This window comes from Gigantopelta aegis, chromosome 7 (genome assembly GCF_016097555.1).
Source record: "Gigantopelta aegis isolate Gae_Host chromosome 7, Gae_host_genome, whole genome shotgun sequence".
Lineage (NCBI taxonomy): Eukaryota > Metazoa > Mollusca > Gastropoda > Neomphalida > Peltospiridae > Gigantopelta > Gigantopelta aegis.
The window spans coordinates 12,243,730-12,526,771 of record NC_054705.1 but is presented as its reverse complement, the minus strand read 5'-3'; the positions used below and the strand labels follow the sequence as shown (position 1 = coordinate 12,526,771).

The window sequence follows — 283,042 nt, the reverse complement described above, 5'->3', positions numbered from 1 at the left end:
AATAACCGATGATAAGATAAAAAATCAATGTGCTCTAGTGGTGTCGTTAAATAAAACAAACTTTACTTTAAATGATACGTAAATCGAATACACCAACATCTTCCTCTCCCCTTAGAGCGTTACATAATTATTGACACCCCCTTACATGCAACGCGTATGCCAACCGATGGCCACTGTTAAAATTTCAAGGCAAATCCCCCACTGACCCCTGGAAAGATGTACCACACCTCTATGGATATAAATATGTTTTGAAGATATGAGACGACTTCTCAATCAACACAGTTAAATTTGTTCAAAATCACGTGAGAAGCTCAGCGCCTGCGCAAATCACGTAAAGTCCCAGTTCTACTGGTTTCCCGCTAATTGAAGAAAATCAAAGCTGGCCATTGCGTTTGTAGTTGACTTAGATAATGTAGATAAACGAGCATTGCCAAACTATAGCGATGTTATGTACCAAACATAACTCGATCATCTATTCTAAATGCTCAAATAAAAATAGTCCAGGGATTGCAGCTTTAATGCCACAGGCCTTGTGATTGGTGATACATGTGAGTGTGTTGGTTGTAAAAAGGTAGAGTTTAATCTAGGCCAAAAATGAATGCAATATTATTTCATCTAGTACCACTGTGTCAAGTAGTCTTGTGATTGAAATATGTATGGGGTACCTGTAAACAAAAGTACTCACATTGTGTGCGGAACTTGGGTAGTCATAGACGCTACCTGATATCTCCGAAATGAGCCCTACAGCTCGACCACATTGCCATAAGGCTGGTAGTACTGGGTTCGCAGCTCGGTACCGGCTCCCACCCAGAGCAAGTTTTAACGAATCAATGCGTAGATGTAAGACCACTACACCCTCTTCACTCTCACTAATCACTAACAACTAATGCCCTGTCCAAGACAGATTAGATAGCCGAGGTGTGTGCCAGGTCAGCGTGCTTGAATCTTAATTAGATATAAGGAAGAGAATATGTTGAAAATGAAATGACCCCCACTGTTTTCCTAATTCAATGTAAGGTGGTTGTCCTTTTCAGGGGTTTTTTTCCCACAGGCAGGCAAAGTCACGACCGTTGTTCAGACGTAAATAGCTCTAAGTAATTTGATATAGATAGGAGGTCATTTTCATCTGAACTAGACAATAATTGTGAATCTTCAATACAATTGAAAAAATTCTGTATTAACTTTGTAAATCAATATCATACTGTGAATGCTACTGTGCTTTAACGTGTACTGATACAAGCAGTGTGCACTATAGAATACTGCTTTAACGTGTACTGATACATGTAGTGTCCACTAGAGAATACAGCTTTAACGTGTACTGATAGATAGAGAATACAGCTTTAACGTGTACTGATACATGTAGTGTGCACTAGAGAATACAGCTTTAACGTGTACTGATACATGTAGTGTGCACTAGAGAATACAGCTTTAACGTGTACTGATACATGTAGTGTGCACTAGAGAATACAGCTTTAACGTGTACTGATACATGTAGTGTGCACTAGAGAATACAGCTTTAACGTGTACTGATACATGTAGTGTGCACTAGAGAATACAGCTTTAACGTGTACTGATACATGTAGTGTGCACTACAGAATACAGCTTTAACGTGTACTGATACATGTAGTGTGCACTAGAGAATACAGCTTTAACGTGTACTGATACATGTAGTGTGCACTACAGAATACAGCTTTAACGTGTACTGATACATGTATTATGCACTAGAGAATACAGCTTTAACGTGTACTGATACATGTAGTGTGCACTAGAGAATACAGCTTTAACGTGTACTGATACATGTAGTGTGCACTACAGAATACAGCTTTAACGTGTACTGATACATGTAGTGTGCACTAGAGAATACAGCTTTAACGTGTACTGATACATGTAGTGTGCACTAGAGAATACAGCTTTAACGTGTACTGATACATGTAGTGTGCACTAGAGAATACAGCTTTAACGTGTACTGATACATGTAGTGTGCACTACAGAATACAGCTTTAACGTGTACTGATACATGTAGTGTGCACTAGAGAATACAGCTTTAACGTGTACTGATACATGTAGTGTGCACTAGAGAATACAGCTTTAACGTGTACTGATACATGTAGTGTGCACTAGAGAATACAGCTTTAACGTGTACTGATACATGTAGTGTGAACTAGAGAATACAGCTTTAACGTGTACTGATACATGTAGTGTGCACTACAGAATACAGCTTTAACGTGTACTGATACATGTAGTTTGCACTAGAGAATACAGCTTTAACGTGTACTGATATATGTAGTTTGCACTAGAGAATACAGCTTTAACGTGTACTGATACATGTAGTGTCCACTAGAGAATACAGCTTTAACGTGTACTGATACATGTAGTGTGCACTACAGAATACAGCTTTAACGTGTACTGATACATGTAGTGTGCACTAGAGAATACAGCTTTAACGTGTACTGATACATGTAGTGTGCACTAGAGAATACAGCTTTAACGTGTACTGATACATGTAGTGTGCACTACAGAATACAGCTTTAACGTGCATGATACATGTAGTGTGAACTAGAGAATACAGCTTTAACGTGTACTGATACATGTAGTGTGCACTACAGAATACAGCTTTAACGTGTACTGATACATGTAGTGTGCACTAGAGAATACAGCTTTAACGTGTACTGATACATGTAGTGTGCACTACAGAATACAGCTTTAACGTGTACTGATACATGTAGTGTGCACTACAGAATACAGCTTTAACGTGTACTGATATATATAGTTTGCACTAGAGAATACAGCTTTAACGTGTACTGATATATATAGTTTGTACTAGAGAATACAACTTTAACGTGTACTGATATATATAGTTTGCACTAGAGAATACAACTTTAACGTGTACTGATACATGTAGTTTGCACTAGAGAATACAGCTTTAACGTGCATGATACGTGTAGTGTCCACTAGAGAATACAGCTTTAACGTGTACTGATACATGTAGTGTCCACTAGAGAATACAGCTTTAACGTGTACTGATACATGTAGTGTCCACTAGAGAATACAGCTTTAACGTGTACTGATACATGTAGTGTCCACTAGAGAATACAGCTTTAACGTGTACTGATACATGTAGTGTGCACTAGAGAATACAGCTTTAACGTGTACTGATACATGTAGTGTGCACTAGAGAATACAGCTTTAACGTGTACTGATATATATAGTTTGCACTAGAGAATACAGCTTTAACGTGTAATGATGCATGTAGTGTGCACTAGAGAATACAGCTTTAAAGTGTACTGATACATGTAGTGTGAACTAGAGAATACAGCTTTAACGTCTACTGATACATGTAGTGTGCATTACAGAATACAGCTTTAACGTGCATGATACATGTAGTGTGAACTAGAGAATACAGCTTTAACGTGTACTGATACATGTAGTGTGCACTACAGAATACAGCTTTAACGTGTACTGATACATGTAGTGTGCACTACAGAATACAGCTTTAACGTGTACTGATATATATAGTGTGCACTAGAGAATACAGCTTTAACGTGTAATGATATATATAGTTTGCACTAGAGAATACAGCTTTAACGTGTACTGATATATATAGTTTGTACTGGAGAATACAACTTTAACGTGTACTGATATATATAGTTTGCACTAGAGAATACAGCTTTAACGTGTACTGATATATATAGTTTGCACTAGAGAATACAGCTTTAACGTGTACTGATACGTGTAGTGTCCACTAGAGAATACAGCTTTAACGTGTACTAATACATGTAGTGTCCACTAGAGAATACAGCTTTAACGTGTACTGATACATGTAGTGTACACTAGAGAATACAGCTTTAACGTGTACTGATACAAATAGTGTCCACTAGAGAATACAGCTTTAACGTGTACTAATACAGGTAGTGTGCACTAGAGAATACAGCTTTAACGTGTACTGATACATGTAGTGTCCACTAGAGAATACAGCTTTAACGTGTACTAATACAGGTAGTGTCCACTAGAGAATACAGCTTTAACGTGTACTAATACATGTAGTGTCCACTAGAGAATACAGCTTTAACGTGTACTAATACAGGTAGTGTGCACTAGAGAATACAGCTTTAACGTGTACTGATACATGTAGTGTGCACTAGAGAATACAGCTTTAACGTGTACTGATACATGTAGTGTCCACTAGAGAATACAGCTTTAACACGTACTGATACATGTAGTGTCCACTAGAGAATACAGCTTTAACGTGTGCTGATACATGTAGTGTCCACTAGAGAATACTGCTGTAACGTGTACTGATACATGTAGTGTCCACTAGAGAATACAGCTTTAACGTGTACTGATACATGTAGCGTCCACTAGAGAATACAGCTTTAACGTGTACTGATACATGTAGTGTCCACTAGAGAATACAGCTTTAACACGTACTGATACATGTAGTGTCCACTAGAGAATACAGCTTTAACGTGTGCTGATACATGTAGTGTCCACTAGAGAATACTGCTGTAACGTGTACTGATACATGTAGTGTCCACTAGAGAATACAGCTTTAACGTGTACTGATACATGTAGCGTCCACTAGAGAATACAGCTTTAACACGTACTGATACATGTAGTGTCCACTAGAGAATACAGTTTTAACGTGTACTAATACATGTAGTGTCCACTAGAGAATACAGCTTTAACGTGTACTGATACAAGCAGTGTGCACTAGAGAATACAGCTTTAACGTGTACTGATACATGTAGTGTCCACTAGAGAATACAGCTTTAACGTGTACTGATACATTTAGTGTGCACTAGAGAATACATCTTTAACGTGTACTGGTGTATTTAGTGTGCACTAGAGAATACATCTTTAACGTGTACTGATACATTTAGTGTGCACTAGAGAATACAGCTTTAACGTGTACTGGTATATTTAGTGTGCACTAGAGAATACAGCTTTATCGTGTACTGATACATTTAGTGTGCACTAGAGAATGCATCTTTAACGTGTACGGATAGATGTAGTGTGCACTAGAGAATACACCTTTAACGTGTACTGATATATGTAGTGTGTACTAGTAAATACACATTTACTAACGTGTACTGATATATTTAGTTTGCACTAGAGAATACAGCTTTAACGTTTACTGATATATTTAGTTTGCACTAGAGAATACAGCTTTAACGTGTACTTATATATTTAGTGTGCATTAGAGAATATACCTTTAACGTGTACTAATACATGTTGTGTGCGCTAGAGAATACACCTTTAACGTGTACTGATATATTTAGTGTGCACTAGAGAATACAACTTTAACGTGTACTGATATATTTAGTGTGGACTAGATAATACACTTTTAACGTGTACTGATATATTTAGTGTGCACTACAGAATACACCTTTAACGTGTACAGATAGAACCACTAAACCTGTCTCGTTCCAATACGTTTATGATCTTCAGCGAAAGAAAATAAAACGTTTTTCTGACAATTATTCCTGTTGTTTAGCTGGACTATAACTAATTTACTGTGTTCTAATTGTCTTTACTAGTGCCCCCCCCCCCCCCCCCCCCGCAGTATTTTCTTTTCGTATGACCCTTGTAGCAAGGTAAATATGAGGCGTATTTGCTACAGCTCTCTCTCCCCAAGTACTTTTTTTTTGTAAAACTCTCCAAGCTAGATAAATATGTTGTACCTTTGTTATTGCACTCACTACCCCCTCCGCCCCCAAGTACCTTCTTTCGTAAAACACGCCTAGCTAGATAAATATGAGGTGTCCTTGTTACTGCCGCCCCCCCCCCCCCCCCGTGCACCCTAAGTACTTTCTTTATGTATGGCCTCCTAGGTAAATAAATATGATGTGTTTTTGTTACTCCCCCTCCCACCCCCCCCCACCCCCCCTCACCCCCGCTCCCAAGTACTTTCTTTATGTATGACCCCCAAGGGAGATAAATATGAGATATCTTTTTAACTGATCTCCCCACCCTCCACCCCCAAGTACTTTCATTTTTTGTGACCCTCGGTATGAGTTCGAACCGTACCCCGTTTTAGGGATATGGTTAGTGTTAGTCTTTAGAGCCTTTGATATAGAGGAATACGGGTCGAACTCTTTCGAAATAAATTCGTCTAAGTGTTTTTATTATCAGCAGAATTACACGTGTTTTATGTACCAGTTAACGGTGTACTGATGATTTGTAATAACATATATACTAACCATTTACTTACTGCTTTACGCCAAGAGAGAGCGAGAGAGAGAGAGAGTGAGAGAGAGAGAGAGATAGAACTCCGGACAAAATGGCCGTCACGAGACTTGTTAGAAATGTCGATTACGTGACAGGTTGCTAGGGCTGTTCCAAACAGTATCGCGTCCGCGGGTGGGAGTTGTAAATGATATTATCAAGTGGTTTCCCAGTATCCACCGTCTACAAACTAAAAGTGAAAGCGTCTCTTTGTTTCTTTTTTTTTTCTTTTATTTTGTTTTGAGACCAACAAACTACGAACAACTCAGGTGCTTGTCACACCTCTCCTGTGATCTGTTCTAGAACCACCCTTGGCAAGAGTTCCATCTTTCATGTTGAACGAGAAACACGCTACGCTATGCTTAAACGGGTGACGTGTCGGCTACCTGTGTCACACGACTGAATATCAAATGTCATGGTACGTGCTTCCAAATCTGTCACACCTTTGAAGCATATAAAATCTTTATTAAGGGAAAGACAACTCAACTGCATTACTATAAAATCTTTATTCCAGAGACAGGGCCCAGGACAGTCATGCCTGAATCCATAGAGGTATATGGACATGTTAAAAGTACTGCCTCTCTCTGCCTTATTAAGGAAGGAAATGAATGTTCTCTAGTAGTGTACAGACTGCCACACGTTTCAAGAATATCAACTCTTTATTAAGGGAAAGACAAATCAATTGCAGTTTGAACAAAACGTATACATATAAACACACACAAAATCCAGGAAAACATGCACACACACGCATACACATATACACGCACAGACCGCGCACATACGCACACATACACGCGCGCGCGCACACGTGCGCACACACACACACACATATTAAAACAAACAAAATGAAAAGAAAACACAACACGACAGAGAGACACACACAGAGAGAGAGAGAGAGAGAGAGAGAGAGAGAGAGAGAGAGAGAGAGAGAGAGAGAGAGAGAGAGAGAGAGAGAGAGAGACATCACACAATCGTTTCAGGATTACACAAAAAAACAAAAACAAAAACAAAAAATCCCAAAAACTAAGCACTAAACGTAGCATTCGAGGTGAACAGACCGTTTGATAGTGCAGTTAATACCACAGGCCTTGTGGTTGGTGATAAATGTGAGTGTATTGGTTGTAAAGAAAAATATAGTTTCATCTGGGCCAAAAATGAATGCAATATTATTTCATCTAGTAACACTGTGTCAAGTAGTTTTGTACTTGAAATATGTATGGGGTACCTGTAAACAAAAGTACTCACATTTTGTGCGGAACTTGGGTAGTCATAGACGCTACCTGTTATCTCCGAAACGAGCGCTGCAGCTTGACCACATTGACATAAGGCTGGTAGTACTGGGTTCGCAGCTCGGTACCAGCTCCCACCCAGAGCAAATTTTAACGACCCAATGGGTAGATGCAAGACCACTACACCTCTCTCACTAATCACCATAAACTAAGCCACTGCCCAAGACAGATTAGATAGCTGAAGTGTGTGCCCAGATCAGCGTGCTTGAACCTTAATTCGATATAAGCACGAGAATATGTTGAAAATGAAATGACCCCCACTTTTTTTCTGATTCACTTTAAGGGTGATGGGTGGTAGTATTTATTATTATATATCCGCGGTGTATATGTCGATTAATAGAGAGAGAGAGAGAGAGAGAGAGAGAGAGAGAGATACATCACACAATCATTCCAGGATTACATTAAAAAACAAACAAAACAATAAACACTAAACGTAGCATAAAACTAAAGTAAACATGTTAAATAGTGTGTAGTAGGATGCATTTAACTCGCATTAAACAAAACCAAACAACATCACAAATAAACGAACGATAACAAAAGCAAACAAACAACTTCTGGCTGGGTCAAAGTTCGAGGTAAACCGAACGTTTGATAGAGCAGTTAGTACAACAGGTCCTGTGATCTGGGCCAAAAACGAATGCAATATTATTTCATCTAGTACCACTGTGTCAAGCAGTCTTGTGCTTGAAATGTGTATGGGGTACCTGAAAACAAAAGTACTCACATTTTGTGCGGAACTTGGGTAGGTATAGACGATACATGTTATCTCCGAAATGAACGCTGCGGCTTGACCCCATTGACATAAGGCTAGTTGGTACAGAGCAAGTTTTAACGAATCAATGCGTAGGCGTAAGACCACTACACCCTCTTCTCTCTCACTAATCACTAACAATTAATACACTGTCCAAGACAGATTAGATAGCTGAGGTGTGCCCAGGTCAGCGTGCTTGAACCTTAATTGGATATAAGCACGAGTATATGTTGAAAATGAAATGACCCCCACTTTTTTTCTGTTTCACTTTACGGGTGATGGGTGGTAATATTTATTATTATATATCCGCGGTGTATATGTCGATTGATACGCTGCAGGTAGGATTTTTAGCCATATGTTACTATTGTCGTCTATGAGATTTGATTTGGTGGTATACACCCTAAACAACACGAGGATATACTTTGTATTGGTGGGTGGGTGGGGGGGGGGGCAGATTAATTTTTGGTACGAAGGAGCTTGGAAGGCGCAAGACATAGGCATGCCTTCATCCTCCCCCCTCCTCTAGCTGCGGCCCTGATTTGCTGTGCTTTTGGATTTACGTCCTAGATCGGTGGTTTTATTGCCGCAATTTTAGTTTTAATGGCGACGCTTTGGTAGGAAATTTGTGACAGTAAAAGCACCGATCTACGTTAGCAAATCGGAAAAAAATGTTTTTGGTTAGTCTCATTCTAATTTCAACAGTTTTTGTTTTTTGTTTTTCTAAAACAAACTACGGATGGTTTTCATGAGATTGTTATTACTGTTACTGTGACGCCATTCGGTCATCTTACACAACAATGAATAGTCCCTACGCTCAACAAATAAATACACCTGTTTTCTAATTGCGTAATGATTTAATTTCAAATGTCTTTTCTTCCTAGTCTAAACTTCCGACGTTATGGTATGGAATATTACAATGACTGAATGTGCCAAAATGGATGATAATATAAAATTATGCTGAATAGTTAAAGGCGCAGACTCTAGTTTAAGCCCGTAAAAATGGACAGTAAGTTGAGTTAATCTACACAGCTACAAAACATTGGGATAAGGTTGTAACAGAGAAAAGCTGAAGTGAGTGATGTTTAAAGCTGAAAATACTAGAGCCTGTCTCGATAACCATTACTTCTCAGACGAACGTGCGTTGTTAGAATTATGAAAAATGACCAGAACCACTTCAGGTGTACGAAAATGAATATTCGAACTAATAAAATGTAAGTACTCCTAATTTAAATTATTAAAAACGGCTTTAATATTGAAAAAATACGTCGTAGTATTTAAAACCTACATAGGGCCGATTTCATATGTCTAGGTTTCGAAACACCGGGTTATATCAAAACCTAGGTTTAACACTGGTTTACCTAAAACGCTCAAAAACCTGACCAAGACATACACCGGTGGCGTATTTCACATGTGTGTGTTTTACCCGTGTTTACAAAAACACGCTTTTTACATGGGTTACCCGCAGATTTGGAAAGGGACATAAGCGAGGAATAGCTTACACTTCATCACTTTGTAGTTGAAACTCGTTAGGTAACGGTATATTATTAGCATTCGCGTTCGAGATGGAGGATTAGCTACCTCCTCCCCTACCCCCTCCCAAATGTGGAGCAAACCTTCACATTCTGTTAAAAATGATGGACATATTTGGGAAAATGAGCTGGCCTGAAAACGTTTCACCATGTGTTTCCATCATTTTACTCACAATATTAGTTATAATCCATGTCAACTGCTTACAGAACCCTACATAGCTGTTGGTAATAATGCAAATATGAATAAACGTTTTGTTATTGGCATTTCCCTTTAATTCAAACATAATATTAAAAATGTTCTCTAGTCCACACTACATGTATCAGTACACGTTAAAGTTGTATTCTCTAGTTCACACTGCATGCATCAGTACAGGTTGAGGCTGTATTCTCTAGTGCACATTAAATATATCAGTACACGTTAAAGATGTATTCTCTAGTGCATACTACATATATCAGTACACGTTAAAGCTGTATTCTCTAGAACAATAGCTCTTGATTGTGCAGACACTTCAAATGTTACACAGACTCAACGTCATTTCCAATACAGTAGCATTCACTATATGACATTGATTTACCAAGTTAATATAGAATTCAACAATTGTACTGAAGCTTCACAATTATTGGACAGTGGCAGAGCTAGGGTTTCTTCGCTGATATCGCCAGTCTAGTTCAGATGAAAATGACCTCCTAGCTATATCAAATTACTTACAGCTATTTACGTCTGAACCGCTTAGTCACGGAGACTGATTATGTCTACTAGTGGTAGGGGATCTTTTATATGTATCACCCCACAAACAGGATCAAATATACAACAGTCGTGACTAGAACTAGAAATAGCCCACCGACGGGGATCGATGCTGGATGGGCCACAGACCACAATTAATTACACTATATGTTTCTATATAGCATTAGTGGCTATAACAGTTTTCTTAATATCAGCCGTCCCATGGATTTTTGTATGTTCCTTTGCCTCCCTGAAAAGAACAACCCCTGTTGTCTAGCTCTTTCTCCCAAGGTATTGGTTTAAACAAACACACCCACTAAACCTGGCAGGTGTATACCCACTTTTGCACAAAACACACTTCTTTTGCATGGGCCAGAATTACCACAAACAAGTCTTCAATGTCAACAAGTTACACATGTTTACAAACTACATGCTCCCCCTTGTCAACTTCAGTGAAATAGTTGTCATTTCAAAGCTGTCTGCCATGAAATAATCACAGTCAAACAGCAGACTACTTGCGCGGACAAATTTCCGGATTCCGGACAACCAAATGGGAAGATAACTGTGACCCGTATCAAGCAAGTGTTGTACCACTGGGCTACGTCCCGCCCCCCCCCCCCCCCCCCCCATTACGTGTAAAGACACACGTATGATGGCATTGTTGTGTTTTTGCACTAATAAACGATGTTACATAAAGGGAACTGATGTTGGATTTAAAGGATTATAAAGAGTGTTGTATTTTTAGTATTACCAGGGAGAGGGGGGTTTGAACTTTTGACCATTCGTAATTTTCTTGTATAATTTATCTAAGATGTGATTCGATACATGAAAATGAAACTACTATTTTTATTTATTTATGTATTATTTTTATATAGTACATGATGTGAACATGCCATGTCATCAACGTCACTTACAATCTTGTGTTTCTCATGTGGTTATGCATGGACATTTCTAGAATATTGTTATCAATGTTTTCTTTCATTTCAGTTTGTTTATCTTGTACAATGGAGAAAGCTCAAGCCCAAATTCTGGTAAACATCCACGAAGAGATTACAAAAGGTACTTTCACTGACATACAAATTATATGTAAAGACGGAACAACGACCGAAAACCGTATTGTCCTTGCGGCGATGTCTTCGTATTTCCGGGCCATGTTCAGTTCTGATATGTCAGAGAGTCAGACGGGCGTCTTGAACCTTCCCACAGTGTCGTTATCAGTGTTCGAAGACATAACCAAAATGTGTTTGTGTGGAATCAATCTAGTGAGTGAAGACAACTATATGGAGGTAATAGATGCTGCTGCGATGATGCAGCTTGACAACATCAAACAGCTCTGTGTACTACACCTGAAGGAAGGACTGACTCTAACTGATAAAAACTGTCTGGGTTGGTGGAGACTTCTGAAAATGTACAATTAACACGACTTGTCCAACAGAGCTTTTTTATATATGGCTGAGAAATTTGCTGATTTTGTTCAAACAGAAAATGTTGTTCAGCTGTCAAAGGACGAATTGCTGGAAATAATTTCCAAAGAAGAGATGGAATGTACAGAAGACATCATTCTGAAAGGCGTCATGCAGTGGATTGACCATAATAACCCGGAACAAGATGGAGGCAAAGTTATTTTTGAAAACGTGCTTCTCGATATTGTAGATTCACAGTTTCTGATTGATGACGTCACATTTTCAGACGTTGTTTGTAAAACCAAATCTGTCCAGGTAATGATACAAAAAGTTCTACGTTCACCATATCGAGTGTCGGCTCGTTCAAGAGTCAGTACTAAAATACGTGATGTCTTCGTTCTCCATCATAACAACACGTCACTACTGTCTTGTTTCACGTCACACAACAAGTGGAAGTACGTCCCACCAGGTCCAGTAGATCCTGGAACTTGGTATTCAGCAGGAGGTTTGGACGACAAGATCTATATCACTGGTGGATATAACAAGACGAAATGTACACTAATTTATGACACCATTACGAAAGTGTGGACAGTAGGTCCAGATCTCACACATGATCACTGCTATCACTGTATGGCCACAGCTAACTCTCAAGTGTACTCGATAGGTGGTTGGTATAGCACCACAACAGAGGTACTGAGGGAGAGTGAGATGCGCTGGCACGTTGTTGGAGATTTGGGAGTTACACGATATCACACTTTCGCTGTTACAGTTGGTGAGAACATTCTGTTATGGGAGGATATACAGTCTCAGGCGGATCAGATATTATCCAGTGTTTCAACACCAGAATTCACACTGTCAGTCAGCTGAACACAAAGTTACCATGTAGCTCATGGTCACTAAGAGGCTCTGTTCACCTCCCAGATGTTTATCTGTTAGACAACGACCGCCACGTGATGCACCTGCAGGTCACCAACACAGATGGCGACATCCAGATTCTGGTTAAATCCAGAGTGGAATGGAAATCATTTAATTTTCGTTTTGGTGTAACACAACGAGATGGAAGCTTGCTGTGTTTGACAAAAGATGGAATCAGCAAATTCAACCTCGATGAAGGTAAAGAAGAACAGAGTATATCCCCTAAGTCACCTAGAAGTGGCATAGTCTACAATGTGTGCACGAAGCCATCTGGGAAAACATCAGGATGATTGTTTATTGATTAATCTCAGTGGGAGGGCTCGCCTCGTGTTCTGAGACAACATTAGTGTTACAAACAAAGCCAGGCCTACTGAACACACTGTAAGGATTCTTCTTTAATATTAGGGGGAGAGCTGGCCTCGTGTTCTGAGACAAGATAAGAGTTACAAACAACACCAGGGATACTGAACTCACTGTAAGCATTCTTCATTACTCTCCGTGGGAGAGCTCGCCTGATGTTCTGAGACAACACTAGTGTTACAAACAACACCTGTCCTACTGAACACACTGTACGTTTCCCAAGTCACCTAGAAGTGTGGACGTTTACAGTGTGTGTACGGTGTCCTCTGGGAAAATATTGTAATAGTTGTTCCAGGAATAATCTCAGTGTGAGGGGTCGCCTTGTGGTCTGAGAGGAAATAAAAGACTTAGTTCTACAAACAAAGCATTGTGAACGCTGTAATAATCTCAGTGTGAGAGGTCGCCTCGTGGTCTGAGATGAAATAAAAGACTTTGTTCTACAAACAAAGCATTGTAAACGCTGTAATAATCTCAGTGTGAGAGGTCGCCTCGTCGTATGAGAGGAAATAAAAGACTTAGTTCTACAAACAAAGCATTGTAAACGCTGTAATAATCTCAGTGTGAGAGGTCGCCTCGTGGTATGAGAGGAAATAAAAGACTTAGTTCTACAAACAAAGCATTGTAAACGCTGTAATAATCTCAGTGTGAGAGGTCGCCTCGTGGTATGAGAGGAAATAAAAGACTTAGTTCTACAAACAAAGCATTGTGAACGCTGTAATAATCTCAGTGTGAGAGGTCGCCTCATGGTATGAGAGGAAATAAAAGACACAGTTCTACAAACAAAGCATTGTAAACTCTGTAATAATATCAGTGTGAGAGGTCGCCTCGTGGTATGAGAGGAAATAAAAGACTTAGTTCTACAAACAAAGCATTGTAAACGCTGTAATAATCTCAGTGTGAGAGGTCGCCTCGTGGTATGAGAGGAAATAAAAGACTTAGTTCTACAAACAAAGCATTGTGAACGCTGTAATAATCTCAGTGTGAGAGGTCTCCTCGTGGTCTGAGAGGAAATAAAAGACTTAGTTCTACAAACAAAGCATTGTAAACGCTGTAATAATCTCAGTGTGAGAGGTCGCCTCGTGGTCTGAGAGGAAATAAAAGACATAGACTGTTAATAATCTAAGTGAGAGGTTCTACAAACAAAGCATTGTAAACGCTGTAATAATCTCAGTGTGAGAGGTCGTCTCGTGGTATGAGAGGAAATAAAAGACTTAGTTCTACAAACAAAGCATTGTGAACGCTGTAATAATCTCAGTGTGAGAGGTCGTCTCGTGGTATGAGAGGAAATAAAAGACATAGTTCTACAAACAAAGCATTGTAAACTCTGTAATAATCTCAGTGTGAGAGGTCGCCTCGTGGTATGAGAGGAAATAAAAGACTTAGTTCTACAAACAAAGCATTGTGAACGCTGTAATATTGTGTGTTTAAGATAGGAAATATATAAAGTTTGATGAAAATAGTAACTAGAGTGGTGACGTCATATTTGTATTTTTGTCACTGTGAACTTGACGTCAACAGATGAAACACAAACTAAGCATTGTGAACGCTGTAATAATCTCAGTGTGAGAGGTCACCTCGTGGTCTGAGACAACATTAGTGTTACAAACAAAGCCAGGCCTACTGAACACACTGTAAGGATTCTTCTTTAATATTAGGGGGAGAGCTGGCCTCGTGTTCTGAGACAAGATAAGAGTTACAAACAACACCAGGAATACTGACCTCACTGTTAGCATTCTTCATTAATCTCCGTGGGAGAGCTCGCCTGATGTTCTGAGACAACACTAGTGTTACAAACAACACCTGTCCTACTGAACACACTGTACGTTTCCCAAGTCACCTAGAAGTGTGGACGTTTACAGTGTGTGTACGGTGTCCTCTGGGAAAACATTGTAATGGTTGTTCCTGGAATAATCTCAGTGTGAGGGGTCGCCTTGTGGTCTGAGAGGAAGTAAAAGACTTCCTTCTACAAACAAAGCATTGAAAACGCTGTGCCAATCTCAGTGCTAGTGGTCGTCTCGTGGTATTAGAGGAAATAAAATACTTAATTCTACAAACAAAGCATTGTGAACGCTGTAATAATCTCAGATGAGATGTCGCCTCGTGTTTATTTTTTTGTGACCAGTGACCTTGACCTTCAGTGCCGACTGACAAAGTACAATCTCGTTTAAGATAGCATGATCCTATTCCTATATATAAAGTTTGATGAAAATAGGATAAGAACTGAGGGCACTAGAGTGGTGACGTCATATTTGTATTTTTGTCACTAGTGAACTTGACTTTCAATGTCAACAGATGAAACACAAACTCGTGTAAAATAGCATTATCCTGTTCCTATATATAACATTTGATGAAAATCGGACAAGAAATGAGGTCATTACAGCAAACCACTCTATGTCTAATGAACACACTGTAAGAATCTTTTATTAATGCCAGGGGCGGAGCTCACCTTTTATTATCGTGTTCTGATTAGATTAGTGTTAAAACAAAACTAAGGCTAATGAAAACGCTCTAAGAATTCTGTGTTAATGTCAGTGGGGGAGCTCGCCTTTTATTATCGTGTTCTGATTAGATTAGTGTTAAAAACAAAACTAAGGCTAATGAAAACACTGTACGAATTCTGTATTAATAGCAGCGGGGCAGCTCGCCTTTTATTATTGTGGTTTGATTAGATTAGTGTTAAAAACAAAACTGAGGCTAATGAAAACACTGTAAGAATTCTGTATTTAATACCAGTCGGGGAATCGCCTTTTATTATTGTGTTCTGATTCCCACTCCGAGCTATGCCTTCGATGAGGAAAGACGTGTCGCTCTGCTCTCTCGAGTTTTTAGATTAGTGTTAAAAACAAAACTAAGGCTAATGAAAACACTGTACGAATTCTGTATTAATAACAGCGGGGCAGCTCGCAGACAACACTAGTGTTACAAACAACACCTGTCCTACTGAACACACTGTACGTTTCCCAAGTCACCTAGAAGTGTGGACATTTACAGTGTGTGTACGGTGTCCTCTGGGAAAACATTGTAATGGTTGTTCCTGGAATAATCTCAGTGTGAGGGGTCGCCTTGTGGTCTGAGAGGAAATAAAAGACTTCCTTCTACAAACAAAGCATTGAAAACGCTGTACCAATCTCAGTGCTAGTGGTCGTCTCGTGGTATGAGAGGAAATAAAATACTTAATTCTACAAACAAAGCATTGTGAACGCTGTAATAATCTCACATGAGATGTCGCCTCGTGTTTATTTTTTTGTGACCAGTGACCTTGACCTTCAGTGCCGACTGACAAAGTACAATCTCGTTTAAGATAGCATGATCCTATTCCTATATATAAAGTTTGATGAAAATAGGATAAGAACTGAGGGCACTAGAGTGGTGACGTCATATTTGTATTTTTGTCACTAGTGAACTTGACTTTCAATGTCAACAGATGAAACACAAACTCGTGTAAAATAGCATTATCCTGTTCCTATATAACATTTGATGAAAATCGGACAAGAAATGAGGTCATTACAGCAAACCACTCTATGTCTAATGAACACACTGTAAGAATCTTTTATTAATGCCAGGGGCGGAGCTCACCTTTTATTATCGTGTTCTGATTAGATTAGTGTTAAAACAAAACTAAGGCTAATGAAAACGCTCTAAGAATTCTGTGTTAATGTCAGTGGGGGAGCTCGCCTTTTATTATCGTGTTCTGATTAGATTAGTGTTAAAAACAAAACTAAGGCTAATGAAAACACTGTACGAATTCTGTATTAATAACAGCGGGGCAGCTCGCCTTTTATTATCGTGGTTTGATTAGATTAGTGTTAAAAACAAAACTGAGGCTAATGAAAACACTGTAAGAATTCTGTATTAATACCAGTCGGGGAATAGCCTTTTATTATTGTGTTCTGATTCCCACTCCGAGCTATGCCTTCGATGAGGAAAGACGTGTCGCTCTGCTCTCTCGAGTTGCCCCCCCCCCCCCCCCCCCACCACCTGGGGGGACTTATTGCAAGCTATGGCTCTTTGTTAGAGTACCGCGTCGCTTACATTGGCTCACGGGCAACCGTGACTTTGGTGTATGGCGACGCGGTAACAAACACGACGAAGAGGAAGGGAAGAGGAAGGAGGAAGAGGAAACCTGCACCAGGGACGGCTCAGGGGGGACCTAAACTGGCGGCGGTCCTGTCTGTGTCGCCGCCCCCACCCCCGGGACCCGACCAACCAGTGCCAGCCGACGCAGATAACTCTGAACAGACTGAGCCAGTGGACCAGTCTACGCCGCAGTTGGACACAGCGATCTGCGAAACTCCACGGCGTGCGTCTCCCGTTCCAACCCCTTCGAGGCGGTCGGCGTCGAGTCCCCCACCCCCGGGGGGCTCCGCCAAGACCCCTATGGATGGCGCTGCTGCGAAGCGGAAGGCCGTCACTCCACCGAGTAGTGACCAGCCAGCCAAGGCCCGGCCTTCCGCGACCGCCCGGGGCAGGGACGCCGCCTGGAGCCTAGCCATCTCCAAGATCAAGGGCCAGTATGCTCGATACTTGGTCGGGGACACCTCGGACACCAGCTCACTGCCGGGAGGCATTCTTGAGGGCAACTTTAAGAAGTTTCCTGACGGAGTTGAGTGTGCCATCCACGCCATGGAACTACGAGACGGGAAGTTTGGACTTGTGGTGACGTCGCGCCGAGATGATCTCTACAGACAGGGAATACTCTTCGAAGACATGGACAACTACACCATCCACAGAGTACTGAAGATCATCGCCGGCGCCCATTACGTCGAGCTAGCTAAGACCTTGCTAGCCCACCGTTGGAGGAAACTGGTGCCACAGTTCAACGCCAAACACTTCATCTTGTCCCCGTAGTCGCCAACCGTTCCAAGGGCTTAGTTTGTTTGTTTTGTTTTTGTAAACAGTCCGACGCACTTTATTTTGGCAGCCCGTCTAAATTGCTCAAATCACCTTAAAACCCTTTCGGTCGAGCAGTCTAATTTTGTTCTTTGGACTTGACATGAGTTGCATGAATGAGCTCATTTTGGCTTTAGGTCTTTGACCTAACTACTAAAAAAAACTCAACACAATTTAAATTAGCTGTAGTACTGGTACACAAGGTTCAAAAAACAAAAACACAAAAAAAACAAAAAAAACATTGGAATTAAAAAAAAATGAAAATAATTTACAATGTAAAACTCAAAAATGAGTAGAAAAATACAATGAAATAAATTACATTACTGTAGTTCTAGAGCTCTAGGAAAAAATGGGAAAAATACACAAGAGTGAAAGGATAAATAAATAAAATGCACTTACATATCCTTTCCGAATGATGAAAAAAACAACAGTACTGATAACACAGGCGCAAGAGTCACATTAATCAGTCTGGTACCACAATAGTTCTGTAGAAACACATTCTTGAAAGTTCTGCACAGAAACAAACGTTGGTTTTCAGTTGTCCAAGATCCCACAGTTTTAGATGAACGTTGTCCCTACGTCGGCTCCAAATGTAGCAGTCAGTATTTTGTGCGTGAAGCTTGGTTCAACAAAGTTCACAACACCAGCTACGGGTTAGGGCATCATCTTTTATTCATGTAAACATAATACACAAGACACACCCTGCAAGAATTAAAAACACAAACGTTAACAATATGGTAAAAACAATACAAATATATCCCTATCGAGGTAAAACAAACATCCAGGCATATATTAATGAAACACATTGCAAATCATAGAAAACCGTCATTAATCATTAATTATCATTCTGATGATTATGAATCATCATCCTCTTTATCCTAAATACTGTCATCACGATTATTAATCATGTTAACATACATGTATATATATATATATAATAATCATTTCGTGACCACCAATTATAATCATTGATTATAGCAAAGGGGAGATAATTTATAGTAAATAAGGTTATTTAAATGATTGTAATTATAATTATTATTTGACGTAATAAAGCTTTATCATTAATGAGTTTATGAAAGAAAGGATATAAATTACAAGAGTATATTTAAAATTACAAATATATAAATATTAGACTTAACCTGTAGCTTAACATACCATATGAATTACACGTAGGCATTGTGTTGATATATTCCATAACAACTGGGGAAACCTGCATAAAAATAAATTCATAATATCAATTGTTTAGTATATGGTTTCCATATATCTATTATACATTCAGAACTAAAACATTTAAACTAATTCATTCCAAAACCAATGCTTTGGTGTAGTTCGTCATAAAAACAATTGATTAAACGTAGCTAAATTATTAACTCAGATAAGCTAACAACTAAAACAGAAACTTCACTTAAATCATAAAATATATAGTTTTGACAGCAGAAAACAAAGATGGCTGACATTCATTATGTCACGCCCTGTAATCCATAATAATTAAAAGGCAGATTTATTATTAAATATTATATGTTGAATTATTCATTAATCATTACCAGGAATAGAAAATTAGGCATTTACTATTATTATTTAAGTTTATCTTCTATAACAAATTAATACTAACCTTTAAATTAAACTTCTACTATTTCTCTCTTATCTGAACTTGTTTCTTCAAATACTAAATAATTCTGTCCTGTCTTGTCAGTCCAAAGAAAGCATGCAGATACATGTGAGTGTTAATTATCCAATGGGAGAGAAAGAGACAAGGGTCAAAGTTTAAAGATAGCTTGGGTGTTTGTATTGTAGCTATGGCTACCAAAAGAGCTCACACTGACTGCACTGATGTGGTCACGCGTGGTTGACCAGCATACACGAACATATCACAGGTACAGGGCAATACTAGAAAAAGGTGATAAAATGTTAATTATAGTGATATGTTGTTCAACCTGTAGTTGTTACAGCCTGAAAATAAACATTAATGAAATACATACTAAATACCATACTTAAAGGTACATACTCCTCTAAGAACCTGAAATTAAACATTAATTACATAAAACCTATATGCTTAAAATACACGTGTACTACATTCGTATTCCAAATTCCGCCCACCTTAAACTCACCCCCCCCCCCCCCCCCCCCCCCCCCCCCCCCCCCCCCCCCCCCCCCCCCCCCGGACCATTTAGATTGGACTTTAAACTTTTAGACCTCCGTTCAAAATTATATGTCGAAATTATTCTCTTTTTTTAATATTATTAAATAGTCCGATCCTCACTTCTTTCTCTTATTTATTTTTGGACTGTCCATCTAAAATGCTCCAAATTATACAAATATTCGGCCGACCAGTCAATTCTTTTTATTTTTGGCTTGTAACCTTTTATTTAATGTTTTTCTTTTTAATTCTATCAACTTTTTTACTAATAGCTATCTTCAAAATTCTGCCCATTTTCAACTCAACCCTCCCCTCATCCCGAGTCAGGCCACCGATCTTATCGGAGGTCGGACTCTGGATGGGCGTGTTCGAAACCCTAGTGGTATATGGACACGTTAAATTGTTATCTATCTATCTGTTCTGATTAGATTAGTGTTCAAAACAACATTAAGGCTAATGAAAACACTGTAAGAACTCTGTATTAATATCAGTGGGGGAGCTCGCCTTTTATTATCGTGGTTTGATTAGATTAGTGTTAAAACTAAGGCTAACGAAAACACTGTAAGAACTCTGTATTAATGTCAGTGGGGGAGCTCGCCTTTTATTATCGTGTTCTGATTAGATTGGTGTTAAAACAAAACTAAGGTTAATGAAAACACTGTAAGAACTCTGTATTAATGTCAGTGGGGGAGCTCGCCTTTTATTATCGTGTTCTGATTAGATTAGTGTTAAAACTAAGGCTAACGAAAACACTGTAAGAACACTGTATTAATGTCAGTGGGGGAGCTCGCCTTTTATTATCGTGTTCTGATTAGATTGGCGTTAAAACAAAACTAAGGTTAATGAAAACACTGTAAGAACTCTGTATTAATGTCAGTGGGGGAGCTCGCCTTTTATTATCGTGTTCTGATTAGATTAGTGTTAAAACTAAGGCTAACGAAAACACTGTAATAACTCTGTATTAATGTCAGTGGGGGAGCTCGCCTTTTATTATCGTGTTCTGATTAGATTGGTGTTAAAACAAAACTAAGGCTAACGAAAACACTGTAAGAACTCTGTATTAATGTCAGTGGGGGAGCTCGCCTTTTATTATCGTGTTCTGATTAGATTGGTGTTAAAACAAAACTAAGGCTAACGAAAACACTGTAAGAACTCTGTATTAATGTCAGTGGGGGAGCTCGCCTTTTATTATCGTGTTCTGATTAGATTGGTGTTAAAACAAAACTAAGGCTAACGAAAACACTGTAAGAACTCTGTATTAATGTCAGTGGGGGAGCTCGCCTTTTATTATCGTGTTCTGATTAGATTGGTGTTAAAACAAAACTAAGGCTAACGAAAACACTGTAAGAACTCTGTATTAATGTCAGTGGGGGAGCTCGCCTTTTATTATCGTGTTCTGATTAGATTGGTGTTAAAACAAAACTAAGGCTAATGAAAACACTGTAAGAACTCTGTATTAATGTCAGTGGGGGAGCTCGCCTTTTATTATCGTGTTCTGATTAGATTGGTGTTAAAACAAAACTAAGGCTAATGAAAACACTGTAAGAACTCTGTATTAATGTCAGTGGGGGAGCTCGCCTTTTATTATCGTGTTCTGATTAGATTGGTGTTAAAACAAAACTCTGTATTAATGTCAGTGGGGGAGCTCGCCTTTTATTATCGTGTTCTGATTAGATTGGTGTTAAAACAAAACTAAGGTTAATGAAAACATTCTGTGGACTCTTCATTAATTTCTGTATATCAGCTCGCCTTTTGATTTGAGACAAGCGTAGTTTTGAAACAACAAAACTGAACACACTGTAAACGTGTTCATTAATCAGAATCGGAGAGCTCACGTTCTATTATTGTTGATATTCTGATGCAAGGTATTTCCATCATTCTTCCAAAAAATATTAGTTGTATTTTTGTTTACACAGTTCTTTACACTGTGATTTTATTTCACTCTTGAATTTTTATATTGATTTTGATCATCAGTTTATTCGTTTGATTTACCATAGTTTGACATCCAATAGCCGATGTATTTTTTCGTGCTGGAGTGTCGTTAAACTTTCATTCATCCATTCATTCATTTTTGTAATCCATGTACAAATGCGTAGTGATTCGTTTGCAACCTTATATACCCATTTGACAGTAATGCTAATATGAATCGATATTGTTATCCAAATTCGGGCATCAACCTGCTACAAATGGGAGCCGGTTCGCCTATGGTGTAAAGTCAATTAAATGCATCTCATCTATTTAAACTGTGTTGCTGTTTCCCTGTGTTTGTGTGCTTATGTGTGTACGTTTTGGTACCTGACGTTGATTTGTCTTTTTCCGTAATAAAGATTTTATATTCTTGAAAGACGTGACAGTCTGTACACCACTAGAATACATTTGTGTCATATCCATCGGCTGATGACGTCAAACACGTGATAATTGTGGCATGAAGTCTAAGAGGAATCACGCTACGTCTCCATTACCTTCAATGCATGTTTTATAAGCCCTGCCCCAGATTGGGAGCACATACCAAGGCCTTTGGTATAGCAGTCGTGCCCCAGATTGGGAGCACATACCAAGGCCTTTGGTATATCAGTCGTGCCCCAGATTGGGAGCACATACCAAGGCCTTTGGTATATCAGTCGTATGCAACAGGTAGCCTAGAGTCGACTATAAATAATAAACGTGCTGTGTCAAAGTTGCAATAAAGACGGTTGCTGTCAAAAAAACAAAACAAAAAAGTTTGCTTTGAAACATAAAATTTATACCTTCAGTTATACGCTATATTTTTGTAGTCTATGGAGTAAACTGAGAGTGTGTTACATGCATTAACTAGTAACGTTACCGATTTCCCCTGCGTGTGCATTAACCTCACCGTGGTGCAGGGGTGAACGTTCTTTTATAGAATGGCCAATAAATGCACAACTCCTTGTATGAGGCGCCTTGTTTGCCGTGAGGTGCATCCCGTGAAGATGGATGATGGGATCCTGGTGATTGAGTTGGGGCATACCTGCGGGTATGACTTCTGACAATACATCACTTTGGCCCGGAGTTCAAATAGACGGGTGGTCAGGAAGGCCCGACCTGATCAATCGGCTGGTCATGCCAAGCTCAAGAGCAAACAATCTTTTGTTGTGTTACATTACCCAAGAACAAACATTGTGTGAATTACCATTTGTATTTGTTGCTCTTGAGGCGGTGGCTAGGGTCAATCAGGTGATTTGTTTCTTATTACCTGAGTATATCAACCATGTATCCCTGGCATGATTGTCTGGTGGTTACCGCAGCTTCATGTCCCCTTGTTGGACTCCGTGGTGGGTGGGGGGCATGGTTGACGAATTGTATGAGATAAATTATGGCAACAAGCAATTTAATATCAATTGATGCGACCCTGAAAAGGGTCCACACCGAAGTTTCGGACTCTTCATCATCAGATGAAGAGTCTACGACATTGACTGCAAAGAAATCCAGAGTGATTTCTTCTAAAACCTGGCTCGAAGGGCTCGAAGGCTTGGCCGGCGAGCCCAAAAGTGTTAAGAAATTAAGGAGTGGCTCATTGTTGGTCGAATGCTCAACAGAGAGTCATTCCAGAAATCTTCTTAAATCCAAACATTTATGCAACATTTCCATCAAAGTTAGTCCTCACACTAGCCTTAATTCTTGTAAAGGAGTAGTTTGGTCTAGGGATTTGGACGGAGTCAGTGAGGATGAGATTTGCGAAAATCTCTCCTCACAAGGTGTCACATCAGTCAAGCGGATTAAAGTCCATCAGAACAATGAACTGGTTTCGACGAACACCTTAATCCTCACATTTAATTTGCCGACGCTTCCAAATTCTGTCAAAGCAGGTTATTTAAATATACCTGTTGTGCCGTATATTCCCAACCCTTTACGATGTTTCAAATGCCAAAGATTTGGACATGGACAAAATACATGCCGTAACAGATTGACATGTGCTCGTTGTGGCCAATTTGACCATGACAGCAAGGCATGTCAAAATGACATGGCATGTACCAACTGTAAAGGGAAACACTTTGCGTACTCGCGAGAGTGCCCAAGGTGGAAAGTGGAAAAAGAGGTATAATATGTGAAAGTGGAAAAACACCTCTCTTTCACAGAGGCTAGAAAGGTTGTGGAAGCATCAACGCCCCCAGCAGCTGGTAAATCGTATGCCACTGCTGTGAAGGTATCTACAACCAGTATAGCCGTTCAGACTGACCTTACATGGCCTAATGGTGAGGATATATTTAAGAAGATTTCTGTTATTGAAAAAGTTACTAAACAAAATACAAAAGCTGCTATTAAACAAGTTTCAACATCTACTCAAGTGTCTTTGGATTCTAGGAATCCACCAAGAGGCTCATCGTCTGGGGAGCCAGGTCCCAGTAAGCCTCCGTCAAGAAACGACACTAAAAAGCAGAATAAGGATTCTTCTTCAGGACGACTGAAGAAAGCGGAAAAAAGTTGGTTTCGACCAACAATCCATTTGAAGCTTTGGCTGATGTGGATGATCAAATGGATATAGTGCCAGATGACCGTTCACACCCACAGAGATCTCATAAACCAAAGATAACTCCTGTACTTCCCCCAAATGACTAATTGAGTCATTCAGTGGAACTGCCGTAGGTTTAGGCCCAATTTTGATGAATTAAGTCTTTTAATTCAAAAACATAATCCTCTTACAGTGTGTCTTCAAGAAACTTTCTTGAAGGACACTGATCATATTACCATGAGAGGATTTAACCTCTATCATAAGTTTCAAGAAACTGAAAATAGAGCATCTGGGGGTGTTTCCATTATTGTTAATGAAAACATTCCTCAGAGTTCAGTAACATTACATACCAATTTACAAGCTGTGGCTGTCAAAGTCACGGCTCATAAAACTGTTACTCTGTGCTCAGTTTACTTGCCACCTCGTAATCATTTTAATTTTAATCCTAGGGATCTTCAAGGTCTTCTTGATCAGCTCCCTACTCCCTTTATTATTATGGGAGATTTTAATGGTCACCACACTTTGTGGGGATGCGAGGATGTCAATATTAGAGGAAAACAATTAGAAGACTTAATTCTCAAAAACTACTTACTTTTATTCAATGATAAAAGTCGTACATATTTTCATTCTGCAAGTGGATCTTTCACTTCCATAGATTTAACTCTTTGTAGTCCATCACTTTTTCTTGATTTCTCCTGGAAAGTTGGTTCAGACCTTTGTGGTAGTGACCACTTTCCCATTATTTTGGAGAATGATGGACCACCATCACTTGAAAGGGTTCAAAGATGGAAGTTGGCGAAGGCAAATTGGGGTCAGTTTCAGCATCTGTGCAGCACTCGTCTGCAACAATTTGCCATTACTGATGCTGATGATTCCATGTCTTTGTTCACTTCCATCTTGAAGGACATTGCAGATGAAACTATTCCTAAGATTTCGGCAGTGCCTAAGCGTTTCAATAAACCATGGTTTAATGATACGTGCAAAGATGCATTCAAAAAGCGAAACAGGTTGCTTGAGCGGTTCAAACGTGAACCTACAGCAGAGAACCTGGATGCATTTCGTATTGCTAGGGCTAAGGCTCGCAGAGAGATTAGACAGAGTAAGAAATCATCTTGGAGAACTTTTGTCTCCAAGTTGAATTCACAAACATCAGTAAAATCTGTCTGGAATAGGATCCGTAAAATCAAAGGTAAAGAATCCAGTAATACAGTTCATCATTTGTCTGTCAATGACACGGATGTCACGTCTCATCGTGACATTGCCAATGCATTGGCAGATAACTTTTCTCATAATTCATCTTCTGCTTTCAGTACAGATGCTTTTACATCTGTCCGAACTAAAGCTGAAAAGCAGTCCATTAATTTTTCATCCGAAAATGCTGAAGTATACAACAGGCGTTTCTCTATGGAGGAATTGCAGGATGCTCTTCGTCGAGCCCATGATACTTCAGTAGGACCGGATGAAATTCATTATCAGTTATTGAAACATTTACCTGAATCATCTTTGATGGTTCTGTTGAATACTTTTAATAACATCTGGATTTCTGGAGACTTTCCTTCTGATTGGAGGAAAGCTATTATTATTCCTATTCCCAAGCCTGGTAAGGATCCAACCAATCCTACTAGTTATCGCCCTATCGCTTTGACAAGTTGCATTTGTAAAACCATGGAACGAATGATCAGTCGTAGACTTGTCTGGTATCTTGAATCCCACAAATTGCTTACTAACGTGCAATGTGGGTTCAGATCTAGACGTAGCACGGTTGATCATCTTGTTAGATTTGAAACGTTTTGTAGGGAAGCTTTCATCCATAATCAGCACTTGGTTTCAGTGTTTTTTGATTTGGAGAAAGCTTACGATACCACGTGGAAGTATGGGATTTTAAACGACCTCCATGGCATGGGCCTGAGAGGTCGACTTCCAGTTTTTATTTCACAATTTTTAAAAGATAGATCTTTTAAAGTTCGGGTGGGATCGACATTGTCCGACATTCACCCACAGGAGATGGGTGTGCTTCAAGGTAGTACCCTGTCTGTAACTTTATTTTCTGTGAAAATTAACAGCATCTCCCAGTGTTTAACACCTGGTGTGGATTGCTCGTTATATGTCGATGATTTTCAGATTTGTTACAGATCGTCCAATATGAGTATCATTGAACGTAAGTTGCAGCTTTGTTTGAATAAACTTCATCAATGGGCAACTGACAATGGCTTTAGATTCTCAAAGGCAAAAACGGTTTGTATGCATATCTGCCACAAAAGAGGTCTCCACTTAGATCCACAGTTGTTTTTGGACAAAAATCCAATTCCAGTTGTGGAGGAGACTAAATTTCTGGGGGTGATATTTGACAGGAAACTATCTTTTGTGCCCCATCTTAAATATGTAAAAAAGAAGGGCTTAAAAGCTCTTAATATTTTAAAAGTTATTGGTAATACAGAATGGGGAGCAGACCGAAAGGTTATGCTCCGTCTGTATAGATCTTTAGTCAGATCAAAACAAGATTATGGATGCATTGTGTATGGGTCGGCACGCAAGTCTTACTTGCAGATGCTAGATCCTATACACAATCAGGGACTTAGGCTTTGTCTTGGTGCATTTAGAACATCTCCTGTAGAGAGCTTGTACGTTGATGCACACGAACCTTGTTTGGGTGCTAGACGTGCCAAGCTTTCTCTGCAGTATGCTGCCAAGATTAAGTCGTTACCAACACATCCAACACATGATGCGGTGTTTGACAACAAATATATGAAGTTGTTTGATGCAAGGCTAAATGCTATTTGTACATTTGGTCTTCGCATTAAGCGTTTTTTGTTGCTTTCCAACATTGATTTAACTGACACTTTGGAAACTCCTTCATATTTTGTTTTACCACCTTGGTGTATTACTCCACCTAAAATTGTGTTTCATCTTTCGCATCTAAAGAAAGATCGTACAGATGCTGTTGTGTACAAACAGTTTTTCATGGAAATTCAGGACAAGTACCGTGATTACATTCCTGTGTATACAGATGGATCACGGGATGGGAATTCTGTGGCTTGTGCTACAGTTTTTCCATCAGACACAATACTTTCCATGCGACTGCCTGGCTCAGCATCGATCTTTAGTGCTGAAGTTTGGGCAGTCATTAAAGCCTTAGAAGAAATAAAGGATTCTAGTGCATCCAAATTTATTATTTTTACTGACTCACTTTCGTGTCTCCAAGCTTTATGTAATATGAAGCTGGACCATCCCTTAATTGGGATGGTGATACGAAAGTGTGTCTTTTTATCTGTTGCTAATAAACACATTGTATTTTGTTGGGTACCAGCCATGTTGGCATCAGGGGTAATGAAAAGGCAGATTTAGCTGCCAAGTCTGCTTTGGATTTGTTTCATGCCAGGGTTGGTGTACCGTATACTGATTTTAAATATGGTATTAACAAATTTATCTTTTCGATTTGGCAACGTGATTGGGACGGTGAGGTTGCGAACAAGCTTCATGCTATCAAGCCAGTCTTGGGAGAGTGGCAGTCCTCCTATAGACAGTGCAGGAAGGATGAAATAGTCTTGTGTCGTTCCCGCATCGGACATACATATTTAACCCATTCTTTTATCTGAAAGAAAGATCCTCCACCTCAGTGTGAGCACTGTCAGTGTCTTCTGACTGTGCGACACATGTTGGTGGAGTGTACCCATCTGAAAGCGATTCGAAAAGATATATTTGGACTACGAACTGTGATGGAATCCTTTCGATTCCATCCAGAACTTATTTTACAATTTTTACGTGATACTGAATTTTATTCAAAATTTTAATTATATATATATCTGTGATATTTGCATTTTTACACGGTCCTTTACACTGTGTTTTTATTTAACTGTTGAATTTTTATATTGATGATGCTCATCACACTGTTGTTTCATTTTACCATAGTTTGACACCCAATAGCCGATGTATTTTTCGTGCTGGGATGTCGTTAAACATTCATTCATTCATTCATTCATTCGTTACCGATTTATGCATACACATCAACGTACGAAGTTTTTTCCCCATAATTATTTGCACATAGGACATTTAACACTGGCGTAGGAAGCATGTGCCCCGCTTCCACCCCAACTTTGTAGCAGCAGCGATGGGGTTTTTTTATATATATTTATGTGGGGGGGGGAGGGTCTCACACACACACACACACACACACACACACACACACACACACACACACCCATTTTTGGCACCTTCCTACGCCCGTGTTTAATGTAGTCCACTGTTTATATTGGCAGCCAGCAAGTCTTCGTACGAGCATTTATAGCTTATTGTGGATGACCCGTTCAACATGAAATCTGAAACATTAGCTAAAGGCAGTTCTAACACTGATCACAATGATGTTATCCATAGTGGATACGAGCTATCTTATTCATAGTCCTTTGACTACCAGCCACCCGTCACTATTATTGAACTTAGCCATGGGAGGGACAACAAAAGGCGCTACACCAAGACGGAAAGACGAGCAACATTTTATGTGGGGGAGGTTTGAGGGGGGATAAATACAAACTATAATTTACACCCTATTTGATAGTAATGTACCGGCCTCGGTAGTGTCGTGGTTAAGCCATCGGACATAAGACTGCTAGGTACAGGGTTCGCAGCCCAGTACTGGTGTAAAAGGAACGCAGGTCCGTGGGAACCAAGGTCCGTAGGACCTCGGTTCCTAGGAACAGTAGTCCTATCGGACCTCCATAGCTTAGGAACCATAGTTCTACCCGGACTTTCATACCTGGTTTAATTTTTATCCTTGTATTCCTACTGGCCTTAAATTCCTTCTACACCAGTGACAGATATACTAGTCCGGCAAATTAGATGTCCGTTTGTTATACTCTGTAATTTACATGAGCTGCCAGAAAGACACGAGAAAAAAAGGTGAGGTTTTGGCAGCCTTCCCTCGTAGTGTAATGGATACGTGTACGAGTCTCTTAACAGTATTGTGGGTTCAAATCTCTGTCAAAAATTATCTTTAAGTTTGAGTATCAACTTAATTATTTGTTTTACGTCATAGACTTCTGGATCAGACACATGAGTTAATTTTTGTAATCGTCTTACATTGTGTTACCATATTAAAGTAGGACGAATATCTTGCTATATGTAGCCCAAAATTGTTTTAAAAACATATACATATGTAAATGAAAGGTGGTAACTCCAAAAAAACTTAAAATTTGGAGAACAGCAAAAGACAATTACTATATACACCAACATAATTTTTAATAATATGTTTTATAAGTTTATATTTTGACGGTAAGTCACAATCTGATTAGTTGATTTTCTTAATCTTGTCCGGTCGTACTTCCATTCCTTGGAATCTTGGTCTGTGGGACTTGCATTCCTAGGAATTTAAGTCTGTGTGACGTGCATTCCGAGGAATGTAAGTGCGTGGGACCTTTATTCCTGGTACTCATAATCCACAGGACTTTCAATCCCAGTATTCCTAGTCCTCTGGAATTTATTTCCAATATTTTGCTTATGATTCATGAAAATCCCTGAAGTAAAACTTTGAACACTGAACTTAGTTCTAGTAATTAGTACTAATAACTAGTACTATCTATATGACCAGTTACTACCATATAAAAATAACAGGAATGATAAGCACGAACAATTGCCTTTTTATTGATGAATAATTAAAAATAGCATCAAAACACTTGAAATTAATTATCACTGACTGCCTTATGGCAGTTTTGACAATCATAAGCATAAGAGACGGGTTGGGGAAAGGGTCTCTGTATTATTATTATGTATCCGTTAAGGAACAGCATAAGCGTTCGAGACTGGGTCGGGAGAGGGGGCACTCAAGTGGGGGGGGGGGGGGGGGTGGACACGATCGGGCAAAATGAGCTGGCCTCAAATCTTCACCATGTTTTTCCATCATTCTACTCACAATATTAGTTGTCATCCATGTAAAAATGTAGACTGATTTGTTTGGAATCCTATATAGCGTCTTGGTAGTAATGCGAATATAAATATACGTTGTGTTCCAGATTCGGACATTTTCGTTTCATTCGGGCAAAAAAATCAGATTTTTTGTAAAAGGGTTGTGAGATATGATGCATTATTGAGCAAATTTTTAAAAAAACCCACCAAAAACCCAACATGCTTATATGTATCATTTACATTCATTTAAAATTAACTATTAATTCACTGATGCAGTGGTAATTTTATGTCACAATGTTCAAGTTCCGGAAAGGACATTTTACAACATGTTAAAGCTGAACAGATTTGATAGTGACATGTCTGGGTGTTGCTATGTACAAGTGACTTGTATGGAAGTCTGAGACATTTGTTGACAATCTGCAGGTGTTAGTGGGTTTGACTGAGAGATGTCAGCTTTGTTTATTATTCTGTCACACTTGGAAAGTTGTGCAGTGATCAATTTTGGTTCTTTATTCTGCCATGCATATAGATACAGTCAAACTGTGTTAAACATTCACCATAAGGAGGACATGTATCAATTTGGCCTTTTAACACAGGTGGTTGTTTAATACAGGTGGCTGCTTAATGCAGGGCAGTTCATATTATTACAGAATCTGATGTTTTTTAAAGAATACTGTTTACTATGACGAGGGTTATTATATTGGACGAATAACCAATACACAATGTGAGCTTCTAGAATTTTTATAAAATCCACTAGCCATGGGATCAGTGATTTTTAAAAATGTACTAGCCACAATTAAATATTCACTAGCCCTACTTTATTTTAAGTTAATATAATTTTACTAAATAATAGTAATACTCGGATATAACACTTAAAGAGGGAGATGGAGCTCAAAAACACTAACATTGGGAGATGGGATGGGGGCAGGATATTCATATTTACAAAACAGACTTAACTGCAACATTTGACCAGAAATAATTTACTAGCCGTCGGGCATGGCAATAGTAGTTATTTACCAGCCCAACATTGAATATCACTACCATGGGAGTGGGACTACCATAATCTAGAAGCCCAGACAATGCAAGTGTAAAGTGCTTGAAGGTGATCATATTTGTATGAAATTCCTTCATAAGTGTAAAGTAACATAAACATTTAAATGGCCACGGACAAGGTCCTCCCAGACTGTCGGAGTGGAGTGCTTAGAAAGTTGTTTCACCTTTCTTGGGCCTTTAACGGTTGAAGGATATGAGCCTTTTATTCTGCCACAGTTGCATGAGGTAAAATCCAAATATTACAAAATAAATCTGGCAAATAAGGACATTACAAGCTAAGTAGATTGTGTGTCTTGTATGCAGCAGTGTACATATGAATGACAGGTAATCTTTCAATGTTAATTATCTAATTATACCATAACATGCAAATTCATATCAAATATTATTTCATAATACAATTAGAATTAAAAATATTTAAAAGATTAAGAGTAGTCTCAGTTTATTTAACTGAAATCTAAATGTTTAAAAAATGTCCCCTCCTAAACGAAATTGCCATTTTCACACTGCATTGTTTGAAAGCTTATATTACTGCTACTACTAATGCAATCAACATTATTTTTAACTAGTATTCTAAAAAACATATTGAAATTTCTTTTCTAATTCAGTTATAGACATTCTGTTTGAAGATTAGTATTTAATGGTTTCTGTTTCACATAAATCATTTTTAAATAGAAAAATATTGCTAAAATATTACCAAAAATGATCAGAAAACTTAAAATCCTTGGCCTTATTAATAAAAACATAGTTACTCTTAACAGTTTCCTATTTTAAAAAACACCTCAGTTTATCTTTAGAAATGTATCACATAAAAGCTTATGATTGTGTTGCACCTATCTGTCCTCATATTTGTATGCTGTGTGTGTAATCATATCACTGATTATTTTATAAACCGTAACAGCTGTAGGTCCAATTTTTTATAAAACATTTCACTAGTCAAATTGCTTTTTAATTTTTAATTGGTTTTTTTATAGAATACTGCATAGTTCATTTTTGGGTCCCAGTGAGACTCTTTATGCCACCTTTCCCGTGAAACTGCCCTCAGACGTGTTTTTTTAATTCGGGTACATGTCACCCTACCTATTTCAACCACCCCCACCCCTACCCCCACCCGCAATAAAAATGCGAGCCCGTACGCCTATGTTCGTAACTCAAAGAAAAGACAATATGTATATGTTTAGTCTCTAGGTGATAGACACTACGTTTTACAGGCCCCGCCTACTGTCGCAATACTGTTTGGAATAAGCGTAGCAACCAGGTCACGCTATCGGTGTCGACCTTTCTAACAACTGGATCACAAGTCTCTTGACGGCCATTTTGTCAGGAGTTATTTCTATTTCTCTACGTAGAGCAGTAAGTAAATTAGTTCATATTAACAGTACACTGTTAGGACACAAAACGCATTGTAATTTTGATAATAACAAGACCGCATTAACGAGTTTATTGCTTAGACGTCCGACAAATATAATTAGAGCACAAAAGGTCGAGTTGTCTCTAGTCGTATGTTGTTCACATAGTCTGATATACAACACGAATAGGTCTACAACACACTCGCGGTATCTGTAACTGTCTCTAGTCGTATGTTGTTCACATAGTCTGATATACAACACGAATAGGTCTACAAGACACTCGCGGTATCTGTAACTGTCTCTAGTCGTATGTTGTTCACATAGTCTGATATACAACACGAATAGGGCTACAAGACACTCGAGGTATCTGTAACTGTCTCTAGTCGTATGTTGTTCACATAGTCTGATATACAACACGAATAGGGCTACAACACACTCGGGCTACAACACACTCGAGGTATCTGTAACTGTCTCTAGTCGTATGTTGTTCACATAGTCTGATATACAACACGAATAGGGCTACAAGACACTCGAGGTATCTGTAACTGTCTCTAGTCGTATGTTGTTCACATAGTCTGATATACAACACGAATAGGGCTACAACACACTCGAGGTATCTGTAACTGTCTCTAGTCGTATGTTGTTCACATAGTCTGATATACAACACGAATAGGGCTACAACACACTCGAGGTATCTGTAACTGTCTCTAGTCGTATGTTGTTCACATAGTCTGATATACAACACGAATAGGGCTACAAGACACTCGAGGTATCTGTAACTGTCTCTAGTCGTATGTTGTTCACATAGTCTGATATACAACACGAATAGGGCTACAACACACTCGAGGTATCTGTAACTGTCTCTAGTCGTATGTTGTTCACATAGTCTGATATACAACACGAATAGGGCTACAACACACTCGAGGTATCTGTAACTGTCTCTAGTCGTATGTTGTTCACATAGTCTGATTATAACACGAATAGGGCTACAAGACACTCGAGGTATCTGTAACTGTCTCTAGTCGTATGTTGTTCACATAGTCTGATATACAACACGAATAGGGCTACAAGACACTCGAGGTATCTGTAACTGTCTCTAGTCGTATGTTGTTCACATAGTCTGATATACAACACGAATAGGGCTACAAGACACTCGCGGTATCTGTAACTGTCTCTAGTCGTAGTCGTCATGTTGTTCACATAGTCTGATATACAACACGAATAGGACTACAAGACACTCGCGGTATCTGTAACTGTCTCTAGTCGTATGTTGTTCACATAGTCTGATATATAACACGAATAGGGCTACAAGACACTCGAGGTATCTGTAACTGTCTCTAGTCGTATGTTGTTCACATAGTCTGATATACAACACGAATAGGGCTACAAGACACTCGAGGTATCTGTAACTGTCTCTAGTCGTATGTTGTTCACATAGTCTGATATACAACACGAATAGGGCTACAACACACTCGAGGTATCTGTAACTGTCTCTAGTAGTCGTATGTTGTTCACATAGTCTGATATACAACACGAATAGGGCTACAACACACTCGAGGTATCTGTAACTGTCTCTAGTCGTATGTTGTTCACATAGTCTGATATACAACACGAATAGGGCTACAAGACACTCGAGGTATCTGTAACTGTCTCTAGTCGTATGTTGTTCACATAGTCTGATATACAACACGAATAGGGCTACAAGACACTCGAGGTATCTGTAACTGTCTCTAGTCGTATGTTGTTCACATAGTCTGATATACAACACGAATAGGTCTACAAGACACTCGAGGTATCTGTAACTGTCTCTAGTCGTATGTTGTTCACATAGTCTGATATACAACACGAATAGGGCTACAAGACACTCGAGGTATCTGTAACTGTCTCTAGTCGTATGTTGTTCACATAGTCTGATATACAACACGAATAGGGCTACAACACACTCGAGGTATCTGTAACTGTCTCTAGTCGTATGTTGTTCACATAGTCTGATATACAACACGAATAGGGCTACAAGACACTCGAGGTATCTGTAACTGTCTCTAGTCGTATGTTGTTCACATAGTCTGATATACAACACGAATAGGGCTACAAGACACTCGAGGTATCTGTAACTGTCTCTAGTCGTATGTTGTTCACATAGTCTGATATACAACACGAATAGGGCTACAAGACACTCGAGGTATCTGTAACTGTCTCTAGTCGTATGTTGTTCACATAGTCTGATATATAACACGAATAGGGCTACAAGACACTCGCGGTATCTGTAACTGTCTCTAGTCGTATGTTGTTCACATAGTCTGATATATAACACGAATAGGGCTACAACACACTCGAGGTATCTGTAACTGTCTCTAGTCGTACGTTGTTCACATAGTCTGATATCGTGGATAAACAATGAGTATTTGTTAAATCGGAGATAAACAATGAGTATTTGTTAAATCGGTGATAAACAACGAGTTTTTGTTAAATCGGTGATAAACAACGTGTATTTGTTATATCGTGGATAAACAATGAGTATTTGTGACATCGGTGATAAACAATGAGTATTTGTTAAATCGTGGATAAGCAATGAGTATTTGTTAAATCGGTGATAAACAACGAGTATTTGTTAAATCGATCATAAACAATGAGTATTTGTTAAATTGTGGATAAACAACGAGTTTTTGTTACATCGGTGATAAACAACGAGTGTTTGTTAAATCGGGGATAAACAATGAGTATTTGTTAAATCGGAGATAAACAATGAGTATTTGTTAAATCGTGGATAAACAACGAGTATTTGTTAAATCGGGGATTATCAATGAGTATTTGTTAGGTCGTGGATAAACAATGAGTATTTGTTAAATCGTGGATAAACAATGATTATTTGTTAAATCGTGGATAAACAATGAGTATTTGTTACATCGTGGATAAACAATGAGTATTTGTTAAATCGTGGATAAACAACGAGTATTTGTTAAATCGTGGATAAACAACGAGTATTTGTTAAATCGTTGATAAACAATGAGTATTTATTTGTTAAAACATGAGTATTTGTAAACAATGAGTATTTGTTAAAGAATTTGTTAAATCGTTGATAAACAATGAGTATTTGTTAAATCTTGGATAAACAATGAGTATTTGTTAAATCGTGGATAAAAAATGAGTATTTGTTATATCGTGGATAAACAATGAGTATTTGTTAAATCGGGGATAAAAAATGAGTATTTGTTAAATCGGGGAGAAATAATGAGTATTTTTTAAATCGGGGATAAATAATGAGTATTTGTTAAATCGGTGATAAACAACGAGTATTTGTTATATCGTGGATAAACAATGAGTATTTGTTAAATCGGTGATAAACAACGAGTATTTGTTAAATCGGTCATAAACAATGAGTATTTGTTAAATTGTGGATAAACAACGAGTATGTGTTACATCGGTGATAGACAATGAGTATTTGTTAAATCGTGGATAAACAACGAGTATTTGTTAAATCGGTGATAAACAACGAGTGATTTGTTATATCGTGGATAAACAACGAGTATTTGTTAAATCGGGGATAAACAATGAGTATTTGTTAAAGCGGGGATAAACAATGAGTATTTGTTAAATCGGTGATAAACAACCAGTATTTTTTATATCATGGATAAACAATGAGTATTTATTAAATCGGTGATAAACAATGAGTATTTGTTAAATCGTCGATAAGTAATGAGTATTTGTTAAATCGTGGATAAACAACGAGTATTTGTTAAATCGTGGATAAACAACGAGTGTGTGTAATTTTGTTGATAAACAATGAGTATTTGTTAAATCGTTGATAAACAATGAGTATTTGTTAAATCTTGGATAAACAATGAGTATTTGTTAAATCGTGGATAAAAAATGAGTATTTGTTATATCGTGGATAAACAATGAGTATATGTTAAATCGTGGATAAACAATGAGTATTTGTTAGATCGGGGATAAACAATCAGTATTTGTTAAATCGGGGATAAACAATGAGTATTTATTAAATCGGGGATAAACAATGAGTATTTGTTAAATCGGGGATAAACAAGGAGTATTTGTTAAATCGGTGATAAACCACGAGTATTTGTTATATCGTGGATAAACAATGAGTATTTGTTATATCGGGGTATCTGTAACTGTCTCTAGTCGTATGTTGTTCACATAGCCTGATATACATCACGAGTATTTGTTATATCGGGATAAACAATGAGTATTTGTTATATCGTGGATAAACACTGAGTATGTGTTACATCGGTGATAAACAATGAGTATTTGGTAAATCGTGGATAAACTGAGTATTTGGTAAATCGTGGATAAACAATGAGTATTTGATAAATCGTGGATAAACAATGAGTATTTTTTAAATCGTGGATAAGCAATGAGTATTTCTTAAATCGGTGATAAACAACGAGTATTTGTTAAATCGGTGATAAACAATGAGTATTTGTTAAATCGTGGATAAACAATGAGTATTTGTTACATCTTTGATAAAAATGAGTATTTGTTAAATCGTGGATAAACAACGAGTGTTTGTTAAATCGGTGATAAACAACGAGTATTTGTTACATCGTGGATAAACAACCAGTATTTGTTAAATCGGTGATAAACAACGAGTCTTTGTTAAATCGTGGATAAACAATGCGTATTTGTTATATCGTGGACAAACAATGAGTATGTGTTAGGTCATACGTAAAGAGAAAGTACTAGGGGGACAAGGGGAGAGCAGCAAAGACAAGTAGAACACACTAAATTAGTTATTCTCCACCCAGTCAAAAGAACAGACGTAAAAACGTGTTTTTTCTTGTGTGGGGGGGGGGGGGGGGGGGGGGGGGGGGGGATTCAAGGACATAAACAGATAGGGAAGAGACACGTGTAGTGGTTGTATCAGTACACGTTAGAGCTGTATTCTATACTGCAAACTACATATATCAGTACACGTGAAAGCTGTATTATCTAGTGCACAATACATATATCAGTACACATTAAAGGTATATTCACTAGTTCACACTACATATAGCAGTACACGTTAAAACTGTATTCTCTAGTGTACACTACATATATCAGTACACGTTAAAGCTGCATTCTCTAGTGCACACTAAATATATCAGTACACGTTAAAGGTGCATTCTCTAGTGCACACTAAATATATCAGTACACGTTAAAGGTGCATTCTCTACTGCACACTAAATATATCAGTACACGTTAAAGCTGCATTCTCCAGTGCACACTGCATGCATCAGTACACGTTAAAGCTGCATTCTCTAGTGGACACTGCATGCATCAGTACATGTTAAAGCTGCATTCGCTAGTGCACACTGCACGCATCAGTACACGTTAAAGCTGTATTCTCTAGTGCAAACGCTCTTCAATATTCCGACACTTCAAACGTTACACAGACTCATCGTTATTTCAAACACAGTAGCATTCACTATATGACATTGATTTACCTAGTTAATATAGAATTCGACAATTTTATTGAAGATTCACAATTATTGCGAGTGGCAGAGCTAGGTTTCCTTTCTTGATAATGCCAGTCTAAATAAGAGAAAAAGGACCTCCTAGCCATATCGAATTACTTAGAGCCATTTACTTGTGAAGCGCTTAGTCAATGAGACTGATCATTTCTACTAGTGGTAAGGGATCTTTTATATGTATCTCACCACAAACAGGATCAAATATACAACTGTCGTGACTACAAGTCGAAATAGCCCACCGATGGGGATCGATGCTAGTCTGACCCTCATCAAGCAAGTGTTGTACCACTGGGCTACGTCCCCCCCCCCCCCCCCCCCCCCCCCCCATTACGTGTAAAGACACACGTATGATGGCATTGTTGTATTTTTGCACTAATAAACGATGTTATAGGAAGGAATTGAAGTTAAAGGTTTATAAAGAGTGTTGTATTACCAGGGGAAAAAAAGATAAATAAATAAATAAAAACAAACAAACAAACAAACAAACAAGCAAGCAAAGTGGAAAAATTGAAAAAGTTGAGCAACATAAGATCGTGCATGGCATTTCTCATATTCTGAGAACATCATGATTGAACTTTTGACCATTCGTAATTTTCTTAAATAATATATGAAACTACTATTTCTATTTATTTATTTTTATATAGTGCATGCTGTGAACATGACGTCATCAACGTCACTTACAACCTTGTGTTTCTCATGTGGTTATGCATGGACATTTCTAGAATATTGTTATCAATGTTTTCTTTTATTTCAGTTTGTTTGTCTTGTACAATGGAGAAAGCTCAAGCACAACTTCTGGTAAACATCCATGAAGAGATTACAAAAGGTACTTTCTTTGACATACAAATTATATGTAAAGACGGGAGAACGACCGGAAGCCGTATTGTCCTTATGGCGATGTCTTCGTTTTTCCGGACCATGCTCAGATCAAATATGGCAGAGAGTCAGACGGGCGTCTTGAACCTTCCCAAGCTGTCGTTGTCGGTTTTTCAAGACGTCATCAAAATGTGTTTGTGTGGAATCAATCTAGTGAATGAAGATAACTGTATGCAGGTAATAGATGCTGCTGAGATGATGCAGCTCGACAACATCAAACAGCTCTGTGACATATTCCTGAAGGAAGGACTGACTCTAACTGACAAAAACTGTCTAGGTTGGTGGAGACTTCTGAAAATGTACCATTTCCACGACTTGTCCAATAAAGCACTTTCCTATATGGCTGAGAAATTTGCTGATTTTGTTCAAACAGAAAACTTTGTTCAGCTGTCAAAGGACGAATTGCTGGAAATAATTTCCAAAGAGAGGGAATGTACAGAAGACATCATTCTGAAAGGCGCCATGAAGTGGATTGAACATAATAACCCGGATCAAGATGACGTCAAAGTTATTTTTGAAAACGTGCGTCTTGATAATGTAGATTCACAGTTTCTGATCGATGACGTCAAATTTTCAGACATTGTTTCTAAAAACAAATCTGTCCAGGTAATGATACAAAAAGTGCTACGTTCAAGGGTCAGTACTAAAATACATGATGTCTTCGTTCTCCTTCATAACAAGACGTCACTACTGTCTTGTTTCACGTCACACAACAAGTGGGAGGATGTCCCACCAGCCCCATTAGATCCTGGATCTTCGTATTCAGCAGCAGGTTTCGACGACAAGATCTATGTCACTGGTGGAGATAACAAGACGAAATGTACATTAATTTATGACACCATTACGAAAGTGTGGACCGTAGGTCCAGATCTCACACATGGCCGCAGCTCCCACTGTATGGCCACTGTTAACTCTAAAATGTACTCGATAGGTGGTTGGTATAGTACCACAATAGAGGTATTGAGCGAGAGTGAGACCTGCTGGCAGGTTGTTGGAGATTTGGCATTGAGACAGTGTCTCGCTTTCCCTGTTACAGTTGATAAGAACATTTTAGTTATGGGAGGATCGATAGACTCGGTGAAATCAGATGTTATCCAGTGTTTTAACACCACAACTCAAACTGTCAGTGAGCTGAACACAAAGTTACCATGTAGCTCATGGTCACTAAGAGGCTTTGTTCACTTCCCAGATGTGTATCTGTTAGACGACGACGGTCACGTGCTGCACCTCCAGGTCACCAACACAGATGGTGAAATCAAGATACAGGTTACATCCACAGTGGAATGGAAAGTATCTACATTTCGCTTTGGTGTAACACACCGAGACGGAAGCTTGTTGTGTTTTACAAACAAAGCATTGTATACTCTGTAATAATCTCAGTGTGAGAGGTCGCCTTGTGTTCTGAGAGGAAATAAAAGAAGTTCTACACAAAGCATAGTAAATGTAATAATCTAAGTCGCCTCGTAGATGAGAGGCGAAGTCTACAAACAAAGCATGTGCATGCTGTAATAATCTCAGTGTGAGAGGTCGCCTCGTGGTATGAGAAAATAAAAGACTTAGTTCTACAAACAAAGCATTGTATGTAATAATCTCAGTGGGAGAGGTCGTCTCGTGTTCTGAGACAAGATTAGTGTTACAAACAAAGCAGGTGAACGCTGAATACACTGTACGTTTGAGAAGTCACCTAGAAGTGGGGACGTTTACAAACAAAGTGTGAACACGTGTGTCCTCTGGTCTGAAAAATAAAAGACATTGTGTATGGTGTGTTCCTAGAATAATCTCAGTGTGAGAGGTCGTCTCGTGGTCTGAGAGGAAATAAAAGACTTAGTTCTACAAACAAAGCATTGTGAACGCTGTAATAATCTCAGTGTGAGAGGTCTGTAATAATCTCAGTGTGAGAGGTCGCCTCGTGGTCTGAGAGAAATAAAAGACTTAGTTCTACAAACAAAGCATTGTAAACGCTGTAATAATCTCAGTGTGAGAGGTCGTCTCGTGGTCTGAGAGGAAATAAAAGACTTAGTTCTACAAACAAAGCATTGTGAACGCTGTAATAATCTCAGTGTGAGAGGTCGCCTCGTGGTCTGAGAGGAAATAAAAGACTTAGTTCTACAAACAAAGCATTGTGAACGCTGTAATAATCTCAGTGTGAGAGGTCGCCTCGTGGTCTGAGAGGAAATAAAAGACTTAGTTCTACAAACAAAGCATTGTAAACGCTGTAATAATCTCAGTGTGAGAGGTCGCCTCGTGGTCTGAGAGGAAATAAAAGACTTAGTTCTACAAACAAAGCATTGTAAACGCTGTAATAATCTCAGTGTGAGAGGTCGCCTCGTGGTCTGAGAGGAAATAAAAGACTTAGTTCTACAAACAAAGCATTGTGAACGCTGTAATAATCTCAGTGTGAGAGGTCGCCTCGTGGTCTGAGAGGAAATAAAAGACTTAGTTCTACAAACAAAGCATTGTAAACGCTGTAATAATCTCAGTGTGAGAGGTCGTCTCGTGGTCTGTGAGAGGAAATAAAAGACTTAGTTCTACAAACAAAGCATTGTAAACGCTGTAATAATCTCAGTGTGAGAGGTCGCCTCGTGGTATGAGAGGAAATAAAAGACTTAGTTCTACAAACAAAGCATTGTAAACGCTGTAATAATCTCAGTGTGAGAGGTCGCCTCGTGGTATGAGAGGAAATAAAAGACTTAGTTCTACAAACAAAGCATTGTAAACGCTGTAATAATCTCAGTGTGAGAGGTCGCCTCGTGGTTGATGAGAGAAATAAAAGACTTAGTTCTACAAACAAAGCATTGTAAACGCTGTAATAATCTCAGTGTGAGAGGTCGCCTCGTGGTCTGAGAGGAAATAAAAGACTTAGTTCTACAAACAAAGCATTGTAAACACTGTAATAATCTCAGTGTGAGAGGTCGCCTCGTGGTATGAGAGGAAATAAAAGACTTAGTTCTACAAACAAAGCATTGTAAACGCTGTAATAATCTCAGTGTGAGAGGTCGTCTCGTGGTCTGAGAGGAAATAAAAGACTTAGTTCTACAAACAAAGCATTGTGAACGCTGTAATAATCTCAGTGTGAGAGGTCGCCTCGTGGTCTGAGAGGAAATAAAAGACTTAGTTCTACAAACAAAGCATTGTAAACGCTGTAATAATCTCAGTGTGAGAGGTCGCCTCGTGGTCTGAGAGGAAATAAAAGACTTAGTTCTACAAACAAAGCATTGTAAACGCTGTAATAATCTCTCAGTGTGAGAGGTCGCCTCGTGGTCTGAGAGGAAATAAAAGACTTAGTTCTACAAACAAAGCATTGTAAACGCTGTAATAATCTCAGTGTGAGAGGTCGCCTCGTGGTCTGAGAGGAAATAAAAGACTTAGTTCTACAAACAAAGCATTGTAAACGCTGTAATAATCTCAGTGTGAGAGGTCGCCTCGTGGTCTGAGAGGAAATAAAAGACTTAGTTCTACAAACAAAGCATTGTAAACGCTGTAATAATCTCAGTGTGAGAGGTCGTCTCGTGGTCTGGCAGGAAATAAAAGACTTAGTTCTACAAACAAAGCATTGTAAACGCTGTAATAATCTCAGTGTGAGAGGTCGCCTCGTGGTCTGAGAGGAAATAAAAGACTTAGTTCTACAAACAAAGCATTGTAAACGCTGTAATAATCTCAGTGTGAGAGGTCTCCTCGTGGTCTGAGAGGAAATAAAAGACTTAGTTCTACAAACAAAGCATTGTAAACGCTGTAATAATCTCAGTGTGAGAGGTCGCCTCGTGGTCTGAGAGGAAATAAAAGACTTAGTTCTACAAACAAAGCATTGTAAACGCTGTAATAATCTCAGTGTGAGAGGTCGCCTCGTGGTCTGAGAGGAAATAAAAGACTTAGTTCTACAAACAAAGCATTGTAAACGCTGTAATAATCTCAGTGTGAGAGGTCGCCTCGTGGTCTGAGAGGAAATAAAAGACTTAGTTCTACAAACAAAGCATTGTAAACGCTGTAATAATCTCAGTGTGAGAGGTCGCCTCGTGGTCTGAGAGGAAATAAAAGACTTAGTTCTACAAACAAAGCATTGTAAACGCTGTAATAATCTCAGTGTGAGAGGTCGCCTCGTGGTCTGAGAGGAAATAAAAGACTTAGTTCTACAAACAAAGCATTGTAAACGCTGTAATAATCTCAGTGTGAGAGGTCGCCTCGTGGTCTGAGAGGAAATAAAAGACTTAGTTCTACAAACAAAGCATTGTAAACGCTGTAATAATCTCAGTGTGAGAGGTCGCCTCGTGGTCTGAGAGGAAATAAAAGACTTAGTTCTACAAACAAAGCATTGTAAACGCTGTAATAATCTCAGTGTGAGAGGTCGCCTCGTGGTCTGGTCTGCAGAGAAAATAAAAGACTTAGTTCTACAAACAAAGCATTGTAAACGCTGTAATAATCTCAGTGTGAGAGGTCGCCTCGTGGTCTGAGAGGAAAATAAAAGACTTAGTTCTACAAACAAAGCATTGTAAACGCTGTAATAATCTCAGTGTGAGAGGTCGCCTCGTGTGTCTGAGAGGAAATAAAAGACTTAGTTCTACAAACAAAGCATTGTAAACGCTGTAATAATCTCAGTGTGAGAGGTCGCCTCGTGGTCTGAGAGGAAATAAAAGACTTAGTTCTACAAACAAAGCATTGTAAACGCTGTAATAATCTAAGTGTGAGAGGTCGCCTCGTGGTCTGAGAGGAAATAAAAGACTTAGTTCTACAAACAAAGCATTGTAAACGCTGTAATAATCTCAGTGTGAGAGGTCGCCTCGTGGTCTGAGAGGAAATAAAAGTCTTAGTTCTACAAACAAAGCATTGTAAACGCTGTAATAATCTCAGTGTGAGGAGCTCGCCTCGTGTTTATTTTTTGTTACCAGTGACCTTGACCTTCAATGCCGACAGGCAAAACACAAACTCGTTTAAGATAGCATGATCTTATTCCTATATAAAAAGTTTGATGAAAAAAGGATAAGAACTGAGATCACTAGAGCGATAACTTCATATTTATATCTTTGTAACCAGTGAATTTGACCTTCAATGTCAAAAGATGAAACACAAACTCGTGTTAAATAAAAGTATCCTGTTCCTATATATAAAGTTGAATGAAAATCCGACAAGAAATGAGGTCATTACAGCAAGTCACTCTACGCCTAATGAACACACTGTAACAACTCTGTATTAATACCAGTGGGAGAGCTAGCTTTTTATTATCGTGTTCTGATTACAAGATTAGTCTTAAACATAAAACTAAGGCTAATTAAAACACTCTATGGACTTTTCATTAATCTTAGTATATTAGCTCGCCTTTTATTTTGAGACGAGCGTAATTTTTTAAACAAAACATGTCAATAATCACCATCGAAGATCTCCTGTTATATTAGTGTGGACATTCTGAACAAAGTATGAAACATATTCTAAAGATATTCTGATGCAAAATGAGCTGGCCTCAAACCTTTTCACCATGCATTTCCATCATTCTATCAACAATATTAGCTGTAATCCATGTACAAATGTATCTCCATAATTCTACCAACAATATTAGCTGTAATCCATGTACAGATGTATTTCCATCATTCTATCAACAACATTAGCTGTAATCCATGTACAAATGTATTTCCATCATTCTATCAACAATATTAGCTGTAATCCATGTACAAATGTATTTCCATCATTCTATCAACAATATTAGCTGTAATCCATGTACAAATGTATTTCCATCATTCTATCAACAATATTAGCTGTAATCCATGTACAAATGTATTTCTATCATTCTATTAACAATATTAGCTGTAATCCATGTACAAATGTATTTCCATCATTCTATCAACAATATTAGCTGTAATCCATGTACAAATGTATTTCCATCATTCTATCAACAATATTAGCTGTAATCCATGTACAAATGTATTTCCATCATTCTATCAACAATATTAGCTGTAATTCATGTACAAATGTATTTCCATCATTCTATCAACAATATTAGCTGTAATCCATGTACAAATGTATTTCCATCATTCTATCAACAATATTAGCTGTAATCCATGTACAAATGTATTTCCATCATTCTATCAACAATATTAGCTGTAATCCATGTACAAATGTATTTCCATCATTCTACCAACAATATTAGCTGTAATCCATGTACAAATGTATTTCCATCATTCTATCAACAATATTAGCTGTAATCCATGTACAAATGTATTTCCATCATTCTATCAACAATATTAGCTGTAATCCATGTACAAATGTATTTCCATCATTCTACCAACAATATTAGCTGTAATCCATGTACAAATGCGTTGTGATTTGTTTGCAACCTTATATAGCCGTTTGACAGTAATGCTAATACGAATAAATATTGTTATCCAAATTCGGACATTTTCTTTTAATTCGAGGAAAAAATCAACCTTTCCCCGTACAAAAATAGGAGTCCGTACGCCTATGGTGTAAGGTGGGTTAAATGCATCCTACCTATTTAGACTATGTGACCGTCGATGTGTGTGTGTGCGTGCGTGCATACGTGCGTGTATATACGTGCGTGTATGTGTGTGTGTTCCCTTTTTATTCTTTTTTGGTCCTTTTTTTAGTTATTATTTTATCTATTTATTGCTTTCTGGTGTGAGGTGTTTTTTTTGGGGGGGGGTTTTGTTGTTGTTTTTTGTTTTTGTGTTTTTTTTTGTGTTTTTTTGTTTGTTGTTGTTGTTTTTGTTTGGGGGGGGGTCTTTATTTTCTTTTTCTTTTTTTCTTTTCTTTGTTTTGAAACATTGTTCGAGGATGCAGTGTGGGTTTTGGAGGGGGGGGGGAGTTTTATGGTGTTTGTATGGTAATGACATGATATTTTATTAGTGTTGTTGCCGTCTCTCTCTCTCTCTCTCTCTCTCTCTCTCTCTCTCTCTCTCTCTCTCTCTCTCTCTCTCTCTCTCTGTATTTTTTGTGTTTGTTTTAATGTGTGTGTGGCTGGGGCGGGGGGGGGGTGCGTGTGCGTGTACAGTGTATGTAATTTGAATCTGACGCGTGTGAAAAACAACGCACGTAATACTTAAACCCCGCACGTAAAATAATTGTGTATACTGATTGCCACTAGTTGCAAAATCAGCAGTTTTCATACTTTATGTAACTGATACAAAGATCCGTTTAACAATACAATAAAAATAAAACCCTAATAATAGTGAAAATCCGTCTGATTAGAAAGATAAAGTACTTTAGTTTCCCCATTTTTCTTTTCTTTAGCACTTTATTCACACTACAAATCTATTTTGCTTGATATTCTATGTATTAACTATGTTCTGAATATTTATTGTAGTCTTCTTCCGGTTTCACTTTATCTGCACTGTTAATTTGTCTTGCTTGATGTTTTATGTATTTACATTGTTTCAAATATTTGCAGTAATAATAGTCGCCTATAATGTTATAATATTTGTAATTGGGAGAGGGCCTCGTAAGTTGAATAACTTGTGCCCAATCCGTTTGTATATGTATGCAATAAAATATGTTTCAAACAAACAATAAAAAAAGAATTTTAAACCGTGACGTGCACGCTAGCTTCCATGCAAACATTTAATATTGATTGAAACATATGTTATTGCTTTTTAAAGAACAAATAGATTAGGCACAAGTTACACAAATTACTAGGCCTTCTCCAACATTTAATATATGACTGGTATTTCTCTGTGCTAAGCTAATTTGAAAATACTGGTTAAATAGACATGTTCAAAGACGTACTAGTCAACCAGAACTTCTTTGTCTATTTAATTTACAATTGATAAGAATAGTTTACGTTTCCAAATGTAATAGAACACAACGTCTGATAGAGGCTAATTCTATCATACTATTCATATTGTATTGTATTGTATTGTTTATTAGCCAAAAACCTCTGTTTATAGGCGTACACAATGTGTGTACAGTTTAAACATGGTGGCAATAATTATAACGTTACATAATATAATAATTTGTCAGGGGAAAAAAACAGAGAACAAAAACATTAATATGGATGGACAGAGTTAGTATTTGTTGTTACTGAATATTGTAAAATACACTGAAGTAACAAAAATAGAATATTGTTTCTGGATGGACAAATTATTATTAATGCAGACAAAAATTTTAATTAAAATAGACTTGTTGATTATACTTAATATATATCATAATATAAAATATTATAGGTATGCATTATTAAATAACAAAATTTCGAGCTTCACAAGCATTAAATAAGAATTCCCCCAAATTTCTAAGTTCTTTAACACTTTGGACAGTTAGAAGTTGAATTAGCTTAAAAACAGAAGGATGTTTCCAATAATAGGGTTTAATAAATTTGCGTCTTAACTCTGAGTATAAACTGCAAATAAGAATAAAATGGACTTCGTCCTCTTCATCTAATGTGTTACAACAGAAACAGATTCTATTACATCGTTGAGTATTGTAATAATGGCCAGATTCAACATTTAATGAATGAGTAGAAATTCTAAACTTACATATGATTCTTAATAAATGTGGTGCTATATTTTTTGTTAAATAAAAACTGTAGGCAAAAGTTATCTGTCAAGTGCTTATAAATAAAGCATCTAGAAGAGCCTTCAACAAAAAGATAACATGTCTTGACGAAAAAGATCTTGCAATCACATGTTCATCATATGTAAAAAAGATATAGTTCATTATATTGTTGATACCAAATATACGACAACTCAAGAGAATCAAGAAGCTTTTTAACATTAGTAGCCCAGTTAGTACAAGTTTCACATGTATTATACAAGTATTTGTAAACATTCGATAATATACAATTATCACTTTTCAGTAGCGTTAGCCAATATTTTAGAATGATCATATACCTTTTGTATTGTAATGGCATTCGACCTAACACATTGTAAACACAGAAATTCATTGCCTTTTTGTAAACTCCTAATAGAACTTTACAAAATTTTATATGTACTTTTTTGATGTCATGTCCTTTATAAAATCCCCAAGTTTCACATCCGTAGTTAAAAATAGGTTGGATATATGTATCGAATAATGACAGCTCAGTTTCCTTGTCCAGATAAAAGTTTGATACTGATCTTTTAAGACCAAAGAGTGTTTTTTGTGCTTGAATTGCAACTGTCTTTTGTGTAATATGAAATTTACCATTGTATCGAAAGGTTACACCAAGATAGTTAAAATCATCCACTATATCAATTAGTGATCCTTTGTAAAACCACTGTTCCGTCGCTTTTGTTTTACCTCCATTGTGAAAAATCACTATTTTAGTTTTGCTCACATTTACTTGTAACTTCCAGTCCAAACAATATCTTTCTAAGCTGTTCAGCATATGCTGTACACCCTCAACTGTTTCGGAAAATATCACTGTATCGTCCAAATACATTATCAAAAACAAATTTAATAGTTCTAAATCGATTGATGAGCAGTCATCCTAAATGAAATGAGATTCAAGGTCATTAACATACATAGAAAATAGGAGGTAGATGTATGTAAATGGGTTTTTTCAAGTCGTTAGCAATCGCTTGATGCGCGGTCAGTTTAAGATCGATCTCCGTTGGTGGGACAACTGGGCCTAGATCTAGCCAGTGCATGACGACTGGTATACCAAAGGTCATGGTATGTGCTATCCTGTCTGTAGTATGGTGCATATAAAAGATCCTTTGCTACTAATGGAAAAACAAAGCGGGTTTCCTCTCAAATATTATATGTCAGAAGTACCAAATATTTGACATGCAATAGCCGATTATTACTAATCAATTTGCTCTAGTGGTGTTGTTAAACAAACATACTTGAACCTAATTGCATTCGACAAATAGATGTGGTAAGTTTTCTGGATGGTTGTTACAAAAGCTACACCTGTTTGACTCAACACAGTGAATAATATATAAGAAAGTGTTCATAGCTAAGATTCGGTGAATTAGTCTGTATTTAAACCATACTAATGTTGAATCTTTAGTACACTAAAAAGGCAGTATATAATATTTTGCCCATTCACTTGATGCACATAAAACCTTGGTTTGTGTATTTAGCTTGCGATTTGGAGTTATGGATTTAGAGTTTAATGAGTTGTACATATCTTTGCATCCTCTGACCTTTTAATAAAATATTAAGTTTAAATAGAAGAATGGGATTATTAACCATTTTAAAGCTGTCAACTTTCAAATTATATAAACCATATATGTACGTTTTTACTGCATTTGTTAACGAAGCATAGCTAATAAAGTTGGTGGGTATATTGTATTTTTTATGAACTGATCATATGTTAAAACATCACCTTTTTCGTTAATGAGGTCGTTTATAAAAATAATTCCTCTTTTAGAAAAATAATTGTTTTAAAAACATTTTATATCGATCAATGAGTATTCTATCATTCTATCATTTAACGAAGTATTAATACATAAAATATCATCTACTGTTTGAGAATTATATTCTTTCTCTATGTTTAGCCAGCTAAGTTGGGTATTTCTCCAAAACCTATTTGCAATATTTTAGTTTTTCTTGTTATATAATGGTCTCCGTATTTTAATATCTCATTTTTTGTTAAGCCCGCAAATAAATGAAATAAACAAGTATTGTTCTTATATAAAACATATGAATTATTTGACTATGATTGGCATGGCTGTCTGCCATAAAATATTAATATGCATGAACATAACACCAAAGTAACCAACAGTTACAAATTGCATAATTTGTTTACCAGTAATTGTCTGACTGTGTCTTTAATAGATTATGATACATAGCCCATTTAGTTTGAAATTTGTTGTATAAACGTTTACCATGATAAATACTTATTTATGTTTAAAATGTTTCATATTTGTTAAGATATCTATTACTTTACACTTATAGATAAAACATTTAACAAGTAATGGAAACAGATCACAAATTTCGTCAGTTGTTGTAATATTATTTTCTCCTTATAGAATTACTTTGGCATCGAGAGATAAATATTGAATATGAGGTTATTTATCAAGTAAGAATTGGACAACAGAATTCCGAAAGGTTTTGACTGGTACGCAGTTGCAAAAAAAGATGTAATATGGTTTCTGGAGGGCTTTTATAAAATGTACAAAGATTAGTTTCAGTTTTGTTAACTTTTTGTAAAAACACAAATGTTACTTGTAATAATTCTATACAATAATCTGCACTGGAACCACCTTAACTTAGTATCTTGAGTTGTCTTAAAAAGTTTGGAGTATATTGTTGCCCAACCAATTTCAGAATTAAAGAGTTCTACCCATGTTTGCTTCTGTCCTTATATTTGTATGCATTTAATAGTTGGGTTATTTCTAATTGCACGAATTTCAGCACACATAATTAAAAAAATATGTGGCGATATTGGGTCGCCTTGTCTGCATCACCGTTTTAAATGATTGGTTCAGATAAAATCCATTTTGTATTACTCTTGACATAGAATTATTATAAAACGTTTTGCTCCAGTTTTTTATTGACGATTTAAAATTTAAAATATCAAGTGCTTTATTTATAAATGACAAGAGTGCGTTGTTAAATAAAACGTTTCCTTCCTTCCTATAAATTACCATGATAATGAATCAATTCTCTTTTGAAGTCTAGTAACCCTAGTAATATTATTCAGTTCAGTACATTGCATAATATCATGTATTAGTCTTATAGGCCGTGGTATGTGCTATCCTGTCTGTGGGATGGTGCATATAAAAGATCCTTTGCCACTAATTAAAACATGTAGCGGGTTTCCTCTCTATAGACTATATGTCAGTATTACCAAATGTTTTACATTCAATAGCCAATGATTAATAAACCAATGTGCTCTAATGGTGTCGTTAAGCAAAACAAACGTTAGCTTCAAAACCCAGTTTAGTAATCGAGCACGAACACTTGGCATCCTGAACATGCCAGTGATTTCAATCATGGATTCCTTATTTCATAAATAAAAGTGGCAGTCCTCCTCTAGATCAAGTGGCAGTCCTCCTATAGATCAAGTGGCAGTCCTCCTATAGACCAAATCTCTCCATCTCCTACGTGTTAATTTAGATCGGCACGTCCAAACGGTTCTCGGTCACTTTCTTTCTGTGTTCTTTTGTTTGTTTGTTTGTTTGTTTGTTTTGTTTTGTATTATTTGTTGGGGTGTTGCTTGTTTCGGGTGTTGTTGTTTTCGTATTGTTTATTGGTTTTTGTTTTGTGTTTTGTTTGTTGTTATTGTTTTCTTTCAAATATAATATATTATAGATATTTACTTTTCTATTGTGTAAGTGTTCTGCGTATTTTTAGTTAGAAATTGTGTTTGTTGTGGGGAATGTTTAATTTTAGCAGATTGGATGTTGCATGTCTCATATCCTGTTGTCAGTTACATTGTCGGTCGCTAAATAAAATGTCCTGTGAGCAGCTTATAACATATCTTCAAGATGTTAACTTATTTTTTCCCTCGTATATAGTTATAGAGTTAACCGTTTATATTAGTTTGGTTGAATACAAATCACAACACAGCTGATCTTGCTCTATGCTGGGGTGCCGTTAACCATTTTATTCAACCATTGTTTTCATGTATCTATTTTCATTCTGGTTCTCAGTGTTTGTCTTCCACAATAAGGACTTTCTGAACAAGGTGGAGGGGGCGGGACGTAGCCCAGTGGTAAAGCGCACGCCTCATGCGCGATCAGACTAGGATCGACCCCCGTCAGTGTACCCATTGGGCTATTTCTCGTTTGAGCCAGTACACCATGACTGGAATATTAAAACCCGTGGTATGTGCTATCCTGTATGTGGGATGGTGCATATAGAAGATCCCTTGCTACTAATGGAAAAATGTAGCGGGATTCCTCTCTATGACTGTGTCAAAATTACCATATGTTTGACATCCAGTAGCCGATGATTAATAAATCAATGTGTTCTAGTGGTGTTGTTAAACAAAACAAACAAACTTCTGAACAAGGTAGCCGGCTACCTAAACTGATCATTTAGATTATCGGTAAAAAGACAAAGACGATGACGATGGCGCATGATATCGGTCGTCATAGCTACAAAAAATAATTGACACTCTGTTCCAAGGAGACTTAAGAGCCTTGTCTGTGTTCCTAGGTAAATCAATTTCATTTAACGTTTCTTTTGTTTAACGACACCACTAGAGCACACTGATTTATTATTCATCGGGTTTTGCATGCCAAACGTCTGGTCATTGTGACAGGACAAGACAGAACAGAACAGAACTTTATTATACACAGGGCCATCGGTTGATGACATTTGAGGAATGTATATATACACATATAATATAACAGCATCAAGATGACAGAGTTTCAAAAACAATTCATAAACTGTAAATAATGACAGTCTTAGGAGGAACAGAAATGTTTGTTGGTAATAGTTCTTAGGGTGTCTATGTTTTTACAATTAAAAAGTTGCTTAAAATTGTTTACATTTGATCTTGTAAAATAATATGTATGCATATATTTTAATCTATCTTCTGTAAATGTTGTACATATAAATAGGTAGTGATTCGAAATTCATCACCAACATCATCAGTAGTGCAATAGATACATTTCCTGTAAAAATATTTCCTATAAAATATTGGTCCATCTTCCTGTTTCAAAAGGCAAAAAGTGGTTATGAATTACATATAGTTTTATTTTTATCAAGTATATTGAGATATGTGACACATTTAATTAATTGCAATCGTGTGACAGGGTGATCTAATATGGCTGTACCTTAGTCCTTCCCATCAGGGAACATCGTTCTGTTACCATGGTATTTACTACAAGTTATTTATTTCTGTGTCTATTGTGTTCTCAGCTGCACACGAAAATAGTGGGGTTTGGGGGTTATTTCCAAAACACTTTTACTTTTCTTCTTACGTGAAACCAAACTGAAATTATTTACAAATGGACTATAGCTTATATGGACCGTTGGTTGCAAATGCTAAGATTTGTGTCAACTAAAAGAGACGTTTTAATGGTTATTGCGTATTTAATAAATACATTTTTCAGCATAAAATATCAGTGGTTGTAAATTAAATGTGTTTCTGACCGTCATAGTACGTAAATTTTCATTTGATTTCCTTGATATACCAGTCATGGTGCACTAGCAGGAATGAGAAATATCCCAATGGGTCCACCGTCGGGGATCGATCCTAGACTGACAGCCCATAAGGCGAGCACTTTACAACCGAGCGCTAACAAGACAAATATAATATAAAACTCGTCTTTTAAATGCATACATATTTACTTTCATAATATTTCATTCGTCTCGAAACAGTTAATTTATAAGCTGAATGTCAGCCAATGTATGTATTTTTATCGCATGTACAAAATCATTGGGAAATCAAATCCAGTTTGGGCAACTTACAAATATTAGGACGACCAGAAACACACTGAATATACGACACTGATATTCTAAAGAAGAAACTATATACAGTATACGATATGTAATATTGGTCGTTAAAGCATTTTATTAGTGGACACAACTTAAAAGAGCAGCAAATCCAGGACCGTCTCTTCAACATTAAAGTAGCTGGGCTTCAATACAACAAAGTTTGCTTGTTTCTTTGTTTTCTTTAACGACACCACTAGAGCACATTGATTTATTAATCACCGTTCATTGGATGTCAAACATTTGGTGTTTTCGACATATAGTCTTAGAGAGGAAACCCGCTATATTTTTCCAATAGTCAGGTCAGGTCAGGTCAGGTCATTGGGCTTAACGTGCACGTTCAGAACAACATTTTGCAATGCACGCCTGTCATGGGTACATGTGTCAACTTACGCCGGCTCGTTCGTCCAGGAAGGGATATTTTATATGCACCATTCCACAGACAGGATAGCACACGACATGGCCTTTGATGTACCACATGTTTGACATCCAAAAGCCGATAATGAATAAATAAATGTGCTCTAGTGGCGTTGTTAAACAAAACAAACCTTTCCTGCGTGACTGGGGAGTCACAGCCATTCTGTCGCTGAGGAGCGGGTGTTTTGAATAGAATTTAGAATAAGGATTAAATAACAAGACAACTCTGTATTTACTGGCAGCGTGTTAAACCACAAGAGTTATTTACCTTTACTTCTATTCACTTTGTTCTTAAAAAATAGTTTTCGGGCCGTTTGATAATTTAGTTTGGTTTGATAATAAATGCAACATAGCAAAATCATCAGTTAAGAACAAAATAGCAATGTCTGATTGCATTTGCTGATAAAAAGTGAGACAAAACGTCACGTAACACTTGACAACCCCCTACCCTCACAATGTTTCTTAACGTATATCATGATAACCCCCCACCCTCAGTGCGTTACGTATTTGTGGAACGTCCCTTTTTTCCTTTTTTTTTCTTTTTTTTTTTCTTTTTTTGTTGAAGATTGATATTGGTATTGTTTAAAATAATAGAAGCGAATTTGAAGTTCCTGTCTCGGGTACATTTTCCGTAATTAAATCTGCAATATCGTGTAGGTCTTGCTTTAAAAGGACAGACACTAGTTTTTAAATACTACGACGTATTTCTCACTATTAAAGCCGTTTTTAATCATTTAAATTAGGAGTACTTACATTTTATTATTTCGAATATTCATTTTCGTTCACCTTAAGTGGTTCTGATCATCCAGGTTTTTGTAATAACCCAAAATGCATTTTTCAGAATTCTAACAACGCACGTCCGTCTGAGAAGTAATAGTTATCGAGACAGGCTCTAGTCTATTTTTAGACGATATTTCAGCTTTAAACATCACAAACTTCATCTTTTCTCTGTTATAACTTTATCAAAATGTTTTGCAGTGGCTTAAACTAGGGTCTGTGCTTTTAACTATTAAAGGTAAGGTCAACTCAAACAAGAGCCTTATGTGTTGGAAAGATGCATACCCGGACCACCAACACATACTGACACTTTAGCAAATGAAAAACGTGTAATTTTAGAGTTAATAAACATCCATGTTTATTCCTGCTAACTGGGGGCAGCCATTTTGTTTCGTTTTTGTGACGTCCGGTGGGATAGCTTGGGGCGAAGTGACGTCAGCTCCTAACCATCTCCTGTATGTACAGTGTAAACAAAAGCAGTAATTTTCGACAAGGCGCTTCTCTTTGATCAACCTGACTTGTAAAACAGCATAAATGACGTAATAATATAATAAACTATTTAACTAAATATATTTCAAGTTGCATTAACGGAACAAAATGGGGTTATAGTATTTTTCTCTGTTAAATAATCCAAAGAAAAAATGTACACTATTAGGCCTATTGATATGCTACGTTGGAGCAAAAACGACAACCCACGATACCTAAGTGACAATTTTCTTTTCTTTGGGACTACGTAATTGGTCAGTTGTGTGGTTTTAGATGGAAAAATCTACTTAATCAATAGTTTTACAGAACTATTTCCAGTAATAAACCATGTCCATTAGCATTTTAGGGGCGACAGGTAATATCCCACAATACCGGTATGTATTTTTGTGTCTAGACAGCGTCAATTAATTGGCTTATCTGGTTACCAATCAAATACACACCTGCCAATCAGGAATCACAGGTTGAAGCAACTAACAGCATAGACCAATTAACTAAGAAAACACTCCGTGTGTCATTTCAGTACGTAGGTTAATGCATGGACAAAACATTGTTAATTATTTCAACATGTTGTGTAGCCACTTTGACAATGATATTTTATATTGTATTGAAAAATAATAAATATAGTGCTGGATACACTTATTGCTGGCTTACTGGGATGTGTATTATTACAGAACATTGCAATGTATGACTATTTATCATCCAGCAAAAACCAGGTAGATTGTGTTTCTCTAGTTCTAAGGCTCATTCCTGACGTTACGCGTTAAGTATTACGTAACCACCAGCTCGCCAGAGGGCGTACTCACTGAGATGGTAAAAAATGGCTGCGCCCGTGATATATAATAGCCGTCACATTTAACCGGTTTATTAATTAACTATACGATTATACTTGTTGATATTAGGCAATAATGTGCATTATATATCGTTGAATATGCATACCAGGCTAAATGCCTTAATTGTCCCTTCCTTTAAGCATAATTTATTATTATCATCTATTTTTGCACATTCAGTCATTATAATATTCCATACCATAACGTTGGAAGTTTAGACTAGGAAGAAAAGAAATTTGAAATTAAATCATTACGCAATTAGAAAACAGGTGTAAGATGACCGAATTGCTTCACAGTAACAGTAATAACAATCTCATGGAAACCATCCGTCGTTTGTTTCAGAAAAACAAAAAGAAAAAAACAGTTGAAATTAGAATAGGAATAACCAAAACGATTTTTCCGATTTGCTAACGCAGATCGGTGCTTTTACTGTCGCCAATTGCCTATCAAAGCGTCGCTAGTAAAACTAAATTAGCGGCAGTAAAACCACCGATCTACATACACGTACCGGTACGTCCGTAAATCGAAAAAAACAGCAGAGCTGAGCCCAATTTCACAAAACATCGTAAGCCTAGTTTTGCACGTAACCGTAAATTTACGACTAAACCACAGTTTTTATTATTATTATTATTAATGGTACAATAAATATAGTCTGAAGTACACGTATTTCATTTTTGTTTGTCTTTAGAAAGAAATGTTTTATTTAACGACACACTCAACACATTTTATTTACGGTTATATGGCGTCAGACATATGGTTAAGGACCACAGATTTTGAGAGGAAACCCGCTGTCGCCACTACATGGGCTACTCTTTCCGATTAGCAGCAAGGGATCTCTTATTTGCGCTTCCCACAGGCAGGATAGCACAAACCTTTGTTGAACCAGTTATGGATCACTGGTCGGTGCAAGTGGTTTACACCTACCCATTGAGCCTTGCGGAGCACTCACTCAGGGTTTGGAGTCGATATTTGGATTAAAAATCTTATGCCTCGACTGGGATCCGAACCCATTACCTACCAACCTGTAGACCGATGACCTAACCACGACGCCACCGAGGCCGGTTTTGTCTTTAGAATGCTCAGTCTTTCGGAATGATGTAATTTTCTGTATGAAATAGATGTCAAACACGTGTAAACGTATGACCGGTCCGTATATAAGAAGAAGAAGGAAATGTTTTATTTAATGACGCACAACACATTTTATTTTACAGTTATATGGCGTCGGACATATGGTTAACGACCACACAGATATTGAGTGAGGAAACCCGCTGTCGCCACTTCATGGGCCACTCCATTTAATTAGCAGCAAGGGATATTTTATTTGAACCATCCCACAGACAGGGTAGTACATACCACGACCTTTGATATACCAGTCATGGTGCACTGGCTAGAACGATAAATAGCCTAATGAGACCACCGACGGGAATCGATCTTAGACCGACCGCGCATCGAGCGGGCGCTTTACCACTGGGCTACGTCCCGTCCTCGGTACTTATAGCTTACGATGTTTTGCGAAATGGGCCCCCAGGGCCGTAGCTAGCGATATAATAACAGAAATTTATTGGTTATTAATACTGACATTTTAAGTATATAACCTCCCTAAAATGGTTGCAAACTGGTATTTTGGATCTTCTAGATTTCAAAAGTTCCGGGAGGTGGGGTATGCCATCCCGATCCCCAAGTGTCTTGCGCGTTCCATGCTCGTTCATTTCCAAGAATTCATATGCCTCACACACACACACACACACACACGCACACACACACACACACACACACTTCCCCATAAAAACAAATAGCTACGGACCTGCGAAGTCATTCCCTAATGTTGTTGTTGCAGGTGATAAAAGATTCCTGTTTGGAGACCGACTGTGTGAAGCGGACGCTGCCATATTTTGGACAGGTGTCTCAGTTCAGCTTGCATACCCCCTCCCCACAAAAAAAAAAAAAAATTATAAATCAAAATAATAAATTAAAAAAAAAATAATAATAATAATAATAATAATAATAATAATAATGAATTACTGGTTATTGATATTGACGTTTTAAGTATGTAACTTCCCTGAAATGGCTGCAAAATGGTATTTCATAGCCTCTAGATTTGAAAGTTGCTTGGGGTATGCCGCCGGAGCTCCGGACCCCCCCCCCCCCCCCCGTGTCTTGCGCCTTCCATGCTCGTTCGTTCCAAAAATCATATATAAGCGTGTGTGCGTGTGTGTGTGCGTGCGTGCGCGTGTGTGTGTGTGTGTGTGTGTGGCACCTTCCTACGATCGTGAATATTATATATTATGTTATCAATATAATTAATTGATTTTGATTTGTTTTTCTTTATTTCATTCAGAAACATTTTCCAATCTGCGAAACTACTGTGAACGCATGAAAGCCATGTTCTGGCCGGACAGGGACGAATGCATCACGCATGACCGAACCACAAAACCTACCAATGTACAAGTGAACATCACATCATTAGTTGGGGTACTTGGGGGGGGGGGGGGGGGGGGGGGGTTTGGTATGTCGTTATAAAATGAAACCAACCGGTCGCCTGTCTGTTTGACATTGATTAATTAATCATTGGCTATTGGATGTCCAACATTTGGTAATTCCGAAGCCTGCTACATGTTTCCATTAGCAGCAAGGGATCTTTTATATGCACCATCCCACAGACAGGACAACACATACCACGGCATTTGATATACCAGTTGTGGTGCACAGGTTGAAACTGAGAGAAAAAACAATCAGTTGAATGGGATCCACCGAGGTGGTTCGATCCTGCAACTCGAGCTTTCAGGCGAGCACTCAACCGACTGAGCTAAATCAGGGCTCATCGTGTTCATTGCTAAATTAGACAATTGCTAATTTTCATACAAAGTGGTTACAAGATTCAGTATTTGGCTGATGAAATTTCTTTAAATTAGCCACTTTTGAATAATTTTCAAGGAAATGCTCTGTACATACGTGAAAATTGGCTAAACCACAATTCTTTCCAGTGTAAGCCCTATAAATCCGGCTCTGCCTCGCCCCACCCCATCCCCATGCACGAAATGGCCGTTGTAGATCAATATCGCCTGCAATAAATGTTGGAGATCACAATTTTGAGGCTTGTGATTGGCTGTTCTGAGGTTATGACCCGGTCACAACAGTCACACCATCCAGTAAAATAAAGACGATTACAATCAGATTACAATCAGCTCCACTGGTTGGTAGGCAAAGATCCAGTGGAGATGGTTTTAATCACAATGAAAGACGACCGAAATTGATTGCTCTGTGACGTGCAAGTTAACCTGAAACTGGTTACTCTGTGACGTATAATGTAACTGAGTGCCGTAAATACGTTTTAGCTGGAAAAGACGTTTAAATGTATTTTTAACATGGTTTTTGAGGCTGTGTAAGATATAGAACACTATGAACATTTGTGCCCGTTAGATATCATTTATTTTACAACTCGTTGTTTAAACGTTTATCTAGTTCACTTTCGCTCGTTAGATACGATTTTTAAACAATTTGTCCAGGGCCGTAGCTAGCATGGGGGCAAGTGGGGCAGTTGCCCCACCCCACGAAAAAAATTCGGAAAGCATTATAGAAACTTAAAGAAATGGAGTTTTAGACTATTAACTACTCAGTTGCCCCCCAAACAAAATATCCTAGCTACGGCTCTGTCGTCGTAAGATAAATGATATCCATCGGCCACTCGTGTAGTATTATCTGTATGTAAAGGATCCACGGGAATAACCTGTGATATCACACTTCTGACTTTTTGAGATGATTGAAATTTAACATTTGCAACTCTGTAGTAATACAGTCGTGGGATATTTATACCCAATCAAGCGTGATTCATCAACAACCATTAATGGCCTACTATAATTACAGATTTTCATATCGTTATGTCATTGTGACCTTGACATACACGGCCTCTAAAATCCTGACTCTTTGTTTTGACATTGTGTTATATGTTTTTGATAATATGACGTGTCATTTTGTACACGATAGTTAAGGTAATGCATTCCTATTTAACGACGTATTCGCGGAAATTCTCACTCGTTGTAATTGTCGTATGTTACCATATTAATTGTCTCTTCAAAGCATATTCCCTCGTGTTGTTTAGGGTGTATACCACCAAATCAAATCTCCTACCTGCAGCGTATCAATCGATATATACACCGCGGATATAAATACTACCACCATTCACCCTTTAAGTGAATCAGAAAAAAAACAGGGGTCAAACTGCTCATTTCAGAGATAACGGGTAGCGTCTATGACTACCCTTATTCCGCACAAAATTTGAGTACTGTTTTTTTACAGGTACCCCATGCATGTTTCAAGAACAATACTATTTACCACAGTGGTACTCGATGAAATAAACTTGCATAAATGTTTTTCCCAGATGAAACTCTTCTCTTCTTTTTTTGTACAACCAACACACTCACATTTATCACCAATCACAGGACTTGTGGTATTAACTGCTCTATCAAACGTTCAGTGCTCCACGAACTTTGACCCAGCCGGAAGTTATTTAGTTTAGTACTACCTTTAATAATATACACCTGGAAATGAATTAAGCACCACTTGAATTGTACTGCAACCAAAAGGTCGCCTACACATAGTTGTCCGTGTCGACGGAGTTTAAACCTGAGATTTGAGAGTTTTTACATATTCCATATTTACTGGGTATTTACCGAGTCGACATGAATGAATTACTTATGACAAACACACACGTGTGATTGCACCTCTATTGTTAATTACAATTTACATTTCCATGCAGTGGCGTAGCGAGGGGGGTGGGGCGGCATTGTACAGTGTCGTTTTGCAATAAAGTGCCGAACTGCAATAATAAAAAATGATTAATTTCAGATTCCAACCTACTCTAACATGATCTCTGGGCTCAGATTGTTCTTGATAGTTCTGAAGTTTAGTACAAGTACTCTCTGAGGCAGTCTTCACAAATAGTAAAGAAATATTTTGGAAATTTGAATTGTTTTACTTTTTATTAAATTTAAACAATTTAAATAGAAATTTAACATTTACAATTTAAAGTTTATCTTGTCCTAGAGTTTTGATCCAATAGTTCTAAAACTTCGTGCCATGCTTCTCTGGGGCAGTCGTCACAAACTAATAGACAGATATTTATGAATTTGTTTGAAGTTTTAATACATTTTAAAATTTTAAATAAAAAAATTAACATAGGTGTTCTTTATAAATTAATTAATTATATATCACTGACAAAATTTAATATTAAATAGGCCGACATGCCTGTTGTTGTTTTTTTAGTTTCGGTTTCGGTTTCGTTTTTGTTATTTATTTATTTATTTATTTATTTATGTATTTATTTATTTATTTATTTATGTATTTGTCTGTTGACTGATTGACTGATTGATTGATTAATTGATTAATTGTTTATTTATTTATTTATGTATTTGTCTGTTGACTGATTGACTGATTGATTGATTAATTGATTAATTGATTGAATACTCATGGACTCACTCATATATACAGTGTGTGTATAGATAGATTGATGGATATATCGATGGATGGATGGATGGATGGATGGATTGATGAATTGTAGGTAGGTAGGTAGGTAGGCAGGTAGATAGATAGGTAGATAGGTAGATATATGCATTGTGTGTATAGATAGATTGATCTATCGAACATATGTTAATAGTGTTCTTAGTTAGGGAGCGGAACTGTGGGGTTTTCACCTTGCTCAAGACATTGAAAAGATCCATTTACAATTTTGTAAAACAAATTACTAGGGTTACGAAAAGGCACATGTAACGATTTTGTTTATAATGAATAAGGACGATTTCCATTGTGTATTATACGAAAACTAAGAATCTTTAAATATTTGATAGAACTACATACTGCTAATAACTGTATATTAAAAGCTATATATGAGGAAATGGAGCAATATGAAGATAATTGGTTAATGAACGTTAAAAAAGAACTTAATGCACTTGGTCTAACATATATATGGAACTTAACACATGTTGATAACAGTATTTATAATGTACTTAAAGAAAGGCTATGTGATGTGTTTAAGCAGCAATGTTCTAGCAGAATAATGGCAACACCATAAAGAAATTTATATCAATATTTGATAAATGAATTTAGCTTACAGAATTATCTTAAAAAAACATTAGACATTTGTCATTTAAAGGAAATAGCTAAAATTAGAATGTGTGCCCATAAGTTAAATATAGAATTGGGTAGATACAAAAACACTGAAATATCTCAAAGAATATGCACACTTTGTGATAAAAACGAAATAGAAGACGAGTATCACTTTATTCTCCAATGTCCTAGATTCAATAATATAAGAACCAAATTTATAAAACGTTATTACCAAAGACATCCAAGCGTTTTTAAATTTATTCAACTTCTAAGTACTGGTAATATTAAAGCTGCCATCTCTGGTTTCAGTCTTATAAAATCAAGTTCTAAGTTCAAATACAAGCATAACTGCACTTTTAATTCACTCGCGAGTTGTCGCCATTAACGCATATCGTCAAATGCTTACTACGCACTTCGAACAATTCTCGCCATTTTGTAATGCAACAGTAGCTGAACCGTGCTATTTTTAACCGTATTTGACGTCGGTAGGAGCCCGTCAAAAGTGTCCCACTTTCAAAATACTGGGTTTATTTTTAACTTGGAAAAGCCAGCGTAGCGAATTCAATGCGAGTGCGGCGTCTTATATGCACCAAATGTGATTGGATTAACTGTTCTAAATGCTTAAATAATAAAAATATTCCAGGGACTGCCGCTTTAAAGAACTTAATAACCTCGAGAAATATTTAGTACGAGCAAATAATGTAAGAAATACATTATTTGAATAAATTGTTTAATGCTGTATAATACAGAACCTGCACCTGGTAGCACAAACGTATTCTTTACCTCTGGCATATGCTCATTAATGACATATAGCTAACTAATATATTAATTAGTAAAACTGATGTGTGTGCGTGTGTGTGCGTGCGTATGTGTGTACATGTATGTATGTATGTATGTATGTATTATGTATTCAATAAGGTAAATCACTCTCCGCCATTATCTTGTACATTATTTATTTATTTTATGTTTATGTTTGTATAATGCTGATAAGTTGTAAAAACTTAAAGTAATAAAGAATTTGAATCATCGATGGATGCATAGATGGATGGATGGATAGATGGATGGATAGAGATACATAGATAGATAGGTAGGTATGTAGGTAGGAAGGTAGATAGATAGATAGATAGATAGATAGATAGATAGATAGATAGATAGATAGATAGACAGTAGTAGACAGACAGGCAGACAGACAGACAGATAGACTGACTGGGTGGGTGGGTGGGTGGGTGGATGGGTGGGTTTGTGGATGGATAGATGGATGGATGGACGGACGGACGGATGGATGGATGGATGGGTGGATGGGTGGGTGGATGGATGGATGGATGGATGGGTGGGTGGGTGGGTGGGTGGGTGGGTGGATGGATGGGTGGGTGGGTGGGTGGATGGGTGGGTGGGTGGATGGATGGATGGATGGATGGGTGGGTGGGTGGGTGGATGGATGGATGGATGGATGGGTGGATGGATGGGTGGATGGATGGATGGATGGATGGATAGGTGGATAGTTTGGTTGGGTTTGCTTTGTGTTTACCGTAAAGAAACCCGCTGCCACCAAATAAGCAACCCGCTCCATTGCACTGGAATATTTTAGGTGCACCAATTCACTTCCACAAGTACTGGAGGCGGGATGTAGCTCAGTGGTAAAGCGCTCGCTTGATGCGCGGTCGGTCTGGGATCGATCCCAGTCGGTGGGCCCATTGGGCTATTTCTCGTCCCAGCCAGTACAGAACGACTGGCATATCAAAGGCCGTGGTATGTACTACCCTGTCTGCGAGATGGTGCACATAAAAGATCCCTTGCTGCTAATCGAAAAGAGTAGCCCATGAAGTGGCGACAGCGGGTTTCCTCTCACAATATCTGTGTGGTCCTTAACCATATGTCCGACGCCATATAACCGTAAATAAAATGTGTTGAGTGCGTCGTTAAATAAAACATTTCCTTCCTTCCATAAGTACCGTTACTGTATTTGGCAATAATAAATAATAATAATAATTTTTAAAATATAATAATAAAAAAACACGAACATTAGAAAAAAACAATCATATATACTTAGTAGTCTACAAATAACCCATCTATCTTCCCCAGTTGTTATAGTACGTGTTACGCCATATTTTATATCACTGTTTTATTTTTAACCGCATGGGTAATAATACTAATTATAACGCCGACTGTTAAAAGGATCATGGGAATGATTCATACGTAACATTAACGGTAGTTTAAATTCATTCATGTGTGTAAGCTTAGTGGTTCAGAGGGAAATGTTGTCAATGTCTGATCCGGCTTTCCTGAACCAGGTTTCGTAATGTTTATTCATACATGGTCAAGTTATTCATGTGTTAAGATTACTAGCCTACTTAGATTGAGTGTGACGCACCCAACAGGAAGGGAAACCCATCCTAACTAGCGTGTGTCTAAAAATAAACGACCATCCCAAGCGTTATTCAAACTTGGTTTCGATTTTTTGCAGGACGTTAAAGCTGAACGCACGCGGTAGTAAAAAACATATTTTCCCCAATAATAAAAACGTGTTTAGCGAGTCAAGACGTGGTTGATTTCAAAACACGTTTAGCTAAACAGTTGCGAATTTTGTTTTAATTTTTAAAAAAGAAAGAAACAATTATTTATTATTTTATTTATTATTATTTTTTTTTATTTTTTTTGGGGGGAGGGTTGTTTGTTTGTTTGTTTGGGGGGGGGGGGTTGGGGGTTTTGGGGGGGTCCTTGATAATGCAGATGGCAATCAAAATCTACCCCTGTTTATACACGTACGTGTGTTGATAATTTCAAGACATACGACTGGCTGCTTCTAGGTGATGACCATGTCACCAATGCCATATACCCAATGAAAAACAACACGACAGAAATAGATTACACTGTGACGTATTTATTTAACCTGGCAATCATGGGTCCCAAGCTAATTAAAATTAGCTCCACTATTACATGTGGATCTAACACCAGCCAGTTGGAGCTCATGTCCACCAATCAAAACCTTACTTGCAGAATCCTGCCAGTGATTTAAAAATAATTTGAAAACATTCCGAATTATCCTGAGGGTATACAATATGTTTCATGTGAGCTCCAACTGGCTGGTGTTAGATCCACATGTAATAGTGGAGCTAATTTTAATCAGATTGTCATGGGTCCGTGACGCCAAAGTCAGCTACAAGTGAAAGGGTTGTAAATATTTTTTAGTCGAAAAATTTGCGTTAAACCTGTTTTTTGAGGATATGTAAGAAACAGAATAATACATTCGTGTCCGTTAAATACCGTTTAATGTCGAGATAAAATACACAACACGAAGGAATCATATTACATATTTATTACAGACTTCAATTTTATATACATGTTACCTACTACATATTACTTGCCCTCATATTTACTTTATGTACAGGGGTAATCTGTCTTATTTCACTCGTTGTTTAAAAACGTATCAAACTCGCTTTCGCTCGTTATATACATTTTAGAACAACTCGTTGTGAGATAAATGGTATCTAATGGCCACTCATGTATTATTCTCTATGTCTACACCTGGCTGCAACGAGAAATAGATGGTTTGACTAATAAACTAACTAATATATTATGATGAACAAGTCCCATTCAGCTAGATGGCCGTCTCGGCGAGCGACCGGCTGTATTAACGTGCCTATATCGTCCAGTAGCCGATAATTAATACATAAATGTACTCCAGTGGTGTCGTTAAACAAAACAAACTTTAACTTTAATATCCAAACTAGGTTCAGGCTCTGGCAATGGCTGAGCATGGGCAATCGTTCCAGAACCGATTACTCGCTGTAATTTAACGATCAATCACAGCGTTCATCAGTGTACAACAGCTTAATGAGTTAATCCACTTAACACGCCAGGTCCTGCGGTGACCCCAGATAACCTTGCAGTCGGGTCCCTGCATTTTTTAAATTTATTTCTTAGTATTATTTATTTATTTTATTTTATTTTATTAATGTTTTTTTTTTTTTTTTTTGCTGCAGTTCTTATCTTTGAAGATTGCGCAACAAAAAACCAAGTGATGTCACCTTGCACCCAGGGCCGTAGCTAGGATTTTTTGTTTTTGGGGGGGGGGGGGGGGGGGGCAACTGAGTAGTTAATAGTCTAAAACTCCACAGACAGTTAAGAAGAGAATTTTCGTTTAAGTTTCTGCAATGCTGTCCGGACGTAGCCCAGTGGTAAAGCGGTTTAGGGTCAATCCCCGTCGGTGGCTCCATTGGGCTATTTCTCGTTCTAGCCAGTGTTCTACAACTGGTGTAACAAAGGCCGTAGTATATACTATCCTGTCTGTGGGATGGTGTCTATAAACGATCCCCTACTGCTAATCGAAAAGAGTAGCCCATGAAGTGGCGACAGTGGGTTTCCTCTTTCAATATCTGTGTGGTCCTTAGCCATATGTCTGACGCCATATAACCGTAAATAAAACGTGTTGAGTGCGTCGTTAAATAAAACATTTCCTTCTTTGGTTTTGATACTAATATCCAGAGGGAAAACACCCATTTCGCCATAAATCATAGGTAGTGGGGTACTTTTTCTAAGTTTTAATAAGTCTTAAAACATTCTTTTAACTGTATTTGTTCAATATTTTGATTATTGTGAACTCCCCCTATTTCTGAATAATATAATAGAATTGGAACAATAGTACTATCAAAAATGCGTAACTGACAGTCTATAGGTAAATTTAAATTTCTAGTTCTAAGTCATTCCTTTTTTAGCTTGCGACATAAGCGTCTTTTTTGCTTAAATAAACTGATCAATTTCTACAAAATATGATGTCTAGGTGTTTATAAATAACTATCTGCAATATCTGATTTTATGTCTTTGATGTAAAATTTCTTATTTTCAGGTAGTTATGATATCATATCTAAATAATTTTATTTTAAAAAACCCAGCAATGCTTGAAAAGGAAAATGGAAAGCTACGTTTGAAAACATAATAATAGAATATATATACATGTGGTGGGGTGGATGGGTAGGTGGGTTGATGGATGGATGGATATATATATATATATATATATATATATATATATATATATATATATATATATATTCTTTAAAAAAGGTAGGGGAACTCTAATAAGAATTTACAATTGCCAAAATTGTAAGGTATATTAGCTGTGGGAAATGGTTATATGATAATAGTTAATTAATTGGGCAAACATAACAACCGGTAGTTCAGTATTACAGTAGGATTTATGACCACCAAAGTTCTTTTTTTTTATCAGTAAATCGCAAATTCAAACAATAAATCTATAAACTGACTAAAAACAAAACAATAACAACTGTATGATCAACAGAATGAAACAGATTCACAGAAATAATGTTCCACAGTGATTAATGGACATTCCTGGAAATTGTCAAAATCGAGAATGCCAACCCACGTACCTGTACGGGGCAACTGCGTGATACATGTGCAAACTATCGAATGTGTTTCGGTGTGTTGATAAACAGACCTGAACGTTTTTTCACTAGGATGTCTGTGGTCTAATAGTTGATATTAATATTTCAGGTTCCCCTACTTTTTTAGCAGTATATATATATATATATATATATATATATATATATATTTGAATTACACATATGTTAGAAAAAGCTAAATGATGAGGTCGGTTCCTAATGTTGGTTAATTCAATAAAAAAAAATCACGGGGTGGGGTATTGTAAAGAATATTACATGTTTAATTATAATTATATTTAAATGTAACAGATAAATCAACCTCCACCGACAGGATTTAAAAAAATAATATATTTTTTATTGTCCCCAGAGATTCTTGACAGTGTCGGGGTCGAGTTCACCGACTTATAATTGTATATATATATAATATATTTCGTGAGAAAGTTGAACTGGCTCCCACACGGTTGAGCACTCTATAAAATAGCGTCTTTCAACTCGAAAACGACTACTATATATATATATATATATATATATATATATATATATATATATATATATATATATATATATGTAAAGTAACATGCACATCAATAGTAAAATATTTTACATACATATATTTATATATCATATCATGAGTATATACACACACACACACACGAACATACGCACGCACACACACACACACGCATGACAGGATTTTTCCATCGTTGTTATAGTCCAGCGCTATCAAATACAAGGGAGTAGGAAGGTGCCAAAAATGGGGAGGGGGTCGACATGTACATGTATGTGTGTGTATATATATATATATATATATATATATATATATATATATATATATATATATATATAAATACACCATCACTACTGCACATGCCCCCCCCCCCCCCCCCGCTATTATATACCCCATATTGAACTACCAGCTACTGCACATGCCTCCCCCCCCCCACCCCAGTGAACTACCAGCTGAGCCTCCCATAACACGTGCCCTTGCCAACAGCAGGTGTTTATGTAAAAGACAACACATCAACTTCAATGTTTATTAACATAATCGAATTTAACGACAAAATTGGAAACAGATAAGAAACCGAAAGGAACACATACTTGTCCGATACATCTGACGTCAAGTTAAGTTCTAAACAAAAACTCATATGACGGCAGATGTATCCGACTAACTTCTCACCAATCAATGTATTTAAAAAAAAAAAAATAATAATAAAGGGGAAAAAATCAATTGGTGTCGAAACATGCTACATGTGTTACTTAATGAGTCATATTTAAAGTGAATGTGAAACAACTTTAAAATAAATAAATTTGGAAACAGCCGACATTATTGAAGATTATTAATTTATTATATAACTTGAAATGAACGCCAGCATAAAAACATGTCAATGTATTTCCCTAACACGTAAAGAAGAAAATATATATACCACCCTCCCATAATAATATGTTTAACGAAATAAAAATAAATGCCTAAAACCCATACCACCCACGAAACCCGACCTACTCCAGTTCACAAATAATTATTATTGAATGGCATTCCCCCGGAATAAATTTATAACAGGAAGTGACGTTCGAGCACCTGCTTTGTACAACATAGTCCTTAAATAAATTGCTGCAGTCGTACTAAGAAATATTGTGTTGTAAACATCGACCATCGCCACTAAGTTATCCATTACAAGCAGTATATATAAACCCCTTAGGAATACTTTAACTGAAAACTAAATTTTTACCCCGCGCATTAATACGCGGAAGTATATTGACACAGAAGCAATTTGTTCTTAGCATGAAATAGATGTAAACTTTGATCGTGCGATTTTTCGTGAATTATTCCGTGTGATCTGTTGGATTTACGTTCAAACGAGGATACCAGTCGACAGGAGAGAGAGTCCTGTGATGTTCGGGAGATTATTCTTGATTCTGGTCGCGCTGCTGGTTTTCTGCAGTTGCACAGAAGCAAAACAAAAGTCGGAGAACGAGGTAGGTCAGGGTTCCATGTCGGGTCGGCTCCATTTTATCGCTAAGTACACACACCGTGTCTTTAGATGACAGGACGTAAGTGTCATCTCACTCACACTCGATCGGCATGTTGGTGCTCATTTACAGGACGGCTACGAATCCGGGTGTGTCAGTATAACACCTTGATTTAGGCTCCAACAACAACAACAGCAGCAGTAGACTTTTTACTGGTTGCCTATCAAATGCTATGTATACATGTAGAAAACTAAGCCTAAGGAATTAGGATTACCTTGTAACCTTCCAAAACACAAATTAAAGGTACCCATCTCTCAGTTTTTTGTTTCAGAACTGTACTCATAAGCATCAGAACACTCCCTTATGAACCAGGGGTTCCCAACCCTATACTTGAGAATGAGAATGTAATTTTTTTTTTTTTTTTTCACCTACATTGTTAAATTTGTTGTACTCCCTATTTAAATGATATTACAAATCTGACATGGGCGCTGCCCAAACCCCCACCAGACCAATTACTCTGTCCTTCAAGAGAGAGACTTTTGGACGGTTATGATCGCTTTCTCAGTCAGAGATAACTGTACAATGTATAATACAACACTAATACTATGTTTGATGCTAAATTAGTAAATATCATTACACTGATAATTTTCGACTTCACCGATAGCAAATGTTTCACATAGTAACCACTAATACACACACTGCATGAAGAAACCTGACAGCACCTGCTTTCAATAATGTTCCGGTTAAATACGTAGGTGCTGACGGGTTTCTTCTTGTAGTGTGTATTAGTGGTTACTATGTGAAATATTTGTTTTCAACAAACTTGAAAATGATCAATTGGTGTATTTAGTGTCAGACATATGTATAATGTTGTATTGGAGCAGGAATCTTTGCTATATATAGCTAACTTTCCACCCCCCAGGCCCTAATCTTGCCGGCGAAATGAGTGGGTTTTTTCACGACAAAAGTCAAGTCGAGTCGCAGCAGTGAGAAGTCGAAAGTTGTCATATTCTGGATCTAATTGGATTTCAAAAACAAAATCACACCACAGATGTCAAGACCCCCAACTTGTTTATTGTCATAGCTCACTTGGCACCTTGTCGCCGCAGGAGCGTTGGAAGCCATTCAGGGCTAGCTCTGGCACTCGCTAAATTCGCCAATTGCGAATTTTTTAAAGTAGTTGGCGAATTTTATTTTAATTTGGCGAAATAATTTCATGTAAAAAAATATTTTTTTATAGAAAGTAACTGTTGATTTCTGCAATTTTTAAAGTTTAATAGACAATTTGGCGAAACATGTTGCTCACCCAGAGCTAGCCCTACGCCATTAAAAGTTGGTACAGCCACGGAATCACTTACACTATCATAATCATTCCTTTCGAGCTAACAGAAGCATGTGGTCCAAGGTAGGGACCCCCCCTCCCCCCCCTCCAAACTAGAAATAATGCTTCCCCCAAATTGAAAATCATTTCAATATAAATAGCTCTACTCTACGAAATTGTTTGTTTTTTAAAAATTGTACACTGGGTAAAAACATTTCATACATTCTTTTTGGTTACATTGTCTATACAGTGGTGGAAATTTTCACCACCTCAGGTGTACTTTTTCTATCTTGCAATACTGCATATGATGGAGTCTTTTAGTATGCTGCTTAGCATACAGGTATATAACCTGTTTCAATCAAGGATTGTCTGGTATTTATTTTACGTTCATCGGGGTATGAACCAAAAAAATCCGCAAACTGTGAATTGGCAAAGCCGTTCTCACATAAGTTTGCGATTGATTTATTTTTGAAATAATAGACAATACTTATATAATTAAATTTAAATCATACTTGCTAACCACTAAAAGTTTATACTTTATTTTGAATTACTTTTGGTTCATAAACAATAACACTCAATAAGATAACTTGTCCATATAAACTGATGTTATCAGATATGACATACCCTGACGACGTCATTTTTACATTCATCAAGAATTGAACAAACTCCCGTTGCTATGTCTGGACCAATGAGATGACGTTATGTTGTAATGAATGTAATGGAAATTTAAACCTAACATATTGAAGACCCTGAAATATACGTATATGACATGAAATTTATACATTGCAATATACATACATACGTATAATACGGTATATATTACATGTAATTGGTTTTCCTTAATGCATAAATTTCATTAATATATCTCATGTATACAATACTTGTAGAAATTACTACAATAACCTCTTTATTATTAATTTATGTGATGCATCGGTTTCATCGATACGTCTAATGTACAATACTTATAGAAAAACTGCTTCATTATTAATTGACAACAGCTGTTAATAATTTGATTAATCGTGTCTGGTTTCGTGTTCACTTGGTGTGCTTTACACTAAATCTCCATTGTAGTATGCATCAGCTGCAGTCATAATCTAGAATAAGATGTATGTAACCTGTGCATGTCTAAGGAGCTGTTGACAGTTGTATATATTTCACAAGCCGGTGGGGGGGGGGGGACATAGGCCAGTGGTAAAGCACTGGCTTGATGCACGGTTAGTTTAGGATCGATCCCCGTTGGTGGGCCCATTGTGCTATATTTCTCGTTCCATCCAGTGCATCTTGACTAGTATATGGCCTATTTTCAAAGAAGGGCAAATAATGGTAAATAACTTTATAAAAAAAAGTAAAATGTTGTTTTTCATGTTTATAATTTAGTAAAATCTAAAGCAGATAAGATCAGTGTTACATTATTTCAAGTAGCAAAGTTAGAAGTGTGTACATTTTTTTAATGTACATGAAAATATTTTCGTTCTTCTGTCGGTGGGCAGTTCTTTTAAAACTTTGCTGTGGAAGACAAATTCTTAAGTTCTGAGTCCTGTTAAATATTAAGTATTGAACTCTTTTTTTTTTTTCTTTTTTTTTTTTTTACTTTACCTACCTACATGTAACATCTCTGATGAAGTAATCATATCTGTTTTAAAATTTAAAACTTTTATCTTTTTTTTTTATCTTCTTTGTTTTTTTTAAAGACCAGTGTGTAGTTCGTTTGGGGAAAGTGATCAAAAGTTAACAAGCCTGTGAGACCTATTGGCTTTAATAAGATGCACATTTTCCGCTGTGACTGACGCAACCATCCAGGTGTTTCTGCTTTCATATACTCACAGACACCACAGCTCTTCAGCCTGCAGGAAGTGTGCTTCTGTGTGAAATATGATTCTCTTAGAAACCTACATAATGCAATAGACATCTTCCTCCCAGATGTCAGTTCACAGGGCCAGATTCTAAAACAATAATTGTTTCCTGCAACTCGTAAAAACTGACAGTTTTTATGGCCATGGATGCATTTTTCTTCCTCCCCTCCCCCCTCACCCTTCCTCCGGTATTTGTTTTTGCTACAGTACCCAGTGCTGTGCAGCTGACAGTGATATATACAGTGTATCAAAGGCCATGTATATATATGTGGTTTGTGCTGTTTTATCTCAATATATATTCATAACAGACAGAACATATTGGGACTAATTTACAAAACCTGTTTATATCTTATATGGGTATATTGCATGTCAAACAGGGGCAGGATTTAGCTCAGTCGGTTGAATGCTAGCTTGAGATGCTTGCGTCATGGGATCGAACCACCTCGGTGGATCCATTTTTCTGATTGGGTTTTTTCTCGTTCCAACCAGTGCACCACAACTGGACAAAGGCCATGGTATGTGTTTTCCTGTCTGTGGGAAAGTGCATATATATAAAAGATCCCTTGCTGCATGGGAAAAAATGTAGCAGGTTTCCTCTGATGACTGCGAGTCAGAATTACCAAATGTTTGACGTCCAATAGCCGATGATTAATTAATCGATGTGCTCCAGTGGTGTTGCTAAACAAAACAAACTTCTTTTTTATATATTGGTGTAACTACGTGTATAGGACAAAAAACTTACATTTTTGTCCACAAGTGGATGGGAGGAGGGGGGGGGAGGGGGTCCTTCAATTCTGACATTATAAGCCCTAATCTTAATTTTTCATCGAGGGTGGGTGAAACACAGCTCAGTGGTAAAGTGCTTTCCTGATATATACAATTAATCTTCATCAATGGGCTAATGGGCTGTCGTCGGTTCCAGCCAGTGCACCACAGTTGTTGTAATAAAGGTCGTGTGGTTTACACCATCTGGTGCATTTAGTTATGGGATTGGGGGTGGGGATAGCTCAGTCGGCTGACCGCTCCCTGAGGTGCATGTGTCTCATGATCAAACCACTTCGGTGGATCCATTCAACTGATTAAGCTTTTTCTCATTCCAACGAGAGCACAACTGGTCAACGGTCATGGTATGTGCGATCCTGTCTGTAGGGAAGTACATAGTAAAGATCCCTTGCTGCCAATGAAAACATGTAGCGGGTTTCCTCTGATGTCTCAATTACCAAATGTTTGACATCCAATAGGACCGGTCTTGGTGGCGTCGTGGTTAGGCCATCGGTCTACATGCTGGTAGATACTGGGTTCGGATCCCAGTCGAGGCATGGAATTTTAATCCAGATACCGACTCCAAACCCTGAGTGAGTGCTCCGCAAGGCTCAATGGGTAGGTGTAAATCACTTCCCCCAATCAGTGATCCATAACTGGTTCAACAAAAGCCATGGTTTGTGCTATCCTGCTTGTGGAAAGCACAAATAAAAGATCCCTTGCTGCTAATCGGAAAGAGTAGCCCATGTAGTGACGACAGCGGGTTTTCTCTCAAAATCTGTGTGGTCCTTAACCATATGTCTGATGCCATATAACCGTAAATAAAATGTGTTTAGTGCATCGTTAAATAAAACATTTCTTTCTTTCTTTTTTTTCCAATAGCCAATGACTAATTAAACATTGTGCTCTAGTGGTGTTGTTAAACAAAACAAACTTTAATTATAAAAGATCTCTTGCTGATGCCGTAATAACTTAGCCTATGAAATGGCAGTAGCAGGTTTTTTTCTCTGGTTATATCCAATGCCACATGGCCATAATTAATAATAAAAATGTTGTTAACTAAAACATATAGATCTTCCTTTATATTTCACCACCAACCAACATCATCTTTAGTCTATCATCTTCTGCTTTAATGAGCTCAGCAAGTAACACGATTTTCAGACATGTCAGATTTAACTCAACGTCCAGAGCATGTACATGCTGAAAACATTTGCCGGTGACATCACGATTTAACGAGCATTTTCAGAGTACAGCTAAGGCAATTACATGTCCCCTACCAGGCATAACTACATTTTCCCGCATATATATATATACTCTTTAAAAAAAAAGTAGGGGAACTCTAATAAGAATTTACAATTGCCAAAATTGTAAGGTGTATTAGCTGTTGGGGATAGTTATATATGATAATAGTGAATTAATTGGGCAGACATTACAACCGGTAGTTCAGTATTACAGTAGTTTTATGACCACCACAGATCTTGAAGGACGATTGGGGTCAAAAGTGAAATTTGAAAGTTGACATTTTTTTAATCATTAAATCGCAAATTCAAACATTAAAAATGACTAAAAACAAAACAATAACAACTGTATGATCAACAGAATGAAAAAGATTAATGGACCTTCCTGGAAATTGTCGAAATCGAGAATGGCACCCCACACATGTGTACGGGGCAACTGCGTGATGCACGTTTAAACTATGGAATGTGTTTCGGTGTGCTGATATGTTGACTGCCATTTCGGAAAAAATCAATGTCATTTTTACAAATAATTTTTACGAGCCATGCGGGCTTGTATGGTAGCCAAGCTAGAGCGTCCTATATGATTTTTACAAGCCATGCGGGCTTGTATGGTAGCCAAGCTAGAGAGTCCTATATGATTTTTGCGAGCCTCGGGCTTCCGGACTGTCCTCAAAATTGCACACTGTATACATCTTCTGCATGTAAGGTCAAGGGTGACAACTCTGTAAAAATAGGCCGATCCTCGTGGACTTGAGGTTATTGCAAAAACAAAAATATCAGGAAACATATATACATGATACAGACACACACATATGTAGACAGATGGACAGACAGAGACAAAGTTAAAGTTTGTTTAACGACACCACTAGAGTGCATTGAATTATAATTAATCATTGGCTATTGGATGTCAAAGATTTGGTAATTTTGACGTTAAGTCTTAGAGAGGAAACCACCTATATTGGCAAGGAATCTTTTGTATGTACCAACTGGCATACAGGTAGCCCATACCACAGACTTTGATATACCAATCGTGTTACACTGGCTGGAACAAAAAAAAATAGCCTAATGGGCTCACCAATGGGATCGATCCTAGACCCGACCACACATCAGGCAAGCACTTTACCACTAGCTGCTTTAATCAGAGCTTCTAGATTATGGTAGCCTCACTCCCATGGCTAGTGATATTCAATGTTGGGCTAGTAATAACTACTATTACCATGCCAGACAGGGCTTCTAGGTTATGGTAGCCCCACTCCCATGGCTAGTGATATTCAGTGTTGGGCTAGTAAATAACTACTATTGTCATGCCAGACAGGGCTTCTAGGTTATGGTAGCCCCACTCCCATGGCTAGTGGTATTCAATGTTGGGCTAGTAAATAACTACTATTGCCATGCCTGACAGGGCTTCTAGATTATGGTAGCCCCACTCCCATGGCTAGTGGTATTCAATGTTGGGCTAGTAAATAACTACTATTGCCATGCCCGACAGGGCTTCTAGATTATGGTAGCCCCACTCCCATGGCTAGTGGTATTCAATGTTGGGCTAGTAAATAACTACTATTGCCATGCCCGACAGGGCTTCTAGATTATGGTAGCCCCACTCCCATGGCTAGTGGTATTCAGTGTTGGGCTAGTAAATAACTACTATTGCCATGCCCGACAGGGCTTCTAGATTATGGTAGCCCCACTCCCATGGCTAGTGGTATTCAGTGTTGGGCTAGTAAATAACTACTATTGCCATGCCAGACAGGGCTTCTAGATTATGATAGCCCCACTCCCATGGCTAGTGGTATTCAGTGTTGGGCTAGTAAATAACTACTATTGCCATGCCAGACAGGGCTTCTAGATTATGGTAGCCCCACTCCCATGGCTAGTGGTATTCAGTGTTGGGCTAGTAAATAACTACTATTGCCATGCCAGACAGGGCTTCTAGATTATGGTAGCCCCACTCCCATGGCTAGTGGTATTCAGTGTTGGGCTAGTAAATAACTACTATTGCCATGCCCGACAGGGCTTCTAGATTATGGTAGCCCCACTCCCATGGCTAGTGGTATTCAGTGTTGGGCTAGTAAATAACTACTATTGCCATGCCAGACAGGGCTTCTAGATTATGGTAGCCCCACTCCCATGGCTAGTGGTATTCAGTGTTGGGCTAGTAAATAACTACTATTGCCATGCCCGACAGGGCTTCTAGATTATGGTAGCCCCACTCCCATGGCTAGTGGTATTCAGTGTTGGGCTAGTAAATAACTACTATTGCCATGCCCGACAGGGCTTCTAGATTATGGTAGCCCCACTCCCATGGCTAGTGGTATTCAGTGTTGGGCTAGTAAATAACTACTATTGCCATGCCAGACAGGGCTTCTAGATTATGGTAGCCCCACTCCCATGGCTAGTGGTATTCAGTGTTGGGCTAGTAAATAACTACTATTGCCATGCCCCAGACAGGGCTTCTAGATTATGGTAGCCCCACTCCCATGGCTAGTGGTATTCAGTGTTGGGCTAGTAAATAACTACTATTGCCATGCCAGACAGGGCTTCTAGATTATGGTAGCCCCACTCCCATGGCTAGTGGTATTCAGTGTTGGGCTAGTAAATAACTACTATTGCCATGCCCGACAGGGCTTCTAGATTATGGTAGCCCCACTCCCATGGCTAGTGGTATTCAGTGTTGGGCTAGTAAATAACTACTATTGCCATGCCAGACAGGGCTTCTAGATTATGGTAGCCCCACTCCCATGGCTAGTGGTATTCAGTGTTGGGCTAGTAAATAACTACTATTGCCATGCCAGACAGGGCTTCTAGATTATGGTAGCCCCACTCCCATGGCTAGTGGTATTCAGTGTTGGGCTAGTAAATAACTACTATTGCCATGCCCGACAGGGCTTCTAGATTATGGTAGCCCCACTCCCATGGCTAGTGGTATTCAGTGTTGGGCTAGTAAATAACTACTATTGCCATGCCCGACAGGGCTTCTAGATTATGGTAGCCCCACTCCCATGGCTTCAGTGGGCTATTCACTATTGCCATGTTGGGCTAGGCTAATTCATAAAATAACTACTATTGCCATGCCAGACAGGGCTTCTAGATTATGGTAGCCCCACTCCCATGGCTAGTGGTATTCAGTGTTGGGCTAGTAAATAACTACTATTGCCATGCCAGACAGGGCTTCTAGATTATGGTAGCCCCACTCCCATGGCTAGTGGTATTCAGTGTTGGGCTAGTAAATAACTACTATTGCCATGCCCGACAGGGCTTCTAGATTATGGTAGCCCCACTCCCATGGCTAGTGGTATTCAGTGTTGGGCTAGTAAATAACTACTATTGCCATGCCAGACAGGGCTTCTAGATTATGGTAGCCCCACTCCCATGGCTAGTGGTATTCAATGTTGGGCTAGTAAATAACTACTATTGCCATGCCAGACAGGGCTTCTAGATTATGGTAGCCCCACTCCCATGGCTAGTGGTATTCAGTGTTGGGCTAGTAAATAACTACTATTGCCATGCCAGACAGGGCTTCTAGATTATGGTAGCCCCACTCCCATGGCTAGTGGTATTCAATGTTGGGCTAGTAAATAACTACTATTGCCATGCCAGACAGGGCTTCTAGATTATGGTAGCCCCACTCCCATGGCTAGTGGTATTCAGTGTTGGGCTAGTAAATAACTACTATTGCCATGCCTGACAGGGCTTCTAGATTATGGTAGCCCCACTCCCATGGCTAGTGGTATTCAGTGTTGGGCTAGTAAATAACTACTATTATTGCCATGGGCTTCTGACAGGGCTTCTAGATTATGGTAGCCCCACTCCCATGGCTAGTGGTATTCAGTGTTGGGCTAGTAAATAACTACTATTGCCATGCCTGACAGGGCTTCTAGATTATGGTAGCCCCACTCCCATGGCTAGTGGTATTCAGTGTTGGGCTAGTAAATAACTACTATTGCCATGCCAGACAGGGCTTCTAGATTATGGTAGCCCCACTCCCATGGCTAGTGGTATTCAGTGTTGGGCTAGTAAATAACTACTATTGCCATGCCTGACAGGGCTTCTAGATTATGGTAGCCCCACTCCCATGGCTAGTGGTATTCAGTGTTGGGCTAGTAAATAACTACTATTGCCATGCCTGACAGGGCTTCTAGATTATGGTAGCCCCACTCCCATGGCTAGTGGTATTCAATGTTGGTCTAGTAAATAACTAGTAAATAACTACTATTGCCATGCCTGACAGGGCTTCTAGATTATGGTAGCCCCACTCCCATGGCTAGTGGTATTCAGTGTTGGGCTAGTAAATAACTACTATTGCCATGCCCGACAGGGCTTCTAGATTATGGTAGCCCCACTCCCATGGCTAGTGGTATTCAGTGTTGGGCTAGTAAATAACTACTATTGCCATGCCCGATGGCTAGTGAATTTGTTTTAGTCAATGTTGCAGTTAAGTCTATTTTGTAAATATGAATATCCTGCCCCCACCCCAATCCTCCAAAGTTAGAGTTTTTAAACTCTACATGTATCTCCCTCTTTAGGTGACATATCTGATTATTACTATTATTTAGTAAAATTGTATTAACTTAAAGTAAAGTAGGGCTAGTAAATTTTTAATCGTGGCTAGTAAATATTTAAAATCACTGATCCCATGGCTAGTGGATTTGATAACAATTCTAGAAGACTTATTTAATTCTAAAACGTTGGACCTTGAAAACAAACTCTTTGCATTTTTTAACTATGGCCGTACCATGAAAAAAAGAGTATATATTACATCTGAACTGTTCTACAGATGTCTGTTTTGTAAGCTGTGTTTGGGTTTTAGGGCTTGTGTGTGTATATAAACATGTTCTGAATGTCATACCATAGGAGTGGGGTGTACTGCGGTACAGTGTGTGTGAACTTTTGTTTTGACAAATCTTTCACATCAAACCTCTGGGAACTGAAAATTTAAAATAAAACTAAAACGAACCTGAAAAAAACAGATTAAAAATTTTATTTAAAAAAAAAAAAACAAAAAAAAAACATTCCAAAAACAACAAATGTAAAAACACAAGAAGATACAAAGAAACCTTTTGTAATAATACGTAACACATAGGACAATATTTCAAAATCTTTGGTAACCGGATGTCAGTTCACATGAGTTTTACTTGTACGTAACCGATTGTTTGGTTACATGAATATAGTTCACGTTATCAATGAATTAGACCCCCCCCCAATCCTAAAACACTTGAAACTACAGTTCTGTGCTACATTGGTGGTTCCAATGTATTTAAAAACATTAACCGATTTTCACTTTGATTACTGATGCATATGGTACTTTTAATGTTAGAATGTAATTGTTCACCATGTAACCGATTGGCTGTTGTCGTGATTTTAAAGTTGTGTAACCGATATGCGAACAGAACAATGTACGGTTGTCGTGAAATATTGTTCCCTGTGATAGTACGTAACACTATTGATTACGTATCTGGTGCAATAAGCTATGTGAACCTTGCTCCTCTGTACATTGTGCACACATATATATGTTGCAGGTAAGTATTTCCGGTATTTTGGCACACTGCCAACCTCTTTCAGAGATCTATATATTTTCTATACATCTTTTCAGTCTTGAGTTGGCAACCTGTCCATAATGACATGTCTGTCGAGGGGGGGGGGGGGGTGGAGAGGGGAGTGGGGAGGACATGTTTGACTAGTTATTCACGTTAGTTGTTTACAGTTCCTTCGCACTTGGTCGTGTTTGTTAAATTCTATAGCTATTAATGTGTATTTTCCACCAACCTTACATACATGTGTATGTATAGATAGATAAGATAGATAGATAGATAGATAGATAGATAGATAGATAGATAGATAGATAGATAAGATAGATAAGATGTATGTATGTTCACAGTTAATGTATTTTGGAAGCAAATTTTATATTATGAATAGACTGTACACATGTACACAAAAGTGACATATACATATACACATACATACACATTATGCAGTGTTCGAGATAAACATTATTGGCAGTATCCCAGTTGGATACTAAAATTTCAAAATCTGGTATCCCACCTGATAATTTAGTATCCCATTTAAATAAAATTCATAAATAACATCGTAACAAACTTGGACGACACTGTTCTCGTTCCCAGTCTAATGCTACACTGCAATCAAAATCGCGAAATTCATGAAATTCGCAATCAAACAGAATCGGCAAAAAGATTTTCTGCATATATTTTTGCGTAATAATACTGACATAAATTAATATTTAGCAGTAATCTATAAGTGTTTCTGACATTACTAATGATAAACCTACCTGTATCAATTTTTTGCAGATCAATATCTCAAATAAAATTTGAAGGGAGGAAACTTCCAACAAAAACAATAGCGACTTAGTGGTTCCCAGTCCACTGCTATGCCGCTATTGTTCCAGTGTAGCATTAGACTGGGTACGAGTAAGCGGAAATACTGTTACTTTACTTCACCAGTAAATTACGACTTTCATTGTTTCAGCGAAAAATAAAAACGCATGTTTAAAAAAACCAAAAACAACATTATATGGTATCCCGATGGGATACTGGGTTCTTTAAGTCTGGTATCCAAACTTAAATTCTAGTATCCCCGGGATATCGGGATACCGTTAATCTCGAACACTGTTATGTATGCTAATTGATGTTTTCCCTGGCTTGTTTTAGCATGATGCGGCCTAGTAGTCTAGCGCTATATGCTGTTCTGAGATTAAACAAGTCTTTTTTAATAATTAATTCTAAAATTGCCTTTATAAAGCATTCACAAAATGCATTATCAATTTAATAAAATGTGCCCTGTTTTATATTTTGTCATTCATTCATTAAAGCAAGCACATTAATTACTTTTATTTTATTTTATTTTTTGTCTTCAATGGGGAAAAAAGTGCCCTGAAACTGGTGAAAATACTCCAAAACAGTTTAGTCTACCATGTATGAAAGACAATTTAGTCACGTCCTGAAAGTAAATAGTACATCATAAAGAATATATTTTTAGTAAATTGCTAGACAGCATTTAGAAATAGCCTGGATATTGTGTTAAACAGTGTATTTCAATTAGCAAACATTCTATCAGGAGAGCACAGTTTTGGAATTTACTGCAGTGTTAAAATAGCCTGGATATTGTGTTAAACAGTGTATTTCAATTAGCAAACATTCTATCAGGAGAGCACAGTTTTGGAATTTACTGCAGTGTTGAAAAAGTGATGTCCATTTTCGTCACATTCCTGGCACATTTTACTTTTCACTTTATAAGTCTTTTTTTTTTATATATAAAAACAAAATTAGGCCTGACATGCTTATACTATGTAATGAGTCTATAAATGATAAAACTGCATTTTCATTTAAAAAAGAATTTTAGTGAAGGAGATCATAAGAGTCAGAATGTCACATACTGGCTTAAATCATTACCATGGAATGGCCCATTATATGCCTTGCCAAATTTCTAGGGAGAACATTATTGGCATGTGCATGTATATTAATGTGTGTGTATGTATATGTGTGTATGTATGTGTGTATGTATACATGTGTATGTGTATATACACACACACACAGACACACACACACACACACACCACACACACACACACACACACACACATCAGTGTATCAGGCTGAAAATCTTAAAACCTACACATCAGATTCCTTCTAAAACTGTAGTGTCATCCCATAATGTCTTTGATCATAAACCTGCGTAGGATTTTACATGAGAGACACCTGTTTTATGGTGCTCGTTGTTTGTAAATAAACCCCTGACAGGTAGCTTCAGAAAGTATTTATTACTGTCGGCCACGTTTAACGGGAGAACCTGGCAGTGCACTTGGTCACCTACCTGTATGTGTTTGTCACCTGTCGTTAAAGGTGTGTACTAATTAGGAGTGGTATAACCAGTAGGTCTGGCGAATGAATTGATCACATGACTTAAATTTCAGTTTCATTCAGACCTGCACAACTGGTATATGTGTGTGTGTGTGTGTGTGTGTGTGTATATATACTGTCTTGTTTGTTATTTCAATTTCACTAAGACCTGCACAACTGGTATATCAGTGGTTGTGGTATGTGCTGTCCTGTCTGGGGAAAAGTCCATGTATACATGTGTGTGTATGTGATAAGCTCATGTTCTTTTATTAGCCTCAGTGATGTGCTGGTTAAAAAGTTAAAAGTTTGTTTTGTTCAATGACACCACTAGAGAACATTGGTAATTCTGACATATGGTCTTAGAGAGGAAACCCGCTACAGAATTCCATTAATTTAGTAGCAAGGGGTATTCCTGTCAGACCCCTGATCTTACCGGAAGTCGGTCCCAGGATAGGCGTGATAGGAACACATTAAACTAGTTATGAATGATTGATTGATAGCAAGGGGTATTTTATATGCACTTTCTCACAGACAGAAAAGGACACATACCGCGGCCTTTGATCAGTTGTTGTGCACTGGTTGGAACTATAAAAAAAACCCAATAAGTTAAATGAATCCACTGAGGTGGTTCGATCCTGCGATGCAAGCACCTCAGGTTACTGACCGTGAGCAATCAGCTGACTGAGCTAAATCCTGCCCTCTTGGAGAACGAATTGATCCGCTATTAAAGCTGCTATCCCAGTGGTAAATCATTTGCCTGATGCATGGTCGGTCTGGGATCGATCCCCAACCGTGGACCTATTGGCCTATTTCTCGTTCCAGCCAATGCACCATGACTGGTATATCAAAGGTCATGGTATGTGCTATCCTGTCTGAGATGTTGCATATAAAATATACCTTGCTGCTAATAGAAAAATGTAGCAGCTTTTCTCTGTGAGATTATATGTCAGAATTACTAAATGTTTTTTTACATCGAATAGCCGATGATTAACAAATCAATGTGCTCTAGTAGGCGTTCTTAAGCAAAACAAACTTTATCTTTGATTCCATTTTGCAATTTTGTAGTTTGTCTCGAGAGGTTGATCCAGCAAGAATTGAGTCAAACATATCAGGTCCATCCCCTCTATACATGAAGACGTTACATATTAGTTAACAAGCAACGCAGTACCGGAAATAAACCATTAAGATATGACGTACTCGAGATTATTCTTATCATCCAACAATACTAACTGTGTGCTAGATCTTGTAGTAACAGCGTGTGATTTACACACAACAATGGACAGTTCACAACTCTGTCACACTAGACGTGCCCACGCACGCAGCATCATTCCAGATAATGAGTAATTATGAGTATTTTATCCGGCTGTACACACTACATAACAATCAGTTTTGGGGGAATTTTGGACTCTGTTCCACATGAAAATTTATGAATCAGTTGTGAAACGTATTAAAAGTTGTATTATTACAATAAATAAGTGGATGATCATAACAAGGGACAGTTAACGCATTGTGAAGTTGCACGTGTCTATGCAAAATCCTTAAGATAATGAGTAATTACATACATGTGTGTGTGTGTGTGACTATTTCATTCTGCTATACATATACAATGTATATGGGGTTGTCATTAAATACTTTACTTTCCTTTCTAATATTAGACATGTATGTTAATATAGATATGAGATGGGGTTGTCATTAAATACTTTACTTTCCTTTCTAATATTAGACATGTATGTTAATATAGATATGAGATGGGGTTGTCATTATATACTTTACTTTCCTTTCTAATATTAGACATGTATGTTAATATAGATATGAGATGGGGTTGTCATTATATACACTTTACTTTCCTTTCTAATATTAGACATGTATGTTAATATAGATATGAGATGGGGTTGTCATTATATACTTTACTTTCCTTTCTAATATTAGACATGTATGTTAATATAGATATGAGATGGGGTTGTCATTATATACACTTTACTTTCCTTTCTAATATTAGATATGTATGTTAATATAGATATGAGATGGGGTTGTCATTATATACTTTACTTTCCTTTCTAATATTAGACATGTATGTTAATATAGATATGAGATGGGGTTGTCATTATATACTTTACTTTCCTTTCTAATATTAGACATGTATGTTAATATAGATATGAGATGGGGTTGTCATTATATACACTTTACTTTCCTTTCTAATATTAGACATGTATGTTAATATAGATATGAGATGGGGTTGTCATTATATACACTTTACTTTCCTTTCTAATATTAGACATGTATGTTAATATAGATATGAGATGGGGTTGTCATTAAATACTTTACTTTCCTTTCTAATATTAGACAAGTATGTTAATATAGATATGAGATGGGGTTGTCATTATATACACTTTACTTTCCTTTCTAATATTAGACATGTATGTTAATATAGATATGAGATGGGGTTGTCATTATATACACTTTACTTTCCTTTCTAATATTAGACATGTATGTTAATATAGATATGAGATGGGGTTGTCATTAAATACTTTACTTTCCTTTCTAATATTAGACATGTATGTTAATATAGATATGAGATGGGGTTGTCATTATATACACTTTACTTTCCTTTCTAATATTAGACATGTATGTTAATATAGATATGAGATGGGGTTGTCATTAAATACTTTACTTTCCTTTCTAATATTAGACATGTATGTTAATATAGATATGAGATGGGGTTGTCATTAAATACTTTACTTTCCTTTCTAATATTAGACATGTATGTTAATATAGCTACATGTATGAGATGGGTTGTCATTAAATAAACTTTTCTCTCCTTTCCATTATCACAAAATATGTATACATTCCGTTCAGGGTTTATCTCTACTACAGATAACGAAACGTCAATGACAAAGTCTTCCTTCACTCTGTTACATTGTTACGTCTCGTCTTGACAATGATTTGAGACTCGAGTCCGGTCGGGCATGTAGGAATGTACACAATGAGAAAAATAGTCCCGGCACAGCCCGGTCTTTGTGCTGCGATAACCGAACTCCCTCGCTCGTATGGCAGTGTAACAACACTGGGGGATTGTTAGATACAAAAAAGTTTTATGTCGCTGGGTTCGTCATTCCGGATGAACTGATTTTCCGAATGCGTTTCAGACTGTTTTTCATAGGTTTCTGGTGTCAGTTGTTACATTGGGTGTACGCAGTTGTATTTGTGTGTTTCAGTATGGTGTAGATTGTAGGTAGATCAGTGATAATTGTGTTTCAAGTTGAGTTCACAGGGGTTTTGGTGTCAGTTGTTACTTACAGGGTACATCATTCATGAATGTTAGTACAGTGTATGTTGTAGGTAGATCAGCGATGTTGTAGGTAGATCGGCGATAATTTTTAGACGGGTTCAGGTTTTTGTTTTGGTGTCAGTTGTCACATAGATGATACATCATTTGTGTAGTCAGTAAAATATATGTTGTACGTGCATGTAGATTAGAGATCATTTTCTTTCAAGTTTTAGACCGATAATTTTCAACATTTTCACGAGCATACAAACCATATGCGGGGTGGGGTGGAGGGGGTTAAGGGGCCAGTGTACACTTTTAAAAAAAATGAAAAATGTCGATTAACATTTTTCATTTGGGGATGTACACTTTTAGGGGGGGGGGGGGTCAAAAGTGTACAGTTCGTACGCTCGTGAAAATTTTGAAAATTATGGATGGCCCCTTGGAGGGTGTATCATTGATGTATTTCAGTAAAAGGTATATTTGGTTTCATTTGTCACTTAGTGGGCACAGTAGTCATGTATGTTGTGTATGTTGTAGGTAGATCGGGGATAATTTTGTTTGAAGTTTTAAATGAGATATTGTTTGCTTTTTGTACAGTTTGCGCACCACCAAGCAGAATGAGCGTATTATCTCGGTAAATGAAGCCTTGAATGTTGACATGCAAAGTATACAAAACATACACGACAAACCTGTTTAACTGGTGACCTGTATTATACAAGGGGTGGGATATAGCCCAGTGGTAAGGCGCTCGCCTGATGCACGGTTGGTGTAGGATCGATCCTCGTCGGTTGGCCCATTGGGCTATTTCTCATTCCAGCCAGTGCACCATGAGTGGTACATGTATATCAAAGGTTGTGGTATGTGCTATACTGCATGGTGTGTGCTAGTAAAGGGAAAACATAGCTGGTTTCCCTCTCTGAGAATATGTCAATATTACCAAGTGGTTGATGTCAATAGTTGATAATAAATCAACGTAAACTAGTGGTGCCGTTAAACAAAACAAAATTTTTAACTTAATGTTACGGAAATGGCAGCATAACACACCGTTACCATGATTACATGAAAACAGGGCGTTGAATCGAGATAATTTTTCCTATAAAATTTGAAATCTGCAGTCCTGGCTTATGTTTGTAGATAGCAGCCACCATTGAAGGGAATGTCAAAATGTGGTCTTTAAAGACAGGTGGCTGCTTATTACAGGTCTGTTTATACTATAGCACATGTAGACGATTTGGGAGAATAAAAATGTGGTATCTTAATAGAGGTGGTTGCTTAATACAGGTTTGTTTATACTATATTTGATGATTTGGGGAAATGAAAATGTGGCCTGCTAACACAGGTGGCTGCTTAACACAGGTCAGTTTATACTGCGGTAGTGTCAGTACATGTATGTATGTATGTATGTAGATGATTTGGTACAATAAATATGTGACCTCTTAACAGTTGGCTGCATAGAGCAGGTTTGACTCTATATGTCGTAGGAAAACAAGTTAGGTTTGTGATCCTCAAATGGGGCATCCCCATCCCTTTTACTCTTTCAGTTCTTACAGACCTGTTTAAAGAACAAGTTAAAGTTTTGTTTTGTTTAACGACACCACTAGAGCACATTGATTAATTAATCATCAGCTGTTGGATGTCGGACATATATTATGGTCATTTTTACACAGTCATAGAGAGGATACTCACTACATTTTTCTATTAGTAGCAAGGGATCTTTTATATTCACCATCCCACAGACAGGATAGCACATACCACAGCTTTTCATATACCTGTGCGTGGTGCACTGGCAGCAATGATACATACCCCAGTGGGCCCACCAAATGGAATCGATCCCAGACCGACCACGCATCAAGCGAGCGCTTTACCACTGGGCTACGTCCCGCCCCGTTTAAAGAACAAAAATCTCAAGAAGAAAAGACTTCCTTGTTTTACGTTCATAAATTTCTGTTTTCTCTACACACTGAAAAGATCAAAACAAAAATCCTAAGAAGAAAAAAAAGACTTCCTTGTTTTATGTAAATGTATAAATTTCTTCTTTCTCTACACAATGAAAAAGAAAGTAAAAACAAAAATCCTAAGAAAAAAAAGAAGACTTTCTTGTTCTATGTAAATTTATAAATTTCTACTTTCTCTATACAACTGAATAAGTAAAAACAAAAACCGTAACACTGTTTCTGCTAAAAAAAAGTTATTTTTGGGTATGTCACTATGGAATTGAATGCATCCACAGGTATGGGGGCGTCTCCTCTCTCCCCCCCCCCCCCCCCCCACAAAAAAAAAAAAAAGAAGAAAAGAAAATGGGTTACGTTTATGGTTAGGGTTAAGGAAATCATACAGTAATGATAAAAGAGTCATTAATTTTGTTAAAATGTTAACTCTCTGACAGGAACCCTGCTTAAGAAAAAAAAGGACTTCCTGATTTCTCTACACACTGAACCAGTAAAATCCTGGATCTATTCCTGACTCAAATGGAGCATTCCCCCTTTTAGCCTTCTTGCCAGCTAGTTGCAAGGACAAAAAAAAAAAAAAAAACCCAACCAACAAAACACTTTCTTATTTTACATTACATTTCTGTTAAAAAATAGTGCACACTTAAAATGGTGAAATATCCTCGAGTCTTGTATGACAGAAAATGAGTCTTGTATGACAGGAAATACCCACCGTTGCACTTCTCGATGAAAGATCACTGGAAGAGTTCAAGACTACATACGTAGGTGTTTATTTATAATGCTTGTCTTTCAGCTGGTTTTTGGGTTTGTTTTTTTAACAGAATTGCCTCGGTCTCCCCTCCCTCCCTCCCCCCATTTCCCTCCCTTCCCCAGTGCCCTAGGCCACCTGTGTGTCTGATCTTGTACAATCCCATGCACCAGTGAAATGTGCACTGGTGAAACGTATCAAAGGTTGTTTAATGGTGCAGTAGCTGTCACAATATTTATCACATTTCCTCTTCACAAAGTCAGGTTTTTAAAATTTATTACAGAATGTGTAATGATGGGAAAGTGTTTTAGGTTCCATTCAAAGACTGATTAAGAATAAGATGGGACAGGAAAGGAGAGGAGAGGTTGTTTTATGACCCCTCAGCACATTTTAATTATAGTACGGCTATACAGTTAATTTGACCATCAGTTTAAGTTTAAAGTTTATTTTTGTTTAACGACACCACTAGAGCACAATGATTGATTAATCATTGGCTATTGGATGTCAAACATTTGGTAATTCTGACTCGTAGTCATAAGTGAAAACCCGCAACATTTTTTCTAATGCAGGGAGCAAAACGAAGTACTAGTAGGCGTTGGAACTGACAGAATAGGAGTTGGGGGTTTATCGAGAGCTACAGACACTATGGGGGCACGCGGGGGGAGGGAGCTCTATGGACCGGAGTCTGTTACCACAGAAGTGTGCAATGTAGTCCACTTGTAATGCATATAGTTGGCGAAATTGTTGGCCCAAGAATAGAACAAGTGTGACTCGGTGGTTTTCCGTTTAAAAAAAAAGCTATTTTCCGTTTCATGTTTTTGTAAATTCCGTTTCATTTCTGTTTTAAACTACAATATGTAATTAACAATTGAACTAACTCAAGTTGTGACAAATTAAAGGGTCCGACAATTGAATGGTGTTGACATGCGTCGCTATTTATCATGAAATCAAAATAAGCCTACATATTAGTAGCGAAAAATCACATCAGGAGTAAAGGCTACAATTATAATAACTACATAAAGCATGACTGTCCAACAATTAAGTGCACTGCTTTATTCAACGGGGCTTAGGGTTCACAAAACGTAAACATTTATTTTATCATCTCTTTGACAGTCTAACATCTGCAAATTGAAGTATACGCATGACACAGCGGAAATAAAGTTACATTGCAACGTTCAGCCAGCCGTTTTTTGCTAAACATTTGCAAACATATTTTGACTGGTGGTTCCCGAAATGGTCATTCGATTTAATGTGTAGCGTAAAAATCTGTCTTCCAAGACAAGCATAAGCGACAAACCACTGGCTAAACTTGCTCCTGGAAAAAAACCTGTCCCATGTGCGCAGGCGCATCAGACTAAGCAGTAAACCAGCCCCAAGTTCAGCCAGCAAACGTTTCGCTAACATTCGAGAAGTATTTGATTGGTTCCCAGTGTGACCATTTGGTTTACCGTGAAGCGCATAATCCAGTCTAGCGTTTGCCAATAGTACTGCGCACGGGTCAATCGTCAGTTTTACAGCGTGTGGCAATAGTAAGATAGTATTAATTTGTTTTAACTTCGCAGAAAATCGTAATTCCGTTCCCAAATGTAAATTCCGTTTCACAATGGTAATTCCTGGAATTCTGTCCGTTTTCCACGATCACGGAAAATCACTGGGTCTATTAGTCTGCTCATGAATCAAAACAAAATATATTTTAAAAACAAAGGCAATGAGCAGTAATGGACGCTGTATTCATGGGAATCTCAAAAGTTTTCCTGAAGAAATTAACCCATAGAAGCTGAGCTATACATTCAGACAAGAACCAAGAAAAATATGAACTGGAGTCTGAGCAACTGTGGCGAAAATAGATGTCGAAAATGAGGGTAATAAACGTATGCGACGCCTTGTTTTGCAACCGCTGCGACCGCACATACCACTAGGAGGTAATTAGATAGAAAACCGACCGCACATGAAGCGAGCACTCTACCACTGGGCTATGTCCCACCGCACCCATCAGTTTAAAGTGAGAGAGGTAAACCCATCTTGTGCTAATCCTTCTAAATAACACATAAACAGGACAGTGGGGAGGGGGGAATGGAGACTAGTATTATTTTTTTATTTAATATTATGGAATTTTTTTTACAGTACTATATAAATTATGATTAAAAAACTAGTTACAGAATATTCTTCTTTTTTTTCTCTCCAATTTTATTCCCCCATAATAAAATTTTGTATCCAGATTTAATTTTTTAAGTTGAGATGGCATTTAATGTTTTTAATGTTGTATCTAGGAGAGTGTGGAGAAGACGGCGGAATTTAATTGTCTTTGGTTGGGTAGTTTGTAAGATTACTTTTAAAAAGAAATTGATACATTTTAAAATTCTTTTACAGGATATGGAAGTATTTTTGGGCGGGACGTAGTCCAGTGGTAAAGTGCACGTCTGATGTATGGTCGGTCTAGGATCAATCCCAGTTAGTAGGCCAGTTGGGCTATTTCTCGTTCCAACCAGTGCCATTGTATAACAAAGGCCGTGGTATGTGGTATCCCCTAACTGTGGGATGGTGCACATACTATATATAATGCTATATATTCTACTAATGAAAAAATGTAGCGTGTTTCCTCTCTAAGACTATATGTTGAAATTACCAAATGTTTGACATCCAGTAGCCGATTATTAATAAATCAGTGTGCTCTAAACAAAACAATTTTTTTTATAGTTATTTTGTGGGTGGGATATCTCCAGTGCCCCACCTCTAAGAAATTCTTGTGTAATTAAGCACAATTAAGCTTAGTATAGTGTATGCCTTCTTGACAAGTGGTTTTCCCACCCCAACCAGTGCCTCATGACTGGTATATCAAAGGCCTGTGGTATGTAGTGTCCTACAGGTATCTGTGAGAAAGTCCATATAAAAGGAAGGAAGGAAATGTTTTATTTAACGACGCACTCAACATATTTTATTTATGGTTATATGGCGTCAGACATATGGTTAAGGACCACACAGATATTGAGAAGAAACCCGCTGTTGCCACTTCATGGGCTACTCTGTTCGATTAGCAGCAAGGGATCCGTTATATGCACCATCCCACAGACAGGATAGTACATACCACGGCCTTTGTTACACCAGTTGTGGAGCACTGGCTGGAACGAGAAATAGCCCAATGGGCCCACCGACTGGAATTGATCCCAGATTGATCGTGCGTCATGCGAGCACTGTACCACTGAGCTACGCTCCACGCTTACTCCATGTAAAATATCCCTTGCTGCTAATGGAAAAATGTTGCAGTTGTCATCTTTCATCTTAAGACAATGTGTGTCAGAATCATCAAAGGCCGAATTTACGAAGCCTTTTTTTTAAAAACGCAGGTGTATAAGCATTGAAAATGCACATAGTTACACCTGTGTGTAAGTCATAAACAGGTGTATAAGCATTGAAAATACACATAGTTACACCTGTGTGTAAGTCATAAACAGGTGTATAAGCATTGAAAATACACAGAGTTACACCTGTGTCAGTCATAAACAGGCTTTGTAAATTCGACCCCAAATGTTTAACATCCAATAGCCGATGATTAAATCAGGTGTGCTCTAGTGGTGTTACCCTTTAAAATCAACTGCAGGAATTTTTTAAGAATATAATTGTGTCTTGTGTACCTAAAAAACCAAAAACAACCCCACATGTATGTTTAAACTAGTATATATACCTCCTTGACAAGTACAACACTGTTGGTGTGGTTGTTATGGTTACGCTAAATCCATTGCAATATACAGGTATGCATGTACCTGTGAAAGGTACAAGAATACATGTCCGTGCACAATGGCGGTGGAAAGAAACTAGGTACAAAGAATTTACAAAGAATTTCTGAGCGGTCTGGAATGCCCAAACACAAACAGACCCGTTTCGAACTTCCATTGAAATCTTTGTGTGCCATCTATTCCATGTATAATAACACAACCCAATCAGCTTCACACCTGAGAGTTGGGGCCCAGTCGCATAAAGCATCTCCGTTTACCTGTACACTTAAGAAAACCAAGAACGTTTGTTTGTTTTGTTTAACGACACAGCTAGAGTACATTACTTTATTGGCTATTGGATACATGCAGGGCTTCTAGATTATAGTAGCCCCACTCCCATGGCTAGTGATATTCAATGTCGGGCTAGTAAATAACTACTATTGCCATGCCCGACGGCTAGTGGAAAAAAATAAAACGTTGCATTTAAGCCCCCCCCCCCCCCCAATATTAGTGTTTATAAGCTCTATTTCCCTCTTTAGCCGACATATCTGATTATTACTATTATTTAGTAAAATTGTATTAACTTAAAGTAAAGTAGGGCTAGTGCATTTTTAATCGTGACTAGTAAATTTTTGAAATAACTGATCCCATGGCTAGTGGATTTTATAAAAATTCTAGAAGCCCTGATACATTGATTTTGACATATAGTCTTAAGAGTTAAAATTAAAGTTAAAGGGTGTTTTGTGTAACGACACCACTAGAGCACAATAATTTATCAATCATTGGCTGTTGGATTTCAAACATTAGAGAAAGAAACCTGGAATTTTGTTCCATTAGTAGCAAGGGATCTTTTATATGCAGCATCCCACAGACAGGATAGCACATACCACGGCCTTGGATATACCAGCCGTGGTGTACTGGCTGGAACAAGAAATAGTCCAATGGGCCATTTTTGATAATTGAAATCACACATTATATTGGATTAAAATTATTGTTTACATCATTTATTTCCATACTTCCAATTACATCCGTTTCTAATACCACGAACTGCATTTTTTTATCTTTTTAAAAAGTAAAAGTACACATACATGTGAGAAGTAACTGTTATGGAGACGAGCTCTAGTCTATTTTTAAGGGTATGTCCCCGTTTCAACGTCACAGATTCTTCTTTCACTGTATACAAAATGCACTTTTGGAATTTCAGAACATTTCCGGGTTGGACTTAGCCCAGTGGTAAAGCGTTCGCTTGATGCGTGGTCGGTCTAGGATCGATCCCCATCGGTGGACTCTAATCCATTAGACTGTTTCTCACTCCAGCCAGTGCTCCACAACTGGTATAACAAAGACTGTGGTATGTACTATCCTGTCTGTGGGATGGTGCATATAAAAGATCCCTTGCTGCTAATTGAGTTGAGTGCATCATTAAATAAAACATTTCTTTCTTTCTGTTTTTAGCTGCTAATTGAAAAGAGTAGCCCATGAAGTGGCAACAGTGGCTTTCCTCTCAATATCTGTGTGGTCCTTAACCATATGTCTGACACCATATAACCGTAAATAAAATGTGTTGAGTGCATCGTTAAATAAAAAAATTCCTTCCTTCCTTCAAAACATTTCAAACCCATAACAACCTACAACTTAACAGGGGACATTTATGGTCCGTTTTGTTTTCATTACCTACCCTCAAATTATATTCTGACAGATAGCCTGTCTAGGTGGTGTTTATGCAACTGGGCCCTGTACCTCGTTTGTCAGTCTGGTTAGGTGTGATGGACAAGTCAAACTATAACCAGTTAGCCAACTGAATCACTCCAGTACTCCATCTGACCTTTACCAGGGTTCATGTGTTTGGCAGACCCACATAAAATGACAGTTAATCCACTTTTAGGCTATGGTATAATGATCTGAATACGAGTTAACTGTCATCTCTAAAGAGCAGGAATTTGCATGTGCCATATTGGTCTATCCATCACGTTTGCTTATTACCTTACTTACTATAGAGTGTGTGTCATGGTCTCATGTGTAGGTTACCTCTCCTGGCACTATAGCGGTAATAGAGAGAGTGTCGGTAATAGAGAGAGTGTCGTGGTCTCATGTGTAGGTTACCTCTACTGGCACTATAGCGGTACTAGAGAGTGTGTCGTGGTCTCATGTGTAGGTTATCTCTGCTGGCACTATAGTGGTACTAGAGAGTGTGTCGTGGTCTCATGTGTAGGTTACCTCTCCTGGCACTATAGCGGTACTAGAGAGAGTGTCGTGGTCTTATGTGTAGGTTACCTCTCCTGGCACTATAGCGGTACTAGAGAGTGTGTCGTGGTCTCATGTGTAGGTTACCTCTCCTGGCACTATAGTGGTACTAGAGAGTGTGTCATGGTCTTATGTGTAGGTTATAACGGTACTAGAGAGTGTGTCGTGGTCTCATGTGTAGGTTACCTCTCCTGGCACTATAGCGGTACTAGAGAGTGTGTCATGGTCTCATGTGTAGGTTATCTCTGCTGGCACTATAGTGGTACTAGAGAGTGTGTCGTGGTCTCATGTGTAGGTTACCTCTCCTGGCACTATAGCGGTACTAGAGAGAGTGTCGTGGTCTTATGTGTAGGTTACCTCTCCTGGCACTATAGCGGTACTAGAGAGTGTGTCGTGGTCTCATGTGTAGGTTACCTCTCCTGGCACTATAGTGGTACTAGAGAGTGTGTCATGGTCTTATGTGTAGGTTATAGCGGTACTAGAGAGTGTGTCGTGGTCTCATGTGTAGGTTACCTCTCCTGGCACTATAGCGGTACTAGAGAGTGTGTCATGGTCTCATGTGTAGGTTACCTCTCCTGGCACTATAGCGGTACTAGAGAGTGTCGTGGTCTTATGTGTAGGTTACCTCTCCTGGCACTATAGCGGTACTAGAGAGTGTGTCGTGGTCTTTATGTGTAGGTTATCTCTGCTGGCACTATAGCGGTACTAGAGAGTGTGTCGCGGTCTTATGTGTAGGTTACCTCTCCTGGCACTATAGCGGTACTAGAGAGTGTGTCGTGGTCTTATGTGTAGGTTACCTCTCCTGGCACTATAGCGGTACTAGAGAGTGTGTCTTGGTCTTATGTGTAGGTTATCTCTACTGGCACTATAGCGGTACTAGAGAGTGTCGTGGTCTTATGTGTAGGTTACCTCTCCTGGTACTAGAGAGAGTGTGTTATGGTCTTATGTGTAGGTTACCTCTCCTGGCACTATAGCGGTACTAGAGAGTGTCATGGTCTTATGTGTAGGTTACCTCTCCTGGCACTATAGCGGTACTAGAGAGAGTGTCGTGGTCTTATGTGTAGGTTACCTCTCCTGGCACTATAGCGGTACTAGAGAGAGTGTCGTGGTCTTATGTGTAGGTTATCTCTGCTGGCACTATAGCGGTACTAGAGAGTGTGTCGCGGTCTCATGTGTAGGTTATCTCTGCTGGCACTATAGTGGTACTAGAGAGTGTGTCGCGGTCTTATGTGTAGGTTATCTCTGCTGGCACTATAGCGGTACTAGAGAGTGTGTCGCGGTCTTTATGTGTAGGTTATCTCTGCTGGCACTATAGCGGTACTAGAGAGTGTGTCGTGGTCTTATGTGTAGGTTACCTCTCCTGGCACTATAGCGGTACTAGAGAGTGTCGTGGTCTTATGTGTAGGTTACCTCTCCTGGCACTATAGCGGTACTAGAGAGTGTGTCGTGGTCTTTATGTGTAGGTTATCTCTGCTGGCACTATAGCGGTACTAGAGAGTGTGTCGCGGTCTTATGTGTAGGTTACCTCTCCTGGCACTATAGCGGTACTAGAGAGTGTGTCGTGGTCTTATGTGTAGGTTACCTCTCCTGGCACTATAGCGGTACTAGAGAGTGTGTCATGGTCTTATGTGTAGGTTATCTCTACTGGCACTATAGCGGTACTAGAGAGTGTCGTGGTCTTATGTGTAGGTTACCTCTCCTGGTACTAGAGAGAGTGTGTTATGGTCTTATGTGTAGGTTACCTCTCCTGGCACTATAGCGGTACTAGAGAGTGTCATGGTCTTATGTGTAGGTTACCTCTCCTGGCACTATAGCGGTACTAGAGAGAGTGTCGTGGTCTTATGTGTAGGTTATCTCTGCTGGCACTATAGCGGTACTAGAGAGTGTGTCGCGGTCTCATGTGTAGGTTATCTCTGCTGGCACTATAGCGGTACTAGAGAGTGTGTCGCGGTCTCATGTGTAGGTTATCTCTGCTGGCACTATAGCGGTACTAGAGAGTGTGTCGCGGTCTTTATGTGTAGGTTATCTCTGCTGGCACTATAGCGGTACTAGAGAGTGTGTCGCGGTCTTATGTGTAGGTTATCTCTGCTGGCACTATAGCGGTACTAGAGAGTGTGTCGCGGTCTTATGTGTAGGTTATCTCTCCTGGCACTATAGCGGTACTAGAGAGTGTGTCGCGGTCTTATGTGTAGGTTACCTCTGCTGGCACTATAGCGGTACTAGAGAGTGTGTCGTGGTCTCATGTGTAGGTTACCTCTGCTGGCACTATAGCGGTACTAGAGAGTGTGTCGTGGTCTCATGTGTAGGTTACCTCTGCTGGCACTATAGCGGTACTAGAGAGTGTGTCGTGGTCTCATGTGTAGGTTACCTCTCCTGGCACTATAGCGGTAATAGAGAGTGTGTCGTGGTCTCATGTGTAGGTTACCTCTCCTGGCACTATAGCGGTACTAGAGAGAGTGTCGTGGTCTTATGTGTAGGTTACCTCTCCTGGCACTATAGCGGTACTAGAGAGAGTGTCGTGGTCTGATGTGTAGGTTACCTCTGCTGGCACTATAGCGGTACTAGAGAGTGTGTCGTGGTCTCATGTGTAGGTTACCTCTGCTGGCACTATAGCGGTACTAGAGAGTGTGTCGTGGTCTCATGTGTAGGTTACCTCTGCTGGCACTATAGCGGTACTAGAGAGTGTGTCGTGGTCTTTATGTGTAGGTTACCTCTCCTGGCACTATAGCGGTACTAGAGAGTGTGTCGTGGTCTTTATGTGTAGGTTACCTCTGCTGGCACTATAGCGGTACTAGAGAGTGTGTCGCGGTCTTATGTGTAGGTTATCTCTGCTGGCACTATAGCGGTACTAGAGAGTGTGTCGTGGTCTTATGTGTAAGTTATCTCTGCTGGCACTATAGCGGTACTAGAGTGTGTCGTGGTCTTATGTGTAGGTTACCTCTCCTGGCACTATAGCGGTACTAGAGAGTGTGTCGTGGTCTTATGTGTAGGTTACCTCTACTGGCACTATAGCGGTACTAGAGAGTGTGTCGTGGTCTTATGTGTAGGTTATCTCTGGCACTATAGCGGTACTAGAGAGTGTGTCGTGGTCTTATGTGTAGGTTACCTCTACTGGCACTATAGCGGTACTAGAGAGTGTGTCGTGGTCTTATGTGTAGGTTACCTCTACTGGCACTATAGCGGTACTAGAGAGTGTGTCGTGGTCTTATGTGTAGGTTACCTCTCCTGGCACTATAGCGGTACTAGAGAGTGTGTCGTGGTCTTATGTGTAGGTTACCTCTGCTGGCACTATAGCGGTACTAGAGAGTGTGTCGTGGTCTTATGTGTAGGTTACCTCTGCTGGCACTATAGCGGTACTAGAGAGTGTGTCGCGGTCTTATGTGTAGGTTACCTCTGCTGGCACTATAGCGGTACTAGGATGTGTAAGTTATCTCTGTGTGTCGCGGTCTTATGTGTAGGTTATCTCTGCTGGCACTATAGCGGTACTAGAGAGTGTGTCGCGGTCTTATGTGTAGGTTACCTCTGCTGGCACTATAGCGGTACTAGAGAGTGTGTCGCGGTCTTATGTGTAGGTTACCTCTGCTGGCACTATAGCGGTACTAGAGAGTGTGTCGTGGTCTTATGTGTAGGTTACCTCTGCTGGCACTATAGCGGTACTAGAGAGTGTGTCGCGGTCTTATGTGTAGGTTACCTCTGCTGGCACTATAGCGGTACTAGAGAGTGTGTCGCGGTCTTATGTGTAGGTTATCTCTGCTGGCACTATAGCGGTACTAGAGAGTGTGTCGCGGTCTTATGTGTAGGTTACCTCTGCTGGCACTATAGCAGTACTAGAGAGTGTGTCATGGTCTTATGTGTAGGTTATTGGGCTATTTCTCATTCCAGCCAGTGCACCACTACTGGTATATCAAAGGATGTGGTATGTACTACCCTGTCTGTGGGATGGTGTATATAAAAGATTCCTTGCTGCTAATCGGAAAGAGTAGCCCATGAACTGGAAGCAGAAGGTTTCCTCGTTCAATATCTGTGTGGTCCTTAACCATATGTCTGACGCCATATAACCGTAAATAAAATGTGTTGAGTGCGTCGTTACATAAAACATTTCCTTCCTTTCATACATTTAGCACTGAACATTGAAGAAGTACTCATGACTCATGTGCATGTCGGTTTTTGGAATTGATTAGATGTAATCCCACCTACGTGTAAAATGAATATATATATATATATATAATTCTTATTGCTCCCTTTAAATCGTCTGTCTTACGATCATTCCGTACAAATTACTCTGTGTGTTTTGCAGAATTGGATTAGACGCTGGGGATCTCGAGAGAGACAGAGATAAAGAGAGATAAAATTAAGACAAATTGTATGATGTAGTGTGTGTCAATAGGCACGCTGGTCAAACAAGATGCCACAGTGAGGCTCCCCCCTCCCCTCCTGCTAGATGGCCAATCTGATTTGTGACGCCAGACCACAGTGTCCAGCTTAAACCTCGTTAGTGTAATTTGCATGGGACTCGGAGTCTTCGTTATTGATGGGAGAACATTTGAGAGCTGAAACCTCGCGTAATGTTGAATTAGATTTGGATATGAATTGTTGTTGAGGGTTTTAATGGTGTTATTTTAAATGTGTGTGTATTGTTAGTTGTATAGAGTTAAAGGGAGTGAGGGAGAAAGAGTGAGTGGGAGGGAGAGAGGGAGAAAGAGTGAGTGGGAGGGAGAGATGAAGAATGAAAGGGGGAGGGGGAAAATGAGAGGGGGAGGGGAAAAAATTAAGATAGAATGGGTGAAGATGACAGAGACCACTCGACAATGAAAATGGGAGAGAGACATAGAGAGCGTTAATGTTTTGTTTAACAACAACACTAGAGCACATTGATTTAGTAATCATTGGCTATTGGATGTCAACGATTTGGTAATTTTTACATACATATATAGTGTTAAAGAGAAAACCTATATTTTTCCATTAGTAGCAAGGAGTCTTTTTATATGCACTATCCCACAGACAGGGTAACACATACCACATCCTTTGATATAACAGTCATTGTGTGCACTGGCTGAATCGAGAAATAGTGCAATGGGTCACTGATGGGGATTGATCCCAGACTGACCGTGCATCAGGCTTGTGCTTTACCACTGGGCTACGTCCTGCCCCAACATAGAGAGAGAAAGACAGAAATAGGCAGTGAAAGAATGAAAGAGAGAGAGGGGGAGGAGAGAGAGAGGAGGGGGAGAGAGAGAGGGAGAGAGAAGGGAGGGGGAGAGAATAATAGTGGGAGAGACTGTTTGGAAATGATGGGCTATTCCATAATTGATCATAGGGCGGAAAGGCACCCTAATTATTATTTTATGCCTGTCGGGGTTGCTGCACTTTTTTCTATATACTGACCTGATTTAAATAAATTGATATTTTCAGTGTGGTGTGCATATAAACTGGTCTCCTCCACCCCCACCCCCACCCCCACCCTCACCCTCACCCTCACCCTCACCCTCACCCTCACCCCACCCTCACCCTCACCCCACCCCCACCCCACCTCACCCCCACCCTCACCCCACCCCACCCTCACCCTCACCCCCACCCCCACCCTCACCCTCACCCTCACCCCACCCCCCCCCACCCCACCCTCACCCTCACCCCCACCCTCACCCTCACCCTCACCCTCGCCCTGCAATCAATTCTTTGAAAAACCGGTTAGTTGTATTAACCATAGTGTCTTACATCAGCCGCAGCCTGGACGTCCACCTTGTTACCGTGGTGATGGATGGGCAACACGTTTTATCTGACAGGTTTCTTCACACGCGGGTCAGCCGAAAGACGTTCTTTACTTGATGGACGCACAATTATTAAATCTGCAAGGTGTCGATGTGGGAAATTGATAGAATCCGTCTCACGGCGGTCGTTTTACCATGATTCATTGCTAAAGATGCCATTCTCTGGCTCGTTTCGGATCTATCCTCCGTAGAACAATAAAACTTAATAAATATCATTTTGTCCGTCTCTTTGGAGCCGAAAACTTCGTTTGCGTCTTAGGAGTTAAAAACACACACAAATCATGTTTTTTTTATGGGTGACATTGTTTGAGCCTCCTTCATGCTGTATTTAGTTCATTAGTAGTGGTTTTCTGCTCTATTCCCTAGAACGTAATTATGACAGCTAACGGTCATTGATTGAACAGAGCGTGCCTATAGGTTGCTTAGTACCAAAGAAGAGAGTTCCATGTCAAAGTTCGAGGTGCACTGTCAAATATTTACAGAGTAAAAGCAGCTGTGAGTGTGATTGGTAGTAATACGTGACATTGATTGTGCAAATACTATTATCCATTGACAATAAATAAATACACTTTTATTTGTTATACAGTTGTTATGCAGTATATATCACAGGTTGAAACTAATGTGAGGCAAAAATGACTGTTAATATTAAAAACATTAATTAAATCTCTTAAATGGTATGTGACCCCCCATTTTCTTGCAGGTAGATTAGATGTGAAGTGCCATACTTTTTATTGCTGTACTTCTGGGTGTATTGATATGCTGCTTATATTAGTTTTATTAGTAAATGTTAACATTATCGGCAATAGGAATTGATTTGGTCTATTAGAACCTCCAACAGCTGCTATGAACCTCACTAGTTTTTTGTCCTTCTACGTCTTACACTACACACTACTGTGGTGAAGAACCGGAATGTAGCCCAGTGGTACAGCGCTGGCTTGATGCACAGTTGGTCTGGGATCAATCCCCATCAGTGAGTCCATTGGGCTATTTCTCGTTCGAGCCAGTGCATCACGACTGGTACATCAAAGGCTGTGGTATGTGCTAGCTTGTATGTTGAATGTTGCATATATAAAAGAGCTCTTGCTACTAATGAAAAAATATAGCAGGTTTCCTCTCTATGTCAAAATTACCAAATATTTGACATCCAGTAGCTGATGATTAATTTAATAAATCAATGTGATCTAGTGGTGGTGTTAAAAAAACAACCTTTTGGTTTGTGTACTGTACAGTGCACCACAACTGGTATATCAAAGGTCATGGTATGTGTCATCCTGCCAATGGGATGGTGCATATAAGAAATCCCTTGCTGCTAATAGAAAAGACTAGTCCATGAAATGGCGACAGTGGGTTTCCCCCCTCAATATCTGTGTGGTCCTTAACCATATGTCCGACGCCACATAACCGTAAATAAAATGTGTTCAGTGTGTTGTTAAATCAAACATTTCCTTCCCTCAATATCTGTGTGGTCCTTAACCATATGTCCGACGCCATATAACCGTAAATAAAATGTGTTGAGTGCGTCGTTAAATAAAACATTTCCATCCTGTACCATGTGCGGATGAAATCATAGTTGGTTTTATTGATGGTTTATGTACTGTACAGTATGCTGTTGGTGACATCATGACTGTTTCAGCTGAACTTACAACAGTTGACATTTACGATGCTGAGTGACAACTTGTTCTTTGTTCCACATTCCTCGTGTTGTAATAAGCGAAACTGTCAACACCGAGATTACACACATATATACAGAGTTAGGACTCACGCTGGTTGTGTGTGAATAACAGTGACATAGATTTATGTACGACAGTCAGTTTTAATAGTCGGTCAGTTGGTGCACATTTTGTACGTTTTTGTATTTATGATGTATATAATATACTTGAGAGGAAAAAGAAGGAATGTTTGTTAACGGCACATTCAGAACATTTTAAATATGTTGGTCTGTATAGTTATTCTGATAGTTACACGAGGGGGGGGGGAGAGGGACAGAGACAGACAGAGAGAGACAGACAGAGACAGAAACAGAGGGTATTTAGTATGGGACAAGAGAGAGTATTTGGTATGGGACAAGAGAGAGTATTTGGTATGGGACAAGAGAGTATTTGGTATGGGACAAGAGAGTATTTGGTATGGGACAAGAGAGTATTTGGTATGGGACAAGAGAGAGGGAGTTTGGTATGAGACAGCAGAGGCAGAATTTTGTAGGGACAACAGAGACAGAAAGTGGTATGGGACGAGAGAGAATTTTGTATGAGTAAAGAGAGAACAAGGAGAGAAACGGAGGACTGACAGAGAGAGAGAGAGAGAGAGAAAGAGAGAGAGAGAGAGAGAGAGAGAGAGAGACAAAGACAAAGAGGAAAACAGTTTTGTCTCCACATAAACCACTCCTGCCAAAAAGGTGGTTTGGGTGGGGGTGGGGTTTTTGCTAATACAAATATTCTACCTGTTTGTGGAAAATCTTTTCACAGCCACAGCCTTTGAGGTACTAGTTATTGGACACTGGTTAGAATGGGGGGGGGGGGGGGGGGGGGGAGACTTCATCAATTCTGTGACCCATCATAACCCCATCCCCACCTTCTAGACAAACCCCACCCCACCCCACCCTTCCAGTATATGAACTTAAATAATGATCATGGTTTCCTGGGTGTGAACAAATCGATGCCCATTCTTTATCGACACATACATGTTTTCACCACTCCCCAACCCCTCTCGGTATATGAACTTTAATAATCATGACCTCCCTGGGTACTTGTACAGATCAATGCCCGTTCATTATCGACACATACATGTTTTCACCAGCCGCCCCCCCCCCCCCCCCCACCCCCTTGGTAATGATCATCAGACATCAAGACCTCCTGGGTGTGTAGAAATTGATGCCCATTCTTTAAATCGACACATACATGTGTCTATTAACGTGTACTCGTTATACTCGTTATACGTCTACGAGAAATCTACGAGAAATCAATACGTGTAGTAAAAGCATGTTAGCATTCCAGAGTTAATTACTGCGTCTTTACTGCTTACATAAATGTCAACCAGGGGGTTACTGCTGTAATGGGTGGTGTAGTCCTATCAATTAGCAAACTCCTGCATAGAACATTTTTTATTTTTTTTATTTATTTTTTTATTTTTACATTTGTTTGTTTGTTTGTTTGTTTGGGTTTTTTGTTGTTTGTTTATTGGCACTAGTTTTTTGTATGTTTGTTTGTTGACACTTTGTTTTTTGTTGTTGTTTATTGACACTAGTTTTGTTGTTGTTTGTTTGTTGACACCTCTAGCGTATTGATTTGTTAATCATCATTTATATTGATGTCTTTCCCTTTGTTTGACACCCAATAGCAGAGAGGTGGAACATAGCTCAGTGATAAAGTCAGTGTTCGAGATTAACGGTATCCCGATATCACAGAGATACCAGAATTTAATTTTGGATACCAGACATCAAGAACCCAGTATCCCACCGGGATACCATATAATACTAAATTCTCAGGTGGGATACCAGATTTTGAAATGTTAGTATCCAACTGGGATACTGGCAAAAAAAATTAATCTCGAACACTGAAAGCGCTCGCTCGATGCACAGTCGGTCTGGGATCGATCCGGAAGATAATGCAGGAATGAAAAATAGCTTACACAAAATTAAATAAATGTGTGAGCGACATGGGAACAAAACAATTGGTTTTGTAATTTTCAGACACCTGTGCTGGAGTGTTATTTAACATTATTGCCTCGTCTTTCCTTATGCTCTTAGAGATGAAATAACTCTGGTTGGGTTTTTCCCAATCCAACCAGTGTCCCATGACTGGTATAGGTATATAAATAACTTGTTTAGGGTGGGGTTTTTCACATTCCTACCAGAAAATAGGAAAATAGGAAATGTTTTATTTAACGACGCACTCAACACATTTTATTTACAGTTATATGGTTAAGAACCACACAAATAATGAGAGAAGAAACCTGCTGTCGCCACTTCATAGACAACTATTTTCGATTAACAGCAAGTGATCTTTTATATGCACCATCCCACAGACAGGATAGTACATACCACAGCCTTTGTTACACCAGTTGTGGAGCACTTGCTGGAACGAGAAATAGCCTAATGAGCCCACCAACGCATATGAGGCGAGTGCTATACCACTGAGCTACGTCCCGCCCCTTCATTCCTGCCAATGCCATACAAATGTTTTATTTAACGATGCACTCAACACATTTTACTTACGGTTATATGGTGTCAGACATATGGTTAAGGACCACACAGATTTTGAGTGAGGAAACCTGCTGTCGCCACTTCATGGGCTACTCTTTCCGATTAGCAGCAAGGGATCTTTTATTTGCGCTTCCCACAGGCAGGATAGCACAAACCATGGCCTTTGTTGAACCAGTTATGGATCACTGGTCGGTGTAAGTGGTTTACACCTACCCATTGAGCCTTGCGGAGCACTCACTCGGGGTTTGGAGTCGGTATCTGGATTAAAAATCCCATGCCTCGACTGGGATCCGAACCCAGTACCTACCAGCCTGTAGACCGATGGGCTAACCACAACGCCACCGAGGTTGGTCGGAAAGAAATAAGAGAACAGGTGGTATGATTGAGACCTAATTTAATTCAGTACTTGCGGCATTGAATTTCCCATATAAGTGGGCTTCACTGACAGTAACACTGTTAAATTTCATGATACTGTGGATGAGGGTTTTGGTTACAGTCAATAGTAAATGTGAAATATTTTTCCATGGTAAATGCTGTCTCGTCTGTGTGTAAGTAAGTGCACATAAAAGATTCCTTTGTACTAATGAATAAATGTCGCTGGTTCATTTTTTTTTTTACAGATTATGGTAGCCCCACTCCCATGGCTAGTGATATTCAATGTTGGGCTAGTAAATAACTACTATTGCCATGCCCGACGGCTAGCAGAGCTTCTAGATTATGGTAGCCCCACTCCCATGGCTAGTGATATTCAATGTTGGGCTAGTAAATAACTATTACCATGCCCGACGGTTAGTGAAAAAAAAAAAAGGTCAAATGTTGCAGTTAAGTATTTTGTAAATATGAATATCCTGACCCCACCCCAACCAGCAATGTCAGTGTTTTTAAGCTCTATCTCCCTCTCTAGGTGACCTATCTGATTATTACTATTATTTAGTCAAAATAATATTTAATCGTAGCTAATAAATTATTTAAATCACTGATCCCATGGCTAGTGGCTTTTTATAAAAATTCTAGAAGCCCTGATTTTAATAACAGCTCTACTACTTGTTTGCTACTGTTAATGGTTAAATACCATTATGGCACTATGGGCAGGAGCTGTTTGTTGGGTTTTTTTTCCATTTTTTGTGTTTTTTGTTTGTTTTGGGGTTTGTTTGTTTTTTCCCATCAAAATAGAATTCTGTCTTCAGAAGTTGACTTGATCACAGTTGAGTTGGGCAAGATGGTAATACCACACAAAGCCCGTTCTTTATCCAGTAATTGTTTTCAGGAAAGTAGTTTATTGATTATTTCTAATGGCTATATGTTTTTGATCACTCGGTTGACCCGAAAATAAATCTCTGATTACAGATCTTGGGTCAGTCTGTAGTTTAAAATAAAAATAAAACCATCCTTTCAGGTTTGATTTTAAAATCGCCTACATGGCAGCGTTCTAAAAATGGAAGATAATCCTCTCCTTGGTAAAAATGAAGGAAGGAAAGAAATGGGTTTTTTAACGACGCACTCGACACATTTTATTTACGGTTATATGGCATCAGACATACGGCTAAGGACCACACAGATACTGAAAGAGGAAACCCGCTGTCGCCAGTTCATGGGCTATTCTTTTCAATTAGCAGCAAGGAATCTTTTTTTTTTATGCACCATCCCACAGACAGGATAGTACATACCACGACCCGATATGGCATTCATGGTGCACTGGCTGGAACGAGAAATAGCCCAATGGGCCCACCGGCGGGGATCGATCCCAGACTGACTGCTTAGAGCGAGCGCTTTACCACTGGGCTACGTCCCGCCCCATGGCAAAAATGATTTCAGAAAAAGCTGTAGGAGGTCTAGCAATGCATTTTAGTAGACTGATTTCCTCAGAAAGAAAAGGGTTACATTGAGGGTCAGGGTTGAGAAAATCATACAGTAATGATAAAGAGTAATTAATTTTGTCAAAAGCTTAACTTTAAAAAACAATCTGAATAAAGCCATTTTAGCCTCTGGCAGAAATCCTGTGTACGTAATTTTACCTTCCGTACCCTCTGAAAGAAACTTTAACTCTGTTAGTTGAATGGTTCTGATTTGAAAGATGTCGGTTAATTAGACATTCGTGTTTCTTCGTGTTGTGGTGGCTGGGAGTTGGATTAAGAGTGATGGCCAAGTCCCTCGTGATCAGTACAAGAGTCGAGATGCCGCTAATGGACAATTTGTTATCTTATCATTTCACACAACATCAGCCACACGGTATGGATTAGTCTAACTATCTCACTGGTACAGAAAACCCCCAGAAAGAAATGTTTTTATTTAACGACACACTCAACACATTTTATTCACGGTTATATGGCGTCAGACATACGGTTAAAGACCACACAGATACTAAGAGAGAAAGCCTGCTGTCGCCACTGATTTTTTTTTTTAAATTCACATTTTGGCCAGTCCACCACAACTGATCAAAAGCCATGGTATGTGCTTTCCTGTCTATGGGAAAGTGCACATAAAAGATCCCTTGTTGCATTAGGAGAAATGTAGCGGCAGAATTACCATGTTTGACTTCCAGTAGATGATGATTAATAAATCAGTGTGCTCAAGTGGTGTCGTTAAACAAAACACACTTTCTCTTCTTCATAGAAAAAATGTTGAGTAAAGCTTGCATATAATTGGTAAAACAAAGTTTTGAATTGCACTCATTAAACAATTACTTCATTATAACGGGGTGGGGGGGAGGAGGGTGAGACATAAAGTGGTAAAGCGTTTTCTTGATGTGCGGTCAGTCTAGGATCGATCCACATCAGTGGGCCCATTGAACTATTTCTCATTGCAGCCAATGCACCACGACTGGTATATCAAAGGACGTGGTACATGGAAAAATGTAGCGGGTTTTCTCTCAGATTATATGTCAATAATTCAGTAATTTTTACATTTTGTCTTAGACAGGAAACCTGCCACATCGTACCAGCCAGTGCACCACGACTGGTATATCAAAGGCTGTGGTATGTACTACCCTGACTGTGGGATGGTGCATATAAAAGAACCCTTGCTGCTAATCGAAAAGAGTAGCCCACGAAGTGGCGACAACGGGTTTCTCTCTCAACATCTGTCTGATGCCATAAAACTGTAAATAAAATGTGTTGAGTGCGTCGTTAAATAAAACATTTCTTTCTTTCTTTCTAAAACGTTTATAAGCACATGCCCCGATATCACTGGAACATGGTAGCACTGCATGGGCCGCCGTTAGTGATATTAGTGATCATAAATGGCAGCAGCCGTGTAACAATGCGCGACCGATTGGCAATCAGCTGGCTGGCACGACTGGAGTGTTACACAAACATCACATCAAAGGAAGAAGCCAGACCGAGTTTTTACACACAACTCTGTGAAAACACTCATCTTGAGGTTTAGACATCGGAAATGTTTACCTCGCTCGATCTCACAACTCTCTCTCTCTCTGTCTCTCTCTGTCTGTCTCTCTCTGTCTCTCTCTCTCTCTCTCTCTCTCTCTCTCTCTGTTACTCGCTGCTGAAAACTGTGTCAACCGATTCATCTGAATGTGTATTGGGTTTAAAACTGGGAAGACTTCTCCAATACCTTCACGGGGAGAGACGTAGCCCAGTGGTAAAGCACTGCCCCTCTCCACTAGAGATTGTGACATCCCCTCTCCACTAGAGATTATGACACCCACCCAGCCTCAAAAACACACACACACACACACCCCTTCAGATATTGTTCCTGTGGGACTGCGGTTACCTAGGTATAGGCCTAATGCTATTGTAAACTGACTTCTGATTGCACACGATTTTGAAATATGTTTTGTGTTTACCATTTGAAATTCTTACACACACACACACACACACACACACACACACACACACACACACACCCTCCCCCCTACATTCTATATCAATAAAACCAAGTCATAGTGTGCTAGATTTAAAAAGAGGAAACCATTCTGAAGTGGAGAAAACAGGGGAAACCTATCAATTCTCTTGGAGAAAACTTTTCCCAACAGAGGTAGTTTTTGTGGGGGTTTTTTTTTTTTTTTGGGGGGGGGGGGGTTGTAGTTTTTTTCTCCATCAATATGGTGGCTGTCTGTCAAACTTTGCCATCAAACTGTTGGCACACTTCCAGCTCGACTTCCCTCATCTGTTTTTTCGCTGTGTACATCAACAGATACGTTTGTGAAGCACATATCCCAAACATTGCCTCCAGTGTGATGTATTGAAAACAAATTCACCACTCTCTCTCCTCGCATAGCAGTCCTGCCAGCAGCCACTCACAGCAGGGATCGAAATTATTACAAGTTAATTCTGTTTGAAGCTTCCATGTGAAATGGCATATAAAAAATATAAAAAAGAGAATTTTTATTACATACATTTATTATTCATGTTTACATGTAACTTTGATCTTTGAGAGTTAGTATCTGTAATTTGCTAAAATGGTTTTTATTGGTGTATTCTATAATCGATCTGGAATAGGTTAACTACCATATTTCCTCCAATATGCGCCACGTTTGACGTAAGCACCTGAGGCCTAATTCATTAAAGACAAAGAAAAAATTATTATTTAACGACACACTCAACACATTTTATTTACGGTTATATGGTGTCAGGCATATGGTTACGGACCACACAGATATTGAGAGAGGAAACCCGCTGTCGCCACTTCATAGGCTACTCTTTTCAATTAGCAGCAAGGGATCTTTTATATGCTCCATCCCACAGACAGGATAGTATATACCACAGCCTTTGTTACACTAGTTGTGGAGCACTGGCTGGAACGAGAAATAGCCCAATGGGTCCACCGACGGGGATCTATCCTAGACCGACCACGCATCAAGCGAACGCTTTATCACTGGGCTACATCCCGCCCCCTTCGAGGTTTTTATTGGTGTTGTATTCTATAATCGATCATGGAATAGGTTAACTACCGTATTTCTTCCAATACGTGCCATGTTTAACATGAGCACCTGAGGCCTAATTCATTAAAGACGTGCACGGATGACGAGAGCTCGGTGAATTAGGCACGTGGTCTGTAACCCTTTTGAACGAGGAGCGGGACCTAGCTCAGTGGTACAGCACTTGTCTTATGCGCGATCGATCTGGTTTATTATATGGTTAAGGACATATGATTAAGAACCACATAGATATTGAGGGAGGAAACCTGCTGTCGCCACTTCATGGGCTACTCTTTTTGATTAGCAGCAAAAGGATCTTTTATATGCACCATCCCACAGACAGGATAGTACATACCATGGCTTTTGATGTACCAGTCGTGGTGCACCATCCCATAGACAGTTAATTTTAATTATACAAGAATGTCTATCTATATAGTGGAAACAGTTAAAAGTTTGTTTGTTTAACTTCACCACTAGAGTACATTGAATAATTAATCATCAGCTATTGCATGTTAAACATTTGGTAATTCTGACATGTAGTCATTAGAGGAAACCCGCTGCATTTTTCCTAATGCAGCAAGGGATCTTTTATATGCACCATTCCACAGACAGGATAGCACATATCACAGCCTTTGACCAGTTTATGGTGCACTGGTTGGAAGAAAGAAACTTTTTATTTAACGACGCACTCAACACATTTTATTGACAGTTATATGGCGTCTGACATATGGTTAAGGACCACACAGATTTTTAGAGGAAACCCGCTGTTGCCACTACATGGGCTACTCTTTCAGATTAGCAGCAAGGGATCTTTTATTTGCGCTTCCCACAGGCAGGATAGCACAAACCATGGCCTTTGTTGAACCAGTTATGGATCACTGGTTGGTGTAAGTGGTTTACACCTACTCATTGAGCCTTGCGGAGCACTCACTCAGATCCAAACCCAGTACCTACCAGCCACTAGACTGATGGCCTAACCACTATGCCACCGAGGCCGGTCTGGTTGGAAGAAGAAAAAACTTAATCAGTCGAATGGATCCACCGAGGTTGCATTGTACCATTTGTAATGTTTCTGCTGCTACCCCAGCAGTTGCCCACGGCAGTCAGCAATACCGTGGAGTTTTTAATTTGCCACAGCACTTGTTTGATATGAACTATAGCTGAATTTATTTTTTTCCTTAATTTTTTTTTTTTATTATTATTTTTTTCCTTAATTGTTTTTTTTTTTTTTTTTTTTTGGTGTTGATATTTTATTAGTTGCAGAGTTCACTGCGAACATAATGTAATCAAAATAGCAATGTACTTACACGAGTTTAACTTAATATAAGCATATTGTTTCCACTGACGCAAATAGTTTATTTGTACAGGCGTATCCAGTGTAAATCCATCGGTTTTTATTGATCTCAGGTTTGTTTTACACAGGTGTTTGGGGTTTTTTGGTTGTTTTTTTTGCTCTTGTTAGTTACTAGTTTAAAATAAAAATCAGTGTTACAAACAGAAATACGATGTCTGTTGATGACAATGTTCTAAAAATGGATGTCTCTTAAGGTTTCCGTGTCGTATGTCGCTATTTTTTTCTTTTTGTTTTTATTTCTGATCAATAACTACATACATACAAGGGGCGGGATTTAGCTCAGTCGGATCCGTTCAACTGATTGGGGGTTTTTCTCGTTCCAACCAGTGCACCACAACTGGTCAAAGGCCGTGGTTTGTGCTTTCCTGTCTGTTGGGAAAGTGAAGCTTTAAATATAACATTTCTTTCTTTCTTTCTTTCTTTCTTTCTTTCTTTCTTTCCTCCTTTCTTTCTTTCTATTTCTAGACAATAATTATTATGATTAAAACACACAAAAGCCATGTACTCTAATAATACAAATGAATAAAACTGAATAATGAAGCTTTAAATATAACATTTCTTTCTTCTTTCTGTCTTTCTTTCCTCCTTTCTTTCTTTCTTTCTATTTCTAGACAATAATTATTATGATTAATACACAAAAACCATGAATTCTAATAATACAAATAGAATAAAACTGAATAATGAAGCTTTAAATATAACATTTCTTTCTTCTTTCTTTCTTTCTTTCCTCCTTTCTTTCTTTCTTTCTATTTCTAGACAATAATTATTATGGTTAATACACACAAAAACCATGAATTCTAATAATACAAATAGAATAAAACTGAATAATGAAACTTTAAATATAACATTTCTTTCTTCCTTCTTTCTTTCTTTCCTCCTTTCTTTCTTTCTATTTCTAGACAATAATTATTATGATTAAAACACACAAAAGCCATGTACTCTAATAATACAAATGAATAAAACTGAATAATGAAGCTTTAAATATAACATTTCTTTCTTCTTTCTTTCTTTCTTTCCTCCTTTCTTTCTTTCTTTCTATTTCTAGACAATAATTATTATGATTAATACACACAAAAACCATGAATTCTAATAATACAAATCGAATAAAACTGAATAATGAAGCTTTAAATATAACATTTCTTTCTTTCTTTCTATTTCTAGACAATAATTATTATGATTAATACACACAAAAACCATGAATTCTAATAATACAAATCGAATAAAACTGAATAATGAAGCTTTAAATATAACATTTCTTTCTTCCTTCTTTCTTTCTTTCCTCCTTTCTTTCTTTCTATTTCTAGACAGTAATTATTATGATTAATACACACAAAAACCATGAATTCTAATAATACAAATCGAACAAAACTGAATAATGAAGCTTTAAATATAACATTTCTTTCTTCCTTCTTTCTTTCTTTCTTCCTTTCTTTCTTTCTATTTCTAGACAATAATTATTATGATTAATACACACAAAAACCATGAATTCTAATAATACAAATCAAACAAAACTGAATAATGAAGCTTTAAATATAACATTTCTTTCTTCCTTCTTTCTTTCTTTCCTCCTTTCTTTCTTTCTATTTCTAGACAATAATTATTATGATTAATACACACAAAAACCATGAATTCTAATAATACAAATCAAACAAACTGAATAATGAAGCTTTAAATATAACATTTCTTTCTTCCTTCTTTCTTTCTTTCCTCCTTTCTTTCTTTCTATTTCTAGACAATAATTATTATGATTAATACACACAAAAACCATGAATTCTAATAATACAAATCAAACAAAACTGAATAATGAAGCTTTAAATATAACATTTCTTTCTTCCTTCTTTCTTTCTTTCCTCCTTTCTTTCTTTCTATTTCTAGACAATAATTATTATGATTAAAACACACAAAAGCCATGTACTCTAATAATACAAATGAATAAAACTGAATAATGAAGCTTTAAATATAACATTTCTTTCTTCTTTCTTTCTTTCTTTCCTCCTTTCTTTCTTTCTTTCTATTTCTAGACAATAATTATTATGATTAATACACACAAAAACCATGAATTCTAATAATACAAATCGAATAAAACTGAATAATGAAGCTTTAAATATAACATTTCTTTCTTTCTTTCTATTTCTAGACAATAATTATTATGATTAATACACACAAAAACCATGAATTCTAATAATACAAATCGAATAAAACTGAATAATGAAGCTTTAAATATAACATTTCTTTCTTCCTTCTTTCTTTCTTTCCTCCTTTCTTTCTTTCTATTTCTAGACAGTAATTATTATGATTAATACACACAAAAACCATGAATTCTAATAATACAAATCGAACAAAACTGAATAATGAAGCTTTAAATATAACATTTCTTTCTTCCTTCTTCTTTCTTTCTTCCTTTCTTTCTTTCTATTTCTAGACAATAATTATTATGATTAATACACACAAAAACCATGAATTCTAATAATACAAATCAAACAAAACTGAATAATGAAGCTTTAAATATAACATTTCTTTCTTCCTTCTTTCTTTCTTTCCTCCTTTCTTTCTTTCTATTTCTAGACAATAATTATTATGATTAATACACACAAAAACCATGAATTCTAATAATACAAATCAAACAAAACTGAATAATGAAGCTTTAAATATAACATTTCTTTCTTCCTTCTTTCTTTCTTTCCTCCTTTCTTTCTTTCTATTTCTAGACAATAATTATTATGATTAATACACACAAAAACCATGAATTCTAATAATACAAATCAAACAAAACTGAATAATGAAGCTTTAAATATAACATTTCTTTCTTCCTTCTTTCTTTCTTTCCTCCTTTCTTTCTTTCTATTTCTAGACAATAATTATTATGATTAATACACACAAAAACCATGAATTCTAATAATACAAATCAAACAAAACTGAATAATGAAGCTTTAAATATAACATTTCTTTCTTCCTTCTTTCTTTCTTTCTTTTATTCCATTTCTAGACATTTATTATGATTAATACACACTAAATTATTCTAATAATACAAATCGAACAAAACTGAATAATGAAGCTTTGTCCATAACCATTTCTGACAAAAGAACCCCCCCCCCCCCCCCCCCCCCCCAAAAAAAAACAACAACAAAAAAACAAAAACAAAAAAAACCCAGCATCCACCCTAAAAATATTGTTGAAGTGGAACTTGTAAATCTAAAACCATTCGTCCTTTAACTAATATCCCTGGATAAAAATCGTTATCAGTAATGCACACAAGTCCTGTGTTGTGAGTTACATAATGGTTTCTGATTCAATGCCTCCACACCCTGCTGGTGTTTTGGCGGTAATAAAAAGAATCCCTCCATCATTCCCAGTTTGTATTTGCACATGAATGAGAGATGATTACCGCAGTGGAAGCAGTATGCAGTTTATCCGCTGCGATGGAAGCAGATTTGCTGTGGTTTTATTGTTCCTTCACGCGGTGTTGTAGAATGTTGCGTAATCCCGCCCCAGTAGCTTAATGATGGTTGTCATTATTTATTAATATTAATTGCTATGCTAAACAAAAACTGAAGCAGTTTAATGGTGGGTTAATCAATAGATATTAAAAAGAGCAGACAGAAAGAGACAGACAGACAGATAAAAAGGGAATTAACAAGAAAATGAGCTGCTACCATATACAATTCCTACTGAATAATAATAACACACAGACATGTACACACTACATGCATGCACACACGTGTGCGTGCGCGCACACACACACACACACACACACAGAGTGACACACACATACAGACACACCACACACACAGAGAGAGAGACACCCACAGACACGGACACACACACACGCACACCATAACACACACACACATACACCATAACACATATACACACAAATACACACATACACAGACCATCACACGCACACATCATCATCATCACACAGCAACATACACACATACCATCTCACACACATACTAACATACTCAAACACACACACACATACTCAAACACACACACATACTCGAACTCAAACACGTACTCAAACACACACTCGAACTCACACATACTCAAACTCACATACTCAAACACTCAAACACACATACACACTCAAACACACACACTCAAACACATACATACTCACACACACACACACACATACTCACTACATACACACACACACTACACACACACTCACTACACACACACTCACTACACACACATACTCACTACACACACATACTACACACACATACACTCACTACACATACACATACTCACTACACACACACATACTCACTACACACACACATACTCACTACACACACACACACATACTACACACACATACTACACACACACACATACTACACACACACATACTACACACACACACTCACTATACACACACACACACACATATACTCACTACACACACACACACACACATAACATCAATGCACTTAATACGTTTTATACAGTTATGTGTCATCAGAGGAAATCTGCTGCCGTAATGACATGTGCTACTCTCTTTCAATTAGCAGCAAGGGATCGTTTATACGCACACCATTCCATGGACAGGATAGCACATACCATAGCCATTGTTACATCAGTTGTAGAGTACTGGCTGCAACGAGTAATAGCCCAATGGGCTTACTCCAGAGATCAGTCCCGGACCGATCAGATGTGGACTTTACTACTGGGCTTCATCCCACTTCACTCTGTGTTGTGTACCTGTTTAGCAAATGTTTGAATGTATAGATGTTGTATTATTAATGTGCAGATGTTTTAATGTTTTGTAGATTTATTGATGTGCAGATGTTTTGCAGATCATCTATGTTCTGATGTTTTGTAGATGTATGTATTGATATGCAGATGTTTTGTTGATATGTTCTGTAGATGTTTTTAGATGTTGTGTGTACACGTTTTTGCAGATGATTCAGGGGACAATATTTCAATATCTTAGGTAATCCAAACTCGTTGACATGATTGTTACCTAGGTAACCTATTGTTTGGTTACACAGATAATATTTACATTGCAAATACATTTCTTATGATAATGAAGTTTGTAACTTTTAACATTACAATGCAAAGGTTTTTCCGATAAGCGATTTTCAGTTCACATGAATCTGAAATTGAGTAGCCATCATGCGAACAGAACGATGATATACGTGAAATGTTCTACCCTGTTACTTACACATTCTGTATTTGTTTTGTTGCCCATTTGTTAAAGGGACATTCCAGAGACAGCTAATCCTGAGTTTTCTGCAATTTGTAAGATGTTATCGACAAACAGAGACTTTTTAAAGATTGTAATTACATATCAAATATATTTTATATACATAAAAAATTAGTGGCTGTATATTAAACGTGTTTCTGATCATTCTAGTATTTGTACTAGGTTAAATTTCATTATATTTCCTAAAATATTTGTTTTCGTACGTACAAAATTATTTGAATACAAAATCCAGTTTGGGCTTCTTACAAATATTAAGACGACCAGAAACACATTGAATATACAGACACAAGAAAATATATTTAATGCATATTTTTAAACGTTAAAAGATTTTATTAGTTGGAAACATCTTACAATGCATGAAACTGTGGAATGTCCTTTAATGATGTGTTGTCCATGTACATTTTGTTAATGATGTTTTGTCCATGTATGTTTTGTTGGTATTGGCGGCATGCTGCTAACGGGCCACTGATAGAGTCATCTTGTTTTGTCATTTCAGTCACCCGACACCCTCATTGACATAGACTACTACAATGTAAGTATCTCTAATCGCATGTTTCCACTCATTCACCAATCAGTGGCGGATCCAGAAAATCCATTTAGGGGGGGGCCTCAATGACATGAGGCAGAATGCTAAGGGAACTCTGGGGGAGTTTTGGAGAGGGATTGTAAAATAAATAAATAATAATATATAATAAAATGATAACTAATAAAATTTAGGGGGGGCCGGACCCCCTGGGCTCCCTCCCCTAGATCCGCCTCTGGCCTCATTCATTAACCACTTCACTGACACTGCCGGCTCTAGTCATTGCGCTGTTACAGCTTACTAAACAGTTATTGTTAAAAGTTTGTTTTGTTTAACGACACCACTAGAGCATATTGATTTATTAATCATCAGCTATTGGATGTCAAACATTTGATCATTTTGACACAGTCGTAGAGAGGAAACCAGTTACATTATTCCATTAATAGAAAAGTATTTTTTTTATATGCACTATCCCAGAGACAGGATAGCACATACCATGGCCTTTCATATACAAGTTGTGGGACACTGGCTGGAATGTGAAATAGCTCAATAAGGCCCACTGACGGGCAAAAAACTGTTTAAGACACTGTCCTCAGTTCGCTGCCAAATGTTGTAAAATGTTGTAAGGCAAAAAACATACAGTTAGCCAGTCTGTGGGCAAACTAAAGTGGTAAAACTGATGCAGTGACATGTTTTTTGTTGTTTTTCTTGTGATTTTTTTGTGCGTGTTGATTTTTTTTTAAAGCATGGATTGGACAGAAAAGGCTGTCCTCAGTTTGTTGCCATTGAAATATGTTTTATGACTATAAATCCAAAACAAATATACTGACATCCAAAAGAATTTTTACTAAGCTTGAAATTGTATTATAGAAAACCTTAAAGAGACAGACCCTAGTTGTTACACACTAAGACATATGTTTCACTATTATAGCCGTTTATGATCACTGAAATCAAACATTACTTTTATTTTATTCTTTAGATTATCCATTTCCATAGAACCAAAGTGTTTCTGGTCATCCTGCTGTTTCTAATACCACAAAATGCATTTATCATATTTTAAAAAATGCTTATGCGTCTGAGAAGTATCGATTATGGAGTCGCATTTTAGTCTGTTTTTAAGGGTGTTTCAACGTCACAGACTCCTGTTTCACTCTGTTGTATCCAAATTTGTTACAAGTTTGTAAATTAACCAAACTTAATGTCCATTTTTACGGGTTGAAACTAGGGTCTAGGTGAAAAATATGCCTTAGTGTTTTAAAAACTAGGGTCCGTCCCTTTAACAAACAGTACTTACGGTGGGATATGAAAGTACATGTATCATGAAGTTCAATATCTAAACTAGGGTCCGTCCCTTTAACAAACAGTACTTACGGTGGAATACGAAAGTACATGTATTATGAAGTTCAGTATCTAAACTAGGGTCCGTCCCTTTAACAAACAGTACTTACGGTGGGATATGAAAGTACATGTATCATGAAGTTCAATATCTAAACTAGGGTCCGTCCCTTTAACAAACAGTACTTACGGTGGAATACGAAAGTACATGTATTATGAAGTTCAGTATCTAAACTAGGGTCCGTCCCTTTAACAAACAGTACTTACGGTGGGATATGAAAGTACATGTATCATGAAGTTCAATATCTAAACTAGGGTCCGTCCCTTTAACAAACAGTACTTACGGTGGGATACGAAAGTACATGTATCATGAAGTTCAGTATCTAAACTAGGGTCCGTCCCTTTAACAAACAGTACTTACGGTGGTACATGATACGAAAGTACATGTATCATGAAGTTCAGTATCTAAACTAGGGTCCGTCCCTTTAACAAACAGTACTTACGGTGGGATACGAAAGTACATGTATCATGAAGTTCAGTATCTAAACTAGGGTCCGTCCCTTTAACAAACAGTACTTACGGTGGGATATGAAAGTACATGTATCATGAAGTTCAATATCTAAACTAGGGTCCGTCCCTTTAACAAACAGTACTTACGGTGGGATATGAAAGTGGAAAGTACATGTATCATGAAGTTCAATATCTAAACTAGGGTCCGTCCCTTTAACAAACAGTACTTACGGTGGGATATGAAAGTACATGTATCATGAAGTTCAATATCTAAACTAGGGTCCGTCCCTTTAACAAACAGTACTTACGGTGGGATATGAAAGTACATGTATCATGAAGTTCAATATCTAAACTAGGGTCCGTCCCTTTAACAAACAGTACTTACGGTGGGATATGAAAGTACATGTATCATGAAGTTCAATATCTAAACTAGGGTCCGTCCCTTTAACAAACAGTACTTACGGTGGGATATGAAAGTACATGTATCATGAAGTTCAATATCTAAACTAGGGTCCGTCCCTTTAACAAACAGTACTTACGGTGGGATATGAAAGTACATGTATCATGAAGTTCAATATCTAAACTAGGGTCCGTCCCTTTAACAAACAGTACTTACGGTGGGATATGAAAGTACATGTATCATGAAGTTCAATATCTAAACTAGGGTCCGTCCCTTTAACAAACAGTACTTACGGTGGGATATGAAAGTACATGTATCATGAAGTTCAGTATCTAAACTAGGGTCCGTCCCTTTAACAAACAGTACTTACGGTGGGATATGAAAGTACATGTATCATGAAGTTCAGTATCTAAACTAGGGTCCGTCCCTTTAACAAACAGTACTTACGGTGGGATATGAAAGTACATGTATCATGAAGTTCAATATCTAAACTAGGGTCCGTCCCTTTAACAAACAGTACTTACGGTGGGATATGAAAGTACATGTATCATGAAGTTCAATATCTAAACTAGGGTCCGTCCCTTTAACAAACAGTACTTACGGTGGGATACGAAAGTACATGTATCATGAAGTTCAATATCTAAACTAGGGTCCGTCCCTTTAACAAACAGTACTTACGGTGGAATACGAAAGTACATGTATCATGAAGTTCAGTATCTAAACTAGGGTCCGTCCCTTTAACAAACAGTACTTACGGTGGAATACGAAAGTACATGTATCATGAAGTTCAATATCTAAACTAGGGTCCGTCCCTTTAACAAACAGTACTTACGGTGGAATACGAAAGTACATGTATTATGAAGTTCAGTATCTAAACTAGGGTCCGTCCCTTTAACAAACAGTACTTACGGTGGGATAAACTAGGGTCCGTCCCTTAACAAACAGAAAGTACATGTATCATGAAGTTCAATATCTAAACTAGGGTCCGTCCCTTTAACAAACAGTACTTACGGTGGAATACGAAAGTACATGTATCATGAAGTTCAGTATCTAAACTAGGGTCCGTCCCTTTAACAAACAGTACTTACGGTGGGATATGAAAGTACATTATCATGAAGTTCAATATCTAAACTAGGGTCCGTCCCTTTAACAAACAGTACTTACGGTGGGATATGAAAGTACATGTATCATGAAGTTCAATATCTAAACTAGGGTCCGTCCCTTTAACAAACAGTACTTACGGTGGGATATGAAAGTACATGTATCATGAAGTTCAATATCTAAACTAGGGGGATCCGTCCCTTTCCCTTTACAAACAGTACTTACGGTGGGATATGAAAGTACATGTATCATGAAGTTCAATATCTAAACTAGGGTCCGTCCCTTTAACAAACAGTACTTACGGTGGGATATGAAAGTACATGTATCATGAAGTTCAGTATCTAAACTAGGGTCCGTCCCTTTAACAAACAGTACTTACGGTGGGATATGAAAGTACATGTATCATGAAGTTCAGTATCTAAACTAGGGTCCGTCCCTTTAACAAACAGTACTTACGGTGGGATATGAAAGTACATGTATCATGAAGTTCAGTATCTAAACTAGGGTCCGTCCCTTTAACAAACAGTACTTACGGTGGGATATGAAAGTACATGTATCATGAAGTTCAATATCTAAACTAGGGTCCGTCCCTTTAACAAACAGTACTTACGGTGGGATATGAAAGTACATGTATCATGAAGTTCAGTATCTAAACTAGGGTCCGTCCCTTTAACAAACAGTACTTACGGTGGGATATGAAAGTACATGTATCATGAAGTTCAGTATCTAAACTAGGGTCCGTCCCTTTAACAAACAGTACTTACGGTGGGATATGAAAGTACATGTATCATGAAGTTCATGAAGTATATCTAAACTAGGGTCCGTCCCTTTAACAAACAGTACTTACGGTGGGATATGAAAGTACATGTATCATGAAGTTCAATATCTAAACTAGGGTCCGTCCCTTTAACAAACAGTACTTACGGTGGGATATGAAAGTACATGTATCATGAAGTTCAGTATCTAAACTAGGGTCCGTCCCTTTAACAAACAGTACTTACGGTGGGATATGAAAGTACATGTATCATGAAGTTCAGTATCTAAACTAGGGTCCGTCCCTTTAACAAACAGTACTTACGGTGGGATATGAAAGTACATGTATCATGAAGTTCAATATCTAAACTAGGGTCCGTCCCTTTAACAAACAGTACTTACGGTGGGATATGAAAGTACATGTATCATGAAGTTCAGTATCTAAACTAGGGTCCGTCCCTTTAACAAACAGTACTTACGGTGGGATATGAAAGTACATGTATCATGAAGTTCAGTATCTAAACTAGGGTCCGTCCCTTTAACAAACAGTACTTACGGTGGGATATGAAAGTACATGTATCATGAAGTTCAGTATCTAAACTAGGGTCCGTCCCTTTAACAAACAGTACTTACGGTGGGATATGAAAGTACATGTATCATGAAGTTCAGTATCTAAACTAGGGTCCGTCCCTTTAACAAACAGTACTTACGGTGGGATATGAAAGTACATGTATCATGAAGTTCAGTATCTAAACTAGGGTCCGTCCCTTTAACAAACAGTACTTACGGTGGAATACGAAAGTACATGTATTATGAAGTTCAGTATCTAAACTAGGGTCCGTCCCTTTAACAAACAGTACTTACGGTGGGATATGAAAGTACATGTATCATGAAGTTCAGTATCTAAACTAGGGTCCGTCCCTTTAACAAACAGTACTTACGGTGGGATATGAAAGTACATGTATCATGAAGTTCAGTATCTAAACTAGGGTCCGTCCCTTTAACAAACAGTACTTACGGTGGGATATGAAAGTACATGTATCATGAAGTTCAGTATCTAAACTAGGGTCCGTCCCTTTAACAAACAGTACTTACGGTGGGATATGAAAGTACATGTATCATGAAGTTCAGTATCTAAACTAGGGTCCGTCCCTTTAACAAACAGTACTTACGGTGGGATATGAAAGTACATGTATCATGAAGTTCAGTATCTAAACTAGGGTCCGTCCCTTTAACAAACAGTACTTACGGTGGGATATGAAAGTACATGTATCATGAAGTTCAGTATCTAAACTAGGGTCCGTCCCTTTAACAAACAGTACTTACGGTGGGATATGAAAGTACATGTATCATGAAGTTCAGTATCTAAACTAGGGTCCGTCCCTTTAACAAACAGTACTTACGGTGGGATATGAAAGTACATGTATCATGAAGTTCAGTATCTAAACTAGGGTCCGTCAGTTTAACAAACAGTACTTACGGTGGGATATGAAAGTACATTATGAAGTTCAGTATCTAAACTAGGGTCCGTCCCTTTACAAACAGTACTTACGGTGGGATATGAAAGTACATGTATCATGAAGTTCAGTATCTAAACTAGGGTCCGTCCCTTTAACAAACAGTACTTACGGTGGGATATGAAAGTACATGTATCATGAAGTTCAGTATCTAAACTAGGGTCCGTCCCTTTAACAAACAGTACTTACGGTGGGATATGAAAGTACATGTATCATGAAGTTCAGTATCTAAACTAGGGTCCGTCCCTTTAACAAACAGTACTTACGGTGGGATATGAAAGTACATGTATCATGAAGTTCAGTATCTAAACTAGGGTCCGTCCCTTTAACAAACAGTACTTACGGTGGGATATGAAAGTACATGTATCATGAAGTTCAGTATCTAAACTAGGGTCCGTCCCTTTAACAAACAGTACTTACGGTGGGATATGAAAGTACATGTATCATGAAGTTCAGTATCTAAACTAGGGTCCGTCCCTTTAACAAACAGTACTTACGGTGGAATACGAAAGTACATGTATTATGAAGTTCAGTATCTAAACTAGGGTAACAAACAGTACTTACGGTGGGATATGAAAGTACATGTATCATGAAGTTCAATATCTAAACTAGGGTCCGTCCCTTTAACAAACAGTACTTACGGTGGGATATGAAAGTACATGTATCATGAAGTTCAATATCTAAACTAGGGTCCGTCCCTTTAACAAACAGTACTTACGGTGGGATATGAAAGTACATGTATCATGAAGTTCAGTATCTAAACTAGGGTCCGTCCCTTTAACAAACAGTACTTACGGTGGGATATGAAAGTACATGTATCATGAAGTTCAATATCTAAACTAGGGTCCGTCCCTTTAACAAACAGTACTTACGGTGGGATATGAAAGTACATGTATCATGAAGTTCAATATCTAAACTAGGGTCCGTCCCTTTAACAAACAGTACTTACGGTGGGATATGAAAGTACATGTATCATGAAGTTCAGTATCTAAACTAGGGTCCGTCCCTTTAACAAACAGTACTTACGGTGGGATATGAAAGTACATGTATCATGAAGTTCAGTATCTAAACTAGGGTCCGTCCCTTTAACAAACAGTACTTACGGTGGGATATGAAAGTACATGTATCATGAAGTTCAGTATCTAAACTAGGGTCCGTCCCTTTAACAAACAGTACTTACGGTGGGATATGAAAGTACATGTATCATGAAGTTCAGTATCTAAACTAGGGTCCGTCCCTTTAACAAACAGTACTTACGGTGGGATATGAAAGTACATGTATCATGAAGTTCAATATCTAAACGTCACAATGCACTTCGTAATAAATGCAAAGTGTTTGTAAAGTGCTTTCTAAATAGGTTCTATGGATGTCAGTATATATAGATTGTGTCTGATCAGACCAAAGTTCTAAAATTGATGCGGCGATGCATTTTTGTTGTATTTTTCCTGGGTGTTTTGTGGGGTTTTGTGTGTATGGATTTTCTTTATAAGCATGGCATGGACAGAAAAGTCTGCTATATTTATGGGTGTTTTTTTTTTTAACCATGGATTGGACGAAAAAAGCTGGTATATATATTTTTATGTCCTCCTTATCTGCCTTGCCCATGGTACCCTAAATACTACTCCCCTTCACATTTTCCTTAGTGGCATGGCAACGTGTAGGACTTCACTTTGGCCCCCCCCCCCCCCCCCCCCCCCTCTCGAAATGGGCTCATTTAGACCCAAAATGTCATGGTGCAAGGCGCAATATTATTGGGTGAGGCGGTGCACCATTATTTCGGGTATATATGGCGCTGTTAGAGCTGCATGTAACATGGCCCTTGAATTTAACAGTAATATTGCTTTAGCAGAATGCTTGTTATTAATGTCAATATTTAACTAATATCCTCTATGTTCATGTATGTATGTTGTCCACCACAAGTCATTAGATGTTAATATTTAACTAGGTTGCCGACCTACTACAATGAAAACTCTCAAGACCGGACCCTCTGTAAACTGGAATTCTCTCAAAACCGGACGTTTTACAGAGTCCCTTTTTAAAAAACAGTACAGAATGTAACCTCTCTAAAAAGAATCCCTCTTTAAACCGGACATTTATATTGGTCCCAAGGGTGTCCGTTTTAGAGGGGTTTCACTGTACATACTACTACACGTACATTCAACACTACACTTTCATCAACAGGCTCAGTATTATACTAATCAGGCCCTAATCTAGAATAGAAAAAATAGGACAAAGGGGAGAAGTTTGATAAAAATACACCTTGTTTTCTGTCTTTTGTCTGTTTCTCTCTCTGCCTGTCTCTGTCTGTCTGTCTCCCTCTCTCTCCCTCTCCCTTTCTCTCCCCTGCTCTCTCTCTCTCTCTCTCTCGCTGACTCCCTTCCTCCCTCTATCACACAATAGCCACTGTTAAAATGCTCCAAGGTGTTACCTGAACATTCCTTTCTTTCCAGGATGCTGCGGTTGCGGAGGGCAGTGGTTCTGGGATGGACAGTGACACCGACCTGGAGACTGACGATGAAGACCTCATGACATCAGAATCAGGCAGCGGCGCCATGGGGATGCCCAAGAAAGGGGACAAAGGTAAATTGTGATTTTGAAATTTGTGTTGTCCCAATAGAGTCGGTGCTCAACTAAGAGTTTTTGTGTGTGTGTGTGCGTGCCCGTGTCTGTGCTCTTGGTAGGAGCCAGTAGCAGGAGGCGAACCCAGTACCTACCAGGCTTAAATCTGATGACTTGACCACTACACCACCGAGGTCGGTTATCCTTTTCTATACAGAAGCAATAGAGCCGTATGTAACTCTATTTTCTCTCTTATATCCAGTTATGGTTCAAACATGCCGTTCTGGGCACACATCAGGGCAGTTAATATATTAATATCACTCTTTGAGTGGAAGCTGATATCAAGATTTGAATCCAGTACCTATCAGCCTGAAGTCTAATGGCTTAATTTTCTCTCTTATATCCAGTTATGGTTCAAGTATGCTGTTCTGGGCACATACCAGGCCAGTTAATATATTAAACTCACTCTTGAGTGGAAGCTAATATCAAGATTTGAACCCAGTACCTACCAGCCTTAATTCCAATGGCTTAATTTTCTCCCTTATATCCAGTTACGGTTCAAGCATGCTGTGCTGGGCACACACACACACCAGGACAGTGGTTTAGTTATTAAACTCACTCTTTGAGTGGAAGCTGATATCAAGATTTGAACCCAGCCTTAAATTCAATGGCTTAACCCCCATCACCACCGAGACTGGTTATCCTTCCCTACTCCGAGTGTTGTAATTATCCCTTTGTTTGACATTCGACAGCTGCTGATTAAAAAAAGTATTCTTGGCGGTCATTAAACTAACATTCCTCTGTATAATTCTGTTTTAAAAGAAGCCAGAAATAAAACTCCCTGACTCTGTGTAGGTCTAAGTTACACACAAAGGAACTGGGAAATTAAGAGGTGGTGAAATTATGACCAGACAGATGTTAGTTAACATGAGAGAAAGAAAGAAAGAAACTTTGTTTTGTTTAGCGACACCACTAGAGCACATTGATTTATTAATAATAATCGGCTATTGCATGTCATTAATAATAATCAGCTATTGCATGTCAAACTGGGATGGAATTTAGCTCATTGGGTTGAGTGCTCGCTTGAGGTGCTTGCGTCGCAGGATCAGACCATCTCTGTGAATCCATTCAGCTGATTCTGGTTTTTCTCATTCCAACCAGTGCACCACCACTAGACAAAGGCCATGGTATGTGTTTTTCTGTCTGCGGGAAAGTGCATATGAAAGATCCCTTGTTACATTAGAAAACATGTAGCAGGTTTCTTCTGATGACTACGAGTCAGAATGACCACATGTTTGACATCCAATAGCCGATGATTAATTAATCAATGTGCTCTAGTGGTGTTGTTAAACAAAACAAACTTTTTGCATGTCAAACACTTGGTATTTTTGACATATTATAGTCTTATAAAGGAAACCCACTACATTTTTCCATTAGTAGCAAGGGATCTATTATATGCACCATCCCACAGACAGGATAGCACATACCATGTCCTTTGATATACAAGTCTTGGTGCTCTGACTAAAACGAGAAATAGTTCAATGGGCCCACCAATGGGGATCGATCCTAGAGCGCTTTACCAATGGGCTAAGTCTGAGATAAAACTTCCTGGCTGTATATAGCAGGGGTGCAGAAATGGAAGTATTCAACTAGCTCACTTGACCAGAACCAACTAAACTTTACTTGCCCGCCAGAATTTCTATTAGTCCGCCAGTCTATAGAACAATATATTATTAACAATATTATAATATACAGGAAGGAAGGAAGGAAGGAAGGAAGGAAATGTTTTACTTAACAACACGCTCAACAGCAAGGGATCTTTTATATGCACCGTCCCACAGACAGGATAGTACATACCACGACCTTTGTTACACCAGTTGTGGATCGATCACTTGCTGGAATATAATATGCATGTACAGTGTCCATTCTTCAAATGAAATATCTAAATATATTGACAAAGCATTATTAATAACACTTGGTAAGTGATCAGCATGATGTGTCAAACAAAATCAAAAAGACAGACTTTCGGGTTGGTAGTTACATTTTTTAAATCGTCCGTCAGAATTTTAACTTGCATTTGACGAGCGGTCGAGTACTTTCTACAATCTTGCTGCACTGGCTAGATCGAGAAATATTTCAGTGGGTCCACCGACAGGGATTGATCCAGAGCGCTGTACCAATAGGGCTAAGCCAGAAATAAAACTTCCTGACTGTATATAGGTCTGAGTTACACACCAGGGAACCAGGAAAATTACGAGGGGGTGAAATTATGACCAGACAGATGTTAGTTAACACGAGAGAAATTCACAGCAGCAGTTGATTGCCATGCGGGCCTGTACTGGGCTATAACTCATAGCAGTAACAGCTATATCTCACGCCACGTGAGATGTAGGTTAATTAAACTAGCTGACATGTCACCAGACTTAGGTGTAGTGTACCAGTAAAGAGGGCACCGGAACAGTGGAACCTTCTAAAAGTCATTGGGTCACAGACATGTCGCAGTGACAGTTATAAGGCCAGAAGAGAACATTACCCCCTAAAACCCACCCAGTTACACTGACAGTCACTGAACATGCAGGCTAAATGTTACTGTGATACACACGCACACGCACGCACACATGCGCACACACACATTCACATTTGACAGCATGTAGACAAAGAAAAGGCTACCCCTAACCCCCAAACTAATTATATTTGACAGCTAGTGTACATATAGACAATGAAAATGCTACCCGTAAGCCCTCCACCCAGTTATATTTGACAACTAGTGTATATACAGACAGAGAAAATGCTATCCCCTAACCCCCCAACCAATTATATTTGACAACTAATGTATACATAGACAGAGAAAATGCTATCCCTACTCAGGGTTTGGAGTCGGTATCTGGATTAAAAATCCCATGCCTCGACTGGGATCGGAACCCTGTACCTACCAGCCTGTAGACCGATGGGCTAACCACGACGCCACCGAGGCCGGTAACCACAGTGTAAGAAACAAACCTCCGCAGCGGGACGTAGCCCAGTGGTAAAACACTTGCCTGGTGCACGGTCGGTCTAGGATCATTGACCTGTCACTGGGCCAGTTGGGTTATTTCTCATCCCTGCCAGTGCACCACAACTGTGCTACCCTGTCTGTAGGATTGTGCATATAAAAGATACCTTGCGTCTAATGTAAAAATGTAGCACGGTTTCCTCCGTTAAGACTTGATGTCAAAATTACCAAATGTCTGACATCCAATAGTCGATGATTAATAAATCAGTGTGCTCTAGTGGTGTCATTAAGCAAAACAAACTTTAACTTTAAACAGACATCCCTTTCCTTCATTATTAATAACACAAACACTAAATTCCTTTCATTTAAAAAATTTGATTCACAGCCGATTCCATGCTTGTTGTCGAAGGCTTTATACACATTTGAAAAGTGCATGCTGATATTGGAGTGGACATAATGTTAACACCCATGAAAAGTGCATGCTGATATTGGAGTGGACATAATGTTAACACCCATGAAAAGTGCATGCTGATATTGGAGTGGACATAATGTTAACACCCATGAAAAGTGCATGCTGATATTGGAGTGGACATAATGTTAACACCCATGAAAAGTGCATGCTGATATCAGAGTGGACATAATGTTAACACCCATGAAAAGTGCATGCTGATATTGGAGTGGACATAATGTTAACACCCATGAAAAGTGCATGCTGATATCAGAGTGGACATAATGTTAACACCCATGAAAAGTGCATGCTGATATTGGAGTGGACATAATGTTAACACCCATGAAAAGTGTTCAATTTAAGAAAATCATTTGGGGGGGTGGGGGGGAATGAGAAAAAAATGAAAGAAAAAAGTTTGTTTTGTTGTCATGTTTTGTTTAACGACACCACTAGAGCACACTGATTAATTAGTCATCGGCTATTGGAAATTGGAAACCAAACATTTGGTAATTCTTACTCGTCATCAGAGGAACCCGCTACATTTTTCCTAATGCAGAAAGGGATCTTTTATATGCACTTTCCCACAGACAGGAAAACACATACCATGGCCTTTGACTAGTTGTGGTGCACTGGTTGGAACTAGTAGAAAAACCCCAATCAGTTGAATGAATCCACCGAGGTGGTTCGATCGTGCAACGCAGGCACCTCAGGCGAGTGCTCAACCAACTGAGCTAAATCCCGCCCCATCTTGAAAAATGCTTAAATTGCATATTTCTGCTGATAAATATTTAAATTTTCCTTCCTCGCGTTTATTTTTTCGTAAAATTTTCCAAAGGTCACCTGGTATTATAGACAGTTGTTACTAGTCGGCGTCATTTTATCACAAATATCGAAAATTGTTTCATACGCATGCGAATACTGACAAAAATATATATGAGACCAATTAACTGTTACCAATTGAATATAGTGAAAATATAGTGAATGAAAAAGCCCTAATTTTTACAGTAAAAAGTGGTTTAGAAGTGCTTTAAAAGTGCTTAAAATTTGCTTTAAAAGTGCTTTAGAAGTGCTTAAAATTTGCTTTAAAGTGTGCTTTAAAAGTGCTTTAGAAGTGCTTAACATTTGCTTTAAAGTGTGCTTTAAAAGTACTTGGATTTTGCCTTCCAAATTGTATATGAACCTTGTAATCTGTGATTAACGAAACTAGATTCCTTTCATTTCCAAAACCAGGGGCCTAATTCACAAAGGTCTCTTAGGCTCTGCTAGACAACAAAGCATCCTCTTTGCAAGTCTTTTAGCAATGCACTGCGAGATTGCAAAGTTGCCAGAGTTTAATTAATTAGGCCCCTGATTCACAACAGGTTCCGTGATTGTTATTCCTTGATCACTGTAATTTTATAGAGATAAGTGCTGGAATTTTTTGCTTTATAAACTTGTGTATGAACCTTATAATCTGTGATTATAATATTAACCAAACACTAGATTCCATTCATTTCCAAAAGTTGGATTCACCACTACGCTCCATGTTTGTTGCTTCTGTATGACTTTACATGCATCGGCTTGTTTGTTTTATCACCTGCCACAGCATCTAAAAATATTTTCCCTCCAAGATTGTTGAGTTAATTTGATACACTTCCTATCATGTAACGCTGTACACTAAAACCCTGTTTCCTTTGATAGATTCCTGCAGAATTGTATAAACCAAGCTGGGCACCCTGCCGAGCCATGCTGTGGGGGGAGTCATGTTACCTGATAGGTGCCAGACTCGCTCTTTATTAAGAATGGAGAACAGACGCACGTTTTCTTCTTCTTTGAGAGAAAATGAAAAATATTTCAATGAAATTTGGACAAACGTGATGGATATTTGGACAAAATGTGTGATTCTTGTGTTGTGTTTCTCCACAGTGACAACGCTGCCAACAACGAAGAAGCCGTTGACGCCGTGTCAGAACCTGCGGGAGGCAAGTAAACACCTGCTGGGGAACTTCGTGCCGCGGTGTACGGAGAACGGGGAGTACGACAAGATGCAGTGTCGTGGGCACCCGGGGACAGGGACTTGTTGGTGCTCTGATATGAACGGGAGGGAAATACCAGGAACAGCCATGGCACAGGGAAAAGTTCCAGATTGCGAAAAAGGTGACAATAAAATACTGAACAAAATTAATTTAAGTGCCTTTAAGTATTTTAATTTTTTTTCTTTAAATATGGTTGAAAAAAAAGAAGAAAAAGTCCCTAAATATTTTTGAAATTTTTCTTTAAATATGGTAAAAAGAAAAAGATAAATAAAAAAGTCAATAATTATTATTATTATTATTTTTTTAAATATAGTAACAAAAAAAAGGAAGAGAAAATGTAGACATAATCAACAAAATTAATTAAGGGCCACTATTTGTAGGTATGTTTGGAATTTTGATTTAAATAGTGTAAAAAATATATATATATATAATTTTGAAAATTAATTAAGATATACTAAACAATATTAAAGGTAGAGTAAACTCAAACAAGAGATTTATGTGTTGGAAAGATGCATACCCGGACCACCAACACATACTGACACTTTAACAAATGAAAAACGCGTAATTTTAGAGTTAATAAAAAAACATGATTATTCCTGCTAACTGGGGGCAATCATTTTGTTTCGTTTTTGTGACGTCTGGTGGTATAGCTTGGGGCGAATTTACGTCAGCTCCGTCCATCTGGCCCGTACGTACGGTTAACACACAATACCCTGTGATCTTAATAAAAGAGGGTCATCTTTTTAGTGTGTCTAGACACTGTGTCTGGGGACCGTCTAAATATACACCTGCCAATCTGGAACCACAGGTACAGGCCACGGAAAGAAAAGACCAATTAACTAAAAAACCACTCCGGTTATTATTTCAGTACGTGGGTTAATTTATGTACAAAACATAATACAACATATACAGTTATTTCAACACTTTGACAATGGTGGTTAATTTTGTATTAAACATAAATATATACATGTAATTGTTGCTGGCTTACTGGGATGACTGTTATTACAGAATATTGCGATGAATCCGCCAAAATCAGGTATGTTTGGTTTCTTCAGATCGAAGACTAATTCCTGACATGACACGTTAGGTATTACGTAACCACCAGCTCGCCAGAGGGCGTATTCACTGGGATAATACAAAATGGCTGCGCCCGTTATATATAATAGCCGTCACATTTAACCGTTTTATTAATTAACTATACGATTATACTTGCTGATATTAAGCAGTAATGTGCATTATATATAGTTAAATATGCATACCAGGTCAAATGCCTTGATTGTCCCTTCCTTTAAGGGTCACTAGGTAAATTTGGAAGAAAAAAATTAAGTATAGTAAAAAAAACAAAAAAAACAAAAACCCAGTGTTTCTGCCAGAAAGAAATTTTTGGGTATGGCGCTTTGGAATTGAATGCAACCACAGTCAACAGTGGGTATGGGAATTCTCCCCCAGAAAGAAAACTGGTTAAGAGTAATTATTTTTTTCAAAAACTTTTTAAAAAATCAAAAAATCTGCAAAAACTTTTGGTATGGCGCCATACCTGTTTTACCCTCTGACAGAAACCCTGAAAACAAAATTAATTAAATGTCTCTACATGTACCTGTAGGTATTTTTTAATTGTTTATTTAAATAAATATTAAAAAAATAAATGTAGACATACTCAACCAAATTAATTAAGGGCCACTTCATGTAAGTATTTTGGGCATTTTTCTTTAAATATGGTAAAAAAGAAAACAGAAATATAGATGTACTCATCAAACGTAATTAATGGCAAATTCATATAGATATTTTTGGCATATTTCAACAAAACATCTAATTTAAAAGAGCAATATTATACATGTAACTTATATTTATTCAAATTAATGTATCTACTTTGCATTATCAAACGCAGTGTTTGTCAAGTGTTACATATCATTTTCAAAATATATCTTTTTATAATAAAAAATGAGAATTATTTACATTGAGATTGGGAATTGTTTCTCTGAAATTGGGAATAAAAAATGAAATAGCCTTTGGGGAATGGTTAGGAATGGCGCCAATTATCAGTATCTGGAAAGAGGTGATAAAACACAGGCTATGCCAAGTGCTTTTTTTGTACATGTATATAAATTTAGAATTTTTGATTGTGAAGGAATCACATGCAATATTTTATTTTTATTCATACATTTTAAACAAGGACGGAATGTTGCGTGGTAGAAAAGCACTTGCTTGATGTGCAGTCGGTTTAGGATCGATCCCTGTCGGTGGGCCTATAAGGCTATTTCTTCTTCTAGCCAGTGCACCAAGACTGGTACATCAAAGGCCGTGGTTATTTGTTATCCTGCCTGTGGTGTGATGCATTCCCTTGCTACTAATGGAAAAATGTAGCGGGTTTCTTCTCTAAGACTATATGTCAAAATTGTTTGACATCCAATAGCCGATGATTAATACGTTCTCTAGTGGTGTCATTAAACAAGGGGTGGGACGTAGCCCAGTGGTATAGTGCTCGCTTGATGCGCAGTCAGTTTGGGATCGATCCCCGTCAGTGGGCTCATTGGGCTATTTCTCACTCCAGCCAATGCACCACGACTGGTACATCAAAGGCCTTAGTATGTGCTATCCTGTCTATGGGATGGTGCATATAAAAGATCCCTTGCTGCTAATCGAAAAGAGTAGCCCATGAAGTGGCAATAGCGTGTTTCCTCCGTCAATATCTGTGTGGTCCATAACCATATGTCTGATGCCATATTACCATAAATAAAATGTGTTGAGTGCATCATTAAATAAACCATTTCCTTCATTCATGAAACAAAAGAAACATCTTAATCATAGTCCTTCCCACAGAGAACACCTGTTTTTCATACTATGCAATTTACTACAAGTTATTTATTTCTGTGCCGATTGTTTTTTTACATTGCACACAAAAATAGTTGTTGTTTTTTGTTGTTTCCAAAACACTCTTCTATTCTTTTGTTTCTTTTCAAACCAAACTGAAAGAGTGAGTTACAAAAAACATTTTTGTAAGAGGATGAGACGGACTATAAATGTTGGTGGGTTTTTTGTTGTTCAGCACCAGTATATACATATTCTGTGTTTCAGGCTCAAATCTGCCGCCGTGTGTGTTTAAATATATGCAGCACCTCCGGAGCAATCTGCTGGGTGGGTATCGGCCACGCTGCACGCTGGTGGGAGAGTTCGAGAAGCAGCAGTGTGACGGGTCTGTGTGTTTCTGTGTCAACAGCCTGGGCGCGCTCGTACACGGCACGCAGGTCACGCGACCAAAGACTCCAGACTGCACAGGTAGGGTCGACAAACCAACTACACAAACAACTAGGTGGTCGCTTAGGTGGTTTATAATCTGTGTCTTTTTCGGAACAAGTAGCTTGTGTGTAGGAACATGTTGTCTTCATCTGTCTCTGTTTCTGTCTCTCTGTCTTTGTGTCCATCTCTCCCTCCCTCTTTCTCTCTCTCTCTCTCTCTCCCTCCCTCCCTGCCCTCTCCCTCTGTCTCTCTCTCTGTCTCTCACTCTATCTCTCTGTCTCTCTATGTGTCTGTTCTCCCTGCCCTGTAGCACGTCTCTCTCTCTCTCTCTCTCTCTCTCTCTCTCTCTCTCTCTCTCTCTCTCTCTCTCTCTCTCTCTCTCTCTCTCTCTCTCTCTCTCTCTCTCTCCCTGCCCTCTCTAGCACGCTCTCTGTCTCTCTTTCTCCATCTCTCTGTCTCTCTCTCTCTCTCTCTCTATCTCTCTCCTCTCCTCTCTCTCCTCTCTCTAGCACGCTCTCTGTCTCTCTTCTCCATCCTCTGTGTGTTCTGCACGCTCTCTGTCTCTTTCTCTCTCTCTCTCTCTCTCTCTCTCTCTCTCTCTCTCTCTCTCTCTCTCTCTCTCTCTCTCTCTCTCTCTCTCTCTCTCTCTCTCTCTCTCTCTGTGTCTCTCTCTCTCTGTTTTCGTGTGGTCTGTGTCTGTCTGCACAGGTAGTTACACACATAGCTTTCCAGACTTTTTACCCCCACAATGCCTCAAGATATTCAGCTGAATTTTTTTTATAACCTTACAATGTACAATTACAGATCAAGTTTGACTTCTATAGGGATTGACCCATTATAGACAGAGTTGTGGCCCTTGAACTTAGGAGATATGTAAAGTTGTTGGGCTCAGTAGTAATGCTTGTTTTGAAACTTGTTTCACCTGGTTCTTATGTTTTTGTTTCAGTTAAGACATCGGGAGTAGTAATAGAAGACATGACGACAGAAAAAGCTCGCACATCACCAAAGAAAGATAAGAAGAAGAAACCACTAAAACCAGGAGTTGGGGTAAGTGATGGTCACAGTTGTTTACTAAATAACAGTTAAAGGGACGGACCCTAGTTTTTAAACACTACAGCATATTTTTCACTATTAGAGCCGTTTGTGATCACTGAAATCAAACATTACTTATATTGTGTTCTTTAGATTGTCCATTTCCATAGAACCGAAGTGTTTCTGGTCATCCTGGTGTTTCTAATACCAAACAATGCATTTGTCACATTTTTAAAAATGCATGTGCGTCTGTGAATTATCAGTAGCAGTTTATTGACTCAAGTTCTGGTCTATGTTTAAGGATATTTCCCGTTTTAACATCACAGACTCTTCTTTCACTGTATTGTAACTTTATCCAAATGAGTTACAGGTTTGTAAATTAACTAAAATTAGTGTCCATTTTTTACGGGTGAAGTCTCATCATCATCTAGTGTAGGTGTCGGGTACTCGGGTCCGGGGCGAGTTTGACCCCTGCTTACTCGAGTCCAGTATTTTGGACTCGTGGAGGTCATGGAGTCCTGCAAATGTCATAGAATTTTCAGTTAGGTCATGAAGAATTTTTTAATTATTTCTTTTAAATTAATTTTCAGCACAGATATATATATGAAAAAGAGAGAGAATGACATTTTGTATAGTAACATCTGCTGCCAAGTCTTAAATTTATCACTTTAAAAGTAAAACTGATATTCTAGCTGTACACGCAATGTTGTTTATATTTCAGTACACTATTCAACCACCAAATGATAAAACGCCCATGGACAAAGATAAGCATACTGTCGATATGGTGATACCTGGCATAGCTACAGACAAAGGTTTGTGTTTTTATTAAATTCCTCCATAAATTCCTTATGATGATAAAACCTTCATGGACAAAGATAAGCATACTGTCGATATGGTTATGTCAGAAACCCAATAGGTGATAATTAATAAATCAATGTGCTCTAGTAGTATCGTTAAACAGAACAAACTTTAAACTGTATACACTCTAGCAGAGATGTTCTTGTTTATTACTACCGGCCTCGGTGGCGCAGTGGTTAAGCCATCGGCTGGTAGGTACAGGATTCACAGCCCGGTACCGGCTCCAACCCAGATTGAGTTCTTAAGGGCTGAATGGGTAGGTGTAAGGCCACTACACCCTCTTCTCTCTCAATAAGCACTAACCAACTAACAACTAACCCTCTGTCCTGGACAGACAGCCCAGATAGCTGAGGTGTGTGCCCAGGACAGCGTGCTTAAACCTTAATTGGATATAAGCTCGAAAATAAGTTGAAATGAATGAATGTTAATTACTAATCAGTTTTCATTGTTTGTGTAAAATTGGGATGTACTCGCACAGGGCTCAATGCAGAAGTTTTATTTCACTTGCTGCTGGCTAGTAAATGACATATATTCACTAGCCAAATCTCTTTGGCCACTCGCCACAGTTTTACCTAATATATAATTTTATAACATCGATGTATGGCAAAGCCTTCAGTATTCAACCACTTAAGAAAGAAAGAAAAAGAAATTTTGTTTTTATTACCCATATGGGCAGTGAAATGAAGGTGAATATATTTTCTATCTTTCCCCTGCTGACGTCATGACGTTAGTTTGGTGACGTCATTGGTTTCCTCCACTGTCAAGTCTCTCGTTGCTTTTCTTATGTGACGTCATAAATTTCCTCAGACTTTGACGTCTTGTGTATTATATAGTCTGTGTCATGTAAGAAGTTTAAAGTTTAAGTTTCTAAACTATTTACACTATGGGTAATAAATACAATAACTCACTCGATACTCGGAATTAAGGAGATTATCTGTCCCTCGTGAAATTAATGTTCACTCGGGACAGATAATTCCTCATAACTTAAGTTATTGTCTATATGCATTACACTCTGGTTGGAGTACAATATTGAGTGCCTCCATGAACAGTATGCAATAATTGATCAGATGACTCAGTATTCAACCGCTTTCTAATTAACCAAGATAAAATTTGACCCAGTATTTTGTACTTGCCAGTTGGTGACTACTTTTTAACAAATAGTTGCCTGTGAACAAAAGTTACCTGCAAATACGAGTGTTTTACTTGCTGTGTAGAGCCCTGTCACATTCCTTTGCTTTAGTTCTGTGCTGAAATAAATCTATTACAAATGTATGAGCATTATAAATGTATGTAGTTGTATGTGAATTAGGAATCCAGGATAAAACCCCACTGGAAAAAACCCCACCCAGACATAACCCCACTGGAAAAAAACCCACTCGGACATAACCCCATCAATAAATGAGAAAAATGGACAAAACCCCACTGTGACCATTTTACACATAAAACTGAAAAATATGAAATAAAGTTGAAATTTCTGTTTTGGAAGAATAAAATTATAAATAAAATTCACAAAATAGATTATGATAAAGAATAAAGTTTACATTTGTATTTTGATCAGTCAAGTGTTGCACTGATTGCATTGATCTCCATGACAAAGGATTATCCGAACTTTGTGATCAAGAGATTAAGGAGGCCAGGTTTTCTTCTAAGAGATCAAGGAAATCATGGATTTAGGGCTTCCCATTGTTGATTGGGTATGTCATAAATTCTACATCAGATGGACCCCTTATAAGGTTGAAGAATACTACGTCAGTATTCATTTCCTGAGAACTGTAAATACAACTATGGAAGTTATCAAGAACAACAAGGGTGGTCTCAAGCTAATTCACGAAGGCTACTTGTATACTAAGAGGTATGCCAGGAAGAATATTCGATGGGAGTGTTCCAGCAGAGCTGCATTTACTTGTAAAGTGGAAGTAGGCTAGATTACACTTGTTTCAATAAAAAATAAATACTGTATATACGATTTTGTTATATATTGAGATATATGAGTGGGGTTATGTCCGAGTGGGTTTTTTTCTGTGTGGGGTTATGTCCGAGTGGGGTTTTTTCCAGTGGGGTTTTATCCAGTGGGGTTTTTTCCGGGTGGGGTTTTGTCCGTTTACCGTGAAGAATTAGACATAAACAGGCTTTGTAAATGCAGCCTGTAAGTTTGATTATAATTACTTTGATTAAATGCACGTCAATGAGGAATAATGAACAATAAATTCAATAAATGAAATGAAATTTACTCAACATTATGCCCTATAATCCTTTCCAGTAATGAGATTCAGAATTAAATCTGAAATCTTTTCTTTTCTTTCTGTTTCTCGTTTGGTTATGACGTACGTTTTATGAAAACTTTGTTTTTCACAGCTGAGGACTCGACTAGGAATCCCAACGAAACGGGTGAACAGACGGGTGTCTCAGCCGCCCATGTTATCACACAGCCAGGAATTCTGGCAGGTACGTGTCAATTTACAGTTTGTATCTTTAAGACAATGATCATCTGTATGAGAAATGTACTTGGTTACATTTGTTATTGTGTGTGCCCAGTGGTAAAGTGCACACCTGATGCCCGATCGATCCCCATCAGTGGGCCCATTGGGCTATTTCTTGTTCCAACCAGTCCACCATGACTGGTATATCAAAGGTCGTGGTTTGTGTTATAGGTAGACATGCTTGTATAATTAAAATTAAAACTGTCTATGGGATGGTGCATATAAAAGATCCCTTGCTGCTAATAAAAAAAAGTAGGCCATGAAGTGGCAACAGCGGGTTTCCTCCCTCAATATCTGTGTGTGATCCTTAAACACATTTCCATTATCAGTAATCTGTTTTTGGCCATCTTACCCAGTGCTTACTGGAGGCCAGACATTATATTCCGTTCAAAAGGAAAGAAATGTTTATTTAATGATGCACTCAACACATTTTATTTACGGTTATATGGTTAAGGACCACACAGATATAGAGAGAGGAAACCCACTGTTGCCACTTCATGGACTACTCTTTTTTCGATTAGCAGCAGGGGTTCTTTTATATGCACCGTTCCAGAGACATGATAGTACATACCACGGTCTTTGTTACACCAGTTGTGGAGCACTGGCTGGAACGAGAAATAGCCCAATGGGTCCACCGATGGGGATCTATCCCACACCAACCGCTCATCAAGTGAACGCTTTACAACTAGGCTACGTCTCACCCCTTCTACTGATGGAGAAACAAATGTTGCATGTTTCCACTCTATGTCTTTCAAAATGACTATATGTTTGACATCCAATAGCGGATAATTAATAAATCAATGTGCTCTAGCGGTGTCGTTAAAACAAACTTCTTCTTGTTTTGTTATTGTGTCTATGCAGTTATTATTCCAAGTACACAAACAACAGTAGAGTCGACTTTCATTAATGTGTAATGTGAATATTAAAGTTTCTTTTCTTTTTCTTGTCATTTCACCAGCCATCATCGGAGGAGCGGTTGTGGGACTTTTGTGTGCCATTCTGCTCGTCATGTTCATCGTTTATCGGATGAGGAAGAAGGATGAAGGAAGTTACCCATTAGACGAGCCTCATAAAAAGATGCCAGTATATTCACCTATCAGCCGAAATGATAAAGAATTCTATGCGTGAGAAGAAACAACAACAAAAAGAACTATAAAAAAACCTTTTTTTTGGAAATCAAAATCCTAAGGCACAACAAAAACAAAATGGCTGTTGCAGGTCTCCAGAATACAAAAATGGCAGAAGCTTATTTATTTTGTGGGGGGAAAAGTTGATATAGCTCAGTTTATTATATAGGGGAAACGTTGACAAAGCTCAAGTAATTATATTGTATATTAGATAAAAAAAACAAATGGTTGTAATGCTTGTATTTGGGAGTTAATAATAGAACTTCAGTGATTGGCTGATAAAAAAAAAAGGATGTAAATAGAAAACCAATTTCTGATTGGCTACAAAAATGGAGTTAACAAGAGAGTATCATGGATTGGCTATAAAATAGCTGTGTAATTTTAAAGATGAATCTTGATTGGCTAGAAATAGCCGAGAGATGGCGGAAAATCAGAGTTTTCCATTTGTGTGTTCACTGGGTTCAAGCAGCCATTGTTTCCAGCATTACGCGTGCTTCTATAGTAGCACCAGGTTGAACGTCAGTTGCCTTGATCAAAACTTTCTCATATTTATCTGTATCTATTCATACATATATACATGTGCGTAAAATATTGAAAAAAAGACTTACCTCAAACACATAGGCATATGTGACGGGTGGAGGATATTGGGGGGAGGGGGGGAGGAGGTGGGGGGTACTGCCTCTTCAGTTTTAGAATTGGAAAACATGTTTTTTTGTGTGTTTTTTTCAGGCAAAGGGTTGGAAATGTGGGCAGTAGTCTATAAATATCAAGATATGCTTACAGACAGAGGAGGCTCCCCTCCCCTCCCCACCCCTCCCCCTCCCCCTTGCTGTCAAGCCCTGTATGTTTATGTTCAGACACAATGAATATATTATTATCCTAAGTGTTGAGCATGGTGATTCAGCACTTGCGTTTGATTTTTAAAAAAATGCCTCAGCCAAAGGCGAATGCTGATGCAGAAGTAGTTTGCTTCAGCTGAAATTTTTTCTTTTCTTTTTTCTCAGCATTTGTATTTGAAATGCCTGTACAACAAAATTTTCAAGGGTAAAAAAAAAAAAGATGCTGAATGCTGATGGAATTTGTAAGGGCTAGTGCTGAAGTGTCACACTTGCTAAAGATTAATTTTGATCTATTCCATTTCTAAGATTATATAGGGATATTTGCCTTATTAGGAAAAAGTTCAAAAACGAAGGAGAGATTTAAAGTTTGATTAAAAACATTGTGTATCTAAGATAGTGCTAAACAAATTGTGTCTAAATATGATGTGTGATTGTGTACGCAAATAATAAAACAATAAATAGCGATAAACATTGAACTTTGTACAGACCTTTTTCACATGATGTGTTTAACTCTGATATTATTGTATTAAATATATATTTTCAGCTGCAGTCTGTAGTATATCATTATTATTTAACTATTTAGAAAACATTATTCACGTTAAATCTTTCCTGTGACGCACTGGTCAGTGGACTATTTGTGTGCTATAGAGCTATGGAATTTTGAATGGAGCAAGAATTATGCCAAAAGAGTCGATTTATCGGTTCTTATCTTTATACTACTAGCCATAGGGGTTGGATGGGGTGGGGGGGGGGGGGGGGGTGGAGTGCACTTTTTTGAGGACAGGTAATGTATCTAATTCGTGGTCTAGATAGGTGAAAATAGCTAAAGGAAATCGAAGAATGGTGTTTCAGGTACAGGTCTCCGACAACTGCGAGAACAGTTGTTTCGTTTGCGCGTTACTTGCACAAATCTAATTCTGCCTATTTTTCGTTTGCGCAAAAGTTGGAACACCATTCAGGGTTAGCTCTGGCACTCGTCAAATTCGCCATCTATTATGTATATCTACTATTCATACATATATACATATTGAAAAAAGACTTACCTCAAACACATAGGCATATGTGACGGGGGCGGGGGAGGATATTGGGGGAGGAGGTGGGGGTACTGCCTCCTCAGTTTTAGAATTGGAAAACAAGTTGTTTGTGTTTTTTCTTACACGGCTAGCTCTGGCACTTGCCAAATTCACCATTTGCGAATTATAAAAACAATTGGTGAATTTTATTTTAATTTTTGCGAAATAATTTCATGAAATAAATGAAATATTGTTTGAAAATAACTGGGTTCCTGGCATTTTTTAACTTTTGTAGATAATTTGGGGAAATTTTCTGCTAACCCACAGCTAACCCTGTTAACTTGGATATATAACGGGTTACGCAGAAAGGAAATGGGTTACCTGGATTTATTTCTGTGTAACTGATAAATGGTTTACGCAGATTTTCAATTATCAGTGGCTTGAATAACAAAGTTAACGTGGATGTTCTGTTTTAAATGGATAAATAATAGAAATATTCTACACACTGCAGCTTTCACAAGTAGACCAAAAACAATTGTCAAAAACCGTGGCTTTGTTGTGTGTGTATAAATTATATCAAATTTAAAAGAAACAAAAAAACAAAAAGATTTTTTATCTTTTTTTCTTTTCTTTTTATACCGAGTGGTAAATGAAATTTACAAATATTTCTGAATCAAAATATTTCTTGTATTAATTGTAAATGTTGGTGAAACTGAGATGCATATATCCCCTCCATTTTGAAAATGTGTTGATTTAAAAACTTTTTTGAAATTTTATGTGAAGACAGTTGAAATCATGTAAGAAAAAACATGTTCTGTTTGCTTGATAAAAGAGTTATTATCAACATCATGGAATGTTTCATCTTCCAGGCTACCGGTAATTGAAAAAGCAGATGATTTAAAAAAAAAAAATTAATTACATGAAGGTGTTTACTTTTAATTCATTGTGTTTGCTACAGATGTCTTTATTATAAATAATAGTTTCGTTCATGCAAGTTTTATGTAGAAGCGAGCAAAATTTCAAAGTTGTTTCTTTTTTCGTGTGTTTTTTTGTGTGTGTTTTTTTTAAATATAAAATGTACCTATAGAAGTATATTACATATTTTGTTCTAATCTTGATGAAATGAACAATGTGGTCATGTGACTTGGCGACTCATCACACGCGAACATTCCACTCTGCTAGACAGGGTCAAGGTCAGATGAGGTCGTTGTCATGACAACGATCTTTAGATGACCTTTCATTTTGTTCTCCGTACTTTGTTCATCATGTAGCGACTGTCCTCACCTCCCACCCCCTCTTGTTACCCCCACCCTTTAATTCCTCCCCTATAATCCCCTCCCTGTTTGTTTTATGTTAATATTTTTTGTTACAAAGCTTTAATTTACGTTCCCGGAGATTTACAGTGTAGGTTTATTGGCTTTGATTACCAGTGATGGAATAAAATCAGAAAAATAAAAATTTTAAAAATAATTACGGTACAAGAATTTTTTTTAAACCATGTTCTTGCAGATAACATTTTAAATATAAAATAATATTTAGAGCTGATTTGGGTGTTTTTGTAAAAAAATATAGAATGTTATTTCTATTTTGTTTTATTTTCAGAATGTTTTTAATAGTTTTTGGATTTTTTTTTTTACAAGATGTGTAAATTCTAGTACAAGTTGCATTAAAAACAGCAACAAATTTAATGTCAAAATTTGATACATTTTTTGCAACATACATTGAAAAAAAACCTTACTGCATTATTGTTGGCAAGTTTAACTTAAGACTGACACAGAACCCACCGTTAGATTGACAACACTGCCTCAATAGGAAGACTCGTTTTTTTAACAGGAATCCAGTTCATGTAGATGAACATCAACAGAATCCAATTACATTCCCATAAATATTAAAAGAAGAAGAAAACAAAATTAATCAGACATTCTGTGTTGCTGAACCTTTTTATCTTAGTAGGCTTGTACAGTGAAACCCCTCAAAACTGGACCTCTGTAAACTGGAATTCCCTCACACCGGACATTTTTCACCATCCCATTTTAATAATCAATACAGAAATGAACCTCTCTAAACCAGATACCTCTTAAAATCGGACATTTTACTTGGTCTCAAGGATGTCCAGTTTAGAGGGTTTCACAGTAATTGGATTCTCGTTGATCCAAATGGATTCTGGTAGACGTAATGAAAAATGAGCTCCGAATAGTTGGTACTTAAAGTAGTTGTCTTGGCATTTATTGTACATTGTGTTGAGTCCAGTAATATGAGTTATTTTGAGAAAACAGACTGATAAATCATCTGTAATATTCTTACTGTTACAGTAACTTTTAAGTGCTTTTAAAATAAAGATACATAAATATACATTTTCGGTGAATAAACAATGCCTGCAATTTAGAAAATGTCCATGGCAAAAACGCATGCCTTGAAAAACATTTCTAATATAGTTCACAGCTTAAAAACATGTCGTGGAAAAAGAAAAACTTCACGGCATTGCTAATTGCTGTTGGCAATTGCAGGGGTCACTTGATAGGTCAATTTTAAAACTGTCATTTATCCCCAAAACTGCTGTGTGTATTTAATAATTTACAATATGTCCATGTTTAACACTTAGACACATCTGAACTAAACGTGAAATATTCTTTTATAAATTTGGCTTTTATGTTTTTAGTGTTTAAAAAAAAAAAAAAAAACCATCTGGAAGAAGAATTTTAACTCAAGTGTTTGATGTTTTCAGTCAGTACACATGTATATAGTAATCATATTTTATAAAAACAGTTTGCAGACTGGGTTTTTTTCCACCTTTTATTTTACTGTTGATGAGTTATTCTTTATAATTGTTTTATCTTTTTCTTATTTTTATTAATATGTTTTTAATAAAACCTTGCTTTATCCCAACACCGAAGTTACAAATACGATTTCTCTTAGTATATATTATGTGATTCCAGTATAACTGTTTTAGTGGCTCAGGGTTTTTTTTTCAAGTTTTACTTCAGCTTTTTACCGACAGATCTATTTATTTACCCTACCTTTGATGAACATGTTTGCAGCCCCTGCAATTAAGAAAATGCCCACGGCCAAAAAAACATGCTATTGAAAACACAAAACCCCTGAATAGTCCTAGGGAAAAAAGTACCATGGAAAACTAAAACCTCCATATCAATCTCCACGACATTGCCGATTGCCGTGGGCAATTGCAGGGCTTGTGTTTGGTCTAAAGTCTTTTATTGTTTGCTCAACCCTGTTCAATGCAGAGTCAGCTTGTAAATTGGTCTCTAATGAAGGTAACATTCGTGAAGGATATTACGGCTTGGGCAGGATATGCTCATCTCTCATTATCTCAAAATCCTGTGCTTATATAAATCATTTTAGAGTCTGAATTAATGATCCGTCTCCGTGTAGCCTCGGATACAGATTACAGCACGATTAAACTCTGAATTTAGATCTCAAAATTAAGTGTAAATGAACTAATAGTTTGAACCTCAAGTGCAGACTGCATATTTCATCTTCGACTTCGACTCTAGGCACTAATAGCCGATGTGTATTTTTGTGCTGGGGTGTCGTTAACCATTAATTCAAGGCACTAAGCTCGAGTCTGCAATGTAGATTTGAGTCTTCAGTTCAGACTTCAAGTTTGAGTCTGGACTAAAGATTTCAATCTCCAATTCAGATTTTAAGTCTGTACTATACTGACGATTTGAGTCTGAACTGCAGATTTCAGCTTTCATTTCAGACTCAAATTTGGACTGTGATTGAGCAGTCGTTGTAGACTCAGTGTCTGAACCTTGAGACCGGACTCAAATTTCAATCTTTTGAGTCCAGATTTGAATGTTATAAAAGCATGGGACTTGGTATCATCACTGATGTGACTGTCGTTGATGACTGCACTCTTGTCATAGCTTTGTTGAAATCTTTCAGGCTCAGTTTGTACAGAGATATGGCTTCTGAACACAACAGCTTTTTTTTAAGTTTAAATTTTGATGGCTTGAAGTTAGTCTAGTAAGTTATATTTAAACTTCATAAAATTTCATTTATCATTATGGGTTGTTGTTGGGGGTTTTCTTAGTTAATTAAAACAATGTATTCAGAATAAATATTTTTGTAATCTGAGGTACTGGTTAATGTACGTGTACTTAAGCCCAAGATCACCGTCGTTGGGTTAATGGAAGGAACGTCGCTAATAATGCAAGATTTATGTTCAACGAATGTTATTTGTGATTGTAGTTGCAATAGTTGAAGATCAAATGGGAAGTGAAATTTGTTACGTTTTTAGCCAGTTGTCGATCCAAAATTTTCATTTAGAGGGCCATTCTTAATTTATTTGCACAACTGTTCTTAGAATCATGTTCAGGGTTATCACTGTTATGCTAGTGGTTACAAAGTACACCTATTATGCTAGTGATTACAATGTACAACTATCATACTAGTGATTACAATGTACGACTATCATAATAGTGTTTACAATGTACGACTATCATGCTAATGGTTGCAATGTATGGCTATCATGCTAATGGTTGCAATGTATGACTATCATGCTAGTCGTTACATTGTACAGTAATCTTCTTCTTTTTTTCTTGTTACATTGTACAATAATCATGCTTATATACAGCTAAGGCATGTGGTTACATTGTACAGTTATCATGCATGTGGTTACATTGTACATCTATAACGCTAAGAGCTCTATTTAAAATTATTTACTTTTCCTTTCTTTAAAATCTACATTATTTGGGAGCTGAAAGTAATGTTTCAGAGAGATCAGATATTTAGTTTTCGTTTTTTGCTGTTATGCTAAATATTTATCATTAACATTTGATCAAAAGGGTGGAAGTTATTTGTATGTTGTCGTAGCAGTTAAGAACGGTTTTGCACTTTGTACAGTTGTGACATTTGTAATGTATTACACACATACATGTATATTCATGTTGGCCAGTATGGATGTTTTGTTCCACATTATTTTGCATTCTTAAAGTTTGATTTATTTCAAATATATGTAAACTGTAAACCCAAATGTTGATTTCTTCCAGAAAATTGACTCTTTATTATTATTAGAGGTTAGTAATGGACAGTCATAGACTTGGAACCCAGTGTTTAAATACATTACTTGGCGCTTCCAAAGTTGTCTTTATTTGTCAACCTTTTATTTTTAATTTTTTTAAACAAATTAGCTTAAAATAAAGATTACAAAATAAAGTGGAATAGGATTCCAGAGGCTTATTATATTTTGTACTAATGAGGTGTGCTTTGTATGTTTTCGTGTTAGCAAATGTACAAATAAATAGACCAATTTGTATTAGTAGTACAAAACTGAATTGATCAATTCGTGCCAGCGGTACGGAAATTAATTAGTTCACCAAATATTTGTCTTTTTCAGTGACTTCATGTGGGTTTTTTTAATGCCTTTTTTTTTCTGAATGTGATTTATCTTGTAAAATAGCCAGCCAGAATTCGTAGACATTTATTTTTCAGTATACTTACAACATTGAACAATGAATTTTAGAAATTTTTATTTCTTAAACATCAGTAGGAACTGAAAAACAAAATGTTGTGAATTTTGTTTTTATTTTGGTGTATATTATGTGATTTTATGCCCAAGCTAATTGATACTGTGTAGGGAAATATATTTTGTACATATACTTAAACTGTTTTTAACACATTTGAATATTGCTAAGTTTTGCATACATTTTGTTGTTTTATGTCCGAACAATTTTACTTCTTTGTGGTGAAAAAAAAGTAACCATTATTGTATGGTACATGCCTTTTCATTGCCATTTTGTTTCTTTATCAGTTGTCCAAAAATTAAAAAAAATAGATAAAAATAACAAAATGTTATCTATGTGACCATTGATAAATTGATGACACAATTTAGTTTATTTGATCTATTTTTATTTTTTGTTTTAAGAAATGTTTTAATAAGATTTTTTATGAAAAAAAATTCAAACATTCTAAGAGATTTTAATAATAATAAAAAAAATCAAATGTCACAGGTCATATTTTGTTTTATTGTCCTTTGTCTCAGTTATGTACGTATATATGATTTTATTGTTCTATAATATCATGTGATAGGATATGGTTTATAGAAATGTGTCTCCATTAGAATCTGTAACTTCCTTAGGTTGTGATTGGTCGGTTCAGTCATCTTTATCTCGAGTAAACCAATCAGATCCTTTATTGCATTGATACAGTGACATGTTTGGTTCATTTGAACCATGTTACTGTTTATCTACCGGCCTCAATGGTACGATGGTTGGATCTTCCGATCCACGGCTGATAGGTATTGGGTTCATATCTTTAGCTTTAACACTGTAATGTTACGGCAATTTGAACTATAATAATTTTGTAATAACAGCCTCTTAAAAGACACGGTACCTAGTTGTTATGCTGTATGAAATATTTTCAATTTTTCAAAGCTTATTTTTTAAAAATTACATATTACTTGTAATTTCTTGCTTAAAGAATCTTATTTTGACAAATCTATTGCATTCATGGTCATGTTGGTGTTTTAGTAAAATACATTTTATGCGAGTTCGATGAGGGGTGTACCTCTGGAACTTGAGTCATTACCTTTAACATTTAGCATACGTTCTCTCAACATTCTCCAGTGCAATGCAGTTCTGGTTGGTTTCTTTGAGTATGAAGGTAACTGACAGTTTCGCTATCTAATCAAGACCAGTAATTCCTCATTTAAGCCATTCCAATTTATTTTCTTTCTTTTATATATTAAAACCTCAAGGTAAACCATGATTCCCTTAGAACCGGATCCTCAGTAAAGTAGAATTCCATCAAAACCGGACCCTCAATAAAGTAGAATTCCCTCAAACCCAGATCCTCAGTAAAGTAGAATTCCCTCAAAACCAGACCTTTTCAAGACCCTTTTTAAATACCTGGACATTGTGACTGAGTCTTAATCGGATATATGCATGAAAATCAAATTTCAGATGAAATTGAATCTGTGAACACAAGCAGGAGTCAAAATTGGTCGACATTACTGCCGGTAATTTGGAATGAACAAGCATGGAAGGCGCAAGACACTAGTGGGTCTGGGGGCATGCCTTCTAGGAAATTTTGAAACCTAGAGGCTCTGAAATACCATTTTGCAGCCATTTCAGGGAAGTAATATACTTAAAACAACTCAAATGGTTAAGAAGAGGATTTTCTTTCTTTAAGTTTCTATTATTGTTACAGCCATGTGGTCCAAAGAGTAAAATAAAATCTCCCAGCCCATGCTGATGTCGTCTGCCAAAACAGTCGACATGGCAGTATTTTAAACCCTGACAAGTTTTCTTTTTCTAAACGGCGATGGCAATAGAAATGAATTTCTGTTATTTTCATTGTCCCTACTCCCCCCCCCACCCCACCTCTAGCTCTCTGAAATGAATAATTTGCATGAAAAGTGGAAGAAATTAAGTTGGAATGGCTTCCGACTACCTGTATAAGTGGGTGGAGGAGGACTCGTTGCAGTGAGTACGCGTCTAGTTGTAAACTATATCTTGGTGCCTGTATTCTCTAGCATCATCACCTTCTAATACTAAACTCAAGTCGTACAAGTTGAAGAAATAAACGTTTTTTCATAAAAAAAAACCTCACAAATGTTTGTTGTTTTTTTGTGGCTGTTTATTTATTTGTTTTTTATTTTATTTTTTTGGGGGGGGGGGTACTTTTATGGTACAGTGATTCTGAACCAACTAACTAGTATATACAGAGCCCTGTTGTCTCTAATTAATAATTCAACAATACCAATATTCCAGCTGGCAAATGAAACAGCCCTCACTTTCATAAAACTGTATCTCTAACACAAATCTACGACCCATTCCAATATGATTCATTTTAAAAATTAAGTGAACTCAAATAATATTTGAATATTGCTGATCAACATTTTAATTTTTTTTTTTTTTTTTTTTTTTTTTTTTTTTTTTTTACAATTTTGCTTCAGCACTGTCACCTGTTCTAAATAAAATTTAAAAAAAGCATTCACAAAAAGCTTACTACAATGTATCTATGGAACAATTTCAAACAGAAAACTTAAAAAGCATTTTTTCAGTGTTAATATTTTTATTTTTATGGCATTGAAATGGTGCATAAGAATACAAGATCAGACTAGTCACAAACTTATAATAACATGAACTCCCATAATAACACCACACACACATATACCGAGTGCATACAGGTGTGTGCCCATAACACACACACACACGACATATACCGAATGCATACAGTGTGTGGCCATAACACACACATATACCGAATGCATACAGGTGTGTGGCCATAACACACACACGTATACCGAATGCACACACACACACGCACGACATATACCGAATGCATACAGGTGTGTGGCCATAACACACACACACACACATGTATACCGAATGCATACAGGTGTGTGCCCATAACACACACACACACATGTATACCAAATGCACACACACACACGCATGACATACCGAATGCATACAGGTGTGTGCCCATAACATACACACACACATGTATACTGAATGCACACACACACACACAATGTATACCGAATGCACACACACACACACACACATGTATACCGAATGCACACATGCACACACATGCACACACACACACACACACACCACGACATGCTAGTATACACATTCATATAGAAACACAAATATACATACAACTGTATAAACTTGTATATAAAAATATATAAATTTATCAGTTCAAAACAATTCTATAAATGCACTGAATGAATATTCATCATTTCAAAACTGATTCCTATGGCCACAGAGTCGGTACTCCCTGAGTAATAAAAGAAAAAGTGTTGCATAAGATGCCAATTCTCAACTGTCGACTTTACAACTGTAGTTGTAACTTTTCACTTTACTAAACAACTTGACATTGTAATATAACTGTACAATATCAGTTATAACTACAATTTTTTTTTTTTAAACACTTTTACAATGTCAATCATAACTTTATAATTTTAGTACTTGAGTTGTGACTTTACAACTTCAGTTGTAACAATTTTGTAAATAACTTTTACAACTTCAGATGTAACTTTACAACCCCAGTTAGTTAGTACAATCCCAATTATAACTTTACATCTTCAACTGTAACTTACACCTTTATTTATAACTTTACAACTTCACTTTCACCTTCTGTTACGTTACAATGACAGTTATAATTTTACAATCCCAGTTATAACTTTTCAACTTAAGTTACAACTTCAGTTGGTGAGTTTTAAACATGTCTTTCAGATATCACTGCTTCTGTTGATGAAATCAAAGTGGATTGTCTTCCTTGCTAAGAGAATGACCGACAGAGGGCGATCATGTGGTCCACACCACAGCTGACACTGTGAGCCTCCGCTGGAAGTGACACCTGGAACAGAAACACAACAATCATTCTGCGAGTACTACTAAAGCAATACATGTCCACTTACCTGGCTAAACAAATTTTCGTATCACTTTAGTTCAAGGGTCATAACTCTTGTGAAATATGGGTATTTTGCCATGAAAGTAAAAAATGATAGACGTGATAAAGCTATACACAAAAATTCATCTCAATATTTTCAGTCATTGTGAAAATAAAGTCCAAAAAACTACGTTGGACATACAGACAAAATCATGAGTCCGGTTGGACTGGTAGGGGACTAGTAAATATCAATCAGCTTTCATTTGAATCTTCTAAAGTTACAAAGTTAAAATTGTTGTTTTTGTTTAACAACACCACTAGAGCACATTGATTAATCAGCATTTTGTAAATTAGTTAAAGATTTGTAGATTAACCAAACGTGTCTTGTGTTCAAGAGTTGGAAATCTCAAACTTTAAATAAAGCTTTCTATTTTTCGTTCAAATTACTGATGAACCGGCCTCGGTGGCGTCATGGTTAAGCCATCGGCCTACAGGCTGGTAGGTACAGGGTTCGCAGCCCAGTACCGGCTCCAACCCAGAGTGAGTTTATGACGGCTCAATGGGTAGGTGTAAGGCCACTACACCCTCTTCTTTCTCACTAACCACTAACACTGACAGCCCGGTACCAGCTCCAACCCAGAGTGAGTTTATGACGGCTCAATGGGTAGGTGTAAGGCCACTACACCCTCTTCTTTCTCAGTAACCACTAACCAACTAACAACTAACCCACTGTCCTGGACAGATAGCCAAGGTGTGTGCCCAGGACAGCATGCTTGAACCTTAATTGGATATAAGCATGAAAAAATAAGTTGAAATGAAAAAATTACAGATGAATGAACCAACACAGACTAAAGGCCTTTTAATATATTTTCTGACAGGAATATTACCATACAAGTTTTTCTGGCATGCAAACATAATAATTTGAGGGTACGTAATAAAAACAAAACAGATCATATAAAAAAGTTTTGTTTAACAACACCACTAGAGCACATTGATTAATTAAATATCGGCTACTGGATGTCAAACATTTGGTAATTCTGACTCGTAGTCATTAGAGGAAACCCGCTACATTTTTTCTAATGCAGCAAGGGATATTTTATATGCACCATCCCACAGACAGGATAGCACATACCATGGCTTTTGATATACCAGTCGTGGTGCACTGGCTGGAATGAGAAATAGCCTGATGGGCCCACCGATGGGGATCACGCATCATGTGAGTGCTTTACCTACTAGGTGGTTATGGGTCTGAAAGGTTTTCAAACTGGACACCACATTTTATATACTTTGACAAATTTAAAACAGCAATTCACTTACTATATAATCTTTCTAAAAATTATTAAAATGTATCCAATAATGTACACAATTTTTCTCTTTGGCAGAACCACAACTGGTATATCAAAGGCTGTGGTATGTACTACCCTGTCTGTGGGATGGTGCATATAAAAGATCCCTTGCTGCTAATCAAAAAAAAGAGTAGCCCATGAAATGGCGACAGCGGGTTTCCTCTCTCAATATCTATGTGGTCCTTAACCATATGTCCGATGCCATATAACCATAAATAAAATGTGTTGAGTGCGTCGTTAAATAAAACATTTCTTCTTTTTTTCTCTGGCAGAAACATTGAGTACTACTGAACAAGAAGAGGTCATTCTTTGACAGACTGGCAGACAGACAGACAGACAGACAGACAGACAGACTGGCAGACAGACTGGCTGGCAGACAGACTGGCAGACAGACAGACAGACAGACAGACTGGCAGACAGACAGACAGACAGACAGAATCTCTAGATACACATGCACTGGTGTAGGAAGTGGGGGGGGGGGGCCACTTTTCAGATATTTTGCTTTATATGTGCTTTGTAATAGTGTAAGTGTGTAAATATAAAAGTGTGCCCACCCCCACACACTTTTTGGCACCTTCCTATGCCAGACATGCACTGTATCTTTGAACATAGACATAAAAAATATATGCTATACATAAGTCCAAACCAGAAAATATTTTTTTTGTTTTCACCGATGGACAAAAACTGCTAATGAACTAAGTGGTTACTACAGAAGATCTATAGATATATTGCAGGTGAATCAGACCTACGAATACGTGCTAATTGTGAAGAGGAATACGTCATTCTGTTCAGCGTTTTGCCACAGTCACCGGGCTCCATTGCTTTCAGACAATTAGTTCATTGGCTAGTTTAAGAGCTTTTGTCACCACACGGCAGACGGACTAAGTATTGCAGGAGGATGATGAAGTAACCCGATACACGTACAGTCAATTCTCAATTACGAAATCACCTCTGGGAGTATCAGAAACATACCGGCCTTGGTGGTAGGCGTAAGATCACTACCTGATTTCTCAGTGGTGTAGTTATTTAGCTATTAGACATAAGACTGGTAGGTACTGGGTTAGCATCCTAGCACCGGCTCCCACCCAGAGTGAGTGTTAACAACTCAATGGGTAGGCGTTAGACCACTGTACTTGATCTGATTTCCCTCTCATTATGTTACCAGTCTTGGTAGTATAGTTATTTAGCCATCAGACATAAGACTGGTAGGTACTGGGTTCGCAGCCCACTACCAGCTCCCACCCAGAGCGAGTTTAACAACTGAATGGGTAGGCGTAACACCACACTACCTGATTTCTCTCAAATTATGACATAAGACTGGTAGGTACTGAGTTCACAGCCCGGTACTGACTCCCACCCAGAGTGAGTTTAACAACTCGATGGGTAGGTGTAAAACCACTACACCCTCTTTTCTCTCACTAACCACTACCGGCCTGTGTGGTGTTGTGGCTTAGCCATCAGACATAAGGCTGGTAGGTACAGGGTTCGGAGCCCGGTACCATCTCCCAACCAGAGCGAGTTTAACAACTCAATGGGTAGGTGTAAAACCACTACACCCTCTTCTCTCTCACTAACCACTAACAACTAACCCACTGTCCTGGACAGACAGGCCAGATAGCTGATGTGACTGCCCAGGACAGCGTGCTTGAACCATAATTGGATATAAGTATGGAAGTAAGTTGAATGAATAAATGAATCAGAAACATTGTCAGTTAGTGGGGATCCAAATAAGGCATTGCTCTTCTCTACCCGCCCCCCCCCCCCCCCCCCCCCCCAAAAAAAAAAAAAAAACCCAATACACACAAAAAAAACCCACTTGAACAAACCAAAACTTTTACAAAAACAGGAAACAAATTTTAAAACATTTATAAAACACGTAACAAATGAAAATAAAACAAATCAAGTAATAATTGACTGGCATATCAAAGGCCATGGTATGTGCTATCCTGTCTGTGGGATGGTGCATATAAAAGATCCCTTGCTACTAATGTAAAAAATGTAGCGGGTTTCCTCTCTAAGACTATATGTCAAAATTACCATATGTTTGACATTCCATAGCCAATGCTTAATAAATCAATATGTTCTAGTGGTGTCTTTAAACAAAATAAACCTTTTCATCACACCAGTTGTGGAGCACTGGCTGGTACAAGAAATAGCCCAATAGGCCCACCAATGGGAATTCATCCTAAACTTGACTGCACATCAGACAAGCACTTTATCAACTGGGCTATATCACATATGAATGGATGGATACAGTACAGTACAGTAGTCTTACAAACGTTTTTAACATCGACAGAAGCAGATGTTTAAGTTCAGCAACACATTTTCTAAATGTTAATTGCCAGCCAACTGCTTAATTTGTTGGAATTCTATTTCCGTCATTACAAGCTAATTGTTAACATTTGTAGGATTATTTTGTTTTGGTAGTTAGCTTACTTTGTACTGAAGTTTTCATAACTCTTAACCTGGGAAAATGAGACAGACATTTTTCAGTTAATTGGGATTTTTTTTTTTTTTTTTCATCTTCTTCAAACTAGAACTACTACTGTATTTCTTAAAACAATTGTCTAAATTTATATAATTTTTGCTAAAATCATTTTTCATTTTGACAGCTGATAATATAATAAATTATTATCTTGACAAAAGTAATATGAATATAATAATTTTTAAAGAAGTTTGTTTTGTTTAACGACACCACTAGAGCACACTGATTAATTAATCATCGGCTACTGGATGTCAAACATTTGGTAATTCTGACTCGTAGTCAACAGAGGAAACCCGCTACATTTTTCCTGATGCAGCAAGGGATCTTTTATATGCACTTCCCTACAGACAGGAAAACACATACCACGGCCTTTGTCCAGTTGTGGTGCAATGGTTGAAACGAGAAAAAACCCAATCAGTTGAATGGATCCACCGAGGTGGTTCGATCCTGCGACACAAGCACCTCAAGCGAGCACTCGACCGACTGAGCTAAATCCCATCCCCAATTTTTTAAAACTTTCACCAGTTACAGGCAGAAAAAATGTTTTATTTAACAACGTGGTTAAGAACCACACATATATTGAGAGAGGAAACCTGCTGTCGCCACTTCATGAGCTGCTCTTTTCGATTAGCAGCAAGAGATCTCTTGTATGCACCATCCCATAGACAGGATAGCACATACCACAGCCTTTGATATACCAGTGGGCTACGTCCCGTCGCTGTGCTATAGATAGATGCTGTACATGTACGTGTTTACTCTCAAGATAGGTTAAACTTACTAGGCTAAAGATTCAACAAAGCATAAAATTGTCTAATTTGCGATTCAGTGTAAACAATTGAGTTTTTTTAAAAAGTAAACAAAAAAAAAGTTTAAAAAAAAATGATGATAATGGTGATGATCATGATGATAATAATTAAAATAATAATAATTTTTTAGCAATGTCATCATCTTGAAGCATCATATATCCTTCTCATAATCAACATCATCATTAACAAAATCAACATCATGATCACCATCACCATTAACAAAATCATAATTATCATCAACATCATCATTAACAAAATCATAATCATAATCATCAACATCATCATCATTATCATCATTAACAAAATCATAATTATCATCATCATTACCATCATCAAAAAAAAATCATAATTATCATCATCATTACCATCATCAAAAAAAAATCATAATTATCATCATCATTATCATCAACATTATCTTCATCTTCATCACATCATTAACAAACTCATCACCATCATCATCAACATCATCATTAACAAAATCATCATCAACATCATCATCATCAACATCATACTAGTACTCATCAACTTCATCTGTGATCAATATTTTATTCTTGTTTCCTTTTTTGACTTCAGTAATTCAGGCTAACGACCTGCACAAACTACATCACATGTCTAGCTCCAGAAGGTAAAAACACCAACATGCTATGAAATATTATCAATGACTGCAAGGTGATCTGAGAAACCAAAAGTGTTACTTAATACGCAGCATCTTCTATCTATACAGGCTGCTTATCTCTCACGAAATGTGGGGTTTTTTTCTTCTCTTCCCCCCCCCCCCCCCCCCTTACATAACTTTGAACATCTTAACCCTTACACTTGCTAAGACTGGAATTGCAAAGAAGGAAGCAAATGGTTTATTCTGATGTCTGGATTAGTTTAAGAGTGGTTAGTTTTTATAACTCTGTGCCTTCTTGATATGTTAGCATGATAGCAATTGTCAAAACATGGAAGGAAATGTTTTATTTAATGACACACTCAACACATTCTATTTACAGTTATATGGCGTCAGACATTTGGTTAAGGACCACACAAATATTGAGGGAGGAAACCCGCTGTCGCCACTTCATGGACTACTACTCTTTTGAATTAGCAGCAAGGAATCTTTTATATGCACCATCCCATGGACAGGATAGCACATACCATGGCCTTTGATGTACCAGTCGTGGTGCACAGGCTGGAGTGAGAAACAGCCCAATGGGTCTACTGGGAATGGCAGTCTCTCAGTCAGCAGACACAGGATCAAACCTCCTCATGGACCCGTTATCTGATAAAACATTTCTCCCATCCCAAACAGTGCCCCATGACTTGTATATATCAGAGGCTGTGGTATGTGCTGTCCTGTCTAATGAAAACAATGTTGCAGACTTTCCTCTGAAGACCACAAGTTGAAATTTTACCAAATGTTTAGCATCAAAATAGTTGATGATTAATTAAACAGGGGGTCTTTTGTATGCACTATCCCAAAGAGACGATAGTGCATACCACGGCCTTTGTGACCTCAGTTGTGGAATGAGAAATGGCCCCACAAAGGCCCACCAATGGGGATTGATCCAAGATCTATCACACATCTGGCAAATGACTAACATTGCCTAAAGCACTCTCTAACCAGGGGCCTAATTCACTAAACTCTCGCAAATTTGCGATCTCTAAGTGCAATGCTAAAAGACTTACAAAGAGGATGCTTTGTTGTCTAGCAGAGCCTAAGAGAGCTTTGTCAATTAGGCAAGCATTCTGAGAGTACTGCTAAAGCAAAACATGCCCCCTGTCGGATTGGATTATTTTTAAACTTCTTCAAAGTTTTAGTCTCAAACTAAAGATGTAAAGAGTTAACATGTACCAAAAGAAATTAATAATTGGAATTTTTTTTTAAAAAGAAGATATTTTGTTTGAACTGGTTCAAAGCTTTGCTTATCAACAAAAAACGTTCCCAGTCTCAGGAGGTTTTACAAGAAATACTTCAAAAAGCATGATCCAACTTCTATCAGCTGAAAGGCAGGTGTATTTTTGGCTCGATGCCAACTTCTAAAATAAAAACCAACTGCCAAAAACATTCTTGTGTATTTGTGGAGGAGCTGTTGAAAAAAATAAATAATTAGATTTAAGATAATGGGGCAGTGTGTGAGTATGGGGAGAACCAGTCTACTGACTGAGTTCCTCATTATCTGGATGTTACAGGCACCAGTATAGGACTAACTTGACCTTTCTTATGGATAATTAAAGGAATTTTTTTTTTTTTAAAGAAAACAAAAAACATATGAAAAGTACTTGAAATGTAACTGACTGTAAACACTAAAATAAATAATAATGTAGACTTGGGGATGGGGACTAAAATAAATAATAATGTAGACTTGGGGATGGGGACTAAAATAAATAATAATGTAGACTTGGGGATGGGGACTAAAATAAATAATAATGTAGACTTGGGGATGGGGACTTAAATAAATTATAATGTTGAATGGGAGGACTAAAATAAATTACAATGTACAATGGGGGTAGGGGGGTGGGGGGATGGTGGGGGGTGGTGGGTTGGTGGATGGATGGATGGATGTATGGATGTATGGATGAAAGGACGGATGGATGGATGGATGGATGGAAGGATGGATGGAAGGAAGGATGGACAAATGAAGAGATGAATGGATGGATGAATGGATGGATGGATGGATGGATGGATGGATGGATGGATGGATGGATGGATGGATGGATGGATGGATGGATGGATGGATGGAAGGATGGAAGGATGGATAGGTGGGTGTGGGTGGGAAATTGGTTGGATAGGTGGATGGGTGAATGGGTGGATGGATGGATGGGTGGGTGGGTGGGTGAGTGTTTGGGTGGGTGGGTGTGTTTTGGGTGGATGCATGGATGATGAATACTGAAGGATAATAGGTAAGACCAACAAATAAGAAAGAACATAAGCAAAAGGTGGAGAAAGAATAGCAAATAACTGTTTACAATATACGAGGATAAACTATATTGTTATATTTTCATGAAAAACACACACTAAATCACAAGCAAACAAAAAATGTATTACACAAAAGTGTTCTTGTTATTAAGCTAAGTCTAGTTGACTTTATTGTTTGTTTGTGTACTGTATGTACACAGTCGGTGAAACAGACCAGCAACCAAACCATCTAGCTGACCACCCGTGTCTAGTTGACTTTATTGTTGGTTTGTGTACTGTATGTATACAGTTGGTGAAACAGACTGGAAACCATCTAGGTGACCACCCATGTCTGGTAGACTTTATTGTTTGTTTGTGTACTGTATTCATACAGTTAGTAAAACAGACTGGAAACCATCTACATGTAGCTGACCACACATGTCTAGCTGATTTTAATCATTGGTTTGTGTACTGTATGTATACAGTCTGTGAAACAGACCGAAACCATCTAGCTGACCACCCATGTCTGGTTGACCGTATTGTTGGTTTGTGTACTGTATGTATACAGTCAGTGAAACAGATTGGAAACCATCTAGTTGACCACCCATGTCTAGTTGACTTTAATTGTTGGTTTGTGTACTATATGTATAGAGTCAGTGAAACAGACTGGAAACCATCTAGCTGACCACCCATGTCTAGTTGACTTTATTGTTGGTTTGTGTACTATATGTATAGAGTCAGTGAAACAGACTGGAAACCATCTAGCTGATCATCCATGTCTAGTTGACTTTAATTGTTGGTTTATGTACTGTATATATACAGTTAGAGAAATAGACTGGAAACCATCTAGCTGACCACCAATGTCTAGTTGTCTTTATTGTTGGTTTGTGTACTGTATGTATACAGTCAATGAACCAGACTGGAAACCATCTAGCTGACCAGCCATGTCTGGTTGTCTTTATTGTTGGTTTGTGTATTGTATGTATAGAGTCAGTGAAACAGACTGGAAACCATCTAGCTGGCCACCCATGTCTGGTAGACTTTATTGTTGGTTTGTGTACTGTACGTATAGAGTCAGTGAAACAGACTGGAAACCATCTAGCTAACCACCCATGTCTAGTTGTCTTTATTGTTGGTTTGTCTATTGTATGTGTTCTTGTTATTGTTAGTGTTCTTGTTATTAAGCTAAGTCTAGTTGACTTTATTGTTGGTTTGTGTACTGTATGTACACAGTCGGTGAAACAGACCAGCAACCAAACCATCTAGCTGACCACCCGTGTCTAGTTGACTTTATTGTTGGTTTGTGTACTGTATGTATACAGTTGGTGAAACAGACTGGAAACCATCTAGGTGACCACCCATGTCTGGTAGACTTTATTGTTTGTTTGTGTACTGTATTCATAGTTAGTAAAACAGACTGGAAACCATCTACATGTAGCTGACCACACATGTCTAGCTGATTTTAATCATTGGTTTGTGTACTGTATGTATACAGTCTGTGAAACAGACCGAAACCATCTAGCTGACCACCCATGTCTGGTTGACCGTATTGTTGGTTTGTGTACTGTATGTATACAGTCAGTGAAACAGATTGGAAACCATCTAGTTGACCACCCATGTCTAGTTGACTTTAATTGTTGGTTTGTGTACTGTATGTATACAGTCAGTGAAATAGACTGGAAACCATCTAGCTGACCACCCATGTCTAGTTGACTTTATTGTTGGTTTGTGTACTATATGTATAGAGTCAGTGAAACAGACTGGAAACCATCTAGCTGATCACCCATGTCTAGTTGACTTTAATTGTTGGTTTGTGTACTGTATGTATACAGTTAGTGAATTAGACTGGAAACCATCTAGCTGACCACCAATGTCTAGTTGTCTTTATTGTTGGTTTGTGTACTGTATGTATACAGTCAATGAACCAGACTGGAAACCATCTAGCTGACCAGCCATGTCTGGTTGTCTTTATTGTTGGTTTGTCTATTGTATGTATAGTTAGTGAAACAGACTGGAAACCATCTAGCTGGCCACCCATGTCTGGTAGACTTTATTGTCGGTTTGTGTACTGTACGTATAGAGTCAGTGAAACAGACTGGAAACCATCTAGCTGACCACCCATGTCTAGTTGTCTTTATTGTTGGTTTGTCTATTGTATGTATACAGTCAGTGAAACAGACTGGAAACCATCTAGCTGGCCACCCATGTCTAGCTGACTTTATTATTGGTTTGTGTACTGTATGTATAGAGTCAGTGAAACAGACTGGAAACCATCTAGCTTACCACCCATGTCTAGTTGTCTTTATTGTTGGTTTGTCTATTGTATGTATACAGTCAGTGAAACAAGACTGGAAACCATCTAGCTGGCCACCCATGTCTGGTAGACTTTATTGTTTGTTTGTGTACTGTATTCATACAGTTAGTAAAACAGACTGGAAACCATCTACATGTAGCTGACCACACGTCTAGCTGATTTTAATCGTTGGCTTGTGTACTGTATGTATACAGTCAGTGAAACAGATTGGAAACCATCTAGTTGACCACCCGTGTCTGGTTGACTTTATTTCTGGTTTGTGTACTGTATGTATACAGTCAGTCAAACAGATTGGAAACGATCTAGTTGACCACCCATGTCTAGTTGTCTTTAGTTGTTGGTTTGTGTACTGTATGTATACAGTCAGTGAACCAGACTGGAAACCATCTAGCTGACCAGCCATGTCTGGTTGTCTTTATTGTTGGTTTGTGTACTGTACATATAGAGTCAGTGAAACAGACTGGAAACCATCTAGCTGACCAGCCATGTCTGGTTGTCTTTATTGTTGGTTTGTGTACTGTACATATAGAGTCAGTGAAACAGACTGGAAACCATCTAGCTGACCACCCATGTCTGGTTGTCTTTATTGTTGGTTTGTCTATTGTATGTATACAGTCAGTGAAACAGACTGGAAACCATCTAGTTGACCACCCATGTCTATTGTATGTATACAGTCAGTGAAACAGACTGGAAACCATCTAGCTGACCACCCATGTCTAGCTGACTTTATTATTGGTTTGTGTACTGTATGTATAGAGTCAGTGAAACAGACTGGAAACCATCTAGCTTACCACCTATGTCTAGTTGTCTTTATTGTTGGTTTGTCTATTGTATGTATACAGTCAGTGAAACAAGACTGGAAACCATCTAGCTGGCCACCCATGTCTGGTAGACTTTATTGTTTGTTTGTGTATTGTATTCATACAGTTAGTAAAACAGACTGGAAACCATCTACATGTAGCTGACCACACGTCTAGCTGATTTTAATCGTTAGCTTGTGTACTGTATGTATACAGTTAGTGAAACCGATTGGAAACCATCTAGCTGACCACCCGTGTCTGGTTGACTTTATTTCTGGTTTGTGTACTGTATGTATACAGTCTGTGAAACAGACCGAAACCATCTAGTTGACCACCCATGTCTGGTTGACCGTATTGTTGGTTTGTGTACTGTATGTATAGTCAGTGAAATAGACTGGAAACCATCTAGCTGACCACCCATGTCTAGTTGACTTTATTGTTGGTTTGTGTACTGTATGTATACAGACAGTAAACCAGACTGGAAACCATCTAGCTGACCACCCATGTCTAATTGTATTTATTGTTGGTTTGTATATTGTATGTATACAGTCTGTGAAGCAGACTGGAAACCATCTAGCTGACCATCCATGTCTAGCTGGTTTTATAGTTGGTTTTTGTACTGAACTTACCTTGAGAGGAAAGAACTGATCTCCAGGTTTCCCTAAACCAAGACAACCTTCTCTGTTCTTACCCCAGGTAAAAACATCACCATGGTCTGGAACACAAAGTGTTAATACCACATGTTAAAACCTTCAAACTAATCATTTCATTTTAACCTAATGCTACACTTGGTCCACAGAGAGTTAGAGATAGAGATAGAGATAGAGATAGAGATAGAGATAGAGATAGAGATAGAGAGAGATAGAGATAGAGATAGAGAGAGACAGAGACAGAGAGAGAGAGAGATGGGGGGGGACAGAGAGAGAGAGAGAGAGAGAGAGAGAGAGAGAGAGAGAGAGAGAGAGAGACAGAGAGAGAGAGAGAGAGAGAGAGAGAGAGAGAGAGACACACAGAGAGACAGAGAGAGAGAGACAGAGAGAGAATGAGAGAGAGATGGAAAATGATGCTGTCACATAGACTACAAAAACCAGCAATGTGTCTTTTATTTGCACTTTCCCGTTGAGAGCAGGATTTAGCTCAGTCAGTAGTGTGCTCACCAGAGGTGCACGGGTCAGAATTACCAAATGTTTGTCATTCATTAGCAAATAATTAATGAATCAATGTGCTCTAGTGGTGTCATTAAATAAAACAAACTTTAGATGTTTCAATAATGACAGCTGTTTTTTATAGTTTGAGAGATTGGAATCATGAATTTATTATCACAATATTCTTACCTGTTAGTGCTGCAAAATGTCCAATTCCACAATCAATGTCCTTCACCTTGACATCAGGCTGGAGTTCACTCTGGCCAAATAGCGTCTTGGGTATAAGCTGGGGGGCTTCGGATGCATCTACTACAGGACCCTTCCCGAGAATACCGTAACCCCACACGTATACCTCACCAGCATCTGGAAGTATTAAAATGTTAATTATACACTGAAAACAAATACCGTAACCCCACACGTATACCTCACCAGCATCTGGAAGTATTAAAATGTTCATTATATATAGCACACAAATACCGTAACCCCACACGTATACCTCACCAGCATCTGGAAGTATTAAAATGTTAATTACACATAGCACACACATACCATAACCCCGCACGTATACCTCACTAGAATCTGGAAGTATTAAAATGTTCATTATATATAGCACACAAATACCGTAACCCCACACATATACCTCACCAGCATCTGGAAGTATATTAAAATGTTAATTATACATAGCACACAAATACCATACAGTGTGTAATTTTGGTTTAAACAATATAAGTGTCATAAGGACTCCCTGTCTGTAAATCTTTAGAGCCCGCCACCAACCCAGTGAGACCTGCTGTGCGTCTCCAGTAGAACAGAAGACACACTAAATGTTTTGCATGAAAGCATGGAAAAGATCGCTATTCAAGACTGTGCTTTCCCAGGAGTTTGAGATATATGTTGACTGTATCATTTCAAAGAATCAATGTAATTTGTACAAATAATTTTTACGAGTCATGCAGGCTTGTATGGTAGCCAAGCTAGAGAGTCCTATATGATTTTTACAAGTCATGCAGGCTTGTATGGTAGCCAAGCTAGAGAGTCCTATATGATTTTTACGAGTCATGCAGGCTTGTATGGTAGCCAAGCTAGAGAGTCCTATATAATTTTTACGAGTCATGCAGGCTTGTATGGTAGCCAAGCTAGAGAGTCCTATATGATGTTTACCAGTCATGCAGGCTTGTATGGTAGCCAAGCTAGAGAGTCCTATATGATTTTTGTGAGCCTCGGGCTTCCAGACTCTCCTCAAAATCGCACACTGCCATAACCCTAGATGAGTCATAGTCATATACCTCAATAGTATCTGAAGGTAGTAATAAACCAAATAACTTCCGGCTGGGTCAAAGTTGGAGGTGCAGTGAACTTTTGATAGAGAAGTGAACACCACAAGTCCTGTGATTGGTTATAAATGTGAGTGTGTTGGTTGTAAAAAATAATAGTTTCATCTGGGTAAAAAAAATATGCAATTTTATTTCATCTAGTACCAATGTGTCGAGTACCCTTGTACTTGAAACATGTATGGGGTACCTGTAAATAAAAGTACTCAAATTTTGTGCGGAACTAGGGTAGTCATAGTTATCTGAGAACCGAGCAGCTTGACCCCCAATTTTTTTCTGATTCACTTGAAGTGTGAGGGGTAGTAGTATTTATATCCATGGCATTTATGTTGATTGATACGCTGCAGGTAGGAGTTTTAGCCACATATGTTACTATTGTCGTCCATGGGATTTGATTTGGTAGTATACACCCTGAAAGTAATAAAATATTTATTATACACAGTAAACAAATACCGTAACCCCGACATATACCTCACCAGCATCTGGATGTAATAAAATACAGAGCTCCTAGATTATGGTAGCCCCACTCCCATGGCTAGTGATATTCAATGTTGGGCTAGTAAATAACTACTATTGCCATGCCCGACGGCTAGTGAAAATATTTTGTCAAATATTGCACAGTTAGGTCTATTTTGTAAATATGAATATCCTGCCCTCACCCCAACCCCCCCAGTGTTAGTGTTTTTCAGCTCTGTCTTCGTCTTTAGGTGGCATATCTGATTATTACTATTATTTAGTAATATTGTAATAACTTAAAGTAAAGTAGGGCTAGTGAATTTTTTATTGTGGCTAGTAAATGTTTAAAATCACTGATCCCATGGCTAGTGGGTTTTATAAAAGGTCATGGTATGTGCTATTCTGTCTGTGGGATGGCGCATATAAAAATACATATTAAAGCACGGCCCACTAATCTTAGCAGAAAACAAAAGATTGGTTGTTTTTTGGCAAAGCAACATTATTTCAGGTCTGGTTTACATCCAATAGCCGATGATAAATAATCAATGTGCTCTAGTGGTATCGTTAAAGAAAACAAACTTCTTTTCTTCTTCTTCCTTTCCGTTATTTTTGTGCTTATATCCAATTAAGGTTCAAGAACGCTGTCCTGGGCACACACACCTCAACTATCTGGGCTGTCTGTCTAGGACAGTGGGATAGTTGTTAGTGTTTAGTGAGATATAAGAGGGTGTAGTGGCCTTACACCTACCCACTGAGTCGTTAAAACTCGTTCTGGGTGGGAGCCTGTACCGAGCTGCGAACCCAGTACCTACCAGCCTTATGTCTGATGACTTAACCACGACACCACCGAGGCCAGTACTTCTTCTTCAAGTATGGTTTAGTCAAATAATAAAAGGTAGGTAACTCTGTGCAAAAATTAATCTGTTTGACACCAAATCAATTCCCGTTGACAGTAACATGAAGCAAATTACATTGAAAGAATGGACAGAATTAATAAATGTTTAATGACACACACGTACAAAAATATATCAACTGCTGGGTGTCATTTAGGCAAATATATAAATAGAGAATACTCCCCGAGTGTCTTGTGATATCATAATTTATCGCAGGGTTTCTGGAATTTTTTTTTAATCCACTAACCATGGATTTTTTATTAGCCATGAATAAAAGTTCACTAGCCCTACTTTACTTTAAGTTAATAAAGGTTTACTAAATAATAGTAATAATCAGATATGTCACCTAAAGAGGGAGATAGAGCTTAAAAACACTAACGTTGGGGTTGGGGCAGGATATTCATATTTACAAAATAGACGTAACTACAACATTTGACCTTTTTTTTTCACTAGCCGTCAGGCATGGCAATAGTAGTTATTTACTAGTCCAACACTGAATATCACTAGCCATGGGAGTGGGGTTACCATAATCTAGAAGCTCTGTTTATCGGCACAAGTTGATAAAAGTATGAAATCCGAGGCCTGTTGAGGATTTTGTTACATTTATCAACGAGTCCTGATAAATAATGATATCACAAGACACAAGTGGGACATTCTTTTTATCATCCATTATCATTCTTTTCATTTGCGACAATTGTAAACAATGTCAGTAATGTGGGTTGAATGTCACTATATTTGGCAGAACAACAGTGGCGTGACGTCACTAATGATAGGTTTAGCGCTGAAACATACACAGTGATGTAACAAAAGAAGCGATATCTCCTAGGAGATTATCGCAGAAGATATCGCAAATTATAGTGCCAGCGATATCTCCTACAAAATCCTTTAATGGGTTGGGGCAGAATAATAAAAATATATCAACTGTTCGGCGTCATTTAGGCAGGTATATAAAAGAATGGAAGAATGACATGAATATAAAACTTCTACATTTATATTAATAACCCATCCCGAATGCACTTTTTTTTTTTTTTTTTTTTTTCGTTACCCTCCAAATTCTAGCAAAATCAATAGTCATTGTATTTATATATTTTCAAAAAGACTTTGGATCTATCATTTTAAGTCTACCATTTTTGTTTATTTTATTTCATGTATACTTATTTTTATGCTTATATCCAATTAGGTTCAAGCATGCTGTCCTGGGCACACACCTCTGCTATCTGGACTGTCTGTTCAGGACAGTGGGTTAGTTGACAGTGAAAGAGAAGATGGTGTAGTGGCCTTATACCTACCCACTGAGTCGTTAAAACTCGCTCTGGGTGGGAGCCAGTAACGGGCTCCGAATCCAGTACCTACCAGCCTTATGTCTGATGGCTTAACCACTACACCACTGAGGTTGGTAATTTTTGCTATCATTTATTAGTGTGATAATACAAACACTAAAAAGCTGTGCAAAATATGAATATCATTCATTAGTATATTTAAATTTCTTACTAGAAACAAATATAATTTATTTCATTTCATTTCAACTTATTTTCGTGCTGATATCCAATTAAGGTTTAAGCACGCTGTCCTGGGCACACACCTCAGCTATCTGGGCTGTCTGTCCAGGATAGTGGGTTAGTTGTTATTTGGTGAGTGGTTAGTGAGAAAGAAGAGGGTGTAGTGGCCTTACACCTACCCATTCAGCCCTTAAGAACTTGCTCTGGGTTGGAGCCGGTACCGGGCTGCGAACCCTGCACCTACCAGCCTTTTATTCCGATGGCTTAACCACAGTGCCACCAAGGCCAGTCAAATATAATTGACAAATTTTCACAAATAGCTAAGGATTACAACATGCCAGTTCCTCTTTTAGTGCTGGGTAACATGAACAACTATTGGCTGTCAAAATAAATCTGAAACCACACAGCCACTCTCTATGTACAAAGTCTCCAACTCACCATTTAATATGGCACAAATGGAACCGCCAGAAGCTGCCCTGATAATCTTCCCACAATTCTTAAGTGGAATGTGTCGAGGAATGTTTTCCTGGGCGTGGTCGGTAACCAATGCCAACTGATTGTATTCAGAGTTGCCCCAACCAAACAAGTCACCTTTGTCTGGAAAATAAAACAGAATTTTTATTTTTTTATTTTTTATTTTATTTTTTAAATTATTTTTTCATCAGGGTTCGAATTTTCCACAACAATGGCAAATGTCATGGTTTCTCTTCTTACTTGTCACTGTACCCAGAAAATAGGATATTGTCGATGACATGAAAAATGCTGTGGTATCCTACCTAGTTTGCCACCATGCAAATAGCCATATACTCCATAATAAGCTGCATAGGTTAGAGGAAACCTGATAGTGGTCCTTAACCATATGTCTGATGCCATATAGCTGTAAATAAAATGTGTTGAGTGCATCATTAAATAAAACATTTTCTTCTTCTGATAGAAAGTTGCCTTTTCCCCCTTTTTTTTGAAGGAAACGTTTGCCTTGGTGCTCTAATTTCTGTTATTAAAAAGAAGGCAACACTTGCCGACATTGTTCCATTCTTCCGTAATATATTCATTTCTTCTGTTCTTCCGTAACAGTTATTTTATCTTCTTCTTTTTTTTATAACAAAATAATTAGGTTGGTTCACAGAATGTAGATCAAAACACCTCTGTCAAAATAACCCCTCTCACTTATCAAAACACCTCAGTCAAAATAACCCCTCTCACTTATCAAAACACCTCAGTCAAAATAACCCCTCTCACTTATCAAAACACCTCTGTCAAAATAACCCCTCTCACTTATCAAAACACCTGTCAAAATAACCCCTCTCACTTATCAAAACACCTCTGTCAAAATAACCCCTCTCACTTATCAAAACACCTCAGTCAAAATAACCCCTCTCACTTATCAAAACACCTCAGTCAAAATAACCCCTCTCACTTATCAAAACACCTCTGTCAAAATAACCCCTCTCACTTATCAAAACACCTCTGTCAAAATAACCCCTCTCACTTATCAAAACACCTCTGTCAAAATAACCCCTCTCACTTATCAAAACACCTCTGTCAAAATAACCCCTCTCACTTATCAAAACACCTCAGTCAAAATAACCCCTCTCACTTATCAAAACACCTCTGTCAAAATAACCCCTCTCACTTATCAAAACACCCGTCAAAATAACCCCTCTCACTTATCAAAACACCCGTCAAAATAACCCCTCTCACTCAAAATAACCCCTCTCACTTATCAAAACACCCGTCAAAATAACCCCTCTCACTTATCAAAACACCCGTCAAAATAACCCCTCTCACTTATCAAAACACCCGTCAAAATAACCCCTCTCACTTATCAAAACACCTCGTCAAAATAACCCCTCTCACTTATCAAAACACCTCAGTCAAAATAACCCCTCTCACTTATCAAAACACCTCAGTCAAAATAACCCCTCTCACTTATCAAAACACCTCAGTCAAAATAACCCCTCTCACTTATCAAAACACCTCAGTCAAAATAACCCCTCTCACTTATCAAAACACCTCAGTCAAAATAACCCCTCTCACTTATCAAAACACCTCTGTCAAAATAACCCCTCTCACTTATCAAAACACCTGTCAAAATAACCCCTCTCACTTATCAAAACACCTCAGTCAAAATAACCCCTCTCACTTATCAAAACACCTCAGTCAAAATAACCCCTCTCACTTATCAAAACACCTCAGTCAAAATAACCCCTCTCACTTATCAAAACACCTCTGTCAAAATAACCCCTCTCACTTATCAAAACACCTGTCAAAATAACCCCTCTCACTTATCAAAACACCTAACCCCTCTCACTCAAAATAAAAATAACCCCTCTCACTTATCAAAACACCTCAGTCAAAATAACCCCTCTCACTTATCAAAACACCTCAGTCAAAATAACCCCTCTCACTTATCAAAACACCTCTGTCAAAATAACCCCTCTCACTTATCAAAACACCTCAGTCAAAATAACCCCTCTCACTTATCAAAACACCTCTGTCAAAATAACCCCTCTCACTTATCAAAACACCCGTCAAAATAACCCCTCTCACTTATCAAAACACCCGTCAAAATAACCCCTCTCACTTATCAAAACACCCGTCAAAATAACCCCTCTCACTTATCAAAACACCTGTCAAAATAACCCCTCTCACTTATCAAAACACCTCAGTCAAAATAACCCCTCTCACTTATCAAAACACCTCAGTCAAAATAACCCCTCTCACTTATCAAAACACCTGTCAAAATAACCCCTCTCACTTATCAAAACACCCCTCAGTCAAAATCAAAATAACCCCTCTCACTTATCAAAACACCTCAGTCAAAATAACCCCTCTCACTTATCAAAACACCTGTCAAAATAACCCCTCTCACTTATCAAAACACCTGTCAAAATAACCCCTCTCACATGTGGGACGTAGCCCAGTGGTAAAATGCCTGCTTGATGCGCAGTTCTCTTACTATCATATTTCTAAAAATTATAAAAATGTATTCATTAATTCCCACCCGCTGCGCGGCTGGTCTGGGATCGATCCAAGTTGGTGGGCCTATTGTGTTATTTCTCGTTCCAGCCAGTGCACCATGATTGGTATATCAAAGGCCGTGGTATGTGCTATACTGTCTGTGGGATGGCGGATATAAAGGATCCCTTGCTACTAATGAAAAAATGTAGCTGGATTCTTCTCTTAAGACTATACATCAAAATTATCACATTTGAAATCCAACAGCCAATGATTAATAAATCAATGTGCTCAAGTGGTATCGCTAAACAAAACAAACTTTTTATTATCTATTAACATTCCACTACTGGCTAAATCATTAAAAAAATCCATAAGTTTGAAGTAATTTAACTATTCCCTCATCATAATGTTGATAGACAGGTAGCCCTCCCCACCAATGATGACTGACAGGTCAGCCACTCCCCCTCTCTTCCCACAATGCTCTAAGGCGTACCTGACACAGCTAACACACAATCTCCTTTCCCGGCGGCCGATACAATGTGTTCACCGTCAATGTCTCCCTTAACTCTAGTTGGAGAACTCACAATCTCGTAACTCTGCAGGCCTGAAAGAAATAAAAACATCAAAAACACCTTAAAGATAATCTGTCATCAAAATCACTTCAAAATCCTGAAAACCCCCAACTCTGTTACGGCCGAATGAGAAATTACACTCAGCAAAGCCTCGCAGAATTTCCCATTCTTACCATCACAGAATAAAGCAGATACCCGACGTCACTGACTAGTTACTCTCTATCTAAACACTTTGTGCAGGGTTTGTATAAACTTGTGACTTCTCTGTCCTGACATTCCAGGCAGTACACCATTTTATGTACTACCCTGTCTGTGGGATGGTGCATATAAAAGATCCCTTGCTCCTTATCGAAAAGAGTGGCCCATGAAGTGGCGACAGCGGGTTTCCTTCCTCAATATTTGTGTGGTCTTTAACCATAAGACTGACGCAATATAACTGTAAATACAAGGTATTAAGTGCATCAATAAATAAAACATTTCTTTCTTTCTAAATGTTGACATCGTCAGGAGAAAGCTCAAAGGGATGAGTCAGGGTTCTCCCGTTGTCCTGTGGATTTCGATGGGTTTCACTGTCGTAGCAGGGATTCTAGAATTTGTTTAAAATCCACTAGCCTTGGGATCAGTGATTTTTAAAATGTACTAGCCACAATTAAAAATTCACTAGCCCCTACTTTACTTTAAGCTAATACAATTTTATTAAATAATAGTAACAATCAGATATGTCACCTAAAGAGGGAGATAGCGCTTACAAACAATAACATTGGGGGTTGCGGTGGGGTCAAGATATTCATATTTACAAAACAAACTTTTGATTTCTTTTTTTTCTAGCCGTCGGGCATGGCAATAGTAGTTATTTACTAGTCCAACATCGAATACCACTAGCCATGGGAGTGGGGCTACCATAATCTAGAAGCCCTATCTAGCTGTCATGCATGGTAATAGTAGTCATTTACTTGTCCAACACTGAATATAACTAGCCATGGGAGTGGAGCTACCATAACCTAGAAGCCCTGTCTAGCTGTCAGCCATGGCAATAGTAGTTATTTACTAGTCCAACATCGAATACCACTAGCCATGGGAGTGGGGCTACCATAATCTAGAAGCCCTATCTAGCTGTCAGGCATGGTAATAGTAGTCATTTACTAGTCCAACATCGAATACCACTACCCATGGGAGTGGGGCTACCATAATCTAGAAGCCCTATCTAGCTGTCAGGCATGGCAGTAGTAGTTATTTACTAGTCCAACATCGAATACCATTAGCCATGGGAGTGGGGCTACCATAATCTAGAAGCCCTATCTAGCTGTCAGGCATGGCAGTAGTAGTTATCTACTAGCCCAACATTAAATATCACTAGCCATGGGAGTGGGGCTACCATAATCTAGAAGCCCTGGAAATAGTAAATTAAATTATTACGATGCAATGTTTTGTGTGCAGTTAATTCCAGGAAAATTAATCAATATTCTTGGTTATTATGCAACTTTAAAACTGTCCCTTTAATTTCGTTGTGTGTGTCTTGTATTCAGCTGTAATTCTCCCATTTAGAGATTATAACAGAGGACTTATTCAGTTTCAATTTTACAACTTTAAACAGTAGTTGTGAATACAATTTCAGTTGGCCGGAAATATCATTAATTAAAATGTTTAAAGCCAAATGTTCCCTGTATTTTTATTTCAACTTATTTTCGTGCTTATATCCAATTACGGTTCAAGCACGCTGTCCAGGGCACACACACCTCAGCTATCTGGGCTGTCTGTCCAGGACAATGAGTTAGTTGTTAGTGGTTAGTGAGAGAGAAGATAGTGTAGTGGACTTACACTGAGTTGTTAAAACTTGCTGTGGGTGGGAGCCGGTATCAGGCTGCGAACCCTGTACCTACCAGCCTTATGTTCGATGTCTTAACCACGACACCACTGAGGCTGGTGTTCCTTGTATAAACAATGTATTTTACTATTTTATTAAGGTTGGACTATACCAATTCAAATCCCATAGGCGACCATGTTAACGTTTGTGTTTAAAAACACTATATGCAATATATCAACCAAACTGTGACCCATAAATATCAGTACTACAACCCCTACCTCAAAGTATTAACTGCAGAAAATGGTACCTTTCATGGCTCATTTTCGGTATAACCAAATGTTTCTGCAACACCCCTAGTTTCGCACAAAATTTTAGTACTTTTTTTTACAGGTACCCCATACATGTTCCAAGCACAAGGCTACTTGACACGGTGGTACTACATCAAATAAAATTGCATACATTTTTAGCCCAGATGAAACTAATTTTTTTTACAACCAACACACTCACATTTATAACCAATCACAGGACTTGTGGTGTTAACTTCTCTATCACAAGTTCGGTACACCTCGAACTTCGACCCAGCCGGAAATTAATTGGTATAGTGCAACCTATACTGATAACATACATGTTTCAAAAGGTGGTGAATCATGTGTTTTTATGACAACCAGGATCTGGTGTCTTCTGACATAAACTGACAACCTCACTGAAACTGTTGTTTCTACAGTGCAACCTAATTTAATGTACACCTCACAAAACACATGTATTTTGTACAGTTTTGTACAAATGCAATATGTCATATTTGAAAAAATAATTTAAAAAAAAATAATACTCATGAAGATATTTATTGTCAGATGTGTGTGTGTGCTCAGCTATATATGTAGAGACAGCATGGCTATTCAGAGTACCTCAACTCCTTAAACTTATTCCATTGAAACACATGTACTTGACTGACCCCTAGATTATGAAGACCTCAATAGGCACATCAAAGAAATATCAGTATTAAAAAAATACAATGTCTGAGGAAGGAAAAACCAACATGACTGCATCTGTATGAAGTAATGACTTAATGTCCTGCACATCACTGTTGGAAGAAAATCCTGTATGCTGAGTGTGGGCATCTTCAAGTTACCATGTGCGGGAATTTCAAATCCATCAGCTATGCAGATTTTCAAATTGGACCATCAAAACCATTGGCAGCCACCAATATTCCTGACTATATTTTATGTATACCCTACTGTAGTTGGAGGTTTTAAAAATTTGTGATATCTGGAATTATCATGCAGCTTTCGCATATTTATTTTTGATTCATTACTAAAAAAACCTGTTTTTAAGTGACATAATTACCCGAACATCTATTTTATTGCATTATTTTCTAATCCAGGTCAATACAATATGTATATTGGATGTATTCCTACAATCTGTAATCCAGCATATCATTTAGCTATTAACATTGGATAATACAGCATTAACAATAAAATAAATCATCAAATTACACCAAGGTAGATAATCAAATCTGGAAAAATTGGTTCCAAATCTAGTATACACTTAAAATACACTTCATGGGAGCAAACTAAGTGATTATTTTAAAAAAAGATTTGATCTGGAGACCTAAAGATATGTTTAACAAGCTTATTGTTATGTATAAATGAGAACAGAAGGCACAATAGTGACAAAAAATTTAATTATGGCTTTGGTAAAAACATTCTTCAAAGTAAAAAAATGTTTCCCCTAAAACTACAAATTTGTCTAAAATATGACTTAGCACCCTATAAATATGCCAAAAGGACAATAAAAATCAAGGTCTTTAAAAAGTTAAGCTATCAGAAGTACACACATGAAACATTAACTATGTTTATAGAAGTTAAAGACATTATCCCAATATTGGCACATGTTATTTTTAATATAAAAATAAATTGCTATTAAAAGTTCAGACTGCCTAGATATATTAACATATTTAAGAGCAGTTGTATATGGCAAGTCAAACACCATGTAAATAAGAACATTCAAATCTGTATAGTATGAATTATAGGCCAAAACCAACTTTTCCTCAGTGCTAATTTTTGTTCAAACTCCATTCAGAGCTATGTACAGTAATTATTGTCAAGGTCAAGGTCATTGTGAACTTGCATGGCCGAGTGACGGCTAATTAATCAAACAGTGTAGTTTAATTTAATTAAATCACAAAAATCATAATCTTTTTTATTATGCACTGAATATGTGCTATAGGTTGGACTATACCAATTCAAATCCCATAGGCGACCATGTTAACGTTTGTGTTTAAAAACACTATATGCAATATATCAACCAAACTGTGACCCATAAATATCAGTACTACAACCCCTACCTCAAAGTATTAACTGCAGAAAATGGTACCTTTCATGGCTCATTTTCGGTATAACCAGATGTTTCTGCAACACCCCTAGTTTCGCACAAAACTTTAGTACTTTTTTTTACAGGTACCCCATACATGTTCCAAGCACAAGGCTACTTGACACGGTGGTACTACATCAAATAAAATTGCATACATTTTTAGCCCAGATGAAACTAATTTTGTTTACAACCAACACACTCACATTTATAACCAATCACAGGACTTGTGGTGTTAACTTCTCTATCACAAGTTCGGTACACCTCGAACTTCGACCCAGCCGGAAATTAATTGGTATAGTGCAACCTTAAGGGGAGAGGGGGGGTAACTCTGACCACAAATCAATTTAAGAAGGGAGGTAACTATTAGAGATCAAATAAAGCTGGACTAACCTGTCTGTCCGTCTGACCCAAGACCGCAGCTGTAGAGTTCTCCTGTCGTGGAGATAAATAAAGAATGGTCTTGTCCACAGACAACCTTAATTGTTAAAAAAAAAAGGTTTTAATTAGTGAAAATAAACTAGACATCTTCTGGTGCTTATGGGTGCATACTACCAAATCAAATCCCACAGATGACAATAGTAATATATGTGGCTAAAACTCCTATCTGCAGTATATCAATCGACATAAATGGATATAAATACTACCACCCCTTACCCTTAAAGTGAATCAGAAAACATTAGGGGTCAAGCTGCTTATTTCAGAGATAATGGGTAACATCTACCCTACTAGTACCTTACTTCCGCATAAATTTTTGTATTTTTTTTACAGGTACCCCATACATATTTCAAGCACAAGGCTACTTGACACAGTGGTACTAGATGAAATAAAATTGCATACAATTTTTGCCCAGATGAAACTATTTTCTTTTACAACCAACACACACATTTATCACCAATAACCCAGCCAGAAGTTATTTGGTTTAGAACTACCTTATGGTGTGTGCTTGTTTTAACAATTACTATCATACTAACATATCAAGAAGGCACAAAGTTATAAAAAGAAAGAAAGAAATGTTTTATTTAACGACGCAGTCAACACATTTTATTTACAGTTATATGGCGTCAGACATATGGTTAAGGACCACACAGATTTTGAGAGGAAACCCACTGTCGCCACTACATGGGCTACTCTTTCCGATTAGCAGCAAGGGATCTTTTATTTGCACTTCCCACAGGCAGGATAGCACAAACTATGGCCTTTGTTGAACCAGTTATGGATCACTGGTCGGTGCAAGTGGTTTACACCTACCCATTGAGCCTTGCGGAGCACTCACTCAGGGTTTGGAGTCAGTATCTGGATTAAAAATCCCATGCCTCGACTGGGATCCAAACCCAGTACCTACCAGCCTGTAGACTGATGGCCTAACCACAATGCCACCAAGCCCGGTAAAGTTACAAAAACTAACCACTCTTAAACTAATACAGACATCAGATTGACCATAAGCCGATCACAATATGGACCGATTAACTTAGGAATAAACAGTTTTGTTTTGTTTTTTATTATCGCCAACAGAATGTGCAAATTTTAAAAACCAAAGATATGAAATCTATTCTTAGCTATAACAAGACATTAGAATGATAACAAAAACATAAAATGGAAATATACAGTGCGTAAATTATTGTAAAGGAATAAAAATGTGTAGAAATAGTGTACAAGGTTTAAAAAATGCAAGGAACAAAAAGAATATGCACCTTTAAATAATACATTTTTAAAATGTAGATACTATTTTCTTGACACCCTCCTGTGATATGTTATCGCAAAAAAAATTCACCTTGTCTATGGAAAATGAAAAAATTCAAACCCTGGAAATACGCACTTTTAAATAATACATTTTTAAAAATGTAGATACTATTTTCTTGACACTCTGCCGTGATATGTTATCGCGAAAAAAATTCACCTTGTCTATTAAATGAAAATTTAAATGTTGGAAATACGCACTTTTAAATAATAAAAATTTTTAAATGTAGATACTATTTTCTTAACATCTACCTGTGATATGTTATCTGGAAGATTTGACACTTTGTTTATGGTAGGATTCTTTCTGAAAACAAAAAAAATCACTAACATTAAATTATTTTTTACTTGATACCTCATGACTGGTTTATCAGTGGTTATGGTATGTGTTATCCTGTGTGTAAGATGGACATGTAGTCGTTAAAACCGTATGTCCGATGGCTTAACCATGACACCACCAAGGCCGGTATATTGTAGTTACTGGGTGAAAAAACACACAAAAAAACCTGCTTCTTTTGTTCCCAAAACAATGAATGAATGTTTAACAACATTCCAGAATTAAAAAACACCATGGCCTATAGGTTATCAAACAACGGTTTTTCTAAAAGGTAAGGAATGTCGGTTTAACGACACATTATGAACTATGGCTATTTTGGTGCCTAAACTACTGCTATAGCAAATTGCAGCAATGGATCTTTTATATGTACTTTCCCAAAGGCAGGACAGCACATACCACAAACTTTGATATACCAGTTATAGGGCACTGGTTACAATGGAAAAACAACATGGGTCGACCAAATGAAATCAGTCCAGGAATCATCGCTCCTGGGGCAAGAGCTCTGCCCCTCAGCTACGTTGTGCCCCTTTCCAAAAAGGAATAAGAGAATAAGCAAAATCCAGGGCCCAAAACTCATTTTGTCTAGTGTGAAGCAATCTTTGCTTCTCAGATTTCAAAATAGAAGTAACTGCTAGCAAGCATTCTAAGAGGACTGCTAAAACAATACATGTCCACTACTGGGCCCCACAATGTTCCGACCTCCTAAGTTCAAGGACCATAACTCTGTGAAACATGGATAAAAATTTAATTTTTGACATTACGTCCCTTGAATAAATTAAAGTCAAACTTGATCTGGCCATAACTCCGTTAAAAATGGATAAATCCCTAAGAAAGTCAAACTTGATTTGTAACTGTACATGATAAAACTATATGCCAAATTTCCGCATTGTGCAAAAAAGTCTGCAAGTATGGGACAGACAGATGGATGGATCAGTAGAGGACTAAAAACTGAGTATTAGTTTAAAAAGTTAACCTGAAAATGTGGGACAGACAGACGGATGGATCAGTAGAGGACTAAAAACTGAGTATTAGTTTAAAAAGTTAACCTGAAAATGTGGGACAGACAGACGGATGGATCAGTAGAGGACTAAAAACTGAGTATTAGTTTAAAAAGTTAACCTGAAAATGTGGGACAGACAGACGGATGGATCAGTAGAGGACTAAAAACTGAGTATTAGTGTAAAAAGTTAACCTGAAAATGTCGGACAGACAGACGGATGGATCAGTAGAGGACTAAAAACTGAGTATTAGTGTAAAAAGTTAACCTGAAAATGTCGGACAGACAGACGGATGGATCAGTAGAGGACTAAAAACTGAGTATTAGTTTAAAAAGTTAACCTGAAAATGTGGGACAGACAGACGGATGGATCTGTAGAGGACTAAAAACTGAGTATTAGTTTAAAAAGTTAACCTGAAAATGTGGGACAGACAGACGGATGGATCAGTAGAGGACTAAAAACTGAGTATTAGTTTAAAAAGTTAACCTGAAAATGTGGGACAGACAGACGGATGGATCAGTAGAGGACTAAAAACTGAGTATTAGTTTAAAAAGTTAACCTGAAAATGTGGGACAGACAGACGGATGGATCTGTAGAGGACTAAAAACTGAGTATTAGTTTAAAAAGTTAACCTGAAAATGTGGGACAGACAGACGGATGGATCAGTAGAGGACTAAAAACTGAGTATTAGTTTAAAAAGTTAACCTGAAAATGTGGGACAGACAGACGGATGGATCAGTAGAGGACTAAAAACTGAGTATTAGTTTAAAAAGTTAACCTGAAAATGTGGGACAGACAGACGGATGGATCAGTAGAGGACTAAAAACTGAGTATTAGTGTAAAAAGTTAACCTGAAAATGTCGGACAGACAGACGGATGGATCAGTAGAGGACTAAAAACTGAGTATTAGTTTAAAAAGTTAACCTGAAAATGTCGGACAGACAGACGGATGGATCAGTAGAGGACTAAAAACTGAGTATTAGTGTAAAAAGTTAACCTGAAAATGTCGGACAGACAGACGGATGGATCAGTAGAGGACTAAAAACTGAGTATTAGTGTAAAAAGTTAACCTGAAAATGTCGGACAGACAGACGGATGGATCTGTAGAGGACTAAAAACTGAGTATTAGTTTAAAAAGTTAACCTGAAAATGTGGGACAGACAGACGGATGGATCAGTAGAGGACTAAAAACTGAGTATTAGTGTAAAAAGTTAACCTGAAAATGTCGGACAGACAGACGGATGGATCTGTAGAGGACTAAAAACTGAGTATTAGTTTAAAAAGTTAACCTGAAAATGTGGGACAGACAGACGGATGGATCAGTAGAGGACTAAAAACTGAGTATTAGTTTAAAAAGTTAACCTGAAAATGTCGGACAGACAGACGGATGGATCAGTAGAGGACTAAAAACTGAGTATTAGTTTAAAAAGTTAACCTGAAAATGTGGGACAGACAGACGGATGGATCAGTAGAGGACTAAAAACTGAGTATTAGTTTAAAAAGTTAACCTGAAAATGTGGGACAGACAGACGGATGGATCAGTAGAGGACTAAAAACTGAGTATTAGTTTAAAAAGTTAACCTGAAAATGAGATTTGTTGAGTAACCTTTTAAAGGAACAGACTAGTTTTTAAACACTACGGCATATTTTTCACCTGGACTCTAGTTTCAACCCGTAAAAATGGACACTAAGTTTGGTTAATTTACAAACCTGTAATAAATTTGGATACAAAAGAGTGAAACAAGAGTCTGTGACATTGAAATACCCTTAAAATAAGACTAAAACACGACTCCATAATCATTATTTCTCATATCATTAAAGGCATGTGCATTTTTAAAAATATGAAAAATGCATTATGCATTATTAAAAAACACCATGATGACCATAAACATTTCGGATGTACGGAAAATATAAGTAATGTTTGATTTCAGTGATCATAAAAGGCTTTAATAGTGAAATATATGCTTTAGTGTTTAAAAGCTACGGTCTGTCCCTTTAACAGTTATGTGGAAAACTTGAGACAAGGTTGGATAAAAACATTAAATTTATATTATTGAATCTTCTGAAAGTTCTTGATATATCTGGAATACTGTCAAAATAAGATGGAAGACAAAAGCTGCTTGTTATATTGATTATCGCAGGGCTTCTAGATTATGGTAGCCCCACTCCCATGGCTAGTGATATTCAACGTTGGGCTAGTAAATAACTATTACTGCCATGCCCGACGGCTAGTGAAAAAAAAAAAGGTCAAGTGTTATAGTTAAGTGTATTTTGTAAATATGAATATCCTGCCCCCACCCCAACGCCCAGTGTTAGTGTTTTTAAGCTCTATCTCCCTCTTTAGGCGACATATCTGATTATTACTATTTAGTAAAATTGTATTAACTTAAACTAAAGTAGGGCAAGTAAATTTTGAATCATGGCTAGTAAAATTTTTAAATCTCTGATTCCATAGCTAGTGGATTTTATAAGAATTCTAGAAGCCCTGTTATCGGGAAGCATGTTGTGCACATTGAGCAGTATATACTACCTGCCCCCCCTTTCAATTTTAAGTCTTGAAAATATAAAAAATCCCATTTTGTTTTTCCTCTTAAAAATTTTAATTCACAATATACTGGGTAGGTGAAATAAAGTAAAACTTTACCCATAAACCTCTTCTTCAACAACAGGTCTCCCGCACTGACCATAGGCATTGTTACCCAGACTGAACACTGAAATTAATACAACAATTAAAGGTGCAATATCAAAATTCTAAGTGTCAAATTTCAGCATTTCTACAAATTAATCCATCTCACACATATATAATTTGCATAATTAACTAAAAATTGTACTGTTCTATCACTTGATGTAGTTGTGGCTTTCTCAAGAATTCTGTGTAAAAACAGAAAGCAATGAGAAACAACTATACGTACGTCAAATCTATCTATTTATCTATCAAAACAGCAGTCAATTCCTCATTATCAAATAATAATGGGTGGGGAAAAAATATATTAATTACTTTGACATGATGCATGTAACCTCTTGTCACTGCCAGCTAGTAAATAAAACTATTAGCAGAAGTATTTATATTTCAATACAATTAATAAATAATTTTGTACATTATATAAATATATGGCTTCTTTAGCAATTCTTTCCTCACTCTATCTTTCTCTTTATCTCATCCTTTCTCTCTTCTTTCTTTCTTACTCTTTCTCTCTCTCTGTTTCTCTCTCTCTCTGTTTCTCTCTCTATTTCTCCCCTCTCTCTCTCTCTCTCTCTCTCTCTCTCTCTCTCTCTCTCTCTCTCTCAAGCTTTCTCTTTGCTCTGTCTGTCTGTCTGTTTCTCTCTCTCTCTCTCTCTCTCTCTCTCTCTCTCTCTCTCTCTCTCTCTCTCTCTCTCTCTCTCTCTCTCTCTCTCTCTCTCTCTCTGCCTCTTCCCCTCTCTCTTCCCATCTCTCCTTTTCTTCATTTTCTATTCATTTACTCTCTGTTAACAATTTATAAATAAGACTTCTTTTAACATTTCTTTGACAAAACATCTAAAAGTGGTGAGACGTCTTAATTACAATACAAGCTTATGTCTGCTGGTGGATATGTGATAATAAATAATACTGTTCAAACCAACATGGGGCTAACTCTGGGTGAACACAAAGATTCGCCAAATTATCTATTACTGGTAAACTTCAAAAAGGGAATCAAACCAGTATTTTGTAATAAAATGTAGTACAATTATTTCACCAACTTAAAACAAAATTTAACAATTGTTTTTAAAATTCACAATTGGTGAAATTTGGCAACTGCCAGAGCTAGCACTGAAACAATTAGAAGATCTTTGATATGGGGGCACACAGGGCTCGAAACTCACCAAAACATATGGTGGCCCAAAAAATAATAATGGATGTTGACAAATTATGGTAAGAGAACCACGAGCATGATTTTAATGTGGAATACAAATATTAATAGTGGCTCATATGTTATAGCTCTAAAGAAGATCTCCCACGTAATATTATTTGGGCGACTAACGGCATAATTTAAAAAATATTTATGTCGTCCAAACTGGACATTGGTCGCATTTGGCGACCTGGCAACGCACATGCTGATATAATATCTTTGGTAGTGGGAGACAGTTTCAGAAGAGTAGGCACCTATACAGATCTACTAGACACAGTAAGGATAACACCTAGGCAGCCATGACAGCCTGCTACTAACGAACACTCTGCTTACCTCCTTCGTCTGTGAGGATGAGAGAGTGAGCGCGACCACACGCTAAATGTCGTATCCTCGTACTCTCCGGTTTCTGTAGCGGCAAATTCACTACAGCTGGTTCTATTATGTAGTCCAGTATTCTTCCTACAAATAAATTAGTCAAATTAATATATTAATAAACGGTGAACAGAATATGAACTATGTAGTCCAATATTCTGCCTATAAATATAATTAGTCAAATTAATATATTAATAAACAGTGAACTGAATACGAACTATGTAGTTCAGTATTCTGCCTACAAATATAATTAGTCAGATTAATGTATCAATAAACTGTGAACTGACTACAAACTATGTAGTTCAGTATTCTGCCTACAAATATAATTAGTCAGATTAATGTATCAATAAACTGTGAACTGAATATGAACTATGTAGTCCAGTATTCTGCCTACAGATATAATTAATTAAATTAATATATCAATAAACTGAACTGACTACAAACTATGTAGTTCAGTATTCTGCCTACAAATATATTAGTCAGATTAATGTATCAATAAACTGTGAACTGAATATGAACTATGTAGTCCAGTATTCTGCCTACAGATATAATTAGTTAAATTAATATATCAATAAACTGAACTGAATATGAACTATGTAGTCCAGTATTCTGCCTACAAATATAATTAGTCAGATTAATGTATCAATAAACTGTGAACTGAATATGAATTATGTAGTCCAGTATTCTACCTACAAATATAATTAGTCAAATTAATGTATTAATAATGTGTGAACTGAATACGAACTATGTAGTCCAGTATTCTTCCTAAAAATATAATTCATCAAATTAATGTATCAATAAATGGTGGACTGAATATGAACGATGTAGTTAAGTATTCTACATACAAATCAAATCAGTTAAATTAATGTATTAATAAATGGTGGACTGAATACAAATCATGTAGTCCAGTAATCTACCTAAAAATCAAATCAATCCCATCAGGGTATTAATAAACCCTGTATAACATATGAATGGAATAGTTCAATAATCAGATTATCTAGTTTTATTACCCCAGCAGGCACTCATATTGGGGAAAATAAAAATCATCATTTCTCACTGAGAAATTATTATGCATTGGTTTAACGTACACTACTATTGGATCATTTGACGCCAACAAACCAATCACCTTGTCGGTACTAAATATGATGTCATCACGAATTGGCAAAGCACACACAATGACGTCACGTAGTTTAAAGCGTTTGCGTTTATGTCTTTCTGGTTTCAGTGTTAAACTTGTAATAAAATGGTAGTTTAATGCAATTCATTATAGATTTTTTTTACAGAATATATAGAACTTTGGGTTTTGAAAATTATCTGTGAACCGTGAATAATATACAAAGTTAAAGCAATACCCAGAACAGTTTACGTTGTTTCTATATACATGGACGTGTTGCCGATAGGTTATATCAAAAATGAAGGCTTTTTAAAAAACCCAAAGGCTGGGGTAATAAATAGAATAACAAACTCGGTACCAGTTATTATCAATTTTATGTCCCTCGTGAAATAATTTTCACAAAAAACTATTTCACTCGGGACATAAATTTGATAATAACTGGTAACTCGTTTATTATCCTCTATATAAATAAATATAGTGAAATTAGAATATTAATAAAGCCTATGATACTGTATGTGAAACTGTCTGAGTGTCAGATGGAATGTCGGAATGAAAGGTTTAACATAAGTATGACAAATAAATCATAAATTTAAAACTTTAAACTGTTACAGTGTGATGCACTCCACTAGTCTACATAAAAATGAAATTAGTCAAATTAGAGAATTCATGAAATATTTGAAACTATAAATGTGTAACATGGAATGTGGGTGGGTGGATGAGTGGATGGATGGAGGAAGGTAGGGAGAGATTAGGGAAGGAGAGATGAATGGATAGACGGGCGACTAAAAGGAATGAATGGATGGGTGGGTGGATGGATGGATAGGATGGATGGATGGATGGATGGATGGATGGATGGATGGATGGATGGATGGATGGATGGATGGATGGATGGATGGATACAACACCTGAGTATATTGACAGACATACAGATATATTAAATCAGGATGGCTTTGGCATGTATGTTTTGAGACTGCAGGGCTTCTAGATTATGGTAGCCCCACTCCCATGGCTAGTGACATTCAATGTTGGGCTAGTAAATAACTACTATTGACATGCCAGATAGGGCTTCTAGATTATGGTAGCCCTACTCCCATGGCTAGTGACATTCAATGTTGGGCTAGTAAATAACTACTATTGACATGCCAGATAAGGCTTCTAGATTATGGTAGCCCCACTCCCATGGCTAGTGACATTCAATGTTGGGCTAGTAAATAACTACTATTGACATGCCAGATAGGGCTTCTAGATTATTGTAGCCCCACTCCCATGGCTAGTGACATTCAATGTTGGGCTAGTAAATAACTACTATTGACATGCCAGATAGGGCTTCTAGATTATGGTAGCCCTACTCCCATGGCTAGTGACATTCAATGTTGGGCTAGTAAATAACTACTATTGACATGCCAGATAGGGCTTCTAGATTATGGTAGCAAAGGGGACAATATTTCAAAATCTGAGGTAACCGGAAGTCGGTTCACGTGGTTTTTACCTAGGTAACCAATTGTTCGGTTACGTGAATTATATTTGCGTAACCTGTGGATTACCTGATCGGTTACCTCAAAGTTACGTTGAAATTATATTTTAAATACATAATTTTTAGCTCAAACATAAAGTTAAAACAAAATACAAAAAAAATAAAGTTTTATAAAACAGTTTCTTCAATGCTTGCAAATCGAAAGAAGTGACTTGTAGATGTTTCTTTTGTTTTCGTACTATCGTAGCGTTGTAGATTTATTATGATTATGATTATGATTATGATTATGATTATTATTATTGTTGTTATTATTATTATTATTATCATTCACCATCGGGATCGCAAAAAGTAATTTTTAGTTGCCCGAATCTAAAAACCACTGTCCTCGGGCATCGGGTCACCGTATTCTAGAACCTCTGTGCAGCTTGTGGAAGTTAATACTATTGTAAAAGGACTAAATATCAACCCAGTACTGAAACAAAATAGATACATTTGGAGGGAAAATGCCCATTCCATGGTGCATGATTAAACTAATAAATAAAGGCTACCATTTGTCACTGATATGTAAATTTAGTATACAGCAATTAAAAAAAGCCCACCAAAAACCCAAACAACAAATGTCCAGTTCCTCTGAACTATAAAACAGGCTACTTATTGGTGCATGATTAGATTAATAAAAATAAATCTTCTAATAACATAAAAAGAAAGATCACAATTGTACACTGATATTTTGCGGTGGCGATGCTACTTTCACTTTATCACTGGTACTTCTATACTACAGTGACGTTCCAAATTTTTATTATTTAAAGCTCATTATGCGATGTTAGTATTTGTGACATTTTTGCATACGTTTAAAACCGTTTTCAACCTTTGTAAAGTTATAGGCAATCCAATATTATGTCTACATATATTCCTTTAGAGATAGAATAGCAGCAGATAATTTAGGCGTCTCAGCAGTCCGTGCATATTTCTTTAAAACGTTTGGCTCGACTCTATACTGAGTCTTTGGTCGCAAGTTACAACCGTTGCAATATACCGTTGTCTACTGGTTTGCCGCGCATCAAATATCTAAAAATCAGTCGAAAACATTTGTCGGAATACTAGTAGTATGTCTGCATGAATAAACTTACTGTAATCGTGAAGTCTGAAAGTTTTAATTTCTGATTGTCTACAGGTCACGACGTAACCGATTTGCGGTTCGCGTAAATTTAATTTTGCGAAACAGACACGCGAACAGAACGGCGGTTCACGTGAAATATTGTGCCCTGGTAGCCCCACTCCCATGGCTAGTGACATTCAATGTTGGGCTAGTAAATAACTACTATTGCCATGCCAGATAGGCCTTCTATATTATGGTAGCCCCACTCCCATGGCTAGTGATATTCAATGTTGGGCTAGTAAATAACTACTACTGCTATGCCAGATAGGGCTTCTAGATTATGGTAGCCCCACTCCCATGGCTAGTGATATTCAATGTTGGGCTAGTAAATAAAGACTATTGCCATGCCAGATAGGGCTTCTAGATTATGATAGCCCCACTCTCATGGCTAGTGATATTCAATGTTGGGCTAGTAAATAAAGACTATTGCCATGCCAGACAGGGCTTCTAGATTATGATAGCCCCACTCCCATGGCTAGTGATATTCAATGTTGGGCTAGTAAATAACTACTATTGCCATGCCTGACAGCCAGATAGGGCTTCTAGATTATGATAGCCCCACTCACATGGCTAGTGATATTCAATTTGGGCTAGTAAATAAAGACTATTGCCATGCCAGACAGGACTTCTAGATTATGATAGCCCCACTCACATGGCTAGTGATATTCAATGTTGGGCTAGTAAATAACTACTACTGCTAATTCCGGCAGGTAGTGAAAAAAAGAAAATTCAAATGTTGCAGTTTATTCATTTTGTAAATATGAATATCATACCCCCCCCCCCCCCCATGTTTGTGTTTTTAAGTTCTATCTCCTCTTTAAATGACATATCTGATCATTACTGTTATTTAGTAAAATTATGTTAACTTAAAGTAAAGTAGGGCTAGTGAATTTTTAATCATGGCTAGCAAAGTTTTAAAATCACTGATCCTATGGCTAATGGATTTTATAAAAATTCTAGAAGCCCTGGATTGGTAGAACTTTGATACTAGATACGAATGTTAAAATCACAGGTGAGAAGATATATGAATGTTTGCAGTGGGTAAGTGTGTGGGGGGGGGGAGGGGGAGGGTTCTCACCAGATTTCCTAGGCATCTCGTGAAATCCCAACTGCGAATCTGTGTTAATTCCGGAAGCAAATAATTTGTATCCGCCCGGCACACGGGCGTAGTAGAGAGTGAAACCGTAACCACACGCAGCGACCTTCACCTAGAACAAACATTAACAACCATTCTCAGGGTACTGCTAAAGCTTTAGTATCTCCCAAGTTCAAGGGCCATAACTCTATGAAATATGGGTTAATTGCATTGAAAATCAAACTTTACTGTAACAGAACATGATAAAGGTAAACACACAATTCCACCTCAATATCTAGAGGCATTGCAAAAACAAGTCCGGAAAACACATTTTCTTATCTCCTAAGTTCAAAGGACTTCATGGGCAACTCTTTTCGATTAGCAGCAAGGGATCTTTTATATGCACCATCCCATAGACAGGAAGCACATACCATGGCCTTTGATGTACCAGTAGTGGTGCACTGGCTGGAGTGAGAAACATAAATCTGTAAAGATAGCATTATGTAAAAAAAAAAATTCAGGACTATTATTTGGGACAGACGGACAGAAGGTGGACAGACAGACAGAAGGTGGACAGACGGACAGAAGGTGGACAGACAGACAGAAGGTGGACAGACAGACAGAAGGTGGACAGACAGACAGAAAGTGGACAGACAGACAGAAGGATGGACAGACAGACAGAAGGATGGAGATGAAACCTATAGTTCCCTCCGGTTGGACCAATAGGGTACTAATAATAAACAGTTAGTGGATGACCTACATGTGAGGAGAGACACTTAATGCTGCTGTGTTTATTTTCATCGAGAACATGTCATCATATCTATTAATAGATACATGGAGGAACAAAGTGAAAGAAGGCCGAATAGACGGACAGATAGATTGATGGGTGGATGGATGGGTGGGTGGGTGGGTGAGTGTAAAGTGTTAAGTTAGGAGGGAATGATGTATGGATCCAGGTGTGTGTATATAAGTATTGATGGATGGATGGATGGATGGATGGATGGGTGGGTGGGTGGGTGAATGGGTGGTTGCATGGATGGATGGATGGGTGAATGGGTGGTTGCATGGATATATGGATGGATGGATGGATGGATGGATGGATGGATGGATGGATGGATGGATGGATGAATGAATGAATGGATGGATGGATGGATGGGTATGTGGGGGTGTGGGTGGGGGTGTGGGTGTGTGGATGGGTGGGTGTATGAATGGATTGGTGGATGGGTGCATGGATGGATGGATGGATGGATGGATGGATGGATGGATGGATGGATGGATGGATGGATGGATGGACAGATGTATGTATGTATGTATGTATGTATGTATGTATGTATGGATGGATTGATGGATGGATGAATGGATGAATGGATGGACGGACAGACAGATGGATGGATAGGTGGATAGAGGGATAGAAGGATTGATAGAGGAATGGATTGATAGACGGATGGATGAATGGATGGGTAGGTGGATAGAGGGATGGATGGATTGATAGATTGATTGATTGATTGATTGATTGATTGATTGATTGATTGATTGATTGATTGATGGATGGATGGATGGATGGATGGATGGATGGGTGGACAGATGGACGGATGGATGGATGAAGGGTGGATGGATGGATGGATGGATGGATGGATGGATGGATGGATGGATGGGTATATCAAAGGCTGTGGTATGTACTACCCTGTCTTTGGGATGGTGCATATAAAAGATCCCTTGCTGCTAATCAAAAAGAGTAGCCCATGAAGTGGCAACAGCGGGTTTCCTCTCTCAATATATGTGTGGTCCTTAACCATATGTCTGACGCCATATAACCTTAAATAAAATGTTTTGAGTGTGTTGTTAAATAAAACATTTCTTTCTTTGGATGGATGGATGGATGGATAGGTGGATAGAGGGATGATAGATGGATGGATGGATGGATAAACAGTGTAGAAGTTACAATAAAACATTTACTGGCTGCCATCTTATTTTGGTAAATCTGCATAATAATTTGCATAGTTACCTTAATGTCATTCTCGTCAATGAATTTCAAACGAGCTGGCCTGGACTGTTTCAGTTTCGGAATCTGATTTTTTTCGGGCTTCAAATAACTCTTTATACCTGAGAATGAGAAGGAAGAAACAACAACAAATAGGCATACCATGAACTTTTGACGTCTATGAGACAAATTTGCATCCCAGTACTGGTTCAGGGAACATTTTGTTTTCAAAATCTTGATTAGTAATAAATTCAGTCAATTGAAAATTGATCAACAACTACTGTTTTATGTTTTATAGTTGTGTAGTGATCTCTGTAACTTGCGTAGTGAATCGTGACACGATATTGAATTTTTTTTCTCTGTGATGCACACCCAGAGTTCATTTTAAAACTCCAGTGGAGAGTTGTAGAGCCACTATGACTTCTGTCTCACTTTTGTCCAGATAGCTGTGGTGTGTGTGAACATGCAAAAAACATAATTCAAATTGAGCATGAAAATTATGTTTTTTAAGAGAGTTTTGGGCTTGTTTGTTTTTCTTCTTAGTCTTCTACTTTCTCTTGTTTTTAAGAAAATATATGGTTGTTTTTTTTGCAGAGATCATGGTAAACAAATATAAATGTTGGGGGGGTGGGGGTCAGTAACTTTTCTTGTCTACAGATCAATGTGGCTGTCTCTAGTTAAAATGAAAGTAATTGTTTTATACCCAAAGCCCCGGTCACCGCACAGCCCCAAACGTAAACTCGTTCCGCTCGCTGCGCGTTCACTCCGATGTACTCCGTGACCTGTTCCTTGATCTTCTCTCTCTTCAGAACTCGCTGTTTCCACGTCTCGCCACGTCGCACAGACACCGAGATGACGGACTTAGGAATCAAGTATCTTGAAGAACACCAACTAATAACACTAGCCATTGCTGAGAAAAAGAAAAAGGAATGTTCAACAGTTAGTAAAATAAAAGTTTTATGTGACACATCATTTCAACATTTATGAATACTATATTCAACAAGATTCCGCAGAATTAAATTTTGGCCCATCAAAAACATTTTTGGTGCACTGAGATGAACATCTATAGGTGCAACTATAAAGGTTAAAGTTTGCTTTGTTTAACGACACCTCTAGAGCAAATATAAATCCTGGATCCACGACTGCAATCCTAGTACAGGACCCACATTGGGTCAATACTTTTCTTAATATGCAAGGCAAGTTGCTTCCCTCTATTTAGCAAATTTTAGGGGAAATTGTTTATGTCGTTGGAAGATTTATTTTTTGTTAATAATGATGCAAGTACTTCAATCAGGATTTAGGGAGTACAGCAGGTTATACATTTTTGGTTTGTGTGTTCATTTGTTGCATTATTTCAGTTGAGAAACAGTTGAAACATGGTGCCACAAGCTTTGAATACCAGCTATATATAGTGGAAGTGGAACTGTATTAACGTGCCTATATCAAACTTAGGTTCAGGCACGCCCACTCCGGACTTAGCCTCTGACTTCGTTAGTGACCAATTCTGGGACAGGAGGGCCAGCTATATATAAGGTATGTAATAATATCCGGATCCTCGAGCTACTCTCGATTCACTAATATCAAAACCTATATTAGCTCGGCCATTTACCTTTCGACCGACCGTTCAAAATTGCGCCAAATTCCCTCAATCAAAATTGCGCACCCTTTTCTCTTTGGCATTTAACTGCTCCATTCAAATTCCATAGCACCACCACCACACCCACCTGCCTGCTACCGATTTGATCGGGCTGCTGGTGCACCCTTGCACCTGCCAGTGCAGGCGGTCCCTCCTCTCCCCTCCCCCCACCTTTCCTGTCATGGACGGAGGAGCCGGCCAAGGCGTGCGCTACAACAGCTTGAACTAGTTTGAAGCCCTATGACCTGATCTGACCTGATCTGACCTGATATCAGGACATTTCTTTAAAAATCAGGGTAAACCTGTTATTTTTATTTTTTAGTAAAGTGTAATGTTCAAGTTCAAGTTTAAATCATTTGGTGTCAAGTTGAAGTATGATCAACAACGTACTATCATGCGGAGTTTTATCGTAACACGATTTCAGGAGAATGACGAAAATACACTCTACGATCTAAACAGAGTTAAACTCGCCATAATAAAAAATTTCTCTGAAATATTTACCTACATAAAACGTTTAAATCCACACAATCACAATTCCGCAATTCAGGACATGTAGAGACATGAACCCCAAAATGTTTAATACTATTAAAATAATTTTTTTAAAACAATTCTGATATTTATGGGCGCAGCCATTTTCTTTGTTCCACCTCAGTTTGAAGTCTACGTTAATTAATTGTAATGTTGGGATAGAGTAAATGCATTAAATGGAGGCAAAAGCGCGAAATGTGATACTAGGAACATAAAAAATATATAGCATTTTTTAGAGCATATTATAAATAGTAATTAATTTTGACGGATACTAAAACTAAGGTTGTTGGGGTTGGGGGGGGGGGTGGAAGGCCGAAAGAGAGTTCACTTCCGGGTCAGTGTTCTCTGCGTGTTTTGGGTTAGTTCCAGCAAAAAGATCAAAAGACTAAATTATGTGAGTTGTAATGAAATATTTCTTTCAAGAGTATGTGTTAGTTGATTGAATGTTATTTATTGATATATTTATGAACTGTTCTGTCATTTTTGTTTGTTATAATTTTACTAAATAATAATCGGAAATGGAGTAGTGGTAGGTTTCTGAACTTGTGTGACTGTCATGGATTGTCGGACTGCCAACATGAGTATGATGGCAGCGACACTGTTTTCCCCATAATGGCACATGTAGTGTTTTCCCAAGCTTGTTTTAGCATGGTGCAGCACAATGCCTCAAATGTTTAGCACCATCTTACCTTAATCAGCACCATGCTGCCCTGAGATTAAACAAGCCTTTTCACAAATTAATTCTAAAATTGCCTTAATGAAACACCCAAAAAGGTATTACTATTATTAATTAATAAAATATGCCTTTTATATCTTTTGCCATTCATTTATTAAAGCAAGCACATAAATTACATTAATTTTTATTTCAATTAATTTTTGTGTATTTTTAAAGGGACATTCCTGAGTTTGTTGCATTGTAAGATGTTTCCCACTAATAAAATATTTCTACTATTAAACTTACATATTAAATCTATTTTCTTGTTTTGTGTCTGTATGTTCAATGTGTTTCTGGTCGTCTTAATATTTGTAAGAAGCCCAAACTGGAGTTTTGTCTTCAAATAATTTTGTACCTACGAAAAAAACATATTTTAGGAAATAAAATAAAATTTAATCAAGTACAAATATTAGAATGATCAGAAGCACATTTAATATACAGCCACCAATATGTTATGCAGAAAAATATATTGATATGTTATTACAATCGTCAAAAAGTCTCTGTTAGTCGATAACATCTATAAAATTGCAGCAAACTCGGGAATGTCCCTTTAATGAAAAACAAGTGCCCCGAAAATTGTGAAAATCCCCAAAAGTGTTTGGTCTACCATGCCTTGCCAAATTTCTAGGGAAATCACTACCATGTTTATGTCTGTAAACTGAATTTGACGTCGGATTCACTTCTCTTTATAAATGGAGGAGGAGTCGTAACTAAGTTTGTCACATCCATTTTCTCTCTCTGTCTCTCTCTCTCTCTCCTCATAAAAAAAAAAAAAAAAAAAAAAAACTCTCTCTCTCTCTCTCTCTCTCTCTCTCTCTCTCTCTCTCTCTCTCTCTCTCTCTGTATCCGCGCTCTGTATTTCTGTCTATCTCTCTTTCACTATCTCTGTATCCGCTCTGTCTCTCCTCTCCCCATCTGTCTTTGTCTTTCTCTCTCTCTCTCTCTCTCTCTCTCTCTCTCTCTCTCTCTCTCTCTCTCTCTCTCTTTCTCTCTCTCTCTCTATATATATATATGTGTGTGTCTCTCTCCCTACTCCCTCCTTCAGTAAATTAAATATCTTTCAAATTCAAAACGATCAATAATTTCTTAATTATTTTCTATATTATTATTATTATTATTTTAATATACAAGAAGAGAGGGATGTAGCCCAGTAGTAAAGCACTTGCTTGATACATGGTCGGTCTGGGATCGATCTCCGTCGGTGGGCCAATTAATTAATTGGGCTATTTTTTGCTTCAGCCAGTGTACGACTGGTACATCAAAGGCTGTGGTATGTTTTATCCTGTCTATGGGATAGTGCATATATAAAAGATCCCTTGCTACTAATGTTTATGTTTGATGTCCAATAGCCGATGTTTAATAAATCAATGTGCTCTAGTGGTGTCATTAAACAAAAACAAACTTTAATATACCAGGTGACTAGTCTGCAGTTAGATCTCGTTAAGTGGACGGGGTTTGATAGGTCAAGGATATATACTCCTTTCCTAAGAAATCGCTGTAGCAATTTTACTAATATGAAAGTTATATAGAAATCTGATGACACATACCGTATTGTTCCTATTTGTACCGCCTCCTCTAATATAAGCGCCCCCTATGATCACGAGAAATGTGTCATGAAACGGTAACCGTAAAATAGTAAAACTGGCTTACCTGACTGCCGACTTGCAATGATTATAATCGGTAAACAAATAAAATCCAAACAGGTGAAGCACTACGACACTAGTATGGGCGAACAGTATGTCACACATGTCGTTTATCAAATGTATGTCACTGTTATCTCCACGCAGAATGAACGCACGACACTCCGTTAACGCTGTTCAAAACCGGAAGTACAAACATACCGGTATGTATTTACACCGACACCGTAACATCGTTTAAAAAAGTACTCTAATTAGCGTGCCCCCTTTGTGTTTTGCATCGCGCCCGGGCGCTACAAATAGGAACAATACGGTATATTACATTGTTGTCTCTGTGAATAAATTTGATAATCATTTCACAGTGGTCGAATTTAAATTTTGGGGAGGCACGGTAAGTGTTGCTTTCTGTTTAATAACAACAATTAGGGCACCAAGGCAAGTTGGAGGTATGCTACATTATTAAAAGTATATACAAATTTATGAAAATTCAAAAGTTAACTTGGAAGTGTTCAATGTACACTACCACCTATAAGTTGAATGAATGTGATAATTTTTGGTATTTATTTTGAGTACTTGGGCACTAGAGGGTTAAAATAAATGAATGTGTCAAATATGCGGGCACGGCACAAAACTACTTCATCCTTCCTGTGCTGTCTGTAGGAGGACTGCCACTCAGCATTAGCTTGACAAAATGAAGTTTGTTTGTGACTGCAACATCCTAATCATCTTGCCAAGTCGAAAAGATATATTGGTTGATATGATATTTAAAATCACTAATGTGTAAGTCACCAAGAATATATTTATAAATGTCGTCAACGTAAACTGTTGTAAATAACATTATTTTTATGGGCATTTTCATCATGTTTTGTTTTATATCCTGGTATAACTGACCTGTCACTTAGTGTGTCAACAAGCAGCCCGACTTCGATAGATGTGATTTTTCATGTTAGATTTTGTGTCAGCATGTTTCTTGCCGTCGACACTGTAATATTTTAGAGGCATAACGGCAAGTAAGGAGGGCACCTACAGCAATTGCTGTCGGCGCCATGGTGAAATTCGAACCCTGATTTCATGTCTGAATTTGAGGCAAGATTTAGCTCAGTCAGTTTAGTGCTCGCTGGAGGTGCTTACATCACAGGATCGAACCACCTCGGTAGATCCATTCAACTGATTGGGCTTTTTCTCATTCCTACCAGTGCACCACAACTGGTCAAAGGCCATGGTATGTGCTTTCCTGTCTATATGAAAGTGCATATAAAATATCCCTGGCTGCATTAGGACAAAAGTTTCCTCTGATGACCACGAGTCATAATTACCAAATGTTTGACATCCAGTAGCCAATGATTAATTAATCGATGTGCTCTAGTGGTGTCTTTAAAAAAAACAAATTTTAAATTTAACTTTTATGTCTAAATTTTTGTTAAGTACCATATACATGTATCCCCTAAAATTACGACTCTCCTAAAATTTCGACTTGGAATCATTTCTTTACTGTTTGCTTGTAAAGTATCCAGGGCTAGCTGTGACACTCGCCAAATTCACCAACTGTGAATTTTGAAAGCAGCTGTCAAATTTTATTTTAGTTTGGGGAAATAATTTCATGTAATAACTGACATTTTTTTAGAAAATAACTGTCGATTTCTGTAATTTTTTAAGTTTAATAGACAATTTGGCGAATTGTTTTGCTCTCCCAGAGCTAGCCCTGAGTAACAGTCTTCAACAGGAAATGGGAGTAATCACTCCCGCTCCCCTACGCATTTGCCTGGAAGGTTTTAGGAGAGCGGCAAATTGATCACCTTGCAATAAAAGGTTTAATGATTTAATATTTGAAACTTCATGTGATTGATGGCTTAGCACCACTTCAGGAAAGTGATATTCAGCTTGCCTTCATTTTGCTGATGGCAAACAAAGACTGCATGATCAACAAAATATCCCTTCATGCTTGCAGTGCAAATATATATAGTTTTACTCCACGTGATGTCTGACTGCTTTCTGGTCCTCGACAGTGAAACTGAGGTTACATATTGTCACATGATTACCATATTTAGTGTGTCACTAAACAAGAAATGTATGGGGAAATTTAATGATAAAAAACTGCTTATTTGTTCTTCAGAATTTGAAAATATTACCATATTACATTTTTATCATAACAATCAGAACATTTACTTGTAAGATGCTGAACATTGCCGCCCAGTGGTAAAGCATTCGCTTGATGTACAGTCAGCTCAGGATTGATCCCTGTCAGTGCACCATTACTGGTATATCAAAGGCTGCGGTACATGTATATATGCTATCCTGTCTGTGGGATGATCAATGCATATCAACGATCCCTTGCTACTAATGGAAAAATGTAGCAGGTTTTCTCTCTACGACTGTATATATGTAAAAATTACCAAATGTTTGACATCCAGTAGCTGATGATTAATAAGTCAATGTGCTCTAGTGGTGTTGTTAAGCAAAACAAGCTTTTTTGTCCATGTGATATCAGACTGCTTTCTGGTTCGCAACTGAAACTGAGGTTACATATTGATTACCATATTAGTGTGTCACTGAACGAGAAATGTATGGGGAAATGTAATGATAAAAAAAAAAAAAAAATCTTTTTATTTTAAAATATTATTACATTTTTACACGCAAGACGCTGAACATTGTATTGCCACAAAATGGCCAAATTACCTTTTTAGTTTTCTTCATTGGAAGCATTATGGCCATGATATAAACATTGATCTTAAATTTTACAAATGTAGGCTTTTATACAATATCAATATCATTAAATAAGTATGGCATAAGTATGAGCTCCGTGGTCTAGTGGATAAGCTGCTGGACAATCAAGCTGACGACAGTGGTTCAAATCCCGTCAAAGCTGGCTCACACAAGCATTCATCTTTCTCATCTATCACCCTCTGCCTATCATTCTCGTTATCTTAATATAAAAAACTTTCCAATTTCTCCCACAATTTCAATCTGTTTCAACCCTTTCTGTCAATTTTCTCCGACTCTGTCTTCTGAGCTGTCCACACCATCGCCTACCTGTCTCAACTTACTCCATGGGTGCAGTCATGCAAGCTAGGTCTGACCCACGGCACTAACTAACGACCACCGGTAGTAAGGGTGCATAGTAGGTGGTTATAAGTGATTCTTAACAATGCCAGAAGTAACTACTGAACACCCCCTCCCGCCCTGGGACCGACCCCTGGCGAAGTCAGAGGCTGGACCCGGGGTGGGCGTGCCTGAACCTTGAATGGACAGGGGCATGTAAATTGAGTTCCACTTCCACTTCCACTACTGAACACTCCCCGAAGTGGTCAGACTAAGCCCACAGCTAAAAGCTGATGGGGAACAGGTGTGTGGCACAGATAGCCACAAGAGACAAGCACCTGTCGCAGTTGGAGAGACAAGGACTGCGATGTGGAGGTGGACAGCGAAAGAAGTTGAAAGATAGGAGGAGTTGCCAGATCGGGAAGAAATGAGATGGAATTCAAAGGAAAGAAAGGAAAGGGGGCACTGGGATAAAAAAAAAAAAAGTATGGCATGACCTCAGCAGGGTTTCTGCTTGAGGGTAAAACAGGTATGGTGCCATACCCAAAAGGTTTTGCAGATTATTATTTTTTATGTTAATTGACCTCTTGACAAAATTAATTATTCTTATCATTACTGTATGATTTTCTTAACCCTCAACTTAACCCATTTTCTTTCTTGAGGAGGCCCTCATACTGTGGTTGCATTCAATTCCATAGCGCCATACCCAAAAATTTCTTTCTGGCAGAAACACTGCTCAGTATATATAACATTACTACAATAAAATATACAGTGAAACCACTCAAAATCAGACCGTCAGAAAAATGGGAATTCCCTGAAAGCCAACCATCTGTCGCAGTCCCTTTATTGTTCACAGGTCTTAGGTTCATGCTACCTACTGTAATCCATTTTTATCCATCGCCCATTGTGCGTAAACTTTTCACATTTTTAACTTCTGCACCAAAACTGCACAACCACTTCCAACCAGATTTTGTGGGAAACTTCTTTTATTCATGCAGAAACAAATTTGTGAATTTGGACTTTTACACCGTAAATGAAATGTGTTTAGTGCATCCAGGGCCAAATTCACCACTTGCAAATTTTAAGAACACTTGGCAAATTTTATTTTAATTTGGCCCAAAAAAAATGTGTGTAATACATAATATTTTGTTGTAAAATAGCTACAGATTTTGTATTTTTAAGATGATTTGGCAAAATGTTCTGATTACCCAGAGCTGGCCCTGAGTGCGTCATTAAATAAACCATTTGCTTCCCTTTCCTTCCCTTCCCTTCCCTCCCCCACCCCCAAGGAATATGGAGGTTGTGCAATCCATGTGTAGGTGGGGTCAATATTTTACTCAGGTGACCACGGGCTTGTTAAATATCAGTGTAAAAAAAGACCCTCTTTAAACCTTAAAACCGGACTGTTTTTTAACCTGGTCCCGTAGGTGTCCTATTATTTTTGCATTTACCATAGTTTGCCTCCCAATATCCGATGTATTTTTTGTGCTGGGGTGTTGTTAAACATTCATTCATTCATTCCATAGGTGTCCGGTTTAAAGGGTTTCACTATATATATATATATATATATGTATGACTTTGGTAATGTCTAACATGAACAAGTCGACCCAATGTAGCATTTAATTTATGTCTCATTTATCATAAAAGTGACAGAATGATGGATGACCGACACTGATAACTCTTTAACACCTGCTACATTCGAACTGTCTCTGTGTCTAGTTACTTGGTGTCACAGTTGGACGTCGAACCAAGGCTGAGACAAATATTTCTTTCTTTTCAAAGACAATTATCTGAAAGTCCCCACCGAACAATACCTTTTTTTTTCTTTCTGAGAACACCCCAGCACATGAGTCTAATAATAATGTGTTGGTTGCGATACAGTCACTCATGGTTTAGATAAAAAAATTATGTTTGCCTCACAGTAATTACAAGAAGAAGACTTTGTGAATATGTTTAAGAGGTTTTTGTGGATTTTGTTACATTTAATTGTTTTCTGTGACCCAACCAGCCTATGAAATCACCTTTTCTGCTTTAATTTGTGTGTATCTTTTATAATTTGTAATACATTGTAATAATAAAATAAGTTAATGATGAAATAATGAAGAAATAAAAAAACAAAATTTTATCAAGTAATAAAATAAGTTACCCATGTCATAAACCCATGTAATAATTTAGTGTATTAACCCAGTTAATAATAATATGCAAATTTGCAAGGTCTCGAGGTAATAATGTGTTGCTGTCAATGGGTCATTTGTTTACAGGTAGTACTAAACCAAATAACTTCCGACTGGGTCAAAGTTTGAGATGCACCTAACTTTTGATAGAGAAGTTAACACCACAAGTCCTGTGATTGGTGATAAATGGGAGTGTGTTGGGTGTACAAAAAAAAGTTTCATCTAGGAGAAAAAATGTATGCAATTTTATTTCATCTAGTACCACTGTGTCAATTAGTCATGTGCTTGAAACGTGAGGGGTACCTGTGAAAAAAAGTAAAAAAAAATTGTGCGGAACTAGGGTAGTCATAGATGCTCTGAAATGAGCATCTTCACCCCCAATTTTTTCTGATGCACTTTAAAGATGAGGGGTGGCAGTATTTATATCCATGGTATTTATGTTGATTTAGACAGGAGTTTTAGCCACACATGTTACTATTGTCGTCAGTGGGATTTGATTTGGTAGTATACACCCTACAAACATATATACCTGAGCATAACGTTTTCATAAGATTTGTTTAAACTGTGTGACGTCAGACTAATTTGTGCTAATCGTGATGACGTCCTATTACCATTGGAGACAACTTTTAGTACTGTGATTTACTAAAAATTTAATTAAATGTGTGTCTCAGACGAGCTCTTAATTACTTTATGGTATTTCCCTGTTTAAACATCACAGACTTTAGCTTCTTTCTAACCGGCCTCGGTGGCGTCGTGGCAGGCCATCGGTCTACAGGCTGGTAGGTACTGGGTTCGGATCCCAGTCGAGGCATGGGATTTTTAATCCAGATACCGACTCCAAACCCTGAGTGACTGCTCCACAAGGCTCAATGGGTAGGTGTAAACCACTTTCACCGACCAGTGATCCATAATTGGTTCAACAAAGGCCATGGTTTGTGCTATCCTGCCTGTGGGAAGCGCAAATAAAAGATCCCTTGCTGCCAATCGGAAGAGTAGCCCATGTAGTGGCGACAGCGGGTTTCCTCTCAAAATCTGTGTGGTCCTGAACCATATGTCTGACGTCATATAACCGTAAATAAAATGTGTTGAGTGCGTCGTTAAATAAAACATTTCTTTCTTTCTTTTTCTTTAGCTTCTTTCTGTTATATCCTTATCCAAATGTCTGTTGCATGTTTGTAAAAAAACAAATAGTGTCCATTTTCACGGGCTGAAAGTATATGTAGAGTGTGCCTTTAAATGTACCATATATACCCGCCTGTAAGTCATGTTTTTGGCATAAAAATTTCATAAAAAAATGAATGAATGAATGTTTAACGACACCCTAGCACGAAAAATTCATCAGCTTTTGGGTGTCAAACTATGGTAATGCAAACAAATAAAGTGATGGTTAACATCAATATAAAAATTCAAGATTTAAATAAAAACACAGTGTAAAGAACTGTGCAAAAATACAAATATCACAGATAGATACTGACTTTTATTCAAAATCTTAATTGTATCTCGAAGAAAACAAGGGGATTTGTGCTGTATTGGCCATTGTCAAAGAGAATGTTACACCCCTGCACCACAGTGATAAAAAAAATGAGTGTGATGGGTTGGCTTTAAACAGAGTCAAAGATTTTTTTTTTTAAATAACACAATTTTAATTATGTGGAAATCCGATCTCAGATCGTATCGACCTCGTAATGGTTACACGGCTCAATACTTTTGGTAGCCATATTGATTTTATTTTCCTCATGTTTTAAAATATAGCCTTCCACTATGGCACGTGGACATCAGAAGATTCAGTCGCAGATGAAGAACCAGGAGAAGAAAGCTGCAATGAAGAAAGGCGGCACGTCTCAGAAGAAATCGGCCGAACAGGCGCTCGTGTATAAATGCACAGTCTGCATGGTGAGTGTCATTGTCTCCACACATTGTAACATACATGTCTTACACACTGCAGCTCTGGGTTCAGAGGGGCGGCATGTCTCAGAAGAAATCGGCCGAACAGGCGCTCGTGTATAAATGCACAATCTGCATGGTGAGTGTCTTCGTCTCCACACATTGTAACATACATGTCTTACACACTGCAGCTCTGGGTTCAGAGGGGCGGCATGTCTCAGAAGAAATCGGCCGAACAGGCGCTCGTGTATAAATGCACAGTCTGCATGGTGAGTGTCATTGTCTCCACACATTGTAACATACATGTCTTACACACTGCAGCTCTGGGTTCAGAGGGGCGACATGTCTCAGAAGAAATCGGCCGAACAGGCGCTCGTGTATAAATGCACAATCTGCATGGTGAGTGTCTTCGTCTCCACACATTGTAACATACATGTCTTACACACTGCAGCTCTGGGTTCAGAGGGGCGGCATGTCTCAGAAGAAATCGGCCGAACAGGCGCTCGTGTATAAATGCACAATCTGCATGGTGAGTGTCTTCGTCTCCACACATTGTAACATACATGTCTTACACACTGCAGCTCTGGGTTCAGAGGGGCGGCATGTCTCAGAAGAAATCGGCCGAACAGGCGCTCGTGTATAAATGCACAGTCTGCATGGTGAGTGTCATTGTCTCCACACATTGTAACATACATGTCTTACACACTGCAGCTCTGGGTTCAGAGGGGCGACATGTCTCAGAAGAAATCGGCCGAACAGGCGCTCGTGTATAAATGCACAATCTGCATGGTGAGTGTCTTCGTCTCCACACATTGTAACATACATGTCTTACACACTGCAGCTCTGGGTTCAGAGGGGCGGCATGTCTCAGAAGAAATCGGCCGAACAGGCGCTCGTGTATAAATGCACAATCTGCATGGTGAGTGTCTTCGTCTCCACACATTGTAACATACATGTCTTACACACTGCAGCTCTGGGTTCAGAGGGGCGGCATGTCTCAGAAGAAATCGGCCGAACAGGCGCTCGTGTATAAATGCACAGTCTGCATGGTGAGTGTCTTCGTCTCCACACATTGTAACATACATGTCTTACACACTGCAGCTCTGGGTTCAGAGGGGCGGCATGTCTCAGAAGAAATCGGCCGAACAGGCGCTCGTGTATAAATGCACAATCTGCATGGTGAGTGTCTTCGTCTCCACACATTGTAACATACATGTCTTACACACTGCAGCTCTGGGTTCAGAGGGGCGGCATGTCTCAGAAGAAATCGGCCGAACAGGCGCTCGTGTATAAATGCACAATCTGCATGGTGAGTGTCTTCGTCTCCACACATTGTAACATACATGTCTTACACACTGCAGCTCTGGGTTCAGAGGGGCGGCATGTCTCAGAAGAAATCGGCCGAACAGGCGCTCGTGTATAAATGCACAGTCTGCATGGTGAGTGTCTTCGTCTCCACACATTGTAACATACATGTCTTACACACTGCAGCTCTGGGTTCAGAGGGGCGGCATGTCTCAGAAGAAATCGGCCGAACAGGCGCTCGTGTATAAATGCACAATCTGCATGGTGAGTGTCTTCGTCTCCACACATTGTAACATACATGTCTTACACACTGCAGCTCTGGGTTCAGAGGGGCGGCACGTAGCCCAGTGGTAGAGCGCTCGCTTATCGATCCCTGTCGGTGGGCCTATTTGGCTATTTCTCATTTCAGCCAGTGCACCACAACTGGTATATATCAAAGGTCGTGGTATGTGCTATCCTGTCTGTCAATAAACTTGCACTTGAAATCATGTCAATGGAAAGTGGGCTTTAAAACTTTGTTAATAAATGAAAAAAAAAAAATCCTCTGAAAAATAAGACAAAATGAGACCACCAATTAGCATCACAGCAATGTAATAACATTGTCAAAACATCACGTAAAATTGCTTGAAAACTTCTGGAATTTAGCTGATATCAGGGTTTATTATTCATAAACCAAGTTGATAATAATCATATGAAGCACACATATAATAACAAATGTAATGATGTAATTTTGGGAAGCGACGTCATAACATGACATTGCTTCTCCAGTCCTAGCTCAGACTGTGCATTTGAAATATGATGTCACTTCGTTGTCTCCTTCTAGTTGTGGCTGAAACATTTTGTGTTGGGTCTCGTTATTCATAAAGAAAACAACAACAATAATATGGATAATAAAGAAATTATTACACTCGCGTGTGAGTCATAATGGTTTTACAAAACTCGTGTCGGGATTCATGTACAAAAATTCTGACACTCGTTTCGTAAAATCAGTACGACACACAAGCTCGTATAATAATCTCTATATATCCATGTATTTTGTCCTAGTGTTTCGACACTGGCATTAGAGATGATACCTTGCTTGTTTTCTTTCAGAGTATGATGCCAGACCCGAAAACATACAAGCAGCATTTTGAGAGCAAACATCCGAAGAATCCTCTACCTGCAGAATTGCAGGAGGCGTAACTTGACACGGTGAGACAGGGGTACTCCGAGCTTTATACACATACAGCAAAACCTCTCAACTTGACACGGTGAGACAGGGGTACTCCGAGCTTTATACACATACAGCGAAACCTCTCAACTTGACACGGTGAGACACGGGTACTCCGAGCTTTATACACATACAGCGAAACCTCTCAACTTGACACGGTGAGACACGGGTACTCCGAGCTTTATACACATACAGCGAAACCTCTCAACTTGACACGGTGAGACACGGGTACTCCGAGCTTTATACACATACAGCGAAACCTCTCAACTTGACACGGTGAGACACGGGTACTCCGAGCTTTATACACATACAGCGAAACCTCTCAACTTGACACGGCTAGACACGGGTACTCCGAGCTTTATACACATACAGCGAAACCTCTCAACTTGACACGGTGAGACACGGGTACTCCGAGCTTTATACACATACAGCGAAACCTCTCAACTTGACACGGTGAGACAGGGTACTCCGAGCTTTATACACATACAGCGAAACCTCTCAACTTGACACGGTGAGACACAGGTACTCCGAGCTTTATACACATACAGCGAAACCTCTCAACTTGACACGGTGAGACGGGGGTACTCCGAGCTTTATACACATACAGCGAAACCTCTCAACTTGACAAGGTGAGACAGGGGTACTCCGAGCTTTATACACATACAGCGAAACCTCTCAACTTGACACGGTGAGACATGGGTACTCCGAGCTTTATACACATACAGCGAAACCTCTCAACTTGACACGGTGAGACACGGGTACTCCGAGCTTATACACATACAGTGAAACCTCTCAACTTGACACAGTAAGACAGAGGTACTCCGAGCTTTATACACATACGGTGAAACCTCTCAACTTGACACGGTGAGACACGGGTACTCCGAGCTTTATACACATACAGCGAAACCTCTCAACTTGACACAGTGAGACGGGGGTACTCCGAGCTTTATACACATACAGTGAAACCTCTCAACTTGACACGGTGAGACACGGGTACTCCGAGCTTATACACATACAGTGAAACCTCTCAACTTGACACGGTGAGACACGGGTACTCCGAGCTTTATACACATACAGCGAAACCTCTCAACTTGACACGGTGAGACACGGGTACTCCGAGCTTTATACACATACGGCGAAACCTCTCAACTTGACACGGTGAGACACGGGTACTCCGAGCTTATACACATACAGTGAAACCTCTCAACTTGACACGGTGAGACGGGGGTACTCCGAGCTTTATACACATACAGTGAAACCTCTCAACTTGACACGGTGAGACGGGGGTACTCCGAGCTTTATACACATACAGCGAAACCTCTCAACTTGACACGGTGAGACACGGGTACTCCGAGCTTTATACACATACAGCGAAACCTCTCAACTTGACACGGTGAGACACGGGTACTCCGAGCTTTATACACATACGGTGAAACCTCTCAACTTGACACGGTGAGACACGGGTACTCCGAGCTTTATACACATACGGTGAAACCTCTCAACTTGACACAGTGAGACGGGGGTACTCCGAGCTTTATACACATACAGCGAAACCTCTCAACTTGACACGGTGAGACACGGGTACTCCGAGCTTTATACACATACAGCGAAACCTCTCAACTTGACACGGTGAGACAGGGTACTCCGAGCTTTATACACATACAGCGAAACCTCTCAACTTGACACGGTGAGACACGGGTACTCCGAGCTTTATACACATACAGTGAAACCTCTCAAGACCGGACCCTCTCTAAACCGGAATTTCTTCAATACCGGACATTGTACACAATCCCTTTTTAAAAAAACAGTATAGAACTTAACTTCTCTAAACTGGATCCTTCTTAGTACCAGACTTTTGTCTTACTCCCAAGGGGACCGGCCTCGGTGGATTCGTGGTTAGGCCATCGGTCTACAGGCTGGTAGGTACTGGGTTCGGATCCCAGTCGAGGCATGGGATTTTTAATCCAGATACCGACTCCAAACCCTGAGTGAGTGCTCCGCAAGGCTCAATGGGTAGGTGTAAACCACTTGCACCAACCAGTGATCCACAAAGGCCATGGTTTGTGCTATCCTGCCTGTGGGAAGCGCAAATAAAAGATCCCTTGCTGCCTGTCGTAAAAAGAGTAGCCTATGTGGCGACAGCGGGTTTCCTCTTAAAAAAACCAGTGTCAGAATGACCATATGTTTGACGTCCAATAGCCGATGATAAGATAAAAAAGTCAATGTGCTCTAGAGCCGTCGTTAAATAAAACAAACTTTACTTTTTACTCCCAAGGGTGTCCGGGTTAGAGGGGTTTCACTGTATATATTTACATTTGTTGTTCTCCGTGCATATATACTGGCCAGGGTTTCTGCCAGAGGGTAAAATGGGTAAAATGCTGTACCCAAAACTAATTACTCTTATCATTACTGTATGATTAATGTTGGCTTTAAATGATTATAAAATGATTCTTTTCATATGCGCAGCAGGATGACCCTTTCAGGAAGTAATATATATATATATATACAAAGCAAAGTGAACAAAGATTATCTATATAAATATATCATTCTATTTAACTATTCATCATTTTGTCTAAGATAGTGCCATACCCAAAATTTCCTTTCTGATACATGCAAAGTGTTTGTAAGATGGTTTCTAAATTACCGTATATCTTCGCCTATAAGTCGATCTCGGCTATAAGTCGAGTCCCTAATTTCAAGCCCTGAAAACGTATTTTTTTATTGACCCGTTTATAAGTCGACCCATGAAAAACTACTTATAAATATTGAAATATTTCTTATTTTCAGCACGAGAACAATAATATTTGAACAAAAAAAAATTATTTTACAAACTTCGGTTTTCACGTTTTGTACATCGCAATATGATCAGACTATTCCAATCAAACTATCATTATTACATAGCATCAAAACGAAATATTCCCTTAGTAGAGAGTGAAAGCTGTTTGACTGTTACTGTATAGTACTGTACAGATGGTTTTGTGCACAGACAACGACTTTATTTATAAACACTGACAACAGATCACTACGATAAAACTGAAAGTATAGGCCTCAGATTACAGTTATCTTCCCATTTGGTTGTCCAAAATCCGGAAGTTTCACCGCGCAAGTAGTCTGCTGTTTGACTGTGATTATTTCATGGCAGACAGCTATGAAGTGGCAACTGTTTGACTGAAGTGACAGGGGATAGCATGTAGTTTGTAAACATGTGTAACTTGTTGACATTGAAGACTTGTTTGTGGTAATTCCGGCCCATGCAAAAGTAGTGCTTTTTGTGTAAAATGGGTGTACTCCGGCCTGGTTTAGAGGGTGTGTCTGTTTAAACCAATATGCTGGGAGAAAGAGCTGGACAACAGGGGTTGTCCTTTTCAGGGTGTGTGTCCCCCATGCAGGCAAAGGTACATACAAAACTTCACGGGCCTGCCGATATTAATAAAAATGTTATAGCCACTAAGGCTATATAGAAACATATAGCGAAATTAATTGTGGTCTGAGGCCTGATATAGTTCACACATTACACCGGTTAAATGCTTGATTCTGATGAAAGTATTATAACCAGAGAGGTGAAATTACACAGACTGATTGTGCATACCACAAGGAATATGAAAACTAATTTATTTATTTTCTAAATATTTTATTAAATTAAAAAACATTTTTTTTTGAATTTATTAAAAATTAAAATTAAAAGTTTCAACTTTTAAATTTCAATATCCTCCAAATAGCATAAAATGACCTCTGATGTTACTACAGGTTGTTGCAATATTTTTTAACAGTTTTGAGCTAATAATTTGGTAAAAAGAGCAAAAGTTGGATTTTGTTAGTCAATATTGAGATTTTGATTTTTTTTACATATTGAATTTTAAAGAGTTTCTCAATTATTGCAATTGGACAGAAGATTTAAATATAATGAATATATCACTACTAAATGTAATTAAACACTTTAAATAAATAGTATACAGTTTTTAACAAGATTAAGTACTCTAATAATACATTTCACCTACATTTATGTAAATTACACATTTCAGTCATTTTTCAAAAATGGTCTTTTATCCTTAGAAAATCTAATAGGCTAATATTCTATGCTGTCTGAATGTATTTATTGTGTTCAGTAATCAGATGCTGGTATACTTGTCAAGTTTATTGCAGAAAATGTGCCAAAAAGGTTAACATTTGGCTTGTAATACATATGGCAGAATAATCCATAATGCATATTCAGTGGTCATTACTACAAACATCCTTCCAATCAAGAAATACTACACTGAGGTATCCCAGACACTGGCACATGACTACACTTGTTAACAGTTATCACTGGAAACTGAAAAATATGGTGCAAGTACCTCTTGGTAGGATTTTATATCAGCATTTTGTGACAAAATCTTCATTTTCAAAGTTGTCGTCAACAAAAAAAATATTATGGTGTATACCTAAGTAATATCTGTAGGGCATATTCATATTAATATGCATTTATATGGACTGTTTTGCCTTTTACAAAGTGGCTACATGTCTAATACAGTAAATGAAGTAGATTAAGTAAATACAGCAGGTCAAATTGAATATGAGGCCTATCATGTCTAATTTTCCCTGAAATTAGTGTGTAACATTTGTTGCAAATGGCCCCCAATTTTGTGACTTTCACCATCCCTCTGACACATTTCTAATAATGGATCATGAATTCAGTCACCATATCTTTACTAAGCCTCCACTTATCATATCTAAAATGCAAAATTTTACAGTTTTAGATTTTTTGTTTTTCAAAAATTTAAATTTAGTTTAATATTTAATTAAAAATGAAGTAAATCTAATGATTGATTTTTTTCCTTTAAAATATTTCAAATCTTTCCAAGACAACACTGTGCAGATAGAACATATGTAGAAAAAAAATAGCTGCTCATTGTATGAAGAAATTCCAAAATTTGATAAAGTTATTACATTTTGAAGTTGGTGTCCCTCAAGTTTCCATTGCTAAAATTGGCCATGGCAAGGCACTGTGGTAGGTGTTTTAACACAGCCTCTGTATACTCTCAGTTTAAAGGTGACATACCGATACTTACCGAGCATTGCTTAATATGTATATCATTGGAATGCATTAGTGTGGGCCAGTTTTTAGGGGATAAAATGGACTGATAGGCCTCAGATTACAGTTATCTTCCCATTTGGTTGTCCAAAATCCGGAAGTTTCACCGCGCAAGTAGTCTGCTGTTTGACTGTGATTATTTCATGGCAGACAGCTATGAAGTGGCAACTGTTTGACTGAAGTGACAGGGGATAGCATGTAGTTTGTAAACATGTGTAACTTGTTGACATTGAAGACTTGTTTGTGGTAATTCCGGCCCATGCAAAAGTAGTGCTTTTTGTGTAAAATGGGTGTACTCCGGCCTGGTTTAGAGGGTGTGTCTGTTTAAACCAATATGCTGGGAGAAAGAGCTGGACAACAGGGGTTGTCCTTTTCAGGGTGTGTGTCCCCCATGCAGGCAAAGGTACATACAAAACTTCACGGGCCTGCTGATATTAATAAAACTGTTATAGCCACTAAGGCTATATAGAAACATATAGCGAAATTAATTGTGGTCTGAGGCCGTATCACGTTTTGCCGCCATATTAATACATGTAAGGAGGATAACTCTGGAAAGTACACTGGTTTTTGTACCAAATGATTTGTGTCCCTATTGCTCTAGATAAGTGAACTGCAGAGATCAGTCTATTTTAAGGGAAAGCTTAGTAATATTCATGAAGTTAATCACTGCCAAAACATTGTTTGAACAGCCATTAATGCCAGTGACCAGATTTCAAAATAAACTCGGGCAACAGGTAGTTAGTATTGTTTACATTTTTACTATTAGTTATGATTGTTGTCTTGGCATGTGAGTGAGATCGTACGCCTTTTCGCATAACCAAAACCGTTCTAATGCCAAAAAAAAATAGGTTATAAAAAATAAATGTGTCAAATTAACATATTTGAGTATAAATACATGGCATACTTCAACAATTAAACTTGTAAAATAATCCCCAAAACAGTAATATTTTTTGGTGAAATTTTTTTACCCTCTTATAAGTCGACCCCCCAAGTTGTAAAATAATTTTTGGGTGAAAAAAATTCGACTTATAGGCGAAGATATACGGTAGTTCTTTTCGATTAGCAACAATATTTACAAATTATTCACATTTTATGTATTTAAAGTTTCTTTTGGATGTCAGTATATACCGTATATTCATGTATTTTTAAAATTAAGTTTGTGACAGTACTGATTAATAGTGATTTTGACATCACAAAATTGTTTTATAAAAATAAAACCACTGATTCCTTCCTTCTGTTTTTTTTAGACAGCATAAACTATTTTCAGCTATTACAGCTATTTTTACCTAACTTAATTATTACCAACAAGTTTTTGCATAAATTATCAATATTGGTAAATGCATCATGTTAATTGTTGTCTTGCTGATTATATTTTGGTAGAAGTTCCACAAGTGTTTTATACGAAACAGAAACAAGGCATACATGTAATTTGGAAAACAGGATAAGCAGCTTTAATTTAATATTTAGTCTATATATAACCTATATGTACATGTAATTATCATTCTTGCCCACTGGACGGAATTAGCCAGCTTCTGCATGGTGCTAGATAAATCTGTCGAGCACCCTGGTGCTGGATGATTTCTACATATGCATGGCGTCATAACTTATGTTTTTCAACGATTGACGTCATAACTCATGGTTTTCAGAATTCTGTTTGCCATTTCTCGTATCATTGTTTTAAAAATATTTAAACAAATTAAATCTCGGCCTTCACAAAAAACATTTTATCTCTCGGGTTGGAATTGCCTTACCTACATGTACTCCTCACAACGGTGACAGATTCTGTTAGTACATACTGGATCAACTGGACAGAAGGGACTATAGATTTCATGTCCATCTTGTCTGTCTGTGTGTCTGTCCCACATATAGTTTTCTGGACAGTTTTTCGCAATGCCTCAAGATATTGATCTGAAATTTGTGTGTAGCTTTATCAAGCACTGTTACAAATCCAGTTTCACATTCATGGCGATTTACCCATTTTTGACAGAGTTATGGCCCTTGAACTAAGGAGATAAGAAAAAATATTTTACGACCCCTATGGGACATGTAATTGCTTTAGCAGTACTCTCAGAATGTTTATTTGTTTATGATGTTTTATTTACTTTTATATTTTTATTTTTTATATTTTTTTATTTTTAATGAATAGGGCTTTTAATTTTTTTTATAAAATCGACTAGACATGGGATAAGTGATTCAAAAAAATTACTAGCCGATTAAAACTTCACTAGCCCTGATTGAAACTTCACTAGCCCTGATTGTAACTTCACTAGCCCCGATTGAAACTTCACTAGCCATGATTGAAACTTCACTAGCCCGACTTTACTTTAAGTTAATACAACGTTACTAAATAATAGTAATAATCAGATATGTCACCTAAAGAGGGAGATAAAACTTTAAAACACTAACATTGGGGGTTTGGGGTGGGGGCAGGATATTCATATTTACAAAATAACTTAATTGCAATATTTAACAAATGTTTTTCACTAGCCGTCGGGCATGGCAATAGAAGTTATTTACTAGCCCAACATTGAATATCATTAGCCATGGGAGTGGGGCTACCATAATCTAGAAGCCCTGCCTTATCAACTTATGATAGACGATATATTTAAGTATGTGGAATTCTTGTTTGTAATCCATTTTTTATTATTCCGTATTCTGAAAGCTTGGATTCTATATCATCTCTTTTTGTTTTTTTCTTCTCTAAGGTTCCTGGTTGGGATAAAAAAAAAATATTTTAAAATACAAATTTTACCAGATAAGACAAAAGAGTTTTGTGTATATTATATCATGTTTTTTTGTTCTTAGGTTCCTGGTTGGGATAAAAAAAAAATAATAATAATAATTTTACCAGATAAGACAAGAGATTTGTGTATATCATCTGTTTTTGCTTTTTCTTCCTTTAGGTTCCTGGTGATATTTTATTTGTACAAGAGAAGACAAGAGTTTTGTCAAGAGATCATCATGAAATCATTCAATCGTCATTCTCAGATTTTCGTCATTCTGTGATTCCATGTTCTCTCAATCAAATGTTTGTGTTACTCTTGGTCTGGCTGTAAATATTTTCTTTTTATTTCGGATATATCTATGTGAATAAAATGTACATTCATCCGTTCAGTGGTTTTTTTATTTAACTGAATGAGAATTTGGAGTGGGAATGTTAGGGTGTTATGTCTCCCAGGTACAACGTAGCCCAGTAATGACAAGTTTGTTTTGTTTAACGACACCACTAGAGCACATTGATCTAGTAATCATCGGCTTTTGGGATGTCAAACATATTGTCATTTTGACAGTCATAGAGAGGAAACCTGCTATATCTTTCCATTAGTAGCAAGGGATCTTTTACATGCATCATCTCACAGCCTTTGAGGCCCTGGCTGGAATGAGAAATAACTCAGTGGGCCCACCAACAGGGATCGATTGCTTTACCACTGGGCTACATCTCGCCCCATGATAAAGTGATGTGTGGTTGCTCCAGGATCAATCCCAGTTGGTGAGCTTATTGAGCCATTTCTTGTTCCAGCCATTGGTAGGAGGAAAGATTTTATTTACGGTTATTTGGCGTCGGACATGGTTAAGGACCACACAGATATTGAAAGAGGAAACCCGCTGTCGCCACTTCTGGGGTACTCTCTTTTTTTTTCTTTTTTTCGATCAGCAGCAAGGGACCTTTTATATGCACCATCCCACAGACAGGATAACGCATACCACAGCCTTTGATATACCAGAATTTCCTTGAATTTTGCGATTTTAAAATTCAGGTCTGAAATGTCCTGGGGAAAGCATTTAAATTTTGTCCTGGAAATCGAGAAAATTTGTTATAAAAACATTCTTTGATTGAACATTTCATGTCCTGGAAATGTCCTTGAATTCAGTTCTTTTAAATGTAAGAACCCTATTAAAGATGTCTTTAAAATATCTTCCAATGTATGTTGAAGATACCAGTCCTGGCGCACTGGCTGTAACGAGAAATAGCCCGATGGGCTTGTAAATAAGAAAACAACAAAGTCGTGAGAATTGTTGAACATTTATTGACCTGGTTAAAAGCTGCTGCAGAAGAGGGACGTGCACATTATCACTACTAGTTGGACAGCAGAGCATGCAACGCAGTAAAGAGGAATGGAGTCCAGCCAGCCGTCTGCAAGCATTAAAACACAAACAAGGTTAGGTCGGACGAAAGCACTTAAATACAATCTCAGTCTACCAAATATATAATATATATAAATATAAGAGATCTCGAAACTGTTCATTCTGAACTGCAAACACACTTGTAAAAAGGCAGCGGAAACCTGGTCGCAGTGTTTCACGTAAAACAGCACATCGTCTGGTGTTGTTAATCTGTTTTCCCCCTCAAGTCATTGTCACTTAATTATCCTCCTGCCCCTCAAATTACTTATTAATGTCCAAAATGTGCTTTAAAATAAATTAAAAAAATTATGTGTTGTGATTTACAAATAAGCTCCATTTTCAATCATTTTTGCAATTACATTTAAATCTTTTCATGATTATTCATAAGTATTGAATTCCAATTTGAGAAACTTAACTCTGTTTAATTAAAAATTATCTTGATTTCCATTATTATCATTAACTTCTTATTATTAATTAAGTCGCATATAAAATGGTTACTATACAATTAACACTGCCAAAATAAGGGTAAAAATTTAATGCGACTCAAAGAAAAAGAAACAACCTACAAATACTGTGGAAGCAATATCACGTAACATCTTAAGTTTACATTTACGACAAGCTACGAGTTTGGCTTCTATTTTACACAGAAAACTTACATCATTACGGAAGATGGAGCATTGCAAGGACACACTTGTTACTATGCTACTTCTAGGTTATTTCCATTATTAGTAGTACAAGTATTATGAATAGTAGTTTAGTTGTAAATTTACGTTTATAAAACTAGGTTTACTATCGTTTTGTGAAACTGGTCCCAGGACACAATGTAAAAACAAAAAAAATGCTGTGTGCTCATGTGAAATACTGTAACAGGAGTCCGGCTGCCGCACGTTATCAGACTTTTCGTCTGGAATGTTAGCCGAGTCAATATACCTGCGGGAATCTCTTCCTATGGTTGTGGTCATGGTATACAATTGTGCCATCATCTCAGTGATATGCATAACATTATCGTAGAGAAAAATTAAAATCACTCACATTCTCTTATTAATAGTGTTCAGTTATCGTTTGGTAGTCTTCACAAATAAAACAAGCCGTTTCTCTCACACATTATGGATACTCTGACCAAATCAATTCTAGAAAGTTAAAAAAGTACAGCACATTCTAGTAATACAATAAAATATAAACTGCTCGGGGTCATGGGTTGGTTTGCATAGGTGGGCAACATTCTTTAGGGAATAAAAATTTAAAAGGCTAGAATTTTCAAACCTTATTTAAAATTTTGTTTGATTTTTAAGGTGAGAATGAAAGCACATAAATGTGCCTTACAGGTGGCTGCATGAAACTTTTGAGATTTGCATAAAAAATAATGTTAGAAAATGTACGGGATTCAACTTTTGCAGAATCGTTTTCTGAAACTGCACTTAAAACCTAAACAACAAAATGCATGCTTGAAAACTAACTTGCATAAAGTCATCTTGTGTCGAGGAAACCATCAAAACTGGTTTTATTTTGCTGCATATGAAGTACGAGGTTGTGTGGATATCACCGTTTACATTGCTTGGTATTTCTGGCTGAAGCTGGGGGTTTTTGCTTGAAATAATAATAATAATCCAGTCATAGAAAATTCATTTCTGAGTAATATCATCTACAAATCTGCTTGGTACACTTTATTCCCAAATTCTCAAACTGAAAAGTGATCTCAAAATGATTAATTGTTGCAAGCCCCTCGGGTGAGCACTGTACCCACTTAGCTAGATCCCCCCCCCCTGATTTCACATAGGCTACTCCTGACACAGCAGCAAGGGATCTTTTATATGCACTTTCCCTCAGACAGGAGAGTACATACAAATGGCTTTTGATGTACCAAACATGTCGCACTGGTTGGGAAGTGGGGGGGGGGGGGGGAAGAAACAGCGATCGCACCTAAGGCAAGGACCCTACCAAAAGACTACGTCCTGAATGCATTAGATGTTTGGAAATGTATTTCTTTAACAAAAAATCTTAAGTATTCAGCCAGAAGTACCGAACACGGCCAAGTACGAAGGGCCAAGTACTTTCAACAATAATTAAGACAAACACTGGTAGCTTTAAATGCAGAAACAGTTTTTGAATGAGATTCAATGTTTTATAAAGTTGTCAACTTTGGACTTTTAATACTTCTTACACTGAAATTTGTTCAAATTTGCGGGACAAATTCTAATTGCATCTTGTAACCCTGCAGAGTTCACTACAAGTACTTGCTAAATAATTTTACACTAGTTTATTTCCCTAAAAATTTATGAAATGCAACGAGTATTAGAAAAGATTTCATCAACCAGTTTCCAATTAGAAAACTAAAGACACTTAAAAAATAGAAAAGAATAAAAAGACTATTTGGTCATGATTTGAACTGTCATGCTAATTAATGTGGAGTTATATTGGAAATGATGCTATTAATAGCCAGTGATAACATGCAATTGCAAAATGATATATCTAAATGAATAATGCAGTGTTGTCATACATATTATATATATATATATATATATATATATATATATATATATATATATATATAGTCATTTACTGAGAAAAACTGAAAATTGCAAAAGATACATGTCAACCAATTTGTCAAGAGCACCAATCAACAGTTTCACAAGAATGGACCAATCAAAGTTCAGAGAACAAGAGGGCCAATCAAAGTTCAGAGAACAAGAAGGCCAATCAAACAAGAGGATTGATCAACCCTTTCTTACATGGACCAATCAACAAACAGTTCACATACCGACCGACCACAATTTTTAGACACATGGTTTAAATGATACAAACATTCCAGTTATCATATCATTATGTTGACAACAGTGGAAATGGACAGTGACAGAATAATAAGAAAGCAAACAATAATTAAAATAATGGTTAATGTTTTGTGTACAAATTTAGACTAAAAGATAATCTATTACATGGGTGAAGATATGTGAAAAGCACCATGAAAAAAAAGGGAGTAAAATCAGAACATGTATTCTGACCTGACTAGAAATGGAATACAGATTAAGGTTGGAAACAATTACAGTTGATTTTGAGTGTGTGCACACATCTGTTTTATAATTTTTCATTTTAAAATATACAATAAAATCCAGCAAAATTCATTTTTTAATTGAAATCAAACACAAAAAAATCCGACACCTTGAAATGTGGTTTGGTTTTGAGCGCCTGCTTCTCGAGTAATGAGCAATAAGATAACTATATTAATTAAACAGCAGAGAAAATTGCTAATACCACAATGTCTGAAGTTACTTTGCGACTAGCTGGGCTAGCTAATGACATACAAAATTTTATATTTTATTTCATATAGTTAAAACGCATACTGAAAGTCTAAACAAAAAATGTTACTTATAAATATTTCTATCAAATTTTAAATAAATATTTCTATCAAATTTTAAATAAATATATTGTGAAATTGCATAAATCTTTTGATTTTGGTTTTATTTCTTTAGCACAAATTTACTATCTGTATGAATGAGGCACGGAGGTGGAGCGAATTGCATGGATAATAATGGAAGCAAATAATTTCTCTGCAATACACCTCTTAATTCAGTCACTGGAATCAGATATGAAACCCTAAAACACAAATCAATATTTTTCTAAATATTTACTTTACCCCAACCCTCAAATCAATATATTTCTAAATATTTACTTCACCCCAACCCTCAAATCAATATTTTTCTAAATATTTACTTTACCTCTTTCAACAAAATGTTGGTCAATAACCAATTAGTTAATATATTTTTTCAGTATTTCATGCAATGTATTCTTATAGCTGAATAATTCTATTTTGATTTTAAAATATATTATTATTATTCATACTGTTGTAACTTAAACCATTGTTTTTTACATTAATTTTGGTTAACAATTTGTGCACATATGATCGATTATAAGTGTTAAAATACAACAAAACATAAAATGGTAAACACATTAAAAAAACAAAATATTTTGGTGATACAGGCATATCTTCAATGAAAATATATATGTGGCAACAACTCGAGCAACTTTGAAATTGAGAAAACAAAATTCCCCTTTTACAAGACTTATAAGTTTCCAAATGGCCAATCAAAAGTAGTTTTATATTTCCGCTGAGGCATGATTCATTAAATGCACCCTGACTGACTTAATTTCAGCACACGTCCATTCTATCATATGGACATGATGCTCATAGTTCTAATCATTACAAAAATATGTCCACCATCCCCTGACTTCATTTCATTAACGACTTATTACCAATAATTAACACTTCTACGTTATACGGCGTCATATAAACGGCAAACTACAGCCGTACTGGTATGTCAAACGAGTTTACCGATATAAATTAAAATCGATTATGTGTAATAAATGGGATATTAAACTTTGTACCATTTCTTATCATGTTTATGTCCCTCGTGACCTAATTTTGATTGTCACTTGTGGCAAATGAAAATGCTTTCACTCGGGACACTAACATGATACAAAATGGAAGCTTGTTTAATATCCTATAACTATCAATTTGCCGATTATCAATATGTTAATCAAAGAATATTTAAGTATCAGTAATAACGTATCTAAGTTCTAAACTACATTAAAAAAAACCTCGAGCAACTGTAAACGGCGGAGTAGGTACTGTGTAGAAAAATAAAAAACAAAATGTTGATTTTATCATGTTGGTGCACTAGTCTGTCATGACCTATGGGACTAAAGTAGAAAAGATGTTTATTATTTCATGGATTTTCTCTAAATACATAATGGAAAATCAGAACGAAATATGGAGACACTTGTGTCAAATTTGTGGATTTTCTGAGATATTTAACCTTCCAACCTCCACCCCTCCCTCCCACCCCCTCAAAAAAAAGAATATAAAACTGCATACGTTTTAAAATGACTGTAGGGACAAAATTTGCATACAAATAAAAAACAATTTAAAAAAAAAAAAGACAAAAAAACATTTGAGAAAAAAAAAAAAAAAAAAGCAACATTTGCTTACAAAAAAAAAAAAAGCAAACAAAGAAAAAATGAGAGAGATGACAGAGTAATGAACTAGAATAATATGTAATAATCAAAAGAATTTACAACAATATATTATTAACTGGAGGTTTGGCCAAAACAAAAATGTATAACATCTTATTTCTGCAACCTCCCATCTTCCTATGTTCTCTGTATGTGTTGGAATTATAGCTGACACTGGTTGCAATGCATTAACATATATGGTGCAGTTATGACAGACTATTTTAGACCTACAACATTCTACTAAAATATAAAAAAAACTGGACACATTTAAAATAATCCTTTTCTATAAAAAAAAAAATAGCTACACATTTCTAGATTCAACTTGTAACAGTGGCGAAGAATATTGTTTATACAATCTAATTTCATTTTGAAATGTTTTTAAAAAACTGGACAATTTTAAAAGCAACCATTTCTTTAAAAAAATAGCTGTACATTTCTGGATTCAATTCATAACAAGAGCAAAGAATATTTTGTGCAGCTATTTCATTTTGCAATATTTGAAACTTAAACAAAAGAATATTATTGAGAAATCTTAAAAGCCGCCTTTTATTAAAAATGACTATACAGTTTTAATTTAATAAGCAACAAAAGTAGCAGAGAATATTAATTTTTTTACAATCCTGATTTAGTTGGCTGTCTGAAAACCAAAAAACAATCACATCGTGCCATGTGGTCTTACGATCACTACACTATCAACATTTTCAACAACCATCACATAAAACCTCTATACAAAACGTTTATATATATATACATACCGCATCTTATAGTTAAATATGTCCAACAATCAAATATAAATAATCCATAACTGAAGCTATAATATGATCGATTGTGAAGATCAGTAGATAAAATTCTATAAATACGTATTTCTTTCCAACGAGAAAATCAAGTACATGTTACACATTAATAGGAAGATTTACAATGTTAAGAAAGACGAAGCACCATTTAACGACACCTGTTGGCAGACCAATGAAGAACAGTGGATTTTAAGGGTAGACAACTCTGATGGAAAGTTTGGAAGATAAATTCCTTCTGAATTAATACAGAAACAAACATATTTTAGTACAGAAACAGACATATTTTATTTAGTTGTAGATCAATTTGTAAGAGAAATTGCTTTTGAATTCAGAAACAGATTTTTATTAGCTGGGAAGTTTTCATACAAGATGGAGAAAATTACATAAGTAGTACATTTTCAAGTATCAATTTATCTTTTATATGAAAAATAATAAGTAAAATTCTGTATGTTTAGTATAAAAACAATGTGGGGTTAATTTATCATACCGTCTGAAGAAAATATTGCTTTTGTTTATCTTAAAATGTCACAGAATTCTATGCCATAAATAATTAAGATACTCTGAGAAAATGATTATATAAACATTACGAAAATGTAACATGGCCATATACACATGACAAGTTTACAAGTAAATTTAAGATCCCTGCATTTTCCTTCCGTATTTTCTTCACAAACTAGTCATGTGTCACAAATTCATCAGATATTTCATGAAATAGAGTTAAAATCTGAAACAATGTTTTATTTTACCTTATTCATAAATCACAGCCTTGTCATATACCCTGTCTTGATTGCGGTTTTACAATCATGATTTATAGGCAACACACAAAAGTTTAGAATTGAATGTATTTGACAAAAGGGAGTAAAAACAGTACAAATAGGTTGTTATCCCTTGTAAAACAAAAAAATTTCGGATAAAAAAATTTCAATTAAATAAACGTTTTTCATGAAATAAATAGCCGTTAGCTACCATTTTTAAAGACCTCAAACAACTTTTTCTTTTGATCATTAAAACACAAAGAAAGAAAGAAAGATAAGATTCAAAAAAGGAAGAAAAAAAGAAAGAAAGAAGAGAAAAAAGAGATCAAATGTAAAGCACTTTCAGTGTTTTAAAAATACATTTAACACGTTGAAAAGTTTAAGGCTAAATCTTTAATTGCAACTTTTTGGGGACAATTAAACCATGAATATTGACAGAGTGAATGGACGTTTAACACCACCCTAGCACAATACCGACAGAGTCTGAAGGGCAGCAATCCAGCTGACTAGATATATACTAAACAAGAAAAGAAATGTGAATATTCATTTAACTTTCTTTAACTTTATTTTAAAAGTATTCTGTTTGAATTCTACAAAGTTTTGGATATATTAAATTTATCAACTTATATTTTTTTTTTTTTTTTTTGCCAATTTTGATAGTCTTTTTATTATTTAATTGTATCATGAAGAAATATATCAAAATACTAGTATTCACATTTCATTTTCTGTTCAGTATATAATAATGAATCTTTTTTTTTAAAATTATCAACTTTTTCGGCTTACTTTGACAGTCTATTTATTACATTAATTGTATCATGAAGAAACATACATATATAAAATCTATTCACAATTCTTTATTTTGTTCAGTATATTATAAAGGAATCAAAACTTATTAACGTTATCATCTTATGAACGTTTTCGGCCTATAAGGAGTCAAAAACTGTTGGAAAGTGTAAGAAAACCTGTTCTGTGTGTGCTAGACTCACACAAACATTCGACATCATTTCCCGTTACCAATAAAACTGGCACCATCACAATAGCTACATACAACTGTTAAAACAACTCTTCAATACCATCTCCCCAAAATGTGAATAAAGGTTCTGCACAAAAACATGGGCAATTCTCTAAAAATACTGAAAAGTAAAATGTAAAAAAAAATAATGAAAAACTCACATATGATATGATATTGTTGTTCTAAGACACTTTGAAATCAACAGCACTTCGGCCTCATTAAAATAATATTATTAATAGTTTATCAGGACTTTTTGAATAAAATTGGTCACAAAAACAGTTTTCCTAAACTTTTTTAAAATCATTTTTGTTTCCATTAAATTTAATATTAATACATTGAAACCAGTTGTTTCAATTCTCATTTCATAAATTTTTGTCATCGTAATTTTTTAAAATATTCCAAAACAGATTTCAAAATGTTCCTGAGAAACTATTAATGTTATTTGTCTAGGACAAGTTAAATATATAGGTATACATTTTCGTCACAATACAATTTGCACCCGACTCAATAAAGATCTGCAACAACAAGTTTGTTTTCTTCTATAAAAACACACACAAATTCCCGGCTTGTTTCACATATTTATACATTTTTAAAAACATTTGCTGCAGACCCAATTCAAAATATATAAAAATTCGATTGAGCACAGTTGTTCTGTGACAGAGTCCTAATATTGCAACCATAGCAACACGAAGGAACAACGTTTGTTGACTTAGAAGAGCGGACAAAGTCACATATATATATATTTTACTTCTTAAAAACACAAATATGGTTGGCATTGGCTGCCTGTAACAGTGCCGGTTTCACAGCCTATAGGCGGTAGTCGGATTGACTACCAGGGATGGCACACAGTCATAAATTATAATTGTCCACCGCTACGTTGCTGCATACGGAATCACGCGAAGTACATGACATTGGTCGTGTCTGGGTGGATGGCGACGGCGCGAGCTAACGATGACGGGGCCGGCCGATCTTCGCTGTTCTCAGAGTGACTGCCTTCCCCGCTGAAAAACACAGGAAATCATTGCTTCACACTAACATGGAATTTATTTACAACACAACAACAACAAAAAAACAACACCCCAGAACATTTCTTACATTTATCAGTCAAATTAATAGTTTCTTTTTTCACAGCAGGGTTTCTGCCAGAGGGTACAGAGGATAAAAGGAAGAAGGAAGGGAATGTTTTATTTAACGATGCACTCATAACATTTTCAGAGGATAAAAAGTAAAAGTTTTTTTTTGTTTAACGACACCACTAGAGCACACTGATTTATTAATCATCAGGTATTAGATGTCAACCATTTGGTAATTTTTATATCTTTTTTTTGGTTCCAACACCACCACTAATGCACATTGATTTTATTAATCATCGGCTACTGGTTAAAGTTAAAGTTTGTTTTGTCTAATGACACCACTAGATCACATTGATTATTTAATCATCGGCTATTGGATGTCAAACATTTAGTAATTTTGAGACTTAGTCTTAGAGGAAACTCGCTACATTTTTCCATTAGAAGCAAAGGATCTTTTACATGCACTATCCCACAGACAGGATAGCACATATCACAGCCTTTGATATACCAGTCGTGGTGCACTGGATAGAGTGAGAAATAGCCCTATGGGTCCACCGACGGGAATCGATCCTAGACCGACTGCACATCAAGCGAGCACTTTACCACTGAGCTACGTCCCAACACAAAATGACCTGCACTAAAATCTTGTAAATCAATGGATATATTTTATTTTATTTTATTAGAACCAGTGTTTCTGCCAGAAAGACATTTTTGAGTATGGTGCTATGGAATAATTGAATGCAGGGAGGGAGGGGGGGGTGGGAGGGGGGAGGGAGGGCCTCCCCCTGAAAGAAAATAGGTCAAGTTTCGTTTTAGGGTTAAAAGAATCATATACAGTAATGATAATAGTCATTAATTTTGTCCAAAAAAAACAAACAAAACCTGTCAAACATTTAGGTATGGTACCACACCCGTTTTACCCTCTGGCAGAAACCCTGAGAACTACTATTTAAAGTTGTGAAAACGCATGAAACTCTGTGTCAAATTTCCAAACCCGGTAAGAGCATTTATGATCTGTTTCTTTTTTATTATGTACCCCAGCAGAAAGCCTGTACAGGGATATAAGTAATAGTACCAATGTAGACAACAGTATCATCAAGAAATCAATAACTCAATTCACTGCTTTTTCTTCCACAAACATAAAAATATTTTGATATTCCAAATGTCTAAGAGTTGCCGTAGACGTGCTGATAAAATGGCAACTTGGTGAAGTACGGCGATAATAATTTGTTTTCCTTCCACATACACACAAGCTATCGGCTATTCACACATCTGGCATCCAGAAGAAAAATGACAACAGTAGTCAGTTAAGATGATTCCATTGTAATCCAAATGACAATTTTCCCTCGACAATCACAAATTATCAGCGACTTAAAAATAATATTTCTGTGGCAATATGGATAAAATGGCAGCATCAACATGTCTCCATTTGAATCCAAAATGACAAGGTTTCCAATGTTGCTGTAATCCAAATGAATCGACCACTTGTTTCCAAATGCACAAGAATCAGGCTATAGTCATAAACGAAACAGCAATGTCTGATATTTTTGTGGAAATACGAATAACATAACAGGATCCAGGTGCATCCAGAGTGAATCCAAATGGCAACTTTTTCCTCATATTATACGAGCAATCAGCTATTCCAAAATAAAACCTCGGTGTTTGTGGCGAGTTTGGAGAAATGTGGATTAAGTGCTGTTTAAGCGAAATACATGACATTAGTCGTATCTGTGTGAACGGCAATTGCACGAGCCATGGATGCCATCGAGGGGTCCTCCATGCTGTCGGAATACCGACTGCCCTCCCCGCTGCAAAACAGACAAAATAGCTGTGTAAGTCAACAGACGTGACCTTGTTACCGTGTCAGCATGCTGCGATATATCACTAACAAATGCTTGAGAACGTCACAAGCCCTCACAGAAGCTTTGGCCAACGCCCTATCAGGCTTTCTGCCAGAAAACAATGTGAGGATATATGTAATAAAAACAGAACAGATCATAAGATTCCCTACTAGGTGGTTATGGATTTAAAAATCTTTTGTAACTGAACATTGTATTTTATGTAGTTTGAATTATTTTTAAAAGCAGTTCTCTTACTATAAGCTTTCTAAAAATAATAAAAATGTATCCATTAATTGCCAAGTTTTTTAGGGTACATAATTTTACTCTTTGTGCCCTCTGGCAGAAACCCTGCCTATATATTATAATAATAAAGTTGTCCAGACCAAAAGTTCACCAGCTGGGACAGTGACCTAGTGGATTTGTCAAACCTTGATTAAATTTAATGTTCCAGTTACCCAGTACAAATTTGGATTTGTTTCAGCATGCTCGGTCAAATGATTATCTTTTTAAAAAGTTGTACTGATTCTAACATTAAATATTTCATACATCAATAGTCTAAATTTCAAAACAATTGTGTAGAAACAAGTCAATGCACAGTACAATATATTCTATCACCATGTGGAATAAAAAGCTTAGTGGTTCAAATATTGTTTTTGTTTTACATTTTATTAGAAAAATGGCCATTAAGTCAATGCATATGACATTACTACTCCATCGGCCTTGTTTGATCAATTATCCCCAGAAAACATTTACTTTTATCTGTACATTATCCATCGGTGGGCCCATTGGGCTATTTCTCATTCCAGCCAGTGCACCACAACTGGTATATCAAAGGCCGTGTTATGTACTACCCTAACTGTGGGGTGGTGCATATAAAAGATCCCTTGCTGCTAATCAAAAAGAGTAGCCCCCACGAAGTGGCGACAGTGGGTTTCCTATCATTATCTGTGTGGTCCTTAACCATATGTCCGATGCCATATAATCATAAATAAAATGTGTTGAGTGTGCTGTTAAATAAGACATTTCTTTCTGTACATTATGAAGCCATTTTGTGACCAATATGCAAAACGTATTATAGATAGTGAGAGAAAAAAACCCACAGCCCCCACAAATGTTTAATAACACTATGGCTATATAATATAAAACATCTGGTTTACTTGGTGAAGAGTGGGAACCTGCTGTCAACTCAAGGTTACTCCTTATTAAAAAGAATTCTGTGGAATTAAATGTCTATAGGTGCAGCTCATAAACCACATTCACTGACTTATAGTTTATGACAAACTAATCTAAAGGAGAAACTTTAACTTTAATGCAAAACTTGACACCATCGCCATCAGACAAGTAATGGGTGTATTTCACCTTTTGTAAAGGCAAAACAAAAAAGGTGCAAGGGATCTTTTATATGAACATTCTTATTCAGGGCAGTACATTCCACAGCCTTTGATGTACAAGTCATGACAGCACCATGACCACTCTTGCCATTTGGCATCAATCTTTCCGATGCAGTTTAATCAAAGACAGAACAGCACATACCACAGCCTTTGATAAGCCAGTTGTGGACCACCCATTTAAAATGTAAACTAACTAAATAGCTTGGTCCTCTGTGTGGTACCCAGTCTTACCTCGTGGTCATATCTCACTTCACACAAACACAACATAGAATCAACAAAGACAGGAATGTTGATTTAATGACACTCCCCTCCCCTCCCCTCCACACCCTCCCCTGTAAATATTTATTTACTGGCCTCAGTGACATAATGAAAACACTGACAATTTGTTTTGCTGAATCACACAATTCGAGCTCATTGATTAATTAATTATCTACTATCAAACGTAAAAACTTTGATAATTCTGACACAATCATCAGAGGAAACCAGTTACATATTTCCAAAATAAATAAATAAATAAAAATAACAAGATAAATGAAGCTAAGCAAAACAAAATAAATAGTAAATGCAATGAGATAAATAAATTAAAATAATAAATGTAACGATAAATAATGAGACAAATAAAGACAATATAAGGAAACAAATGCAAATGAAGGTAAAAATAAGAAGACAAATAAAGATTTTAAAAAATCAACAAAAATAACTAAAAGATAAAACAAAATTAAAAATAAGGAGACAAATAAAGATAAAAATAATCAGACCAATAAAATGTAAAAATTATGAAACAAATAAAGGTAAAATAACTACAAATAAAGATAAAAAAAGATGGAATAAATTTAGGTAAAAACAATGAAAAATAAAAGTAAAAATAACGAGACAGATAAAGGTAAAACAACGAGACAAATAAAGGTAAAAAAAGAAGAAAAAGGTAAAAATTATTAGATAAATAAGGCAAAAATAAAAGAGACAAAGGTAAAAATAAGAAGACAAAGATAACAAATAACGAGACAAATAAAGGTAAGAAATAGCGAGACAAATACAGGTAAGAAATCACGAGACCAATACAGGTAAGAAATAACGAGACCAATAAAGTAAGAAATAACGAGGCAAATACAGGTAAGAAATAACGAGACAAATAAAGGTAAGAAATAACGAGACAAATAAAGGTAAGAAATAACGAGACAAATAAAGGTAAGAAATAACGAGACAAATAAAGTAAGAAATAACGAGCTCATTAAAGTTGACACTGAACCTGTCGTGCTCCTTCTCGACGAGGTGGTAGCGCGCTCTGAAGGCGACGAGATGTGCATAGTAGGCGGGCGCTGGGATCGAGACGCTGCGGGTACAGCGCACGTAAGTGTGACACAGCTGGTATGTGAGAATCTGCAGCTCGTCAGCGTTGAAGCGGTTGTCGTCCCACAGCACGTGGTAGTGCGACGGCCGACTTGTACCCTGCAACAATACAATACACGTCTTACTCGAAACTGTAAAACAGATTTAAACACTGTATTTTACGATGGTTTCTGCAAGAAAGAAATTTTTGGGTATGGCCCTATGGAATACTGTTTTTAGAATGCATGTATTCAGAACTAGGGGTGAGGTGCTTCTGACAGGATGGGACCTCCTCTGTGGAGTCCTGTCCTGTTTGTTTGTCCTGTTTGTTTGTCCTGTTATGAATCGTATGTAATAAGCCGAAATACAGTGAGGTATAATTTTTATTTGTTTAAGAAAGTGATACAAACAAAGACAGTATAATGTCCTTTACCCACCTGTATACCAGCATGACTGCATAGATAGAAGTCAAACTCGGTTGGGTGGGTGATGCCGATATCGACCGTGGTACCGGCCGGTATGTTACCGCTGCGCCCGGTTTGGTCCTTGCGGTCGGCACAGAACAGTCGGGTGTGGTGTCTCTTCTGTACGACGATGAACGTGATACCTGGTTGGTAGCCCACCTCCAGCTTCATGCACGCCTCACGCACCGCACGCAGTTCGTGACTCAGTACCTGAAGACACAACACACTCTCGATTACTATATATTCCTCACACATAGTGGAGCAACAATCCTTCAACATTGACAAGAATTCTACAGAATTAAATGTCTCGCTTGCCATAAACCTTTTCGGTACACTGTGATGATCAACCATAGCTATAACCCAAAACAAAAAGCTGAAATCGGGTTAAAAAAAAAAAAAAAAAAAAAGAATTTTAAAAAACAAGAGAAAAACCCCCCCCAGCTCAAATCAAATAATAAAGCTGAAACTCTATTTCAAATAAATAAAGAAAACGAACAAAAAAACCAACATCAGGTAAAAAAAAACAAATGGGGTTTTAAAAAATCTGAAATCAGGTAAAATAATGGCTCAATTTTTTTTTTTTTTTTAAAGCTGAATTCGGGTAAAAATACTGGAAAATCACACCACTAATTATAACTGTGTCCTCCAACCCCCCACCGCCTCCGCCTACCCCTTCCACACACACACACAAACACTTACAGTTTGGAACTGTCCCTCGCTAACCCCGTCCCTGTAGAAGATGATCCTGGTGGGTTTGAAACGGGTCGACTTGTAGAACTGGATGAGGAGTTCCCGCACCATCGTCGACAGCTCGTGGATTATCTCCTGTCGATGCTGCTGTACACGCACGGTTGCCGAGTAACGACTGGGATGGGCGTCCATGCTGCCAACAACCTGTGACAGATAAAACACGGTCAGTGCGTATGAATCATCGGGATTAGAGGAAGGAAGGAATGTTTTATTTAACGACGCACTCAACACATTTTATTTACGGTTATATGGCATCAGACATATGGTTAAGAACCACACATATATTGAGAGAGGAAACCCGCTGTCGCCACTTCATGAGCTACTCTTTTCGATAAACAGCAAGGGATCTTTTATATGCACCATCCCACAGACAGGATAGCACATAAAATGGTGTACTGCCTGGAATGTCGGGACAGAGAAGTCACAGGTTTATACAAACCCTGCACAAAATGTTTAAATAGAGAGTAACTAGTCAATAACGTCGGGTATCTGCTTTATTCTGTGCTGGTAAGAATGGGAAATTCTGCGAGGCTCTCATTCGGCCTTAACAGGATAAAGCCGATATCCGACGTCATTAATTAGTTATTATCTTTATCTTGCAGACCATAAAAATTAAGGGGAAAAGCTATTATTTCTGTTATTTCAGCCACATTGTACCTAGAGGTCAAATGAGCGATTCTGTAACGTAGCTGTGCGTGTGACTTCACAAGAGTGACGTCAAAAGTCATATCCTGCTAGTAGCATAGCAGTATATGACTTTGTTTTATCCGTCACCATATTCTGTCAATAGAAACCGTGGATGCAGAATAAAAATATATCTACACTAAACGTTAAAAAATAAAGATGACATTTTTATTCTTACGTGATACTATTCTAGTATTATTCTAGATAATTTTCAGTATGTACAATAAGCAGTTGCAGTCGGGGGAAAATTCAGCAACTTATGTCACTGTTCAAGAAAAGTAACTCATGGTCATTTTCGTTTTAGCATTTTTTTTCTTTTTTTTAGGTAAAACTAAAATAGGCTTTATTAAAAAAGAAAACATATGGAAAGTCATCTACCGATATTTAACTAAACCTTGGTCAAACATTTCTTTTGTATGGTTATAATTTTACTTTCATATAAAATTAACCGTTAAAGAGAGAGAGCTAGAAATGACATGCTTGAGAGAAGATGAGCGTAGACTCATGCGAGACCACTTACAGCAGCTATAGATGGTTTAGCGCAATCGCCCGCCGGTGGGTGTGTGACGTCAGCACCAAGGAATATAATAGGCTCCTTAAAGACTTGCGGACTGAAAGTAGAATGCAGAGTATTGATTCAAACATGACCAGGTACGAGCACAAGATAACGAGCACAAGATATCACAATGCTATGGGATTGGACAGGGTAAAGAAGGAAGTGAGACCATGCCTTGTAGAGCTGTAAACAAAAAACAAACATTAGTAAGAAGGCAAAGAGAGGGGCTGAAAGATCAGATCTCATGCCATGCTGTATAAGATGAAATTTAAATAAGTTGTAGAAAATAAACCAGTTGATTAATTGTAATTGATGCACCGTCGGGAATGGTCAATTTTATGGCGATGTAGATTGGTTTTCCAATTACTAACTAATAAAGTACAGAATTTTTTTTTTTAATATGCAGTAGATAGTCAAATGTGTGCTTAGGGAGTATATATATAAAAATATACATTCTTAAACACTGGTTGATGTTCAATGCAAGTCAATTTGTACCTCAGATTTGAGAGAACATGGTCCTGATTAAAACAGGTCATTTGGGTATTAGTTTTTGGAGAATAATGAAATAGCTTGTTTATAAAGATGCTTGTTTAATGTAAGATGTTTATTTATATTATGATTATCTGTCAAGTAATACGTATATGTCTTAGGATTGGTGTAACCCGGACTTGATATCGTTTTTGTGGGGGGTTTTGTGGTGTTTTTTACACATGTTAACAGGCAAATATAAAACGAAGTGAGTAAAATAAAGGTCTCTATGGCCCCACCTCTGATAAGTATTCAACGCACGACTAAAAACAATCAAGTGAGACTAGAATTTGTTAAATATTTTTAATAAAAGTTCAACACAATAAACACAACACCTATCTACATCCCAGCTTATTGTTAGTAAAAAGCCGAGCATCATCTGCAGATTCCATTGTGCGAAGACCAGGAGGGGGCAAGGGGTGGGTTAGGTCTGGATTCACGAGGATGCGGGCTTGGGGGGGGGGGGGAGGGGGGGGGAAGACTTACTGCCGCCACCGAGGGTCTCCGGCGTTCACTTCCCTGCGGGTGCGTCACGCTAGCACCAACAAATATCACAGGCTCAAGGAAGATTCTCGGCCTGCAAAATCATTCTTCGTCACCAGCACACACATATATACATACAATACTGATCAAATTACATTTGTGTTTTAATCAGTTACAGGGCAAAACCATTCTTCGTTACCAGCACACACACGCATACACACATACATTGCTAATCAAATTAAATTACTGTTTTAATCAATTATGGGACAAAATCATTCTTTGTTACCAGCACACACACACATACATTGCTAATCAAATTATGTCACTGTTTTAATCAGTTATGGGACAAAATCATTCTTCGTTACCAGCACACACACGCATACATTGCTAATCAAATTACATCACTGTTTTAACCAGTTATAGGACAAAATCATTCTTAGTCACCAGCACACACACACATACATGGCTAATCAAATTAAATCACTGTTTTAACCAGTTATAGGACCACATCATTCTTCGTCACCAGCACACAAAAATACACTGGTAATTAAATGACATCACTGTTTTAATCAGTTATAGGACAAAATTCTTCTTCTTCAATAGCACACACATATGTACATATGTTAATAAACCAGTTATGGGATTAACGTGCAACAATATCATTATTCATCACCAGCATACACATTGGAGGTAACATAATTAAGTTTTGGTTTTGGGGTCTTCTGCATTTTCCCCTAATGCATACGCATCAGCACTCAGGGATTTATCCAGAATCATTAGTTAGGGTCCCATGTCTAGACTCTAATGGGATCGGGAAAATTAGCACGATTTAGTCGTAAGTGGGATGTTTTTATGGCCATCGAATGATGCAAGGCACCATGGTTAAATTAATTTATTAGAACAGACGTAATTACAACAATATTCACACATCAAATTAGGAATCCTCAGTGCTACTTGTTTTAGTGATGGGGGCCAATGTTTGGCACCACAAAAAGCCTGAACAAATCCCTGTCACTCTTAAGATCAGTTTTGCTATAGCCGTTAGCTTTTAACATTGGACAGCAGAGTGGTGGGGAAAATAGATGGACGCTTTACTTCAGATGAATCTGTGACTGTAATAAAATGTTTGTAGCCTAACAATCATTTACAATATATATTGAAAGAAAGAAGTGTTTTATTTAACGACGCACTCAACACATTTTATTTAAGATTATATGGCGTCGGACATATGGTCAAGGACCACACATACTGAGAGGAAACCCGCTGTCACCACTTCATTGGTTACTCTTTTCGATTAGCAGCAAGGGATCTTTTATATGCACCATCCCACAGACAGGATAGCATAGACCACGGCCTTCGATATACCAGTCGTGGTTCACTAGCTGGAAGGAGAAATAGCCAAAATGGCCGATCCAAGAGGGATCGATCCTAGACCGACTGTGCATCAAGCGAGGGTTTTACCACTGGGTTACGTCCTGCCCCCTTGAATGCCAAGATAAACCACACATTAATGATAACTCACCGTATACTTGGTAGGAGAATGCTGTTGATGCCGCCCAGTTTGACGTTGATTTTCAAACAGAGGTTGGACAAAGTCTGTGGAGAGGTTTTGTTCACGTTCTTCTGTTGTACGCACTGCGTGGCCAAGCCAAACAGTATGTCACCCACCCGCTTCACCTCGGCTGTAAGAACAATATGTTAATTAAAACTTTACTTCAGTTCAATTCACTTGTAAACACACTTTTAAATCTCTTCATCTCTTGAAGAAAGGTTTTTAAAATCAACTCATATACGACAGGTTACATGGATGATTATAGTCATAAATTGACTGAAGTCCTAATCAAACTTATATCCAAACTTTTATTATTACATACATGAGAATGTTTGGATACAGCAAGTATTCAGAGTACTGCTCAATCAATATTTCATTTCAACTAATTTCCAATTAAGGTTCAAGCACCCTGTCCTGGGCGCACACACCTCAGCTATCTGGGCTGTCTGTCCAGGACAGTCGGTTAGTTATTAGACGTTAGTGGTTAGTGAGAGAGAAGATGATGTAGTGGTCTTACACCTACCCATCGATTCTTTAATACTCGCTCTGGATGGGAGTTGGTATCGGGCTGCGAACCCAGTACCTACTAGCCTTATGTGCAAAGGCTTAACCACAACACCACCAATGCCGGTTAATGCAATAAATGTCCTGATAATTTTCATTTTGTTTTACAGTTACTGCCCTTGAATAAATTCCCTTGCAAGTTAAACTTGATTTGGTTATAAATCTGTTAAAAATGGGTAAATCCACATGGAAGTCAAACTTGATCTGTTAATATCCGTGATAAAGCTATATACAGAATTTCAGCTCAATCTGAGAAATTATAAAACTGTGGGACAGATGGATGGATGGATGGATGGATGAAACGAAGCCTATAGTCGGGGCTTAAAGTTTAACAATATTTTGACAGATTATAGTAAAAGAACTGCGTTTTAAAATTTGTCAAAGCATATGAAATGCAGTAACCATAACCAATTTCAAAACATTCATATCCATAACCACCTGTAGTCTGGTTTGCTTTTGTTACACACCCTCAAATAATTGGGTTTTTTGGCAGAAAGCCTGATGATAGTCATTTCCTGTTGGACCAGTAGGGAACTAAAAATGTATTGGCATTAAAAAAAGAAAGAAAGAAATGTTTTATTTAACGACCACACAGATATTGAGAGGGGAACCCCGCTGTCGCCACTTCATGGGCTACTCGTTTCAATTAGCAGCAAGGGATCTTTAATATGCATCATCCCACAGACAGGATAACGCATACCACGGCCTTTGATATACCAGTTGTGGTGCACTGGCTAGAGCGAGAAATAGCCCAATGGGTTTTAGCATTGTGACCTGTTATTACATAGACATATCACATCACAACCTAACCTTATTCATTACTCCTCTAAATGAAACAAACTATTCTAAAAAGATAAACAGGCTAACACCAGTAAATTCAACAAAACACCTTAAAAGTCCTATCTAACAAATACTGCCATTTTATTACCATAGACTGGCGTTTTCCCGGGTAGCACCACACAGATGAGCTGCAGTCCGACGTAGGTGTTCTTCAGGTAGCGGAACATTGGCTCCACCTGGTCGGGGCCCGTCGCGTACTTACAGAAACACGGCTGGCCCATGATTGGCATGCCTGCGTCGTTCGAAATACGCTGCAGCTGCTGAGTAAAGTTCCTGAAGGAAGGAAAGAGATGTTTATTTAAAGACGCATGCAATACATTTTATTTTCGGTTATATATAGCGTTGGACATATGGTTAAGAACCACACAGATATTGAGAGAGGAAACCCGCCAGTCGCCATTTCATGGGCTACTCTTTTCGATTAGCAGCAAGGGATCTTTTATATGCACCATCCCACAGACAGGATAGTACATACCACGGCCTTTGTTATACCAGTTGTGATGCACTGGCTGGAACGAGAAACAGCCCAATAGGCCGACAGACGGGAATTGATCCTAGATCGATCACGCATCAGGTGAGCAGCGTACCACTGTAAATTTAACTGCAGCAAACAGTAACAGTACCCATGTCATTTGCCCCAATGCCCTAAAAATTATTTTGCATGTTACTAATTGGCCATCATACTCGAACAGAGTTTCTACCAGAGGGTAAAACAGGTATGGCCCCAGTTAATTTTTTAACAAAATTAATTGCTCTATCATTACTGTATGATTTGCTTAACCCAAACTCAAATGACCGTGTCCTGTAATTGGCCAAATTCAAGTTCTGCGATTAGAAAAGGAAATATATTATTAACGAAAATTAAGTTGGTGTTCAATATATGGCTATTTTGATAGAGGCTACTCCTATAGGGTTGAAAATTAACATTAAATTTATGGTCTCCAGCAGGGCAAGTTGACAAAAAATCGTACTGGTTTGTCGCATTCGATTCAGTTTCTTTTTCAGTTTCTTTTTCGACAGGTACCATACACCCCAGACCCTAAAATCAATAGTCAGTCACCCGACGGCTATCTTTGTAAAATTCATAGTCCCCCATAGCCAAAAAAAGGTTGCCATCGGTGACCAGGAGACTGTTAAATTTCAAACCAGCTCCTACCGAAAAAGATCATACATTTCTAATTTACTTTATGGTAATGTCATAGTCATAAGATATTAAACAAACTTCCATTTGGTATCATGTTTATGTCCCAAGTGTAATAATTTTTAATTGTTATGATCCTTAGACAATGAAAATTATTTCACAAAATGAAATGATAGGAACTATTTATTACTCATAACTGATTATAATTTAGATCACTGATTTTGTTCGGTTGAACCTCCAATAAGGTTTAAGTACCTCAATAGACGATGTCATCGTATCATGTCGACCGGCCTCGATGGCATCGTGGTTAGGTCATTGGTCTACAGGCTGGTAGGTACTGGGTTCAGATCCCAGTCCAGGCATGGGATTTTTAATCCAGATACAGACTCCAAACCCTGAGTGAGTGCTCCGCAAGGCTCAATGGGTAGGTGTAAACCACTTGCACCGACCAGTGATCCATAACTGGTTCAACAAAGGCCATGGTTTGTGCTATCCTGTCTGTGGGAAGCGCAAATAAAAGATCCTTTGCTGCCTGTCATAAAAGAGTAGCCCATGTGTCAGAATGACCATATGTTTGACGTCCAATAGCCGATGATAAGATAAAAAATCAATGTGCTCTAGTGGCGTCATTAAATAAAACTAATTTTACTTTACTTTCGTATCACGTCGAAGAGTTATGCCTGCCTTGACATTCTAGTGGGACGTATCACTTTGATATGAACAAAGGTATTTTTAACCTTATAGGTAATAAACTATATGTATACGTTTATATATATTACCATAGAAAAACAACCAGTACATTTCTAATTGCCGTTCTCATAGAACTATGTGCATTCTACTTTCTGTTCTCATAGAACTGTACATGTATTCTACTTGCCGTTCTATAGAACTGTATGTGTATTTTACTTACCGTTCTATAGAACTAAGCAAGTTCTACTTACTGTTCTATAGAACTATGTGTATCTTACTTACCGTTCTATAGAACTCAGTGTGTATCCTACTTACCGTTCTATAGAACTGTACATATATTCTACTTACTGTTCTCATAGAATTGTACGTGTATTCTACTTACCGTAAGGCATCTTCGCGGACCGTTCTCTGAGGGGCGAAGCAGGCAATGGCCCACACTTTGATCTCAATCCCCTGGTAGAACTGTTTACCACGCATGTCCCACACTCCCTGGTTGGGGACTGCCTGGGCTTTTGTCTATTAAAAAACAATTGGAACTTAATGTTAAAAACTTACAGACTTTAAATATACACACACATATATATATATATAATTTTAACATTTACTACAGATTTTCATCTATGAAACAGCAAAGGTATAAAACAAATTGTTGAAATTTTATAAAACTTTGATACACAACAAACTTTTAAACATTCTAAGATCTGAACCTTTGCTATTAAAACCGCATATTCAGCATTTCTTGCACAAAGATAGAACCAAAAGTACACACATCACCACTATTACAAAAGATGTAGCCCTTAAAAGTTGTCCATGTTGTTTTCCATAAAAAAATATTAACTACTAAAATCTCGAATTTGTTTACACTATACATATATAGATATTTATCAAACATATTTGCTATTAATTTATGTCCAAGAATAATATATATATATATATATTTATATATCTTTTAACATTTTTTTTTTTTTATATATTGTTAACAACTCTATTAAGACCAAATTGAAACAATGCTTAAATATATTACTGAATCAAACATCGTAACAAATTTTAAATATAACCAAAATAGTATAATTAAAGAGGCAATTGCAACCTGTAATTGTTAAAGTATGAAAAGAATAATACATCATATGCAATTTGATAACTACACATGGCTTCTTGATTCAAATATTGTTTTTGTTTTTGGGGTTTTTTTTAAATAAATTTTATTATCCCCAGACAAATGACAATGTCAGGGTTACATCCGGGAATAATAATAACATTACATATCTCAGTTATTTCTTATACAATTCAGATTAAACAAAGGAAATACAAAGATTTTGTAAATAGGTATTTTGCCAACAGTGAATCATAACACACTATTTCTAAACTTTGCAAAATTACATACGTATCATAGCAACGATCGCCCTGTGGCTTTATCACGTAACCTTTAAAACTTAGTGAAATCATCCCAGTCAACTGTACAACATTCTGCATGCATGGGTTTCTTGTACTCTTTCATCAATATGAACAAAGTATGAACACATAACCAACATCACTCAATACATTGCATCGTAAACAGACAACCATTAAACTAGCATCACAGAATACAGCAAGGATTGGATTTCCAGTCTGCACATGTTGGGATATTGGTATATATGTTTATCAAGTTAAAACTAAGGAAGGACATGTTTTATTTAACGACAAACTCAACACATCGTATTTACGGTTATATGGCATTGGACAAATGGTTAAGGACCACATAGATAGTGAGAGGAAACCCGCTGTCGCCACTTCATGGGCTACTCTTTTCGATTAACAGCAAGGGATCTTTTATATGCACCATCCCACAGACAGGATAACACATACCACGGCCTTTGATATACCAGTCATGGTGCACTGGCTGGAGCAAGAAATAGCCCAATGGGCCCACCGACAAACCTAAGGAAAGGACAATAAGTATTGACACATCAGCACTTTTTATGACAGGGACTGGAATTTTAATTTTTGGGGGGAACTGCAAGTGTTGGCTTTGGTTTAATAAACGAAATTAGGGCACAAACACAAGTTGGAGAGGTACCAAGATAAACGTTTCTTTCAAAAGAGGGCACAAAGCAACTTACTTTCTATGAAGTTTTTTCGGGCAATAATGCTTATATAATGTATGTTCACAATGGTGTATTATGTTAGTGCCAACGAGAACCCATTCTATTGGCAATCTTCATTTGAAGTTGGGCAATTTAACATGGATTTCAATGGCAGATGACAACTGTGTAGTCAGACGTAAACAGTAAAGGTATGTAACTGACGGCTAGGGTAAGAGTCACTTGCCACTATGAACTTTGTCATTTGTGAATGACTTCGTTCAGTTCTTAATTCTTGTTAAATGATCACAGGTCAGATTCATTATGAAGCTGGCCTTCGAGAATTTTTATAAAATCCACTAGACATGGGATCAGTGGTTTAAAAATTTCACTAGCCATGATTGAAAACTCACCAGCCCTACTTTACTTTAATACAATTTTACTAAATAATAAGCAGATATAAAAAAAACAATAGTAGTTATTTATTAGTCCAACAATGTAAATCACTAGCCATGGGAGTGGTGCTACCATAATCTAGAAGCCCTGTGAACATAAACTTTTCTTCAATCTTCAGAATGTTTTGTTAAATGATTGCTAGTCTTGTTTATTGTAAGCATAAAAACTATCATATACACTGTCAAACTATCAATGATTTGTGCTTTGTTATAATACTGAACTTATTATTTGAATAACCTTTGCAAAACCAACAATTATCTGTGCTTTGTTGTAATACAAACCTGTTGTCAGCATAACTGCGTAAAAACTATCATGTCTGTACTTTGTTATAATAATAATGAACATGTTATCTGCATAACACAATAAAACAGTCTGTGCTTTGTTATAATAATAAACCTGTTATCTGCATAACACTAAAACAGTCTGTGCTTTGTTATAATAATGAACATGTTATCTGCATAACACTAAAACAGTCTGTGCTTTGTTATAATAATGAACATGTTATCTGCATAACACTGTAAAACAGTCTGTGCTTTGTTATAATAATGAACATGTTATCTGCATAACACTAAAACAGTCTGTGCTTTGTTATAATAATGAACATGTTATCTGCATAACACTATAAAACAGCCTGTGCTTTGTTATAATAATAAACCTGTTATCTGCATAACACTATAAAACAGCCTGTGCTTTGTTATAATAATAAACCTGTTATCTGCATAACACTGTAAAACAGTCTGTGCTTTGTTATAATAATGAACATGTTATCTGCATAACACTGTAAACTACCAACAGTACATTCTTTTATAGTCAACATATTAATATTGAGTTATCTTGTTTAACACTGTAAACTACTCAATTCTTTATTTAACTTTGAGCTGTTACAAACACTATTATTTGTTAAACAAAATAAATTAACTTTATATTATTTGTTATATAATAACAGTCAACCTATTAATATTCAGTTATTTGCATAGCACTACAGACTACCTACCAACAATATATTCTTTATTGTAATAGTCAATTTATTAATATATACTACCAATAACAATATATTCTGTTATAACAGTCAATTTATTAATATTTAAAAACTGGCTGGATTTGAACCTACTGCACCGATTCGCTTGGCAGCCCGCGACCATAACCACCCAGCCATTAGGACCCTATTAATCGTAGTTAAGAATGTGTGTTTTCAAACACTCGGTTCGTAAGTTTGATATTCACTTATCTACATAATATAAAAAAACTACCAAACAGAAAATTCTTCGTTATAAAGTTAAACCTATTAATATTCAATTATCTGCACAACACTGTAAAATAGTAGTCTTTGCTTGGTTATTAATTGTCTGTTATCGGCATAACATTGTAAAGTACCAACACTATATTCTTTGTTATAATTGTCTTTTATTTGCATAGCATTGTAAAGTACCAACACTATCTTCTTTGTTATAATCGTCTTTTATCTGCATAACATTGTAAAGTACCAACACTATATTCTTTGTTATAATGTTCAGTCAAACCTATTAATATTCAGTTATCTGCATAACACTGTAAAATCTACCAAACAGTCTGTGCTTTGTTATAATAGTCTGTTATATGCTTAACATTTTAAACTACTAACACCATATTCTGTTGTAAGTCAAACCTATTAATATCCAATTATTAGCATAACACTGTAAAATCTACCAAACAGTCTGTGCTTTGTTATAATAGTCTGTTATCTGCATAACCTTGCAAGCTTTAATATAATTATCAACCTATTAATATTCAATTATCTGCATAACACTGTAACACTACCAACACTATATGCTTTGTTATAAGTGTCAAAACTATTAATATTAAATTATGACACTGTAAAAACTACCAAACAGTCTGTGCTTTGTTAATAATATCACCAGCCAAGCATTGCTCGACAGCAATGAAAAACATCTTAAAAACCCGTGAAAAAAACCACCATTCTAGAGTGTGTCGACAATAACCAGTTGGTGAGGACCCGGCCCGATAGTTTTGCGAGAGGGTACCAGTGCATCATGGGGTGGTGTAGCGTCTTACCCTTCCTCCGTATTGCAGTTTGGGTGGTGCCAGCACTCGTCCGTGGACCTCCACCATTATGGGGTTTATACTGATGCCGAACGTTTGCAGGTATGGATCCGCATTGAAATTAGCTTTCCTCACCTGGTCAACAAGATGGGGTTACCATGGTTACAAAACGTGAAACAGACGGGACAGACGGACACACAGACAGGGCATGCCGGTAGCCAGTGTCAGCGACTCTTATGTCGAATTGGGGAAATAATACTAGTCGGCTTTCTGTGTCGGAGGTTGGTACAGAATTCAGTGAAGAATTTTTACAAATTGAATTTGTCTTTAGTTATTTATAATTTTATCTTCACATTCCTTTATCTTTCCATTCATTAATTCTAAAAATGTATTTTCATTAATGATTTTATAAGAGTAATTATTAAAACATGTATATATTGCTAATATATATATATATATATATATGTCTTTTCAAAAATTTCAAACAGCATACTGTTTTTCGAAACATGTTTAACTTACACAAAATAATACTGCTGATAACTTAACTACATTTGGCATATGAGAGTTAACCAATATTATTTACACTTATTCCGACCAACTGAAAAACACAACACAAATAAAGCAGACTGATAAATTTCCCCGTTTCGATGTAGAGCATGAGACAATTCCACGAAATACCTTCATAATATAAATTCATATATATATATATATATATAAAAACATGAACAAACAGGTAATAAAAACAATTTGCCAACCTTGCCACCATACTGCAACTTGGGAGCAGGCAGTATACGACCCTTGACCTCGGTCATGTCATACGAGACCATAATACCGAAGGTTTGCAGGTAGGGGTCATTGTTGAAGTCGGCCTTTTGTACCTGGAGAGCAGTCAGCAGAATTGGCACATGTGGGCAGAAGACCTGACCGTTATCACGTACCTTGGGGGCAGCCGCTAATTAGTAACACTATCGTAACCACCCTAGCCGTTAGTATTACAATTTAATGTTACGGGTAAAATAAAAATAAAAATTAATAAATTTTTTAAAATTAAGTAAAATAAAAATTAAAATAATTTAAGTTTATAAAAATATAATTTTATTGAGATTCATTTTTGTTTATTTGGACGTATTAACATGCTTATTGTTCAGAAAAAAATAATTAGTTAAAAATGTAACATTGACATAAATTTACAAAAATATAGTTTTATTGGTATCAATTTTGTAGGTATTATACTATTAACATGATTATATTCAGAGGATTCAACAACAAACAAATTAGTTTAAAAAAGTAATATTACACAAGTTTACTTAGAGAATAACTAACGAGCTACGAGGAATTTTGAATTATCTGTCCTGAGTGAATGAATGTTGTAAACCCGAGCCTTTGGCGAGGGTTTTACAACATTCATTCACGAGGGACAGATAATTCATAACTCCTCGTAGCGAGTTGGTTATTCTCTTTATTACCCATTGTCAATTTTAACTGATTTTTAATGTAAAAATATTCCTCTGCAGTCTACAACAAAGCCATCAGCTATTACGTCATATAATCTTACGCGCATTACATGACATAATGTAAGTGACATTATAGCATAACGGCGTTCTTGTTACAGCCAAATATTTACAGTACAAAATAATACAACTGTATTTGCATTTGAAAATAATTATTTTTATATATTACTAACGCCGCTGCTTATTAACCTTTAGACAACTGGATTAATTTTTAAACAAAATCCACGTTGAGTGGGTACAAGTTTATAATTTTTACTCACATATATTCACTTAAATGTTTTATAAATACATGAAATAAAGTTCATATATGAATCGGTAAGTATTATTTTCGTGTCTTTTTTTGTAATTTTTATTATTTTAGATCGGCTAATGGTGATTAAAATTAGGCAAAAAAAATCGGAAAAGTTGCATTTACTTACGGGCATTTGTGGCCAGCTGTCCAGTATTTATGTCCATTATTCCCGATAACAGTGGTTTTCTGACCAGAATTTTTTTTTAAAACCCGAACTAAGATTCATATTGCAATATTTGGTAATTTTCGTTGTTGGTAAAACGATCAAATTTATTATCAAATTAGCTGTCAAAATCAGCTATCGATCCCTGAAAATGACTGCGACATGCCGCCATTGTTGTCAAGCGAAAATACTTGCCGAAAACCACTTTTTTAACTCAAAATTTCAAGGTATTTTCAATTGAAAAAATCAAAACAAAAGCCACCATTTTGAAAAAAAAATCTTTTTTCTTTAATTATATTTCCGTTTCCGGTGAGTGTCGTGTGCACAACGGCGGGAAATATGAATTAGGGAATGCACTGTATACAGTGTACAGTATATCGACTGACGTGACGTCGGGCGAGACATCTCGCCTGCAGTAGTCAGAAGGTTAAACTATACCATTTCATGTTTACGAAACAAATGAGTCTATTTGTTTTTGTAAATCTTTGTAGATCGTATAACGTATGTGTAATCTGACTCATGAATGGAAACATTATATGAATGAAAGTGAAGTTCCGGCCAAACATCATGATTTTTAAGCCAGCCAATCAGTGGCTGTAGCAGCAATCTGCACACCGTGCAGAGATTGAAAAAATATTACCCTGTATATTTGAGCCCATATGGGTAATAAATAATTATACTTTTACTGGTATTAATGTTTTGTTTTGTTTGGTAGGTATTAACATGCTTATGTCCCGAGGGTTCAAACATGCTTACTGTGGGAACAGCTTCCGATTAAAATCAGGGATTGTATCCATAGTAAGAGGGAGAGGAAAAGGGGTGAAACTCAATGGGTGGAAATTTGCAATACTTTTAACCTATTAGTAAATTTAATTAAGTCAAACAATAAACTGAGGTCACTAATTAGGTGTTTAAAGGAACAGACCCTAGTTTTTAAACACTAAGTCATATTTTTCACCTAGACTAGTTTGGTTAATTTACAAACCTGTAAAAAATTTCGATACAACAAGCGTCTGTGATGTTGAAATACCCTTAAAAATAAACTAAAACATGACTCCATAACCATTAGTTCTTAGACACACGTGCGTTTTTAAAAATATGAAAAAAGAAACATTTTGTGGTATTAGAAACACCAGGATAGCCAGAAACACTTCGGTTGTACGAAAATGGATAATGTAAACAATAAAATATAAGTAATGTTTGATTTCACTGATCATAAACAGCTCCGATAGCGAAACATGTGCCTTAGTTTAAAAAGTATGGTCTGTTCCTTTACAATTTGGGCAGATATTTATTTTGTCACCAATATAACCAACATAGGTGTGAGTACTATTACACAATATGGTATTAAAAAACAAATTAGTTTTAAAAATGTAATATTACATTTACAGTAACATAGTTTTGTTGATCTATGGTGTTTATTTTTTTTATTTGATATAGTTAACTACTACTAATACTATCAATATATAATTGAAAAACATTTAGTAGACAAATGTAACATTGTACTAGTAATAATTCCATTTCTAAATCTATAATTTAAAATGTCTCAAAAACGACAAAATTATTTCTTGAAAATCAAAATTATTAAAGTCAAAGGTTATATTAAAGTTTTAAATAGTTAAATTAATGTAGATAAAAAGAGTTTCATGTTTGTTACAATACACATTAAAAAATATTAATAATAAACTATTTTAGAGTATTCTTGCTACAGCTTAACAGCATATGTAATTAACATTTTGTAAAACTATGTTAACTACTTTTAAGAGTGTTTCTGCTATATTTTGACATTATTTTTAATAAACATACTGAGAAACTATGTTAACCACTTTTTACAGTGTTTTTGCTACAGCTTAACAGCATTTGTAGTTAATATTTTATGAAAATATGTTAACTGCTTTTAGAGATTCTTGCTACAGCTTAATATCATTTGTAATTAACATTTTATGAAAGTACTTTTAAATTATTCTTGCTACAGCTTCCCCCAAAGTATCAAACATAACCAGCCATGCCACATTCTCTGCACAATCTGATGCCTGTTAAGACCAGGCTAATTTGATTGGTTCATTCATGAAGCCTCTCCTCCAATCACATTGCTCCAGGTACCGACTGCCTTCCGACAATTTCAAACTACTTGCATCACTCACAAAATCAATTTGAAATTTTTTTTAATTTTTTTTTCATCCACAAAAAATTCAAACTGCTTTTCAGTCTTCTTTTTTTTTTACAAATGTTTGTGAAAAAATATGATACAAGCAAATTCAAATTGCTTTTCATGATTTTTTTTTTTTTTCATGGTTGTGAAAAATATGGTATGTGCATTTTTAAAAAACATTTTGGCCAGTTTTATTAAAAAAAACATTGAAACTAAAGAACAAGAAACAAGATTTATAGAATAATACTTCCAAAGGATTGTAAGATCAAAATCTGTATCTAAAATATTAGTGCCACCATCACCATTTTTTTCACATATTTTTTTCTTAATAATTATATAAAGTTCATTTAATATATTTGACCTAACTGAAATGGCTAAATTATACGAAAGTAACTTTTCCGAAAAAGGTATATTTTAATACCTATTATTTAACTCTATAGACAATTTTACACTTCACAGCCATTTCTTAATTAGGTCAAACAATCAACAGGGTTAAACAAAGCTGTCTATACAGATTCAGGGCTGAATATTGTATCACATGCTTTACAAATTTACTAATATTTAAAATTTCCCTCTTGGATGTTTATATTTAACATTATCAACATAATTTTAAAACTGTTTAAAACGTTATCAATTTGCCTTTCCAGGCTTTCTTGGCTTTAAAAGTACTTCGTCCTCAAAAAGAAGGTTGTTTGTCCAAGAAAAATGATAATAATCTGTGTTAATCTACCCCCACCCCCATTAATACAACAAAATATTAAATTTACAAGTGTGTACTTAAGACTTAACATACAAGATGATTACGAGTCTGCCAATTAAATATACAATAGATATGAGAGTCACGTGAGTATGCAGTAAAGCTTCACTGTAAGGACTGTTTGTGTATAGAGAGCTAAATACGACCACAGTAATCCCCTTCATAGTCCATTCCTTAACATGGCGAGAGGGCTTGTATGTCTCAGTGTCCCAGAGAGCTATGCCAGCAGGAGCTCTGGCTTCAGTTAGGGACACCCAAGCTGGACTGGTCAATGGGTAGAGGCTAGACTGATATGGACTAAGGGTGAGGTAACCCTAACAGAAACCTCGAGTGCTGAAGTCAGAGGTATTGGGCCGCACAGGGCACTCTAACAGACCACAATACCATGCATCAACAGCTATTATGACTACATTTCTGGACACCACAGTAATTAGTTTCAACTAGAACTGTTGAACTAACACTTTATAGCACATTCAAATACGGTTGCCAACACTCAACAACTTACGTAAAGAAAGAGAATGTGTACACATGGATGTGCATAGACTAATATTTCAAACAAAAAATGGTTAAGTAGTTTACAAAAATACCAATCAATTTATTCTGAGGGCGAAGCACTTCTAAACTTCTTTTTTTTCATATAAAATTAACTACTTTATTAACACTATTTTTCATCCCCATTAAATTTTAGATGTTGCCTAGCAGTTTGTAAATATTTGTTGAACCCTGTTTGTTTTTTCGTCGAGGGATGCAAGTCTCTCTCGGGCCACAAAGCTGATGAAATGAATTTCATGCATTTGCGGAACAATGAGGTAAGCTTCACTTGTAACAGCACTTTAATCTTTATGATTATGCAGAGACAAGGCCATTCACACACTCATTCAAGAAAATAAAAACATCAAATATTAGACATTAATATCAAAACATTATCAAGACTCACGCTGAAAACAATTTTGTTTTAGCCAATAGTCTGATAGCAGGATCTTTTGCCAGAGGGTATAGAGGGTAAAATTGCGTTCCAAAAAACCTTCGAACTTAATGATTTGGGTTTTTGTTTGTTTTTTAAAGATAGATGATGGTAAGAGATGTGCCGTTTAAAATTTGTCAAAGCACCTGAATGAATGTTTAATGACACCCCAGCATAAAAAATACATTGGCTATTGGGTGTCAAACCGAGATAAATTCTCAAAGCACATGAAATGCAGTGCCCAAATTCAAACATTTCAAACCTGTAACCACCTAGTAAGAATGCTTGTGATGTTTTGTATTCATTGCGTACAACCCTCAATTTATTTTCTGGTAGAAAGCCCGCATAGATAGAAGAATTCCTTAAAAATTATTTAAAAGTGGCCAATTTAAAGAAAGTTTTAATTAGCTAAATACTAAATGCTGTAGCCATTTTTGTATAAAAATTAGCAAATGGCTAAATTGGCAATGTACAGGGTGAGTCTTGAATACATATTACAGCACTAACTAAAATAAAAAGGTGATTGTCTTGCAAATTGTAAAAAGATATAGCGTTACCCTTGCTCTATAATATATTAATTTTGACAATAGCTGTTTAACAAAAGTTGATGACAAAAAGGAGATCCAAATGCAATTGAGAGAAGAAAAAAAAACTTTAATTTTACTATCTCTAGATAATACGTTTTTAAACATTTTACTTTATGCATTGAAGACTCGACAGAGTAAAATAGAATTACATGTAATTATCGTATTTATCTGAAAAATATTAGAGAACCACCTTTCAATAAAAAAAATTTACTTTTCAATGTTACCAATTATAGTTTTAAAAAAACTGTCATAAATTCTCATTGACAATGATCAAATTCTCTTATGGTACTTTTTTTTTTGATATTTATTAAATTTAGTCTTGATCATTTCCAATTTAAAATGAAATCTCGGAGTAAAAGTTTCAAACTTACCAAGCTGTTGATTTCTTTTTCTCTGTCCGGAGCTGATCGGGCAGTTGCCTAAAATTTGAAAAATAAATAAATTGAAGTTCCCTAATTTTCCTGACAGTGAATAAACAGGAAACTTATCTCAAAATAACAATAAAATATTGGCCTCCGTATTAGAAATCTGTAACTACTTTGTTCATGTCATATGCTGGATCATCTAAAGGCAATCGAACTTGTATGGGCAGTAAAAGTTTGTTTGCGTTTCTTTTGTTTAAGAACACAATTAGAGCACATTCGTCAATTCATCATCGGCTACTGGATGTCAAACATACAGTAATTCTGACACGTAGTCATCAGAGGAAAGCTGCTACATTTTTCTATTAGTAGCAAGGGATCTTTTATATGCACTTTCCAAGACAGGAAAGCACATATCACGGCCTTAGACTAGTTGTGGTGCGCTAGTTGGAACAAGAGAAGAAAAAACAATCAGTTAAATTATATGTGCAGTAAGGTTCCCTATCACACCATCATTTGGTGGCAATACATAAAGCGACAAAATGCTGGATTCAAATTTTGAATTCTGAAATCGTAGCACATTGTAAGGTTCTTGTGATAGCCCAGAATATTGTATGTCCACCAAGCAAACGTTGCATGACCACTTTCATTTTGAAGAGATGGTTGTTAAGTGGACAGAGCCTATAATTTGAGCAAGCTGTTGTTAAATTTGCTTTATATAATTTACAATATACAGCAGAAAGCTAATTTGAAAAGAATTATGTGTAATGGATCCTTAATTTACAGGGGGATTTTGGCTAAGAAATCAGAATGTGTCTAACATTGTTCTGAGCCATGGCTAAATGGTTAGCTATATTTTATGCTTAGCTTGAACACTACTACAGATATATTAAACAAACTCGAATACATATTAATGTGCTCATTTGTGTGAAATAGTAAAATTACATTTTAAAAATTGTTTATATATATAAATATTTCAACAGAAAAGCAATTTTATACAGTTCCGTCATTTTCAATTTCATACATATACTGCTTAAATAAATGTTGTTAAAATGTATATTTAACATTATAACAATTACATAATCAAATGAACAAAAAAAGAAAAGTAGGATCACCAAATAAGCACTGTATTATTTGTGTTAAATAAAATGCACAAGTTACGATGACAATATCATAACAATGTATTAACATAGTCAAATTGACGAACACTTTCTTTGAAAACCCCAAATCACAAACAATACATTTCCTTCAACGAACTTCGCATTTACTATAAATTATATATAAGGCCTAAAACAATTTTTTTTTTAAATTGTGTTTCCAGTTTCCCCGACTTACCCTAATTTTATGAAGAAAAAAATCATTAAAATCATGATCCCTGATTTTTTGCAATCAGCAAACTAGATTCAGAACACCATGGCCAATTATAGTTTCTCGGTTTGATTTGATTTAAAAAAAAAAATTAAAAAAAATAAAAAAAATAAAAAAAAAAAGTTCCTACCTACCCTAAAGCTCATTAACTTCAAAACAAAGGTTTGGGTTGGACAAAATAGTTTTATATCTTATGCTGAACGTCAAATAAATGTAATGATCATATTTAAAAAGCAACTCTGGAAAAGTAACAAATACAAGGCTTTATATTTGTTATATTCAGGTAATATATCACACATAATTACATTCAATAATTACATTCAATATGTTGACATTTAATTCTATGATTGCTAATAACTCAATGCTACACATTTCACAGCAAAAACACATGAGGCAAGCACCTTTCTACGTAATAATGTACACAACTTGTTTCTACGTAATAATGTTTGCAACACACAACTGTAGCACTACACACTCAACACCACAATCCACTGGCTAACACACGCCTACAACACACTGCAAGAAACTGTTGTAAAACAAGACTATATCGGCATTCCTCGAATATCTCAAAAACTAATTTGCACATTTTTTGGAGGGCCAAGTGCTCCACAGTAATTTACATAAAGATGAATAAATCAAATGAAGCCAATATTTCACTTGCTTACAAATGAATGTGATAGACTTGTAAAACAAGACTATATGATCAGTGTTGCCTGATTATTTCTTGAGGGGTGGCGGATTCCACAGAGCCATTTGCACAAACATGAGTGGATCAGATGACGTTAATAGTCAAGTAGTTAATCTACAGTTAACTTAAGCGTAGAATGTGTATTATATTTTCATGTTTTATTCAATAAACAAACATGTAGTATCAGAGATATGCATATTACAACAATTTCTCTTATTCAATGATCTAATGAAAACACTCAATGCCTGTCCTCAACTAAACGGTTCTACGCCACACACACAAGAAAGCAACATACCAAGTCAATTGTTTTTTTCACCTCCAATTATGCTCAAAAGACGTGGAAAATAAAGTGGAACTGAATTTACCAAATGGTGTGCCAAGCTCAAGTAGGTTGTTGCTATGCACAGCATTTCACCAAGGCTAAGGGGACGAATCCCGCATGCCAAGAACGAAAGCAAGATGTATTCACTTGCTTCCTTCAGTTTCACACAAAATAATAGATGTACAGAAAATTCTGTATCTATGAACAATTGCTCTACATTTTGTTTTTGTTTGTGTGTTTTTTTGTGGAGGGGGGTTTTGTTGGGGGATTGGGTTTTTAAAAGTTTTTGTATGCACAATGGCTTTCTGGGTTAAACAGTTAAGGTACCCTCACAATTGAACAGATTTCAAAAAAGAAAATCTATAATATAATATGCAAGGTCTTTTTTAGCAGTTTGCGACCGTTGTGATAACTTTATCTATTCTTATTTGTACCACAGGTATCCCAAAACAATAACGTCAGATATGTTATAGTAGTGTTATATATGTAACTATGGTATTTGTATGAGGGGTTTCTGGTTGAGGGTACGTGTGATTTGTACAGCCTTCTTTATACTTGCTCAGTGTCACTCTTCACAAGGATCGTTTTGCACTTAGGTCCAGTCGACTAACATACACACATTGTGCTAAATATTGCGTACGAAGACAAATTCCATAAATATAATGGAAGTGGAAGCTGCCATCTTCAAAAGTTTGTTTTATTTAACGACGCCACTAGAGCACATTGATTTTTTATCTTATCATCCGCTATTAGACGTCAAACATATGGTCATTCTGACACAGTTTTTTAGAGGAAACCCGCTGTTTCCACATAGGCTACTCTTTTATGACAGGCAGCAAGGGATCTTTTATTTGCGCTTCCCACAGGCAGGATAGCACAAACCACGGCCTTTGTTTCAACCAGTTATGGATCACTGGTCGGTGCAAGTGGTTTACACCTACCCATTGAGCCTTGCGGAGCACTCACTCAGGGTTTGGAGTCTGTATCTGGATTAAAAATCCCATGCCTCGACTGGGATCCAAACCCAGTACCTACCAGCCTGTAGACAGATAGCCTAACCACGACGCCACCGAGGCCGGTTAGCTGCCATCTTTCTCATAAATGTTACTTAGCACAGGTTACATCTAGTGGAAATAGAATTTGGTTGTTAATATAAAAAATTTCAATGAAGAATTTATAATGGGTCGTCTTTTATTTCGCAGAGCGACATACATTTTGCTTTCGTGACCTCTTGGGCATGCAGGGGCAGACAACTTACAAAGGGAGGTAACAACAGTGATTGCCTCATGTGCATGCTGTAGATAAACAAGAACTTATTTGAGAAACCTTGATCATGGTCGACGTCTGCAGATCTGTCAGTTTCTTGATGCACCGCTGCCCACCAACAATATTGCAAACCTGCAACAAAATAGAGACAGTGTTGTAGGTTTTACACAGAGAGCAGCTGATACAACAGATATAACCATTTTACTTTTTAAAAGATACAACAGAAATAACCAATTTACATTTTAAAAGATCATGTACTATAACAGTTATTTTCAGTAAACTTGACATATACTACCCATCTTTCACTTGGGATATACCAAATTGTTTTTATAAGAAACAATTTGTGCACATCTTACACTGTAGCAATACGTGATCAATGAAACAATGCAGATTGGACATTCCATGCGTTATCCTAGTAATGCATGGAACAAGTTTACATCAGATTTACTTGCGTGTAATCATATTGTTTAATGTCCGCAATGATATAATGATATCTCATGACACATGCAGTTTCAGCTGACTGTGAAGTGTGAACGATATTCACACTGGCAGCTTGGGATAGCCTACTCGTCTTTCGATCCTCAACTAGTATTTGTATTGAAATTTACACACATTGTCGGTCAGGTTTCATTACTTTGGTTTAAAGACTTTACGAAGTTAGAATAACAAGCTACCAATCTTTCAGACTTTATTAAAATATTCAAAGAATTACACTGGATTCTGGACGACACCGTTTCTTGTTACCTGTCACAAGATTGCTATTACACTTATTGAATATTTGGTATTATTATTATATCTGAGATGTCAAATAGATTTTTTAAACATTTGTTCAAATCAGAAGATAGAAAATGGCTTAGCCAAAATTTTAGCCACTTGCAAATTTTATTAGCCATTTTTCGTACAAATTAGCTAATGACTAATTTGGCTACAGACAGCACAAGACCTGGACTACAATTAGATACGTCATCCTTCAGATCTATGCAATAAATGCAGTTGCTTTACTTTGTATGTTTTTCTAAATATCTCTAGCACAAGCTGAGTACTATATAATACTTTTTTTTGCGTGGAATTTATTTTCGGGTTTTTCGCGTGTGAATGAAATTTGTGAAAATATATTCCACACGAAAATAAACTTTTTATAAAGGCCGACCAAAAAAAATAAAAATATGTAGTCTCGTTCAACTATACCACATTAGTTTCCGATGTACGAGGCTAGTAGTAACAAAGCGGTGCTCCCTCCTGTCACGGAACAAACCACAAAAGCTGTTTAAAACTTTAAATCAAGAACACGATTGTAAGTATATACATGATACTAAAACAATACTAACACTAAAAAGCTTTATGCTGTTTTCCTTCGCATGTGCTAGCGATCAGTTCATCGGACAGTCTACACATGTTCAACGACAGAAGTAAACATGCATTATCACAGTATATTAAAAATCTGGACTGGGCTATGTTCAGATGTTTCACAATTTTATTTTTATTTTTGGCCTGTTAGCCAATCACAAACCGTTTTGAACTAGTATTTTGACGGCAATAAATATTGTTTCAATCAAACTTAAGTTACTGAGTACTAGTAGCTTGTGCCTTCAAATTTCGTTTCGTTTGTTTTCGATTTTTGTTTTTATAACATTATAAGGTTAAAGCAGGAAAACTATTGTTTTATGTGTATAGCACTCATGTGTACATGTAGGATTAGTTCTACAGATTAGTGTAACAACCGGCAAAACTAAGTTCCGTTTGTAAAACAAAATTATTGACATCTGTACTTCGTTTTTTTATTGATGGGGGTTGGGGGATTCGCGAAAAAAAACAAAGTATTCTACATCTGTGGTTAGATGAGACATAATTATTTTCAATAAGCTTGACATTTTTGTCATTCATTAACAGTTATTGTGTAGCACAGGGAACATTTTGTTCAGTATCGTGTCGCGATTCGCTACACAAATTTCAGAGATCGATACACAATTTTGAAACATTATATATATTAGTTGCTAATCAATTTTCAATTGACTAGAAATACCACTAATCAAAATTTTGAAAACAAAATGTTCCCATAACATAATCTACTATTGCCATGATCACTGAAAAACGGTTTCAGATGGGTTTCAATGAGCAGAGGGCACGGACCCCAAAAGGAAGGAAGGAAGGAAGGAAGGAAGGAAGGAAATGTTTTATTTAACATGGCACTCAACACATTTTATGGTTATATGGTGTTGTCGGACAAATGCAGAAAAAACTGCAGAAACCCAGATATTGTCTAACAAAATATCAATTATTTCATGAAATTATTTTGCCAAATTGTTTTTGAAATTCACAATTGGCGAATTTGGCGAGTGACAGTTAGTTCTGGTGAATGTACTAAATGCGGTATAGTGTGTGAACTTTCATGATGTTGGGCGAGATATCTCACCTGCAGTAGTCAGGTTAAAGAAGTAGGTACGTAATATTAATAAAACTCACTTCAAGAGGTAGGTACGTATGTTTTTGTTCTTGTCCTACTTGTAAGCATGGAAGATGTGGATATCTGGAAAAAATAAATAAAAAATCATTTGAATGTTAATGACAAGCCCTCCTACTAGAACGAATCTACGTTTTACAATTCCCCAGAACATTGCTATAAGCAACTATTGGGCAACTAGCATTAAAGGTAGTCACATTTGTCACGTCGGTGAAAAAAGTTTGTTGTTGTCATGCAGGATAGCCTGTTTAGTATCAGACAGAGTATCACATATCATTGTATTTGACAAGACAGATCAGGAAGCACTGGTTGAAATGGTGATATAATGCAATGATCGGTCTTGCTCCAGACTACTAAGAAAGTTAAAGTTTGTTTTGTTTAACGACACCACTAAAGCACATTGATTTATTAATCATCAGCTACTGCAAACAGTTGGTAATTTTGACAGCAAACCCAGAAAATGTTTTCATTACTTTGTTTTGTTTAACATCACTATAACACATTGATTAATTAATCACCTGCTACTGGATGTCAAATATTTGGTTAATTTTGATCATAGTCAGAGGAAAGAAAGATATGTTTTATTTAACGACGCACTCAACACATTTTATTTACGGTTACATGGCGTCAGACATATGGTTAAGGACCACACAGATTTTGAGAGGAAACCCTCTGTCGCCACTACATGGGCTACTCTTCCGATTGGCAGCAAGGGATCTTTTATTTGCGCTTCCCACAGGCAGGATAGCACAAACCACGGCCTTTGTTGAACCAGTTATGGATCACTGGTCGGTGCAAGTGGTTTACACCTACTCATTGAGCCTTGCGGAGCACTCACTCAGGGTTTGGAGTCGGTATCTGGATTAAAAATCCCATGCCTCGACTGGAATCCGAACCCAGTACCTACCAGCCTGTAGACCGATGGCCTGCCACGTTGCCGGTACAGTCAGAGGAAATTCGATACATTTTTTCATCAGCAGCAATGGATCTTTTATATGCACTTTCCCGCAGACAGGAAACACATATCACAGCCTTTGACCAGTTGTGGTGCACTTGTTGGAACGAGAATAAACCCAGTCAGTTGAATGGATCCACCACCGAGGTGGTTAGATCCCGTGACGCAAGTACCTCAGGTGAGCACTCAACCAACTGAGGTAAATCCTGCCCTTATTATTCACCAAATGCTTGCGTAAACAAGGCTTCAAATGAATAGGTACCAAGAGGCAATTGTAACTGAAAGTAATCCCCTCTCGGTACATTCTTATTTGTAACAACACTAAAATCCAGTCCCAGAACATCACTTTCTTCCACAATATTATAATTAAATTGAACAAAATAAAAAAAGAACCAAAAAAAAAGCAACAAGCATACTTACTGCAGTTTCATTTTGTATCTCTCGGAGAAGTAGCGAGCTACGGTACATTCTATAGTTTGGCCCGATTCTAACTGCAATGGGAATCTAAAACAGAGCATGATATAAATATTCTCACCCGTGTCTTGTGTGAAGGTTGCCTAACTAAACAACATGCCAGAAAACGAACACATTTATATGAAAATGGGTTCCATGAAAAACAATGGTAGTTCACTTTTAAAATGCTGCACGATGTAAGAAGCCATTTAACATCTACTGTACGTACTATAAATCAATTGGCCCATCATCGTCTTCTACCACATCCCATAGTCTTGTCTGCCTGGGCTAAATGCACCTCCTTACGTCTTAAAAGAGTTGTTTTTAACATTTAAAAAAAATTCTATTCGTTAATAAAAGTAATCTGGAAATTGTATTATTGGTGGTTAGGTTCAGAGATTGGCCCTTGGGTTGTGAAGTGGTCTAAAATAGCGGCCCATATTCAAAATGTATGCAAAGTGTCGGCCAAAACCAATTTAGGACAAACTGTGGAAAATCTTTAAAAAAAACACTGTACAGACTATTAAAAATATTTGTCAAATTCCAACCTCTGACTAAGGCAACCAAGATAATTTACTCTCCTACCTTTAATTACCAATATTTTTTGTTCACATTTTGTTCAATCAGGAATCATTGAAAAACCATTCCACATACTAGATGAGGAAAGGAAATGTTTTATTCAACGACGCACTAAACACATTTTATTTACGGTTATGCGGCGTCGGACATATGGTTAAGGACCACACAGATATTGAGAGGAAACTTGCTGTCACCACTTCATGGGCTACTCTTTCCACATACTAGATGAGAACCATGTCACCAGTTTCAAATGTCCTGAGATCTTTTAAAGGACACAAAGTGTGTAATTTTTCACTGTCTGCCATTTTGCCTTTTTATGGAATATTCTTCAAAAGGGATGCAAGATTCTGACGTATGTGATGTAATTAATATAACATCATGTTGATTACTTCATACAATAACGCATGCCATGTTGCTAAATAAAATATGTCCTTCCTTCCACCTCTTTTGTGGGAATATTCCATAAAAATGCAAAATAGCAACCAGTCACAAATTAGATGCTTTCTGCCCTAGGAAATCTCATCAAAGTCGATAAAGATGAAATAGTATATGTGGAATCTGTGTCATTGTAATGTTTTTTTCACGATTTCTGTCTGCATAACATGTAGTGGAAATTTATTGGTAATTAGGTAGGAGAGCAATGTGCTTACGAGTGCAAATATGGGATTCTCTGAGAAAGTTGACAAGCAGTCTTGCGAACAAGTTCACGGTAGAACTAGTAATCTTAAAAATGACATCACCCACCTGTAGGGGGAATAAAAATAAAAACACTTCTTTAAGAAGCAAGCAGATGCATTTTACTATTGCCAATACCGGCCAGATACAGCCAGTAGGTACTGGGTTTGCCACCCAGTACTGGCTCCAACCCATAGTGAGCTTAATGACTCTAAGTCGGTAGATGTAAGGCCACTACACAGACTCCTCTTTCATTCATTAACCACTAACAAACTAACAACTTACCTACTGTCTTGGACAGACAGCCCAGACAGCTGAGGTGTGTGCCCACGACAGTGCAATGGAACCTCAATTGGATATAAAAGTGAAAATAAGAATAAATGAAAAATTAAACTATTACTAATTTTTTATTTTTTTTACCACAAGAACACACAGTGACATCTGAAGACATTACACATTTGTGGACTGCTATGTACAGAAGTAGGTACACGTTAGAAGACGGTACACATTTGAGGACGGTATACATACGACTGTGTTTGTGCAGGCCGTCGCGTCACATTGCAAACTCTGTACTTTCTCTTCATGGCACCACAGTGGGTGATTTCCACCTTCAACCCTTTGTTGAAACAACCCGAAAGAAAGAAATATTAAAGTTCATACTAATCAAAGATCAAACGGCATTTGAGACATGCAAACACATACATTTTAAACAACAAGTTAACGTGACAAAATAGAAAACATTTTCTTATCAAATGAGGGAATTTGGAAGAAAGCTCTATGGTTGTGAGCATGTTGTAAATCATAAAATTAATGCCAGCAAGATATTAATTTGAAAAATGCTATCATTGTTATCAGTGCAAATTATATTGTAGCCAATAAAACTACCAAGAATAACATACAAACTAGAAAGACAAACAAGAAAACAAATGCAGGGCTCACCCTGTACATTGCCAAATGAGCCAATTGCTAATTTTTATTCAAAATGGTTACAAAATTAGTCTTTGGCTAATAAAATATTCCTCAAATTAACCACATTTTAATAATTTTCAAGAAAATAGACTACATTTCTGAAAATTGGCTAAACCAAAAAAACTTCCAGTGCGAGCCCTGAAATATTAACATGTGGAGAACGTATGTTAGAGTGAATGCACGATTTTATGTCAACAGAAAGTAATCATGTAATGAACAACAAAACAAACTTTAATGCATTCTGGACAAACGAAACAGTCAACAAGTTTACAACGTTAGCTCCACATCACGTCATTTTTGCAGGGCTTTGCATAAGAAATGGATGGATGGATTTACTACCAACTAACAAAACACTGATAGCTTCCACTGCTTTTACTGCTAGAACAAATGCTAACTTTTATTCAACTAATGTAACAAAAACTAAAGTAAACTTAGGAAAAACAACTCAGCATTTTGTCTACGTGGTATGATCTTTTACCATACCTACTAATAAAAACATGCATTCTAGTGTTTACCAACCCCAATGCAATATAATTAACCATTATTTTCAAGATATATATAGTGTATTTTGATGCTTTCCTTTTATGAAAACAAAATGGATTAATTAACCACCCATTTTCTAACCAGCTAGGCCTCATTCTTAATACATATATTAACAATATATTAATATAATTTTACTATCTTATACAAGAAATGTAGATTCAAAACAAATTGTACCTGCCTTGACCATGAAAATTATGTCCTAAATTTAATGGCAGGGTTTCTGCCACAGAGTAAAATGGGTATGGGCCAGTTAACTTTTTGACAAAATTAATTACTCTATTTAATTACTTAATCTAACTAATTACTGTATGATTTTCTTAACCCTAGCCCTAAATTTAATCCATTTTCTTTCTGGGGGAGCCCCCCCCCCCCCCCCCCATACCCCCTCTTTTGACTGTGGTTACATTCAAACATTCAATTCCATAGCACCATAACCAAAAATTTCTTTCTGGAATAAACACTGAATGGGTTAACAGAAAATGGCTTGCACAATGGTTGTTTGTTAGTTTTTGTTTTTACATATATTACATTTCAACTTGCTGCATATGAAAGGAAAGAAAGAAAGAAAGTTTTTATTTATTTACGGTTATATGGCATCAGACATATGGTTAAGGACCACACAGATTGAGAGAGGAAACCCGCTGTCGCCACTACATGGGCTACTCTTTCCGATTAGCAGCAAGGGATCTTTTATTTGCGCTTCCCACAGGCAGGATAGCACAAACCATGGCCTTTGTTGAACCAGTTATGGATCACTGGTCGGTGCAAGTGATTTACCCCTACCCATTGAGCCTTGCGAAGCACTCACTCAGGGTTTGGAGTCAGTATCTTGATTAAAAATCCCATGCCTGGACTGGGATCGGAACCCAGAACCTACCAGCCTGTAGACCGATGGCCTAACCACGACACTACCGAGGCCGGTCCCATAAAATTAGAGAAGGAATGTTTTATTTAACGACACACTCAACACCACACAAAGGGCTACTCTGTCCAATTAGCAGCAAGGGATCTTTTAAATGCAACATCCCACAGACAGGAAAAACTTAATGGGTTTTTTTGTTTAACGATACCACTGGAGTGCATCAGTTTATTAACCATATGCCTATTAGATGTCTAACATTTGATAACCCTGACATATAGTGTTAGAGAGGAAACCAATCACATTTTTCTTTTATATGCACCTATAAACAGGATAGCCTTTAATATACCAGTCATGGTGCACTGGCTGCAACAAGAAATAGCCAAATGGGCCCACCGACAGGGATTGATCCTAAATTGACCACACATCAAGCATGCTTTTTACAATTGGGCTACATCCCACACCCCATTTTAATTAAGGTTATACAGCATCGGACATATTGTAAGGACATTAAAGATAATGAGAGAAAAAAAGAAAGAAATGTTTTATTTAATGACACACTCAACACATTTTTATTTACGGTTATATGGCGTCAGACATATGGTTAAGGATCACACAGATTTTGAGAGGAAACCCGCTGTCGCCACTACATGGGCTACTCTTTCCAATTAGCAGCAAGGGATCTTTTATTTGTGCTTCCCACAGGCAGGATAGCACAAACCATGGCCTTTGTTGAACCAGTTATGGATCACTGGTCGGTGCAAGTGCTTTACACCTACCCATTGAGCCTTGCGGAGCTCTCAGGGTTTGGAGTTGGTATCTGGATTAAAAATCCCATGCCTCGACTGGGATCCGAACCCAGTACCTACCAGCCTGTAGACTGATGGCCTAACCACGACACCACCGAGGCCTGTCAGATAATGAGAGGAAACCCACTGCCGCCATGCAATGGGCTACTCTTTTCGAATAGCAGCAAGGGATCTTTTAAATGTCCCAAGGACATGATAGAAAGTTTGTTTGTTATTTTATTTTATTTTTTATTTAATGACGCACTCAACACATTTTATTTACGGTTATATGGCATCAGACATATGGTTAAGGACCACAAAGATATATATAGAGGAAACCACGCTGTTGCCACTTCATGGGCTACTTTTTTCGATTAGCAGCAAGGGATCTTTTATATGCACCATCCCACAGACAGAATAGTACATACCACAGCCTTTGTTATACCAGTCGTGGTGCACTGGCTGGAACGAGAAATAGCCTAATGGGGCCACCGACAGGGATCGATCCTAAACAGACCCCACGGACATGATAGAACTACTGTGTAAGAGTAACACAAGCCCTTCTTAATACCTTTTATTTCCTTGGTGAACTTGACACGCTGGGAGTCGGTGAGAGGACGTTTTTGATCGTTGATGTCTGGGATGTCGAGAACTTCACACATGAACTCAATCACAGGCTGAGCCTTGTAAAACGCTGTGGCCGATACTGAAAGAAACACACACAAGAATTCCGCAAACATAAATTACTCATCTACCACAACAAATGTTCAATGTCACTGACAGTTCGATCCATAGATGTTCATTTCAATGCACATTTAAAAAATAAAATAAAATCCAACTCTACATTTGTACAACAATGTGAAAAAATACAATTAAAATGCTGACAAACACATACGTAATAATGAATTTTTTTGTTACAATAATTCAACATTGGTGGTGGAGTAGTGAGATTTGCCTTAGTGTTAGGGTTGAACAACGGTCTAAAATGACAGTCCCCATTGAGAATGTAAGACGTGCATCAGCCAAAACCATGTAAGGTTTGGACAGGGAATATGAAAAGTCTTAGACAAATATTTGTTTAAGTATGTAGAACGAGAATTCTGTGGAATTAAAATATCAAGCCTACCATGAACTTTTTCCATGCACTGTGAAGAACATACATAGGATCAAGTTCCATCAAACAAATTTCATTGATCTACAACTAATTTATGAGAAAGTGATCCAAGTCTGTTTTGTTTAACAACACCACTAGAGCACACTGATTTAATAATCATCATCTATTGGATGTCAAACATATGGTCATATTGACAAAACATAAGAGGAAACCCGCTACGTTACCATTAGTAGCCCGCTACATGTTACCATTAGTAGCAAGGGAACTTTTATATGCACCATCCCACAGACAGGATAGCACATACCACAGCCTTGATGCACAGGCTGGAACGAGAAATAGCCCAATGCATCAAGCAAGTGTTTTACCACTGAGCTACTTCCCGTCCCAGAAACTGATCTAAATAAGAAACTTTTACCGCAAAATTCGACACCATCGCTGCCGCTAGTAAAATAAAAACTATGTCTCGCCTTTTAACTTCATAACGGCGAGACAAAAGAATACAAACCGTCTATGTTGAGCATCATCTTCCAGTGTGAAGGTCGCACACTCTGGTGGAAACCAAACCAGACTTCGCGTCCACCACCCAGGGGGTGCTCGTAACCTTCGGGGGGCGAGAAGAACGAACGACCCACAGGCGTGTAACTGGAAATATACAATCACTTACGTCAGTATCCACCACATCAATAATGTTTTTGGGTTTTTTAGGAAATGTTTACTCAACAAAAATAATTAATGGTGGGGAGACATTTTAGGCTTTTTTCTTTAAATATGGCAAAAAATAATAACAACAGATTATTCTATGGTAAGATGTTGTGGAATGTTCTTAAATTTAATGATGTAAATAACAAAATGACAAGTATTGTAACGAATCAACAAATAATGAACCACAGTTGTTTTCACAAATGCACAAAAATTCTGCCATGTGAAGAATGTTTGCATGCAAATAAAAATGTCTACTTTTTCTTATTTGTATGATAAATATTTAAGAATTTAAGAGTTGAAAAAGTGATTTCCGGCGAGTATGTTTTCTTGACAAAAACGGCAGAATGTCGTAGTAATTTTGAGGAACTGATACCCAACTGTGACAAGTTATTTGATAATAAATTTGACAAAATACATGAACATGAATATGAATCAGTTTACTTTTTAAAAGATTGCCGTCAGTGACTGTGAATAACTGCCATAAATACCAGACATCTGAACACAAACGCACAAGTAAACATGACTTTATATAAATATTTTGTGTCATGTTAAACAACATTAACTGCTCTAAAATATCATACATATTAGAAAAAACCTTTAAAGTTCAAACATTATTTCAGGTGCTCATTAAAAATAACTTCGTAACAACATTTAAGTAAAGTTTTTATTAAACAATTTTTATTAAAAATGTTAGAAGTTAAGCATTTTTATTACATACCTATTCAATCTTACTATAGTGATAAAGGCCTTTTGAAACAGTGTAATAAATTTATCTTGTATCACACATATGTGCAATCTGTACCGGAACTTTTAAATGGGGAATTCCCTTTTTCTTTTTACTGCAGTTGGTGCCTTTTATTTACTTACGTCATATATGATTTACAAATGACGTCATATCGTATTTGAAACATTACATAAGGCTGCAGCAGAGTATGATTCTTAATGTTAACCTTTAGACTACTGGATTAATTTTTAACAAAAACCACGTTGAGTGGGTACAAGTTTATAATTTTGACACATATATTCACTTAAATGTTTCATAAATACATGAAATAAATTTCATATATGAATCGGTAAGTATTATTTTCGTGTCTTTTTTTGTAATTTTTATTATTTTAGATCAGCTAATGGTGATTAAAATTAGGCAAAAAATCGGAAACGTTGCGTTTACTTACGGGCATTTGTGGCCAGCTGTCCAGTATTTATGTCCATTATTCACGATAACAGTGGTTTTCTGACCAGAATTTTTTTTAAAACCCGAACTACGATTCATATTGCAATATTTGGTAATTTTCGTTGTTGGTAAAACGATCAAATTTATTATCAAATTAGCTGTTACAATCAGCTATCGATCCCTGAAAATTACTGCGACGTGCCGCCATTGTTGTCAAGTGAAAATACTTGCCGAAAACCACTTTTTGAACTCAAAATTTCAAGGTATTTTCAATTGAAAAAATCAAAACAAAAACCACCATTTTGAAAAAAAATATTTTTTTTTTAATTATATTTCCGTTTCCGGTGAGTGTCGTGTGCAAAACGGCGGGAAATATGAATTGGGGAATGCACTGTATACAGTGTACAGTATATCGACTGACGTGACGTCGGGCGAGATATCTCGCCTGCAGTAGTCAGAAGGTTAAATGAATTCATAAAAGGAGTTTTGATAATGGATTTAACAAAGTGCTGATATAACGTTAAATTAAAATTCATTTTTGTAAAACATAAAAGAAGGTATGTAATAAATACAGAACTTCACATACGTTGTTTTCGCTTACTATTTATTGCACTCGTTTATTTTGTGAAAGAACATATCACTCAACCGCTACACAAACTTGTGCAATAAATAGGAAGCAAAAACCACGTGTGAAGTTCTGTATGTGTACCCAATGTGCTTTTTTGTCAAAAATTAATTCAGTAGTTCGAAGGATAAGAGTAACAAGGTAACTTACGTCATACTAGGTAGGTGTCTCATCACTACGTCTAAGGCCTGTATTGCATCGATCGGAATCTGCCGTACTCGGCCTTCTAGCGCCTCCTCCAAAGAAAACAGGCTGACCTGGGCAACCCATTTAATGCCCACCTTGAAGACACGATCTCGACCTTCGCCTGGGAGTGTTACTTCAAGCTCGACCTGAAATCAGACCCAAACAACAGTTGAAAAAAAGAAAGAAATGTTTTATTTAACGACGCACTCAACACATTTTATTTACGGTTATATGGCGTCAGACATACGGTTAAGGGCCACACAGATATTGAGGGAGGAAACCCGCTGTTGCCACTTCATGGGCTACTCTTCTCGATTAGCAGCAAGGGATCGTTTATATGCACCATCCCACAGACAGGATAGCACATACCACGGCCTATGCTATACCAGTCGTGGTGCACTGGCTGGAACAAGAAATAGCCCAATGGGTCCACCGACGGGGATCGATCCCACACCAGCCACACATCGAGCGAACGCTGTACCACTGGGTTACGTCCGGCTCCTCGCTTGAAATGCTTGCGTCACAGGATCGAATCACCTTGCATGATCCATTCAACTGATTGGGTTTTTTCTCATTTCAAAAAGTGCACCGCAAGTGTATGTCAACTAAATGTAAAAGTAGCTGGACAAGTCGACAACTGAGAGTTTAGGAAGTTTCCGAGAGTCAATATGCACATTCCACAGACAAGCCTTTGATATATCAGTAGTGGGGCACTGGTTGGGACGGGAAAGCAGCCCTAGCTCTGGGTGATCAGAACATTTCACCAAATTATCTCAAAAACGCAAAATCTATCGCTATTTTCCAACAAAATATCAATTATTACATAATTTATTTTGCCAAATTAAAATAACATTTTAAAATTTGCAGTTGGAGAATTCTTAAGTGCCAGAGCTATCCCTGGGAAAGTGAAGAAAGTAAAGTTTTATGGGTCTTGTATCTTGTCCTTACCCGCTCTCTGCCTATTGGAAGGGGATCCCGACTGTATAGATTCTTCCGTCCGTCGAAGACTGGTTTCTGACCCATAAAGATCTTCTGTCCATAACTCTGAACCATGGTTTCAATGATCTCTCTACAGACAAACAAATACATTACACAAATAAACAAACAACTTAACATGAGACCTACAGCCATGAGTAACCTGCCCCTTTTTATTGCTTACTCCCCTTAGACTAAACATCTTAACACGAGACTTAGTCACAAGTAACCTGCCCCTTTTATTGCTTACTCCCCTTAGACTAAACATCTTAACACGAGACTTAGTCACAAGTAACCTGCCCCTTTTATTGCTTACTCCCCTTAGACTAAACATCTTAACACGAGACTTAGTCACAAGTAACCTGCCCCTTTTATTGCTTACTCCCCTTAGACTAAACATCTTAACACGAGACTTAGTCACAAGTAACCTGCCCCTTTTATTGCTTACTCCCCTTAGACTAAACATCTTAACACGAGACTTAGTCACAAGTAACCTGCCCCTTTTATTGCTTAATCCCCTTAGACTAAACATCTTAACACGAGACTTAGTCACAAGTAACCTGCCCCTTTTATTGCTTACTCCCCTTAGACTAAACATCTTAACACGAGACTTAGTCACAAGTAACCTGCCCCTTTTATTGCTTAATCCCCTTAGACTAAACATCTTAACACGAGACTTAGTCACAAGTAACCTGCCCCTTTTATTGCTTACTCCCCTTAGACTAAACATCTTAACATGACTTAGTCACAAGTAACCTGCCCCTTTTATTGCTTAATCCCCTTAGACTAAACATCTTAACATGAGACTTAGTCACAAGTAACCTGCCCCTTTTATTGCTTACTCCCCTTAGACTAAACATCTTAACATGAGACTTAGTCACAAGTAATCTGCCCCTTTTATTGCTTAATCCCCTTAGACTAAACATCTTAACATGAGACTTAGTCACAAGTAACCTGCCCCTTTTATTGCTTACTCCCCTTAGCTCAAAAATCCTTTTTTTCTTCTTTTTTTAAAACTTATTTTTGTTTATATCCAATTATGGTTCAAGCATACCCAAAAATCTTAACCTAAAACCTATAGCTATGAGTGATCTGCCCCTTTTATCGCTTACATCCCTTTTATCAATTACACACACCCCAGACAATGTAGATTCCAAGGCCAAGTCTAGTTATTTTTCACATTAAATCCTGCAGAATTAAATGTTATACCAAGTGTAAACTTATTCGGTTTCACTTATAGATGCTTTTATATCTATAGATGTTCAGCTCAATGCATATCAAAATAAAATACTTTTTTTTATTTTTTATTTAGTAATAATTCCTGTGTGTGCCTGTGTATGAATGAGAGAGAGAGAGAGAGAGAGAGAGAGAGAGAGAGAGAGAGAGAGAGAGAGAGAGAGAGAGAGAGAGAGAGAGAGAGAGAGACAGAGACAGTGTTTAAGATGTGAAACTGTACCTGTTGACCCTCCTGGGACATTTATCTGGTGTGATGGAGACATCGTAATGGTGTATGAATCCCTTGGGCACGCGCACTTGGAAGTGGTTAGCACGCAGGAGAATGGGTCTTCCCTCTGTGCCTCGGTTTGGACGCTGTGGACACACGAAGTCTGCCGGTGGTGTTACTGTCGGGGGGAGGCCTACAGGTGGTGGAAACGGTTGGCCTGGTGGGCCCAGTGCTGGAACAAAAGTAACAACAAATAAACAACAATGATAATGAAAAACAAAATGCATACTGTACAAACCAAAAAACCAATATGTGTTTAGCTACACTCCAGTACAAAAACAGAAATTGGCTATTGGGTGTCCAGTTTATAGAAATTACTGCCTATATATTATAATTAAATAATGAAAAAAAACTAAAAACACCCTACATATTGTACAAATCAAAAACAGTTGGTTAGGTTCCAGTTTACTAAAATGACTGCCTATGTCAGGGCTACCTTCTGTCAGTCACCAAATTCGCCAATTTTAGAAGAAAAAAAATGACAAAATTTATTTTAATTTGGTAAAATAATTTCATGTAATAATTGACATTTTGTGAGAAAATAATTTTTTTTTTTTTTTTTTTTTTGAAGTTTAGTAGACAATTCGACAAATTTTTGTGCATTTAAAATATGCAGGCGGGTTTAAAAATAGCACACCTAAATCAGTCTAGGCAGGCTGTTTTTAAAAACCGAATGAGAAGGGGTAGGACGCAAGTAACGACAGCAGGTTTCCTCCATCAATACATGTGTGGTCCGTAACCATATGTCTGAGGTCATATAACAGTAAAATGGCCTTGGTTACCAGGGCTAGCTCTGGCACTCGCCAAAACAATTGGCGAATTTTCTTTTAATTTGAAATAATTTAATGTACTGGTGGGAAGGTAAACTGCATAGGTGGCTGTCCTGAAACACACAAACAAAATTTAATGTAATAACTGATATATATTTTTTTTATAGATTTTAGTTTTATAGATAATTTGGCGAAATTTTCTGCCGACTCAGAGCTAGCCCTGGTTACACCAGTTGTGAAGCACTGGCTGGAGGAACAAGAAATAGCCCAATGGGCCCACCGACGGGAATCGATCCTAGATCGATCGGGCATCAGGATGTACGCACCGGCCTCGGTGGCGTTGTGGTTAGGCCATAGGTCTACAGGCTGGTAGGTACTGAGTTCGGATCCCAGTCGAGGCATGGGATTTTTAATCCGGATACCGACTCCAAACCCTGAGTGAGTGCTCCGCAAGGCTCAATGGGTAGGAGTAAACCACTTGCAGACCAGTGATCCATAACTGGTTAAACAAAGGCCATGGTTTGTGCTATCCTGCCTGTTGTAAGTGCAAATAAAAGATTCCTTGCTGCTAATCGGAAAGAGTAGGCCATGAAGTGGCGACAGCGGGTTTCCTCTCAAACTCTGTGTGGTCCTTAACCATATGTCTGACACAGGGGTGGGGAAAAATAAAATTGTCAATCAGTCCCGCTTGATGTCATCATTAACGGAGTTGGGGAGAGGAGGGAAAAAGAAAGGAAAAAAAAAAAACCTCTTTTTTTTAATCACATCAGTAAAAAAAAAAAAAAAACCCACAAATTGTATATATTTTACATAATGGAATAAATAATATAAAAAAGGAATAAAAGTTATGAATTTAAATCCCATATATGTATAAAAAGTACGAGTATTCAGTACTGTCCTGAAAATTAATAAAAGATCGCACCGTTGAAGCGTTTGACAGCCTGAGCTAGCACATGTTTAGACAAAGAGATTAATAACGTCATCACTGATTGGACGAAATCTGACCTCTACTGGCTCTTGAGATAACCAATACATGTAGCTGTTCTGCTTACTCCCATTTGTTAACAAAAAAGTGGAAACCTTTTGTTAATTTTAAAATCCTTTATAATTATTGGATTGACTACATTGAACAGTCAACAATAAATACATTTATAGATTATTTCAGTATATGTTATGCTATTTCAATCAGTTTGTATTGCACAAAAGTCTCTTGCTTCGGACTGGGACACTCGACCCGACAAAGCTCCGTACAGAGGTGTTGATTGTAACCAGTTGCAAACTCTGGGTCCTTTGTTTTAATTGGAGTGTAATACCGTGATGGCTCTCTCACCAAGAATGGTGTTATTGTTAACGTCTGTTTAATCTCTTGACCGGCTCAGCAACTTTGACAAAATTAATGTCTAGCCTAGTGGCTGTGGATTGACACTACTGACAGGTAGTACTGTAGGTCCGACTTCAGTGACTGACGATATATACTTAGGCAGACTTCAAAATCACAGACGTCTTGCAACTAGCCATATTGACCACTATTTATTTATTATTTTAAATCATGCACGAGATACCGATGTCTGGGCAGGCCGGTCCATTTGACGGATAAGAATTTGTTCCAATAATAGAAATGGACAGGTGCTTCGGACCGACAAGAATGATAAAAGTGGGACCGGCAAACACACGTTTTTAAAAAATAATTTCGGTCTCAGATATTGAGAATCGGTCCCAGACCGGGAGAAAAGGGCTTTTCCCCACCCCTGGTCTGACACCATATAACCGTAAATAAAATGTGTTGAGTGCATCGTTATATAAAACATTTCTTTCTTTTCTTGTTGTGGAAGTAGGGTACTTACGTTCTTGCTGTATTGGTGGGAAGGTAAACTGCATAGGTGGCTGTCCTGAAACACACAAACAAAACGTATTATCACTTGCCTAGCAATTTCATTTCAACTCTGCAAAATCACACAAGAAAACAAAACCCCCACTAATTCTACAAAAAGCAACTGAACATAAAAAGCTCATTGGGACAAACTGGAGATTTTTGTATCAACTTGGGAAGAAGCGCCAGCCCAAAAGACAAGCTTATATATATATATATATATATATATATATATATATATATGATTTGTTAAAGCATATACGTATCAAACACAAAACTGTCTACATGCAATATACAGAGTATAGGCCCCTTTCCATTTCATGCATATGCAAAACGATGACTGGTTCGATTCAGAAGCACAATCTGAGATAAGATGAAATGAAAAAGCATAATGAAAGTCCATGGTATGATGATGCTAAACGATTATTACTTGAATTTAATGATATTGAAATAATGGCAGAACTCAGAATTGGGAACTGTGAAAAACATATAAAGATGGCTTACATAAATACAATACTTTAACATGAATTAGTACCTGTAAACTTCCCATATTTGGTAACATTTTAAATTATACAATTGTGTCAACTGTTTGATTGCTTTTTGTTTTGAGCATGTAAGTTTCATTTTTAAATCTGTTGAAATTGTGCACAAATTCGGCAAAATTTATAAAACGAAGTGTAATACATGTTACAGAATATGCGTAATACAAATAGTTTTTCGAAACAAAATCCATGCTGTCTTCATGACAAGTAGCCTAGTTCATAACCCACTGTAAAATATTGTACAGAATGTTCAACATCTAAAAGTGACAATACTGTGACCGCACAAAGTAATACAAACGATATTTCATAGTTTCATGAAAAAGATATGCAGTAAAATCACCGTTAAAGAGACAGACCTTAGTCTCTAAAACCGCACGTTCATCTAAGTAGTAATGGTTACTGAGACAAGCTCTGTTTTTAGATGGCATTTCCCTGTTTAAGTATTACAGACTTTAGTTTCACTCTGTTATAACCTTATCGAAATGTGTTTTGCAGCTTTGTAGATTAATTAAACTTAGTGTCCATTTTCACAGGCTGTAACTAGGCTCTGCGCCTTTAAATACATGTACAACACTGTCAACAGGGCTAGCTCTGGCACTCACCATATTTGCCAATTGTGAATTTTTAAAGCAGTTGGCGAATTTTATTTTAGTTTGGCGAAATAATTTAATGTAATAATTGACTCTTTTTTTTTTGAAAATAACTGACAATTTCTGCAATATTTAAAGTTTATTAGACAATTTTGTAAAATGTTTTGCTTACCCAGAGCTAGCACTGTATAACAAAGTGAAGTTTATGGAATATGGAATGACTTTAAATGTTTTCTTTGATACATAAGTTTAAACATGTACTCACTTAAATGTACTTGGGTTTTAGATGTTTAGATTGGGGGGGGGGGGGGGGGGGGGGGGGGGGGGGGGGGGGGGGAGAGAAAGATATTTTTGTTAATTTTTCTGTTGTTTTAAAGTTTATTTTATTTTAGCAAAATACTACCTCCACTCACAAAGAAACCCAACCCAAACTAAATAACATTTATATCTACATATGCATCAATATTTTCTTTATTTTAAAATGTTTAAACCTTTTACATAACATGGAAAAATCCAGTCGTCCTCGACATCTTAAAAATATGACAGACATAAGAAAAACAGAAGACATGTAACATCATTAATTCTGGCCTCGTCACACCACATTTATTTTCTTCTATTTTAATTTTTCTCTCAGCTCGGTTATTAATTTTGATTCGTTTAAGATTTATAAATAAGTGATACCTACCATTCAGCTGTGGGCCAAGAAAAGAGGATACGGAAACACCTTCAAATAAAATAAAAAATACACAATCAGATAGTGTCTCTGAACTGAACAAAACTCTACCATGTCTACCCACTAACCAGAAGAGGCGACTTTTTGTTAGTTTTTTTTTTAAGTATTATTATCACAATAAGTGAGACATTTTTTGCTAAAGATTTTGAAAAAGAAAAATTGTCAGAATTTTTTTTTTTTTAAATACAAGAGTTTGAGTTCTGCCATGCTCTAAATAATGTGGAGGGATTTAAGTTAGTTTTGATGGAAAAACAAAGGAAATTTGCTACTCATTTACAGTGCATCAGCGAGATTACGTTTGATAGGAATAGACAGCAGCGAGTTACATGACTGTTAGATGAAAATAACAAAATGCTAAATGTGTGTTCTTAAAGCTGCAATCTCACCTATAATTACTATTTTTCACTAATGCAAAATACAAACATAACTACTTTGCATAAAACCATGCATTTTTATTTTTTATTTATTTTTGCTATAAATAGATGTTCGTCTTCACCAGGAAACTCCCTTTGCCAGTCAAGTCAACAATTCCACTTCCCTCCACACTCACTTGTGAAGTTTTAGGAGAGCTACAAAATGATCGACTTGCAATAAAAATATTCAATGGATTTCATCTGAAACTTCATGCGGTTCATGCCCGACATTAATGTAAGGGGAGTGTTCTTCAGCTTGCCTCGAGTATATTCATAGCGGAGATCGTACTCCACTCACCTGGAAGTTTTAGGGGTGGTTAAATTGATGGCCTTGGCCTGGCTGGAGTGATATTGTTAGTGCATTTTATTTCAAACTTCATGTGACTGCCCGCCTACCAGTACCATCATTTCAGGAGTCACTCACTGTATTTGGCTAATTGCAAAGACTGCACATATGTATGTAACTCAGTCTTGTCATTTTTAGCACCAAATAGGTAAAAAAAATAAAAATTTCTGATATTTAACTGTTGTAGATACATGTATGTGCAGGGAAAATGTTGTTTTCAAAATCTTGATTAACAGGGTTTCTGCTAGTCCGAACGGATGTAGAAAGTGTGACTTTACCAGAGGGTAAAATGGGTATGGCGCCATACCCATTGGGTTTTTACAGTTAACCGTTTGACAAAATTAACGACTCTTCTCATTAGTGTATGATTTTCTTAACCCTAATCCTAACCATTTTCTACCCCTGTAGACTGGCTGCATTCACCAAATATTTAATTCAATAGCTCCATACCCCTAAATTAGTCAATTGGAAATTCATTAGCAATTACTGTTTAGTGTTTTAAAATGTGTAGCGATATCTGAAACTTGCAATAGTGAATTGTGTCACGATACTGAACAAAATGTTCCGTGATGTGTATATACCATATATACTGAACAAAAAAAGAAACTTCCGATTTGTACATATAGTATTTGTCGTGTTAAAGAATTCATTGTGTAATGAAATTATATAGGTAGTATTAGCCTTGAGCTGTATTATCAGGATTCATGAATTTTATCGATTATTTTTGCACTGTTAATCGTCGACAACGTGAAATTCAATTTGCACATGCATGCATGGTTCGACATGTCCGTGTAGTATTCGGTCAATTTTTTTTACTTGTCTTACTGACATTGTTGTCAAGTGAACGAAAACGCTTCAAAATTTGTAAAAAAATTAATGTTTTTTACATTGTAGCATTTTTAGTATGCCAAGAATACCCAATAATTTAGGCGAACGGGCGATTGGCATGCTTGATGCTGGCATGTCGACAGAAGACGTTGCAAGGCATGTTGGGAGTTCTAGTCGAGCGATACGAAATCTTCGCGTAAGATTTCGAACGACAGGAAGCACCAACGACTTTACACCTCGTGGACGTCCGCGTGTTACAACACGTGGTCAAGACCGCTATATCATGAACACGCATTTGCGCAATCGATTCCAAACTGCCACTGCTACTGCTGCTAACACACCTGGGCTTCACAATAACCGAATCAGTGGGCAAACTGTTCGTAATCGTCTGCGGGAGAACGGTTTACATGCACAACGTCCTTACGTCAGATGCGATTAACGCAACGTCATCGTCTAAATCGTCTTAATTGGGCACGTGTACACACTCGTTGGATACGGTGACACTGGAATACCGTTCTTTTTTTCGGATGAATCCCGATTTTCTCTACAACATGGTGATGGCGTCTACCGTTGGAGAAATGAACGCTATGCTGACTTGTGTTCTTGAACGAGATCGTTTCGGGGGTGGGGGTTCTGTCATAGTCTGGGCAGCCATTGCCCATGGTTATCGTTCACCACTAGTCGTCATTGATGGCAATTTAAATACTCAACGTTACCGCGATGACATTCTCGCTCATCACATCATTCCTCTGTTCCATAACAATGCCAACATCTCGATTTTTCAGCATGATAATGACACCTCTCATACAGCTAAGAGACACAGTAAATTTTCTTAGGACAAATAACATTGATTTCATTGATGACTGGCCCACTAAAAGGCCTGATCTCAACCCCATCGAGCATGCCTGGGATAGTCTGGACAGACGATTGAGGCGTCGTCCCAACCCACCCGCTAACGTCAACGTACTTCGTCAAGCGCTCATTCAGGAATGGAACAATATTCCACAGGCAGAAATCAACACTTTAGTCAATTCTATGCGCCTGCGATACACTGCAGTGGTCAATTCAAGAGGTGGTCATATCAGTTATTAAGTGGGTGTATTTATTTTTAACCCCTACTACACTTGGTCAAAATTTCTCCCAGTTTCTGTTAACCTATGGCCATGATTTCTGCACCAAACGATGCATCATGGAACACTCTTTAAACACATATATAACAATTATTTCCCCCGGGTTTTTTTCATCAAGTTATGTTCAAGCAAAGTTAGCTGAAGTTTCTTATTTTGTTCAGTATCTATATATATATATATATATATATATATATTAATGAACAGATGCATTTCCAAAATGTTTTGAAGATGGATATTGAATGCAAGTTAAGAACAGTGGCATAGCCAGGGGGGCACCTGTCCCCCATCAAACTTGTTTTAACTGTATTAAAAAAATTTAAATCATACATTGTGAATATGAATATCCTTTCCCCACATTGTTAGTGTTTTTAAGCTCTATCTCCCTGTTTAGGTGACATATCTGATTATTACTATTATTTAGTAAAATTGTATTAACTTAAAGTAAAGTAGGGCTAGTGAATTTTTCAACGTGGCTAGTGAATTTTTAAAATCAGACCCTATGGCTAGTGGATTTAAAAAAAAAATCTAGAAGCCTGGATTTAATCAAAAGCTAAACCAGGTGTCTAATATGGTATTTTTGACAAGTACAAGACTGCTGACGTTAGAGTGTAAAGTGAATAGAAAAATCTACAGGCAACAGGAAACAAATTACCAGTAATCCATCTTTATTCTCTCCAACTTTACTAATTTTAACATTATAATAAGCTACTTTACTGGACTTTGTCCAAAACATAAATATAAAAAGCTTCCCATTTGCAAAAAAAAAAAGTGATTAAAAAAATCAAATACAATGTATTGGCAGAACTTTTAAGAAAAACCAAAGAATGAAAGTTTATTAAAGTGTCCATTGAATAGCTCATGAATACAAATGTTAGCGACACATAATTATTATTAGCATGTACGAGTCACTGTTGGAAAACACAAGAAGTCCATGCACGTTTTGAAGCCAGGTGTTGAAAGCGTGAACAACAAGCATTCTGAAAGTAAGTACTGCTAAGTAATACATGTCCCCTATCGGGCCCAACAAAAATCCTACATTCAAGGGCCATAATTCTGTCAAAAATGGTCCACATCCAATGGAAGACAAACTTGAACTGCAACTCTTACAATAATGATGTACAAAAAAGTTCAGCTCTGTATATTGAGGCACTGCTCTGGGTTGGGGGGGGGGGGGGGGGGTGTGAATCTGGAAAACTCTGTGGGACAGTCGGACAGACAGACAAATGGACAGAAAGATAAAACTTATAGTCCCCTCCAGTTGGACCAGTAAGGGACTAATGAGCAATTAAAAATGCATACATCATATATATACTGGTAAATATGTAAAGTTTATACAAACAGAGTAACTGGTTAATGACTTGGGCATCTCCTTTATCCTGTGAAGGTTAAAATAGTGAATACTACAAGGCCGATATCTTAAGACTGGGTAAGCAGAAAATTTCGTCAAATTACCTAATAAACTTTAAAAATTGCATAAACCCAGTTGTTTTCTAGCAAAATATCAAGTTATTTCATAAAATTATCTTGCCAAATTAAAATAAAATTAGCCAATTGTTTTTAAAATTTGCAATTGGTGAATTTGGCAAGTGCCAGAGCTAGCCCTGTTAAAGATGTGTTAAACTGGTTATTTTTTTATTTATCCTGCTGTCCTATATAATACTAAAAATGAAAGAAATGAACTGGTTTATTTCACACAAATATGTGGAAGGTCCACGCAACTGGAAATTTTGAAAACCATTATCGCTTTTATCTCAATTTGGATAAATAATTTTAATTAATAAAGTAATTATTTTCCTAGAAAATAAAGGGGTTTCTGCAACGTTTTAAGTTCAGTAGATAAGTTGGCAAACGTTTCTGCTCGTCCAAGGTGTGAGAAGTCACAACATCAATCCCCCTCACTGGATTTAAGACTTTTTCACTCATTCCAACCAATGCCCTTTGACTGGTCAATATTTATTTGTAGGCGACACAGCAATTTACAACAGTTCTTAATAGCTGTTGTCACCATGCCTGCTTTTCTTATTTAAAGTTATGCACCGGACGGTATTCCAAACATCTGTATAGGCTGTCCTCCTATCTCAAGTCTTCACCTGTGTCACAAAATGGTGATCACCACATGCGAGTATGAACAGTTATTGCCTGCCTTATTAGACATATAAATTACATGTGCATAAATAAAAGAACAACAAAACAAGATGATCCCACATTAGGGGGTATATTTGAGAAAGATGTTTATTGTTACAGTATTGCCAACTTCATTAAAACTGCAGGCATTCTTGTACGGTATCTTTAATACTGCATAGGTGCTGATGTGACAATAATACTGTACATGTACTGTACATGTACAGAACACAATATTTCACGAGAACCGTTGTTCTGTTCGCGTGTCAGTTACACAACATTAAAATCACGTTAACAACCAATTAGTTATGTGGTGAACAATTAATTTCTAAAATTAAAAGTACCCTATTAGAAGTCAAACTGAAAATCAGTTTATTTTTTTAAATATATTTGAACCACCAATGTAGCATAGGACCGTAGTTCAAGTATTTTATATTAGGTATGTCTAACTTATCGGTTACTAGAACTATATTGTGGTAACCGAACAATCGGTTACCTAAGTAAAACTCACGTGAACCGACTTCCCGTTACCCAAGATTTTGAAATATTGTCCCCTGCATGTATATTCACTGGTGTGACACCATTAATATGTTTTCATGTTGGTATTAGGATTAGGTCATCAATAAACCATGACAATAACGTAGAGATTAATGCTGTATTTTCAATTATTACAATGTTTACTAATGAAAATAAATTATACTTTCTGAACAGAAAATAAATAAAAATAATGAAGATACAAAGTTCGGTAAGAAAAAAAAAGAAGAAGAAAATTAACATATTTTTTTCCAAAGTTAGCTTTATGACATTTAATTCAAAGATATACGTCAATTACTGGCACATATTTTACTGGCCACTAATTGGGATTTCTTCTTTTTTATTATTTTTTTTAGAACATTAACTGTTGAATTTGGTTCAAAGGTTTGTTACTTTGTGATGACAGCCTACTTTGAATTGTGGTTCTAAATTTTATGCTTTCAGCGTAACAGATAGATGTTTGTGGGTGTGACCATGTTTAGTTTAATTATAAATGGTTTTCTTTGGATTGACGGTTCCTCACTTTGCCATGTCATTTTATCAAGAAGAGTGTTCTTTCTACCAATAGAAGGAACAAAACGAAAGAAAGAACACATTGTATTTACGGTTATATGGCGTCGGACCACACATATTGAGAGAGGAAACCCGCTGTTGCCACTTCATGGGCTACTCTTTTTGATTAGAAGCAAGGGATCTTTTATATGCACCATCCTACAGACTGGGTAGTACATACCACAGCCTTTGATATACCAGTTGTGGAGCACTGACTGGAACAAGAAATAGCCCACCGACACCATTAGAAGGATTAACTAGCATAGACTGACGAGTTGTTGCTCCAAAACATGACACATCACAGGTCTAGCTCTGGAGTTAGCAAAAAATTATATTTATTAATCTTAAAAACTACCAAAAATTATTATTCTATAACAAAATATCAGTTATTACATGAAATTATTTTGCCAAATTACAATAAAATTTGACAATTGTTTTTAAAATTGAGTGCCAGAGCTAGTCCTGCATAACAATAACAAATTATTAGAACATTTATGGCCATTTGTACAAAATGAAATACTTTTCTCTCATATTTAAATATACATTGTACTGCACTTGGGGCCAAAATGTCTTGGGCTTATTCTACACAAGGGCTGAATGTCCTGTTTCATCAACAAACAACCTTGTTTATTAAAAACAAGAGCAGCAAGTTGCACGGTAACATGTCGATTCGCCCATATTACTAGTTCACCAGAGTCGTTTTGAGCAGGGTCGATTCATACCTCTAACCGAGTCGTTTCGCCCCATGTTTCAATTCGCTCTAATTTTTATTTTGTTAATAAAGTACATTTATTCATTGATTATCCTATATCCATTGATTTTTAGATGTCGCACATTACGTGTTTATATTTACAAATAAAAATAATATTATATTTTTTTTATTTCCAATATCATTTACTCAAGCCATATACATGAAATACGCACAGGCCTTAGATAATATACAGACAATGTATTCACATTAATAATTAATTTATGAACAGTCACACTGCATACTACTGATGTGCTGTGGTTTCTTATTAAATATACTACGTACCCAGCTGAGGTTAAAACGCCGAGTACAGTATGTTGATTTCGCCTAGCTTCAGCAGACAGAAAGTAAACAGCTGATAAAGCATTAATATCCAAAGACAGAAAATTACCTAATATTTGGTAATGAATAATGAATAAACAGAAGAAAAAAAGACTTCAAAACTATAATAAATATATTTATTTTGTGGGGCGAAACGACTCTGTACGAATGAAATGTAGGGCGAACCAACCCTGTGTGAATAGGACTAACACTAAGGGCGAAACAACGCAGAGTTCGAAATGGTTTCAGAGAGAAACGACCCGGATACAGCTGCACTCTTTTCCAGGGCTCAAACTGTTGGCAGTGTTCGAAATTAAAAATTTTGGGCAGTATCCCAATTGGATACTAGCATTTCAAAATCTGGTATCCCACCAGAGATTTTACTATCCCACTTAAATGAAATTCATAAATAACATCATAACAAACTTGGAAAACACTGTTCTTGTTTTCAGTCTATTGCTACACTGCAATCGAAATTGCGGAATTTGTGAAATTCGCAGTCAAACGGAATCAGCAAAAAGATTTGTTGCATCTATTTTTGAGTAAATACTGACATAAATTAATATTTAGCAACACTAAATTAGTGTTTCTGACATTACTAATGATAAACCTACCTGTATAAATTTTCTGCAGATGTGGAATCAATATCTCAAATAAAATTTTAAGGGAGGAAACATCCAACAAAAACAATAGTGACTTAGCGGTTCCCAGTCTATTGCTATACCACTATTGCTCCAGTGTAGCATTAAACTGGATAGCGAGTTGGGGGAGATATTGTTACGGCATAGCATTAGACTCGAAAATACTGTTACTTAACTTCACCAGTAAATGACGACGTTCATTGTTTCAGCGAAAAATAAAAGTGCAGGATTAAAAAAAACAAAAACATTATAATTTATATGGTATCCCGGTGAGATACTGGGATATTGAAGTCTGGTATCCAAAATTAAATTCTGGTATCCCCGGGATATTGGGATACCGTTAATCTCAAACATTGGTTGCGTGGGGGAATAGCAACGCCTTTTTTTTTGCCGGTTAAGTGGTAATTTTTTGTTTTTAATTTTCTACTCATTTGATGCAAAACCTTTCAAACTTTTCATAGCCCATCCTTTTAAGTTTGAACCCAGAGTTTCTTATTTAAAAATCAAAATAGAACAATTTTAATTTCTAGTAAACATGGTCCATAAATTTAAATTAATTCATATTAACAAAATGCTAAAATTACTTCTAGATTTGTAGCAGTTTATGAGCTCAGAGTTCCAATGAATTTTATATAAACAAAGGGAGAGAACTGCTAGCTCGATCAATAAGCGGGATGCGGTTTGTGTAATGTCAATGTCGATGAATCACATTGTTCCGTACAAAATATTATAATCTCAGAATTTATTCGTAAAACACTAAAATACCACATAAAGCACCAGCGAACACCAGAAAAACAACTATTGGGCTACAATATTTGCGTAAACGCTACATTGTTTCAAACATTTTCAGAATTTCATAAATTTTATGCACACCAATTGTTGTAATGAAATTTCGCGTCACCAGACACATATGCCGTATTTGGAAAGCCATTACAAACCTACGTCTTACCTTGAGGTGTTATCGGGTACATGTTTGCATTCTACAGCCGACTGAGGCTGGAAATATTATTGAAATTGTGAAACAACACCTCACGTAGCCTGGAATAGAAACAACATGGCGACGATTGTGCTAAAACTAGGTCATCGACCTCGTTTTCGATGAACCAAGTGCGCTTTCACACACACACACACACACACATTTATTAAGCTGGCGGTGTTTTATTTTACACCTGTGACTAATATAAAATCACACATTCATTGAAGAGTCAAATGCGGATCCACTGGTGGGGAGGGGGAGTGGACCAGTCAAACCTAAAGATATTAAAGTATTTCTTCTTTCTTGGCTTTTTAAAAAAATATTCGTTGGGTTGCCCTTTTCACAAGCGTTGGTCCATGTGCCCTTGTTTCCGTAGTACCTCCACCATTTTTTTTTTCTTTTTTAAATAAATACATTGCCTGGATCCGCCCCTTTGGCGCAGAGTAAACATACAGTGGTATGAAAAGGTGTGTGTGAGGGTGGGGGATAAGTAAGGGTGGGAGTAAGCTATTATCAGAGCAAGTTGCATTTTATGTCCAGGGCAAACATCGAATTTTAATTCATTCCCATCCAATGGCGTAGCGACGGGGGCCACGGGGGCAATGCCCCTCAATTATACATTTTTGTTCTTTTTTCACTGTAGGACATGGCCTATTAAATTTTACAAAATCATACATATGTACGTACGCAGTGGCGTACCGTGGGAGGGGCCACCGGGGCGCAAAATACATACATACATACATATAGGGCCTACATACATATACTTAGTGTGAGTTGCCCCGCCCCCAGTATAAGATCCTTGCTACGCCAGTGTTCCCATCCCATCCACAAGTAAAGTTGCCTGAAAACAAGGAGTCAAAAACGGAGAGGCGCTGCAAGTCGATAATTAATTCCTCCACCCCCTCCCCTGGCGATATCTATGGTGCCACTTCCATATATATATATATATATATATATATATATATATATATACACACACACACACACACACAGTAGAATCTCATTGGCTCGAACACTGTCGGTGCATCAAAGTCTATTCGACCCATCGGGTAGTTCGAACCATGCAATTTGGCCGTTGTCGGGTGCTTCTGTAACACAAAAATCAATCGGAACACCTGGCATATTTCCGTAAAACTGGCTTGGGCGAGATGGTCTGATTGACTCATGAGTAACGAAGTCACCGTCAAATGTCGGATGAGATACATATTTATAACTATTATTTATCACCGTTAAATAAACAAATAACAAACACACTGGTAGTTTGTATTTATAAATATTTATTAATTTAAAAAATCGTTCTTTATTATGCTGTTGTAGAATCTTGTGCGACATATTGACAACGTTGAGAAAAAATGAAAGTGCATGAAGCACAGGCGGAGCCCTTTATCTGTTATTGTTGCAATCACTACATTACATTGATCTCTCTTGTATTTCAAGTTAAAAACAAAATATGCCGACGCTCATGCGTAGAGTGACGATTATTTTCAATTTCTTTATTGACTTTATTGATTAAAATGATTAAAGTAAACCGGCGAGGCCTGCCTAGGCTGACCAGTTGATTGGTGTTACATGCCAGGTTCATTCACCTAACGATTGTCGTAGTACAATTGTCTGTACTAGAAAGATAATTACCGATAGGTGCTAAATAAACAACATGATAAGCCGGCATATGATTTAGGATTAATTCGTTCCACTTCCGAATTTATAATAACTTACTTTGTGACTGACGTAAAAGGGTCGATGAAAAATTCGTACATAAATAATGTTTTTTGTATTTCTTCGGATAGACTTAGTCGTTCGAGCTAAATATGTTTAATTTTACAGTTCGGACCAATAAACCGGTTCGAGAGAAAGCTTCTATTCGACCCCAGGGGTATTCGACCAATCAGCACCAAAATAAAAGGGTTTAATACATGGGCGTACATAGGATTTTGAAAAGGGGGGTTCCAAAATAGATTGCAGAGATATTGGGCATATATTTCTATGTTGAGTTTTGAAAAGGGGCGTTCCAAAATAGATTGAGTAAATATAATAATGTCAGATATCAATGTCAGATATATTAAATTATAAAAAAAGCGATTTCAGGGGGGGTTCGGTCGAACCCATCGAACCCCCCCCCCCCCCCCCCCCCCCCATGTACGCGCATGTAATAGAGAAAAAAATCGGGACATTGTTCTTGGTTCGAGAATACCGGTAGGTTCGACCGTTGGACGTTCGAGCCAATGAGATTCCATTGTATGTGTATATATATATATATATATATATATATATATATATATATATATATATATATATATATATATATATATATATATATATATATATATTGCAAAGGAAATACATTATTATTACAATGTTTATTGAAACCGCAGCACATGTTAAAAGTACGCTAATTTGGTAATATAAAGGTTCATATAGATTGGATGCGGCACGTGCGGCTTGCGTGTTGGGCATGTACGATTATTTCAATGCGGCATCCAATCTAAATCAGTAATATAAAAAAAATCGATTTATTTATTTTAGCTGGACCGCACGCACGCGCCGCATCCGATCTATACGAGCCATAAGCGTACGGGACGAGCGGGCTTACGATTTTTTAATTTCATTTTTTTTTCTTCTTCCTAAGAACAACAATTCAGTTGGTCATTCTGTCTATTGCCAAATTAGCCAATCGCTAATTTTAAATAAAGTGGTTACATTTAGTGTTGGTCCAATATATTATATATATATTCTTTGTAGAGTAAATACATTGAAATCATTTTAAAGGAAATACACTATACATAGTTGAATGATGGTTAAACCAAAATTTGTTCCAATATGAGCCAAGTGGCATACAAATGATTTGAACTAGTTACACAGGGTCTGTCAAAAAAACAACAACAAAAAAACAACAACGTTTGAGTTTGTTTGGTTTTGTTTAACGACACCACAAGATGACATTGATTTATTCATCATCGGCTGTTGGCTGTCAAATATTTTGTAATTCTGACATAAACACATAGTCTTAGAGGAAATCCGCTAAAAAAATTTCATGCTGCACTAGGCAAGGGCTATTTTATACTTTCCCACAAACAGAACAGCACATACCACAGCCTTTGGAGTTGCTTCTATTTTGAGTTGTACTCCATGTAAAATGGATAGCAGGCTCTCTCTTTCTGTATATATTAATCGGAAATAAGATATAATGACAGTCACTGGCGTAGTCAGGATTTTATATTGGGGGACCCATATTGGGGAGGGGGGCAACCCACACTATGTATGTACATGTATGTATGATTTTTTAAATAAAATTTTATATATTTTTAAAAAGTTTTATTGGGGGGGGGGGGCATGGCCCCAGTGCCCCCAACCACCCCCAACTCCTTCGCCACTGATGGCAGTTAGCGAATATGTAGGCGTGTCTAGCCTAGTAAACTCAGATTAATATATAGGATAACAACAAACCCGGCAGCAACAATTAACAGAATGTAAGATTAGTTATAAAATAATAATAATAATTTTTTTTTTTTTAAACTATACACACACACACACACACACACACACACCAACCAATCAAAAAACAACAACAAAAAAGAAAAAGGAAAACAATAACCCAACCTTTTAAATGGTTGGGGTTTTTTTTATTCAACGAACTCAGCTCCCCCTCCCCTTCCATATTTGTTTTAAGGACACCCCCTTAAATGGGCTATGCCAATGTGGAATCTACAATATTTCATTATGTTCACATTCATTTGCAAGGGGTCCAACCTAAACCGTATGACACGTGCTTGAACTTCGTATACCACTACCAAAATGGCGGATAAGGCTCGCTTCGCTACACAACGGTGAGTACATTTTGTCTTACAGCTGCATGCTGAATGCCTTTCTGATTAAAGTAATATTGCGATACGGCTCTAGAATGAATACTCTATCCATCTGTTTACGTAATTCTCGATTTTGTTCAACCGAAATAAAGCTATTGAAGAAAAACCTCGTTGTTTTGACGGTCAAAACAAACATGGTCAAAATAGTTGGTGTTATTTTAATGAAAGAAGTTATATTTATATACTTTGAAAGTGTCATGATGAAAGCTTGTACACCTTGGGAGCTAAATTATATAAACATGTTTTCGAAAGTCATTTTATAATCGTTCATCCAAGACATTTCTTATAGTTTAGGCACATCTTCGTCTGCTCCCCCGGGTTTAAGCCAAGATTTCGTTTACTTCAAAAAATTACATTTGAATTTGTATCCCTAAAATATTGTGATTATATTTTTCAACTTAAGGTGTGTGTGTGTTTTTTTTTTCAGTAATGGGGCGATACAAAAAGAGGCCAGTTAAGTTAGGCCTTTACCAATCACGAAAGATGAAAGTTGTTTCCCGTCTTGACACCTAGAAGATCCAGTTCTGGCAAAAGGTTGTGTAATCGTCGTAACTCAGACTTTACAAATTGCACAAATAAATGTTTCCTCAATCCATTTAAGAAAGCATCTTCCATATCAACACCTATAGATGTAAATCCTACATCCAACAAGGAATTTCCAACACCATTTCGTTTGCTTGAAAAAATTATATTTGAATTTGTATCCCTAAAATATTGTGATTATATTTTTCAACTTAAGGTTTGTGTGTTTTTGTTTTTTCAGTAATGGGGCGATACAAAAAGAGGCCAGTTAAGTTAGACATTTACCAATCACGAAAGATAGATGTAAATCCTACATCCAACAAGGAATTTCCAACACCACCACAGCAGAGATCATCAAAAAAGAAAGGAGAAAAGCGATTTAGGAAGACGTTGTCATTCGCATCTCAGAGTGTAAATGACAGTGATGATAATCATACATTTCAAGTGTTAGATGAACCGTCCCTTGACGCAGACATGTATACTGATGATACAACAGAAACAATGTCACTCTTCAGAAGCAGTGTTCAAAATGGCATTTTATTCCACAAAAAAACAACAACAAAAAAACATTTCCTATGTATTATTTAAAAATACGCTAAAATTGCACTGTCACGGAAATTCATACTGCATGAGGTATTCTGACGCCAACAAGAACTTGTTTTGGACAGGAACATTTTCCAGTTCAGTTTATCAGATTCTCACCGGGATATTTCCTGGACCACCTCAAGGAATTCAACCCGTACATGCCAACTGCAAGGTGGACGAAGGAAAGATACTTCCTTCATTATGACTTGAAATCAAGGACAAATGCTCATGTTTTCAGATGTTACATGCAATTAAATCGTACACATAAACTAAGTTTCAACTATTCAAATGCGTTCTTATTTCTAAAACAAACAACCCAAAAAACCTCCTTGGAAGTATTGTTCGAGACCTGTGAATGCTTATATATAATTGGTTTATGATTTGATTACATGTACATTTATATTCAAAGGCAGCCTGAATAGTCTATTTATCCTTAAACTGCTCGTGTTACATCACTGACACTATGTGATACCACTGGCAGTAGTAATGAATCATTTAGGTTATCACACTCCAGATGAGGCTTTGGATAGAATAAAAACGCATTGTGATGCAGTATTTTTTAATGTGACGTCACAATTGTAATTCCTCATTTTTCGCTGTTCTGCTTAAAAAAATTAAAAACAAAATTTAGTAGAATAGTAACAGAAATGTAATGTAAATCCCATCATTTATGAAATAAGTTTCTCAATTCGTGAAGGTTGACCATCTTGCTTAATTTAGCTTCCAGGGTATACAAATTTTCATCAAGACACTTTTTAAGTGTATACATATAACTCGTTTCCTTAAAATAAGACAAAAAACTTTGATCATGTTTGTTTTGGCTGTCAAAACAAGGAGGTTTTTCTTCAATTGCTTTTTTATGGTTGAATACAATCGGGAATTAAGTAAACAAATGAATGGAGTATTCATTCTAGAGCCGTATCGCAATATTATTTTAATCAGAAAAGCATCTAGCATGTAGCTGTAAGACAAAATGTACTCACCGTCGTGTAGCGAAGCGAGCTTTATCCGCCATTTTGGTAGTGGTATACGAAGTTCAAGCACGTGTCATACGGTTTAGGTTGAACCCCTTGATTTGTAATAACTACAAATTAATCGATTCCACGAATAATCTTTCCATAGTTAACTTTAGAATAATAATTTTAAAAACGTCTTACACTGGACGACAAAAGGGGTGGGGCGAGGCGTAGCGCTCGCTTGGTACGCGGTCGGTTTGGGATCGATCCCCGCCAGTGAGTCCATTGCGCTATTTCTCGGTCCAGCCATGGTATGTGCTATCCTGTCTATGGGATGGTGCATATAAAAGATCCCTTGCTGCTAATCAAAAAGAGTAGCCCATGAAGTGGCGATTGCGGTTTTCCTCTCTCAATATCTGTATGGTCCTTAACCATATGCCCGACGCCATATAACCGTAAATAAAATGTGTTGAGTGCGTTGTTAAATAAAACATTTCCTACAAAAGGGATTTCCCGAACAATTTGTGGCCAAATATAGCATGGCCATCATCTTTGTTCCTTTTGTCAGTTAATCACAAATAATTTTGGGTAAACTTAATGTGTTGAATGTGCACGCATAAAACGGTGACGTCACTAGTTAAAGCGTGTGACACGCACTTAAGACCCCCCAAACAAACAAACAAAATAAAATAATAAACAACCACAAAAAAAACCCAACAAACAAATCTACTAGCAAATGGAATCACCAGTATTTAGTTGTAATTTTTTTATAGGCATATAGCTGAAGGTATCAACTTTGTTTCAAAGCAAAAAAAAAATTTTTTTAAAAATTAAAATATGTTAGGCATTATTGCAACTTTGAAATAGTACCTTTAAATTATTATTTGTGGCGCATCTCAATTTATGCAAAACTCTTAATTTCTTGTTCATGTGGCCTTTTCTTCTTCTTCTTTTTTAAACTAATATTTAGCTAAGAGCTATATAACAAAGAGCGTGTGTTATTCAGCCATGCCTGTGAAAAGTGCATATTTATAAACTATCCATGGCTTCCTCATTGCATGAACAGGCACGTAGCCACGCACGAACACACGTGCGTTTGATTGAAAACTGATTAAAAAGAAAATTGATCTAAAAATAAAATTTAAAAGTAATCTGAATATGGGAGAAGTAATTTTTTTATGTTCTGATTATAATTTGGCATATTATATTATATCCTCACATACTAACGTGGGCCCACCCGACAGGGATCGATCCTAGACCGACTGCACATCAGGATGTTGTAAAAGTAAGCCCTACAACAGTTGAGCTTTCCCCTCCTACTCTAAACAGTGCTCCACATCTGTAGTTAAACAGGTTGTTAGCCACCAGGGGTGGAGATGGGGTGGGGTGCATGTACCCCCCACTTGACGTTCAAAGCATATACTTTATCGTATACTTCATATAAACCAAAGAAAAATGTCTGTGCCTCTCACTATAGTGTTTCCCCACTCCCAATCCCCTCGTCATATATCTTCTTAAAGACATGGAAAGACCACTTTTTAATGATAATGCTGAAGGGGTCAACATTTGATTTCAACTTGATGTTCATATTTCAATTATACGCCCGTAATATTATAATTACACGTATATCCAATTACATTCCTCGATGTGGTGAGGTAGCTTGTATTTCTCACTGACCCAGTGAACTGTATCAGCGGAAGCTTCAACTCAGTAGTAATTCTGACACAGTCTTGCTACAAGGGATCTTTTACATACACCATCCCACAGACAGGATAGCACATATACCACAGTCATTGATATACCAGTCG

General features: G+C 37.2%; 6 protein-coding genes and 1 long non-coding RNA gene across 14 annotated transcripts; 5 read left to right on the top strand and 2 right to left on the bottom strand.

The window, feature by feature from the left end:
* Window positions 1-11,522: 11,522 nt before the first annotated feature.
* On the top strand, window positions 11,523-11,936 carry LOC121377899 (kelch-like protein 3). The gene has a single exon (XM_041505997.1). It carries the CDS (start codon window positions 11,523-11,525, stop codon window positions 11,934-11,936), a length of 414 nt encoding a protein of 137 aa, XP_041361931.1.
* On the top strand, window positions 11,653-14,497 carry LOC121377633 (kelch-like protein 25). Its single transcript, XM_041505700.1, has 2 exons — window positions 11,653-13,714; window positions 14,327-14,497. Exon 1 carries the CDS (start codon window positions 11,967-11,969, stop codon window positions 12,786-12,788), a length of 822 nt encoding a protein of 273 aa, XP_041361634.1. The 5' UTR covers window positions 11,653-11,966; the 3' UTR covers window positions 12,789-13,714; window positions 14,327-14,497.
* An 18,401-nt stretch (window positions 14,498-32,898) lies between these two features.
* On the top strand, window positions 32,899-40,706 carry LOC121377898 (kelch-like protein 2). The gene is made up of 2 exons (XM_041505996.1): window positions 32,899-32,992; window positions 39,214-40,706. Exon 2 carries the CDS (start codon window positions 39,231-39,233, stop codon window positions 40,704-40,706), a length of 1,476 nt encoding a protein of 491 aa, XP_041361930.1. The 5' UTR covers window positions 32,899-32,992; window positions 39,214-39,230.
* A 28,650-nt stretch (window positions 40,707-69,356) lies between these two features.
* Window positions 69,357-148,289, top strand: LOC121377000. Its single transcript, XM_041504832.1, has 9 exons — window positions 69,357-69,627; window positions 116,481-116,516; window positions 124,574-124,703; window positions 130,028-130,258; window positions 133,213-133,413; window positions 134,321-134,421; window positions 135,128-135,218; window positions 137,620-137,709; window positions 138,703-148,289. Exons 1-9 carry the CDS (start codon window positions 69,544-69,546, stop codon window positions 138,870-138,872), a joined length of 1,134 nt encoding a protein of 377 aa, XP_041360766.1. The 5' UTR covers window positions 69,357-69,543; the 3' UTR covers window positions 138,873-148,289.
* Window positions 148,290-148,740: 451 nt separating this feature from the next.
* Window positions 148,741-190,145, bottom strand: LOC121377517 (RCC1-like G exchanging factor-like protein). Of its 2 annotated transcripts, none has more exons than XM_041505539.1 (13): window positions 190,007-190,145; window positions 188,569-188,775; window positions 187,890-187,987; window positions 185,888-186,017; window positions 181,024-181,149; window positions 179,466-179,532; window positions 175,742-175,793; window positions 174,143-174,227; window positions 169,500-169,610; window positions 166,487-166,645; window positions 162,059-162,232; window positions 161,354-161,439; window positions 148,741-150,059 (listed from the first exon to the last, which is right to left on the bottom strand). In XM_041505539.1, the coding sequence occupies exons 2-13, from the start codon at window positions 188,771-188,773 to the stop codon at window positions 149,982-149,984; spliced, it is 1,371 nt and encodes a 456-aa protein (XP_041361473.1). In that variant the 5' UTR covers window positions 188,774-188,775; window positions 190,007-190,145; the 3' UTR covers window positions 148,741-149,981. The 2 variants fall into 2 exon arrangements, with proteins under 2 accessions (XP_041361473.1, XP_041361472.1); XM_041505538.1 differs by having other exon boundaries at window positions 190,003-190,140.
* A 10,689-nt stretch (window positions 190,146-200,834) lies between these two features.
* LOC121377703 lies at window positions 200,835-210,172 on the top strand. Its single transcript, XR_005958648.1, has 3 exons — window positions 200,835-200,917; window positions 201,876-201,974; window positions 209,968-210,172. It is a non-coding gene; the product is annotated as an uncharacterized LOC121377703 (long non-coding RNA).
* A 904-nt stretch (window positions 210,173-211,076) lies between these two features.
* Window positions 211,077-275,395, bottom strand: LOC121377110 (protein argonaute-2-like). Of its 7 annotated transcripts, none has more exons than XM_041504987.1 (22): window positions 275,282-275,393; window positions 266,651-266,689; window positions 264,808-264,852; window positions 262,146-262,365; window positions 260,663-260,783; window positions 259,679-259,860; window positions 257,533-257,669; window positions 256,485-256,619; window positions 253,283-253,385; window positions 251,468-251,551; window positions 250,095-250,158; window positions 247,692-247,763; window positions 243,997-244,044; window positions 237,955-238,077; window positions 233,026-233,159; window positions 230,901-231,085; window positions 229,379-229,538; window positions 226,810-226,900; window positions 225,555-225,749; window positions 224,829-225,065; window positions 224,312-224,511; window positions 211,077-219,758 (listed from the first exon to the last, which is right to left on the bottom strand). In XM_041504987.1, the coding sequence occupies exons 1-22, from the start codon at window positions 275,301-275,303 to the stop codon at window positions 219,650-219,652; spliced, it is 2,706 nt and encodes a 901-aa protein (XP_041360921.1). In that variant the 5' UTR covers window positions 275,304-275,393; the 3' UTR covers window positions 211,077-219,649. The 7 variants fall into 7 exon arrangements, with proteins under 7 accessions (XP_041360921.1, XP_041360923.1, XP_041360927.1 ...); XM_041504989.1 differs by having other exon boundaries at window positions 253,283-253,370; XM_041504993.1 differs by lacking the exon at window positions 237,955-238,077 and adding an exon at window positions 237,212-237,334 and having other exon boundaries at window positions 253,283-253,370.
* Window positions 275,396-283,042: the final 7,647 nt, after the last annotated feature.

What these genes read in the sequence shown, in the direction of transcription:
- LOC121377899 (XM_041505997.1), top strand. Translation starts at nt 11,523, where the DNA reads ATGGAGAAAGCTCAAGCCCAAATTCTGGTAAACATCCACGAAGAGATT.
- LOC121377633 (XM_041505700.1), top strand. Translation starts at nt 11,967, where the DNA reads ATGGCTGAGAAATTTGCTGATTTTGTTCAAACAGAAAATGTTGTTCAG.
- LOC121377898 (XM_041505996.1), top strand. Translation starts at nt 39,231, where the DNA reads ATGGAGAAAGCTCAAGCACAACTTCTGGTAAACATCCATGAAGAGATT.
- LOC121377000 (XM_041504832.1), top strand. Translation starts at nt 69,544, where the DNA reads ATGTTCGGGAGATTATTCTTGATTCTGGTCGCGCTGCTGGTTTTCTGC. An exon ending in AACAAAAGTCGGAGAACGAG is followed by an intron (nt 69,628 to 116,480) that starts GTAGGTCAGGGT and finishes TTGTCATTTCAG; the next exon opens with TCACCCGACACCCTCATTGA. An exon ending in TTGACATAGACTACTACAAT is followed by an intron (nt 116,517 to 124,573) that starts GTAAGTATCTCT and finishes CTTTCTTTCCAG; the next exon opens with GATGCTGCGGTTGCGGAGGG.
- LOC121377517 (XM_041505539.1), bottom strand. Translation starts at nt 188,773, where the DNA reads ATGGCTAGTGTTATTAGTTGGTGTTCTTCAAGATACTTGATTCCTAAG. An exon ending in TGCGGTGACCGGGGCTTTGG is followed by an intron (nt 187,988 to 188,568) that starts GTATAAAACAAT and finishes TCTCATTCTCAG; the next exon opens with GTATAAAGAGTTATTTGAAG. An exon ending in TTGACGAGAATGACATTAAG is followed by an intron (nt 186,018 to 187,889) that starts GTAACTATGCAA and finishes TGTTTGTTCTAG; the next exon opens with GTGAAGGTCGCTGCGTGTGG.
- LOC121377110 (XM_041504987.1), bottom strand. Translation starts at nt 275,303, where the DNA reads ATGTACCCGATAACACCTCAAG. An exon ending in TCTTGGCCCACAGCTGAATG is followed by an intron (nt 264,853 to 266,650) that starts GTAGGTATCACT and finishes TGTGTGTTTCAG; the next exon opens with GACAGCCACCTATGCAGTTT. An exon ending in TGTCCCAGGAGGGTCAACAG is followed by an intron (nt 260,784 to 262,145) that starts GTACAGTTTCAC and finishes GTTTGTCTGTAG; the next exon opens with AGAGATCATTGAAACCATGG.